This window comes from Amblyomma americanum, chromosome 1 (genome assembly GCF_052857255.1).
Source record: "Amblyomma americanum isolate KBUSLIRL-KWMA chromosome 1, ASM5285725v1, whole genome shotgun sequence".
NCBI lineage: Eukaryota > Metazoa > Arthropoda > Arachnida > Ixodida > Ixodidae > Amblyomma > Amblyomma americanum.
Genome location: NC_135497.1, coordinates 362721701 through 363010058, shown reverse-complemented (window position 1 = coordinate 363010058; position 288358 = coordinate 362721701). Strand labels below are relative to the sequence as shown.

General features: G+C 48.0%; 3 protein-coding genes, 1 long non-coding RNA gene and 2 pseudogenes across 6 annotated transcripts; 2 read left to right on the top strand and 4 right to left on the bottom strand.

The window, feature by feature from the left end:
• Positions 1-86932: 86932 nt before the first annotated feature.
• Positions 86933-87056, bottom strand: LOC144116687 (U2 spliceosomal RNA; annotated as a pseudogene).
• A 1943-nt stretch (positions 87057-88999) lies between these two features.
• LOC144115618 (sarcosine dehydrogenase, mitochondrial-like) lies at positions 89000-193607 on the bottom strand. 2 transcript variants are annotated; one of them, XM_077650038.1, is made up of 19 exons: positions 193070-193607; positions 192441-192634; positions 191367-191480; positions 189442-189620; positions 183810-183989; positions 183615-183738; positions 180386-180591; positions 177004-177133; positions 166853-167030; positions 161774-161915; positions 161612-161695; positions 155278-155391; positions 155006-155144; positions 149286-149396; positions 145529-145676; positions 140098-140191; positions 135038-135200; positions 96114-96282; positions 89000-89544 (listed from the first exon to the last, which is right to left on the bottom strand). In XM_077650038.1, the coding sequence occupies exons 2-19, from the start codon at positions 192610-192612 to the stop codon at positions 89259-89261; spliced, it is 2733 nt and encodes a 910-aa protein (XP_077506164.1). In that variant the 5' UTR covers positions 192613-192634; positions 193070-193607; the 3' UTR covers positions 89000-89258. The 2 variants fall into 2 exon arrangements, with proteins under 2 accessions (XP_077506164.1, XP_077506165.1); XM_077650039.1 differs by lacking the exon at positions 193070-193607 and adding an exon at positions 192728-192857.
• LOC144115621 (uncharacterized) lies at positions 192806-194336 on the top strand. The gene is made up of 2 exons (XR_013311475.1): positions 192806-192945; positions 194109-194336. It is a non-coding gene; the product is annotated as an uncharacterized LOC144115621 (long non-coding RNA).
• Positions 194337-194382: 46 nt separating this feature from the next.
• On the bottom strand, positions 194383-215531 carry Hel25E (ATP-dependent RNA helicase 25E). Of its 2 annotated transcripts, none has more exons than XM_077650041.1 (9): positions 215472-215531; positions 214949-215168; positions 214707-214834; positions 213022-213298; positions 203850-203968; positions 202271-202512; positions 194874-195018; positions 194656-194803; positions 194383-194574 (listed from the first exon to the last, which is right to left on the bottom strand). In XM_077650041.1, exons 2-9 carry the CDS (start codon positions 215139-215141, stop codon positions 194561-194563), a joined length of 1266 nt encoding a protein of 421 aa, XP_077506167.1. In that variant the 5' UTR covers positions 215142-215168; positions 215472-215531; the 3' UTR covers positions 194383-194560. The 2 variants fall into 2 exon arrangements, with proteins under 2 accessions (XP_077506167.1, XP_077506166.1); XM_077650040.1 differs by having other exon boundaries at positions 215355-215527.
• Positions 215532-215675: 144 nt separating this feature from the next.
• On the top strand, positions 215676-216245 carry LOC144115617 (uncharacterized). Its single transcript, XM_077650037.1, has 2 exons — positions 215676-215794; positions 215918-216245. The coding sequence occupies exons 1-2, from the start codon at positions 215698-215700 to the stop codon at positions 216088-216090; spliced, it is 270 nt and encodes an 89-aa protein (XP_077506163.1). The 5' UTR covers positions 215676-215697; the 3' UTR covers positions 216091-216245.
• A 30603-nt stretch (positions 216246-246848) lies between these two features.
• On the bottom strand, positions 246849-252179 carry LOC144100930 (uncharacterized; annotated as a pseudogene).
• Between the last annotated feature and the right edge of the window lie 36179 nt (positions 252180-288358).

The window sequence follows — 288358 nt, the reverse complement described above, 5'->3', positions numbered from 1 at the left end:
CATCATCATCATCCTGACCACCTAAGAAGTAATGTAGTATGTTTCATTATTAATGCGAAAGCATTAGATGGCAATGTTGACGCCGGAAATGTGTCGCCGGAAGTTGGTGCCCTATGACGTCACTGGGGTCCTCGTCCACCAACTCTGATCGCGATAGATGGCGACAGCAATGATGATGATAATGATGTTATAGTCAGCGATAGTGATAGTTGGTGATAGCCGTGGTGATGATAGTGATAGCCGGACATGCCGATAATGGTGATGGTAGTAATTTACGGTTTCATTAGGGTTTAACGTCCCAAAGCGGCTGAGGCTATGAGGGACGCCGTAGTGAAGGGCTCAGGAAATTTCGACCACCTGAGGGTTCTTTAACGTGCACTGACACCGCACAGTACACGGGCCTCTAGAATTTCGCCTGCATCGAAATTCGACCGCCGCGACCGGGATCGAACCCGCGTCTTTGGGGTCAGCAGCCGGGTGCCATAACCACTCAGCCACCGAGGACACTAGTAATGATATCGATAGCAAAAAGGTCGTATGTTCGAGTCCCGCAAAGGTTGTGGGAAATGAAAAAGGAAGGGAGAAAGAGAAGAAGGGGAAAGGCTTTCGCATTTCCCCTCATAAGCATGATTAGGTGCAATTCCCTAATTTTCAATTGCGCAGCCGTGAGAGCGCGACGCGGACAGGACCACAGAACAGCCTGTTCGTGCGAGGCCGTCGCCGACAGGCAGCGTTCGGTGTTTCCACTCTTGGAGGATTCGCCTTGTTTTTATTCACTTGCGAACAACAGTTGATTACAACAGAGAGAGCCTCTCACTACGGTGTCCCTCATACCCACATGCAATTTCGGGGCTTTGAACACCATTCCATACCATGTTTATCTACCAAAGAACATAAAATAATTATTCGACTTTGAAACCGCTGGAGATCGCGACACGTTGCACTTGTGAATTTCTAGACTGCCGTTCGGAAATGACGTAATTTTTGTAGCAGCAATTTTGGCGCGAAAGCATTTACCGTGCTCTGAACAAATAAAAATAATTCGTTTTGGGGGAAAAGAAATGGCGCAGTATCTGTCTCATATATCGTTGGACACGTGAACCGCGCCTTAAGAGAAGGAAGAAATGACGGAGTGAAAGAACAAAGGAAGAGAGAGATGCCGCAGTGGAGGGCTCCGGAATAATTTCGACCACCTGGGGATCTTTAACGTGCACTGACATCGCACAGCACACGGGCGCCTTAGCGTTTTGCCTCCATAAAAACGCAGCCGCCGCGGTCGGGTTCGAACCCGGGAACTCCAGATCAGCAGCCGAGCGCCCTATCCACTGAGCCACCGCGGCGGGTTACACAGAGCGCAAATTCGGACATGTTCGCGACAAAAGAGCGGCGTGGCGCTCTAACGGTTCTAGTGGCGCTCGCAGCATTCGCTGGGCGCTTCCTTCAAAAGCGTAAAAGACAGGCGTTCAGGTACAACGCTACCTTTTCAGAAATCATGCCATCTCTGTTCCTTCTTGACGTCCTCTGAACCTTTCTGATCGAAATCTTTTTTTTTTTTTCATATACCGAGCGCTTTATACTACAAGTAACAAATCTCACCTATTAATTCCTGTATGTAAAAACGCAGCCGGGGGCCATAAGTGGCGCCGTCATTGATACTGTTTAGTTTCCTGTGCCGTTTTTGTTATTTATTTTACCCTTAGCTCACGCTAGCAGGGTCGCCTTGTGCGTGTGTTCCGTCTCAATAAGTGCCTCCTGCATTATTCGGTCCATTACCATTTGGCGAAGCAATTTTCATGCGCAAGCATCTGCGCTTTTCTAAGCCGCCCAAACGTATTAGACCTTTTATTTGTGGTTAGAGACATTTTATTTTGGTGTGCGCGTGGCTTCGCCCTACAGCTTCTCATATAGTGACATCTTGAAAGCGTTCGCGTGGCGAACTGGCCGATGTCGTTGCCATTCTATCACAACCTGTCAGCGTTTACCAATGCAACAATGATTTACTTTCTGCTTTTTATTGCGTGGTCTCAACAAGGTCTTTTACCTCATGACAGATGCATCAGTCCAAAGCTGTCACTGCCTGCCACTTTCCTTTTGGTGTTTGTCATTTTTCTTCTGGGTTGCCCATCGCATTTGCTCGAGCTCTCAAGGTTGTCGGGAGCCGCCACGTACAAATAATCAATAATGGCTGCATTTGGGCGAGTTGGTTTTCCATTCTGAACGTAAAAGCGCAAAAACACAAGGACACAGACTACTGTTGTCTGCCTTAGTCTGTGTCCTTGTGTTTTGCGCTTTTACGTTTAGAACACAAATAATCAATGCTCCGGCATTTATATTGCAGTAAGCGGCCCTTCACCGCGCTGCATTTGAATGAACTGAGCGGAAACGCTTCAAAAGACGTACTTTATTTTTTGAGCCTGATGCAAACTGATTGTGCGCAACACGCGGTAGTGACGATGCATCACTGCGAAACTATACCTTCCTCTCTATTCTCAGGTGTTTATCCATTTCTCATGCGTCAGTTGTCATGCCTTACACGCGAGAAATTCGCATTGCCCATCGTTCAATCAGCGTTAACGAATCCCACTTCCTTGTTGTTATTTACTGATGATGCCCCGTGACCTTCCGCACTTCAAGAACCTAAGTCACCTGCAACGTCTCCGCAGGTGAACGCTCTCCGGGCGCGCGTTTGCGGAGGCATGCCGCTTTTAGATCCCCTTCTGACACGGCATCAACGGTGAAGCCATATATATATATATATATATATATATATATATATATATATATATATATATATATATATATATATATATATATATATATATGTTGAGGAAGCCAACAGTCACCGAAACCAAGGTGCACAGGGGAATGTTTATATTTTTTTTTTAATTTCTAGTGGCAATCAATTAGTTTTTAAAGAAAATTACTTATCAAGCAGCAGATAAAACAACCATGCCGCCGGTGGGATCCGAACCCACCCACACACACACACACACACACACACACACACACACACACACACACACACACACACACACACACACACACACACACACACACACACACACACACACATACACACACACACACACATATATATATATATATATATATATATATATATATATATATATATATATATATATATATATATATATATATATATATACAAAATCACCTGTACTTTCACTTTCTCTCTTCCGTTCCCTCACCGAGCCATTCCGCGCTCTCGCCCTCATGCAACCACCGCCGCGGCAGTTTTAGCATATCATTACCGCTGCGGGAACTGCGCACCTCCTCGCTCGAACGCGCGGCTGCAGCGTCCGGCGGAGGCCGTAACGGTAGCGGCACCACTCTACAGCGGCGTACGGAAAGAACGCTCCGCCGGCGTGTGCACGACGAGCTGCCGAGGCTGCTCCATCGGGGAGGGCTGCTCGGCGAGCGAGAAGAGCGGCCGTGCGAAAGGGGTCAGCGCCGCCGCCTGGCTGACCTCCGCCGCTGCCGGCCAGGGTCAGAGGTCCGTCACGATGGCGTCTTTTTTTCCCGGGCGACCCTCCTTCGGCGGCCGCCCACACGACACGGTCTGAAGCTCCGCCGACGATGGAGATGGCAACCTGACCAGAGTGTCGCGACCCTTTCCCCGCCGATTTCTCTCTTTTATTCCTACTCTTGGTCAGTGCCCCCTCCTCCTCGTCCAACACACACGCACTCTTCCAATCACTAGTCCCAAGTACACTTTCCTAAATTACATTTTGCCCATTTTGCCATGTAGGAAGGAAAAATTAGCTTTTCCTTCCTCCATGCATTTTGCTCACTGATGCCCCTTGGAGACAAGCGCTGCGCACTGAACATCTAGTGTTATTCTTTCAGATAATTATTCAATCGTTTTTGGGCCACAGGTTGTGGGGATACACGCTGTTGGGGACGAGGGGTCCTTCAGTGAGCTGACTCTTTCAGCGCCGCAGGTCCCTTCTCCGAATGACGTTGTCGGACTTGGTTATGAAGGAAACTGTACAGGGGGTTTATTTTACATATTTTACAAGATTTTGGAACCCATTGGAGGGTGATGGGGGAAGGTCGGAGGATCTGAGGATGATCGAGGATTCCTTGGTCACGGCACTCGTCGTCCGGTTTAAAAAGGGTCCGGTCCCTAGGATTCCCCAGGTTCGAGGAGGTCTTCGCCAGGTTGGGCGTGACCTAACTTGCATTGTCGTACACACACACACACACACACACACACACACACACACACACACACACACACACACACACACACACACACACACACACACACACACACACACACACACACACACACACACACACACACACACACACACCACTTCACATAGGGACACGCCCCCGTCACATGCCTCGCCGGAGAGAGAGGGTGCCGCTGGACAATCGCCCCCACCAGAGAGAGCGTTGCCTTCGCGTCCGAACGACAGTTCTCACGCTGTCAAGTCGGACACGTCTTCCGGGAAGTCCGAATGGGCGAGGCGCCGGCGAGCAGGCACAGTTGAAATGCTGAGTCACCCCTGCTCGGTTCTGGCGGTCGCTAACTGCCTCCTTGCCGCACGGTCGATCTTCCGGGAACAAGGTTTACAAACGGCAGTGGAATCCTCCGTCTCGAATCCAATAAACCACGCGAGGACCAGCCGTGGGAACCAAGATGCCTATTGCCGTGCAGTGACCCCGGTTGCAGGTGTCCGGGCCGAATACGCAGCTGAATCAGACCACCGGCTGTCGCCAGAAACCTTACAACGCGAATCTCCTGTCCCATGGTAACGGCCGCGCGTAATTATCACGCGATGTTATGCGCGCCCCACCCTTTTTGTGCCTTTCACCCCCGTACGCGAGCGGAACACTCCCTCGTTGCGGCGGTTGCTTTGGTGCTTGCTGCTAATTGTATTGCTCGGGAGCATACTCGTGTTTGTCCCCTCTGGCCCGAACCCGCCGTGGTTGCGATTTACCGCACCGCGGGTTGGGGGTCACAGCTCTGACTGCTTGGGCTTGCACGCTGGTGCTAGAGAGCGACTACTGCTTCTAGCCCTTTGAGCGTTATTACAAGAATAACCCCATAATCTTGTCGCCCAACGTGAGGCCAGAGGTGTGACAAACCGAGTGTCTGTGTGACCGACTGCCGACACACAGGCCAGCCATGGCGTCCAGCGGGATTGACTTCCAGTCCCTGCTGTGGTTGTCCGATATGGCATCTCAGCAGCAACAGGTTGACGCGGCAGTAACAACTACTGCTGGCGTATTCGCAGTGGCTGACGCTACCCCCTGCGATCTAATGTCGTTTGAGCCGAGCGGTGATTCACGCGACACACTGGCTCAGACGAGCGGCGACGCTAGGCGCTTCTCGCCAAGCGCTATGCCGCCAGTTACGGAGAGCACGGCGCAACCTGCGCAGCCTTGCTCATCCCACGCGGCCCCTCAGCCAGAACTTCCTGGCCAGGCCAACCCCCAAGAGGCTGTGTTGCGCAACGCCTTGCGCCTCATACAGAGCCTCACGGGTATCGTGCAGAACAACCTGCAAACGCCCGCTCCAGTGGCGAGACCTACGGGTGGACCTTCCCAGCTACGGTGGCTATCATGATCTTGTCAGCGCCAATCAGTACCTGGATCGCATGCTGAACTACCAGCAGGCGACGGGGCTTACCGATGGCGAGGTTCTGGCGCGCGTCGTGCCAGTCTCACTGACAGATCAGGCTGCCCGCTGGTTCCGCCTTACTGGCCACCGGTCACGCACAATGAAGGAGTTCCGAGCGAGGTTTCGCGAGGAGTTCTTGCCCGCAGATTACGACCGTCGTCTGCGGTGCGAGTTGGAGCTGCGTACTCAGCATCCGGACGAATCCTTGCTTGAGTACGTGAGGGCGATGGACGAACTTTATCGTATCGCAGACCCCTCAGCTCCGAACGGCGAGAAGGTAGAGCGCGTCACGCGACACGCTCACCCTACCTTCGCAGCCTACCTACGAGGCGTGCAGTTCAGGGACTTGGACGAACTCGCCTCGGCAGCCAAGCGCATACAGGCCGACATACTCGCCTGCCGCGCGTATCGGCCACCACCGCCAGCGTCGCAGGCACTTGAGCCGCGATGCGCCTGGAACGGAGACACTGTTCGCATTCGTTCCCGGGGTGCCGAAACGGTTGCATTCAGTGACGGGCAACTGAGAAACGGTTGGGAATTGTCTGACCGAGCTCTCGACCCGTACACGTATGCTATGCGGGCAGCACACGCTGCACCTGGCGAAGGTACGCAGAATCGGCACCGACATGCCGACCCGAGGACGCTAGAGCAAAGGGCAACTGCGACGGTACGCCCGGCAGGGAGGAACGGTCAACCGGCGCGAGTCGACAACTGCCCCGCCCGGCAACGGCCGAACACCCTCTGCTATCGGTGCAACCAACGAGGGCACTACGCCCGGGAATGCAGACGCCCCGTGAACCGAGAGCACGCGCTTTCGGGAAACGAACGGAGCCGCCGGTGAGCAACGCTACACAGCCGGCGGCGTTAACAACGGTGCTCAGTGAGCCACACGAACTCCTAGCCCCGCTGGCTTGTCGTTTGGAACCACCCAGCGACACGCCAGTCCCGCTTATTGAGCTTACGGTTGCTCGACGTAAGTTCATGGCTTTGCTAGACACAGGAGCGAGCGCATCCCTGTTTGGCGACGAGGTATGCGAGCATCTCCGTCGGAACGGACTCTGACTGCGAGCGAGCAACCTCACGTTCTGATTAGCCAGCGGCACAGCGCACGCGAGCGGTGCCGCGCGGCTTGTGGTGCGGTGGGAGAAACAAGTGAGGCGCCAGCGCTTCGCTCACCTCCCCGGCCTATCGGTTCCCATTATTCTTAGTAGAGACTTCGTCGCCAAGACGGGCATTGTTATTGACGTCTGCGACGGAGGATATAGGGAGCGAGCATGTGGCACCCTGAAACCTTTCGTTAAACCCCCAAAAGCGTCAGAAGCACATTCGCTTTCCGATGCTACGCGCGCAGACGTACGCAACGATCGCCCGAAAAAGCCCGTCGAAACGCCTTCGGCCGAGCTGCCATACCATCCGGTCGACTGCGCCGAGAGGAAAAGCGCGGAAGGGAACCCCTCCCTTCCCGTGCGACCCCCTGTCCCCCCTGCAGTGGCACTCTGCGCCGCGGCGGCATGCAGGCCTTCCCACCCGCTCCTGAACAACTCAGGCTGTTTGTCGGGGAAGGAAAAAGCGCGCTTGTCTCTGCTCCTCAACGAATACGACGCTGTATTCACGGAGCGGCCTGGCTGCACTACGCTGGTTAGGCACAAAATTGAGACAGGCGACGCCGTTCCGTGGAAGTGCAATCCTCGGCCAGTCCGCTTGGCTAAGAGGAAAGCGCTCGATGACGCTCTGGACGAACTTCTCGACACAGGCGTTGTGGAACGTTCCAACAGCCCCTGGGGGTTTCCAGTGGTGCTGGTGCCCAAAAAGGATGGAACTACCCGCCTTTGTGTGGACTATCGACGCCTGAAGGAGGTGACGCGGAAGGACGCATACCCACTTCCGAGCATTCCCTCGATCGTTTCTAATGTTGGTGGAGCGAAGTACTTCACTACGCTCGATGCCAGCAGAGGATACTTTCAGGTGGAGATGACTCCCAGTGACCGAGGGAAAACAGCTTTCACTTGTCACAGGGGACTTTTCCAGTTTACCCGAATACCTTTCGGCCTGATCGGAGCGCCCGCGACGTACCAGCGTCTGATGGACCGTGTCCTAGGCGATGCAAGGTGGCACCACGCTCTTGCTTACCTGGATGACATTGTCGTGTATTCGGCAACCTTTGATGAGCACTTACGCCATCTCAGGGATGTACTGGAAAGGCTGAGGTCAGCGGGAATCACTCTGAACCCGAACAAGACTCAGATAACGGCGACCCGAATAACACTGTTGGGGTTCACGCTAGACAAAGGACGCCTTTTGCCGTGCGAGGACAAGCTGCGGGCTATATTGCAGTTCCCGTCGCCGGCAGACATAGGCGGTCTGGGGCTGGTCAGCTTTATCGCCAGTTTATCCCAGATTGCGCAGCTCTGCAAGCCCCCTTAACGGCTTTGTTGAGGAAAGGTTTGAAGTGGCATTGGGGACCCGAGCAAGAGGCGGCACTGCGCCATCTCACTTGTGCGCTCGCGGAAACCACAGAGCTGAGGCTGCCTGACCTGAACAGGAAATTTGTGATCCACACGGACGCTTGTGACCTGGGCTTAGGAGCAGTCCTGCTTCAAGAGCACGAAGGTAGCCTGAGACCGGGGGCGTTCGCTAGCCGATCATTAACTCCCGCAGAGAGAAACTATTCCGTCACAGAAAAGGAATGTCTCGCGATGATCTTCACTCTGCGGAAGTTCGACTATTACGTCGACGGAGTCGCCTTCGTGATTGAGACTGATCACATGGCACTCACGTGGCTGAGGCGCCTAGGTGAGCCGAGCGGACGCCTAGCGCGATGGGCGCTACTCCTCCAGAGTTACGACTTTACCGTGCGCTACAGGAGGGGTAAAAACAACGTGGTGGCGGACGCACTTTCGCGCGCGCCCGTTGATGGCGTGGGAAGTAACAACACTGCCCACTCCGCCGCGCCCGACAGCCGGAGCAGCGCGACTGCCGCGAAGCTCACCCAACGCCCCGAGGGAAGGGACTACCCACCTTCCCAGGGCGAAAGCGCGAACCACTTGGACTATGTCAGTTCAGTGGTGAGCGTTTTCAGGAGAAAAGCTATTGGAGGCACAGCGGGAGGATCCATTTTGTAGAAAAGTGTTCGACGGGCTCAGGGAGCCAGGCGGCGCGGCCGCGGCGCACATGGAGGCAACTAGTATGTTGTCCGTGCGGGGCGCTCGAACACAGCTGGGTAATGCTGTGAGCGCGATGGATTCCTATCTGCTCGACTCGATGGCATCCTGCTGAGATATATCCCCTCCGAGAAGGATACACACGAGTCCTTCAAGGTGGTGATACCACGCACGATGAGAGGAGCACTTTTACGCTACTTTCATGACACGTGCATCGCTGGGCATGCGAGTGGCCCTAAGACTTACCTCAAGTTGTGCCGCCTCGCTACCTGGCCTGGCATGAAGCGGGGATGCGATACGCTACGCCCCGCTCGTGCGACGTGTGCCAAAGGGTCAAGCCGCGTGGTGGACGCACATCCGGGCTTATGCAGCCGATCAATAGCCAGGGTCCTTGGCAAATTGCGGCTTGTGACGTCATGGGACCTTACCCCAGGACTCCGAGTGGAAACCACTTCCTGCTCGTTGTCACAGACCATTTCAGCAAATGGGTGGAACTTTTCCCACTTCGAAAGCTGACGGCACGCGTAATCATGGGGAAGCTGATCGAGGTGTTCACATGATTCGGCTACCCCGGGCAGCTGCTAACGGACAATGCATCGTACTTCACTGCCAAACTCTTCGTGGACTCCCTGTGCGGCCCTTGGCATTAAGCACAGGAGAACAACCACCTACCATGCCCAGGCAAATCCCACGGAACGCGTGAACCGCAACATCAAGCACATGCTCGTTGCATTTGCGGAGACGCACAGCGACTGGGACACCTGTCTCCCCCGAGATTGGGTGTGCTCTCAGGTCGACCGTGAACCTCTCGACTGGGTACACACCTGCCGCTCTCAACCTTGGCAGGGAGCTGACGAACCCGGTAGAACTTACTCTCCAGGTTCGCAGCAACACCCCGACTGCTTCGTCGGCACGCGCCGACTACACGACCGGGCTGCGCGCGAGGATGACGGAGGCTTTACACAAAGCCCGCCGGAATCTGAGCACTGCTCGGGCCCAGCAGAAGGCGCAGTATGATCGCTCTCAGCGGGCATGGAGACTCGCGACAATAGCGTACAGCGGCAGGAGAGTCAGCTAGAGCGATCGGAGGCGAACAGATGGAGTTAGGAAGCGAACGGTTAGGGCGCAGGAGGGTTCTGGTGGTCGGGGACTCGAACGTAGCGAGGATTGAGGGAGGCGTTTGACGACAGTGAAGGCGACAGGCGGGTGCAGGTGGAGGCCCCAGTCAGGGAAGTGCATGGTAGATGCAATGGCCAAAGCCCAGGAGGTGGTGGGGGAGGCAGCATGGATAACGAACATCTGGTCGTTATCCATGCTGGTCTCAACGATGTGCTGAAGGGGAGGAGCCAGAATCTTGAGACGCAGTTGGAGGTGGGGGATGCATAGGCTTAGAGAGGCCTCTGAGAGTGTGCATGTGACCATAGGCACAATCCCAGAGGTCCAGAGGCAGGCTCTGCGAAACGGAAAGGAGGGGTCGTTGAGGGTTAACCGTGGTAATTAGGCTATTGAGTCGACAACTAAGATACGGGGTGATGGAAGTCATCAGGGAAGTGTACGAGGTTAGGCCCCCACCCTTTTGCACAGGATGGCATCCACTACGGTGGTGGCCACTGGCAAGAGGGTGAGGGTAGTAGGATAGGTCGCCAGGCAACAGCTTTTTTTGGGGGACCCAGAGCTCTGAAGGAACCAGTGTAGAGAAGGAAGAATTAAGATCAAAGGGACAATGGAACCAATAGGGGAAGAAAGAGACGCAAGCGCCAGGGCCAAGTTAATTCAGATATAGGTTTAATTAACATGCAAGGTGGCAGGAATAGAGTGAAATGGGAGTAACTAGAAGAACAGTTAAGGCAGGAGGAATTAATGGTATATGGTTTAGTGGAAACACATCTTAGAGACATGGAGCAACGACCCTGCAACCCAGACTACGCATGGGAATATTGCAATAGAACAGAGGGCAGCAGAAAGAGAGGTGGAATTGGGGCATTCATTCATAAAAGTATGAATTTTCAAAGGGTTAGACTGGGATGCAGGGAACATTTATGGCTAAAAGGAACAGTGGCAGGCAAGCAAACACTCCTTGGCTTTGTATACCTGTGGACAGGGGCTAATGCCAAAGAGGAAAACAGAAAAATGTTAGAATGTATTGCAAGTGACATTGATGAGCTAGGAGGACAGGGCGAGATAATTATATTAGGCGACATGAATGCACACATGACCTGGATGGGTACACGGATTCGACGGGAAGCATGCTGCAGGACATGTGTGACAGGCATGATTTAGTTGTATGCAACAGCACCGAGAAGTGTGAAGGGCTCATAACATGGGAGGCGGGGAGTCTGCACTCAACGATAGATTATGCACTAATGTCACAGAGAATGTATAATAGATTAGGGGTAATGAACATAGATGAAGATGGTTCCAGAAGTCTAGGTAGTGACCACAAGCATATCAAGTTGAGCTTCAGAAGAAAAAGCAATGTAGGACTGAAGCGAGATGAACAATCAGGGGGGAATTTTTACTCAGAAAAGCAATTGGAAGCAGCAGCTAAACAAATCGAGAAAGTAATTTTTGAGGATAGTGAAACAGAATGGACTTATACCAAATTAACTCGATTACTGGAGCTAGAGCTAGCTAAGATGCGAGTAAAGCTAAAAGGGAAAAGATGCAAACCCAAGAGTTGGTGGGATGAGGAGGTCAAGAGGGCAGTAGAGAAGTGCCAGGAAGCGTCCAGGGAACACAGATATTCCAAGAAGAGGGGGGAACCAAAACCCGAAGTAGACAGAAAATGGGATACCTTCATAAAGTGTAGAAGGAACGCATCCTATTTGATTAATGAGAAAATTGGAAGAAAGGGTGCCCAATGGATGTCAAAAGTAAATAAAAAGGATAGAAAAGCAGCCCAAAAATTCTGGAAACATCTAAATGCAATGAGTAATAAGACTAGGCTAGAACAAAGGTTTATTGTTACAGATGAGGGTATTCGACTAGAAGGGGATGAAGCAATAAAACACATAGGAACAAGGATGACAGAAAAATTTAAAGAAAGAAATGTTGCACATAATTTATCGAAGGAGGATAGACCGGTTACAGCAATAGCTTCACTTGAGCAAGGAGAGTGGGAAAGGGCAGAGAAGAAGGTTCCTGGTGGCACATAAACAGGGCCAGATGGTATCCCTATTATGTTCATAAAGAAGTTAAGACCAAAATCCAAGCAAACATTAATACAGGTAGTGAACAAAATGATAGTGGATGAGAAAGTCCCCGATGAATGGAAGTTAAGTAGAATGAACATGATATATAAGGGAAATGGGAACAAAGCAGACGTAAGTAACTATCGTCCCATAACAGTGACATCTGTGGTTTACAGGGTGGTGATGCAGATTATAAAGGATAGACTGCAGGCTTGGGTGGAGAACGAGGGGGTGTTAAGGGAACTACAGAATGGGTTCTGGAAACAAAGGAGGTTGGAGGACAATCTATTTTCATTGACACAGTGCATAGAAATTGCGGAAAAAGAACACAGGCCCTTATGGCTAGCATTTCTGGATATTAGGGGAGCCTATGACAACGTTACTCAGGAACATTTGTGGGACATACTGGGCACATTGGATGTGGAAAATGGAGTAATTAATCTTTTAATATATATATATATATATATATATATATATATATATATATATATATATATATATATATATATATATAAATATATAATATATATATATATATATATATATATATATATATATATATATATATATATATATATATATATATATATATATATATATATATATATATATATATATATATAGAGAGAGAGAGAGAGAGAGAGAGAGAGAGGTAACAGAGTGCTCGTAAAATGGGAAAGAAATGTATCAGGGCCTGTAGAGATACAGCGGGGGCTTAGGCAAGGATGTCCTCTGTCCCCTTTGTTGTTCATGTTGTACCTGCAAGGGTTGGAGACCAAGCTAGAGGGGAGCGGACTAGGCTTCAACCTATCTTTTCTCAAGCAAGGGGAATGGATTAAATAGACATTACCGGGACTAATATACGCGGACGATATAGTGATAATGGCTGACAACAAGGAAGACCTGCAGAAGTTGTTAGACATATGCAGTACAGAGGGAGATAGATTAGGCTTCAAGTATAGTAAGGAAAAATCTGCAGTCATGATATTTAATGAAGAGGGCGGCGAGCATAGAATAGAGGAGTTCGTGCTAAAAGTAGTGAATGAGTACAAGTATCTTGGTGTGTGGATAAATAACAGTGCTGAGTATCTGACAGAGCATGAAAAATATGTAATGAATAAAGCTAGTAGGAATGCAGCTGTCATGAAAAATAGGGTACTGTGGAATTACAATAGGTATGAGGTGGTAAGAGGGATCTGGAAAGGGGTGATGGTCCCTAGCCTGACCTTCGGTAATGCGGTCCTGTGTATGAGGCCAGATGTTCAAGCAAGACTAGAAATTAAACAACGGGGAGTAGGGAGGTTAGCTTTGGGAGCACATGGCCATACACCAAATCAGGGGGTACAGGGTGATATGGGATGGGCGTCTTTCGAGAGCAGAGAGGCTAGCAGTAAGATAGCATTTGAGGAACGATTGAGAAAGATGGAGGAAAAGCAGTGGGCTAGGAAAGTTTTCAGACACCTGTATATAAAGAATGTTGACACGAAATGGAGAAAGCGAACTAGAAAATTGACAAGCAGATATCTGGACAGCAGTAAGGGGGCAAATCAGCAATTATCGGTTAAGAAAAAGGTTAAAGAAACAGAGAGAGCTCTGTGGAAAACAGGGATGCTGACAAAATCGGCACTGGGGACATACCGGACCTTTAAACAGGAAATTGTCAAAGAAAATATCTATGATAATTGTAGGGGAAGCTCTTTGTTGTTTGAGACCAGGACTGGAGTTTTGCGGACTAAGACGTAGAGTCAGGTACCATGAGATAGACACTTTGTGCTTTGCGTGAGGAGAGGAGGAGGAAACGGCTGAACACTTGATACTTTTCTGTAAATGGCTTCACCCTACAGTGGAAAGCAGCGGGGCTGACTTACCCAAGGCATTGGGGTTTAGGGATAGTTAAGGGAAAGTGGATTTTAAGAGGTAAGAAGTAACCAAGCGAAGGTTATCTGATTGGTGGCTAAAAGCAAGACAGGAGTAAAATTTCACAAGCCATGGCTAGGTGGCTTGAGCCACCGCCCGATTTAAAGTGTTCAGCCGTATCCATCCATCCATCCATCCATCCATCCATCCATCCATCCATCCATCCATCCATCCATCCATCCATCCATCCATCCATCCATCCATCCATCCATCCATCCATCCATCCATCCATCCATCCATCCATCCATCCATCCATCCATCCATCCATCCATCCATCCATCCATCCATCCATCCATCCATCCATCCATCCATCCATCCATCCATCCATCCATCCATCCATCCATCCATCCATCCATCCATCCATCCATCCATCCATCCATCCATCCATCCATCCATCCATCCATCCATCCATCCATCCATCCATCCATCCATCCATCCATCCATCCATCCATCCATCCATCCATCCATCCATCCATCCATCCATCCATCCATCCATCCATCCATCCATCCATCCATCCATCCATCCATCCATCCATCCATCCATCCATCCATCCATCCATCCATCCATCCATCCATCCATCCATCCATCCATCCATCCATCCATCCACCGGGAAATTCACTACAAACCGGGTGACCTGGTGTTGAGGCGCAATCACGTCCTGAGCGACGCCAGTGAGAAATTCTCTGCTTCCCTGGCGCCGAAATGGACGGGCCCGTATGTAGTTCGGGAGAAACTTTCCTCTCTCGTCTACAGGCTGGCGGACTTGACGCTAAGACCGACCGCCGGACCGGTGCATGTCTGTGATCTCAAACCCTACTTTGACAGAGGGAACGAGTGGCCGGTGGAGAACACCCTCCTCCGCCAGCACACGCTTTCTCTTCGGAAAAGACCGAGCGGGGTTAGATTAACTGAAAAAAAAAGTTAAATGTAAAAATAACTGGAAAGAAAAGACAGCCTTGCAGCCGCAGGCCAGCCTTCGCAGCGAGCCCGGAGGAGAGCTGACGGATGCTGAGACGACCGTTGCTGCTTCGAACATCCAAAGCCAGGCCGTTCGGAGAACGGCCGCATTCCAGAGCCGAGAGCCCGCTGTCACCGCCAGGCAACCAGGACGAAAACAAACAGCTTCCGATCGGCCACGGGACGAGCGAGCGAAAATTCGGGGAAGCCGGCGCCTCTGTCTTCCACAGCGGAGGCTGCAGCAAAGAAGCCGCCTTGGAGTCCCCCGTTCCCCGCGGCAGAGGCTTCGCCCACGAAAGCAGCTTGTTGCCCCGCTGGGCCCGCCTCGCAAGCCCACGGCGGCCGCGGGAAAATGGGTCGACGCGCCTTTGCCGGCCCCGCCGAGAGGAAAAGAAGGCGAGCCAAGAGCGAACGGTGCAACCAGCTGAAGGGAGGCCTGCTGCACGCTGTGCAGCGGGACTGTGCAACTCTGCCTGCCGCCCGCGCGTCCCGGGAAGGCTGCCCTGGCCGAATGACCCTCTGAAGCGCGACCAGCGGTCATCAACCCCCTTCAGTGCTTGGCTCCACGGGCGTCCATGGCGGTCGTCTGCACTACCTTCCTGTCCTGGCGTCCACGGCCTTCGACGACGGCACCTGTGGCTGTGAGCTGAAACTTTTCTCAATTGGTTTTAAAGTTAAACGGCGTTTCGCCGGCCCCACTCGGTACACCCCTCGGTGAACGCGGTCCTTCTTGGCCGTAGGGCAGTTTTAAGGAGGGGGGATGTGAGGATACACGCGAATCCCCTGTCCCATGGTAACGGCCGCGCGTAATTATCACGCGATGTTATGCGCGCGCTGTTCGGGAGGTTTGTGAGGGAGGGCACTTACGCCGCCCCCGCTTCCTTTCGCGACCCCGCAGCGACGCCGCCGCGGAGACTTTCCCTCTTTCCCCTCTTTCACGGAGAGACCTCCTCTCCGCATCCCTGGAGAAAGCGCGGTCGCGCGGTTCGCCCGGGGGTCTTCTGGCGGGAGCCGCGCACACGCGCGGACGCAGATCTGCTGACACGGACACCGCTGCCGTTATCGCCCGGCCACCGCGTGTGAACTGACCGCCGCGAGCCGTGAGCGAGGAGCCACGCGAGGCGAGCGGAACCTTCCTCCCCCACCATTTTGTGTGCGCTCCACCCTTTCTTGTGCCTTTCACCCCCGTACGCGAGCGGAACACTCCCTCGTAGCGGCGGTTGCTTTGGTGCTTGCTGCTAATTGTATTTCTCGGGAGCAATAAACGCTCATCCGAGTAGCATACTCGTGTTTGTCCCCTCTGGCCCGAACCCGCCGTGGTTGCGACTTACCGCACCGCGGGTTGGGGGTCACAGCTCTGACTGCTAGGGCTGGCACGCTGGTGCTAGAGAGCGACTACTGCTTCTAGCCCTTTGAGCGTTATTACAAGAATAACCCCCATAAGGTTTAAATTGTTTCGGCAGAGAACTGTGTTGTTTTCCGACTCGGAGGAATTTTGTTTACAATGACAGCCTTTTAAAAACTTCATATACATAGACTGTCACTTTTCGCTCTCAAAGAAAGAAATAAATAAATAAATAAATAAATAAATAAATAAATAAATAAATAAATAAATAAAGGAAAATAGAGAAAAGTGAGTGTGGCCAGAGGAATACTTTTCCACCGCAATGGGCACAACCCAAATCAGGCCAGCCGCGTCGCACAGAGTTGTCAACCTGGTACAATGTCGCTGGCCCTTTGAAAGCCAAAATTGAAAGTGGCTCAGCCTCAGCGCCACAGGCAGTTGGCGAATCTTAGACGAGAACGTGGGGGGGGGGGGGGGGGGGGGGCGGCAAAGGGCAGAAAACAGTTCAGTGTGGAGAATGGCCCAGCGAGTGAGGAAAAAGGCATGTGCCTAGCGCACTGCTAAAAAATGCTTGGAGCGCAAGGGAGCACCTCTGGCGGCTGTAAATGGGCGCGTTCTAACGGCTGTGTCGCCAGCCCGAAACATGAGCTGCACGCGTGCTTAAAAGCGAATTATAGGCAAGCGGAGCTAAATATGTCGCTTTCTGAGCTCGCCGAGGCTATCTTAACCTCTTTTTCTTCGTTTGTTTTATTTTTGAATGTCAGATAATGGTAACGGCAAGGGCGTAACGTAGTGTTTGAGGGGAGGGGGGGGGGGTGCTCTCGAATTGTAGCACTGCTCTAAATTTCAGTTCTCCACCCTCAACTGCGGCCTTGGCTCTAACCAAATGTTCGCTATTTCTGCCAGTCATCGTAGGATCGGTGGGTATCGTGAAAGCAAACAGGTCGCCGGCACTTCTCTGTATAGCCGACGCGGTGGCTCAGTGGTTATGGCGCTCGGCTGCTGTCCGGAAAGACGCGGGTTCGATCCCGGCCGCGGCGGTCGAATTTTGATGGAGGCGAAATTCTAGAGGCCCGTGTACTGCGTGATGTCAGTGCACGTTAAATAACCCCAGGCGGTCGAAAATTTCTGGAGCCCTCCACTACGGCGCCCTTCATAGCCTGAGTCGCCTTGAGACGTAAAACCCCCATAAACCAAACCAAACTTCTCTGTACGTACTACACAATGTACAGGGAAGTAAATTGCACTCATTACAACGCATTACAATGCGTTTCGTCACGTGTGACTTCATTTACGACGCCGTGTCCGAGACTTTTATTGTTATTCCGATGCAGGAACAAATGGCCTCGAGGTGGCGCCATCTGAAGGGAAGCCTGCGCGAATTTGCTCCTTAATTTGACCGACAACACCACCGTGAAGCCTGTCTGCATAGGCTTCGTCACAATGCGCATCGGCAACGGGAACGCAGGCGCGCCAGCCGGAGCATTTCACTTGTATTTGATTGAGGCCTCAGAATCCCTCAGGAAGGGATAAAGTATTTGCCACGACACAATTTCGTGACATCCCCTGTGGGCTTCTACTGGCATGAGCACAAGACTCCTTCCGATGTCACTTTTGCACTTTTCAGGAAAGACGGTGACAAGAAAAGGATATACTTGTGGGCCGCCTCCGAAGGACTGCTTTTTCTATGCATGTAAAACACTGTCACAAGGAATCGCGGGCACATGGCACCTTTGCCCTTGTAATAAATGTTATATAAGCCCTGAACAGGCCTTGCGTCAGTATTAACGACTGGCCTCGTGCATATCCGTTAGCTAAAGCCTCAAAACGTAGACACGTGACGAGGTATGAAGTGCATCTTTTCGTTTCGTATGGGCAGCTAGTGCTCATTTGTGCGGGCACACTATAGCTGCCAACGCATGGATGACACCGCGACTGCGGCTCACCGCGCTGGGAGTTCACGGTCGTTCAAATTACGCACTTGAGTGACTGACCGGTTAAGCATCGAGCACTCACAACTGCCTGGTCAATCGTAAAGGGAAGAGAATAATACCCCTGTCACACGGGCACTTGTAAGGCCTTAGAAATTAAGGTCCTTTGCCCCAAAGGCGCGTGACGCGCATCTACACGGCAAAGCGTCGAGACCTTTGCGATAAAGGTCCGTAGCAATAAAGGCGGCCGTCAGTGGCCTTAAAGTTGCTTGAAGGAGCAACCCAGACGGCAGCGCCAGCTAGCGAGCTCAAAGAATAAAAAATTGACGCAATTTTTAGTTTTGAAACCGTAAAAAATTATGTAATTTATCTTATGTAATGGTTAATTTTGCGTTACAGTGCACTTAACCGTAGAGGAGGCTATGACTAAAGACATCCACACTGCTAAGAAAGGACTTGAACGCTTTTCAGCAGCCGCATCGACACACACGTGCTTGCGCTTTGCTGTTTTTTCTTCGTTTGCTCTTTGTTGTGTGCGTGTTTTGAGTTTGCTTGTGTGCACAAAGACACAAGCAACAAAGCACGCTTCTCGAACACGACGAGGAGCCGAACGGAAAAGTGCGCCTACCATGGTCGGACCGAGAACGATGAAAAAAAAAAAAAGAAACTTTGTTTCAAAATATTTGTTTCTCACCGTCAGAACCCTCGTTTATTATCGTGATAGCTACTTTTTCCAACATAAACGAATGCACTCTTAGCTGAAGTGCTACCGTCTGCTTTAATTTCATAATGCTACTAGCGCCGCTTCACACACAGCGGTGACTTTTGGCATTCACGGAGGCCGCGTTCTAGCTCCTTTGGATTTGCCGTGTAGCAGCGTCGCTGCTCCTTTTCGGTTTTCCTCCTTTAGTGCAATAAGACAGCTTTACTGCAAAGGCCGAGAAGAAGTCCCGTGTGACAGGGGTATTACTCAAGTGAACCAAAAACCGTTTCAGATAACTACGAGGGCTCGAAGGAAGGTCGCTAATACGCTTCGCATGTGAAGGCCTGGGAAGGTGGTATATTTACATTGCTCGGCGTGTCACTTTAGCGCAGGTGCGTTCGACGTGGCACGTGCCAGAGCTTATATGGTGGCTTCGCATGGTGATTCTCAGCGGGTGTTCGCCGGTGTCAGGCTCTCCTCTGCGCTCAGCCCCGCGGCCACCCTCTTCTTGGGGCCGCCAACCGCGATGCCGGCCGGCTCACGATGTGCACCGAAAAGGCCGGCTAGGCGGCGCAGTCATTGTGCCGGGGGGAAGAGCGGCGCGCTTCCTCCGGCCGAGAACCAGGAAGCGCGCGGCGCGGAATCGGTGTCGATCCGTCACAGCGGCGTCGTTCCCACAGCCTCGCCTTCGGAAGCCGCCTTTCTCCTCCAGGGCCACGCTGGCGGCGGCCGAGCGCTCCCACAAACTTGGCCGCCATCCACAGCGACGCCCATGCCATGCGGCAGTGGGGCTCGACGGGGTCCTCGCGACGCCAAGAAAGCTAGCTGCCTGCGGGAGGAAGCGCCTGAGGGTACGGATCGTTGCGGTGATCGGTGCGACTGCAGAGCGCGCCCAACTGACGTGATGAGCGATGAGCCGTGGGAGGGCACCGAGGCGGGCGTAATAACAGTACCTGCAAATGACGTGGGCTCGGCCTTCCGCGACCCTGAAACGACGACGCTCGTTCGCTGCACTTGTGCACGTCCACGTGGATACAAACGTTCACTCAAGAAGGAGCGGTCAGAGACGGCTCTGGCCACACACGCACAAAGAAAAGACAGCGCACGATAACTTCCCACGCTCCAGGTTCGGTCACCAGTTGTTTGCTTATACTATGTCATAAGGACGAAAACCAAGGAAGCCATACTTACCGGTTTAGTTTTTGAGCCATAAAAGCTCGAGAACCTAGAGGACCATAGTAGTAAGGAATTGTGACCTTACGGAACGCTTCAGGCTGTTTCCATGTGTTGCGCAAAAGGAATCGATTTGTTTAGCCAGTTTCTGGGATGATGCATTCCGCGAACCACAGCCGGCCTCTCTCAGGATCAGCTGCATCTTCGGGCACTCTCTGGTCACAGCCTCAGGGCCGAGTGCAGCGGCCAAAAACTCTTGCGCCCCGCTTTTCTCCGCTCGTCTGCTCAGACGCGCGCAAGGACGGCGCGAGCTCTGTCCGACAAGGCCAAGAGAGCAACGTGATCCGAGACTCACGCTGTCGTCACGCTTCGCCCGTAAGGCACTGACAAGGTACTGCGCTGTATGTAGACGGAGCGCGTTTGTCGATGCTTCCCGCAATCTGATCCATAAATAATTAAAATGCAACTGCAGTCGTTGCGAAGAACGGTCAGTCCATGGGGAGGTTATTTAACTGTGGCACTTTGGCGGATGGTCACAATATATGACGGGGCAACACACACACACACACACAGACACACACACACACACACACACACACACACACACACACACACACACACACACACACACACACACACACACACACACACACATATATATATATATATATATATATATATATATATATATATATATATATATATATATATATATATATATATATATATATATATATATATATATATTCATGCTAACAAAAACAATCTGTTACACAGCCGGAGCAAGATCTGCGCCTCCTCCCGACATCAAACATTTTTATGGGCATCGCGCTGACAATCCTAGCTGCATCTGTGCCCGAATTCGACAGTACACGTCCCTTCGATCGGTTAAGCCAGAGTCCCTCAGAGCTCACGGTCCGCTGGTGGCTCAGAGCCGCGGAAGGGATTCCGAGACAAGGCAAACGCAGCATGAGGCGGCAGAGAGTCAGGCGGGCAGGTGATATAAGGAAGTTTGTGGGGGTAAGGTGGACGCAGCTGGCGCAGGACGGGGTTAACTCAAGGCCAACGGGAGATGCCTCCCTTTCTCTTGCAGTGGATGTAGTGTCAGGCTGATGATGACGATGGTCCATCCCTTGGCGGCACCCCTTCTTGCATTCCACGCGTGCCTTTCAGGAACGTTCCTTGCACATTTCCGTTCACGCTCTGGGCGCATTCGCCCGCTATAAAGCGCACGCGTCTTTCCCACTGCGCCCTTCCGCGGCGACGCACAAAAGAGCGAAGCGGCCGGGAGAGGAGCGCGCATGGCGGCACGCACGAGCCGCATCAGGCTCGGCACCAGCGCGATGCAATCGGCTGTTCCACCTTGGCAAGGCCGAACCGGCCGACCGTTCCAAGGAAGCGATCCGTTTTCGCGACACCATTCTCACCCGCACTTCGCGTGCGCCTTGGCGCCGGCCGCCGGCTCGTCCGAGTGTGCGGCGATCGCGTGATGCCCAGCCGAGGTGATACAATGAAGACGAAACCCCGCACGGCTTGGCGCGCTTCGAGCCAAAGGGAGCGAGCGCCCCTTCTTAGCCGAGTGTGTGCAGGATTGCTGCAGGTCAGAGACAAATGTGGATGAGGGCGATGTGGGGAGGAGGGGATCTAATTTTCTCACCACGGCAGACCCGGACATAAAGCTGCGCAGCCGCGCTAGCGTAAGACGGCGGGTGTTACTGCACCTCTTTTTAATGAGTACATGAGACGGTCTCCGCTCTTCTGGTCAGAACTTCTCGTTTAACTCCGGAGTAGTTGAGGGATGTTCCTCCCATGCAGGTTCCTGGTGTCGTGCGGGTGCCTTCACTGGACGGCAAAGTCGAGCAGTGTGAACTGCAGGGACCAAGTTCCCGATCCTGAGCGAACATGCCCCTGGTCTCTCGATTTCTGCCCATCAGGGGAAGGCGGGAATGTCATTATCGTTATTTCATTTATTTACCTCCAGCGCCCAGGGAGCATCATTGCTGAGTGTAAATGAAACATCGACGTAGCAAAGAGGACAATAGGAAGCCATTTAGCAGGAACGAACGAAATGCCAATTGATCGCGTTTACGACATACTACGACGCGTCCACACAGCTATACACAACTTCTGCTCTAAAACTAATGCAAATTTAACGCCTGCTGCGGTTAATTCCACTGGCAGCCTTTGTGCGATGCTCAGCTTTAATATGTCCTACAGGCTACATGTGTCTGTTTTGTCAGTAATGCGTAAAAACACTCCTCAGTGCGGCCGACGTGATCATCCGGTTCCACATACGCATTGAACACGACAAGCCGCCGCCGTGGCTGAGCGGTTATGGCTGCTGGCCCGAAAGACGCGGGTTCGATCCCGCGGCCGCGGCAGTCGAATTTCGATGGAGGCGAAATTCCAGAGGCCCGTGTACTGTGCGATGTCAGTGCACGGTAAAGAACCCCAGGTGGTCGAAATTATCCGGAGCCCTTCACTACGGCGTCCCTCATAGCCTGAGCCGCTTTGGGACGTCAAACCCCCATAAACCATAAACCGCATTCAACTCGATAAGCATGTGCAGGGCACTTCATGCAAAACCATGGTTGTAGTTGAAAACATACACACCAGCCTAAGCTGACTCAGAATTTTCTATTTGCCACCCTGTGCATGCTGATGATGTGGCGCAGCTATCAGTGTTTGGATGTAGTCATAATTCATAGCGGCTGATTAGCCCATGACTGCAACTTTTCTGAATTACCTGAATTTGGCGTGCCTGGATTTCTTTACCATTAATGCTCCAAAACGGCCGAGGGAGAAGCTCATACTCTGGCTTCTAAAAAGCCGCACCCCGATGTCCTCTTTCTTTGTAGTGTCTCTCAAGGAATCTCTTCCTTGGAGACAATGACGGTGTGATGACGATGATGATGTCGACAAGACGCGTATGACACATGTCATTACTCCCTTATAGACACTGAACCGATATTCGGTACAATCGTGGCAAGCGTCACAGAATTGTGCGTTAAAGTTGAGCGAGCAACCGGGACATGAGTTCTCAATTGTGCGAGAAGCCGTGCAATTAACATCACCAGCAGTACAAAAGTGCCCTTGCCAGGCCAAAATATCTTCTCAGAATTCGGACATCTATTAGGCTTACGCCCGTGACCGTTATACTAGGGAAGAAGGGGCTCCCGTGGGATACACCTAAGCGCGAGGTTCCGTCAGATCGTAGTTCCCCGCTTCTCCGATTAAATTCGAATCGTGTACATTTTGGGAGGACGGAGATCGCATTAATTGCGGATTAATGCTTGAAGATTTTCGGTAGGCGCCGACAGCAAAGGTCACACTTAGGTCTGACCCAATTGACATCAGTTAGCATTTTATTCCCCGTAATATTATGAGTTATTAAGTTAAGCTTGTGATTAGTCACACATTTGAAAACACATCTTAATAAGCTACACGTAGGGTTGGAAAGCGTGAGGAGGAAAAAAAACACCTGATCTATTATTTTTCGCAACAAATTAATGTACAGTCCGCGTCATCCTTGTGTAGAGTGCTCGACCAGTGCGTACCTGACAACAAAAACTCAAATTAAAGATCAGCCCCTGATTTCTGCACAAAGTGTTCTTGTCTGATTTGTTTGTGGGTCTATCTGACACTACCTACGTGCAAGTGTTGCCGTTGGGCCCTAGAGCCTGCGACGAGATGTGGATTTGTTTGCAGCGAAGTGCACCGGCCGAGCGCGCTCTACACAAGGGTGACGCTGACTGTGCACCAACGAGTCCTCGCCATAACACTGCCACCAAATTGTGCGATGAAGAGCGCGGGGAACTTCTGCAAAAAAGAAAATTGCGGATGATGAGCTGGAATAGATTGGCTCAGTCCCGGCAGCTCTGCCGATACAACTGAAACAAACAAATTACAAGAAAGCCCGTATTGTTGAAATCAGCCACCCACCAGGGCCAACACAAGGACGCCCCTCGCAATGGCCACTGGCACTTAAAGGGGCTCGATCTGAAACGGCTTCCGAGGAGAGCACATTAACTCACTTAATCACTTGCACTGTGTTGCCATGAAGACCAGAGCAAAATAATACTCTCTACATGCAGCCAGAGGACCCACAATCACGCGACCTTTTTCATGCTCGCATCCTCCTCCGTCCCTCGCATCTACGTATACATGTTGAGCGATGGCCATTGGTTAGATTCTTGCAGACGTCAGGCAGCTACCGTGGCCGCGGCCAGTAACCCGCGTAGCACCGGAGGGTCAGGAAGCTCCGCTCGCAAGGGGGGGGGGGGGGGGGGGGGGGGGGGGGCAGAGGAGCGCTTGCCTTCCAGCGTGCAAAAAGTGACGAGAGGAGAGGGAAATGCGCGAAGACGCTGAAATTCAAATTTAATTACAGATAACTCAGCTTCTACAAAGCGCATTTGAAAATTTCTTGCTGGACATTAATCGTGAAACGGCGTGCTTCAATATCTCAGGCATGCTGCAACTTTATTAGAGCCCCTTTAAAGCCTCAATGATTTGAAATCATGTCCCAGAATTAGATTACGTGTACATGAAACAAAAAGAAAGAATGCTAGTGTGGGATGTGGGGCAAATGTTGGCGAGGGGGAGCGGACATTTCTTTCTGGCTGAAGAGAGAATCAATGCAGCTGGTGCCGGACTGCGCCCAGTAGCCTGCAGGCAATATATTCTGGGACGTCCGGGTTATTCCCCCCCAATTTTTAAGCAGTCGCTATATTGGTCCACCTTCCTTGTTTTCTCAGCCGATACAAAACGGCATCTCGTAACAGCGAATGCAAGCCCGCCTCACCCCAGGGCAGCCAGCGTCGTGCTCTGCCAAGTCGTGCACATTGACGTCAGCGGCAAGTTTCCCGCGCTTTGCGCTGACGTTGCCGTGCGCCATAAAGTGTGGGGGAAAATGAGCTTTCAATCGCGAGATAAGCATCTCGCTGACGCTTGCACGGGCCTGCTTTCAATCGTTCCTCTTTTTTGTTTTCCTATGGAGGGTCCGCGATGAAAGGCACACGTTCCCAGCTCCTAAATATATACACACTCTTTTTTCTTTCTTTCTTTTCATTTCTGTTTCCTTCGGAGACACCTATACACGTGAGAAGCGTACGAGTGAGCGAAAGGAAATCATGGGCGTCGTACAGTCGGGCCGGGAATGTGGAACATGAAAGCGCCACTCTAGCGGGCGGCTCCTGAGAAACGCCCCGTCGGTGGGAGACCAATCAACAGGAAAGCGCACTCGCCTACGCGTGGCCGCCAGAATGGGTCACCCCGCTTTGACGTGGGCCGCGTGCACGCGCTATCCGGACACAGGACCGAGTGCATACACGACGATCGGCTACCCCGACGCGCGTTTTTCGCCAGTAGAAGGATAGGAATTAAGAAGGGTGAGGAGATGCAGGGTGGCAGATTCTGGTGTTGGGCTGTGCCCGACGAGCACGGAGGTCGAAGCGCTTGCCTACAGAACGAGCCAGCCTGAGTGCCCCGGGCTGTACGTGCAGCATCTAGCGAAGGCGTATTTCCCCGGCCTGGCTGCAGGGTGGCAGCGCGTGCTGACATGCAGCCTGTCCCGAACCAGGCGTCTATCGCTAGACGTTTCGCCTACAGTCCGGAGCACTCATCTGGGAGCCAACTCCAGGGTTTTGGCGTTGTATCTAACTGAGAAAAAACAATCCAACTCATTCGCAAGCTTAAGTGTTTGCTCACGTATATACCGGCAAGCGCAGATTTTGGGAACTTACCGCCAAGGTTTATCGTCATAACGGGTCGATAAGTGGGAGAAACGGCCAGGCAGTTATCGAGACAAGAGGAGGAGCAAAATTACAGGCCTGGCCCTTTTCCTAAGCGTTGATCTCAGAACCGCTGGGGCTGAACGCTGCCGGCTGTTATTACCCTCCACCCGGCATAGCTGTTTCCACACATCCGGAGTGTTTTTGCGGGTTTATTTTTTATGAAGGAACTGTTCCTGCGCTTTGATGCTAAACACAAGGCCGTGGGATCGGTACTCGCCCAGTGAGGAAAGGCCAGTCGGAGATTCCAAAAACACAGCTAGCGCCATTCGGAGTCCGTTCAGTACTAGTCAACGTACAGTTGGTTCAAATCCGGTTTTTCGGCATTCCGTTTGGCTCTCTCCTACACGGCTGCTACGACAGTCACATGTGGGGGGGGTGGGGGGGGGGGGGCTGGGATATGCGTCTCGTCCTTGTGGTAGGAAGCTTGGAGGTGATGACGATGGGCAAACCGTACCGTTTTGGCCTCCAGATCCAGGATGAAGGTCGAAGCCCCCCATCCCTTTGGGGCATGCGGCGACTGTATACATCGCGCCACTGAAAAAAGGCGTCAGCGAGCTGCGAGTACGGCACTTTTCTTGCCGACACGCTGTGACAGACTTGCATGAGACAAAATACAGTGACGCCTGCCCGAAGAGCTAAACCTGGCGTTTTAATAAGCAGTTAAACTCTAGGTTGTAATGAAGACTGCGAAAAACGATTCATGCATTGTCTCGCAAACGCAGGACATGGCTGATGAGCATCCAGTTCACACAGCGATGCGAGCTGAGAAGAAACGGACGATACGGTGTTCCTGACTAAACGGGTACAGATACAAAATTTCCAACACAAACAAACAATATGATTTGTTTCATGGCCGCCGCGGTGGCTGAGTGGTTATGGCGCTCGACTGCTGACCCGAAAGACGCGGGTTCGATCCCGGCTGCGGCGGTTGAATTTCGATGGAGCTGAAATGCTAGAGGCCCGTGTACTGTGCGATGTGAGTGCACGTTAAAGAACCCCACGTGGTCGAAATTTCCGGAGCCCTTCACTGCGGCGTCTCGCATAGCCTGAGTCGCTTTGGGACGTTAAACCCCCATAAAGTAAAGTAAAGTGATTTGTTTCATGGGCGTTAGGATACGCCTTGTAGGAAGTTTCGGTCGCAGGCATTGAGTGGAACACAATTTAATATGGTTTTCAATGTTGTCCGAGCAGCCACACGGGAATTTCCACCCGAATCGAGTGGCGTCAAGGTGCACTTGCCTCGATTATTGTGGCGTCACCGAACCCAGTGGTTGTTTACAGGAACAACCAGTGCTTGCCGGCGTCACCATAACGAGGTAGCACAGGTTGGCAGGTGCATCGTGACGTGAAGGTGCAATTCAGCGCTGGCGCCGACAGAGACCGAAACTGCCAAAATCATTAGTAATTGATTATTAACGCTGCGCACTGATGTTTGAGCTCATTTTCATGGTTACTAGGCCCGTACGCATCTTTCGAGGCAAAAAAAATAAAAAAACGGGCATACATGAACTTTGTGTCTGTACCCCTTTAATGTGGCTTACGCAACTGCATGCCAGCATAGCAAATGCCGGTTGTAACGTACGCAGCAACTTCGGACATCCAAATGGGACATGTCACTCAACCAAAGCTACCAATGTGGAGAGGGAAAACATTTCAAGTAGGCAGAAGCAAGGGCGACAAAAGCAGTCTGTTTCGACCAGAGATACGTATAGTGTCCTTTTTTGGGGAACCTCCAGTCCTCGCTTCTGCTTAACGCCAGTGACATGTCCGCAGTCTCCATCGTGGCTCGGTCATAAAAGAGCCCGGTTATCTCTGCCTTCTGCTGCGCCCTGATTACCAGTCGGTCGAAATTAAACCCGCATTCCGTTAGGGCATCCGCAACAGCCAAAAAGCTATCTCTGAAACTCTAATATGGTATGTGGTGTAGGGGTTTTAAACAGACGCCGACGACAACTCCACCCAGTTGTCCTTTCTGAGTAAAAATTGCTTCTCTGGCTCTTTCTGACTAAGCTGACATTTGACTGGCAGCGATACGCATTTATTGCGGAAAAATTTGAATTAAAAATAAATGTTCGCCACTAGATTCGAACTCGCGAGGTAAAGGCGGCAGAAGATTGGCTGCCGCCGCTTTGAAGCGATTGGCGGTGTTGCGTAGCCTCTGGGACCCCTTTTATGGGATCCCTTTTAGCGCACTCCCCGCTGAGAGTAGTAGTAGTAAGTGTTCAACCAAAAATATAATAAAAAGGAAGTTAAAAGATTTTTGCTCACCCCGGCATCTGTCATCACTGTATCGGCGGCAGCTGAGCTGGGGCAGCAGAAATAAAGGATAGAAGGCAGTATGAAGAAGAGAAATGAAAGAGGTGAGGGGATAGCGAAGTTCTCTTTTTAAACCTGTACGTTTAGAGTGCAGTATATCGCTGCAGGCACACCTCTCTGTCTTTTTAACGCCCCGAAGCCACTCAGGCTATGAGGGACGCCGTACAGCGGAGGGCTCCGGATTAGTTTCGGCCGCCTGGGATTCCTTAACATGCGCTGACATGGCGCAGCACGCGGTGGTTTTTGCATTTCGCCTCCACCGAGATGCGGACGCCGCGACCGGGAATCGACCCGCGTCCTTGTAGCCAGCAGCCGAAAGACAAAGCCACTAAGCCATCCGATAAATCCCTTTCTTCTTTTCAGTTGCAATGCTACGGAAGGGCGTAAATGAGAAGCATCGAACGATGGTTATCGCGATTTCGGTATAGGTGGCTAGGCAAGAATTTTTCCAAAAGTTGCCATCTAGTCTGTGAATTCGAGCTTGTCGTTTCTGAAAGCTGGAAATTTTGAAGGAAAATTTGGGTCTGTCATGGAGAAGTTTTTTTTTTTTTTGCGACTGAATGTGCACTGTTTGCCATGCGGGATCACGATAACTCGAGACTGATTGCCACGACGAGAGGCACTTGTTCAAAAACCTGTCACACCACTCTGTCGAGACAGAATATAAAAATAAAAAGGATATCACGATGTTACGTATGCAACATTGCACTTCAGAATACCACATGCCTCATTACAGCTACTATAACTATCGGCTACAAGTATATATACTCAGTACGTGACAAGGATGGTGAATTATCGGCAGGGTGGAGAGCGGCACGCTCTTCTGGAGACGTATCGATTGGTAATGAACGTGAGCCAGTCACCTCCCCCACCGCGAAACAATGTAATCGGCGTAGAGGACTTCGACTGAGCAAATATTGAGAGCTCACAAGCATTGAGTGGAAAAGGGGTGGTACCAATATAGAAAGCAAACTGGTTGCTACATGCGTCAAGGAAGCGCACGCTTGTATTTAGACTTCTTTAGCACCTCCAATTTAAACTCCTACGTTTCATGGAGAATTCCTGCAAGCGTCGTTCCTTGACGTAGCCGCGCGGGGCTATACTTGGGGAACCATTAGAACGAGATGAGCGGCGGCGGGGACAAAGAAAGGCACCGTGTGCCTCGTCTCTCCTTCCGACGCGGGCTGCGCGCTGTTCTCGTCTCGCTCTGGGGCCCCGTGGCAGAGCGAGCCCATGCAGCCGACGTCCGAAGAGTGGCAGCAGCTATGGACCCTCCTTCACCCCGCGACGTCACGAAGATGCGGTGGCGCTGATGTTAGCAGCGACTTTCGCATGGTAGGCAAAACAGGTTCCGCTTGCCCGTGCCTACCGCAGCTGCCGCAGCTACCGGCGGCTGCTTCAAGCCTGTGCACTGCAGAAGCAGCATGTATTGACCAGCTGCGTCACTGCTGGATCCGCGTAGTAGCATAAAAAAAATTAAATTAGCCTCGATAGGTTTCTCGCGCATAAATGCCGCGTTCGGAAACTGGCTAACAGGCATTGGGCCACGGTAGTAAAGCGCGAAGTCTGGGAGTCGATAGGCAATGCCTCTCAATGCACTTAATAGCATGCAAGTTACTGCGTTAATTCACCTGAACTTCAGGATAGTAGGCTGATAATTGCTCAAGGAAAAAGAAGACATATGCAGCTGCACACGTACTTATCACCTTGAGCCGGAGTACACGGGGCGCCGACAGGTTAACTCGCCCCCAAGGAATGCGTTTTTTTCTTAATAGCACACCATGTTTTAATGGCGCGTTTTATGACATTTAATATTTACTTGAAACTGTTTCTTGATATGACGACGTAATTATTTCATTCGAGTAGAAAGAAGTCTGGTAAGTTGTGTCAATCTTGCGCGGTCGCGTTGGTGTGCTTAGAATAGCGTACCTTAAGTGTGCTAAACGCCATATGCTTTTTCATTGCATCATGCATGTGTCATGTTTCATGAGATCCCGGGTTCGAACCCGACCGAGACGGCTGCGTTTTTATGGAGGAAAAACGCTAAGGCGCCCGTGTGCTGTGCGATATCAGTGCACGTTAAAGATCCCCAGGTGGTCGAAATTATTCCGGAGCCCTCCACTACGGGCTCCTCTCTCTTCCTTTCTTCTTTCACTCCCTCGTTTATCCCTTTTCTTACGGTGCGGTTCAGGTGTCCGCCGATATACGAGACAGATACTGCGCCATTTCCTCCCCCCCCCCCCCCCCCCCAAAAAAAAAAACGAATTATGTTTCATGAGGTAGCTTGTTTGGAAAGAAGCAGAAGCAGCCATGCTACTAACAGACACGTGGCAAGATTTAGAGGGGACGCGGCAATGAAAAGTGTTTTCGTTATTCATGCATGCGATATGTAACTAAACTTGGTGCAAATATGAAATTCCTACGCTAGTTTCAGTAATTCCTTTTATTTATAGCTATACCTGGTGCAGTTCTGGGTAATTATAATTAACACCGTCGTCAAGTCCCCCCAAGGTCTCAAATAATTGAATAGATAGTGCGCAGTTTTTTTATGCCAGCATGTACATAAAGCCCTGTTCTGTACGATGACGCGATTAGTTCTTTTTCTATATGATCAGTACTCATGCATGCATAGTTACATGAAAACGTTTCTTACAAGAAATAACTAACACAGTACTGCACGTGTAGGGAAAAAATCGAGAGATTTATTACGCTCCTCAACGTCTCAGGAATAGTTTGCGACAAATGGAATCATTTGATTTTCATGCGAATTACGAAGGTGAGTGATCCAGTCGCAGAAAATGTGAGAGGTCACAAAACGAACCTTAAAGTTTATTCCCTCGTTTATGGCATCTTCGCTTTCGCTTTGGTCAAAGAAATGCGGCACTGTAATCAAAGAAGTTACCTCACAATTTTTGATGACCACACTTCTAAAAAGCGTAATTTATAAATTTGTACTCAATATTTTGCTATAATTTTTCGTCACGAAACCAGACTTCAGGGCTAGGAAAGAAAATAATTCTAGAAATCAAAAATTTTCGCCAAATCGACCAGCTTAACAAGAGGACAAGTCGGCCTGGCTGGTGCGTAGTAATGCGGCTAAAAACAGCGCTAAGCGAGACAGGAGACCAGGGACACGACGCTGTCCCCACTTTTCGCACAGCGCGACACGTACGTATGTCAGCAGACGATGAGCGCATGTCTGCTCCGACGAAACGACGCCAGCACTTCCCCTCACTATTGTCCAGAAGTAAAATCATTCCGGCTAGTGCAGAGTGTCAAAACTTGTTTTATTCAATGCCTAGCGCATAAATAAACGGCAGGAACGCTTTCTACATGTGTACTACTAACCATATATTCAATACAGTGAAAAACTATTCCTCTTTATAGGCCGCACGTGGCCAACGCGAGCTCGTGTACTTCAACAAATTACTAAGTTGGAAGCATCGACCATTGCTATGATTCGCAGAAACTGGAAACGCGCCTACAAGCCTTGAAAACCCGCGCTCAACACCTATCCGCGACGCCACTCCCCGACCTTTTGCCTACCACGAGCTCGGGGAGTCGCGTCGCGGGGAGTGAGCGCCGGTTTTCAAGGCTTGTAGGCGCGTTTCCAGTTTCTGCGAATCATAGCAATGGTCGATGCTTCCAACTTAGTAATTTGTTGAAGTACACGAGCTCGCGTTGGCCACGTGCGGCCTATAAAGAGAAATAGTTTGCCACTGTATTGTATATATGGTTAGTAGTAAACATGTAGAAAGCGTTCCTGCCGTTTATTTATGCGCTATGCATTGAATAAAACAAGTTTTGACACTCTGCACTAGCCGGAATGATTTTACTTCGGGACAATAGTGAGGGGAAGTGCTGGCCTTGTTTCGTCGGAGCAGACATGCGCTGATCGTCTGCTGACATACGTACGTGTCGCGCTGTGCGAAAAGTGGGGACAGCGTCGTGTCCGTGATCTCCTGTCTCGCTTAGCGCTGTTTTTAGCCGCATGACCACGCACCAGCCAGGCCGACTTGTCCTCTTGTTAAGCTGGTCGATTTGGTGAAAATTTGATTTCTAGAATTATTTTCTTTCCTAGCCCTGAAGTCTACTTTCGTGAAGAAAAATTATAGCAAAATATTGAGTACAAATTTATAAATTACGCTTTTTAGAAGTGTGGTCGTCAAAAATTGTGAGGTAATTTCTTTGATTTCAGTGCCGCATTTCTTTGACCAAAGCGAAAGCGAAGATGCCATAAACGAGGGAATAAACTTTAAGGTTCGTTTTGTGGCCTCTCACATTTTCTGCGACTGGATCACTCACCTTCGTAATTCGCATGCAAATCAAATGATTCCATTTATCGCAAACTATTCCTGAGACGTTGAGGAGCGTAATAAATCTCTCGATTTTTTTCCCTACACGTGCAGTAAGTACTGTGTTAGTTATTTCTTGTAAGAAACGTTTTCATGTAACTATGCATGCATAAGTACTGATCATATAGAAAAAGAGCTAGTCGCGTCATCGTACAGAACAGGGCTTTATGTACATGCTGGCATAAAAAAACTGCGCACTATCTACTCAATTATTTGAGACCTTGGGGGGACTTGACGATGGTGTTAATTATAATTACCCAGAACTGCACCAGGTATAGATATAAATAAAAGGAATTACTGAAACTAGCGTAGGAATTTCATATTTGCACCAAGTTTAGTTACATATCGCATGCATGAATAACGAAAACACTTTTCATTGCCGTGTCCCCTCTCAATCTCGCCACGTGTCTGTTAGTAGCACGCCTGCGGCTGCTTCTTTCCAAACAAGATTCGCGATCATGTACTACCTCATGAAACATGACACATGCATGATGCAATGAAAAAGCATATGGCGTTTAGAACACTTAAGGTACGCTAATCTAAGCACACCAACGCGACCACGCAAGATTGACACAACTTACCAGACTTCTTTCTACTCGAATGAAATAATTACGTCGTCATATCAAGAAACAGTTTCAAGTAAATATTAAATGTCATAAAAACGCGCCATTAAAACATGGTGTGCTATTAACAAAAAAAAACGCATTCCTTGGGGACGAGTGAACCTGTCGGCGCCCCGTGCACTCCGGCTCAAGGTTATAAGTACGTGTGCAGCTGCATATGTCTTCTTTTTCCTTGAGCAATTATCAGCCTACTATCCTGAAGTTCATGTGAATGAACGCAGTAACTTGCATGCTATTAAGTGCATTGAGTGGCAGTGCCTATCGACTCCCAGACTTCGCGCTTTACTACCGTGGCCCAAAGCCTGTTAGCCAGTTTCCGAATGCGGCATTTATGCGCGAGAAACCTATCGAGGCTAATTTAATATTTTTTATGCTACTACGCGGATCCAGCAGTGACGCAGCTGGTCAATACATGCTGCTTCTGCAGTGCACAGGCTTGAAGCAGCCGCCGGTAGCTGCGGCAGCTGCGGTAGGCACGGGCAAGCGGAACCTGTTTTGCCTACCATGCGAAAGTCGTTGCTAACATCAGCGCCACCGCATCTTCGTGACGTCGCGGGGTGAAGGAGGTCCATAAGAATGGCGAGGGGCTGTCCAAGCATGCAGCCAACTTAACGAGATTGGATAAGGCGCCCTGGGGCGGCCCTTATGCCGTCGGTCGAGCGGCGGTGGAACCGCAGACAAGACGCAGGACCCCAACTCGTGCCCGAAATGTTCAGCCCCGGTCAATGCTGTGGGCGTCCGCCCCCTGCTGTGAACCTGCGCAAGGACAAGACCTCTTCAGGTGAATGATGCCGGGGCCTGCAAGTTCCAGCACATACAGTAGATATACCCCACGATTGCTTAAGGTACATATCAATAGTATATACGGCAGTATATGCAACCAGGGGTTGGAGTTTTAAGTTCTTATTTTTTGACCATTCGGTGGACTCTTTTCGGTGTTTATTTCAGAACGGAGTTTTCCGTTGTTTTCGACGAACAATATTTTCTACCTGTCAATTACTGTCTTGTTTTCGGGGATACACGTGGTATTCCTTTGCGGTCAAAAAGTCACTGCGAGTTTATCTTCGCCTTTTTGTCAGCAGGAGCCATCGAATTACCAGCAATTAACGCACAAATGGTCGTACTTAAAGTTGCGCTTGCAGACGGAAGTTTAATTGCATAAAAAAGTAACTAATGTTAAACAATGCAACCGTCCGAGGAAACCGCAAGTAAAGTTTATATCTAAAAGCTGGGTTGTCTTGTTATCGTTGAGATGTACAGCAGAAGCCTACTTAACTAAGTAACTGCCGTAAGCGGGTGATGAAGGTGAACAAGCCAGACGGCGAAGGGGTGGAGCCTGCCGTTCGGCAGGGGCGTGTGACGTAGCGGAGCAATGCCTCAAAACAGACAGCTGCGCTAATCCAACGGTTCCACCGAACGGTACCACCATCTGACCACGCCCCCTGGCTTCCGTACTTCGTTAATTTTCTCCTTTGACTGCAGCGCAACTCCCACTCAATAGCCAGCTGGCTGTGGCGTGCATGCCGTGGATACTGACATTTGTCGCTTAAAACCGCATTTCTGAAGTTGAACTCTTCGTACTTTTACGTCGCTTTTTTTTTTCGTTTTAAACCGAAGAGACCAATCCATATATGTAACACATGCTGCTGACTATATACTGTAGGTGGTATAAGTAGCCGCACTCTATAGCTAGTCACAACACAAGTAAAGACTTGGAATAAAAGAAAGTTGTTCAGCGCCGATCTGAGCTCCCTGGAAGCAGCACGTGCGATAACAAGTTCTTTTCTGATGGGCGCGCACCGCACGCAGACCACGCAAAAGCGGCGCCTGGCGGGTATAGACGCGGAATTGCCGATTGCAGACCGGACTGCAGCGCGCCTGCTGCCCAAGAGCGCGCAGAGTCCGGTGTCCGCCGCCTTCAAGAAGCCACCTCCGGAGGCGGCTGCCGTGGGAACGACCGAGTCGGCCGCAGCCGCCGCGGCGCCTTCCACGCAGTGGGCGGTGTTTATTGAGAAGCGGGCCGATCGGCCGCGCGGCTCGGCCGGGATTGCCCGCGCCGCCTGTCGCTCGCGTTCGATCGCCGAGCGATAAAGCAGCCGCCTCTTCGGCCCGAGACTTTTCTCCGGCAGCCTTTTTCGTGTGGAGCGCAACAGGTGCTGCGCTTTGTTACGCACTACTCCTACGGGACAATCGTGGGACGAGGAATTGACGAGAAAACTTTTTGGCCACTTCGCTCCTCGACTGAACTGCGGACGCAAAAAAAAAGAAAACGTGGTATCGCCAGCGCAAGAGCAGAAAGAAGCAGTGTTTTGGATGGAAGGGAAAAGATAACTGGTAGCCTCTGCATCCAGCCGAGCATATGCCCGCTCCAAAAACTGAAGCAACGCGCCGTTGCTCTAATGCGATTCGCATTTTTTTCCAGCCGGTACGCCGCTCGCGGAAAGTTTTATTGCTGATCGCCGCAGCGTTACTAACCCCCGTAAATGAACGGTATGCTGAGATGGGGAAGCTGTGCTGCGCAGGCGGCATTGTGATTGTTTCACTGCGCTGCCAAAACTACCGACGACAGCCACTCAGCTCGGGACAAAAGCGATGGCACATTATCAAGTACGACAGACTAGCGTCCGACTAGCGTACCACGTTCAGGTATATCAGGTATATATATATGCACTATCTCAAAAGTCCCTGCAGCCGAGTGAGAAGCTGCGAGCGTGAGGACACGGCTTCCGCAAGTGTGCTGTTCACACGAGCCCTCAAGCCAGCAACACAGTTCCTGGAAGTAGGCGCCATGTGCTCGTGTACCGTCCACTACGCGGCAAGGACTTCGCGGACGCTCGCGCAAGCGGCGTCATGTAGGCGCTGCGCTGTGACGCCGGAAAGCTGTGATCCCGCAGCAGAATCAATGTTTTCGGCCCGGCAGGAGCCACGCCAAATTCGAAGCGTCCCACGGTGGATGAAACACTCTGAAAGAAACTCGCATATACGGTAGCGTCTCTTTTCCTTCAATGTAACTCCGAGAAACTCCTGTAGGCCCTGGAATTGACGCTCTCAAAGTGCTGCTATGCCCTCATTCAAAAGAGAGCGCCAAGTCCTGGATCTTTTCGTGAAGCACGCTTTCGTGGGAACATCAAAAAGCAAATGAATTAATTCGCCGCATTTTAAAACTCTGGAGCTACGCGAAGAGTTTCCGTTGGCAAGTTGTAGAGCGTCGAAATAAAACACTAAACGGGGCAGTTTGTCAAAAAACAGCTTTGTTCTGAATGTGTATTTTTTCATCATTTTTTCCTTCCAAGTAAGCACGCGAGAACTCAGAGGAGGTCGACACTCCGGCCGCTTTCGCGCGGTGATAGCATACGCGACTCCGCTAATTTCGCAGCGCCGTGTCGACGGCGTCATATACATATTCAAGGCGCGTGCTCTTGCCGCGATCATTTCGGATTGAGCGCCCTTTTTTCAAAGTACAAGCACTTTCGCAATAAATCTACTGCGGCGAAAATCACTCAGTTGTGGTTTATCTTAATGCGTGATCTATCTCTTTCTAGCTGATATTTTGCGCCTCGTTGAAGGAGCTTAAATGTTGATTGATTCATTCGTCGAGGGGATTAATCAATTACCGTAAGCTTAAAGAAGGTCCTGATTGTTCTAGGCGACCGCTAAAAATGCTTTTTTAGCTTCATTCCCGCGAACGACGCTACCAGTCTATCTTGGTAAGGGTGAGTTGACGTCAGCTTGGATGCGCTATGCCACGTGGTATGCTGTCGCTGAGCCGAGGCACTAGCTGTCTTGTTATGCCTTCTGAGGCATGTTGCTTTGCTTTGCTTTATGGGGGCTTAACGTCCCAAAGCGATTCAGGCTATGAGGGACGCCGTAGTGGTGGGCTCCTGACAATTTCTACCACCTGGGGTTCTTTAACGTGCGCTGATATCGCACAGCACACGGGCCTCTAGAATTTCGCCTCAATGGAAATTCGACCGCCGCGGCCGGGATCGAATCCGCGTCTTTCGGGCCGGCAGCCGACCCCCACAACTACTGAGCCACCGCGGCGGCGCCTGAGGCATGTTGCAAGGAAGAAAATAGTGTCAACTCTTGTTGTGAATGGGGAAGGGCTCTTCTAGCCCGCCCATCCGCTTAGCGAGATTGAAACAGAGAAATAAATAGGCGAAATAAATGTAATCGGTGAAAGAAATTGTAATGAATTTCAATAATTAGCCATATGTTACTGCGCACTTTCTATAGCGACTGGAAGTATGGAGTCTATTGGGCACAACTGTGTGTGGGACTCACGGCCGAGAGAAAAGCTGCGTCTGTGTTCTGATGAGAATACAGCTAGATAAGTAAAGCTATGACTATAAATTGCATCCACCTTCTTTCTCTGCATTAAAGTAGTTGCTGGGCCAGTTCGTGACTTGACATTGTGAAAGAACGCAGCGCCAATAAACGGGACAGAAGGTAAGTCTGTTCTTCTTTTGCCTCGTTTACTTGCGCTATGTTCTTTCACAGTCTTATCTATTTTGTTCATGTTGTCCGACGTAAAACTGCGTCTACATCAGTGGCAGATGCAGCTGCTCAAAAAGTGCATCTTCTTCGCCACACGTAATGAAGTCTACGGCGCAATATTAGGACAGAAAGCAACCTTTAACTCGTTCTATCGTTATTTCTGCAAAGCGGTAGTTATATCGTACTGTGTACATCGGAGTCACCTGAGAGAATGAGTGCACTTGGGACGGGATCATTCGAGTATTGTTAATACAATAAAATGTCGCCTTTCTTTCAAATTACAGGAATAAGAAGCTAATCTTTTGTGAACTGGATATTAGCGGCGTTCTCAGCTTGCTGTTGATGGCTATTCGCTTCGCAGGTTCGCTAATGCTTGCTTTGATGCGTGCTTCACGCCACCAGCTCCGTAACTTCGCTCAGCAAGCAAGGCCTGTTCGGTGTTGCGGTCCTTGTGTCATACTATGGAACCTTCTGTATTTTTCTTTCTAAACATACGCTCGCTCCAACTCACCCGACTTACAACTGTCGTCAAGCTACTCTTCCAAAGTGCAATTGTTGCAAGCGCTAATGCTTAGTAGCCTAATGACAATGCATTACTTTTTTTTACCTTCCTATCCGCAACTCCAATACATGTCTGTGAGTGGTTGTACCTGAAATATAACGATCGGGAAAGCCGCAAAACGAACATAGTCACGGTCGACAAGCATTAGAACCCGTTGAAGCGAATGCATATTTCCGAAGTTGTTATAATATCGGCATAACACTTCGCAGTACGCGCTGATGGTAGGGTAAAGAGTTGAATCTGTCTGACTAAAACAAAAAAGTGACGGGGCTGAAATGAGATCCGTGTCTGATTATATTTTTTCGAGTGCATACCGTACGCGCAATAAAAACATATACATACACACAGCATACCTTATTGTTTCACCGAGCACGCAAAATAAGGCCCACGGAAAGCAGACAATCCGACCTTCGCAGCTGTGTTTCATGGGTACCCGAAAACAACTCGCATCAGTAATGACAGCAATCATTTGGTCGAGTAACAAGTTTTTATTAATCACCCTGTAATTACTGACCTAACAGCCTACATTCAAACCGCTAACCTTAACAGACAGTCGTTTGTCATGGGTAATTGCCCTTGTGGCAGTCTTGCCGCGAACACATTTTGCGATATTTGTGGTCGTGTTGATGTTAAACGCCCTTGTATTTACTTATGGATTGAAAATTATGAAACCCTCGGCAACTACTCCCCCCCCCCCCTCTCTCTTTCCCTCTTTTTTTTTTTTTTACTGACTCCGAGGGGCATGTCGCATAAATTCCTCTCCCTTTCTTCTAGCCGGCTACTTAATAAGCCGCTATCAGCTCCGGCGCATCAGGATATGACATGGAACGTGCGCGTTAATTGCCTTGCCAATTAATTACTGGCGCAACGTTGCGTTTCCACCGGGGCACGTGGTGCCACTGTTTGCAATGCAAAAGAAGTGATACGGAAATAAGTCCTTTAACCTGTTCCTCGGGTTGGCGGGGTCGAAGGGGGGGGGGGGGGGTCCCTAGTTGGATGTTGCATTCCCAAGAGACGAGGCTAACATGAACCAACGTGAACGTGTGCCCGAAACTGGGTCATCCAATTTTTATTTTTAGAAAAACTACTTTGCATTTTTTATGGCTCTGTAGAGACGCGTTCGGCCACAAAAGACGTACTCATTGCTGAGAAATTTGTAGTTGAAAATGGAATGTTTTTTATAGCCATTCAATTAAAACTTGAGACGTTGCTGATGACGCTGAGAGAATTATGGACATGGTGATCGCTGGTTCGAAGTGGATGGGAATGTGGTCCAGGCCCAGAGATCCGCACAAGGAAAGCACCTGACGACATCGCATTTTGCTTGTAAAAACGGCCTGCGATGGCAATGCCCGTATATCATTTATTGGCTTTTTCTGGTTTATAAAAGCTCCGTTTTCAGTGAGGTAGCCTATTAGTAATAAGAATGCGCTAATCAATCGGTACAGGCCAACTTCGATTAGTTCTCAGTGTCCGTTTAAATGTTAACCGTAAAGAGCATGGTAAACAGCGAAGTGTTCGTTAGAAAAATTCTGGCGACTTGTGTACCCGGCCATGAAAAAAAGCTTGGAAGGAGGAATATGGTGGCGCATATAAGCATGCTTTTATTTATTTGTTCTTTTATTTTCCAAGAAGCTTCTTTCTTTTTTTAGATGAATGCGTAATCATCTATTGTTTTTCTGCATCCCATGTGGTTGTACATCGGTTAAGGAAAGTGAAGGCCTGGGAACCTCTAGGGGTGCGCGAAAATTGGAAATTTTCTAATAGCGAATCGAATATGGTTATGTATACGACTCACTGAACGAACCAAATAGTGTATGCTCAGAATTACTCGAAACGAATCGAATCCGTTCTCAAGTTTTCGAACAATCGGCACGAAGTTCGAACAGAGCACTCCGTAGTTATGTTTCTCACGACTGTTTCAAAAAGAGGCTTCACTCCGACGCCGCACAGTGTGCTGCCGGGATCTGCGCAGGAAGGAGGGTTGAGCGCCGCGACGCGCTCCATTCGTGAACCATTGTTCATAATGCTCATACATATCGCTTTCAAGATTAGTTGCCGCGACAGGGCACAACCGAGTTTAGCAAACCCGGCCATGCTTCAAACCATCGTCCCTAGCTGAGGTTTGGCACTAGTTTGTTCGCTGTCGTCATCAGTAGCAAAAGTTCATTTTCCAGTGCACAGAGCCCACATACTGAGCCTCTTATTGTATGTTCCCTAGTGGATATCAGTGTTGCGTCCTTCGACAGCCACAGCTTCAACTCCACGACTTACAGCGTCGCCGCTACTGCTTCAATGTTTCACATGAATATTCGTTTGGCACGAACATTCGCGGATGTAGCGAATAATCACGCAAATATTCGATTCGTATTCGGTTCGGTTCTTTCACTGTTTGATTAGTATTCCATTCGGTAGCAAAGCTAGCCTTTTTGCACTCGATTCGTTTTCGAAAAATGCTATTCGCACACTCCTATAGGAACCTCTGTTAAGTCGCTTTCTGCCGCAACCCGGCGCGCAAACTGGAGCTGAACCGACGTTTGTCGAATAATAGGCAAACGATGAAAGTAGGAACGTTGGAAGCGGAGGGCGTTCACGCACGGCATAGGCCATCCCATCTGCTCGACTGGCACGCAGGTTTCGCGGTCGAAACCCTCGGGGGTGAGGGCATGTTTACATAAGGGCCTCGTGGGTTGGCGCAGTGGCAGCCGGTGTTCCGCATTCCTCGCTTAAATACGAACCTCTTCGCCTGCGGGGCCACGGAGAGTCTCCTTGAGGGGTGGGTTGCCACGCCCCTCGCGTACAGGCCCGAATATTCAGAGCAGTCCGGCAAACGGCAGCAAAACGCAACAAGTGTTCGTGCGCTTCGAAACCGTACACTACCAAACCGACTCACGTGCATTGTTTGGAAAGACAAAACGACGCACAAGTGTGAAGCCGGCGGCCAACTGGCGCGTGACCAAAGTTGCGTCCACATATGTTACCGAGTCTCTATGGCCACCGTGACAACGATCAATACTGCGTTGCAAGAAAAATTCCCTAACCCCCGAGCCAGGCACCTGGCAAGCGGTCCCAAAAGAGGCGCTGGCCATCTCGGCACCCGCCGCGGTGGCTCAGTGGTTAGGGCGCTCGACTACTGATCCGGAGTTCCCGGGTTCGAACCCGACCGCGGCGGCTGCGTTTTTATGGAGGAAAAACGCTAAGGCGCCCGTGTGCTGTGCGATGTCAGTGCACGTTAAAGATCCCCAGGTGGTCGAAATTATTCCGGAGCCCTCCACTACGGCACCTCTTTCTTCCTTTCTTCTTTCACTCCCTCCCTTATCCCTTCCCTTACGGCGCGGTTCAGGTGTCCAACGATATATGAGACAGATACTGCGCCATTTCCTTTCCCCAAAAAACCAACCAATCTCGGCAGATCCCAAACAAGCCGAGGGTGGCGTCCACTGCTCTCCGCCGGGCCAGGGAAGAAACGGCCCCAAAGAAAGCGCGCGGCAGCCCGCACCGCATACATGCTTGGAGGACGCCACTAAAACGGTCGGGGCAGGGCCGGTATGCACGCCGTTCCCTCGGGGGCAGAAGGGGGAGGGGGCGGTGGCACATACACGGGGCACAAATTTCCTGGGGGCCCGCGGTGTCACCATGGTGGGGCCACTCCCACGTATACGAGGCGCTTCCAAAGGCCGCTGCGCTGCACTGCGCCGGCCAACAGCGGCAGTAAACATCGGACACCCAGATACGCCCGGGGTATACAATGCGGAGCTGCTTTCCATTTTCCGGAGGAATCTCGCAGGCCGGGAAGACTCGGGCCTGTGGGGAGAGGCGCATTCCTACCGGGGCCGCCTCTTTTCTTCGGCCGGCGCGTTTCTTCCTCCGGGTCGGCTCCCCCCGGGGCTTTTTCAAACTCAAAGGGGAGAAAACGCCCGTGCATCCCGGCCGATATCGAGGAGCGACCAGAGCCGTATATGCGCGCCGCCTCCGTGTCGGGCGCATTCCCCCGGGCCACTGCATGGCGGCCATCGGGGGCGCCCGTGGGAAAAGCGCCGCGCAGCACTGCACGCCGCCGGGAGAGGGGCCGATTGAGATCACGCCGTGAGCGGCTGACGCGTTCGCTCGGCCGCCGCCAGATCACGCAGGAAAGTTGAAGAAAGCCGCCCGGAGCCACAGCGCGAGGACATTCCGCGGCCAGCTCGTTTCTTTCTCCGCGACCCACCTCTTCCGGATGGCCGCGGCTCACGGCTGCGCGGGGAGAAACGCTTGTCGCGCGCGGCGCAAACGCATCCCGAGTCGTGCCCGCGGACGCGCGAGCGCCCAGCAGAGCGCCAAAGCGAGAGATCGTGTGCAGGAAGTCGTACGGCTGCTGCTGGCGGCCGCGTGTGTAGTACGGCTCCGTTACGAAAGAGCGCGCAGCCCCGCAACAAGCATCGCCAGGAAGAGCGACGATGTGGAGCAGCGGTGGGGGGAGGCATTGGCGGCGCCCTTTACGACGCCCAGCAGGCGGCCATTGTCTCCCATAGCTGGCGAAAGAACAAAGTCCGCGCATACCACCGCGGGCGTATCTTTCATGGGCGAAGCTGGCGCAACGAGAACGGGCCGACGGCAGCGTGTGGTACGCAGCATCGCGAAACTATAATGGGCCTTTTGCCGCGACGCGGTGCGCTGCTGTGCAGGGCGGCAAACGGGGAGCCGTCTCGCTGCAGCGGCTGAAGCCGCTTGCTTCGGAAGGAAGGGGTGTTCAATGAAGCATTAGCCCCCACGATCGCGAAAAAAAAAAGGGCGAGCTTGAGCTGCGAGCAATTTTTCACCAGCAAACGAAAAACTGCAAAGACAGAAACGAGTTGGGATTCAATATACAAAAAATGCCAACAGTCTCCTAATCAGCCCTTCATCTGGCCTGCTCTTTGGACGCCTATCACTTGTACGGCGTTCACGTCGCAACACTGTGCAGCCACAACGTTTCCTCCTTCTCGCAGGCGACACGTGTGGTCCAAGGGCAGGCTGGTGTTTCTGCGGCCGCCCTAGCTCAATTAGAAAGTTTATTATCGACGGCGCAAGTGGCCCGCTCTCCGTGCAGGCCGCCTTTCCACGACATTACCTCTCGCTAATTGTGGCTTTCGCCCTTTTACATCCCTAGTAGAGTGCCAGGGCCTGTCGCCTAGGGATCATTCCAAGCATATTTACGGCGCCCTCGAGTTTCCCATTGGAGACACTACTTTGTGTAGTATGTTTGGTGTTTAAGAAAGCTTGGTCCACACATGTACCATGTAGAGATACCAACTGGCCCGTGTGAACAAAGAACAAGAGGTGATCAGGATGTTGGTGGCGTTGCCAAGTTGTCGAGTGCTTTTGATACGGACCCCTGCCATCATCATGTACTTACTGCATGCGCAGTTGTCAACAAATATTATTAGCTCCAACTTTTGCTCCGACGCATGCTTGCGCTGAAGTGGAGGAGGGTAGGCGACTTGTACGCGCTAGAATTAGACGGCCGGCTCTTTGGGCCCTCTGTTCTTCCGCCCACCAAGCGCTCCGGGCTGCGAACGAGAGCGCGCCGGTGCCAGACCGCGATGCGACACAAGCGGACGGATGGGCCGCCACTGACGAGTGCAGGGGGCGGCTCGTCACCCACCGCCCTCGGAGAGAGTGTGAGGCATCAAAAAGAGTGCCGGCAGAAACGCAGCAGAGCTGGCCACCGGCGATGCTATCGATGGCGACCTCGATTCGCGGGGACAGCCCGAGGCGAGTATACTGGACGCTGCGGGATTTACGATCTCTCCGAGGGAGCGAGACAGCTCCCGTGTCCCGCGCTGCCTGTTGCGGAGCGTCGGCTGACCAGTGCTTTCGGAGGCGCGCATTCCATTTGTTTCTACTGCGCTGTACCCCTCTGCCTGCCCCTCCATCCCGCAGCCGCCACCCTCCGCGCTGTTTGTATGTGGCTACTGCTCGAGCAGTCGCGTAGAGCCTCTGTGAATCGCGCCGAAGTGGAGCGTTAAACGAGTCGTGTCCGAGACGGCGCAGGATTGCCGCGAAAGGTCGATTTTTTCTTTCTTTGTACGTGCGAGGGTACCTGTGGGTGAGTCAGCCCATTTGTAAGCGTTTTATTTTTTATTCAGTAAAGTGGAATGTTTGGCCGCTTTGTGCATGGCAAACAAGTAAGCACCGAAACGCCCAGGAACAGGGGGGGGGGGGGGGTGAAGGACGAAGTACACAACAAACAAAACGCTTCGTTTGCATCTTTCTCCCTTCGTATCGGCCCTTCGCTGCTTGGTAGTCACTCGCTGGCTTTGTCATGGCCTCTTCTTTGTCCTCCCTGAGAAAGCAAAAGGGGCGTTAACGCTAATTGTGATGAAATACGTATTCAACGCAGGAGCCATCCTAATGTGCCACAATACTCGAGCGTTTCGCTTGCCAGCGTGTGAAGCATCTTGCACCCACCGGCCGCGAAAATAGTGCATTTGCCTCCTGGAATCTGTAAGCGTTGAAACGACCGACGTGAGGGCGCTGTCCGCAGTACTCCTCCAGGGTTAGAGAATTTGGTCTGGTGACCACTGCGCCACTAGGCTCAAGATTCGAGCAAAGACCGCCATAGTCAATGGCTTTTGAACGACATATGCGTCCCGGTGATGCGGCTTGAGTAAGAACACCCGAGTCGTCATGTCCTCTTACCTCGCGAAATTGCAGCCTCCTAAGGGCCGAAGCAGGATCAACGAAACCTAATGCATGTGCAGCAGTTTTAGTCAAGCCGGTAGTTAGTAATATTTCGCAGCACACCTCGTATGACCTCGAAAAGTCAGTTTTTTCCAAGAGGTGTCAGCTGCAAAGGCAGCGTCCTTCCTTTACACGAAGCTGATTGTATACGATTGAGCAAAGAAGTGAAACCACGGGGAAAATGCACTGTGGTTCACCGGAGCGCATGCAGTTTCACAAAAGCGCCTATCAGTTCTATACACACGAACCAAGCGAACATACTTTCTACATATTCACTGGTTGCATACAAAGAAAGTTCTCACCATCATGATAAATCGCGGATTTCTAAACGGAAATAAACCAGGTGCTTTCGAGCAAACGGTCTTCAGCGACGGGCTTCCTTGAGTCATACAACGGTAGCCATTAAGCGGCAGGCACCGGCGGATGGTCATAGCGGTTACTCCCTCATCACACTTGTGCGTTTTCATTCCGTTCAAATGCCGCCGTTGCCAGCGCAAAAGAACGAGCAAACACGTGTTGCCTGCCTTCGAATGCCAGCATCTCGCAGCGCAATTCAGGAGAGCAAGCTGCCGGGCTAGTTGGTGATGCATGTTGTAAACTAGGAAGCGCAAAATAAGTTTCAGCATGGATCACTCATGATATGCCTTATTTAAAAATGTTTACAAATAACATGCTCTCTTTCTTTTCCTCAGCTGAAGAGAACGAGAGTTATTTTTATCCTTTTCTTTTTTAGTGCAGACATATGCACTGCGGGGCTTCGTTCGTCAGACTTTTCTCGCAGCCAGTTTTGCGTTTATACATTTCAGGTGCGAGCTCACCAGGAGACCACCCATGTCTTTAAAAAGCGCACGTTGCATACCTGGCCGCGTAGGCAGCGGAATACGTTATTCACGTTGTCGAAATGAGCTGGGAGGAATAGGAAGTAGTAAGACAGCCTCGATTACATACAGGCTTTTACATGGCAGTGCGCGTAAGAAGGAGGGCGGAGGAAATACGCGGTAATCCGTCGCGTCTGCGGTCATATATCCGATCGCAATTAACGCGTCGGCTATAGGCGCGGGTATACACTATGACCGTGTCGACGTCACTGCACTTTAGTTTAAAGCGAGTAATCTGCAATTGGCGAGCGCAGTTGGCAGGAATGCATTTCTTCAGCTGTTGCACCAAGCGTTTCGAGAATGCGTCTGCAAATTTTTCTATTTCGTTTGCCTCTCATCGAAAACAGCACATTCGCTCTACTTGTCTGCGCATTTCGAGCACAATTTAAAAACTAGACCAGCTGCTGGACAAAAATGGTTTTGTAGGTGAGTTAATGAGATATTTACCTTTTGTTCCAAATGTGTGCCTACTCCCTGCGTATGTACTATAGTTGCTATTGCGCTATAGAGGCCTGCGAGACGATCTGGATATCTCGCCGGAGATGTTCGGCCTGCTCCATGGGAGCTTTCATTTTAGACTGAGAGTGACGTCGGTCATTAATTAATCGATGCAACATGCCCCACGCTATCATTCGTTTGTTTATTGTTCAAACTTCTTGAAGCATTTCTTTCGCGCTGACGTCGTGAGGAATTGACCTCTGAAACGCCTTCCATAACGGCTACTCCATCTACCAACAGGCGTTGGTCTACCGTTCCTCATCGAACACACCTTCCACTTCGTAAATTAGAGCAGTTTTCTGTAGTAGGCTCTGTAGAGCAAGCCAGCCCCCAGATATCCTTCGCACATTGTCGCCACCTTCCACTGCACGATAAGGGCGTCGTAGGTCACAAGATCTCCCCACATAGCGGCCGGTGGAATTCCCCGTCACCGACGGCGTCTCTGCGTTCAGCAAGCCACAAACGAAAACGTGAAAGAAATTTGAGAACGAGCGTGGTGCGAATCACGAAAGGCGAGAAGAAACGGTTTGAACTTGAACAGAAGTGTACCGACCCTGTACCGTTTTATTTCGTCTTTTCCCGAAATACTGTTCAGCATTTCCAACAAAGGTAAGCTCTCAAAACCGAGAGCAAAGGAAGCCACGTTTGATGCGGCGGCACCTGCCAACTTTGAAAAGAAAGGTTGAGCGTGGTGGCCAAAAACTGCGGAGAAAGGAGACAAGATGTTCGACGCCACTTGAATGTGCCAGCTGCGGCTCAGGCTCTATGGCGTTGGTAAGATCGAGCGCGAGCAATTCCTCTCAGGACTACACTCGTTGGATTGTGGCACTACAATGGCCCATGTTCTACTGTGACTGAATATGTGCATAGATGGTGACTTCTGGAGTGGACTGTGATGTGAAATCTGTGGATTGATTGTGTGCATAGATGGTGACTGCGGGAGAGAATGTGTTCTATTATAAGAGACTGTGCGATTAGCCGGGTAGATGCGGCATTGTTAATATCGAAGTGACGCTGCGGTGGAGCAATTGCCGGCAGATAAAGCAAGGCTAACTCCACCTGTAGCATTCAACACCTTAACTCAACTCAACTGTACACTCGTTGGGTTTTGTTTCTCACGAAATATATTACAGTAGCGGTGCGAAAGTTGGGTCATGCGCACAAATTTAACGGCGTCGGTACTTTTAACAGCAAGTTCAAAGGCATGTTGGTACATCTGGAACATGAAAAACGTAGAATATGAGAAAGGGCCCGTTGTTATAGGAATAGAGCAGTGCGTAATTGATGGTTACCGGCTGCTCCACTCCTTAAATGCAAGTGGAAAAAATCAGTATTCAGTACAGTGAGTATGACATGAAAATTCCTTTAAAGTCAAAGAGTGTTTATGGCGTGTGGTTCTTGTATCTGGTATGGCGATATACTTGGATATATCTATACTAAAATGGTGATGCATGGGTTGATGCAACTATTTCGGGCGTGCTGGTCCGGCTCCGTTTCCAGGCTCAGCATTCCTGTTATTTAATGTAGTTGGCGGATCAGTCACCCTGTATTTGTTAAAAATATATCTGATTGTCTTTCTTTGTATTCCTTCTAGGTTGATTATGTTTTGTTTTGTAGCCGGGGACGATACGACGTTTTCATATTCTATTGTTGATCTCGTAAAGGTATTGTACGCTAACATTGTGGTTGCAGGTGAAGCTACTCAAAGGCGCCTTCTAAGGAAAAGTAACATTCGTGAGCGGCTGCTGTGATTTGATTTATGTACGAGTACCATCTGAAGTCATATGTGAGTGTCAATGCAAAATATTTATGTCCGCTAAATGGGGTTAGTGAAGTGTTCTTAATGCTGCATGAAAAATTGGGAACAGAGCGGATTTGTTAACATTTAACACCATTTACCAATTCATAAACCAACTTGATATAGTTTCCAGTGTGCTGTTTAAGGCTGCATGATCTTCAGGAGAATTAATTTCACGATAAACTATGCAGTAGTTTGCGAAATAGCCCATGTTAACATCGATATCCGTCAGAAGGTCATTAACGGCGATCAAAAATAAAATTGGAGCCAAAACGCAACCTTGGGGTGCTCCCCGAGCGAACTGGTACTGTTGATGAGATCTGTTTGTTAACTCGCACTATCTGATAGCAGTTAGACAAGTAGTCATGAACCGAGTTTACAATGGGGCCATCGCCTATAGTGGATTCTAATTTATTGAGTAGCTTTATATGAGAAACGCGATTGAAGGATTTAGAAAAGTCTAAACAGATGAGGTTGCAAAGAAAACGGCGCGAAATACGAACTCATTACTAGTTGGCGAATTATGAACTAATTAGTCCAACTATAGAGTTCTTCTTGACATATTTCTTCTACAATGGGCTCTTTACTTTTTCGAGGCTCTCGCATCGAACCCCCGTATTTCGCGCCGTTTTCTTTGTGAATCATGAACCAACTAGCCCAGGCTAGAGTTCTTCTTGAAGATGGGGTCGATTTGCTTCTAATTGTCAGCGCTATAGGGAAACGTTTATTACCTCAAGTAGTAGTGTGGAAGCTTTTTCGGAAGGCATTCTGAAATGCGGATAAGAAATGTTCGTGGTCATGAAACATGATATGTATTTATATCGTTGAGTACGATGTGTTCCAGAACTTCGCATACTGTACAGGTTAGTGATAAAAGCCTAAAACTTTTAACTTGATCATTTCTCCCTGATTTGTATCTGGGGATGATTTTTACTGTTTTCCACTCTTGGCAGTTTACGAGTGTTGAACAATATGCAAAAGTCTTCTCGGCCCAATGGGAGTAGGTTTTCGCTGCGTTGTCTTTTGTAAGTTCACTACAGTATGCCCAAGAGCCGGAACGGCAGCGAATGAACGAGCAGCTGTAAAACTGCTTCTATTTTATGCTCACCTAATGTGAAGTCAACTTTGACGTCATAGCCACTGTTCGGGTGTTGAAACCGAAACAACGTGAGGGAAGAAATTAAATTAAAATTATTAACGTGGCGATTTAACGCCGTGCGGATCGTTACAAAGAAAGAACATACAACCAAACTGTGATGACTGCACTCCTTCAGCGCGCACTGCAGAACTTCTCGGCCACCACGCTACCGAGGCGGGTGAAGTCGCGCATCTGGACGGCAATCAATGAAGCCCTTGAAGTGGTTCTGGGGTGCTTCGCTGCTGTTGGCATTATTGAATCCGCAGTGCGGGACTGTACGCTTACTCGTGAACGTTTATTCAGCGTCCGTGCCGCCTCCTTCGTCCTTCCTTTTCCAATGCTTTAGAAACGGAAACCTGGAAACAGACTCGCCCAGTTTTGCACCTATACTTCATTATGCATAACACTCCTCTTGATCCGCTGGTGCCGACGCGTTATGCGTGGGCAGTCCACGCTACTCGCGCCGTCATCAAGATGGGTCCGCGCGCCTCTCTGCGTCAACCAGTACCGGCGCACCAGTCGGTATACGCGCGTCCGATACTCGGTGCCGCAGTTAACTGTCTTGTAGTAAACGTCCTTAGTATGCTTATCAGGAATAGGCCGCTAAAGATAGGTATGTTTTTCGAATGCAGTATACATTGGGCCATTTGAGAAAAAAATCGATATTATACTTTGCTGAAATGAAAAAAAAAAACTGGCACGGTTTAAGTCCTATAAACGCGAAGTAACAGTCGTAATTATGCACCACTCCCTGTCCCATTGGCGGAGCCACGCCAGTGCGCAAGCGGCCCCAGCCAATGTCTAGACCACGTGACCACACCGGTCCGATTTTCCACAGCTCCCAGGTCCAACGGGGCAGAAATTTATTTGAAGCAGCAGGCGAACACGGCAGTCTTCGGTTTCAGCGCAGCACTGAGCCGGTGCCACTTGCAAAGAAGAAAGCTATCGCTGTAAAGACGAAGGATGAAAGTGAAAAGCCCCGTTCGAGAACAGCGCCCTTCCTCGGTGCCAGATGCTTGCATCTTCGCCCGCCCGGGGCCGCCTCATCTGCCAAGGAGCGATGTGCCAGTGTGCGAGCAGAATGTCTTCCGCATGTGCCGCTGTGTAACACCCGCGTTAGCTGACGAAACACTGGTTCCCGTTTGTGCCGTCTTGGCCAGCTGCACGCGCTGTTTCTCGAAAGACTGCCTCATGTCTGTGGCGAGGGACTGCCACCTAGGCTGCTGCTGTTTGCTGAGGGACGCTGCAATCTATGCGCTTTATGGTCCACACTTCAACAAGCAGTAATGAAGGCGAGATGTCAGTAATTGCAACAAAACATTTCACTGTCCCGCATACAGGGCGTTTCTCGTAACCTGAGCCGTTGTTCAGAAAGAAAAAAAAGGAACGATACGTTTTACTGACATTGCAATGAAACAGTACTGTTTGTGGTCAGTTAGCACTATTACGGTAATTAGTTGTATTCCTGACTGTATTTATCATGTAGGATTAATGCAATTTTAAGAGCGGAAGTTCGTGAAAAGTTTCGATCATGAAATTTTAGACAAGTCGACGATTCCTGGACATGATTTTTAATTGTCTGGCAACTGTGGAATAATATAAGGTACTGTTATGGAAATATTGAAGGTAATGGTCCATTCTTCCGAAGCTCAGCAAAATCTTTCTTTTTAAGTTTGGCCATCGCTCGCATCAAGTAAATAAGACTGCCATAGGAAACCAATGAAGAACGTTTCGGACGATAGCAAAAATGTCAATAGCAAAAAAAAAAAATGCAAGGCTGCCGAAAGGAGATCTGCGTATATATTTGTTATTATAGTGAAATCTTACGGTATATGAAAAAAATGCGTTTATTAACAACTTCCTGATGAAAATATGCTTGTCCAGAATTTCTAGGTATGGGGTCCCCAAAAGGGCACTAATTTTTGTAACGATAGATTTACTTCGCGCGCATTTTTTCTGCGCTCTAAAAAAAAGCGCGCGAAAATTAAAACGTCCATAGCATGAGCGCCTGCTTTGACACTACACGCACGCCTGGGGGCATTCACTCTTTGTCCCCGCACGCGAAAGCAGCGCGGCCACAGGTGCGTGAGCGGCCGCACACCGGGTTGCCTCCGGGGCTTTGAGCGCTTGGTGCAGAGCGTGGAATGAAGAAAGTGCAGGATGGAGCCACTGCGGCTGAGGAAACCGCGTCCTATTGGTGCGAAAGCACTACTTAACGCGGTACGTCTCAACCAATAATCTTGCGTGAAGCCTCGGGAGAAACTCGGGTAAGCTCGGGTTAGTTCGGCGGAGCGCCGCGCAAGCTGTAGCCAATGGGAGAGTGACCTTGGCCGAACCTAGCACAGCAACAGCCCACGCAGAAATAAAATATTGCCGCGACTGGGTTTCGAACCCGCGGCGGCGCGAACAGATCAGACCTGCTGGCCACTGCACGAGAGCCGCCGCGGCGTACATACATTGGGTGAATTGGCATTGACGATAAAAATTAATACGCGCATAACTGGCTCCCTGGGTCAGTGCGCGTTCAGGTACGTGGCGATGGTTCCCACCTGCAAAAGAACTAGGCTTTCGCGCAATATTTTGTTCTTAGCAATGCTAAACCACCAGCATTTTTCCCCCTCCACCAGCTTCAGGTGAAAGCAGGTCATTCGGTCCGTCACACTAGACGATATCGACGACGGCAGACCTTCACGGTGCAGCTGTCTACATTGCGCTCACTGCAGCCATGGATGCTCCTTTGGGTGGGCAGCGATGCTGATTTACGCTTATTCCATTGGTTAGCTTCCACCTTCGATTTCGCTGCCAACCACTTGTACCCCTGGCTGGCTATCAACGTGTCGCAGACAGCAGCGACCGGTGCTGGAGGGCTAGAAGAACGAGTCGGTTTGGTTTATGGGGCTCAACGTCCAAAAGCGGCTCAGGCTACAAGGGGCGCCGCTGTGGAGGGCTCCGGATAATTTAGGCCACCTGGAATTCTTTACGGTGCAAAGACATCGCACACACGAGCCTCTAGCATTTCTCCGCCATTAAAATGCGACCGCCGCGGCCGGGATCGAACTCACGTATTTCGGGTTAGCAGCCGAGCATGTGTAACTACTGAGACACCTTGGCGGCTAAAAAACTGAATCGAGAAATGTAAACTATACTGAACCCAGGTTTTCTTTCGTACGGCAACTCAGTCCCACTTTTATCGTTCTTCGATTACACCGAAAAAAAAAAAAAATCAGGACCCGCCCCGTGCGCGCAACAGCACCGGCCACGCGAACCCGCACAGACGCGCAGGTACAATGCATTCCTGGGTGCAAATATGGCGCGCCAGGCGGAACAAGAGGACGGTGTTCGGTCATCCATCCTGCCGGCACGCGGTAGCAACGGTGCCCCACCCGGCCGGCCTCCCTCCCGCAGCCAAATTTATTGGGCCCGAGGAATGCGGGGGACAGCTGGCTTCGCGCTCCGCCGCCATGTGACCCCTGCTGCCGGTCGGCGGCGGGCCTTTCAGCGAACCGCCGCCCGTGCTCTCGCGACTCCGAGGCATCGGCAGACGAGGCGTCGCCGCACACCCGTCGAGTACCCAACCGGCAGCGCTGTGCTTCGACACCGGCGAAGCGGCGTCCGGAAACCGGTTTCCACGGCCATAGTTGTGCGAGGGACTTTGTCAGAGGCATGCGGCGTAGTATGTCGAAAGTGGAAACTCCTGGTCACCAACCAGAACGTTATCCAGGCGTGGTTGACCCACGAGGGATCTGAGAGACAGATGAGACAGCGCTTTCGTTAAAGTCTGGTCACATGTTCCGGCCGAAACTGAAAGTGGGTGCGCTTTCTTTTAGTGCTAAGCCACTATTGGCCCACTAACCTGGGAAATGTCGGTTTGAGGTGAAGCCTCTGAAGTTAGTCACGTGACGCGGGAAACGGCGGGAAATAAACGAGACTTTGAATTAGGGTGACCTTGGCCAACCTGAAGAAACAAACGAGATATTGCCACGACTGGGTTTCGAACCCGCGGCCGAGCGAAGAGGTGAGCTTCAATGGCCACTATGCCGTCACCTCAGCCGATTACGCGGCCTCGTGTTAAAATGCAACTTACACTCGCGCTGGGCATTGCACGTCGTCGCCTTCATCAACTTCCATCTGTGCGCAAGTCACGGAAGGAAAGGAAACGCGCTTTCTATCGCGCTTTCAGGTACGTGGCGTTGGTGTCCACCTGCAAAAAACCTTCTTTTCGCACAATATTTGGTGGTTAGCAATGCTAAACTACCAGCACTTTTTTCCCTTGATGGGCCCAAATTCTGGTGCTTTTCGTAGTCAAATGCCCCAATTCCGCATGCGTATAAGTACACGTCCATTTGTGAAAGCAGTTTGCAGCTGAAAAAATTCCTGGGAGCCTCGACGCTGCGTTGACAGAGCCGTAATGTAGCGAACCGAATTCGCGTGCTTGCTGCAGGCTGGCCCCCATGTATGCGCACAGGAGACCAGTGGCGCATCGGTGAGAGGAAATGCGAAATGCCGGAGGCAGAGTCGAAAACTGTCGAAAATTGCGCGACCACACTAATCCATTCGCCACATCTGTGGGGAGCCTCTTCAAGTGTGGCGGGTATTCTGTGATTCGAAATCAGCGCTGCAAATACTCGAATGCATTGTGCGGAAAAGCTCCTACCAGTGCTTGGCTCCGTATGGCGCTGAGCTGCACTGATTAGCACAAGAGAGAGGCTGCCCTATCCTCTACCAGTGGACCCGCCACCTGCACTGCCCGACACTACAGCTGCACTGGAACGAACGTGCTGAAGAAGCAAGGCTTGCCGTTAGGATGGTGCACGAACACTCCTGTGTTCCAGGCCGTATGCCACCCCCCGCGTATACCTTCAGCTATATATGTTCAGTGCGGCAGCGAAGCACAGGGATCCAGCTTGCGTCTGACAAAGCCGCGTTCAAGAGCGGAATCCCAGCACGAGTTTCTAGCCACCAAACAAGCCTTCTACACAGACCTAGATTGCGCGTGGCTTTCACCCTGCGGTACCTCCACGTCAACGTATATACGCGCAGACTCTGGAAGATATGCATCATGTCACATGCTTCATGCAGCTCTGCTTCGTGAGCCATTGGCCCCTTGTGGTTTGCCCCTTGTACACGGGCGCGAAAGGCAGTATCTTCCTTAGCGCGTCCTGACTGCAAGTCATTGTTGGACGACCTTATACTGCATGGGCACTTGGCTACCCGCCACGGCGGCTCAATGGCTACAGCGTTCGGCTGCTGTACTCAAGGCCATGGGATTGAATGCCGGCCGCGACGCGGTCGGATTACGATGGACGCGAAATGCAAAAACGCCCGCGTGCTATGCGGCGTTAGTGCACGCTAAAGAACCCCAGGTGGCATAAATCAGTCCGAGCCCTCCGCAAAGCCGTCTCTCATAGCCCCTTGGAAGGCTTTCAATATGTTCATAAGACCTCTTTTTTATTCTTTACCTGCCTCAGAAACCGCCGTAACTATAGTTGCAGCCATAATTCGTAGTCCGAACATTGGGCATGCGGGCTATCGAGGTCCGCGGCCCCCAAGGCCTCCTCCCCAGACGATGCAGTGTGGGAGGGAATGCACTTTAGAAAGGTTAACTGTTGGGCTAGTTTGTAATGTTGATATCAGGTCGTCTTTTTAATATAGCGGCGCAATGGCACATGGCCAAGGAAGAGAGGCAGAAGGAAGAGCAGAATGGGGAAGAAACACAACGCTACGTATGGGGAGGAGGACTGCCCTGGGTACCGGGAACGCCCATCTGCTTCGAGATCTCCTTCCAGATGGCTGCATTGGCTACATTCAGCTGGGGATGTGGGATGAAAAGCGGGGACGAGAAATGCTGCGTTCACTGCACAAGTGAAGGCGGAGACATCAACGTCACCATCGATCCTCTGCCGACCAGTTTCGGTTCACAGACCGGTGCGGAGGTGGAATAATTTCGCCTGCAGGGCCCATAACGATTTGTGCGGCTTAGCGCATTGATGATCGAAAGCTGACTGGCATTAGCGGCCGAGATGTCTTGAGTGACAGGCCCATTTTGACGTTTCACAGGCGCCTGCCATGTTGCGCGTCTCACAGGCCGGTTTTATAGTCTACGTACTCACGTGCACACTCGGCCTTCTTCCGCTTGCGGTCTTCGGTTCGATCGCGTTCCTGTGCACACTTCACAGACTCCAGGGCCCGCTTGCACGAAGCAAGTGTTCTAGTTCCCACAGTTGCCTTATTCGCAGTACAAACCCTCCGTTGGTTTTGAGGAAATCAAAGGCGCATAACCGGGTCAGTGGACACCTCAATCGCGCTGTGAGCAGGCGGTGCTGTCCACCTACAAACTGAGGAATCTATGCGCCTCTTCGCAAAACTAACGGAGAGTTTATACTGCATTGGTTTTGAGGAAAGGATAGGCGCATAACTGGTTGCCTGGGTCAGTAGACACCTCGACAAGGCTTTGAGGTAAGTGGCGGATGTGTCCACCTAACGCGTTGCACGGATGCCGTTGTACTCCTTAAATTTCTTCTACTAAATTGTTTGTACACATTTATTACAGTTTTCTGCATAAAAATTAGAGGTGACCCTGAAAGCTCCGCCTTAAGGATATGGCGCGGTAGCTTTAATGGGTTAATGTCCAAATATGCAGAATTGGTCACTCTATACATTGGTAAATCCCTGGTAGTCCTCACACCACTCCTGATGCAGCGGTTAAGCGATGCGCCACTGCCCTGCGATGGCAGGTGCTGCCACCGGTGGGGACTGTGCGACCCATGGGTTGCTCTTCGGAGCAACTACTTGCGACTAGTCCTTAATTTAACTGCCACCTGCAACGGTGCGCAGTTTGCTCACTCTCCGGTGGGCAGGTTGGGACGACGCTACAAGGTCACGTGACCTATAGGGGGCCCACCTAGGTTGCTTCTCTGGGGATTTTTCGCTCACAGTCAACGACGACGACGACGACGTCGGATTTTGTGCGACACGAGCTCCTTAACGTTGCCACGTTAAAAACCTTACAGTAAATGGTACGCCTGCAGAGCGGTACAGCAGAAATACAGCGATCTGTGTTGTACAGGCGCGCACGTAAGTGGAATAAACGGAGAAAGCGACGCTGTCTCAATTGCGTCGATACTTCCTCTAGCAGATATTACTGGAGTAGCGCGTGCGTTAATGCACACATCGGGTTTTCACTGGACAATTACTCATGAGAGAGTTCAGAAAGCCGCAACAAGTTCCGTTCACCACTACATTCACAGCTTCCTGCGCTTGTCTATACAAACCGAACCGTCTTTACTGCAGCCGGCGACAAATGACTAATCACCAGCGCGCATGCAACGCTGCTACCAATGCGCGTTTCTCCTCACCACTCTTCGCGGAGCAGTCGCGGACAAGCTCACGCAATGTGCGCCGCTTTCCCTGAGCGCATGCATCCCCTGCAGTCACGGCGCGCGCAACTTGTTTTGTCTCAGCTTCGGTTACTGCTGGGATGTTATGTGCCGCGAAAGGCTGGAGCTTATCCTTCGAACCCTTTGAGATGCGCCACGTAGAACCATTATAAGCCGGGCATGAAAATTGAACGCAGAAAATCGTGTTTTAGATGGACGCCTACGCGCTTCCCCACAAGCACCAGTGTGGCTCCGGGACGTTTGTGTACCCGTTTGCATGTCTTGCGCGTATCAGCGTGTTGAAAAGCCGTAAAATAAGCTGAATTGTGTACATAACGACTTATTACAGAGATGGGTCGAAAGAAATACAATGTACGTCTTGGGAACACTGTAGAGTCATGATGTGGAGATATCAAGAGCCGAAGAACCGAGAGAGACTACGTAATTAATCATTAGGGAGGGCTCATTTTTTTGTGTTCAATCTAGCCGCATTCCTTACAAAAATTGGAAAATTTCACGCGTTTCCAAAGGAAGGACCATAATTCGTGACTGAAGGAAATATAGCACCTTTTATACTTGTACACGCTACATAGAAGGAACTGCGAATCGCGTCGCTATTATCCAGCGGTACGCGGGAGCGAACGTTGGCAAGTAAAATAAATGCAAATGCTAAAGCATCCGCACAAGGATAGCCTGGCGCCTCCCAAGCCGCTGACAGGCTCTCTTCGTGTCTTACATATCCATTCTTTTGTGTGGCCGCACACTGCACGGGCCGTTAAAGTATTCGCGACGCTGCTGGTTTCTGTGCTTGCTCGAGTTGCTCTTGCCTCTGTGGTATCGCGCTTTCCCTGCGGGAAGAGCGCTGGCAGCCGCGGTATTCGGAGTTCGCGGTCGCTAATAGAGAGAGCCGCTGGAAGTACGTGCACATTCAGGGAGCAGGCCCCCTACTCGGGCGAACGCGTTAACTTTTCGCGAGCACTCGCTGGTGGCTACGCAGTCGATCCCCTCGGGAGAAAAGAAGGACACGCGGGGAGCCCCGAAACGCGCGGTGCGTCGGCCCGCCGGTTCCCAAGTCGGCGGCGCCTTCATTCAAGGCGCAGCCATTACAGCCTCGCGGCGCTGCTGACCAAGAGGCGACCCCCGCCGCCGCGGCGCGCGCAAGTGCGAATTCCCACGGTGCGCGGGCCCGCATGCGGCTGACCGGAGGACCGCTTCCAAGCCGACGCCGCTCGGGGCTGTGCGCCGCCCAGGAGTCGGCCCCGCAGCACCGGGCGTCGTTTCCGTGTCGGGGTGGCATGCGAGAGAGCCGGCGGTGCTTGACACGCGCTTGTAATATTTCGCACCCTTATATTGCCTGTCGTTTTTCTACGCCGCCAATTTAGCAGCTGTTGTAACCCCTCCCCACTGCAATGCCTCGGGGACTGTGTGCATGCGGGATGACACAAAGAAAAAACAAACAAAGAACTGAAACAAATGCTCTTCTGAGTTCTTAGTTTCGAGCAACTCAAAGGAGGCTGTGAAGTCGAGCATGTTATTCTTCATCCTTCGTCGGTGCGCTGAACGGGCCAGGCGTAACTTGTTTCTTTTTTTTTTTGCTGTAGATGTTGATATATACTTGGCATTTGATGCTCAGCCTCCATTTTTTATTTTATTGTTGTTTCTGGGATTGTTCCCACTTTCATAGATGTGTTCGATTGTTTCTTGATGATCGATAACAAATTTCAGGAAGATCGCAACGTTCACTCTTTCCATCTCCTTTATGGTTTGTAGGCTTTAACGTCGCCAAGCGACAAGGCTATGAGGGACGCCGTAGTGGAGGGCTCCGGAATAATTTCGACTACCTGTGGTTCTTTAACGTGCACCGACATCGCACAGCAAACGGGCCTCTGGCATTTCGCCTCCATCGAAATACGACCGCCGCGGCCGGGATGAACCCGCGTCTTTCGGGTCAGCAGCCGAGCACCGTAACCACAGAGGCAACGCGACGGCCCCCTAGGTAAATTATAGCTCGCTCGTTCGCTCCGTCACTCTCAAGCACGCACATGCAGACACGCGCGCACACGCACGCGCACACACACACACACACACACACACACACACACACACACACACACACACACACACACACACACACACACACACACACACACACACACACACACACACACACACACACACACACACACACACACACACACACACACACACACACACACACACACACACACACACACACACATGCACGCACGCGCACACACACGCACGCACACACATGCACGCTTAATGGCGCGGACCGATAAACCTAACAATTCACTAAATATTTTGACACGGCGGCTTTGCGGCACAGGCTACATGCTTCGCTGGTGATTTCCGCAGCTCCTCGTATCAACCAATGAGGCATGATGATCGCAGAACGACCTATCACCAATCGATAGCGCTTGCTGCCATTCTCTGGGGACGGTCTGGCAGCTCAAGTCGCAGGCCGCATGCGACTCCGAGTTTCATCACGGGCCTCGAGGAGCGTGCAAGATGGGACAGATGGGATCATCATCACCAGCAGCAGCAGCAGCAGCAGCGGCGGCGGCGGCGGCGGCGGCGGCGGCAGCGGCAGCAGCGGCGGCAGAGGCAGCAGCGGCGGCGGCGGCAGCAGCAGCAGCAGCAGCAGCATCCTGAACACTACCACTGACGTACAAGAGACTGCCATATCTCTCCAATTAACCCTGTCCTTTGCCAGCTGCGCCTACCCTATGGCTGCAAACTTCCTAATCTCATCCGCCTCCCTGACTTTCTGCCGCCCCCTGCTATGCTTCCCTCCCCTTGGAATGCACTCCGTTACCCTTAAGGACCAAACGCAGCGATGGCGTAGAGGTAGAACATCCGCCTCGCGTGCATGAGGACCGGGGTTCAAATCCTGGTGCCGCGCAATTCTCAACCGTTTTTAAAATAAAAAAAAATCCGCGTGTCGATGGAATTGCATAACCAGGCCTGGAGTGCGGCCTGATCTCGGTAACCAGAACCGACAACGCACTCTCTCACCAGAGCAGGATTTGGCCACCCTGGTGTAGTACTTGGCCACAACCTTCTATGATCAAACCAATTAACCCTCGGCCCTCAGTCCCCAGCGTCTGCAGAGCAACTGACCACGGCGGCGGTCAGACCTGTGACGCAGCGGAGGGTGCTAAGAATCTCTGGCTCCGGACAGGCCGCCATTGGAATCTGAACCTGGCAACGTTTAACGCTAGAACTTTAGCTAGGGAGGCTAGCCTAGCAGTGCTGTTTGAGGAACTCGCGGGAATTAAATGGGGTGTGATAGGGCTTAGCGACGTTAGGAAGACAGGTGAGGCGTATGCAGTACTAAAGGACGGACACATACTGTGCTATCGCGGGTTAGAGGATAGACGAGAACTAGGTGTGGGATTCCTCATTAATAAGGATATAGCTGGCAACGTAGAGGAGTTCTACAGTATTAACGAGAGGGTAGCAGCTATAGTAATTAGGCTGAATAGGAGGTACAAGCTGAAAGTGGTGCAGGTCTACGCACCGACATCCAGCCATGATGACCAGACCGTTGAAAGTTTCTATGAGGACGTAGAATCGGCAATGAATAAAGTAAAATCGCAGTACACTGTACTGATGGGCGACTTCAATGCGAAGGTGGGCAAGAAGCAGGCTGACGACCACGCGGTAGGTGACTATGGGATAGGCTCTAGAAATAGCAGGGGAGAGATATTAGTTGAATTCGCGGATAGAAATAATTTACGGATCATGAATACCTTCTTCCGCAAACGAGAAAACAGGAAGTGGACCTGGAAGAGCCCCAATGGTGAGATTAAAAATGAAATCGACTTCATACTATGCGCTAAACCTGGCATCATTCAGGATGTGGCCGTCCTCGGAAAGGTGCGTTGTAGCGACCACAGAATGGTAAGGTCTAGAATTAGCTTAGACTTGAAGAGGGAACGGAAGAAGCTAGTGAAGAAGAGACCATTAACGAGTTAGCCGTAAGAGGGAAAGCACAGGAGTTTAGGATAGCGCTGCAAAACAGATATTCGGCTTTAACTGAGGAAGATGATCTTGATGTTCATTCAATGCACGATAATCTGACATCAATAATTACGGAGTGCGCAGTAGAAGTAGGCGGTAGGACAGTTCGAAAGGATACCGGGAAGCTATCTCAGGTAACGAAAGATCTGATTAAGAAGCGCCAAAACATGAGGGCATCTAACCCTACCGATAGATTAGAACTAACGGAGCTATCAAAGTTAATAAATAAGCGCAAGGTAGCCGACATAAGAAAGTTTAATATGGAGAGAATCGAGCATGCTATAAAGAATGGTGGTAGCCTAAAAACAGTGAAGAGGAAACTAAGCATAGGTAAAAACCAGATGTATGCATTAAGAGACAAGCAGGGCAATGTCATTAGCAATATGGATAAGATAGTTAACGTAGCCGAAGAGTTCTACACAGACCTGTACAGTAGCCAATGTAATCAGAGCCTTAATGAGAAAGACAGCAGTGCACAGCAATGCATCATCCCGCCAGTAACGAAAGATGAAGTAAAGAAAGCCTTAGGAGCAATGAAAAGGGGAAAAGCAGCTGGGGAGGATCAGGTAACAGCAGATCTGTTGAAGGATGGAGGGGACATCGTGCTAGAAAAACTAGCCACCCTGTATACGCAATGCCTTATGACCTCGACTGTACCAGAAGCTTGGAAGAATGCAAACATTATCTTAATTCATAAGAAGGGAGACGCCAAGGACTTGAAAAATTACAGGCCGATCAGCTTACTATCCGTTGCCTACAAAGTATTTACTAAGGTAATCGCTAATAGAGTCAGGGCAACGTTAGACTTTAATCAACCAAATGATCAGGCAGGCTTTCGTAAAGGATATTCCACAATAGATCATATTCACACTATCAATCAGGTGATAGAGAAATGCGCAGAATATAACCAACCTCTATATATAGCTTTCATTGATTACGAGAAAGCATTCGACTCAGTGGAAACCTCAGCAGTCATACAGGCATTGCGTAATCAGGGGGTAGAAGAGCCTTATGTCAAAATACTGGAAGATATATATAGCAACTGCACAGCTGCTATAGTCCTCCATAAAGTCAGCAATAAAATTCCAATAAGGAAGGGCGTCAGGCAAGGAGACATGATCTCGCCAATGCTGTTCACCGCATGTTTACAGGAGGTATTTCGAGGCCTGAATTGGGAACAGTTGGGAATAAGAATAAATGTAGAATACCTAAATAATCTGCGATTTGCTGATGACATTGCCTTGCTGAGTCACTCAGGAGGTGAACTGCAAATCATGATCAATGAGTTAGACAGGCAGAGCAGGTCGATGGGTCTAAAAATTAACATTCAGAAAACCAAGGTAATGTTCAACAGCCTAGCAAGGGAACAACAGTTCACAATTGGCAGCGAGAGCCTAGAAATTGTGACGGAATACGTCTACTTAGGGCAGGTAGTGACAGCTGATCCGGATCATGAGAGGGAGATAACTAGAAGGATAAGAATGGGGTGGAGCGCATACGGCAAACTCTCACAGATCATGAGTGGCAGTTTACCAATTTTCCTCATGAGGAAAGTGTACAACAGCATAATCTTACCGGTACTCACCTACGGGGCAGAAACGTGGAGGCTAACGAAAAGAGTTCAGCTTAAGTTAAGGACAACGCAGCGAGCCATGGAAAGAAAAATGATAGGTGTAACGTTAAGAGATCGGAAGCGGGCAGAGTGGGTGAGGGAACAAACACGGGTTAATGACATCCTAGTAGAAATCAAGAGAAAGAAATGGGCTTGGGCAGGGCATGTAATGCGAAGGCAAGATAACCGCTGGTCCGTAAGGGTAACGGAGTGGATTCCAAGAGAAAGTAAGCGGAGCGGGGGGCGGCAGAAGGTTAGGTGGGCGGATGAGATTAAGAAGTTTGCAGGCAAAGGGTGGATGCAGCTGGCAAAGGACAGGGTTAATTGGAGAGACATGGGAGAGGCCTTTGCCCTGCAGTGGGTGTAGTAAGGCTGATGATGATGACCCTTAATGACCAGCGGTTATCTTGCCTTCGCATTACGTGCCCTGCCCACGCCCATTTCTTCCAGCTATTTCGACGAGGATGTCATTAACATGTGTGTGTTCCCTCACCCATTCTGCCCTCTTCCTGTCTCTTAAGGTTGCACTTATCATTTTTTCATTCGATAGCTGGCTGCGATGTCCTCAAGTTGAACCCTTTTCGTTAGCCTCCACGTTTTCGCCGACTGCGACGCAAGCTACATCGGCGAAACCAAAAATCTCAAAGAAAGAATTCGGCGACGTAAAAACGACGTCCGATACTTCGCAATAGAGCGCAATCCTGTGGCCGAGCATTCCGAGGACTCAGACCGTAGGATTAACTTCGAAGAAAGCGGCATCCTCGGAACCGAAACAAATTACCACAAGAGACTCCTTCTCGAATCCTGGCACATCCAAACCACCCCGAACAACAACAACCGCACAAAAGGAAACCTGCCCCCAGCATAAGCCCAGGGACTTCGCTCTTCAACTCAACGAAAAAAAGTCGCCATTGACCGCCTCCCCACAGTGCGACAACGTGACTCACAGCCTTAACTCCCCCCCCCCATTCCTCCCCCTCCCCCACGCCTTTCGCATCACAGCTTTCGTTCTTTTCACCCCATCCGCCCCTCCCAGTCACCCCTGATGAAGGAGCCGAGCCGGCTTCGAAACGTTGGGTGGAAAATAGTTGGTTGGAGATGCGCAGTTTACTATAAGTCTTCAAACCCAACCAAATTTGTCGAAATGTTTAGTTTTAAAAAGTGAATAACGTAATGGCCGCAAACGTAGGTAGGAAATACCTGCTTCAGCATTTGCTCTGTATCGCGAGGGCGCCAGGACTTTCCCTTCGTCCGAGGCTTGCACAAAGCGAGCCTAAAAAGTCCATGGCTGCGCGCAGGAAACATATGCGCGCACTCGAATGGGTCGTGATTGCCATCTACGCGTGGAGGACTGCAGAATGGCCAGTGCACTGTTGTACATGCATACTCCATCCAGTCGCTCGTCATCTTTCGTGTGATGTCTCCTGCAAGCGTGTACAGTCGGAGTGGAGACACTACAGCAGAGAACCATGCTGTTCAATGTGAGTTTCGAATGGTTTATTCTTACTGAGACAGTGCTGAAAACACACACAGCGTACTTGTGTTCCTTCTGTCCGCGTACGCCTTGTGTTGTCTTGAGGTCCCTGGGCAAGAATATTCTAGTGCTGTATTCCAAAGTTAGACTAGATGCGATGCCGGCTAAAGGCTTTATTTGTAAAAGTCAACACGGAAGCAGGCGTTTCTCCGTCAGTTTTTATTTATTTGCATGGACATGAAAGGAGAGGTTGGTGCCTGACAGCGGCGCCGGCTACATCGTTTCACATGAGAATAAATCACTAGAACTGACGGCATAGTGCTCAACGAAAAACGACTGCAACACACGATGTACATCATAAAGAGCGCAATGTGCACGCTAGAAATGCTCACATTAATAAAAATGGCAAACACACACTAAGCAACGAGCAAGCACAACTACGGAGTAACCAATAAAACGAAACAAATGGGCAGGGACATAATAACGTTTACGATAAGCAAGAACGTACTGCTGGGGACAAAAGTTTCCGGGACGCGAGTTCTAGGAAAAACGTTTATTTTAGCTCCACCTCGACACCCAGTCGTCTGGTATTGTGAAGAGAGGAAGGAGCATTTAGGCCTCTAATGCCTTCATACAATATCAGGCGACTGGGTAGCGATGTGGAGCTACAATAAACGTTTTTCTTAGAACTCGCGTCCCGGAAACTTTTGTCCCCAGTAGTGCATGGTGATGTAAGAGCGCAAAAGCTTTGAATTAAGCAAACGGCACAAGAGCATAACAATAAGCAATGATATATTGACGAAAGAATAAGGCCATAATCACAGGCACGTGAAGGTGAAATTCAAAATTCATTGTCAGTAAACCATCGCACTCATGAAATGGTAATGTCAGCACAGGAAAGCGAACACTGTAGACGATGAAAAGAGGTAACATATCCAGCAACTCGAGTAACACCTACTAATTCCCGAGGGTACTCCTGTCCTGGAGGAATGATTTCAGAGCCTTGACTGGTCGCTTTTGCAGTGCAGGCGTCGACCATGGGCATAATAGCTTTTGAAGGTTGAAAGGCCTATTGGTCAAAGGCTGTCAGCTCATCTTCAGTCGTGTTGTGTAATTGTCATGTCCTCGGCACTCCAACAAAATGCGAGATACATCCTCATTGTCATGACCACACAGACTTTGTGGGCTCTCCGCGAGGCCAATTTTATGCGTGGAAAGAGGTTCGTGTTAAACTGCTTCGTGTATAAGAGTTTCATGCGTACGCATCAAGGCAGGGTTGGCTAAACCTGCCTCAGCACTGCTGCACCAACCAATCTTGGAGACTTCAGTGGGCCCTGTTTTTGAAGAAAGGTTGTTGGAGAAAACGTGCCTTATTCGACCTTCGTGAAAATTATTCGAAAACTATTCAAAAACTTGACAACGTTTTCGATTCGTCTCGAATAATTTTAAACATGCACTAATTGATTTGTTGAGCAAATCGAATACGAGGATATTCAATTCGCTTTCGAAAATTTCGAGTACTATTCGCACACCCCTACTGACTACAGCAATGCGTATTTTTGGCAGCCTTGGAAAATTCTTTATGTGCTTGGTATACCAGCACAGCGTCTGGCCAGCCCATCCTCCGTCGTAATTTCAAAATCCTGGTAAATTTCCTGGTTGGAAAATTTCATTCGCATCGCGTACGAAATTCCACCACGGAAATGAGGTGTAAGGTCCACTTACAGTTTGTGTCCCAAGTAACCTTCGGTTAATTAAATTAGTAATTATCTAGGTGGTCTTTCTTTGTCTCTGCCACGATGGCATCCAGACATGTGCTTGAAAACTTTCAACAAGGGCGCTTTTTAGCTAATCCATTTTTTTTTATTCAGGAGGGCAAGACAAGCGCAGAAAACTAAATCCGCAAGCCTTCATGAAAGATGGCAGGCGTTTTTTTTTTTTCATTGCATTTTACAAGCTCTTTAGTCATATGAGGCTTGCTTCACAGCGGCGTTTAGAGATGGGTGAACAATGGGCTTTGGCGTAACTCTCTCACCAATGTCGTAGTATCGAAAAAACGCGATGAACTCGATCTTTTAGCACATCGCCGCAAGCTCTGACAGCTAGCACTTTTCTGTAAACTTTATCACCACTTCTCGCTTCGCGGTGACATCTTTCGACCACCCACAATAGCATCCCCATGCTGCGAATACTCCTTTAAAGTAAAACGCACCACATGGTGCGCATTTCATTCCGCGCACAATAACCGAAGGAAATAACCTATCATACTGAGTCTTAATTGGATTTGGTATCTAAATTAAAGGAACTCACTCGCTCTGATACTGATGTCTCCGTTTGTATTATTTACTCTTGTACTTTGCTTGTACTGCTATCATTGTTGTTCTTTGATATGTTTTTGTTTTTACTGATTGCAATCACGTTACTATCACGTTGTAATCTCGTTTTGGCTGTAGTTCTCACTAGTCGCTTTTTTATCAATTTTGTTTTATGTTTTATTTTTATTTTCATTTCCTTTTGTTTTTGTCGTTGTTTGGCGTACATTGCGTCTTTAATTGCTATTTCCACTATAGGGAGCTTACGCGAACACTGGCGACGCTATGCATTCTGGGTAGTCCGCCATCTTGTCGTCCTAGACAGCAGTAGACGCAGCCACCGCACGTGCAACACAGCCAAGTTCACACGGTCGCGTAGCGCTTGGAAACAGTGCTGGCGTAATGGTATACTGTTGTATCGTGGGCTGTGACTGCCGAACCCAAAGCGAAGCGCAGCAACTAGAGAGAGGACAGACCGACCGCGGGTTCTTCAGGAGTCAGGACACCGAAGATACACTTGCACGAGGGCGAGGAGGCAGATGAGCTCTCAGGGCGACGCCTACGCGAATGGCTGGTTCGAATGAGAGATGGAAGCCAATCTGGACAATTGCAAAGTCTGTTCACGTCACTTCGTGTCAGGTGCGTAAACGATCTGCGAAGTACGGCAAGTTTTATAGCCGATTTATTTACTGCAGCCCCTGCATTCTGCGCTTCGCAATGTAGGTACCTGGCGACGCGTGTATGTAGTTTTTTCGCCACCTGCACCTCGAATGTACAAAAGTTGAGAACTGCAGCCGACACTGGCAATCCTTGGTTACGCCCCGACTGGGCCCCATCGCTGCACCTGTGTTATGCCTTGAAATTCCCAAATCAGTGGCGCAATCATCGTTGCAAAGCACGATTGCATCGGGGGCCGGCAGCCAGATGTTAGGGCTGTCAATGAAAGACTATTTTTGACGTGAGCGAATATCATGCTCTACATAAAACAGCAGGGCAGCAAAATGCGAGCAGGCTTCGCCGTTGACGGCCTTGCGAATGCAGTGTGCTGAGGGAATGTCGACGCTTCTTTCGCGAGGACCCACACGTGCACGGGTTGCCTGTTCAGTCTTTGCAAGTGGGTCACCAGGGCATAAATCACAACGGCAAAAAAAGAAAAGAAATAATGTCTCGGTATTACTATCCTTGCCTGTGTTTTGATGATCACGGTGTCGGATGTGACCGTTTTCACGCATGGCTTGCGTGCGCATCCACTCGTGAGAATACTATGCACTTCCAAAGCTTCTCTGCCCTTGATTTGCTGCCGAGTGAGAAAACTAGTTCTCCCAGCTAGAAATTAATGAATGCCGACGGCCGGCCACATGTCCAAAGCAGTCGTCCGCGCGTAGCGTCAATGGGTACACCCTGCACTACTTTGCCTTTTCCTCACAGCGCGCCCAATCTTTCGGGCAGAGCGTCGACGCATACGTTCCTGAAGGAGCTGCTGACATCTTCCACACACGTAGGGGTGGCGCACGAGCAACTCCATGTTTGCTTGTTTGGCTGTCGAAGACGATGCGGCACTCGGTCAGTTCACTGAAGCCTGGCTGCTACCTAGGACGGCAAGATGGCGGACTACCCAGAATGCATAGCATTGTCGGCCTTCGTGGGAGCTCCGTATACCTGTATCGCTTTCTTTGCCTTTGCTTGTTTTGGTACTCTTTTTGTTGATGCCACTTTACTATCTCAGAAATTTGTGATTTACCTCTTTAGAATAACTTTTCTTTCCTTATTTTGATTTATTTTTTGCAGTATATCTGTATACTTCACATGTTGACCCAGACCCCTAACCCCCCAATTAATATACTCCCAGGGGGGCTGCTTGGGGTATTAAAAAATAAGATATTGATATAAGGTGAGTTACTAAGGCCAACATCTTCTTGCGGCAATAACTTTACTTTGAGACAGTCACTCTAAGCGTTAAACCGAACAAAAGCCTAAACGTCAGTCTGGGCGTTAAGGGGCGAGCGTCAGGTAAACTTTCACTTCGGCTCCAAGTCAGGTGCATCGCTCGGCAGGAGAGGAGGACGGGCAAACTCAGACGGGCACGTGGTCGGAGGTAATGTGGCCGGAGGTCGGAGGAGAGATGTTTGCTTCGACTTTAGCCGAAAGCCCCGAAACTCGAGCCACTATAGGGTCCGATGCTACCATTGGCCGTCTCGACCGTTGACCATCTCCCTGTTCGTCTCGACCCAAGTCTCAGCTGCTCACCGCGCCTTGCCAATTGCAGTCGCTAAGCTAGAAGCCGCTGCATGCTATACCGTGGCTGGTAAATAAATATAGCGCCGAGCAGAGCTCGCGCACAGCCGGTTTCGCTGGCTGACGAATGGACGCGTCCACACTCGGCTTTTTTCGGCCTGCCTCCGTTGGCTGCGCCGTGTTCGCAGTGGCACGGACGGCACGCGCAAACGGCGCGCATCGGTGGTTCACTAGGAAGAGAGAAAAAGGAGAAAAAGAAGGCGAAGAAACTGCGCTCGGCCACCTGTTGCCCGAAGGCCGGCGGTAATCGAAGCCCTCGCTTCTTTTGCACTCGGTTTCGCCCGCTAGGAGCGCCCGCTTGACTTCCTGGCAGCGTTCACAGCGCGGGCTTTGCGCGCAGAGGGAGAGCGCCTCGGTCGCAGGGTCCAACGTGCGTGAGAAATCCGTGCGCCCTCTTGTTTTCGCAGACCGCTTCGAGCTTTCGCGGGCTCTATGGCTGAGCCCAGCATGCCGGAAGCGCACAGTTTTCGTCCCTTCCTGTCCGCTGCTGCGCGCGCAACTTGACGATCGCGCATATATTGAATGCAGCGGCTGCTGCGGCACGGCCTGATGGGCAAGAAACGTGCCTCGCGCTGTCGTCACTGTCGCCTCGTGGTTGATGGCGCGCCGCTTATTCGGGGTGTATTTTCAGTACCTGAGCTGAGCAGCAGGCGGTGCGCACATGGGGGAAGGGGGGGGGGGGGGCTCTAAGGATTGCCCAGTGCCGGGCTGTCGAGTGCATTCCCAAGTGGTATATCTCGTCGTCAGACGAAAATTCCCACCCACCCCGCGCCGTACGCTCCAAATTAGGCCAGCAGCGACAACTCGCCTGTCCTGATAAGGGCCAGCTGCATACGTTTTCAAGAAAGGTTAAGCGAAGCACATTTGAAGTCCTTACTAGACAAGTTATTAGCTCAGGAATGCAAGTCACCGGGTGTTTGCAGTGAAGACGTCTGAAAAAGCAAACAAAAGCGAGAAACGATAGGGGAAGAGCGATATCGCGGTGCACTTGTGCGCGCGAGAGCTGAGCAATTCGCCGCGAGCGAAACTCCCACAAAACGGGCGTTAGGAATGGAAAGGGCGTACGCTCGGCGAAACCATGTCGCGGAAATTGAATGGGGCGGTGCCACTGCATATGACGATGACAGCATAGCAAAGGCTTTTTTCATCACTATCAAGCGCTTTTCGCTCCGAGGCATGTTGACATGGGAAGATTTAAGGAGATCTTTTTAGGGACCATGCCACGTATTGATGACGCAGACAGAATAAGATTAGAGCTGCCAATTAGTGAACAAGAAGTGGAACAGGCTATTGGTAAATTAAACTCTGGAAAGTCGCCGGGGCCTGATGGCCTGAGCGCAGCTTTTTATAAAGCTTTCGAGAAGGAAGTAGCACCACTCCTCTCAGTGGTCTTTAATGAAGCGTATGAGTTGCATGCTCTGCCTGCATCATATTCATCGTCCCATACGGTGCTCATACCAAAAACCGACCAAACAGAAAAATTCAGACAGGTAACATCTTACAGGCTCATAGCCCTCACAAATGTAGACTACAAAATTTATATGAAGGTTCTTGCAGGCAGGCTACAGACCGTAATGCATATAATATTCGGGCCTCACCAAACATGTGCGATCGAAGGGCGTTCCATTTTTGAAAATATTCACAAGCTAGCTGCATGCTTCAGTGCTGTGATGCAACATACGCTCGGGTCGCAGTTCTTCAGATTGACCTTGAGAAGACGTTTTACTGTGTGGCATATGAATTACTGCTTTGCATTCTAGAATACATTAACGTCGGTTCTGTTATCAGAGAGGGTGTGGCTTTGGCTTGCCGTAACGGCACTACGAGGCTAATAGTAAACAAGACCTTGGGGGCCCCCATTAGCGTGCAGCGATCGGTACGCCAGGGCTGTCCCCTCAGCCCCCTGCTGTTTTGTATTTATATAGAAACCCTCTGCCTAAACATTATAGGAAATGAGGCTATTCATGGTTTTCGGGTACAGGCATCGGAAGTGAAGCTCTTAGCATACGCAGATGACGTTGCTGTTAATCAAGATATCATAAGCAGGACAATCGAAGCAGTAAAGGGTTTCAGCGAGGTCACCGGAAGTTTTGTGAACTGGAGCAAGTGCCTGGGATTCTGGCACGGAGAATGGCCGTCAACTACAGCTCTTTTCGCCAGCGTTTCTTGGGTGACAAAACCCGTGAAATACCTAGGTGTTCCACTCGGATTTTAAAGGTACACTGAGCCCTTTTGGCAAACACAGGTTGAAGAAACACGTGAGAAAGCTGACTAATGGAGAAGCGCTCATTTGTCTGTATTTGCAAGAGCAACTGTGTGCAATTTGTTTTTGATAAGCAAGCTCTGGTACGTCATGCAAGTACACCACTGCTCACGGGTAAAGGTGCAGAAGTTGCACCACATTTTCGCCGTCTTTATATGGGCCTTTTTACGCACCGTATGCCAAGTCAGGCTCGGGCGTGCTGTACCAGATTTCATTTTTGTAACGGAGCTTACGACTGGAGGTATTTTCGGTTTTTTAAAGAGGTTGTGTTTAGCGTAAGGTTTTTGACGGCGAGATTTTCAAAAATTATTTAAGTGGTGTTCAGCAGAAAACACTGTACAAAGATGTATGTGACGTTTTATTTCCGGAACCCATGTACAGGGCAATATGCTCCGGAGGCCCAGGCAGAGATGTCCTGAAAGGGGTTAAAAAAATGCAGATGCCACCGGGAACAAAAAATTTCTTCTTTCAAAGAAAAAAATGGGTTTTACCTACCTTGGGGATCCCACTGTCTTATCTGTAAACAACCAGAAACAATTGATCACGTTTTCTTGCATTGTAGGGGTATATTTTTGGGACGTCCTTCAAAGGACTATCAAAAAACAATTACCATTGCCTCTGTATGGAATCCGATTCCTGCATATGAAAGAGGTGAGGGGACAAGAAGAGAGGATAGGGGGGGAAGTAATATGTACAAATAGTTTGTACATATTACTTCTCCCCCTATCCTCTCTTCCAGTACCCTCACCTCTTTCAATTCATTTCTCCATTCTGCCTGCTATCCTTTATTTCCGCTGCCCCAGCTCAGGTGCTTCCGTATCGATGGCAGATGCCGGGGCTAGCAAAAATCTTTTCCTTCCTTTTTACTATTATTTTTAATAAAACCACTACCACCACCACCATATAACAAAAGAAGATGGCATACCGTTTGATTTAGTAATGCTCGCGGGCCTCCATAGCACATGGCGCTCCCGAATGGCAGGCTTTCATTGTGACCCGGATGCGCGGCCTGCGCGATTGTATTTTCGTGAGACCATGCACAAGTTCATCGAGGTGCTGAAAACGCAAGCTTCTCCCCTAAGCGGCTGGCAAAGCTCGAACCTTTGACGGAACTCAGGGAATTTTAAATTGACAAGGACTGCCCTGAGGGGGTCCTAGGCTGCTTTTTTGTAGTTTGTGCTTCTACCCTTGTATGCTTTTGTTGTACTCAGTCAAAGCCTGGCAATACAAAAAAAGTGTATTATGGCGTACTACAATCAGCGATTCCAAGCTGCTCTCCGCCGCTGCGGTGGCTCAGTGGTTATGGCGCTCGGCTGCTGTCCCGAAAGACGCGGGTTCGATTCCGGCCGCGGCGGTCGAATTTCGATGGAGGCGAAATTCTAGAGGCCCGTGTACTGTGCGATGTCAGTGCACGTTAAAGAGCCCCAGGTGGTCGAAATTTCCGGAGCCCGTCACTACGGCGTCTCTCATAACCTTAGTCGCTTTGGGACGTCAAACCACCATAGAATTATAGTTATTATTATTACAGTCTAGACCAGCATTTCGATAGGGATGAAATGCAAAAGGCGGCCGTGTGCTGTGCGATGCGAGTGCTCGTTAAAGAACCCCAGGTGGTCGAAATTTTACTGTAACTCATTCTTTCTTTTGCTGCGAAAAGCTTCACTACTCCAGCTTTTCGAGCCGTCAGCGGGACCGCAAGTTCTACCTTGAATGTAGCTATAGTGGTCAGCGGGGCCGCAAGTTTGGCCTTGAATGTAGCTAGAGGTAAACCATGAGGGAAAACTGGTGGTAGTCTGGTTCGACACATTACGTCAGCTACAGCAGCGACACCAGCGGCTGTTATACCAATTATTTACACTTTGACCTTCAACTTTGACCTTTCGGTCAAGCGGGAAAGCGTATGCCGGCATCGCATGCGCAGTCATGAAAGTGGGTTCCGCATAAAACAACCGTGCACTCTGATTCGTTCAGCCGAACGCTAGGTGTGATGGATGCGACGGCAGCCGTGGACAGCGGTAGATGTGCGCTCAGTAGTAGTAATAGTAGTAGAAAACATTTATTCCAAAAAGGCAGGACAGAGAGGCGAAAATACAGATTTTGGGTGGAGTCCTTATTTCAGGACCCCAATGTCTACCGCAGTTGCTCTTGCTTGGGATATCAGCTTTCGCTGCGTCGCCAAGTCAGCTCAATCAAGTCAGCAAGTCGTCGCCAAGTGCGCTCAATCAGCGCGTTGCGGAGAGGAGGAAAGAATGCCTACTGCCTCCGTGACGTCACGCACCTTGACCGAGCGGAGCGGGAAAGCGTCTGCTGGAATCGCATGCGCAGGGCATCAAAGTGGGTCCTGCATAAAACGGCAGTGAACTTTGAAGCGTTCAGCCTAAAGCTAGGTGTGTTCGATGCGAGGCCTGCCGTGGAGACCGCCAGTCGCTCGACCACAAATGTAGCCAGGGAGATGCAGCTTTTTACTTTCGAGCAGGGTTAACGAGAGCTAAACCACCAGCAATTTTAAAGCGAAAGCCTTACTAGCCACGAACTTGCGATTTCGCCGCGGCCGCACTCCGAGGAGGCACATGACGTCACAACGCGCGCCTCGCCGCGGAGCCGAGCCGGTCTGGAAGGTCCCGCAGCGGCTGGCGCACTCGGCGCGAAATAGACATGCTCCAAGTCTCCGCCAGTGCGGTCAGAGTGCGCCGAAGCCGCCGAACGCGTCGGCGGTCAAGGGCAGTTGAAGTATAGAGGGTCTCGCTTTGCCTGATGTGACGTCGCCGTGCAGCACGCGCGTTACGCTGGAGTATAAACGCGCCTTAACAGTCTGCTCATTGGAATAGCAAAAGCAACAATGAGAGCCGCATTGACAAGGTCCTGCAATCATGAAGTTCAAGGCAGTTTTGACGCCTAGGACCGTGGGCTGAAAGCAGCAGTTAACCCGACGAGACTGCTATCCAGTGTCGCAGAAGGGATTCTGCAAGCACTTAGAGGCAAAAAATACATCACAACCACATCAGAAGAAAGGGAGCCGTACGCGGCCATTCCTTACATTCATGGCATTTCCCACAACCTCAAAAAGGTAGGCGCAAGAGCTGCAGCTGCAGAGCTGCAGCTGCCATGGCCATGGCATTAAAGTGCTCTTGTCAGCACCCAACAAGTTAAGAAGCCTGCGCGCCAAAGTCAACAGTGAGCAAAGAAAAAATCAAAGCAAGAAAAAGCACCGGACAAAACATGTGATTGGTGTGAAAAGCGTTCCTTATGAAATACCTCTGTCATGCGGACGCACCTACATTGGTCAAACTGGGCGCTGTTTAAATGAACGGCTTCAAGAGCAGAAAAGATCTCTAAAGGGCGCCATCAGCAGCGAACTAGCAAAGCACTGCAGAGAGCATGGATGTGCTCCGCATCTTAACAACGCAATGGTCATCGCGTCATATTTTGATCAACGGGAAACGGAGATTGAAGAAACCTTCAACATCAGAAAAAAGAGCGACGTATGCGTCAGCATACCTTCGGTAGCGCTTCGTGACAGCGAAATTGATTACATGAGCACGACGTCTCAGCCTTAAAGTATTTTCCTCTGTCCTTCTTGCACGAGCGAGATGTATATATATATTCGACGAACGTGCATTAAAAATCTGGTTATTAGTCAGCGTCGTGTCCCGCCTGTCCCTCATTTGTCTCCTGCTGCGCTGTTCCTGCCACAAGGCACTATCACTCCGCCACCACGACTGAAGCTTTAACCGTGAATAAAGGCACACCTAGTGAATGCAGTGTTCCGATGCAGAAGTCGCCGCGCTTTCGACATCCTGGACTAACAGAGCTAGGCCATCAGCAAATTTATTTCTCTCTCTCTCTCGCTCCCTAGTCACAACTGCGCATGCGCCGCTTGTAGCACCGAGCCGCAGGTGCTCCACCGCTGCGCAGCGCCACGCCTTTTCTCAAGATGCAAAGTTTTCAGTTTTCTCTTCTTTCCCTCCCTCCTTTATCCCTTCTTTTACGGCGCTGTTCGGGTGTCCACCGAGATATGTGACACGGTTACTGAGCTTTGCGCGCTCGCCGCGCCATCTGGCATGAAGTCACACCGCGCGGCTCACCGCCGCAGCCGTTGGCTATGACGTCACATCGCGTTCCTCGTCGTTGCGCTCGCCTCCGCTCGCTTCGCGAGCTGCGTCGCATGCCTGATAACATGTCGGAGGATTGAAAAGGAGAGCTGGCGTGCGCCGCAACCACAGTTGTGTCGTCTTTAATGCGACAACATAGCTAGACAACCAGACTAACCTGGCCTCGCAATCAAGATTAACCAAGGCTAACCATGCTCTGCCTTAGCTTTCGCTACGTGTATCCTGGCATAGCCGAGCTAAGCAACAGCCATTTTTTTTCTCTCCCTCATTTATCTCTTCCCTTTGGGCCTGTTCGGGTGCCCACCGAGATGTGAGACAGTTGCTGCGTTTCCTTTCCTCAAAAATCAATTTTGAAAATTTTATTGCAATGCTCGCCGTGGCTTATGACGTACAAGAGGCGATTCCAAGCAGCTCTCCACCGCCGTGGTGGCTCAGTGGTTATGCCGCTCGCCTGCTGACACGAAAGACGCGGGTTCGATCTCGGCCGCTGCGGCCGCATTTTGATGGAGGCCAAACGCAAAAGACGCCCGTGTGCTGTTCGATGTCAGTGCACGTTAAAGAACCCCAGGTGGTCCAAATCATTCCGGAGCCCTCCACTGCGGCATCTCTTATTTTTTCTCTGCCTCATTTATAGGTTCCGTTAGGCCGCGGTTCGGGTGCCCACCGAGATGCAAGACAGTTGCTGCGTTACCTTTGCTCAAAAACCAATTTTGAAATTTTGATTCCCCTCGCCGCGGTGGCTCAGTGGCTAGGGCGCTCGGCTACCGATCCGGAGTTCCCGGGTTCGAACCCGACCGCGGCGGCTGCGTTTCGATGGAGGCAAAACTCTAAGGCGCCCGTTTGCTGTGCGATGTCAGTGCACGTTAAAGATCCCCGGGTGGTCGAAATTATTCTGGAGCCCTCCACTACGGCATTTCTTCCTTTCTTCTTTCACTCCCTCCTTTATCCCATCCCTTACGGCGCGGTTGAGGTGTCCAACGATATTTGAGACAGATACTGCGCCATTTCCGTTCCCCAAAAACCAATTATTATTATTAGCGGGGAGAGAGGCAAATATTCTTTGTTTTCGCCTTTTGCGCAGTTTCCTGCGCTGGACTACATTCAGGGTGCGAAACGCAACATATTCGCAAGTTTCACTCGCGGACAATTCTTTCAAATCACAATCAGGAAGTGTACCTTCAAGAAAATGTAAGGATCTCACGACATATATATATATATATATATATATATATATATATATATATATATATATATATATATATATATATATATATATATATATATATATATATATATATATATATAGAAAGCGGGCGAATTTCCAGCCGCATTTGATCAAAGAAGCGACGCGATGTTCCATCAAATATGCGGTGAGTGCTCTACTTCGGTATGCTGCGTATGTGTACTATTGCAGCACGCTTTAGAGGCAGTGCAAAGCATTTTTGATTAACAGGTAAGAAGCTCGACACCTTGTTGGGTCCATAATTCTCGTCTTTTTTATAAGCCAACTGAGGTGCACTGGATACTATGGCGGTACTTGCGATTTTTATTCGCAAATTGTATGGGGAGTCGTTCCATCATAGCACCTGTGTCGTATTAGTAAGTTTGGATAAATATTTCAAATCAGCTAACTGTAATGCCTTTCCTTAAAACCAATTTTCATTTAAATTTCCTTCCCTCACGGCCCTGTTCGGGTGTCCACCGAGATATGTGATACAGGCGTCCTTTCCTTAAATTGCCCAAAGGGCCTCGCGTCGCGCCGAACGGGCGTTGGGGTTCCTTGGACTCCTTTGCAGCGCTGCAACACGCTGTCGCGTCTCACTCTTAAAGACGAAACTTATAGCGTCCTCCAATTTTTTTTCCGATTTTGGAAGGAAGGAAAACGTTTATTGAGCCACATCGTTGACGTAACCTGCCGCCACCCATGACGCAAAAAAGCAATATGGCCGCCGGCCACGACCGACCAATAGGAGCGAGGCTAATTGACCCGTTATTGACACGTTTTTGACAACTTTGCTATTTGACAGCTCCGTAGTACGACCCCTGGTTTATCAACAAAACTTGGAAGCCTAGGAATTAGTAAACCTTTCGCGCAGCAATTAGAGGGTTAAATGAACAAAAAACATCGCATATGATCAGACATCTGCTGCGATAAAATCACGGAAGAAGTTGGATTCAACCTCGATGATTACTTTGATGATTTTACTCTAGCGAATGCTTTTACTCAAGCCAAGGCTCAAACCTGGTAAACTACGTTTGACGCGGCAAAATTTTTCTTGAAAGTGAAGGTGAGCGTAAGGGGGGGGGGGGGGGGGGTGAGTGTGCTGGTGAGTGGCGGTTCTGTAGGACAGCTGGCTTTCCCACTGCGTCTTTTTCGCACTGCTAGTTAGGGGGCCGCCAGTGGATGGAGGTCTTTAGAGGGCAGAGGTAGGTGGTGGATGGCAGGTGAACGTTGGCAGGGGGGGAGGATGGCAGGGGGGGAGGATGGCGTGGTGGATAGTGGGTAGTGCTTCTGGAGGGTGTGAGCTCCTCGCATGGGCTCAAGTCTTCACGTCAACGGAGGTCAGATTTCCGGGCTGGAGGGTTACAAGCCGCGTTTACATGAATGCTACAGAAGTCGACTACAGTCCACTTTTTGAGGGAAAGTGCAAAAACGTCGAGGTTTTTTTTTTATCGATACAACAACTTTCAATTCCACCAGAAAAGACGTTTCTCACCGCCCCCGGCAGGCACGCAGGCCTGGGCGACGGGGAGTTGCGCGTCCGCGGTTAGAGGCTGGCTGGCAGTCCTTGACTGGTAGCGGCCTCCTCCGCAAGATGGATGGGTTGCGCTGAAGCTCAGGGTCCGGGTTTCTTAGCAGGGTCTCCTAGGCATCTCTACTATCAATATTTTTGCCTGCCCCCGGACAATTTGTGCACTGCCAAAATATGTGGTCGAGGGTCCCTCTCGCCCTACAATGTGTGCATCGATCTTGCGACCTCAGCTCTGGGTACATCTGGCAAGCCGTATTTCGAATCATATTCGAGATATGATTTGCGCGCCGGGTTTCTAGGCGTTATGGGGCCCCTTTCGTTAGCATAGTTTTTCCAGAGGAAAGATATATGAATTTACTTACCGTTACAGTACCACCTGACTTAATTTTACAACCTGACTTAATCTCGGTTTCTGGATTTGGTCATTTCGAGAGAAAAAAAAAAACTCCTCATATATTAAACCCAACGGCATGCAGTCGTAAAATAATAAATTATGCCTAAAATCAGGAAACTAGAAATCGAATTTTGATTACACTGACTTAAAAAAAACCTAATTCGCGTGGATTCACATTTTGCGACGGAGAATGCGATATCATGACTGAAATAATGAATATACGCTCGCCAACATTTCAGAAAAGAATTGGCAGTGGCTTAGCTCTGCTATGCGAGGATATACCGGGTGTCCCAGCTAACTAGAGCCAAGGGTTAAAAAATCAATCATTAGAGGCAGGCGAGTGAAACCAGTTGCATATTGGTGACAGCCATCTTGCGCACCACAGACGTTTTTTTGTTTCGCAAATAATTAATAATTTATTTAACTTTAATTATCTAAATTAATAAATATTGACTTTAGACAGCAAATTGCATTTGAAGAGTTGTCGAGCACATTCAGCAACCCCGATTCTACCATTTACGATAAGGAAATCCTCACGTGCGTCTTTTTTTTCCGGCTCCAAAGAAAGCCCGCGAAATACAAAATAAACCACGTGACTAACGCACTTGCGCGCCACGATCGTGCTTCTCTCAAGCGTGGTTTGAGCGAATTGAATCGCTGCATCCCTGGCTCGACGGCCCCGCAGCAGCGGCAGGCCGATAAGTTGGCGGCGGCAATTCGCACCGTCATGTGTGTCACTGGCTGACGCAGAAAAACCACCGCCAACATATCGGCCTGCCGCTGGTGCGAGGCCGTCGAGTCAAGGCTGCAGGTGATTTCATTTGCTCAAACCACGCTTGAGAGCAGAACGATCTTGGCGCGCAAGTGCGCTGGTCACGTGGTTTATTTTGTATTTCGCGGGCTTTCTTTGCAGCCGGGAAAAAAGACGTGAGTGTAGCGTTATCGTAAATGATGGAATGGGGGTTTCTGAAGGTGCTCTACAACTTTGCAAATACAATTTGTTGCCTAAAGTCAATAGTTATTACTTTTGATAATTAAACTTAATTAAACAATTAATTGCGATACAAAAAATTGCCTGTGGTGCGCAAGATGGCTGTCACTAATATGCAACTGGTTTCACTCGGCTGTCTATAATAATTAATTTTTTAACCCTTGGTTCTAGTTAGCTGGGACACCCGGCATATGTAGCGAAGCTGGTTTGGTTTATGGTGTTTAATGTCCCAAAGCGACTCACGCTATGAGGGACGCCGTAGTGGAGGGCTCCGGAAATTTCGACCACCTCTAGTTCTTTAACGTGCACTCAAATCGCACAGCACGCGGGCCTCTAGAATTTCGCCTCCATCGAAATTCAACCGCCGCGGCCGGGATTGAATCCGCGTCATTCGGGTCAGCAGTAGGGTGCCATAACCACTGAGCCACCGCGGCGGCCCCGTAGCGAAAGCTAAGACACAGCATGGTTAGCCTTGGTTAATCTTGATTGCAAGGCCAGGTTAGTCTGGTTGTCTAGCTATGTTGTTGCCGCATTAAAGACGACACAACTGTGGTTGTGGCGCACACGAGCTCTCCTTTTCAATCCTGTGACATCTTATCACGCATGCAACGCATGCAGCTGGCGAAGCGAGCGGAGGCGAGCGAAACAACGAGGAACTGTATGACGACATACCAAACGGCGGCGGCGAGCCGCGCGTTGTGACGTCATGCCAGATGGCGCGGCGAGCGCACGAAGCACAGTAACCATGTCACATATCTCGGTGGACACCCGAACAGCGCCGTAAAAGAAGGGATAAAGGAGGGAGGGAAAGAAGAGAAAACTGAAAATTGCATTTTGAGGAAAGGCGTGGCGCTGCGCAGCGGTGGAACACCTGCGGCTCGGTGCTACAAGCGGCGCATGCGCAGTTGTGACTAGGGAGCGAGAGAGAAATATATGCGGCGAGGCGCGCGTTGTGACCTCATGTGCTTCCTCGGAGTACCGTCACGGCGAAATCGCAAGTTCGCGGCCAGTAAAGCTTACGCTTTTAAAGCTATAATGCCAAAGTATAAATGATAAACAGCTGTAGGCAGACATGTTGCCTACCCGGGTTTGCAAGGTATGCGCGATTTCCGCTCTGAACTCTGGCAGCAGTAACAACTTATGGCTGGACATACATAGCTAAAAATACGACCAGGTAATCATAACGTCTTCGATACCGGATTAGCCCCATCAAGTAGTGATTCAGGGTCATTAAAGTAATAGAAAATAAACTTCCATCTTTGAACCGCTAATGCATCGTAGGTGTACTGATTATAAGATGACTAAGCGGGTCCTGACACACCCGAATGCGGAAAATAAATTAGAACAAAGTGCTATCAGCGATCACACATCCGGGAGAGCAGGTCTGGGGAGACTGCCCTGATATGCCCGGGTAAAAGATGGATGGGGAGGTTGTAGGGAAAAAGGTCGCGGACAGAACGCAGATGTAGACGAATAGAACTGTCCACCGGTCAAACGGGCCCCGTTTCCGTTCTTCCCTTTCATTTGAAGCTGGCTGATACAGTTATTAATTTATTTAAACCAGAATTCCTGTAGCCGCCGCGGTCCGCCGCAGCTCTCACGTCACTTCGTCGGTCAATTTTTTGCTTTTAGGCTGAAACCTAAAATAAATTCGGCGCACAAGTTTTGAGCCAGTATCAGAGTAGCGCCACTGGCGGAGCTGTCCACGCTTAGAAAAAAAGGGATAAAAGGGGCGAGCGGTTAGTCCCTTTAGGGACTAATTGATTTAACACAACCATTAGTCCTTTTCGGGACTAACTGCAAAGGGTCTAACTAACTGTTGGTCCGCAAGAAAAAGAGCGCAACAGTTCCCTGGGAGCAGTCGTGTAAAGAAAAAATGCAAAGAAGCGTAATTTCCGGGGGAATTTAGAGCGGAATAGTTTCCGACAACACTGGTCATATATAGCACAATAAAGAAACGAAGAAAAAAAAACAAATTATACAAGGATTCGAAACCACGACCTTCCGATTGCGAATCGCGAGCCCGGATATTACCAGGCCACCACTGCACACGGCCCGGAACAGGAAATAAAACCCGAAGCACGCGATTGCCGCTCGCAGTTTTCTCAACCGTATCGCTGTTCAGAGCAAAGCATGGTGATTTTGCTGTCGTATGCTTTTGCAGAAAGGTGCAGTACGCCAAAAAGCGTATGCACAGCGGTATAAATCGCGTTTTTTGGCGAAAAAGAAGCCCCGCCGCGGTGGCTCAGTGGTTAGGGCGCTCGACTACTGATCCGGAGCTCCCAGGTTCGAACCCGACCGCGGCGGCTGCGTTTTTATGGAGGAAAAACGCTAAGGCGCCCGTGTGCTGTGCGATGTCAGTGCACGTTAAAGATCCCCAGGTGGTCGAAATTATTCCGGAGCCCTCCACTACGGCACCTCTCTTCCTTTATTCTTTCACTCTCTCCTTTACCCTTCCCTTAAGGCGCGGTTCAGGTGTCCAATGATATATGAGGCAGATACTGCGCCATTTCCTTTCCCTCCAAAACCAATTATTATGGTTTTTGAGGAAAGGAAATTACGCAGTAACTGTCTCGCGTATCACGAAGAACGCCCGAACCGCGCCGTAAGGGAAGGGATAGAGATGGGAGGGGTTGTATCACCTGCACCAAGATATCTGATTTAATATCTGCTGCGGGTCCTTGGACCTATGATATTAAGTGAGTGAGTGAAAACATTTATTGATTTCCAAAGGGATTCGCGGATCGAAGGATCGGCCCGGGGCATAATAACGGGGCACGTCTGTTCTTTCACTCTTTCCCCTCCTATCCTTACCTCTCTATACTTTGAGCACGCGACAACGAGCGTGGCTCGGCTTGAGCCAGTAGGCAGGCCCGTGCACTTTCCTTTTCCTATCAGCAGCAACAGCAGCAGCAGCAGCAGAGAAGGGATAAGCAGGAAGTGAAAGAAGAAATCGTTTTTTTTAGCATAAAATAGTCTTATCTGTAGCAACTGGCAGCTGCACATAACGGCCTGTCCAATATACAGGTTGTCCCACATAACTTGAGCCAAGGTTTTAAAAATGAAAAGTACATCTGATGCGAATTGAACCGAATGCATAATGTTGGAACTAGCCTATAGAGTTACTCATGCTATTTTGAATTTTCCCCTTAACTAACTGATTAGTTATGTTTAATTCATCAACTTTTTAAGCATGGCTGCAGGCCCCAAGTGTGATTGGCAGAGTTGTAGAGCCCCTTTAGAAACTTCTAAAAAAATTCTTTTCTCAACGATATTTCTCACGCGTTCCTTTTTTTCTGCGGTCCAAAGAAAGCCCACGAAATATAAAAAAAAATACCGCGTGACAGGGCGCTTGCGCTCAGTTATTGTGCTGCTCTCAAGCGTGCGATGGATGAACAAGGTCGGCTGCAGCGAGACTGTGGCCCGCGACAGGGCGTTATGCCTTATGTAGGTATCTGGGTGTGCGGCTCTTATCGCATGACGCCGCAAATGCATGCTGCTGGCCGAGCGTTGCCAAAGCGCTAAAGCGTCAAACTCTACGAAAGAGAACAAAAATAGCTTTACTTTTTAGGAGCTTCCAATGGAATAGAGCTATAGAAGCCTCTGGACGGAGTGTAATGGGCTTAGGTAGGGGGGGGGGGGGTGGCGGCGATAGGCCTGGGATGATTTTTCAGCGACCATCAAAAAAGCATCCCTTCATTATAATGTGTGTTCGATCAGGTCACCGTCTACAGCAATGCAGATTTGGCATTTCATTGGCGCAGTTCCGTGGCGTTCTTGATCATGGTGTCAGGGGCGGAGTTGCAGCCCTGTCTTATTTTTTTTCTCGGGCTCTTTAGTGTTGCGGTTGGTGTCCGATATACTTGATCGTTGACGTAGCCCCCGAGGAAGAGATCGAGCGAAGTTAAATCTGCCAATCATGCCGGCCAAGCAATGAACCTTTGCCATCCAATCCAGTGTGGCGGGAAGACTTCATCCAGCCATTTGCAAGCTTTGCTGCTGTGGTGCGCAGGAGCACCATCATGCTAATATTTACAAATATTCTTGATCCTAGCCAGTGGAAGTTCGCAAAGGAAATCCTCGCCTGCCCGGCTGTCCGCGTGTTATTATATATATATATATATATATATATATATATATATATATATATATATATATATATATATATATATATACATCACGAGGTCAATGATAGTGGCACCGTAAATTCCACACCACACATTCACCGAGCACTGACTGATATTGATGATGTCTCTCCAAAACCCAGTCAGTGTTTCCGTCACTCCAATAATGAGCGCTGTGCATGGATGGTCACGTGGGCATTACGTGAGACGGTAGCTTCATCGGTCCGCAGTATTTTGTCGACAATGCCTGGGTCCTCTTCCGTCTTGATTAGAATCCAGTTTGCAAAGTCCTTTCAATTTTGTAAATCGCGGGCCTCCAACATCTGGTGCAGCTGCACGTGGTACGGATGAAGTTTTCTCTTCAGTATTCTCCTCACTCAAGACTTTCACATTCCAGGGTCAATACCCACACTTCGAGCACTTGCATGGGGATCTGAAGAAAATTTTCACGCAATAAGTCTCTACGTCCTCGCCCAGGTTTCAAGATTTATGTCGTTCCTTCGTAAAAGTTCCCGTCTCTCTCAGTTCCCCGTATGCTCCCACGATCGTCGTCGAGCTCTGACGCGTGCCTGGATGCCGGCGTTCAGAGAGCTCAACTTCCCACCTTCCACGCCTGCTTGACGCACCTTGAACAGCTCATTGCGTGCAACTCTGGTCGCACGGCACGCAAGTGTGGAGCGAGGTGCGGCCACGAAGCGAAATTACAGTGAACTAGAAGCGGTATGCACGTGTGGGGCGTGAGATCAAAAAAGAACGTGTGGCGGACAGTAAGTGTCAGGAGAGCGGGCGGGGCCAGTGCGAAAAGAGTCATCGTCTGAAGAAGACATGCGCAAACTTCACCGAATAAAGCCAAGGTTTTTATTTCTTATTACCATTACTAGATCGGTTTTATCCCCGTGTGATTTATCCGCTGTTGCTCGAACACTAAAGTTTAAAGCTGTAGCATCATCGTTCAATTTGAGAACTACAAAAACGTCATTTGCATACAAAGGCAGCAAAATAGCTAGTAGCAGCCGACATCGCCTTCCATCGTTCCTACCCGCTTCGCCCTCTCCTTCTTTAAAGCATAAAATAATAATAATAATAATAATAATTGGTTTTGGGGGAAAGGAAATGGCGCAGTATCTGTCTCATATATCGTCGGACACCTGAACCGCGCCGTAAGGGATGGGATAAAGGAGGGAATGAAAGAAGAAAGAGGTGGCGTAGTGGAGGGCTCCGGAATAATTTCGACCACCTGGGGATCTTTAACGTGCACTGACATCGCACAGCACACGAACGCTTTAGCGTTTTTCCTCCATAAAAACGCAGCCGCCGCGGTCGGGTTCGAACGCGGGAACTCCGGATCAGTAGTCGAGCGCCCTAACCACTGAGCCACCGCGGCGGGGGAAAGCATAAAACCAAAATGCTGTTTTGTTTTCTTTTTCGTAGCCTTGGACGCTTTACCGCTTTGGCAACCCTCGGCCAGCAGCATGCATTTGCGGCGTCATGCTATAAGAGCCGCATGCCCAGATACCTATACATCAGGCATTATCCGGGCCACAGCCTCTCTGCAGCCGAGCTTGCTCATCCACCGAACAATAACTGAGCGCAAGCGCCCTCTCACGTGGTTTTTTTTTTTTTCGTATTTCGCGGGCTTTCTTTGGAACGCGGAGAAATGACCACGTGAGATATAACGGTTGGTTTTTTTTGGGGGGGAAAGCAAATGGCGCAGTATCTGTCTCATATATCGTTAGACACGTGCACGGCGCCATAAGGGAAAGGGATAAAGAAGGGAGTGAAAGAAGAAAGGAAGAGAGAGGTGCCGTAGTGGAGGGCTCCAGGATAATTTCGACCACCTGGGGATCTTTAACGTGCACTGACATCGCACAGCACACGAGCGCCTTACCTCCACAAAAACGCAGCCGCCGCGGTCGGGTTCGAACCGGAAAACTCCGGATCAGTGGCCGAGCGCCCTAAACACTGAGCCACCGCGGCGGGTCTAAGATATGTTTGTGTCCTGAGATATAATGTAGGAAACGATTTTTGAGGGGTTTCTGAAGGTGCTTGCCAATCACACTTGGGGTCTCTGCAGCCAATGCTTAAAAAGTTGATGAATTAAACATAACTAATCAGTGAAGGGGAAAATTAAAAACAGCCTGAGTAACTATAGGCTAGTGCCAACATTATGCATTCGGTTCAATTCCCGTCCGAAGTTCCTTTCATTTTTAAAACCATGGCTCGAGTTATGTGGGACAACGTGTATGCATATATATATATATATATAACTATAGAGAGAGAGAGAGAGAGAGAGAGAGAGAGAGAGGGGGGGGGAGGGAGAGAGAGAGAATGCCGTGGTTCACTTCGCACTCAGTGCGAAAGCACTACTTCACGCGAATGCAACCAGAACGAATTGTGCGAAGCCTCGGCGTAACTCGGGGTAGTTCGGAGGTGTGCCGTGCAAGCTGAAGACAATGGGAGGGTGACCGTGGTAAAGATGGAGAAATAAATATTACAGCGACTGGGTTTCCAACAGTGGCGCGGCGCGAACAAATCAGCTTCGCTGGCCACTGCACGAAAGCATCTGCAACGGGAACAGATCAGATCAGCTTAACCTCGATCAGGGCTTAACCTGAGTCTAATGTGGTCGCCAGGCGTGCCGACGACCCAGCAAAGCAAAACCAGGAGCCGACCAGTCTAAACACGTGCTTTCGCACGTCTACTCGGCTTAACTGCACTTTAAAACCCTGCCATTTTTTTTTTTTGTTACTGGCGGGGAGCGGCTACGGGAAATCGACTGCTTGCCAATCACCGTTGAGCTCAGTGTCGCTAATGCTTACACGACATCACATAAGCTCTTGAAGAAACGGCAACGAAATTAAATTATGTATACTTGCTTAACGCTAACTCTTACAATTCATATTCGACACGTATTGAAGCGTGTATGGAATATTTATGAACTTGACCAGCTGCCGGTCGCTTCGGTCCCACAGGCCTTTCTCTCGTGAAGAGCCTATCCTGTTCGCCACGGACAGCGGTGCTCTCACTGGCCTTAGACGACATCCTGCGCTTCGAACAATCGAGCACTATTGCAGACGAGGTCTTCTCGCCCGATTTTCGAGTGCGGCTATGCTGCGGTTCGTCCCCTCGTTAGTGTCTTCCTCAGCAGTTAGTCCCCTGAATTTAATAATAATAATAATAATTGGTTTTTGGGGAAAGGAAATGGCGCACTATCTGTCTCATATATCTTTGGACACCTGAACCGCGCCGTAACGGCACGCATTTGTGGTAAGAGCCATGCCTTGTGCAAACTTAGGGACTAACGGCGGGTTTTGAAGACTAAAATTGTCTTCGTTCCCCCAATAGGCCGCGGATTTTTTCTTGGAGTGCTGAAGCTAAAACGAGATATGCGCGCTCTCCGCATACGCTGCCATCACTCGTGTACTGGACGCACTACGGCGATTACGTGGCACTGGCGTTGGACTGCCGATCCCAAAGCGCCTGGATCGAATACCGACCGCAGAGGCCGCATTTCGATAGAGACGAGCGATAAAAGACTCTGCGATGTCACTGCACGCTTAAATAACCCTAGGTGGTCGAAATTAATCCGGATCCCATCATTACGGCATTCCTCATAGCGCCCCCCCCCCCCCTCCACCGTTAAATCCCCACACACCAACCGACATAATGGACGACCGCGCCAATCATTCTTGCAAACTTTGCCAAACTTTTTTTTCTTCCCTTGCGAGCACAGTGAGCCCAGTAAATACATATGCATAGGGGCCTTTGTTTTTCCCCTCCTTCTTACCTGCCGTTAACCGCACGTGACAAGGGCTAAACTGTAAGTACGAGACTGACCGACTGATTGACTCATGTTGCTGATAGGAAGAAAGAAAAGGAAAGTGCACGGGCCTGCCTACTGGCTCAAGCCGAGCCACGCTGTCTGCCGCGTGCTGAAAGTAGGAGAAGTAAAGGACAGGAGAGCAACGATAGAAAGAAAAGTCGCGCTAATATGCAACGGGTCGATCCCGGAGGCAGTGCAATACCGGGCCGACCCGTGTCAGAGTGCGTCTAGCACTCCGCCATATTGCAAAAATAAGTTTAATATCTTGGGTCCAAGGAACCCTAGAAGGTATCAGTATTACTATACAGTACGAGTTTGTGCCGACCCTTGCTCCCTTGTTCCGGCGCGCCTAGGCGAGCTAGTTCTCGGGCGAACGTTATCGACGGCGTACCGTATACTATTAAAATTCTCGGCGCATCATTAATGACGTCCGAGTGCAAACAAACCCGCGCTGCCGCCAGCGAAGCGTTGAACGGGAAGGCGAAGCCCCCTCATTAGAGTCGGCCGAGAAGCGCAGACAGCCCACGACCAACGTGAGCGGCGTGCAAATGCGCCGCCAGGACAGGCACGCATGCCGAGCTTCTTTCTCCCTTTAGCCCTCTGATGCCCGGCGCATCACGTGCACAGTCTGGAGCAAAAGTTTACGGGACATGTGCGCTCGGGAACAAGTTCATCGCAGCGTTGCCTCGCAACCCAGTCGCCTCGAAACGATACCAGCGGACGAAGCATCCATTTCGGGAAACTGGCTTCGTGAGGGCGCCGAAATAAATCTATGTCCGCGTACCTGCATCCCGCGAACTTTTGCTGCCGGATGCACGAAACAGAATAACAATGCTCGCGTTTAGGCCCCACAAAAGAAGAGCAAAGACCCTCAGCCTTGCACGAAGTGCACATTCCAGCATATTTATCGAAGGGAAGTCAGTGTAAGAAGCGATATTCAGGAGGCCTGGGGTAAGATCACTGAGTGCAAGAGCTAACCGTATGCGGTCAAAAAATACAATTTCAACGGGAGACACCGCTTCGACAGGCTGCAGAATGATTGTTAATGTTAGCATTTATTGGACGCAGCTGAGTACGTCTGCGCAGTTTCATTGCTTTCAGGCGTTCAGACATCGTCCTAATATGACAACCTGAATTCTGCAATAACCCCATTTTCCTCACTAAATCTACCAGATTCTTTAGTTTCTCCAACGCAGGGGATCAGTAACAACGAAACACTGAACGTTTCCCCGAAATTTTAATGGCTTGTCATCACAAGGCCAAAGTCCCGATGCGGTCAGGTGGATTTTTGTTAATTCGCAAACATGTTCCCTCACCCTAAACATTTTCGTTTCTTTTTATTTCCCGCTGGAGAGTGTTGACTCTGTTGATTTGCCGTGCGCAGTTGCTGTGGGCCGCAACGCAGGGGGCCCAACACCACACGGTAAGTGCCGGTGGCAATTACATACCGCCGTGCCGGTGAACGGGACTCGCATGCTCGGGGCGCGCAGTGCTGCCAAGGGTACAGCCGCACATGTTTACGCGTTCGGGACCGTGCGTAGCTGCAGGTTGCGAGGTTCTCATCGTACGCAGCGCGTTTGCCCTCGGATCTCGCGACACGGCCAAGGCAACATATCGGCGGACGATCTATCTTCTCGTGAGCACGCCGACAGGATTCCGAGGCTTTGCGGGAGACAAAAAAAAAGAAAGGCTGCCCAGAAGCCAGACAGACCCGCCTTTCCATTGATGATACCCTCGTCGCGCACTCGGCCGTGGCCTCCGCTGCAGTGCCCTTTTTTTGTGTGTGCAATTCTGCGCCAATCTTTTTCTCCCAGTGCAGCAGCGGCGCGCCCGTGATCGGAGGCAGAAACCGCTCGGTTGGCGGGGCTGCCGGCGAGGCGACGTCCCGAAAAGTCGGCGGCGGCTCTTTTTTCAACAGGTATCTATCGATTCCTGGAAGCCGACGACGCGTGTCGACGACTCCGCCCGACCGACTCGCCGATCGGCAGAAGACAACGCGAAAACCGGTTGGCGGGGCAGACGACGACCGCAGCGGCTCGGGTGACGCAACGACGCCCCGGTGCATGCATACGGTCGGACATTCCACGCCGCCGCGGCACCCGGGGCGCATGAATGAGGCGCCAGAGACGCGCCGCCGGCGAGGAGCGGGCCCGCACTAACGGGCGGGCAGCCGCCTCCCTTAGTATGCCGCTCCCTGCCCCGGCAACGTGCAGGAACCAGTCGCACGATTCAAGGTTCAACAAAGAGAGCATTTATTGGAACATGCTCCAGGAAGCGCTGCAGCTAGCTTTGAAATCGCAGGCGCGACCTGCAAATGCCGACTATTCTAGCACGTTCACCTAAAGCGAAAAATGGGCTTCACTGACTGCGATGTCAGAGCAGCGCGACAAAGCAAAGCCGACTACCCTTTCGGCCGACACATATATAGTAAGCCCTGCACCGCGGCGCAGAACCCATTCCGACCGAAGATGCAAATCCGGAGGCCACGGCGCGTTCAGCTGTCGCAGGGCAGGGGCTCATCGTAGATGCCCCGGACCCTCTTGTTGGCCGGGTCGAATGGCGCCTTCGAATGGAAGGTGGCCTTGTGCTTGCGGCCCAGGGACTCCAGCCAGTAGCTGCCCGAGGCCAGGTATTCGGGCGAGACAGGGCCTCCGTCGGGTCGTCTCACGTAGCCGTAGGCCAGGCTCTTTCCCAGGGCAAACCCGTACTCGCCGCGCCGAGTGAAGCCAACCACCTCGTCGTCGCGCCAGATCGCCTCCAGACCGTGCAGCGGAACGTGCCTGCGTCGCAAAAAAAAGACATCATGTTCAAGGTCTGCTCATTCTTCGCGGACAACGACGGTATACAGCGCTGCATGCCACTTAGGAGCTCCACCGCGTTCGAAGGACCCCCAGCTGCGCCCTAGCAACGTGAGGGATACCTTGACGCAGGAGTTCGGCAAGCCGGCCACCCCAGATCCGCCAAATGGCATCGAAGCCTGGAGGCCTACGGAAACAAGGACTCTACTTTCACACCGAAAGCTGTAATAACTTAGTCAAAGGGGGGCGGGGGCACAACGGCGCAGTCAACGCCGCACCACGCAGCATCACGCGCTAACCGGTGGAAAGGAGGAAAGCCTCGCGCGGCCACAGCGGAGAGTTATAGGAGAGCGTGCGTCTCTCGTCGTGTACAGCGCTTTCCAGCCGCGTCGTGCACTCTACCCGCACGCAGCGCTAGTTTCATACCTCAACCTTCCAGTCTTTTTCTTTAATAAACCACTACTACAGTCCCCTTGTAGCTTCGCCGAGATAATGAACGGATCGGTGGGGTCGGCTTGAGTGTCAAGATGGAATGCAAGCAAAACGTTCATGTCAATCAGTCCAAGGAAAATACCGACTGTTGCAACGCTACACGCGCACTATGCGAAATGTCGCCAATGCCGCACATGAAAATTAAAATTGGTTTTTGGGGAAAGGAACTGGCGCAGTACCTGCCTCATATGTCGGCCGACACCTGAACCATGCAGTAAGGGAAGGGATAAAGGAGGGAGTGAAAGAAGAAAGCGAGAGAGAGGTGCCGTAGTGGAGGGCTCCGGAATAACTTCGACCACCTGCGATTACCCGCCGCGGTGGCTCAGTGGTTAGGGCGCTCGGCTACTGATCCGGAGCTCCCGGGTTCGAACCTGACCGCGGCGGCTGCGTTTTTATGGAGGCGAAACGCTCAGGCGCCCGCGTGCTGTGCGATGTTCGTGCACGTTAAAGATCCCCGGGTGGTCGAAATTATGCCGCAGGTGATTATAATTAATTCTGATCAAATCAGAAAAGTACATCATCCAAACTTGGTACTGAAAAAGCAAGGGTGTCGTATGCCATCTCTGCGTCCAATTTAAGCGCGAATAAGCAAGGGGTTTAACTAAGAGAAGCACTTTAGGGTGCGCATTTAGCGTTGCAACAGTCTATATTCAAAGAAGGAGGTAGATACATGAATATCTTGCCTGCATTCCCCATTAAAGGATTCAATGCCTTTTCTCCCACACCATGCACGAAAAAGCATACAGGTATACGCACATTTATTACAGGCGGGAAAGGAGCAGCTCACCGTCGCCCTCGACTTTCGAGACGTGCAAAAGGAAGTCGCAGGCGAATTTCTGTGCGCTTCTATACTTCGCATTTAGATTCCCAAAGAGATTATATGTCATGTTGCGAGAGGTAGGCTCATAAATGGCAGGCGAGTCGGCGCGAGATTGCACTTATACGTAATCCGACTCGGGTCCGCACACAGACCACCTCGGGGCTCACGAGATGACTGCTGCTCGTTATTCGCCCGAGTGCCCGCGGTATCCGCTAATCGGCACAGCAGGACAAACACAACGTAATTAGTGGCAGGAAGCCGGCCTGCTGCGAAAAAAATTGCTGATGGCCTTGCTCTGTTAGGCCAGGATATACGTAGCGAAAGCGCGGAGACTTCTGCATCGGAAGAATGCATTCTCTAGACGCGCCTTTATTCACGGTTAGTGGCTTCCATAGATGCCGACACCGAATACGTTGGCTAGCGGTTAAGCGCATGTAGGCTCTGTTAAAGCGCGTTTATACTCCGGCGTAACGCGCGCGCTGCTAGGCGACGCCACGTCGGCCAAAGCGAGACCCTGTATCGCGGCGAGTAAATCGTTCGCTTTAAAATCGTTCTTCGCGGTGGCTCAGTGGTTAAGGCGCTCGGCTACTGATCCGGAGTACCCGGGTTCGAACCCGACAGCGGCGGCCGCGTTTCGATGGGGGCGAAACGCCCAAGGCGCCCGTGTGCTGTGTTGTGTCAGTGCACGTTAGGGATCCCCAGGCGGTTGAAATTATTCCGGACACCTCCACAACCTGATACTTGATTTAATATCTGCTGCTGGTCCTTGGACCTAAGATAAACTTATTTTTTGGAATATGGCGGAGTGCTAGACGCACTCTGGCACTGGTGGGCTCGGTATGGCACTGCCTCCGGGATCGGCCCATTAGCCCACGGCGCCTTTTCTTCCTATCTTTGCTCTCCTATCCATTACCTCTCCTACTTTCAGCACGTGGCAGCGAGCGTGGCTCGGCTTGAGCCAGTAGGCAGGTTCGTGCTCTTTCCTTTTCCTACTTCCTCGCAGCAACGCCAATCAGTCACCTCCACTACGGCACCTCTTCCTCTTTTGACGCCCTCCTTTATCCCTTCCCTCACGGCGCGTTCGGGTGTCCACCGAGATTTGCGAGACAGTTACTGCGGCATTTCCTTTCCTCAAAAACCACTCGCTCTTGCAAATCCACATGTTCTCCTTCTGCGAGAGAGCGACGAAAGACGTGCAGCGACAAAAAGAATAATAATAATAATAATAATTGGTTTTTGAGGGGAAAGGAAATGGCGCAGTATCTGTCTCATATATCGTTGGACACCTGAACCGCGCCGTAAGGCAAGGGTAAAGGAGGGAGTGAAAGAAGAAAGGAAGAGAGAGGTGCCGTAGTGGAGGGCTCCGGAATAATTTCGACCACCTGGGGATCTTTAACGTGCACTGACATCGCACAGCACACGGGCGCCTTAGCGTTTTTCCTCCATAAAAACGCAGCCGCCGCGGTCGGGTTCGAACCCGGGAACTCCGGATCAGTAGTCGAGCGCCCTAACCACTGAGCAACCGCGGCGGGGCACAAAAAGAAAGGCAAAAATTTTGTTTGACAAAAAGAAAGGCAAACAAAATTTTCGAAACAGCGAGGTCTCACTAGCTAGAAAAGCGAAACTCCAGCTACAGGGTTGGTGCAAACGCCCGCCGGTGACCAATCAAACGTCGAATTTTAATCTTGTTTCACCGTCACTACGCTTGTTCGTCATTGTCCTTGCCGCTACGAATGCGTATCTCCTCATTCTGAAAATTCTACCAACAACAAAGAAGGCTCTCGAAGCATCCGGCAAAGGGAAACCGGCACCGCTTTCTAAGCCGAGATGCCAGATTGGGCAAGTGCTGTCACCGTGTTCGCCTGATTTTGGCCAGAAATAGCGAGATGCCAGAGCCTTGCCGGCGTGCGGAGCCGCCCCAATGTCAGAGCACTTCCCACGGTGGCTGTCGACCAGACTCCTTCCGAACGAAAGAAAGCCCTTATGAACTAAAGTGAGCCACGCGCAAGTAATACGCCGCATGGTGACGGCGCCGAAGAATAAATTTCTAGCGGATGCCGTTTCATGAAGCTGACAGCCTCACAAACAGCGATGGCTCCTTTTCTGGGCCCCACACGGAAGCATGAAAAGCACAATTTGCTTGCGCTCCGAGGAACCGCGGCGCCGACGGCAACCTTTGTTCCATTAAGTGCGGTATCGTGCAGTACGGGCAGAGTTGAAACAGCGATATCTCTTGCTTATCTGGAAGTGACCTTGAATCAAAGAGCACAAATGAGGTGCCCGAAAAGTTGGATATTCTTTGCAGCTTGCATGCAAACACAAGCATGGGGAAAACCAGGAAGGCATACTTGTCCCTAGCATGAGCACAGGCACCTACGTTGTAAAAAGCAGGTGAGAAGAGGAAGCGTAACATTTACGAAAGGGGGGGGGGGGGGGGGCACCTCCTCCGAGTGGATTTCTGGCGATGAACGAGACGCTAAATATCCGACGCGTGGACGACACCGAATACTTAGCGCCCTCTCCAGCTCACCCTCCCCGTCCACGCAGGGGCAACGCCGCATTTAACGCAATACCTGGTCAATCCAAACGCGCAAAACCGGGACTCCGTGGGTCGCATGTACGCCACATCGACCACGCTCATCTGCCCGGCATGGCATCGTATAGTAAAGGAAAGATTGAGAGGTAGGGTGCCATTGAAGCGACCATAGCGCGGAACCGATCAAAGACAGATCGAAACAGTGCCAATGGACATCAAAGAAAAGCTAGCACCAGCCGTCGACCACCCGGGGATCTTTAGTCTGCTGTGCGATGTCAGTGCACGTTAAAGATCCCCAGGTGGTCAAATTACTCCTGAGCCCTCCACTACGACACCTCTTTCACTACCTCCTTTATCCCATCCCTTACGGCGCGGTTCGGGTGTCCTCCGATATGTGAGACAGATACTGCGCCATTTCCTTTCCCCAAAAACCAATTATTATTATCAGTTTAAGCTCGTCAAATTAGAAAGCCTCTTCAGTTCCCCTTTAAACAGCGTTCTTGCCGTCCCATGGGGCGGTATTCTAGGCATTACAGTTAGCTGATTTAAAATATTTATCTAAACTTACTCATACGACACAGGCGATCTATGACGGAACGAATCCCCATATAAGTTGCGATTAAAAATCTCAAGTACCGCCAAAGTAACCAGTGCACCTCCGCTGGCTTGTAAAAAAGTCAAGAATTATGGACCCAACAAGGTGTCGACTTTCTTACCTGTTAATAGTGCTTTTCACTGTCTCTAAAGCGTGCTGAAATAGCAGCAGCAGCAGTAGTAGTAGTGGTTCATTAAAAAAACAACAATAACAACAACAATAATAATAATAATAATAAAAGGAAGAATAAGATTTTTCCTAACCCCGGCATCTGCCATCGATTCCGGAGCACCTGAGCTGGGACAGCGGACATAAAGGATAGCAGGCAGAATGGAGAAATGAAATCAAAGTGGTGAGGGGACAGGAAGAGAGGATGGGGGAGAAGTAATGCACACAAACTATTTACACAATAAGAAATGTGTAGAGGTTGCGCATGCGATTAGCTGCTGCAATGATTAAAATTTCGTTTTGGGGACAGGAAAGGTACCCGCCGCGGTGGCTCACTGGTTAGCGCGCCCGGCCACTGATCCGGAGTTAATAATAATAATTGGTTTTTGGGGAAAGGAAACGGCGCAGTATCTGTCTCATATCGTTGGACACCTGAACCGCGCCGTAAGGGAAGAGATAAAGGAGGGAGTGAAAGAAGAAAGGAAGAAAGAGGTGCCGTAGTGGAGGGCTCCGGAATAATTTCGACCACCTGGGGATCTTTAACGTGCACTGACATCGTACAGCACACGGGCGCCTTAGCGTTTTGCCTCCATAAAAACGCAGCCGCCGCGGTCGGGTTCGAACCTGGGAACTCCGGATCAGTAGCCGAGCGCCCTAACCACTGAGCCACCGCGGCGGGTGATCCGGAGTTCCCGGGTTCGAAACCGACCGCGGCGGCTGCGTTTTTATGGAGGAAAAAACGCCAAGGCGCCCGTGTGCTGTGCGATGTTAGTGCACGTTAAAGATCCCCAGGTGGTCGAAATTATTCCGGAGCCCTCCACTACGGCACCTCTTCCTTTCTTCTTTCACTCCCTCCTTTATCCCTTCCCTTACGGCGCGGTTCAGGCGTCTGCTGATATATGAGATAGATACTGCGCCATTTCCTTTCCCCAAAAACCAATTATTATTATTTTTGAAGAAAGAAAATGCCGCAGTAACTGTCTCGCATATCTCGGTGGACACATGAACGCGCCGTAAGGGAAGGGATAACGGAGGGAGTGAAATAAGAGGTGCCGTATTGGAGGGCTCCGGAATATTTTCGACCACCTGGGGATCTTTAACGTGCACTGACATCGCACAGCACACGGGAGGCTTGGCGTTTTTTCCTCCATCGAAACGCGGCCCCCGCGGTAGGGTTCGATTTCGGGTACTCCGGCTGAGCAGACTAGCGCCTTAACCACTGAGTCACCGCGGCGTATATTGGCTCGTTGGCGTCGAACTACTCGCAGCCTATTCTAACTTTTCCGTGGAATATAGGACCCCTCCATGCCAAATGTACCACACTTTGCGCTAGACCGTCGACGATTTCTTTTTAAAGAATCGAGCTCAACTGTATGGTGAAAGGCTTTCCTAAGGTAATTTCCAGAAATACGTGTATTCAGCTGTCATTTAAAATTAGGTAAGGCGGCAGAAATGTGCGCTTCGCAGACATCATTACTCTTGGCGAAACAGCGCAACGGCACGAGGCCAAATGAGAGGACGTCTTCTACTTTTAGCCTCGTGCTGCTGCGCTGTTTCCCTAAGAGTATATTGTACGACCAGCTCCCCATCAGTCGCTGTAGGTGCCCTTGGATTAAAAAAAAAGCACACAAACCTTTTTGTGCACATGCATGTTGCCTAAAACTGTTTCGAATGCTTAGAAGCCATGAACGTTTGATGCTTCTGACGTTCAGATAATTTAAAAGAGCTATTCATGTTTTTTTTTTCCGCGCGCTTAAAATGTGTAAGTTATATCGATCGTGAGATTTCTTTTTATCGCGAACATTTCTGTGCCAACAAGCCTCACAAAGGGGCCACGAGGTGCGCGCTGCTCGTACTCGGAAAAGTACGATGGCAGCGCAGAGGGCAACCCACCCCTCCCCCGTGGTGGGAAAAAGGGGGCGGAGGATAAGAGTGCTCACTCGTCCAGCGTGAAGCAGGCGATGCGCTTGTGGAGGCCGGCAGCCTTCTGGCGCTCCAGCGCCTTGCGGCCCAGAAAGTCCGTGTCCGACTTGAGCTTGCAGGTGAAGGCCAGGCCAGCCTCCAGCGGCGTGTCTTCCATGCGCAGGTCAGCGTGCCAGTGCTTGTAGCCTGCGCACGAAGACCGGCAACGGCACCGCGGGTTAGGCGGCGGAAACTCGTGCGCCAACCGGACCACAACGAGCTTGGGCCACCACGCAATTACATTCCAGGCCCCGGAAGAGCGTAGACTTTTCGCGCAGTGACTGGGAAAGAAAGCGGCACGAGTCAGGCTACGCAGGCGGCAAAGCATTCGTCTCATAGACGCGGAGACGGTTAGCCAATGAACAACCTGTACCATGAAATAAACCAGTAGAATTTCGACAATGCTTTTCATAGGCGAAATTATTCAATTTTGAAGCTGCATATACACCCCCCGTCTCTGTCTCCCCCTAAAAGTACAAGCCAACGTTCACGTTCACATCGCACGCAGAACTGGAGCGTGGAGAAATTCTCTTCACAAAGGCGCACGACTATCATTAAGCAAACCACAAATAAAAACAGGTCAGACAGAAAAGACGCGCGAGTTTTTCGCAAGTGTTGTGCTGCGCGAGTGCAAGGTTGCGGTGCAAAAATATGTCTATTGACAATGTCGGTGACTACACAGAGGTAGCTTTCTTTGCGGCTCCTACCCGCAAACGCCTCCTGTGTAAGTAGGATCGCAGGTCGGACTACTCGGTCAACGATCCCCTTTCCATAACAGGATATGCAACGAAGCGGTACGCTGTTCCCATGAACCCAGGATGAACTGCGTGACACCCCGACGCACAGTTCGTGAACCATTCCACAGCTATTCACAGCAGTCATGCATCCAAGAGGGTGGCATTCAGCTTTTCTATCGCTTCCATCCTTCGAGCACACACTAAGCGCAGCTTACATGCTTTCCCGGACATATGGGCTCTAGTCTGGTGGATAAACCGCACTAGAAAGGGCACAAAACCGCGTTTGTTCGCGAGAGGGTCGACCGAGCTATAAAACGGACTTATGTTGACCAGGCGGTTTCACAAAGCCCGAGTGGGATGCTGGCAGCATGTAGAAGCTCAATGAGATTACTAGCGAGACCTCTAGCATATGCAGGCGTCGCCAAGGGTGAGGCTAAGCATCGCACCGTACAAGGCCATATTGTAAGATCCTGCCGGCTCTTTTAATACAACCACCATGTCACTTGTTGGCTCAGAAACCGCCGGGCTTCAAAAGTAACAGCGTCGCAAAAAAAGTCACTCTCTTATGATTGACCCGGGTTTTGTACTTTTAGGGCCACTGCTTCTGCAAAGGCGCACTATTCCCGGATGTGCCAACTACTCGCATTTTGCGTGAGCAGGCCGGGCAGCTGCATTTCGATTATCCGTGGTAATCGAGAATATATGCCAGGCGGTGAAATGTGCCCTTTCAATGGCAGCGACACGCATAACAATCAGCAACTTTATAGTACTCATTCTTTCTTCTGCCCAGTATTCCTAGGCCAAGAATTAGACGACTCGGTCTGCACACTGAGAAAGCTACGCATTCATCTCGCTCCTCTCCATGACTTCAGGAAGCAAGAAGAATGCGCGCACGCTGCTAACAAGCGAGAGACGCGCTTGTACCGCCGTCCGATCTCCCGCAGTATCCTATTCCTGGCGTTTCTCACCGCCAGGTGGCGCTACGGTTTGTGGAAGAAAGCACCTCTGTAAAGGCTACCAAACAGCGACTGAGGCCCGTTTCACATGCATGCGATTTTCGCCTGCGACACTGCGAATTCTGACCGTCTGCGACTGGGGAGGGCCGTCGGTCTAGTCGCAGACGGCTTGCGATCGAGTTCCGTCCGGTTGGAATTTAGTCGCAGCGGCGGTGTGTTCGCTCTGCGACTGACCATTGGGGATCACCGAGACAGCGTGCGACGTGGGGTCACGTGGGAGCTGTTGCCGCGGTGGAAGCAAAACTGCTTATTCTAATCAAAGCATTAGAAATATTGCCTTGCATCTAAAAATAAGCTGGCCATAAAATCAACACGTTCCGTGTGGCATTTCTGTCGCGTTTAATAATGGGTTGCCTATGCAAACATCAAGAAACCTTGCCTGTCCCTCCGACCGAATTCGTTGTCAGTGTCGCATGTAAAAGCACTGACCGAAAATCGCACTGCGGCCTCACCGACTACACCAGATATTTTGGGTCCAGTCGCAGCATGTGAAACGAGCCTGACTCAGCGGTGGACCACTGTGCGCACGGCCCGACTTTCAGACGTTATAGTGCGCGTGTGTGTGTGTGCGTGCGTACACGGGTGGATAGCCTTTTTCGATCACTTTATTTTATTTCTACGCCCCGACCTTTCTTTTATCTTTTAATTTCCTCTCTCTTACCGGCTGGGATACCTCCCTTGCGTCCACCCGCTACAACGGAACTAGCCATCATCATCATCACTGCGATAGTCGGCATTCTCGCTCAAGTTGGCCGTTTCCAATTGCGGCTGTTACATCTAACCAGATTGCACACGTGGGCTGAACAGCGTGCGACGAAGCGATCAAAGCCAATTGAGGACGCCAAGAGGGGTCGCCACTGTGGCCGAGCGTTCCCGGAGAAGCAGAGCCCTACGGTGGCATCCCCAAGCTCGCACCGACGTACCGGCGGCGACACGGCCGCGGATGCGGGAACTCGGCCAGCGAGAAGCTCCGTCGCACATATTTCACTCGCCCCCGGGGAGCATGTTTGTTCCCAGGGCTCGATAGGAAACGCCACCATCTCCTCCGGGCGGAGCAGTGCCGCGTGCACTACGCAACGCTCGGGGAGGGAAGCATCCCGCGGGGCCCCCTCTGCGCTCCCCCTTTCCCGCTCCTCCCATCGCGCCACTGGGTCACACACCGGAGCGCTCTCCTGCGCATAGACCAAAATGCGTTTGGGGGCCAGACGATGGCGGTTTCCCCACCAGCGACAAGTGTCGGCCGTGGAATGCTGGCCACTCCTCCGGCCAGAGGGACGAGCGTGCAAGTTGGCCACTAGCGGCTACTTTTCCAGCGCGTAAAAAAAACCACACTCGCTGCTGGGAAGGTGCATTGGTCGTCGGAGCAGAGCCGAATTCCCCACACAGCAGCAAGCATCGGCCACCAGGCACTTGTCAGGATTGTAGAGTGCTCCGCTCTCTGAATTGCTCCGTTGGAGTCGGCCAACACCGTTCAGACTTTTACACCGGCGTTCGAGTGCAACTAAACTACGGGAAAAATAATGTTCCCAGCCCATCTCCGCAGACAACCCAGCCAATCCTCACAACTCCAGTACACGGCTTTAAATAATCTTGGGACCGATAAAAATCGTGCATGTCGCAAAGGCTCGAATACTGCGAAACCATGCTACGCCGGGTGTGCCGCTGACTGCGCTCCTTTTAGCATGCCGTTAACGACTGCCCCCCAGCCATGGTCACGTGAGAAGCATACCGTCGCCCGCGAACTAATGAAAGCTTTTGCCATGAAGAAACATGGCCTGAACGCAGCCAGCCAGACGTCAAAAACATTGTAATCGAGTAAAATTAAAAAGAAAAAGCAATTTTCTGTGCTGCTTTTCCTTTTTTTGCGCGCCTTCGGTCCATGTCCCACGCTCCTATCCATAATTTGGTAGTGAGCGCTCATTAGCTGTGACTTGCGCTCATCCCGTGTTTATGCGGTGCTGTTCACCTCGAGCGAATGTTCTCTTTTACTATGGAAAGAATGTTTTGTCTTTAAATGCAGAAATGCACTCTAGGGCTTGCATGAGGGACTTTCACCCGCTTGTACGTCCGCACTGCACTCACCACAAGGACAACGATCCAGGCCCGAGATCACCAGGATAACAGGGAGCACCGACCCTGTCTTTAAAAGCGTACACTATGCATGAAGATAGGTTACCTACGTTATCCAAGAGAGTTGCAAGAAGGGGAAGAAGTGGTGGGCGAATGAAGATAGGGGTTGAGGCGAACAGTGGGAATGCATTTCTTGCAGCAGTTGCACCTACCACTACGTGCGGGTATGTATTTTTTCCCCCTCAGCTTTGCTCGGATGCACATAACTTCGAAGCCTTATCAAGTTCGATGCACTGGTTAAAATAAACAAGTGCCGGCCCGGGGTTCTCTTCCACACTGCTTTTATATGCAGTTCCCGCGCGAACCTCTCAACGCGAGAAGTTGTGAATGAGAGACGCCCTGTGGAACAAGCCATCAGCTCGTTCGCATCGAGTACGGCACATCTACCGCAGGGTCGTGACTGCACACGCGGCAGACAAGACGCGGGCGTTCCCAGGACCTTGACTGCCGAGCTTCCGCCGGCGGCGCCAAACACGCCGCCGAGGCGCTCCTAGACGAACTGGCGCCAAGGAGAGGCGGCGGGGAACACAGGAACGACCCTCTCCCCCTCCGCGGCGACTCCACTTTTCTCCGATGCAAGCTCGCCCCCATAAATCAGCGCGGCGCTGCGGTGGCGCGGCCGGCGTGTTTTACCATGGCGCTCCCCAGTGTTGCAACGTGTTCCGAAGACATCCCGGCCAGCGCGGCTGGGCCGAAAACAAGGCCAGGAGTTGCAGGCGCCGCGATCTTTGCGCCTTTGTTTCTCCAGCCAGCGCCAGCGCGCCCGTGAGTAAACTGCCCAGAAACGTGCAGCGCAGCTAGGGTTTCGACCTGCCCAGTAGTAGACGACAACGTTCACACGTACGCAAGGGCCACGTTTCCGGTACAAACTCGCGGACAAGTCGGATGCCTGACACACTTCTTTTCCTGTAGCCATGGACACAAGCCGTGTTTACTTCATAAAGTTAGCCCCCTCGGTCACTCGAGTTGCGCGTTCATCTTTCGACCACTTGAGCGAACCTCCAGCGACCTCTCCTCGCTCGCAGCCTTTCGCACGCCGTCGTTGAGTCACGTGGGTTGGGTCCATATAAGAATACGTGTGCGCGCAGAAACGCCAAGCAGTAATTATTGCAGGATTGCAATGATTCCGGAATCTGTCGTGTCGCAAGGGCGCGCTATTTGAAGAACGAAAATGAAAGCGCTTCCCTGCTATAGCGGCGAAAAATACCGCAATCTGCACAACAACCACATAGCTGAGTACGTTTCACAGGCAAGCAAGGAGTTTACAGCCGCTTTCTCTATCCCCCCCCCCCCCCCCCCGAAAAAAAAGGGAGGGGGGGGGGGCGACAAGAAACCATCACGGCAGCAAAATTTCTGCTGCTGCGAAGAAAACTCTTACCAAGATCTTTTTTTTCCCAGTTCACTAAGTATATTGCTACTGAAATCAAGGATGGCGATACAGTCAGCTGTAGAAAATTAATGCGGGGCGCACTTTCGACCCCAACAGTGAGCACTCTTCGCTTCCCAGCAGCACGAAAGAAGCCACCAGAAAGCGGAGACAAACACATGTCACCCGTGCCGACGGCTGGTTCACATGCAAGCGACTGGGCGGAGCGTCGCGGCAAACGTTTCCAATTTGACGGAATCTCGCTCGAGCCGCCGCGACGGCTCGAAATGGGCGTCTGCGCCGCGGCGGCAGGAATCGCGAGCGTTTTCGCTTGCATGCGAAACAGGATTCAGAAATGAACACGAATTCGATCGCTCCTTGCAGGGAGTAAAAAGTCAGCAAGCTGTCCTCTAGCCAACTCCTCTTAAGCGCCAGTGTATGCTGCCCAAGCTCTGGGGTAGATTTCCATCACTAAAAATGCGAAATACTTACGGTTGGCAACGGAGATTCCCTCTGAAAAACACGCGAAGCTGTAGCAGTCACGAAGATTTTAACCCAGGTTCCAACCTCCTTTATTTCCTAACCAAGACCTCTGCCGCCGCGTTTAGAAGTCTCCTCCCATGCTGACAGCATCAGACTACTGTGCTTTGAAGCGGGAATATGCCTCCATTCCGCATATTTAGTGATCGAAATCTACTCTGGTGCTTGGAGATCGAGCACACGCTGCCCCAAAAGGGAGGGCGCTGGAGGACAGCTTACTCAGTTTTGTAGCGACAGCTACATTACGGTAGCATTTCGAGCATTCAGCGTGGTTGGTCACGTGGTGCGGAGCAGCTGCCGGTGGCGCGGCCGGGATCGAGCCCGAGTCTTTGGGGTGAGCAACCGAGCGCCGTAACCACCGGGGCGGATACTTTACACATTTACGGCTTAGTGTGTACAGTTGCAGCGCACTATGTATGGGGCGCGCAATGCGTTAGCGTGCCCGCAGTGCGAAGCTGAAGAGCACCCTGGCGATAGAGGAATGCGTACCCTAGCGAGACGAAAAATGAATGCTTAGCGACGCCCGAGTTGACTCCCAAGTTGCAGCAGAGACAGTGACGAAGACGAAAATTCGCAGCGCCACCCGAGCGAGCGTCAGCAATCCCCTAGGGTCCCTCCCCGTAATGGAAGCGCACAGTTCCAACGGGTGGTTCCCACCAGAAATGCGTCATGTGGGCCCTCACCACTGCCGCCTGCGTCTCGTCGTCACAGTGCGCGCTGCGGGGGCGGGCGCCCCGTCGTCGAAACGCGACACCGCTTTTGAGCCCAAGGTCGCGCATTCCGAAGTCCAGACACGGCGGGAATGGGGGGGGGGGGGGGGGGGAAGCACTCACCCGCCCCACCGCCCTTGGAAGAGGCGTCGCACCCACCTCGGCTCTGTCGGGACAAAGGAGGGCACTCACATGCTCGCCGGTGGTCGAGTGACACCCGCAGAAATCCTGCGCACCACCACCAGGCCGCTGTCGACGAGCCGTGTCGGCGATGGGCGCCGCCCACAACGCGGGGCGGCGGTCACGAAGATGAATGACCAGACTAGCAAACAATTTTGCATAGGAAAACCACGCTGATGCCCATTTTTCTGACGGAAAAGGTCGACGAAATACATCGTTCAAATCAGGCTGCCCCCCCCCCCCCCCCCTTTCACTGCCCCATCCAAGAGTGACCCATTAAACCGCCCGTGCGGTGGCGGCGCATGCTACGCTGAAACCCCCATATTGGGAAGGAAAAAAAAAAACCAGCTTTTCCCCGTCAAAGGAGCCACCCCTCCTCCCCTCCAGCCAATGGCGTCGGCCGATTCTCATGAACCTGCTAGCGTCACAATGCAGGGAAGCGGCGTGACAATGCACGGAGGGGACTATCCCCTTTCATCTGCCACTCCCTGCATTGCCACGATTTCAGGCTCATGGGAATAGGCCGACGCCATTGGCTGGTGGGGGGTTCCTTTCACGGGGAAAAGCCGCTTCGTTCTGGAGTTGTATCCGACCAGAGTTTCCATTCCACGTGCCAACAGCCCGTTTTAAAAAGGACACTGCGCGCGAACCCACCCTTCAGCTTCCCAACCCTCTGCAGACAAGCGCCGAAACACCAGAGAAGGACGTAGGCAAACTTCGCAAAGAATGCAGCGGGAAACCGTCAGCTGGGGCGCGGAGCGGACGAACGCAGTCGGGGCTCCCAGCGGGACGGAATACCGGACGAACGGGAGGCAACGCTCCGGCGGTGAGGGGGGACAAGCCCTCGGAAGCGACAGGTGGCGCCGCCATCACGCGGGGAGGCTCTCTCTGCAGCCGGCAGAAGGACGGGTTTTGGGGCAGCCCTGCAATGCCCGTGGCTTGGCGGCCCGCGATCACGGGGGACAACCAACCCATACAGCCCACGTGCGCTTGGACCTCAGGTGGCCACTGCAAACAATATCTTCGAGCATTTAAGTGGAATAAAGACAACTTTGCGATCTTTCCATCTCGAAAGCCTTGGTAAGATAAGTCTGCCGTCCCTAACTGCTGCTCGTGGGCTACAGTAGTAATCGTGTTTTTCAGTTATTTATTTACTTCTTTGATTCGGCGGACTTTTTCCAGTGTTCCTTTCAGAATGGGGTCTCGTTTTTTTTTTTGCGAATATTATTTGTTGCACATTAACGACCGCTTTTTTTTTTCATGTGTTATAATGTGGCACTCGTGTGCGGTGAAAATTCTTTTCTTTGGTTTAAGTTTGTCAGTGCACGCTAAAGATCCCCAGGTGGTCGAAATTATTCCAGAGCCCTCCACTACGGCACCTCTTTCTTCTTTCACTCCCTCCGTTATCCCTTCCCTCACGGTGCGGTTCAGGTGTCCGCCGATAAGTGAGACAATTACTGCGCCATTTCCTTTCTTCAAAAACCAATTTTCATTTTTTGTCATGCTGAGCATTCGTTTTACCCGTATGAACCCACAAATGGTGGCTAATTACTGGCAAAAGCTCTTACAGCTGTGCTTGCAGAAGGAAATGCTAACGCCAATAAACAAGTCATGGAAGGCAAATGAGCTGAACCGTTGAAGAAACGCTAGCTTGAGCGAAAAGGTGGGACATCACGTGGTCTGCGTGTTGACGACGGAGACAGAACTGCCGCTTTGCAGTCGGCAGCCAGAACATGACACTTTTTCCCGAGACGTAAGCATGCTTTCGAGTGTCCTCGCACGCAACGGGCACGCCTGGTTAAGCAAGTAACTTCCCTAAGCCGACGATTGCAGTGCAGAGCGCTGCAACACACTACGTGTGGCGACAAGGCAGAGCGTCCCAGCATGGAGAGACATGTAGGGTAACGCAGCGATAAATCAAAATACGCATCTGCGCTACGTCATCCAACGGCACACCACCTCGCCAAGTACCTGGCACCCGCACTGCGTCATTTTTCTCCTCTGAATGCAAACGTCTGCTGGACAACCTGAGGCCACACGTCAAGAATACCCACCATTTACGGTTCAAACCGAATTTAGAACATGAAATTCGGCGTACTTTTATCGTCTTTTTTTTTCGGTTTAAAAGCGAAAAATCGAATCCCCAGCTGTGACGGACGCCGTGGAAGGCTCCGGCTTAGTTTGCACCATCCGGTACTCTTTAAACCTGCACTGAAGTCGCAGTGTTTTCAATACCGCCCCAGTCGTGATTCCGGCCGGGACTAAACCCCAGCGACCCTGGAAATCAGCAGTCGAACGCCAAAACGACACAGCCACCGTGGCGAGTCTCGAAAGACGACGAAACGAGCGGCATATACGGGGCGTGACGTCCCGAGGCGACGCATGAGGGACGCCGTAGTGAAGGGCTTCGGATTACTTCAGGCCACCTGCGGCTCTTTAGCGTGCGCTGGACATCGTGCAGTACGCGGGTGCCTCGCGCTTCCCCGCCACCGAAACGCGGCCGCCGCGATCCGGATCGATTAACCCGCGACCTCGGGCTTAGCAGCCGAGGGCCCTAAGCAGTGAGCCATCGCGGCGGGGAGAAAGCCGACGAAAAGGTTAGCACCAGCAACGAGCGTGAACCTCCCAACAGCCACGCGTCGAGCTTAAAGGGAACTGAGGTCCAGCCCATCAAAGTTTTGTCCTCGATAAAAATCGTTTGGCTCCGTGCAGGTACTACGTTGACGTTTGTTGGACAGCAAGAGAGTCCGTGATCACTAGCTGAACTGCAGTACAGCCTAGCCTCAGAGATCCACGCGGAAAAAATGTTTTCCCGTCAGCGCAGTTTGCTCGTGGAAACGGCCGATGGCGGCGACATCTGAAGTTGTTTTTTGACCTTTTCTTGCTTATAAAAACTTCGCTTTCAGTGAAAGTACGCAGTAAAAAAATCTGCACCCCTAAAGATGTAACACTAATGACGGCACCCTTTCCGCACCCTTATTTTTCCTTGTTTATTTTAAAGGTGCGCTGAGCACGTTAGCACCTTTAATGCACCCTTCAAAGGTGCACAGGTATAAGGGTGCAAGGGTGTACGGGTGTTCCTTGCCTTTTTGAACAACTTTGCAGTAGTCAAATGAAGCGTGCTTTTAAAACGAGAGCTATTCGAGCTTTCCATCAAATGACAGCTGCAGCTTCGATGCGAGCAGCTATGACTGCGATCTGTGCCCCCATATTGTGATAACTGAATCATTTTAGCTGAAGTGCTAAGCACCACTGACTCCAAATAGGGGCTCGCAGAAATGGCATATATAAACTTAGAGAAAGTATGCGCGTCATGACAAGTATTGCGCGCAGCAACGGTGACTTCTGTGCTGAACTCTGTCACCTCAGTAACTTTGTATGACTGATTCCAGTTACGCTTACATCTGTTTATATTCCTTTGGCAAAAATACCTGGTACAATATAGCATCGTGTTACTGTGCAAGCAGGTTTGCTGAAGGTTGACAAGCTTTGAATGTATGCAGAAAAATCACGCCGTGAACATCATGCAGACAGCAAAATGTGACTCCACAGCAAACAGGTTCAGAAACACCGTGAAAAACACATCTGGGTTTTATATTTAGTTATGGATGCCGTAAATCCAGTGCAGCATTAGAGAGGTCGTCGGCAGGTTTTCCTAGGGAATGCTTAGCTTGCCTCCAAGAGTGCGCACTAAAAAAGAAATCAATCGGCGTCTGTTAAAGCGACCAAAACTTACGCAACTATAAAATAGTCGGAAAAAGCGCGTAACTGTAACGATCCTATCTATGCTTACTGTGGGTGTGAGAAGCATACTTTGCACCCTTTCGGGAGGGTGCAATTAAGGGTGCGACTTATATACATGGAAATGCACCCTTAAGGGTGCAATATTTTTTTTTACAGTGATAGCGTGTCTTTCATTAAAGGAGGGTAATCTACCTATAGAGACCAACTTGAATTTTTTCTCAGTCAGCTCGACGTCCGTTCAAACAGCAAGCTAACGACCTGCTGGAACGTACAGATACGCCAGGCAACAAGCGACTCTACACGACGACAAGCAAAACCTTTTTCGAAGCAGGGGCGAAGCGGCACCAAGGAAATACGCTATCAGCGCGGCGGCACTAATATGGAGAACAGAAGCAGATTTGAGCAGAAATGCACAGAGCTGGGGACAGATAGATGAGAAGAGTGTCCTAAAATCTCTAGTGATTAAACCAGTTCGCTCGCGGAGCTCCTTGAACTAAGCCCCCGTTGAAAGGCTCAGAGACCAGCGTGCGAGGCCACAGCTGAAATCTTGAAGAAGAAGCTGTGCTTGTTGCACTTTTAGCGACCGTTATTAGTGCGATGTCGTGGCCGGAGGAGTCCATATTTTCACACAGCACGTTTCTATCGCGCGAAGGCACGTACGAAACAGGCCGGCATCGTCATGTCTACATGCCTTCGTTAACCACAGGCGCGTTCAAGTCTCCTATAGTGCCACACAGCGGTGCGCAAGGCCTCACCAGCCAGCCTCGCTGTCGGAACAGTTCCCACGCTTTCTCAAGAGGATGCCGCCGAGTGCAGCCCTCCCCCACCGTTACAACATTCGCCCGAGAACGCAGGACGACTGGGCGAGCAGTGCGCGAACGTGATCGAAGAAGCTGACGGCAGAAACGACCGCCTCGGCCTATTAATCGCCGCAGCCAGGAGGAGCCGACAGCCAACAAAATGCCGCGACACCCCGAGCAAGGCATCAGGGGCCGCGAAGATGGGCGCGTCGTGTGGCTTCCGGGCTCTGGTGCAGAGAGAGAGAGAGCAGCGCGTCAGTCGTCGACTTGCGAGGAGGATGCCTCCTCGGCCGGCTATCGTTCATTTTCCGCGTTCCACCGGCGCAAGGCAGAGAGCAAGGGCAGCGACCACATGTCAGCACGAGAACAACCGCCTCCCCCGAACGGAGGCATGTGCGGGGGAGGAGGCCAGGGACGGTATCGGATTCTACGGCCGCCCCAAGCAGTGATAAACAATCCGACGCGACAGTGGGTCCTTGATCCCTCCCCCGCAGAGCGAGCCGGGAAACCCTCATCCACTGATCAAGAAAGGCGTCCCTTTCACCGGCGGTGCAGTGGTTGCGCTCTCGCGTCGGAGCTCCGGCACGCACGGGAGAAGGATGCACCACCGAGGGACGCCCCGCGTGGATCGGGCTCGAGGGGAAGAAGCGCCCTCGGCTACGGGCTGCACCCATTACTCTCCTCATTTTCTCACCACACGTTTTTTACCACCACCCGAGGGGCAGCGTTTGCCCTGTGCCATAATCACCGCGTACCAAAAGCCCTGCAGCCCGTCTAGTGCCACAATCTCTGTTCCAAAAGCATCACGTTGTGCCTTTGACCCATAGTCCTACTACCTCGGAAAGCTGTGCGTATAAAAAAAAAATAGTACTTTTTTTTACACACACACTTACCACCATAGGCGTGCACAAAACGGGGAGGGGGAATCAGGGGCCGAGGAGCAAATTCTGTCCCCTATTGTTCCCTGCTACGACTTGAAAAAGCAAACCATGTTCTATCTATCACGAGAGGCTGTAGTCATGAGCCGGTCGCGGACTGTATTACCCACTGCGATGTTCTGCGAGCAGTGCATCAATGGTGCGCGCTTCCAATCGCTCTTACATTAGACACTTTTAGAATAGGGGGACCCTATCGATTACGGGCATAGCGGAGCGCCAGTGCGCATGGGCAGAACAATAACGCCCCTCCTGCGCATGCGCACTGGCGCCCAGCTATGACCCTAATCGATACGGTCCCCCTATCCTCTATTGATAACCAAGCGACATGCATCTTGCTTGCGTGTTTTTTTTTTACGATAAAAGGCGTAATTTCACGGTTCAACTTCACTCCCTTTCACTCCCTCCTTTATCCCTTCCCTTACGGCGCGGTTCAGGTGTCCAACGATATATGAGACAGATACTGCGCCATTTCCTTTCCCCCAAAACCAATTATTATTATGGCGAAAAAAGAAATCCAGAACCATGTATACTTTACGCCGGGTACTTCGGAACCACAAATCGGTTGGTTTTTGAGGCCCGACCGCGGCTGCTGCGTTTTTATGGAGGAAAAACGCTAAGGCGCCCGTGTGCTGTGCGATGTCAGTGCACGTTAAAGATCCCCAGGTGGTCGAAATTATTCCGGAGTCCTCCACTACAGCACCCCTCTCTTACTTTCTTTTTTCACTCCTTCCTTTACCTTTCCCTTACGGCGCGGTTCAGGTGTCCAACGATATATGAGACAGATACTGCGCCATTTCCTTTCCCCCAAAACCAATTATTATTATTATGGCGAAAAAAGAAATCCAGAACCATGTATACTTTACGCCGGGTACTTCGGAACCACAAATCGGTTGGTTTTTGAGGCCCGACCGCGGCTGCTGCGTTTTTATGGAGGAAAAACGCTAAGGCGCCCGTGTGCTGTGCGATGTCAGTGCACGTTAAAGATCCCCAGGTGGTCGAAATTATTCCGGAGTCCTCCACTACAGCACCCCTCTCTTACTTTCTTTTTTCACTCCTTCCTTTACCTTTCCCTTACGGCGCGGTTCAGGTGTCCAACGATATATGAGACAGATACTGCGCCATTTCCTTTCCCCCAAAACCAATTATTATTATTATGGCGAAAAAAGAAATCCAGAACCATGTATACTTTACGCCGGGTACTTCGGAACCACAAATCGGTTGGTTTTCGAGGCCCGACCGCGGCTGCTGCGTTTTTATGGAGGAAAAACGCTAAGGCGCCCGTGTGCTGTGCGATGTCAGTGCACGTTAAAGATCCCCAGGTGGTCGAAATTATTCCGGAGTCCTCCACTACAGCACCCCTCTCTTACTTTCTTTTTTCACTCCTTCCTTTACCTTTCCCTTACGGCGCGGTTCAGGTGTCCAACGATATATGAGACAGATACTGCGCCATTTCCTTTCCCCCAAAACCAAGTATTATTATTATGGCGAAAAAAGAAATCCAGAACCATGTATACTTTACGCCGGGTACTTCGGAACCACAAATCGTTTGGTTTTTGAGGCCCGACCGCGGCTGCTGCGTTTTTATGGAGGAAAAACGCTAAGGCGCCCGTGTGCTGTGCGATGTCAGTGCACGTTAAAGATCCCCAGGTGGTCGAAATTATTCCGGAGTCCTCCACTACAGCACCCCTCTCTTACTTTCTTTTTTCACTCCTTCCTTTACCTTTCCCTTACGGCGCGGTTCAGGTGTCCAACGATATATGAGACATACTGCGCCATTTCCTTTCCCCCAAAACCAATTATTATTATTATGGCGAAAAAAGAAATCCAGAACCATGTATACTTTACGCCGGGTACTTCGGAACCACAAATCGGTTGGTTTTTGAGGCCCGACCGCGGCTGCTGCGTTTTTATGGAGGAAAAACGCTAAGGCGCCCGTGTGCTGTGCGATGTCAGTGCACGTTAAAGATCCCCAGGTGGTCGAAATTATTCCGGAGTCCTCCACTACAGCACCCCTCTCTTACTTTCTTTTTTCACTCCTTCCTTTACCTTTCCCTTACGGCGCGGTTCAGGTGTCCAACGATATATGAGACAGATACTGCGCCATTTCCTTTCCCCCAAAACCAATTATTATTATTATGGCGAAAAAAGAAATCCAGAACCATGTATACTTTACGCCGGGTACTTCGGAACCACAAATCGGTTGGTTTTTGAGGCCCGACCGCGGCTGCTGCGTTTTTATGGAGGAAAAACGCTAAGGCGCCCGTGTGCTGTGCGATGTCAGTGCACGTTAAAGATCCCCAGGTGGTCGAAATTATTCCGGAGTCCTCCACTACAGCACCCCTCTCTTACTTTCTTTTTTCACTCCTTCCTTTACCTTTCCCTTACGGCGCGGTTCAGGTGTCCAACGATATATGAGACAGATACTGCGCCATTTCCTTTCCCCCAAAACCAATTATTATTATTATGGCGAAAAAAGAAATCCAGAACCATGTATACTTTACGCCGGGTACTTCGGAACCACAAATCGGTTGGTTTTTGAGGCCCGACCGCGGCTGCTGCGTTTTTATGGAGGAAAAACGCTAAGGCGCCCGTGTGCTGTGCGATGTCAGTGCACGTTAAAGATCCCCAGGTGGTCGAAATTATTCCGGAGTCCTCCACTACAGCACCCCTCTCTTACTTTCTTTTTTCACTCCTTCCTTTACCTTTCCCTTACGGCGCGGTTCAGGTGTCCAACGATATATGAGACAGATACTGCGCCATTTCCTTTCCCCCAAAACCAAGTATTATTATTATGGCGAAAAAAGAAATCCAGAACCATGTATACTTTACGCCGGGTACTTCGGAACCACAAATCGTTTGGTTTTTGAGGCCCGACCGCGGCTGCTGCGTTTTTATGGAGGAAAAACGCTAAGGCGCCCGTGTGCTGTGCGATGTCAGTGCACGTTAAAGATCCCCAGGTGGTCGAAATTATTCCGGAGTCCTTCACTACAGCACCCCTCTCTTACTTTCTTTTTTCACTCCTTCCTTTACCTTTCCCTTACGGCGCGGTTCAGGTGTCCAACGATATATGAGACAGATACTGCGCCATTTCCTTTCCCCCAAAACCAAGTATTATTATTATGGCGAAAAAAGAAATCCAGAACCATGTATACTTTACGCCGGGTACTTCGGAACCACAAATCGTTTGGTTTTTGAGGCCCGACCGCGGCTGCTGCGTTTTTATGGAGGAAAAACGCTAAGGCGCCCGTGTGCTGTGCGATGTCAGTGCACGTTAAAGATCCCCAGGTGGTCGAAATTATTCCGGAGTCCTCCACTACAGCACCCCTCTCTTACTTTCTTTTTTCACTCCTTCCTTTACCTTTCCCTTACGGCGCGGTTCAGGTGTCCAACGATATATGAGACATACTGCGCCATTTCCTTTCCCCCAAAACCAATTATTATTATTATGGCGAAAAAAGAAATCCAGAACCATGTATACTTTACGCCGGGTACTTCGGAACCACAAATCGGTTGGTTTTTGAGGCCCGACCGCGGCTGCTGCGTTTTTATGGAGGAAAAACGCTAAGGCGCCCGTGTGCTGTGCGATGTCAGTGCACGTTAAAGATCCCCAGGTGGTCGAAATTATTCCGGAGTCCTCCACTACAGCACCCCTCTCTTACTTTCTTTTTTCACTCCTTCCTTTACCTTTCCCTTACGGCGCGGTTCAGGTGTCCAACGATATATGAGACAGATACTGCGCCATTTCCTTTCCTCCAAAACCAATTATTATTATGGCGAAAAAAGAAATCCAGAACCATGTATACTTTACGCCGGGTACTTCGGAACCACAAATCGGTTGGTTTTTGAGGCCCGACCGCGGCTGCTGCGTTTTTATGGAGGAAAAACGCTAAGGCGCCCGTGTGCTGTGCGATGTCAGTGCACGTTAAAGATCCCCAGGTGGTCGAAATTATTCCGGAGTCCTCCACTACAGCACCCCTCTCTTACTTTCTTTTTTCACTCCTTCCTTTACCTTTCCCTTACGGCGCGGTTCAGGTGTCCAACGATATATGAGACAGATACTGCGCCATTTCCTTTCCCCCAAAACCAAGTATTATTATTATGGCGAAAAAAGAAATCCAGAACCATGTATACTTTACGCCGGGTACTTCGGAACCACAAATCGGTTGGTTTTTGAGGCCCGACCGCGGCTGCTGCGTTTTTATGGAGGAAAAACGCTAAGGCGCCCGTGTGCTGTGCGATGTCAGTGCACGTTAAAGATCCCCAGGTGGTCGAAATTATTCCGGAGTCCTCCACTACAGCACCCCTCTCTTACTTTCTTTTTTCACTCCTTCCTTTACCTTTCCCTTACGGCGCGGTTCAGGTGTCCAACGATATATGAGACAGATACTGCGCCATTTCCTTTCCCCCAAAACCAATTATTATTATTATGGCGAAAAAAGAAATCCAGAACCATGTATACTTTACGCCGGGTACTTCGGAACCACAAATCGGTTGGTTTTTGAGGCCCGACCGCGGCTGCTGCGTTTTTATGGAGGAAAAACGCTAAGGCGCCCGTGTGCTGTGCGATGTCAGTGCACGTTAAAGATCCCCAGGTGGTCGAAATTATTCCGGAGTCCTCCACTACAGCACCCCTCTCTTACTTTCTTTTTTCACTCCTTCCTTTACCTTTCCCTTACGGCGCGGTTCAGGTGTCCAACGATATATGAGACAGATACTGCGCCATTTCCTTTCCCCCAAAACCAATTATTATTATTATGGCGAAAAAAGAAATCCAGAACCATGTATACTTTACGCCGGGTACTTCGGAACCACAAATCGGTTGGTTTTTGAGGCCCGACCGCGGCTGCTGCGTTTTTATGGAGGAAAAACGCTAAGGCGCCCGTGTGCTGTGCGATGTCAGTGCACGGTAAAGATCCCCAGGTGGTCGAAATTATTCCGGAGCCCTCGACCAGCGCACCTAATTCTTCCTTTCTTCTTTCACTCCCTCTTTTATCCCTTCCCTTACACCGCGGTTAAGGTGTCCGCCGATATGCGAGACAGATACTGCGCCATTTCCTTTCCCCCAAAACCAATTTTCATTTTCAGACGGAATACCTTCCATGGTCGCAGCAAAACACCAATAGCAACGCATTGCTATGTTAATACTGCAAACAGCATATGTGGTGTGTTTAAAAATTACGCATCGTGCTTTACCACTTTCTTAACTTAGCTTCAGAAGGCGAATTTGTGCACTACGTTCGATGGGTGAAATCAGCGTAACGGTTTCGAAATCAGCGTCCATTTTCGCTGGTCTTTCCCGCCTGGTATGGCTTTACTTTACGCGCCTCGTTGCAACAGGTATGCGATATTTTACTTGTTCTTTTACGAGAATTAAAACATGCCGATTTCCTCGACCGGAGTCATAGTGCCTGGTACGCTGACAGGCGTTTAGTTACCGCCATCGCACAACTTGCTGTAGACTCAGTTTTATGTGCCGAAGCTGTGCCTTGGATATGAGGACATGAACAGTACCAACTTTTACCAACAGCGATTCTTTAGCGTGCATCGACATCACACAGCACGCACAGCGTGCCTGCACTGCCCGCTTGTATATGCAGTCGGCGCGGCCGATCCCAGCACCACCATGCATGCAGTTGGCGCCGCAGGTAACTACAACCACGGCCGGTCTCGAGGGGAGCGCGCTTCTCTTACGGCCTTCGCAATGGGGTCTGTTTCCGCCTCCCGCCGCACCTCGGCGGGGTCGCCACTGCCCCACCGCTGCGACCGCCGTTCACGCGGCAAGAGAATAACGCGCGCTCGCTCCCAGTTCGGCCTGGGTCAGTGGTAACCGTCAAGCCTTTATATTTTACCTCTTTACGCAAGGGCTGCGTAGTCAGCCCCTTTGCCACGGGAGAAATTTGAAACAACGGATCAACGATTGCGCGCTCTCTCCTTTAGCCCGACTGTGTATGGTCGAACGTATTGCTTCGAGCACGGACGTCAACACGTTCTACCTTTATATTTGGCTAAAAAGCAAGGCTATCCAATTCGTCTTCCTGCAGGTTCTTTATGAGCGTGTAGAATGATATGCGGCATGTAATACTTGGATGGCAAGTTTCAAAGAGTAAAAGATTCTGCAGCGTACATATAGCTCCTGAAATTTCAAGCGCAGCTGCTTTAATTTTGCACAACAGCGGCGTTAGCAAGAATTCATGGTGCTCCCCAGGAAAACGCATCATGCCATTCGCGAAAGGAACGGGTATAGACGGAACCCAACCCTGCAGCCGCAGGAGCAGAGCACGTTGCACGCACGCGACGTCCAAGATCTCCTCTTGGAACAGCATTTTGAAGTTTGGCGCAAAAATTAAGTCCGTAGTTGACAGTAACTGCAAGCATTAACTAACTGCCAGCAAAGCAAAATTAGTTCGGAACTGCGTTCTGTCAATAAAATCGGCATTTACGAGCGAACAGGCTTATCTGAGAGGCGATGACTATAAAAGCTTTGCATATTATCCTGCATTTCTGTAGCCTCGTCATCGCTTTCGATAAAACTCCCGAGGGCACGAACTTTCCTCACGTCATTCAGGAAACAAAGTAGCACCCCCAAAAAAAGTTTTCAGCAACCTAACGGAGCTCCACTAAAACTCACAGCAATGCGCGTTATACCAGCTGGCTTAGCTTACAATATAAGGAAATAAAAATTAACATTTGCGATGCTTACATCTTAATAAAAGTCCCCGAATTTAAGAGAATAAAGCGCACTGGGAATTCAACTGCATAATCTGAGATCTTCCGCAAAGATATTTAAACCAAATTTTTTTAGGCAGCTTCAGGACACGCCGCAGGTTGAATATACGTGGACAACAAAAAAATGGCGCTCTTTATGGTAGCTGAAGTCGATCACTGGACATACATACTCTCTGAAATTGCAATACTCAGTACGCGTCAGTATCTGTGGCAGCATACGCAGCTTGTACTGCTTGGTTCTGTTACGTTCTGGTAGCGTTACTCAGGCCAGAATGACGACAAGGAAGCTTGCGTCCAGGTCGAAAATTGTTTATTGGGCGAACTCGTGTCCTCAAACAGGCGGCGCAGCGATAAAACAAAATTTAAAGGTGACAAGGAACTTGAAACATTAGAGGCCTAATGCGCTTACGACAATTTTGAACATGAAGAGAGACTTGTGCGCGGCTACAGTCATTCCAGAGAAATCTGGTGGCCTCTCGTTTTACAACAAAAGCCGAAAGGCCGCGTGCCATTGGCTTCGAGCACGGAACAATGCATTACAGTTCTTCTTGACACTTGCTCGCACATTAGTAATTAGCATTCTTTTGAGCTATCGATACAGGCCTCTCGTTCAAGGAAGTTGTGATGTATATGAGGATGAAATAAGTACATTCAGGACGTGCGAAAAGCGATATCGGCCAAATCGAGTACTATATACATCTCCCAGCAATCAGTTTATCTGACAGCTCAACGTTGGTGTACATGAGCCTGACTTTCAACTTCACAAGTATCGTCTCAAGCCACCAGCTACGGCGCTCTCGGATTTACGGCTCACGCGTCGTAGAGAATATTTTCCGCGATAAAGAACCTTTTTTTATGGAACGAGTGCGACACTTTCGTTCTCCAAGATTTCATTCTTTTCCCCTTAGCATTAACTTGTCATTTAATCACGGACCATGAGACATACGCGAGGAAGTGATCAGAGTATTTCCTTCTGTATTTAAAACCACAAATGCTCGACATAGTTCTTAGAAATGTGAGAGTGATTCCTTATTTTAAATGTTTTCATGGAGCAAAGTTTATGACGAAGAATCTGCGCACAAGTGGACTGTGTTGAAGATACGCAGCTTAAGCATCTGCATTTTGCTTTCTTTGATTTCGGTGCTGCGCCCACCATGAACCAACGGGCTACAGCGCGAAACCAGGCAAAAACCATTCGCCGCCCCAGATGCAGGCGTGGAGCCAGCGGTAGGGCCGTCGCGCCTCTAGCGGCGGCGGGCGGCGTAACTCTCGGAGATAATAATTGGTTTTTTTGGGGAAAGGAAATGGCGCAGTATCTGTCTCATATATCGTTGGACACCTGAACCGCGCCGTATGGGAAGGGATAAGGGAGGGAGTGAAAGCAGAAAGGAAGAAATAGGTGCCGTAGTGGAGGGCTCCGGATTAATTTCGACCACCTGGGGATCTTTAACGTGCACTGACATCGCACAGCACACGGGCGCCTTAGCGTTTTTCCTCCATAAAAACAGCGCCGCCGCGGTCGGGTTCGAACCCGGGAACTCCGGCTCAGTAGTCGAGCGCCCTAACCACTGAGCCACCGCGGCGGGTCAGAACTCCTGGAGAAAAACTCGCATTGCTTCCGCGGCGAATGCGAAGGCCGTATGAAAAAGCGCCCCCCCCCCCCCCCCCCCCCCTCTCTCGAGAGCGGCCGTGCTACAACCTCCATTAAATACAATATGAAGACGGGAGCGAAGACTTTCATTCGCTCGACCGTAATCTACACTGAATCGGCCAGCCGCATTCTGTGATAGGTGCGGTATCCGGCGCTGATCAGCACCGCACTGACTTTCTTCAGGCACCTGCGCTGTCGTCTAGAAACGCGATACTGAGCTCATCATCAGGGAGTGATGCAGCCAACCCCCCCCCCCCCCCCCCCCCCCCCCCCCACCAAAAAGAAAAAAACGCAAACGCAATTGACGTCGAGTCTGTAAAACCATTTCGAAACGAATGAAATGAAGATTTTGGGCGTCCGCTATCACCCAACTGTCCGCAATTTTGCGTGGCTGTTGGCGTGAAAACCGCGAATGCCATATCTAACGCGTATACCGACCGCGGAGCGCTCCTTTGCCGGGCGCCCGACACACCGCATGTCGCACGCCTCTGAATACTCCAGCCATACATATGCACCTGTCCACCGCTGAAATTAAACCACGCCGTGGTAAACGAAGTTTTCACGCAAACCCCACCAGTCGTTCCGGCCCCATGCGTCTGCGCCTGGTTCTGTGACGTTTCAAACAAGTCCATCGGCAGCCGCTTTATTCTCGGAAACCTGCCACTTCCGCCACAGAATGAGTTCGGTCTCAGGCTGGCGGGCAGTATGTCGCACATGCGACGGCAGGGCGAGGCCAGATAACCCGAGAAAAGCTCACTGCTCGCAGGAAATCACGCGCACGGAAGAAGGGAAAACCTATCGGGAGGGAGCATAACGTCAGCCATCCAGCCTTCGTCAGCCACCCACCGCTGAAGCAGAGTTACCTTCGACTAGCACAAAGATCAAAAATATGCCTACTGGTATACGTTCGCGTTTGGCCGGTCGGCGAAATCCGCCGCTGCCGAAATGCTGCGGCGCTCACACTTGCGCCCTCAGGTGCACCGATTCCTGTGACGCTGACATACAAGATGCTGAACCGCGAAGCGGCGAGCAAAACCTCGCGACAGCAGCGGTGGCCTGGTGGTTTTAGCATCATCCGCCTATGCAGGAGTTGCGGGTTTCGCTCCAGTGCCGCCGAGCAACCCATCGGTGATACGATGGTTACAAGCTTAGGCCTCGACCGGTGGCTAGCCATCCCTAGGGCGAGATGCTTGGAACACCCTGCGACACGCCGCCCTTTAGCCAAGCCACCCTTATGCCATTAAAATTCATCACCACCACCATCAATCGGTTCAGTACATACCAATCGGTGTTTCCGTACGGTCTTCCGCCGGAACGCTGGGCGCAGCGCCAGATTTGGCTTGCATATGACGTCCAACTTCCTAGTGCGAATGTGCCATACGAATATTCATTCATCTGCACACTCATCAACTCAGCTCCGCGCGCGAAGACACCAAGTGACGGCGTGCACGACGGCTTCGCCGAGGCACGGCCATCGCACGGCCAAATGCCACAGAGCAGCCAGTCCTTGGCGTCTTTGTTTCTCACTGACGCTCTGTTAGCTCTGTTCAGGAGCCGCGCAGAACACGAGGGGGGCTATAGCTTCTCACGGCACTCGACGCGACAAAACCAACGACACACAGCGGGCGACACATGACACCGGCCTGTCACAAGGCTCCGAACAGGCACCAGGACACGCCGAACAACGCTCGTAAGTCAGCCGCGGAAACCTTCCCGGAATGCGAGCAAAAAAGACGCGCCTTTCGGGAGGGATTAAAAAAAAGTGCCAAGACACACGAACGCCCCCGCGACCGAGAGACGGACGAAGAGCGGCTTTCCTGCCGCGCGCGAAAGAAGAAGAAAAAAGCGTCTCAAGGCCCGCCGGGTCGTCCCCGCGCGGGAAGGGAAAAGGAGCGGCGAAATGCGCGAGGTCGTGAGAGAGATCGATCCGGATGCCTCGTCGCAGCTCTGCCACCCACGCCGGGCGGCGGCACCCAGCAGACGCAGCGCGTCAAAGATTACCCGCGGCCACTTCCCACCCCGCGGTCCCCCTCCTCCTCCTCCTCTCGCGGCGGCCACTGTGTTTACATTGGCGCGAAACTCGAGTCGTGTGCGAAAGTCATTATCCCACGCCACTTGTGGCGGGGCGGAGCTTGCCAACGCCACTGCTCGAGCTCCGGCCCCGCACACTCCTTGGGTCTATAGCCACCATACCTCGGGTGCACTGCACGACGCAACGCGTTGGGTGGGAACCGAAATAACTGAAAACACGTGCAAAACGGCCCCTTCTTCCCTGCCCCTGGTGATTACACCCAGATTCGTGTATCTGCAGCCACTGCGACTTCTGCACGTCTGGCTTCCCCCATCCTACACGCCTCTAGAGCAACCAGCACCCGGACGACGTTCGGTGCAGGAGCCACAGCAACAGGCGTCGGAAAGTGGCCGATTCGGGCTTGGGCGGCATTTCCCTGAAACCAGCATTTCATGTAACATGAACCAATAGGTTTTATTTGGGTTGATCTCGTAAAGTTGGAAATTGTATTCTTTTTGGTCGCCAAAATCGGGTGCATTTTTTTCCTAGTTAATTCCTAGTTAAGGAGGTCCCAGTACAGTCGCTGACCTTGGGACCTCCTTCTGTGTGCATTTATCCAGGCTGTATTTCCTTCTTGCATAAATAAACATTATTCTGATTCTGAATTAATTACAGTACAGCCCCGTGATAGCGAAACCGTATGCAGTCAACATGCAGATACAGTGATGAAACACCAGGGTCCCGATCAAGTTCTCTCTCTCTCTCTCTCTCACACACACACACACACACACACACACACACACACACACACACACACACACACACACACACACACACACACACACACACACGCACACACACGCGCGCGCGCGATACGATGCATATACAAATATATATATAAACAAATATATGTTATCTTTTTTCTCTGTTAAGAGTGTAGATGGATACAGTGAAAAATGGGGTAAAGCAATGAAAAAATCTCACCAGATAAAAAGGATATGGACTTCTCATGCATCACAACTGTCAACCATTTGAAAGCCATCCATGAACTAGCGGATTTTAGAGCACTTACCATTAATAGCACTAAAGCTAAGGCCACGTTATATCAAGCAAAAAATAAGAACGCCAAAATTAATGGTGACCTCGTCACTGGTACTTCGAAAATCGAACTTGTTCCCTGCACGAAGAGCCTTGGAGTTATATTTCATGAACACTTAACATGGAATAATCATGTCGAATTCATTTCCAAAAAAATTGCGAGTTGTTGCGAGAGAAGCGTAATCTCATTAGATTACACTTTTTTCTGCCACAACCCACTAAAGTGCTAACATACAATTCGCTATTTTTATCTATTAACTATTGCCACCTGATATGGGGCAGTACCACCACAACTAACATCACCAAGCTGTTACTATTGCAAACGAAGGCTGTTCGTGCAACTGTTAACACACCGCACCTAGCTCACACAGAACCACTTTTTAGCAGCGTTCGCATGACCACCATGAGCGCCATTTACAATGATTTACTACTTAAGCGATACCTAGGATGCAAAAATCAGGGCAACAATTTGACTGAAGAGATATCTAACCTCACAAGAAATACTAACGTTTACGACACAAGGAATAATGAAACAATGGTATGCTCCGAAAACCCGAACGAACTACGGGAGCCAGTCACTAAGCTATAGACTACCATCATTACTCAACTAACTTGATGATGTTAATATGATTTGTTAGTTTTCATCACTTGTATCTTTATGTGGAAAAACTTGTATGTTGTTTGCTCTGTACAAGATTATTTTTTATACCATTTTTGATGAACTGTGTTATGTTTCCTATTCCTACTTCATATTACTCGGTTGATTTTAATCATGTCTTATCTTTATAATGTGTGTTAATCGTAAGTGTTACCTTTATAACGTGTGTTAATTGTTGCAATGCCAAATCGTTTTATTGACAGACTTGTACAAATTCAGTAGCCTGTGCTTAGAGGGAACATTGGCCTTGTCAAGCCCCGATTCTTCGACTTTTTGTCCTGACATGGTATGCATGATGTCAAGTAAAATCTCTGTCTGTCGTCAAACAACTCCTTCCTGCATTTTGAAGCCCGGCCTTTTCGCCAGTGGGAATGCCCGTGACACTGAAAATGTCGGCGCGTGAGGTACTGAGACTGGAACTGGCTCCTGAAAGCTTGAAATGCCATGCAGTTTTGAAGAACTCGTGTAATGTGACAGTGAGACTCCGATGGCTGGCCCGCAAACAAGTGGCAAAACATAGTATGACATCTTGGTGCCATAAGGTGCTGCCGCTGAAGTAAGAATCTACAATAATGTGAAAGTAATGGCCCTTAAAACAGGAGAAACTGAAACGCTCGGCTTGCTTGCGCAGGTGGCTTGTTCTTCAAACCAAAAAACACAGGGACACCTAATTCTATTAAGTGTTGGCAATGCAATAGCATATTCGAAGCTGCTGATGCCTTTGCCGGAAGTGACTGGTGGGGGCTTGTGAGACCCCAGTTGCTTTTCCCGCACACCCCTTACCACATGCCACGGTTGACAGGTGGAGGCTTCAAACAGACGAAGCTGGTCTGGTGACATCACATACCTCCAGCCAACAGGATTTCTATGTTCCGGTGACGTCACCGATGACGTAACTGCCCGTCAGCCAATCGGGATTTTTCTGGGCAATGCCTGACGGCCACTGCCCGCTTTTTGCTCCAGTGAGGCTACTATGCTATCGCATAAAATGAAATCTGTGCATCTTGTAATGATCCATGACTCTGAATGCAAAAGGAAGTTCCCTAGTGGTATGAATTTACTGATACAGTGAAGTTCTCTAGCAGTTCGGACGATCTCACCATATCGAGGTTCTGCTTTGTTAAAATTAACTTCCAAGCCACTGAAGATATACGCGAAAAGTTTCAATCAGAACGTCGCAGAACACCAAGAGGAACAGCAAATCGGACATTTTCAGAAAATGAGCTTTTGAGGAAATGAAAGGTGCAGTAACTGTCTCACTTTTCGATGAACACTTCAACCAAGCTGTGAAGGAAGGGAGGAAGGTGGGAATGAAAGAAGAACCAGAGGAACAGGTGCCGTGGTGGACGTACGGCTTACCAGCAGGTGATCTTTAGCATGCAATGACATCACGCAGCACACTGGCGCCTTTTGCGTAAAACAATGCTTAAGGAAACAGGGTTCGCAAAAATATTGAAGAACATCAATTTCTTGTTTTAATGTGTGCGATTAGACACTCCTGCCTCTTTCTAAACAAGAACCAATGACTATTTTGTCCATGGGTGACGTTTTCCTACCCGAAGTTAACCTTTTTCAAAACCAGGTGGTGGCTGCCATGCCCCTTTTTTATCTATTTGTGACATAGCTTTTTGATGGTAACCATGGCAAAACATAATATTTCTATGTTTAGCAGGATGCTCGCTGTCTGGCAAGAAGAGATAGATATTCATTGCAGTGAAAAGCAGCATTGAGCAACACTGGAGTAGGGCATGGGTGCTTAAGTCTCGCTTAAAACAAATTGTTCCGATTAAACTTCCTGAAATAAATGCCACTGAATGTGCAAACTAAAACCTTTTATATTTTTACTAGGACCACCTCACTATGTGATTGATGGCTGAATATGCCGCAGAAAGCAACTTTTCTCAACTTTGGAATTTCTTTTCTGACACTACTTACGCTCATTTCAACCTCATTTCAAGTCTTACGTATGAAAGCATAACGGCTTTTAGTCACATAAAAAAATAACAGCTAATGCTCTAAAATTTTATAGTCATGCATAAAATATTTTGTTAATTTTTTTTGTTCGACTAGGTTTTGCTAGCGTTTGCAAATATAAGATGGCAGCCACGGCAAGAAAAAAAAAGTTTTGCCCCAAAACAAACTGGAATATTGTTTGTTGTAGCATCGCAATAAACGATGATTTTTTTTTTTTAAAGAAATCGAAGATACTCGAGCGCAAAGCCTGGGCCAGTCTGGACCCAGCATTGAGTACGTTCTTACACTGCCAAACGAATGTCAACAAAGCCACAGAAAGCCTAAAAGTGAATTTTACTACAGTCGGCTACAACCCAAGAACGAAGCAGCAAATGCCTCTCCATAGGATGAACTGCGACGTCATGACAATCGGTCAAAGCCGTTCGCTGGTTGGCCTTCTTTTAGGTGCATTTGCCACTTCATTCCTGGAAGTGTACAAAGTTGTCTGCAATGTGCCTTTACACGGCATTCCCACAGGCGATGGCGCAGTGACGTCACTTTCCCCACAAAAGTGTGAAGGTTGTGCTAAGCCAGCACTGCCCCCAATAAGCGCTGGCTGTGGTGCTTATCCAAACACCGAACAGCGTGTTCTCTGGTTCCAGCTAGAACACTTTTTTTTGTCATAGTACAACCTGGACCATGAGCACACGGTGGAGGCCAGCATGTTGTGCTTGCCTGAGATCTGCATATGCCTCCACACAGCCACAGCAAACGCTGGCGTTCTGTTCACTGCAGACGATGTCAAGATGTGAAGCGACACGTCTGAGGCCAACGGAGACGTTACTGTGCTCTACAATAATAACGCAGTAGAATTGAAGCATTTTTCATAAATCTGATCTGAGTGACCGACGAGGAAAACAGCCTGCACATACAACTGCGAGGGATACAACACGAAGTGTGGCGTGTGAATTCCATTCCTCAGCGTAGAGCGAAAAATAAAGGAGCCCCCATTAACAAACTTCCATCAGTTTATAAAAATGATGAAGTATTGATCCAACAGGAAACTTCGCATAGGCGAACAAGAAAGGATATAAATTTCTTGCATGCCCCACTTCAACTGTTGGAACGGCAACGGGCTGACTGCTTAGAGATATTTATACTTTGAGGTAATTTCCCAGTATTTATACAAAGCCATTTAAGGCAATGAAGGCAGGAATAAATCGATGCAGCAGTAATGAAGCAATCTTGAGGCGCTTCTATCAGCCTCCCGACCACCGTACAGACATGTGCGGCACAGGCCGTCCCACACTGCGCCAAAGGGCAACACCGGCATGTTTACAAGGCACTGCTTGCATTCTTACTGGAAACTTGCGTCTTGTAAGCATGTACGAGTGCATTCATGCATAAAGACCATCTGCATGCTTAGCAGACGTTGCAGACGGCGCCATGCGCTTAACATGGCCCTCCACAACCTAGAGGTGATGCGACTAGGTGTCCAAGAGTGCCGTGAAGCACACGGGCACTGAGAGCGAGGTACCCGCTCTTCATTCATTATTTGCTTTATTGCGCAAAATTTTCACCATCGCAAGTGAGCCTCCTTGTAGCCTGTACATAAATAACATATATATGTATAGCACGTTTCCAGGAAGCACCACTTATCTCTCTTAGTGCCTCATCTTTATGGCGAATTTCCGAGCGATTGGACAATGCCACTAAAGCGCTAACCGCATGAGACGATAATTCGTGGCGACACGCCGCGCGATGAGCTGAGGTCCACCGAAGCACTGTCACTCAGTACGTGGCTCACATTCTGGGTTTGCAGCAGGGACTCCGGAACTTTTTTTTGAGCGGGGTGCAAGATTTAGAGTTTGTTTTGTTAATTATTCATGCTTTATTTACATATTAAATCATGTATTTTTGTTTATATTTTTCTTTTTTTGCATCCTTCAAAGGTGTATTTGTTAATCCACATAAAACTTGAAATGAAATGGGAAGCTTTATAAAGATGCACACACAAGGCGTGAAAAACTGCATTAAATAGTTTGCACTAGTCTGTTTCAATTCTGCTAATCATGCTCATGAGCAGGGGTCGGTCAATCAATTTCTTCTGTTTTGACACGATTAGCTTAGGTTACTCGATCAAACGAAATGGTTTATGAATGGCTATGAAGCCAACAAGCTCAGCCCCACTGTGCTTTACAGTAATAACGTAGTAGAATTAAAGCATTTTTCATAAATCTGATCTGAGTGCGAGCGGTTGAGGTATGGTGGAGGGGAGGGTGCTTCCACCTTTGGAGAAATGTTGGGGAGGATTCACCTCCGCCACCCCTGTACTGGGGTCTCTGGATTGCAGAAAATTTCACCCATCGCCAAGAAGTGGCTCACAAAGCTGGCCAATACAGTGAAAGCTCGTTAATTCCAACCTCGATAATTCGAATTTTCGGATAATTCGAACTACACTACTTGGTCCAGCCAAGCTCCATAGATATCTGTGCATAAAAAAGCCCGTTAATTCTAAAGCGAGTCGGTTCCACTACGGATAATTCGAACTACGCGCCGCCGCGTCTGGGCGGCTTGGCACACAGCAGGTGGCCAAAAAAAAAAAAGCACCTCCGCATAGTTGGAGGCTGTGCACGTCCTAAATGGGGACAGAAGATGGAACCAGATAAAACCGTGGAAGAGTGGGTAAAGCCTAAATGGCGCCATCACCGGTGCGGTGGCCGGCAGCGCCGGAGGGTAGGGGTTGGCGGCCACGGTGGTGGCTGCCTACCCTCATTTCCGCGCAGCCTCCGAAACTCGCAACTAGATACTCATTAATTCGAGCCCTGTTAATTCGGAAATATGGATAAACACTGTCGGTGCGGTCCTAGCTAATGCCCGTGAAAGGCTATGCCTTTGGACGGGCGCTACAAATTACGTGCGAAAAACTTTTTTTTTTTTCTGCGAGTGTCGTTCATCCTTCCACCCATCAGTCGCCAACGAAAGCACGCGGTCAGCCGCGATCATGATGCTGGCTTTTAGCATCGCCCGGCGGTCAGCCGCTGGCCAGAAGCGGGCAATGTGGGATGTCAGCGCGGACCAATCAGGGCGCGACCGTGTCTGACTTCTGCCCACTTCTACAACATGGCCGCGCCTGCCGAAGCGGCCTCTCGCTTCACCATGAACTCGCCGTTGCCACTACACTGTGCCTCATATTCACGGCAAACAAAAGTCACACGAAGCTTTTGCTTTGTCTGAAGATGCCCGCAGCACAAAATTTTAGCGATGAAACGTGCCAGATTTTCAGAATGCTTCTGGATTTTCAAGCTTAGCCACTATGCGCCGGTTGAAGTCAGGAAGCGCGGGAGGTTCGAACAGGTTAACTATTTTGGTTCAGAAAGGGGTCACAAAGAATAATTCGACCTCTTTGTCGTCACTGAATAAATAATAGCTTAACTGTAAATGCACAGCTGTTCTTTCCAGCATTTTACTTAGCATATGGAATCATGCCGTTTCTAGATCCTGGCAGCAGCGGTCTGGCAGCAGCTGCCCGTTTTCCGCCGCTTGTGGTTCTGCACGGCGGCGGTGCATCAACGTTCCGGCCGCGCCGCTGAAATTCCGCAGCGCATGTTCGCTCCATGTGGGTCGCCCTTAAGGCGAACGTACTGAAAACGAGGCTTTGCACAACCGGACAAGTGCTGGCACTCTGCAAAGTTCGCTTCTCCCCCTTGCTAGAGCTAACTTCAAAAGGTAAACACACCGTGATGTTATCGCTGCGCAGCATCTTGGTGCACTGCCAAGAAATGCATTGTGGACTATGACGGTGGGAAACAGAGGAAAGCGTTAACGACTGGCACTTTTTTTTTAAATTCTTAGGCAAAAATCGGGGGTGGGTGGGTTCATTATGCGAGTGGGTTCGTTATGCGAGTATATATGGTGCATATGCCATAATACAAATGGTTCTTGTCAGTTTTCTCAAGGCCATTCGATAATTTGAACATCGAATAATTAAAGCTTTTTTCCCGGTCCCGTGAAGTTCGAATTAACGAGCTTTTACTGTAGGAGATTGGTTCATGGTTTATGGGGGTTTAACGTTCCAAAGCGACTCAGGTTATGAGAGACGCCGTAGTGAAGGGCTCCGGAAATTTCGACCACCTGGGGTTCTTTAACGAGCACTGACATCGCAGAGCACACGGGCCTCTAGCCTCCATCGAAATTCCACCGCCGCGGCCGGGATCGAACCCACATCTTTCGGGCCAGCAGCCGAGCGCCATAACCACTCAGCCTTTTACTGTAGAAGAATCTATCCGAACTATTTTGCATGCGAAGTTAGTTTTTCTAGCGTGGTTTCAGTGAAGAAGCTGCTGACGCTTGCTTCGCTATCATTCATCTAAATCAGTTCAGTGAAAACCTGCATGGTAGGAGCTGTGGAACAGAAAAGGGTGTTGTAGGGTACGTCTCTCACTTGTCACAAGATTCAGCACCTCAGAAATGCAGCTAGGCGCCACTGTGCAGTGCAGTAGCGCAGGTCTAATTGTATGATAACGAGAGGTGACTGAACACTGAAGCGGCCGCAATTGAGCCATACGCCGCTCTGGCACCAAGTCTTGCTGTGGGTGTATGAGCAGCAGCGCTAGGCGATGGCCATAGTCATTGAACGACACATTGCGAATCGTCCACACACAGAAAAGATGAGCTGATGGCCACGCAATGATGGATGAATGGACAGATGGATGGATGGAGGTGGATGGATGGACGGAAGGACGTTAGGAGTGTCCCCTTTGAAACGGGTGGTGACAGGTTGCAACACTCACAAAAGAGTACTCTTTCTTTGTAGCATGTCATGTTGTTGACGGAGGTGTTTGCAAAGATCAACACATCTATAGCTGGCTACAGCTCAGGAACGAAGCGCAAATGCCTCGCAAAAGAGCCCCTGCAGCCAATGGCGTCGACCGATTCTCATCTTTGACCGAGCTCCTTGGGCTGACGAGCCTGAAATTGCAGGTGGTGGAATATGAATGGGGAATAACCATGGACAGGTTAGTCGGATTAACCGTGGCATCATGAAAATTGGTCGACGCCATTGGTCAGACGGCTTCCTTTGAGAGGCTTTGCTGCTTCAGTCTTGAGTTGTATCCGACTATAGGGCTGTGCAGTCCACTATGGAAGGGAACCCCAAAGCACGAGGCCACTGTTCCCATAGACCGATCTATGAGCAGCTCTCCAAGGAGACAGTCAAGGTTTCGATGCCAGCAAAATGCAAAAACGACTTTTCGCTGCACGTCACTGGAGACACCAAACTTTTGTTCTGCTTGTGTGCACTGATGTGCCAGACGTTAGTTGACATGAACGCCAACGTGCAATTTCCCTTCAGTGGGTAAATAATTTATTAAAGAATTTCTTATGTCATGTAATTTCAGATTTTGTTCAAGTAGCCAGATAGTGACTATGACATTACAAGTAAAGTTGAGATCATGCAAGGCACGCAAGAACTGTATTATAATCACTGCGTCGTCATTTTATTCCCTCCAACCCACAAGCTAGCCTGCTCCAGGAGCCGGAATGACAGCAAGTAAACGAACAGCTATTATACTGCAGCTTTTGTATGCCTCACGTGACTCAAACCTACTTGTGACATCATTCTGTGACTTGTGGTGATCCCTGTTTACTAATCATACACACCATCGAAAATTCGGTGTGTTAACCCCTTTGAGGAGCCACAGAACTGATCCAGAGTGTGACTCATAGCTAAAAGTGGACCATCAACAATTAAAAAGCTATTGATCACACACACAAGGCACATCACGCACAAAAAAATAAAAGACTGATTTCTTAACAAAAATTCTACGCTACACCAGGTGGGGGGGAAAGGTGCTTTCACCATTTTACACCTTATTAAACCTGCTTCTAGTTGTGAACACCATGACTTCTTTGTTACTCACGAGCAGTCTTGTGTCAGATGCTAAAACACAACACACCCAGATGTCACCTATCGTGCCTTTCTGTGTGGCTGGCATGATGATTCAGTTTTGTCACATTGCTGGCATAGCCCGAAAGAAAACCTTTGAGACGACATACACACCTTTCTTGACTGTGCAGTGCTTAAATATATACACCGATAAAAAAAGTGCTAATCTTCACTGCACCTTTAAAAAAGAGCTTTGAGAGGTGGCAGAGAATATAAGGTAGTGGTTTGATGTGCACAAAAGATGGGATACTACCTAACTTTTGGAGACAAAGCCAGCGGTTAAACCCACTTTGGCCATTTGAGCCTCAACCGTACATTGACCATTCCTTGTGTTGGCATTAAGTGGAGCACTCCTCTGGCAGAAATGTGCTCGTTTGTACGGGAGTATTCTAAAACAGAATACGCTCACCATCTCCAAGTTTTCACCGAAGGTTCTGTGGACAAGGTCAGTGGAGCTAGCGCAGCGGCATTTGATTTGATATTCCATCTTTAAATACTGCTTGCTCTGTCTGCCTCACTCTAGCTGTGTACTCCACAATGGCTAAAAGCACTGCCATTGAAACGGCATTATGGAAGCTGCGATCTTGTTCGGCTCGCTTGTTATCATCCTGACGGATTCACAATCTGCCCTTCAAAGGTTCTAGTGTGGTTTCCTGTCTGTTAGCTCTCTGCGCCTGTTGCAGAACCTGCTCAGCAAAAGTTTCCCCATATGTTTCCAATAGGTACCCTCGCACAAGAGAGTCCTGGCCAACGAGGTGGCAGACAGCCTCACCTATAAAGTTCTGTCTGGGAATCCACCGAGAAAAGTCCTCAAAATGCCAAGAGATTTTTCAAAGAAATGGTGCTCAGCCATTCGAGATCCCCGTGCTGTCCACCCAACCAGCAATTTGTTACCATGGGACTAGAGAGACCTCACGCCACTTTGCTACACTGCATTCACACGGTTTCTGCTCGTTACCCCAGCGTAGATGCATAAGACAGGCGTGGTATCGTCCCCACTGTGTTCTTCGTATGGTGTGTGATTACCTTAGGCGCTGCCCAGATTACAATGTGGAGAGCTGTGTCCTACTCACTTCGCTCAAGAGGGCGGGAGTGCCATATGGTTCCCATTAAGACATTATTTACCTGTGTGGAAACCAGACATTTAGGAAATAGGCTTCCCACTTTCTTCTAAAATTCCTTCACAACTCTGATCTGGATTCTAGATAATAAAAGCAGCAGTTGATTACTATTGTCGGTGACTGTGTGCATGGCAACGTATATCTGCCAAGTCATAGACTGCAGATCTATCCGGGTCACAGAACATATATCGCCTTAAATTCCCGTGCTTGCTTAGCACCTAAACGTTGCTACACTGGAGCAATTGCTGGCAGAATAATCGCAAGGCTAATCTCACCAATTGCTAACCACAACCTCAACTCAACTCGGTGGGATATTTCTGAGCTAACGCTTTTAATCTGTGAACCGTTAGCTATGTCTGAATAATTGCTCTTCAGCATTCCAGGCTTTTCCTTGTACAGAAAAGATAAACGGCTTGATAGAAAAAGACGTACTTCAATTAGAGCTAAATAAAGAAAGATTTTGCTCAATATTCAATGTTTCAAATAAAATACTATATCAATGCACCACCAAAGAGGACTTTTGGAGTGAAGCTATTCGGACTGTGCAACACCTGAAGAGGGAGCAGCAAACAGATGTGGCAGCGCCATGAACAGCTGCATCCATGCTCTCAAGGGTGCTTGCCTACAGACCGCCGCTGGCTGTTAAGTCGTATGTGTCAAAAGGCGCACGATGGCAGCAAGCATTACTGGTGTTCGAAGCGTCAACTGCACTGGCTTTTTTGTGATGTCAGCACATATAAAGGAACAAAGCTATGTGCAAGTAAGCACATTTTCGACGAGTCAAAAGAGAGCCCAAGCTTGCACAGCGCGGTAAAGCGATGGCGCCTGCGGCATATGAGTGTGATTGTGTTAAAGTGCACTCTCTTATACTTCAAATTTTTAAGTATTTTTTTAATGTAGAGCTACTTCAGTCAACATAAGTGCTAGCACTCAATGAATGCTATGTGTATTACAGGGTTCGTATAAAAAGTATCGGGAACAATTTTTTCCTGACGTCATTGTACATCGCAGCACGCTCGCACCGCGCATGTGCAGTGGGGGCGGATGTGATCTGCAAGATGCCCCAAGCGCCAGTCATCTGTGAGCGTTTGTTCAGGCTAGATCATGTTTTTAGTGGACCCCTGTCGAGTGACTGGGTGCAAGCGCAAAATGCAGCGAGCAATTGAACAGCGGTACACCATCAAATTTTGAGTTGGACTTGAGAAATCAGGCACGGAGATGTTGAGCATGATTCGCCAAGTGTTCAAGGATGGAAGCATGTTACAAACTGTAGTTTTTAAGTGGCACAAGCTCTTCAAAGATGGCCAAGAGAGCGTGGAGGACGAGCCCCGCGCTGGACGGCCGTCGACGTCAAGACCGACGACAACATGCAATGTGTGCATGAAGTGCTGAATTCAGACCGTCATTTAAGCGTGCGAATGGTTGCAGATGAAACAGGCGTTGATAAGATGACAGTGCACAGCACTATCACTGAAAATTTGGCAATGCGAAAGATATGCGCTAAACCCATCCCAAAGGTATTGACGGGGGAGTAAAAGCAGAGGCAAGTGTCTGCTTGCGAAGACCTTCTGCAACATGTTGAAGAAGACCCCGGCTTTCTGGAAAACGTAATCATGGGAGACGAAACTTGGATATTTGAATACGACCCAGAAACAAACCGGCAAAGTTCCCAGTGGCACACTCCGGCATCACCTCATCCAAAAAAGGCTCGAATGAACAAATCCAGAGTGAAAGCCTTGCTCATCTTTTTCTTTGACGCAAAGGGGGTGGTCCACTATGAATTCGTACCTGAGGGACAGACAGTGAATGGTGCTTTTTACCTATAAGTGCTAAGAAGACTGAAGAGATGGGTCAACCGGGTGAGGCCAGCCATCGCCGGACATGGAAATTGAAAATTGCATCACGACAATGCAACCCGCCACACCTGCACAAAGGTCAGCGACTACCTGATGAGAAACGGCATTGCAACGATTCCCCAACCCCCTTAAAGTCCCGATTAGGCACCAGCAGGATATTTCCTATTTCCAAAAGTGAAATCCTCCCTCAAAGGACATTACTGTGGGACCTCAAGTGCCGTGAAAGAAGCACGAGTGCCCTTAAGGACCCTCCAGAATCCACCTTCCGGGGAGCCTTCGAGTCATGGAAAAGCCGTTGGCAAAAGTGTGTCGATGCTCAAGGGATGTACTTTGAAGACTTTCTAGGCATTGTACCGATATCTGTAATAATTATGTTTTTCCAAAGCTTTTCCCCATACTTTTTATACAGACCCTGTGTCTTGAAGATTAATCACTTGGGAAGAGTACGATGTGTGCAGACACAAAACAAAAGGCGTCGTACTGCTGAAGCAAGACTAGTAAACAGCTGCCTGAAAATAAGACGCACTGTATCTAACAAGGAGTGACTAAATGGCAGTTTAGCTGCAGCTACTCGCGATGCTTACTCTTTAACTATACTGTCGTGTAGTCTGTGTGATCCTTTGATTAGTGTCCTCAATAGCGTCTAGTTCTCGGGCACCTGACGCGACTGCAGCGATGTACTTAGTTCATCAAAACCTCTCAGAGATTGCACTTGATATAAACAAAGGCTGAAGTGAGTGGCTTCATTTATGTGAGATGTACTGCGCATTTCTTATGGTTGTGTATATCTTGCCCTTGTGTTCTGTACAGCATTTGGCAGCTAAAAAAATATAAAAAAAGAAGGAACTTTTCAAGTTCCTAAAGGACTCAGGACTGAGTTCAAGGTTATAAACTTTCAGCGTGTGCCCTGTGTACCCTGTTAGTAATGGCCTGTGGGTACATGAAAAGTGATATCCCTTTCTATGTCTCCCTCCGTTCCCCTTCCCACATGTACAGCAGCATACTGGGCGTCGACTAGTTAACCTCCCTGCCTTTCCATTCACCTATCTCTCTCTCTTGGTGGCTATGAGTAGCTGAAGGAATTCATATTGCTCCTTCAGGTAGAATATAGAAGACGCTACTACTTGCTTCCCCTCAAGAGCAAGATCTCCTGTTTGCCATGGATGTACTCTCCAAAGGCACCGCTTTGCGGTTCACTGCATCGATGCTTTGTACACTACTTGTTGAAGGTCCTGCTTCTATAAGACCCACTGAAGCACCGCATAGTGCCATTAAACCATCACGGAATGCTCGCGCACAACCACTTCAACAGAAGTGTGGCATTCGGCACACACACACAGATCTGATACCTCTGCTCCTCTTTTCAGCTCCTCCTCATCCTCCACCTTCAACGGTAGCTGCTCCCTCAGTGCGTCAGAACCTCCTCCGTCCACGCTAGCCACCCTCTGGGTTCTTCCCATGGCAGTCACCTTCCAGGCTCTCCCTCCTCTCCCCTACAGGTGGAGAGGAGGATTCATCTCTCTCCACTTCGCCAGTGGAGGCTTCAGAGGACACCGTTGACGGACAGTTTGCTAAGGCTATGCATTAAAAGAGGTCAGCAATTAAAGCCCAAGAACTTTGGAGACTGTGGACATTCACTATGTGCTATGCGCAATGCACACACTACTTTGCTGCTGGATGGGTAGTGCTCAAGGCAACTTTGCTCGGGACCGCACTGCTGCGCCCCAGTCTTTCTGGATGCTCCCAATAGGTTGCAATTATTTGGGGCTGACAGGAGACCCAATTCCCGATTTTCTAAAAGAATCAGTCTATGAATCTCCATTCTGCTTCTTTGAGACTGTTTAGTTATTGCATTCTCAGGCTGCTTGCAGAATCTGTTGTTTTTTTTTACAGCAATGAAAGCAAAGGGGCAGATAGCTGTGTGACATGTCTGTCCTCTGCCCACTAGTCGTAACAGCAGCCTTCACAGTAAAAAGGTCTCAAGTGTAACTTGCCTGAACCTGCTAGTTGTGCATGCATCCAATAAGGCGTGGGCTGACCTTAGCCCCGCCAAAATACATACTGCAGTTCAGATAGGGTGCCAAAGTTGCTAGGGTGCTTCTTTTTCAATGCGTTGGGAAAAAATTTGCCAGTCAGTTCATCTGAAGCCTTCGGTTGGCAGGTGACAAAGTGGAGAGAATTAAATCTCCCTTTCCACTTTCAGGTGAGAGGAAAAGTTGGAGGGAAGAAAATGAGAGGGTGGGAAGCAATGGGTGGCAGGCGGGGGAGAGTGGAGATGGGGGCAATATGTGGCACATGTGATTGCTGGATTGGATCCGAAGAATGGAGGGGGGTACATGGCATGCCACACGGCAAAATTGGTGGACTGGATCACGCCACCCGCTCGCATGGTCTAAACCTGTCAGCGACAGTAGCTGCTCCGTCCAGGACGAACACTAATGCTAACGCATATACTGCCGCATCAATTGCATCGATTGTCTATAATATTTTTCTGAAAGTGCTTGATGGGGCTAGCATGCTTCCACAGGCGAAACACAGCCAAACAACATAATAAACCGAACACAACACAATAGGCAGACATCTACCAGACAGCACATGTATCATTAACATATCGCATTTTAAGAGAAGGTTAAAAGATACTACATATTGGTACAGAAGTAGCGGCGAGAATCTACAATCAAGACAACCATGCAAGAACCTTCAGCACATACAGGATTTTCCAGTGTAGGCAGAAAAACTTGACAATTAAGTAGGACCTACCTTACATTTAGTAAATTTGATGATTATGGATTTTAATGGCGCAAGGGCATTTGTGGCCAAAGAGCGCCACGGCACAAGGTGTTTTCGACTTCTCAGGGTGGGGTCGAAGACCCATTTCCCAAGCATTTCACTCTAAAGAAGCCGAGCACCAGGCTGGGGAAAGCTTGTACCCATTTTATCACCGGTGGGTACCCGGCGGCACTGGGGATCGAACCCCGCAACTCCCGCATGCGAGGCGGATGCTCAAGCACTTGGCCGCCGCTGCAGTATATTTAGTAAATTTACCTACGGGCTAAGACATCCTACGCATCAGCGATGACTTCGAAACCGAAGAGGAGGAACAAGGAGGAAGAAAGAAGAAGAAGAAAAAAAAACTACTGTACGCCCATGTACTGTTTCCCCTTTTCATCCTTATCAAAATATATTTAATTTATTTTGCAACACATTAGCAGTACGGGCGAAGTCTTTTTCTATCGACCTCATCCTACAATATGTACGTAACTGCTTGGTGGACTTGTCAGCCTTTCCTTGTGGGATGCCTACTCGTAACATTCTGTTGTGGGTGCTGCTGCAAGGTAATGTTTGCTTTCAACAGACTCACAGAGTAGACAATTCATAGAACAGATGCTAAATAAATGAAAGGCAATCATACTTCCAAGAATGTCTTTTACCTTAAAGATTGTAGATCATGCAGTGGCAGCAGGCGGCTATTCTCACTGTTTGCCCTCTTAAAACACAAAAATAGATTTCATGTCTTTTCTTCAGCATTATGTGCCACGGTAGCAGCAAAGCAAAATTATGGGCCTTTATGCATTCCCAGCAACTGTCGACACCTGTATAGACTGCAGCTAGAGCCTTTTACATTCTCACATCACCTCTTTCTCCCAACGTCCCTAACAGTGTTAAACCAAACAAAAAGGGAATCATGCAACAGAAAGCCATGCTCATCTCAGCACTTGCCTTTCTCCATGCTCAGTGAGTCTATGGCTCGGTACCCAGCATTGACCAGACCAAAGGCTTTGCCTGCTTGAATGATGGCTGTATACACCGGAACACATGACACCGATGGAATGTGCAGCTCCCATCCCATTTCGCCCACAAATGTCAGACGCAGTGCTCGAACCTGGAAAGAGCAATAGGAAAGGTGATGTAGCAAATGCAACCAGGCCATCTACAAAGCTGTAACAATAATATGCAAAAAAAATGTTTAGCAAAGAACTGCTAACAATCCTGTAAAAGAAAAGAAAACCCTACTTTGAAATCTTTCAGGCTTAATGTTACAAACAGAAGAAACTTGATGCTTCACCGCCTGAACAGGTGAAGTGCTCGGAGGTTTTTGGAGCTTCTTTAAGAAGGACACTACATGCATCTAGTTGAAACAGACTGCTTTTGTCACCCTTGCTTCTGCCTACTTGAAATGTCCTTCCACTTTGCATTGGTAGCCTTGGCTGAGTGACAAGCCCTCGTTGGATGACCGAACTTGCCGCAGACATTAGATACAATTGGCATGCTGACATGCAGTTGCGTAATGAAGCTCTCCACAGCCACATAAAGGGGCACAGACACAAAGTTTTTGGGTATCCCTTTTTTTTGCCTTGAAAAATACATACGTGTCTAGTAACAGTAAAAATGAGCTCAAAATGCCAGAGCGCAGTGTGAATAACTGTTTACAAAAGATTTTGAGCCAGCAGTTTCAGCCTCAGTTGGTGCCAGCATTGAAGTGCACACTGATGTCATGGTCGACTGGCTAACCTGAACTACCATATTTCTGATGACGTCTGCATCGCCAGCAAGGACTGGTTGTCCTATTGAACCGCTGCAGTGATGTGATTGGCTGAGGTCACTTTGGAGCAGCCAAAAACTGCCTTCCTTTTGGCGCACAAAGCTGAGTGTTTGGCACAAATATATACCATATTTTCTTGTGTATCAGTCGCGCTTTTAAAAATTTTTTTCTTATGTACGACTCATATACAATGAAAAATGACGTGCCACCACGCACCACCTTTTGCCATTCCTTGCAAGTATGTTTGAAAAGAAAATCGATGTGTAAAAAAGAGGAATTAAGTTATTACACAGTTTTAGCACAGTGTGATTGGAACCATGATCCGCTTCTGGTGGAGGGGGGTGACCCGACTAAGCCTGTGGAGTGGCCAGTGTACACTGCTTAGGGCCATCTGCGTATGCACCGCTGATGCGGTTAATGGTGGGGAAATGCGCCATGCTAAATCTTTGCAAAATGTTATCCTAGGGCTGACGTAATCTCGCAACAACCGGAGTGAATGCGGTGGTGGCACGAAGTGCGAGCTGCCGCTGCACCCAGTCCAGCCATTCCCTAAAGTTTCGATTTTAGCGTTGCATTCGTATATGACTCCGCACGCTTTGAGCATTGTTTTTGCTCAACATGACACCGCCCGCGAGGCGAAGAAGCTACAATGCAAAACTGAAGTTGCGTACTGTTGAATATGCACTGGAAAACTGGAACCATGCAGCAGGGAGACAGCTCGACGCGAGTGAAAAATATTACTATCCGCCTCTTTCTGATATGGCAATGAAGCGAACCCCAAAACTGACGCCCACTGAGAACTTTGCGGTAGAGTGCCGTTTCCCCACTTCAGCCGAGCAAGGAGATGGAAGTCAAGACTGGCGCTGTTTGTGAATGTTTTTGCCATGTGCACTCCCAGCGTGCGCTCCACACCAAGGGATGACCAGAGTAAATCCCTGCATACTGCAGGCCTAACCCGCTTCTATGTTCTCATTACGCAGGGTGATAACGGGTCCGGCCAGCTTGATATGCAGTATGCGGCCCGAGAATTTTGTTAAGTAAATACGAGCATTGGCGTAGGCTTGGCGCAGATTACGCGTATTTTGTCGTAATGTAGCAACATGTAGCAGGCTTTGCCTTTGGTGCAGTTTAGCGCAATTGGCGTAGCAATCCCATCACTGGAACTGGGTTCAGTGATGTCACAGTAATTGGGGCAAGTGCACCTTGACGTCACTCAATGCGAGTGGAAATGCCGAGTGGCTCCTTGGACAGCGTTCAAAGCCATATTAAATAATACTCCACTTAACGCCTGTGACTGAAACTTGCTAGAAGGCATCTACTTACGCTCACGAAAAAAATCACATAGTTTGTTTGTGTTCGAAATTTTGTCTCTGCGCCCATGTAAAGAGGGCCACGGCAAGTAAAATGGATAATTTGGTAAAAATTTTCGATTTCTCAATTTTTTTCCACAAACCTCTGGTCTTAATCTGTCTTGTGATGAAAAACTAAAGCAAAATATGCAGCATAAATTTAGAAACTGACTTCTTTTTATGTGTGGGCGTCGAAAATTGTGAATGAATAGCACTTCTGATGGTCCCAGCGTACTGCGAATTACCCTGGTTTACGACGACCGAGCACTACCATCTCAGTACCACGATGAAGAGGAGACGTCAGAACATTAGAAATTCTGTTGGTTGCAATGCCACATTTCTCTGACCAAAACGAAACAAATGCGAGGCGACAAATGAGGCAAACGCAGGAATAAATTTTAGGGTGATTTTCTCAGCTTTCACCTTTCGTGCAGCTGCTGTGTCTTACTCTTGCGGCATTTTGCAATCAATGAAAGTAGAATGATTGTATTTGTTGCACATGACACCTAAGACATTTAATAGCTCTGATTTGGTTTATGGGGTTTAATGTCCCAAAGCGACTCAGGCTATGAGGGATGTGTAGTGGAGGGCTCCGGATGATTTCGACCACCCGGGGTTCCTTAAAGTGCACTGACATTGCACAGTACACGGGCCCCTAGCATTACACCTCCATTGAAATGCAATTGCGGCTGGGATTGAACCCGCGTCTGTCTGTCAGGTCAGCATTTGAGCACCATAACCACTGAGCCACCACGGCGGCTTGCAATAAAGCTTTAATTTGTCTGTATATACCACTATTAGTTTTTGAAAATTATTTTTTGTAAAAACAGTCATGTAAATAAACATCGTAAATTTTAAATATAATTTTTAACATTACTAGGTGGTTTCAAAAACAAAACTAATATTTATTGTACCCAGCAGACCTTTGAAAACATGCTGAAATCTAGACTTGCGCACTTTCTCCTTAATTATTTAAAGCGCACAGAATTACTTCACGAGGGTGTTCATTGTAATGATTCGTGACTAATGAGGGTGCTAACTGTCATACCAGCTAGTTTAAAACAAAATGAAGTTATGAAATCAGCATAAACAGTTACATAGCTGTAGCAAATTTGGTGGCATATCATGAATAAATAATGAAAGTAGTTTTAATTGTGGTGTCCCCCCTTAACAAAGTCGTCTGTTGGGCTGGTTGGTATACTGAAGATGACGGTGCATGTACAAAAACATAGAAGCAACAATGCTGCAGCTTCTTACTTTGTGCAAAGCTTCTCTCTGGGTGCGTTTTCTTCTGTGGTAACAAAGCACCACAAAAATGCTTCTTAAGAGCCATGTCCGGCAAAAAAAAGACCTTCCCGCTGTTATTCCCCACATTCTTTACAATGACTACTCGTACTACTTCTACAAACTATGCAACTGACATGTCTAGTTGATTACGTGCAGTGGCATTCACCTTTCTCACTTTCTCTACACTAATTTAAGGTCAAGGACTGCCATTGGCACTGTCATCAGCACCAAACTGCTGAGGGGTGCTCATTACCAGAGCCACACTATCATTCAAGCACTCTCTAAAGCCCGTTTTCTGGTTGTATGCGCTAGTGTTTTTAGGTATGTATAGCTGCCCGTTTCCATTTCACATGCAGTTCCTGCTGTTGCAATTCAACAGTTCATAGATTTTAACAGGAACAATGATGCACAATAGGTGCAAAAAACGGCTTGTGCTCCTTCGATAGTGATTAAGCGATGCCATATCATTTACACCTTTACTTTTTTTGCTGTTTCTCCAGGTAGCTGTCAGTAATAATTTTAGCAATGGGCTGTAGGCTGACGATTCAGTTGGCGGTAATTAAATCAGAGCTGCAGTGACCCAATGAAGATTATTTCAAGTGTTGCTTTCTTGTTTCAAAATAGGACTTGTGATTGCAGAAGAAATATAAACTACAGAAGAAAAACACTTTTCCAAAACACTTTTCCAAAAATGAAGCACTTCTATTGGGACAAATCTCAAGCAAGCTTGAGCATGGTTTTTACAATTATGTACTTCTGTCTGAAATTTTTTTGTAGTCTTACTGCACAACACACACATTTAAATCTCAATTGAGAAGAAATGTTTGTGCAACTTGCTCAATGCAATTTCTTGGCCTTTCATTAAAAAATTGGCATATAATCCATAGTTTTTCTATAAAAATTTCTCACTGGAGAGCACCAATTTAATTCTTTATTCAGCTTACAGTAGTCCTCATAGGGCGAGGCAGTGAGGCTGTACGGTACTCAGCAGGTTGTCTGTTCATCTCAGAATCTTCCCATACATTTGGCATCCATCTCAAGCAATCACAACCCATAAAATGTGGCTCACTTACAAAAAATATAATTAGACATATTTGCACAGAATTTCCCACATACCGTTACACAAAGGTAGCTTGCATTTTTTTCACAACAAAGTATTTCAAAAGGGTACCACATATCATTTCAGAAATGAGGGCCCCCAAACACAACCAGGGAAGATTTTAAGAACAGCAACCAAAGTGCCCGCACCACATTTTTTGCTGCAGGTTCAAGAGGGCATGGCAATCTTATTCCCACTGCTTTCCAGACACACATCATGTGCCAAAAGGCACAACAAAAAAATTCTATGAGACATGCCCTTCACGTCAGACTAGTCCTCAACAGATGGCATTCTCATTAGTTGTTATTGGTGGCTAGAATTGCATTCAGGTGCAACTCTGGCAAAGTTTAATCAAAAGAGCCCCCTTCTTTTTACAACCATTGGCAGACTCAATGCAATGGGACTGCTGGGAACATATGGCATAGCATTCCCACTACTGCATTTAAGTCTGTTGTCATGCACAAAACACAAAAACATCATGCAACACGGGCAGTGCCCTTGCCTTATGTCCAGCAAAAGTGATGACTTTGTTAGTTGAAAAGAGGAATGAAGTGTCCGAAAGGTCTGAATCAGTTAGTGATTGCAAGAGTTCACGGCTGAAAGAGAAAGAAAAAAGATATTCTGTGACATCTTGCACTTTTTGTGGATATCATGTGAAGAACATTGTGGAAAAGTCCCTATAACATAGCAATGAAAAGACAAGCCACAAAGTGCCGAAAAACTACGAACATGCCTTTCTGCCCCAGTAGATGGTTTACAAGCTGCCCACTTAGCACACCTGAAAGGGGCAAGTGAGAATGCAGCCTGACCTGAACCCTGCTGAGAGCAAAGCTGGTGCCCTCGTGCAGACAAAACTTCCTATGCATGATCCAGATTAATTCGGGGCATGTAGAAGTACCTTTTTATATTGGTCAGATTAGCTAATTAGTTGAGAATAAAATTATTAAAAATATTTATTCAAGAACCTCAATTTCAATTACAAAGCAAAAAAAAAATCAACATTTAAAAGCACATTACCCTTTGTGCAGTCACTTTGCTATGCTAAACTGAAAGTAAAAAATAACCCTTGCCAAACCACAGAGATGGCTGTCTATCTAGAGCCCATCAAGCAAGCTTCGCCAAGTGGCGCCAAGCTGCGGTGAACTAGCATTTTTCTGTGTCCCAAGCCTCGAAAGGCTGGTGTACTGAGCTCATGATTGAGACATATTGCTGGCTTAGAAAACCCGGCGTTCTTTAACCAAGCGCGCCATGACCGCACAGATGCATCGCAAACACAATGTCGAAAGAAGCAGGAAGCATGGTGCTCTTTTGGACCCATGGAATCACTGTTATCATGATTGTATCCCCCTGTTTCTGCCTTCCGTTCATGCTGTTTGCCCCCATGCCTCTGCTTCTCGAAATGCACTCTTTTTCTTCATGTGGTGAGTGCACTTTCAGTTTATAGCAAGGAGTAGGGTGAACTCACAGAAAGCCTATGGCAGCTGGTTTTTTTTTCTCTCTTTTTTTCGACCTGCTCTCTGACTGAATGAATGTTACACTAAACGTTTTCCGTGGCATCTACTTGTCTGACATCACATAGCCCTCACTTGACTGGGGGCATCTACATTTGGTCATGTGCACGTAACAAGGTACTGGGTTTTCTGTTGCAAACCACGACGCACCAACATTGGAAACCTTCCATAATGCAGCTGCGTCTGTAAAATTTTTAAATACCAACAAACTGCTCATTTCAATGGTACAATGATACCATTTGAAATGGCCACCAATCGAACCAACTCTGAATCTTTTCTGAACACAGTAGCCCTGCAACAGTGACAGGGCGGTGACCTAGGCAAAGGCTGCAGCTTTTAAACTAGGGCAAGAGAATTAACTCGAAGCAGCAAATTAAAATCAGGGGCGACAGTTTGTGAAAGCTTGGCTTCTCCAGTGATGACTTATTGCTATCACTAAATGTAATGGAATAATTAACTGCAAGTGTAGGGCAAAAGATGGCAATGATTTTATTTTAACGGTGCAAATGCAGCTTGGCTAAGGAATACTATGGCTAACATGCTTTTGATCCGCATCAAGTGGGTGAAAGTCCTATTTCTCCAAGCAATTCACCCCATAGAAGCCAAGCACCAGGCCAGGGGAAGTTGTATGACGAGTCTATATCCCACATTCTTTGTGACTGCCCTGCCTATAGCACCGAAAGGCAGTCTCTCTGCCGTGCATTATAAAGCGTCTAGATCCACACCCACTGACAGAAATGAATATTCTCGGCCACTGGCCGCGGCGATCGTCGGCGGTGAAGGCCTCCAAGGCACTGCTCCGCTTCTTGAGAACTTCTGGCCTGCACGATAGGCTGTGACTTTTACGAACGCTGACTTTTCATAGCGATTCTCCTTTCTCTTTCATTTCTTATCCCCTCACCCCTTTCCCCCCGTGCAGGGTAGCAAACCGATTATTCTTCCGGTTAACCTCCCCGCCTTTCCTCCTCCTCCTCCAGGAGAAGTTCTAACCCATTGGAAAAAAGTGGTCGGTACTCAGCATCGCTGGGGATCAAACCCCACACATCCGCATAAGAGGTGGATACTCAAATCACTAGGCCGCAAAATTGCTGCACCAAAATTGGCCAAATCTCGCTTCTGCCGGGCTGCGGGCAAGACCAGAAGCGGAGCTCGTTTGCAGTGCAATTTATGCAAGCACGTGGTCACATTAGCTTTTTATATTAAATAACACGTTTCCTTCTTGAACACAGAAAAAACTTGAATCAAATTCCATGCAATTAAGACACCTGAACCTGATGGTTTCAAATGCAATCTGCATCTTTTAGCAGGTCTACTCTTCCCATATTTTAGAAGGGAGGTAAACAATTTCAATTTGTTACCTAATCAGACATAGTGACATGTTCATACTCTGGCTGTGAACTCAATTCAGACGGTTTAATTTGTACAGAATACACTTGTTTCTTGTGTTCGTTAAAGGGATGCCCCAAACAAAAATTGTGTTGTCAATACTCTAAGCTCAAGTGAAAGCTGGGGCACTTATCAGTCTCTCTTGGAGGGGGAAGTACTACTTATACCGTGATTTTTTTTTACCTTCATTTAAAAAATGGGGATGAATGAAGTTTTCATATACAAAATATTTTGCTAGAAATTGATAGTGTCTGCATTAACTAGCCCAGCTTTCTATTATTTTTTTTCTGTTTGGCATCAGGAGCCCGTGCATTAAACCAGACTAATATGACTCATCACCCCTGTCTGTTGCTGATAAAGCAAGGACACAAAGCATGTTTTCTTTTTTCTTCTCATAGTACCATACACAAGTACAGTACTTTAAATGTGGCTGAACATCCCAACCATATCCTGCTCTCTGCTCCTGCTGTCAGTTGTACTTTGTATACTCAAGCACCAATAAAACTGAGGGGCAATCAATTGGATTGATGCGTGTGAAATGCAAGAGCATTTTTCTTTCACTTGCCAATCCATTCTAATTGTAATTATATTCCGATTACAATCATATTAAAGTCTTGATTCTATTCTATCTCATTCTATTCTTATTCTATTTGTGTTTATGGCTTCTGTTATTAATTTTTGCTGAGCCATTCTTAGTCCTGCGTCTCCCTCCTCTCCCCTACAAGTAGAGAAGGCAGGGGAGAGTAAGGTGGCAGGTGGCAAGAGCGGCAGGTGTAACGACAACGGCAGTCGCCGAGTTTTCGCTCCAACAGGGCTTCTATGCTCTCGCATAAAACACAGTAAAATACATGTGGCTGTCAGCTGAACACTGCCTGCCAGCTAATCTATGGCACAAGAGAGCAATGTGCCCTGATGTAACCAGATGGCATGCAGGGATGCAGACTGGTATGTGCCAACAAAAGGCCAATAAATACTGTCATGCAAAAACAATGCCTGCACCCTTGGTAGACGCGGGTCTTGAAATGGTAAAAAATGAAAAAATTTAGGTTTTTAAACAATGGCATAATCAGATTCAATATACTTAGAGTACCTAGCTTTGAAGTTTCAAGGTCTCATTCAACCTCTAACTACTAATAATTCAATATATTTGACGCCTCCAAAGCACCGAAATGGAGAGTTTGGCACAAAATGCGGCAGCATTTCGTGCCCTTCACTTCCCACAACAGTGCCCCCGATGGCTACCATCTTAGTCTTATTCAAAACCTGGATCCCTTCCCTACATACTGGCATTAATCACTATTGAGAAATCCTCTTACAGCGTTCGCATTTCGCCATTTTCTGAGGCCTCTAAAACTACCTCAGAATAGCTGGCACATGCATTTCAAATGCCATTTTCTCAGCTTCACGTTTTTTGCCAACATGACTAGCCTTACAGAAGTTTTTGTTGTTTTTATAGTGCAATTTCGATTAATATTATGCAATTGAATTCAGAAAGAATTGAACTATGGAGCTATGTTATTTTTTGATGGCTGAGTTGAATATGTAAAATTTTCTTAAAAATGATGTCATGTAATTATATTTGGTAATTATGGTGCCTCGACATAATTGAAACTGTTACTACGATGATATATCTCCATAAATATATAAATAGAATAGCTCTGCATGGCAGGTCTCCGGCTACAGCTCTATTTCAATTGGAACCAAAAAAGATTGATGGAAAATGTCTCAATCAAAATGTCTTAAATGTCTTATGGACCGATAAAAAATTAGCTAATTAGGTTTCAGTTATTTTACCATAATATGAGAACTAAATGAGATACACTAAAGCTAATTATATTTTTGAAAACAAGAGGAAGAAATACATACAGACACCTAATTTCATTACATCTCTAATAAAAAATTTTTCATTTCAAGACCTGCTGTCTTCCTAACGTTAACAATGTCATGGAAATGTAACTTCATTAAATAATTATCTTCTTTGTTCTTATGGTACCCGTTTAAGTATGGCTTAAATTACATGACACACCTTGCATAATGCATAATAAAGGCAAAAAGCAGCTCAGAGTAAATTGGACGGCTTCTGTAAATGGCACTGAAACAGAGCTCAGGTGATGAAAAAGCTAGTGCATGCTCACTTTCCACTAAGACTTACACAGGCTGTTCTCTGTCTCGCAATTAATTAATTTCAAAATACAGCATCTTAGAAGGGCTGGAAGATGACAAAATTAAGTGCATTATTAAAAGACAGTACAAAAAATGGAAGCAAACAACCAAGGGAACAGTAAGATGCTAACAGAAAACGCTAATTCAAGATATGCAGTAAAAATTAGGCAAGCACCACGAACAGGAACCAACTTGCAAATCACAGCGTGAACAACACAAGAAAATGAAGGAAGAAGGAACACTATCTAGCCCAATCATCCACCTTAGTTGAATTGGAATCACCAAATTAAAGATGGCCTACAATGGCTTAATACAGCTTTGCTGCAGATATGGAAAATGCTAGAATTATTTTAGCTATGTCAAAGCGCATATAAAATTGAGGCCAATGCTAAGCTTTTGGAAAAGTTTCCATTCTGAGCAGTATTATGAAACAGGCTATGATTTTGCAAAGTGCAACAAATAAAATAAGGGAGAACATTAAGTGGAATGTGAATTACGTGTCCCAAGTATGATCACATGCAAGTACAGCTTCTATGGGCACTTTCAGTCCTTCCCGCTAGAGCATAGTCATGGCATTTCTGGCCGCATAAAAATCCCAACCTAGATTGCGTGATGGAAAAAAAAAAAAGTGAAACCCCTCTATGCTTACTAAGACGCACAAACAATATCTGGCAGATGTGCATGAGCATGACACATAAATCCAGAAAACCTTCCATGTCACTCTGGAGGACTTGGGGTGACCTCAACTGTTTGTTTTAATAGACAAGACTGAGAAGACTGCTGACAACGCAACTGCACAGCAACAGGGCATCCACCAGTGAACTGTCAGTCACAAGCACAGAGCGGAAAAACGGGCAAAATCTGCATACCCACCTTTTAGGGCCTTGTATACTGAGCATCCCCATCGTTTCAGACTCATCAGCAATGGAAACTTTAAACTTCTGATCTTGTACAACGGTGCGAATGTGAGCAAGGCAATGGTTAGCACTTGCACCAGCAACTGCTACATAAAAACCATCACCTTAAAATGAAAAAAAAAAAAACTCGTCAGTCCAAAATATTACAATGCATACGCTTTCACGTGTTCATAAACATTTGAGAAACATGGGAGCTATAAGTAGCGAGGAGATAAGATTAAAAGAAAAATATGGTCAGCAAACAAAATATTTAACTGCACAAAGGAAGCATTGCCTCCTTCTCGTTACCTTTGTTTTCATGGGGCTGCTACAATAAAAATGTAGTTTCCTATTTCATGACCAACTATTCAATCAGAAGGCAAACACTGCAAAAATGAAATCTATAAACAAAGCTGATTAGTTTCTTTATGGGGTCTAACATCATAAAGTAATTCAGGCTATGAGGGATGCCGTAGTGGAGGGCTCCGGATAGTTTTGACCACATGGAGTCCTTTAACGCACACCGACATGGCATAGCACACAGGCGTCTAGCATTTCACCTCCATCAAAATGCGATTGCCACAGCCGGGATCAAACTCGTGTCTTTCGTGTCAGCAGCCGAGCATCATAACACTGAGCCACTGCGGCGGTGACCCTATCTACAAACAAAAGTAGTGGAAATTATAAGCTAAAATGCAAAAGTGTCTGAATATTCAAAATTTCAAATACAAATCGATACATATGTTTGTTATGCATTTCATACTCAATTTGAGAAACAGATATTCGGCAGCAATTGAATATCGCCGCCTTTAGCAAATCTGACCGTGGCAAAAGCACAATATGGGCACATGGTCTGAACATCGAGTTTAAAGTGTGAGGAAAACAGTACGAAGGCATCCTCTTCACTTTTTTCTCCGTCCTTTATCAAGCGGACCGGTCACATTTGGACTCTGCTAGGCTTGGACGTTATGCAAAATTCCCAAGCGGGCTTTCCTAAATACCACACCTAATGAAAACAAGATGGACGACCACCCGCTTCAACCAACCACTATGCGAAAGAGCTTTTTTTATCCTTCCTTAATATGATATGTATTAACGCCCACATCTAATGGCACTCCTCTTGTCGCCTTCACAGCTTTTCTAGCACAAAAGATATGTTTGAAATAGTAGCAAATCAACCCTTTGTTTAGTTAAAATATCTTGTAATGATAGCATGCACTCATACTCGGAAGCAGGCACAGTCATCTTGCAAAGGCAACATATGCCCCGGAACCATGGCGGTGATGTCTTCCACAGCTGGGAGCAGTTTTGTGGACACCTATGTCCAGGCATAGACACTTCTGTCAAACTATCCGCAAACACAACAGGCAGTATGCTTGCAGATGCTTAGTTCCAACGGATCATACCCATTGGTGCAAGGTACACAATATGAACAGAACGCGTCAGTACTAGCGCTTTTAGCACAACTGCCAGCAGTTGTGAACTACTCGCCAGCAATACTTTCTAGTCCAAATTGTGTTATGTCTGGCATAGTAGGTTCAAAATAACATGCTTCTTCCGCTGTAGAAAGAGATGAACACATGTTAGGACTCTTCAAGATTGTGAAGCTGTAAGAACGGATACATTAACCAGTCCTGAACTGATGCGCGTCAACCATACTTTTAAAAAAAGCTCCGCTGTTTGCAACAGGCAAGACCCCAGTCTAGCAAACTTTCAGTCATCCTAATAGGTGCAGTCTCCAAGCTGGATAAGCACTAGTGAAAACAAGCAAATTCAAGCCACCACAGTATATATAGACAGGTATTCTAAATCAGGTTGCCGAACCAATGACAGCCAAAATTTTCCCCTTTAATATCAGATATTCTTCTGCAACAATGACCCTGCGTAAATTTATTAGTCGTTCACTGTAGCTGCTCATGCTAAAATCAATTATGTGCTTAAAAAAATGTCAGCGGTGGAGAGATAATTACCCGAGGTAGTGCAGCAATTGCAATGCTACCATATTGAAAGGGAACAACTGTAACCTAGTGGCACTCATAACAAAGGCATCTGGCAGTTTCCTTTACTTTTCTGGAATGCACAATGCTTTTTTTTTTTTACAATTACTTAACATACTTAACAGAGCGTAGTCCGCATGACAATGAGGTGCCCAGCAGCATATTGACCGAACATCTCAAGCCCAGTTCAGTTGACAGCAGCCTACACTTATCAGCGAACACCAGTTTCACTCAAGCTTTGCAAATTTGCATCACCGCTTGACCCAATCATTAATGGCCTTGCTTGACACGGTCCACACTCAATGATCATTGAGTAACTTTGATTTTACCTAACTTTGGCTGTCTATCAAAGCATATGCGTGGTATGGATTGAGGGGTTTATCAACCCAACAATCTGCGAGGGTTCTGGGACACACCATTATGGAGAGCTTCAGATTAATTCCGACCACCTGAGGATGCACTGAAATGCAACCAATGCAACCAGGACTCCATCAAACAACCTCAGGCTCAGAAGATGAATGTCATAGCCATTAACCCACCATGGCACGCTGTTAACATTGTATGACTCTGACATGACTAATGCTTCCTGCAAGCTACCCGGACACAAAAAAATTTCAAGGAGTGGGCAATCACAAGGAGTAGGCAAGGAATAGCATGCCTTTTCTGTGGGTTACACCTTTTACCTGCAATTCGATAAGTGCACCATCCTACATCACCTTCCATTCATAGAGTTCAGAAACTCAGTACTATGACTAGTATATTTCCATTTTAAGACCCCCCCCCACATCATAAATAAAGTGAGTCCAATGAGGAGGACCACCACACGTACAAGAAACAAGGCACTGCTGTCAAAAGGACCAACAGGCATGTTACTGTCAGATTCCTAGTGCCTCACCATAAATCAACTAGCAGGCTAGTAACTAACCAGTAGCTAGAATTATCAGACATCAGATTGTTGGTATTCCACCATAAACCAATCTGGACAGAACTGTGACACCCCTTGAGCTGCAGTTGTCAGGTTCATCAATCAACCTTGTGCCGTAAATGCTTTTATCACCCCTATTAATGAGGTTGAACGTCTGATGGAAACCTACACTAAATGGTGATTGACCAGCCATACTGACCATTCGGAGCTTGAAGAGAGCACACGCACTGACCTTGCCAGCCAGACCAAAACTCATGATGTAGAAGATGACAATGAGAAAGAAACTCCAGGTATCAGGCAATGCTAGACACTGTCAAGCTTACAAACTCCCATGTTGAACATAGCTAACCTGCACATCGTTCAATGACGTCATATATCTTGCATGACACATCTAATATAACTCTACATCAAACTAACCAAGCTTGAAGGGCAGAAGCTTCACTGGGATTTCATTAAACTGATAGAATTTTGAAACCAGCTAGAGTCCAACACATAACAGAACCGGTCACTGGCAGAGGCTTACAAGCTGAAGTACCTTCACAACTGCTGCATCGGTAAAGACAAATCACTCATCAGCAGTTCACCAATGAATAACAACACCTGCCACATGGCAATCAAGCTCCTGAAAGAATACACACAATGCCGTTCAACTTAGAGAATTTAAATGAAATGGCACCATTAAACAACTGCATTCTTTGTGCCACCTTTAGGCAGCCCAAAATTTTATACAGTTTGAGGCGTTTGTGCTCAGCCCATCCTCACTATATATGAGCCTACAGAATGCTCACATTCACAGCGGCCATATCACTTACCATCAAATTTGGGGTCACAAGGGGAGCCTGCTCCAGGGGAAATGACACTCACTGTAAGGTCAGCTTCTACCATGCCTCTGGAATTCAGCATGCAGGTGTATGTGGTGGAATCTGTCAAAGATCGCCCAAATAAACCAACTTAATCTACTGCGTGCCATCACAGTCAATGATCCAATAGTAATGCTAAACAGCTATAGTGAGTGTGCAAAGCAATTTCCGTAATTACAGGCGACATGAGGATAATTTTATGCGCATAAATTTTTCAGTATACAGACCTTAAAGATGTTAGCATCGGTATTCAAGTATGTGGCTAGTGCACAGCTAACACAAGCTACAACAACCTATAAAACAGGCATGCACAGATGGCCAGTCGGGACTAGACCTCAGACCCACCAATAATGCCAGCGTCTTTCACTAGAGTGTGCCACCAACATTAAAGGCCAAGTGCTCGAGCATTTTTGCTAACAACTGCGAGATCCGTACAGTGAAAGGCCATTGAGTGCATGCCCAGCTCATATTATTGCTCAAGTACAATTCACAACATTAGCTGCTTGAAAACTGCTTGACACCATGCATTTCATGCAAAATGTGACATAATCAGAATGCGAACTTTTGAGGTAGCCTACTCACGTGCAACAAGTCTGAAAGAAAGAAAGGTAGAAGAGGAGAGGAGTTAAACATACACTTGCTATTTGAAGTCTAAATCTTTGAACTCCATCAACTCTAGGACATGTATGCACTTTCTTTCAATGAGACCTGATCTGCATACAAGCATACATACATTTGCATAGCATACATTTGCATACAAGCAGCAGCAGCAGTAGCAAAAAAAAAAAAAAAAACAGATAAGCTAACAGGAAGTTTGTCGGCTATTTTTCCCATGAATTTTTTTTTATGTATCTGGCCAAATCAGCCATACATGGTACATATCCTCTAGTGATCCTTATAGCCGTTTAAATCTCAGTGGTGCCACTTCTGACTGTAACATCAAATAAAATGTACCAAGTACAGGCCACTGACCAATTTTACTCATTTTCAGACCACTGTGAAAAATTTTATTGTAATTGGATACAACTCAAGAACGCAGCGGCGAATGCCCCTCAAAGAAGACCCTCCAGGCAATGATGTTGACCGGTTCATATGGCGTCGGGGTCGATCCCCTAGCGTGCAATCACCGGTGAATAGCAGGTGCCTCTGAGAAATAGGATTAACCATGATGTCATGACGATCAACTGATGCTAACGGCTGGAGGGCTTCCTTTGAGGGGTATTTGCCACTTCGTTCTTGACTCGTACCCGACTATAGACCTTTAAATTCCAATCTTCAACACTGCACACTGTTCGTCCTGTCCACTCAAGTGCTACTTCAACAACTAGTTAAAGTCTGTAAAATAATAAGAATGTCACTGCTAAAGGCAGTAAATGACTAAAAGAAACAATCCCTAAATCCATTAAGCAGCAGAGAGATCTGTCAACAAGAGAATTTTTGTGAACTTTTGGGAAATAAAGGCCAGAGGAAGCTTATGCTTTGCTTCAACGCGAAGTGATCTTCCTTTACTTGAAACCAATACTTCACAGATAAGCTTCAACAATAAAAACATCTAGCTAGAAACATTCACTTGAAAAAATTTTTACTCTTATAACAGATAATGCAGTGATGCTAAGAAATAAGGCACACGAGTGAATGTTGCATAACTTTTACAACCAAGAAAAATAAAATATTGAGTATGTCAGAGCGAAAGGCGTACAGAGACCAAACAGGACACTTGTATGGAGTGAAGCAAAGTGCATTCCCTCCCACCTGTTATGCAAGTTTCTCCTCAGCGGCATGCACCAGCACACAAAATACTACACCACCCCTGCACCATTACTCTACACTTTTGGAAAGCTATTCTGCAAACTGTAACCAAAAAATATGATAACGAAAAATTTGTTGACTGTTTTACAGCTGCATTTGTTGCATGGCAATTGCTCCTTAAGACAAATATACTCCTCTTTCTTCACACTGCTTTATGAACTAATTACCACATAGTACGATGCATAGCATAATGTAGGTACACTCGGGGACATTTTTTGGCAATGCAGCAGAGGCGAGGCAGAGAAGGGCAGGAGAGAGGCCTTTGTCACTGCGCCATGGGGATAGGGCTCCTCAGCCCTAGCGGCCCCGCACAGTCTTTCTACCTCTCCCACTTTCACCCCTCCCTGCCCCTAGACCAAACAACGAAATCCCCCGCCACGGCATGGGAAAAAGGCTGGTTTCTCTCCTTTCCTGTCTAGCCTTTACTGCACTGCCATAAAATGTCCCCGAGTATAGTGATGCTTCACAGAACAAAATTCACATGCAACATGTTTCGGAGATAATTGCAGGAAAATGCTATTGACGCGACCAAGTGCCTTTAAAGGACACTGCCCATTTCAGTTATGTCTCAAAATTTCAACTAGATAAGGTGAGTAAGTAGATGAGGTAGTTACGATCATCTCTGAAAAATATTAAAGCCATGTGTCATACAAGTGACCATTCATGCCCCCTTGTAACATAGTCAATCTCCCTGTCTCCATCTTTTTTAAATGGGTGCAGCCGCTATATATAAAGAGACGTAAGCATTTTCATAATCATCCTCAATGATAAACGGCATGCTTCCTCTGGAGTCTGGTTGCCAGTGCACCACACCGCCCCCCCCTCTTCTGCTCAGCATTTGACTCCTTAACTCAAGACAGTGGTGTTTCTGCTTTGCTACCAAGACCATTTGTATTTCTGCGAGGCCTGTGCATGGTGTTCTTCTTCCATGCCTGTTGGTACATTGTCTCTGCACTGAATAGAAATGTGGTGCTGTGCTTTCCGGCTGTACTTAAACCATGTTTTAGCATAGCCCAAAGTAAAATCAACCCACTTTCGCGACCAGCCAACAAGCACAGATGCACACCTAGCACAGCTTATCACATGACAAGACTTCAAGCATAGCTTCATCCCTCCCCTGGACAGGAGGGGACAAAGAATGCTAGCTGCAATGGCTACGTGTGAGAGAACTATCACAGCGATTACAGATGCAAAAAGCATGAAAAAAAAAAGCCTAACTGTGATGACCAAAACTCAGTTATCAGTGAGCCTTTAAAAAAACTTTTACAGTTATGTATTCCTTGGATAACGCCTCAGAACTGCCAAATAGTAATCAAATTTTCATACAGAAAAACCTGACCGACCATTATGGTACTCCCCAATGAGATAGTCAAAACTCGATTTAACGAAACCCGATTTAACGAAAATCTCGATTTAACGAAGGTATCCTAATTCCCCCTCAGACGCCCATAGGGTTCAATGCTTTGACTAACCCGAAATAACGAAACCGATTCCGTGATCTGTCCTGATTTAACGAACCTTTTTTCGAGAAATAAAGGTGAAAAAGTGTTAATTTTTGGTCTATTTTGTAGACAGCACCCCAAAATTTATTGATTGCGAGTCAGCGGTAACAGCGCGGAGCATCTTCATCCCGTCGCTTTTTTCAAACTGCGCGGCGCAAAACGAGTTTTAATTTTGAGTCGAGCTCACGAGATGGCGCCAGCAGTAAAAAAGTTTCGTGCCACATTTCATAGATGGCGCTGTTGCAGTTCGCGTGTTTTTTTTTGTGTGTGTTTGTGTGTTGTGCTCTGTGTTCGCTCTTGTGCGGATTTGCCCGTGCCTCTGAACGCACGTCTTTGTCAAGCTCAGCTTGTTAGGCCTCCATCAGTCTAGCCTTGCTATCGTGAACGCGGACGTGGTGTGTGCCGTTTCGGTACACTAGGCCCTGAAACTGCCGAAGCTGGTCCGGACTGCGCGAGCGCCGTGCACGAGGATGAAGATGCCTGGGAACACCTTCGCTCAGTGGATGAAGTGCCCACAGGCATAAGTTTCTCAGACTACGTGAACGCCGACGCAAACGCAGTCACAACGGAAGTTTTGACTGATGCCGATATGTTGCGGCTTGTAGGAAGCGTGGAGGGAGTGACGGCTGAAGACGCTGCCGACGACCCTGCAGGTGCTGAAGCTCCCGTGCCGACACCAGGTCAGGTGATGGATGCTCTCGATCTGCTGCGACATTTTGCCGGCGCACACGAGGGGACGGAAGACGCGCTGGACGCACTTCAGTCCTACGAGAAATCGGTGCGGCCGTTGCTCACAAAGCGCACGCAGGCAAAGATCACCGACTTCTTTGGCGGAAAATAAATTTGTAGTCCCCTCGGGCCTTTCTTGTCGAGTAAGAATTTTTGTTGTTTCTTTTCATACGCGCTAGCGGCGCCGGTCGTGGTGTTGGCGCTACCCACTCGAAAGTAGCGCGGGGGGTCATGACGATGACCATACGGACCCCCAAAGATTGCGCTAGTTGTATGATTACCAACTTTGGCGCCAATTTGTCACTAGCTGTGTGGCTTGCCGTCCCGTCGGCGGTATTTAGGGAAGATTGTTGCGCCGCTAGCCGAACCGTCCTTTGGGGCGGTGCTACCGGCGTGAATTCGTCACGCGCGAGTGCGACGAAAAGTGAAAATGGTACGTGCTAACCGATACGACCGCGATAAGCTGGTACGGTTTATGCGGATGCAAAATGCATTATGTTCAATGGGTGCTCAGTCGGGGACTTGACTTTACTACTTTTAAAACGAAAGTACTGTTTAAGCGGGTACGTTTTAACGAGGTTTTACTGTAATCGAATGTACTGAATTATGTGCCCAAGAAATGCCTCATTCAATTTAACGAAGTTCTCGATTTAACGAAATAATTCACGGCTCCCCTCAACTTCGTTAAATCGAGTTTTAACTGTATATTCAGGCAGAAAACTTGGACGACGCTCAAGCTACCTTTAAGAGTACAATGCGGAGCACTGACACTTTGTTGCACAAGGCCTCTAAGCTATAGCATTGAATGAACGCTCGTCAGTGGTATTGAGTGGAGCGGTGCGGGTCGCAGCGTCCTCTTCCATGTTTGCGGCTCTCTGTGCTTATCTCATTGCTTCAAGGAGGAACACTGAAGCCACAAGGGATGTGTGGCCCACGAGGTGCATGGCCCACACATTCTGAGTAGCGTGTTCCCGTTACCATGGTAAAGGCATGGATTCCACAACCGGCCCCCATAGACACCCATGTATGTGCTGGTTTGCGTTTCAACTACCGATTCATGGCTGACTAAACTTGCGACTAGCAGTTTTGTGGTAGATTTTACGCTGATTCAAACATAATCAGCCATGCGCCTGTGCAACAATTAAGAGGCCCACAATCTGAGCACAAGGAATTGCCTTACTTGGGCAAGGCAGTGCGTCATTTTTCACAAACCCTCTAATGTGTGTTGACTGAACTGGAGGGGTTGCTGGGCCCTGCTACCACATCCACCACAGTCACTCTTGCCCTGCTTTTTGCGATCACCCTACTTTCATCCTTCACTGTGCCCTTCGCTTTGTCATAGCTCTGCCTGTTATGCCGACGACAACAATGCGCAAGCCAGGAACAGGTGCCTAAGAGCTGTGCTCTAAAAGAAAGGTCAGGGGCCCATTAGGGTATAGCCAATAAAACTGCACCACCTTCAATCCCTTCAGAGGCAGGAAATTTGTAGTACACATACCTGTTAACAGAGACAACCAATAAAGCATTTTACGAACACAATTAGCAGGTTGTGGATTCCTGTAACATATGCACTGCACTAAAAGAGTCATTTTTGCATGCTTCTACACCAGATGAACAAAATGATAATCCAACCTTTTGGCTTTTGCATGTTACTGCTGAAGATGAAGTCCACAGCAGCTTGAGCATCAGGTCCAGTGATGTAAAACTTTCCAAAGTAGGACATGTTGAAAATGGCTGCACTTTTTCGACAGCCCAGGCATTCATCCTTTATCTAGTAACGCAATACGCAAAACAAAGCAAAATTAGCATATGAGTCAAAGTCACGGGTAAAGATATGCAAGAACAGCAACCTTTGACCAGAGAAAGCTCATCAGATCAATTGCTGAAGAAAACCAAACACTTACAATATTGTGGTGGCCTGGAAAGTCAAACGTGTAGTCTAGTTTTAGCTTGTCTGCATAGTTGTAGCTCACGTGCTTCACATTTCCATAGCTCCCATAATAGTCGTAGGCAAGAGCCTGCAGTACAAAGCAATGGCATAAATCTTGTGGTTCCCTCTGTATGCTTCAGAAGCTGCTTACACACACGGAACATTATCCCTTTAGTCGCTGACCTCAAGTCTAGAGCCTCGCTGGTACACTGGTGTCCTACATGTCCTGTGTAACAGCTAATGTAATGCTCCAAATACAAACTTGACCAAACTTAAAAACCTTATAGCAGACAATGCAAAACCAAAAAAATTAAAACAACATGCAAATGACAAAAAAGAGACCTGAAGAGACCTTCTGCTCACCAAAATACGGCACGCTATGCCCCATATTTTTGTGAGCACATTCAAGGCAACAATTACACTGACGGTGCAGTGAAAGCGGCGCATGGCGACACTTCCGTGCTACTTCCCATTACCTTTTCCTCTAGTCATGACACCAGACTTGTGGCTGCTGAATTCTGGCAGACATAACACACTTTGTGGTGCGACCCGCAGAGTCAATACAGAACCCTCCTTCGTATCGACCCGACTTGTGACTTTCGCATGCCACACAATATACATAGGCGTGACCGCAATTGCCTGCAATGAATTTGCTTGGATGCTGCTTTCACTAAATTCTTTCTTCATAAAATTGGTGCCCCAAGCAGCCCCTGTGCCCGACATGTCGCGTGTGCGAAGGTCTTAAATACTTGGTCTGCCGCTGCCAAATTTTCAATAATGATTGCAAGGCATTGTTAAGTGCTTTAGGATTCTGTCAGGACAGCCCCTGTGCCTGAAGCATGTCCTTGGACCCTGGAGTGATGCGGCTTCGGCTGAGCGCGGGACAAAAGCATAACTAGTTTTTCTTAGGGACACGGATTTGATAGACACCCTTTGACGACCTAGTGTGTTTGTGAGTGCGTGAGTGTCGTGTATGTTTAATATTACCTTTCACCTTTTCTTCCTTTTTTTTCACCCCCTTCAGTCACCCTCATCTGGAGTAGCATGCAAGGTTGACAACCAGGCAGACCTCTCCTGTATTCAATAAAATCTGTCTCTCTCTCTCAGGTCAATCTCGAGTCGACTCAACATACTGATAATTTGGGGGCTGAGTGCCCAGCTCTGAAAAGGGTGCATTGAACATACATAATTTCACACGTGTACAGACACAAAAGCCAATTGCCTGAAATGCCGGCAGGTATGAAGGGACGTGGATGCTCCACCTGCTGGTATCAATACCAAGCGACTAGGTAGCGAGGCAGCACAGCATTGAATTTTTTCCCAAGAGCCCACATCCAGTAAACTTTTGGTGGCAACACATGCTCCGCAACAAAAGGTATGGCAAAGGCAAGGATGATGCCTGGTTATAGTCTCAAAGAATAACATTATTCATTCCTTAAAATCTAGAAATATACTATTACCAAGATTTTTTGCTTGTTAACTATTTGTCACTAAAGGGAAAGAACTCATGAAGGCTGTAAGGGCTCTTTAAAGATACACTGAACTCAATTTCAGTTAAGGCTGTACTCTAAAAACACCACTGCACGACAGCACAGAAGACAAGTGCTCATTTGTGCACCTTCTGTGTATCCTGTCCATTTGTGTACTTAATCATGCTAACGTACCAATACAGTACACTAAACTAGCTTGTGTGCTAGAGTGGAAAAAAAAACCTGTCATCGCCATCAGGCCTACAGCTGCACATTGTCTGCTAGGGCCCTCAAGAATGTACTGCAATCAGTCCTCTTCAACATAGTCGTATTTTAATGATTTGGATAAAATATGGTGGATTCCCGCTCCTTTTGGAACCTTGCAGACGCTCTTAAAAGTCCTGGTGGTCCTGCTCTTTAATGAAGCCAGTTACTAGTGCATTAGCACTTTAGTCCACATTCACTGGTTTCGCTGCGTTGTCTGTCTGAGGCCTCTGGCAGGCGGCAATCTGCCTACCTGGTTGTGGGCAATCCTGCCAGCAGGCTGTACGACCAACTATGCAAAATGAATAAGCACTTAAGCCTGCATTCAGCGATTTCGGTGATCTCTCTATGAAGCCCACTTGACCTTGAAGCAACCTAGGTGGGCCACCTAGGTCACATGGCCCTGTGATGCCTTCACGACCTGCCCAATGGATTGTAAGCAAACTGCCCACAGGTGGCCGTTAAATTAATGATTGGTCATGAGAGGTCGCTCGGGAAGAGCAACCTGGATGCCACACTGGTGGCACAGCAGCTGCCATCGCAGGGCAGTGGTGCACCACTGAACCAGGGGTGTTGCGAGGACTCCTGGCGATCTCTGAATGTAAAGAAAACCAAGACCCAGACCAAAACACAAGTGAAAACTGAAGTGGTAGCACACCGGATTCGCATTTGGCCTAACCATTCTAGATCGTGTCAGTTTTTTTTTCTTGGCAGGGAATGACACTTGAAGTCAGGCGTACATAATTGCTGTATAAACGCATGCAAGGGCCGCACTAGTGTATGGACTGCACCCCGTTTCCCCTGAAGGAAACATTAAAAAAAAAAAAAATCTGTGTAAGGGCCACACCCAAACTTTCCACAACCCAAATGGGAATAGCCTTTGAAATGTACACCCCATGGCCTCTGCGATCAGCTCCGGCTGTGAGCGACGGTCCACCCGCATTCTGGCCGTGAGCTCCCGCTATCTATATTGGCATTGATATCACCAGCTCCAGCTTTTCGCGGTTGTCAAAGGCATGGGAGTTAACATAGTTGTGCCTTCACATGCTGCCGCCGAGCGCCACAATTTTAGCATGATAGGCAAGCACCTTAATAGCTACACGGCTGGGAGTTTGCTCTCGAATACGGCAAGCGTGCGGCGGGCAGGAAATTCGACGTGGCCGAGAAGTGCGTCCGACGATGGTGCAATCAAAAGGATGCATTGAGGAACACAAGCTGCAAAAAGCGCACTTTCTGAGGCAAGCCGTGCAAGTTTCTCGAAATGGAAGAAATGGCTACGCATTGACAACGGACATGCTGCGCGACTTCTTGTGGGATGAGCATACACCAGAGCACAGCACCAGCTTAGAGTCTGAAGACTCCGTGAGTGACGATTAAACGTAGAACAAATGCCGCTCATTCCCCAATTGGTGTGTTTTTACATAAAAAAAAAAATTCTGAACATCGCGTGTATGGGCCGCACGTCGAAAATTGGCCCTCAAATCAGGAAAAAAAGTGTGGCCCTTACATGCATTTATACAGTAAGTCAAGTATATGAATTAAATAATGCCTATTTGGAAACTAATACATTTCAAGACGAAGTGTGGTGCAGCACCAGCACGATGCATGGATGGAATAGTGAAATGAACTAATGCAATATTCGCTAAAATCTTGGTCCAATGTTAAGAGGAATTCCCCAGGAGTAAGTTTGTAATAAGGGAGTAATTACTCAATGGCATCCACCTAAGCGCAGCCACACGGCTGCACAGCTTCCACAGAAACTACGCAGTTTTCTTTCGCAGAAGACAGATGAGAGTCTGTAGCAAATCTTGTCATGCTGGCAGCCAAATCCATTGCTGTGTTAAAAGCAGCCAATGCCTGAATGACTTCAGAAGTAAATTCAGAGGCTTGTCAAAAGAAAAAAATTGATGGTAGATTTGCATAGTTAGGCCAAATGCGAATTAGGAGCACTAGCACTTCGGTTTTCACTTCGGTTCCGGTGCTCGGATCCACAGCTCACGGATAGAAGTTGTTTGAATAGCAATAATGGGTAAATGTCCATATATGGGGAATTTGTCATTCTCTACTAATAAAACTTCTGGCCTCTCATGATTAGTCATTAATTGAACTACCACATGCCACGGTGGGTAGTATACATATATATGCACATACATATATACACAAACACATGGCAGGCTGCCCACAACTTGGTGGGCAGGTAGGTAGCCTGCCACAAAGCAGGTTCAGACAGATAGACAAACAAACAGACAAACAAACATGCACACAACGGCTAAATGTGGGGAACGCCTATCACACTAAAAAAAGATATATAATAGAGACCAGCTGCTGCTATCTGCTGACAAAGAAATAACTAGAAGAATAAGAATGGGGTGGAGAGAATTTTGCATGTTCTCTCAGATCATGAATGGCTGTTTACCAATATCGCTCAAGAGAAAAGTACAGTTAAACCTCGATGTAACGAACTTCAATGTAGTGAAACCCTTGATTTAACGAAATCCTCAACGTAACGAAGTATTCCGGTTTTCATAACTTTGCACCCATAGAACACCATGTATTTTTAGCCTCAGCTTAACGAAGTATATTTTGGCATACTTTCACTGCAATGAAACTTCATTGTTGGCTGGAAACGAACCCACAGAAAAATTGTATCGCGGGTGCGCGTGGTTGAGTGGAGCGCATGCCAAAGTGCGTATCGAAGCGCATATATGTAATATGGGCGCTGCACTGCTCTCGCGTACAGAGTGCATGGCAGACGTAAATACGACGACGATCATAGTGGTGAGCGCGCCGCCGACAGCGCCATCTGAGGCAGTACAAGCGAGGCTAGCACGAGCGTCTGCCTAGCCTTGCCTGCCAGGCCAGCGGCAGCTCTCGTTATCTCACCCAAAATCAGCGAATCGGAGCCAAATATGACGAGATGCTTGCGTTCAAAGGCAGCAAGCCGCGTTTATCACATTTACAGATGACCAAAGCTTGACAAAAAGACTTGGAGGTCACTACCGTTGGCACACCCGTCAGCTGTGAAGCCCATCGTGCATTTCACACCTGACAACCTCACTTCTCACTCAGACGATGTGCAAAAAGACACACACTCGCACTTATGGCAGAAAACGAGGAGCAGGGTGTGCCTGATTTCATTTCATTGGTTGGTGACTGGAGGACACTCTCCTCGTTCTCGCCTACATGAAAGAAGAGTAAGGAAAATGGAAGGGCGGCAGGATGCCGATGGCGCGGCCCATTGTGAGGCCGCCGTCGACGGCCACAAGGCCACAGTGGTGACAGCAGCGGAATGCGACATCATATCTGCAGTGTGCTCGGGGCACTTACAAGAGGAGGATGATGACAGCAAAACCAAAATTCAAGGCGAGTGCGTCATTCCCGTCACCCACAGGGTGGTTGGAGCGTAGACGTGCTGGGGCGGCTCGCGAGCTCGCAAAAGATGCGCGTAACATCATTGCTGCTGGCGAAGAAAGGGCAGAAGAAGCACTTTAATCGCAAATAAAAGCTTTTCTTGTCAGTCATCTGCAGCTCATTTTGGGCGGTTTCTGAGCATGCTAGGAGGTGAATTTTGATGTTGCGAAATTTCAATATTACGAAGTAAACTGCTGATTTTACCCACTTCGTTAAATTGAGGTTTAACTGTATATAACAGCTGTATCTTACCGGTACTCACTTATGGGGCAGAAACGTGGAGGCTAACGAAAGGGGTTCAACTTAAATTGAGGAAGCGCAGCGAGCTATGGAAAGGAAAATGATAGGTGTAACTTCGCTACAGCATCGACGACAGTGTGACCAGCTTATCATGTTACACAAAATTGTAGACAACTCCGTTTTTTTAGCTGTCCCCATTTCATTTACCAGTAATTCTGCTCGTGTGACCCACCGGAGCAACCCTATGAACATTACACCATTCAGGCCTTTCCTCGATTGTCATAAATTTTCTTTTTCCCACACACAGCTGAGATGTGGAATAAACTTGATGGCTCATTGTGACGTCTACCAATTGAGCAGTTTGTCAAACAAGTACCCACTCACTTAATGCGATTTTCTTTATTTTTTTCTATGTATCCACTCCTGCAATGTCTCACACTGAGACAGCAGTATTTTTAAATAATAAATAACAATAAGAGACAGGAAGAGGGCAGAGTGGGTCAAGGCACGAACATGGGTTAATGACATCCTAGTGGAAATCAAGAAGAAGAACTGGGCTTGGGCGGGGCGAGTAATGCGAAGGCAAGATAGCCATGGTAGTTAAAGGCAACGGACTGGATACCAAGAGAACGTAAGCGTAGCAGGGGGTGGCAGAAAGTTATGTGGGCGGATCAGATTAAGAAGTTTGTGCAGATAAGGTGGCCACAGCTGGCACAGGACAGGGTTCATTGGAGAGGTATGGGAGAGGCCTTCATCCTGCAGTGGGTGTAGTCAGGCAGCTGATGATGATGTTTAATATATCTACTGGTTCGGCCAATCTGTGTGTTGCTGAGAAATAATCCTTTGAAGGGTTAAAGTCAAATAATGGGCTATAGAATGAGTAATCCAAACGTAAAAAAATAAAAAGAATATAGGTATACTTACAGGAGCAGGACCATCCTTGGCAAACCAGCCAGGCCGTTCCCAACCCAATCGCTCTTGAAAAATGCACCCTGCCTGGGATAGGACCTAGAAGTACAGAAAAGCACACTTGTCAAAAGGGATCACAATCGTGAGAAGGATATCAGAGAGCAAAGCTTATGTCACCTCATGCAAAGGATCTTTGCGCATATTTCTTGAGGCAAGTGGTTCATCATTCGGATATACAATCGAGTAATTCTTCACGTATGACTCATGACTCCGTTCCCGAATCCACTTGGGATCTTTGGTGAGTAGAGGAGAAAAGCGCCTGGGGAAGACGGTAATAAACTTAGTTGATTCTTGAGCAGCTCCCCGACTAATACTTGGAGAAAAATTTTTTAAACCCAGTAATGTAAAACGATGCTTTCTTGCAAAGCACATGACTCTCCTTATAAACCATATTTACTTGCATAATAACCACACTTTTCGCACAAAAAATCTGAAAACTGAAGGGTACATTCATTATGCGGTGTAAAATATTCAGAAAAAGTATGAAGGAGTAAAAATGCAAGCGAAAGCAGGTTGGTGGGATAAATACGTCATCCGGCACAACTCGCCTTCTAAATAAAATGAAAAGCTCCCTTTAGCACGGTTTCTGTGCTCGAGCATAGTGAACAACCTTTATCTTAAACATGACCGCATAACTTGCACAGCGGCCCATAATTCAGTCAAAAGGGAGTTCAACCACAGCTTAGTCTAGCACAACTCGCAACATTCAGCATGAAGTCAAACTGCCAACTAGTTCCTACAATTTAATATGGCAGATCAAACAGAGAGATCCTTTGTGACCAGACGTTGTTTCTGTTGGTTCTCATATCGCTCACGGAGCATTCTTATTGGATATTCGTCCCATAGGGTGACATATAGTAGCCTTGACATTCGACAGATGGGGCTTTATGTTACTGCGTACTAGTTGTTTTGGCATTCAAAAAAGGGCACCTGCTAGCACTGTCGGCAGACTGCACGCAAAAACAAAGGTTTGCATCTACTACGCCAGACAAAAAAAAAATTGTACTTTTGACAGCCCAAGTAGGGGGTGTGTTCATCATGAGAGTAAGTGCGGTATAACTGAGATCTTTGAAGCAATAACGTGTTTTTATTAGGCATGTGCAAATAGTGTTTTTTTTTTTTTGGTTCAAGCTGTGTCGACTTTCCCCAAAAGTGGCCATCGGAAATTGGGGGTAGCCAACCTACAAGTGGCGCCGACGTGAGACCTATATGTGGGGCCTCCAAGACCTGCTCTTAATTCGAAATGACCAGCGCGGAAACAGATGGAGACACGAGAAGAAAAAAACACTGACGACAGGACGGGCTCTGACTAACAACTCTTTATTTTTGAGGAAAACCCAGCACAATATATGCCAAAAAACCAAGTGACAGTCAAGGGGCCAAAGATTGCAACCTAATCCACTGTCATCAAAGGGCAGCCGGCTCATGTATAAACCGGAAGGAAAAAACCCAAATGTGAAAAAGGGGTGGGAAAATTTATGAAATGGAACATATCAAAAAGCACTATAACCAGCACAAACACAAGGAAAACACACATGCCAAACAAAACCGTGGCCAAAGGGCGAGCCTAAAAGGACCCAAGCAGGCGAAGCAAAAGAAGAGTCAGGAATCTAAAATCAGATAAAAAGCCATACAACCCTAGGGATGCCACAAAAAAAGGTAGTGTGTACATAGGCCAGACGGGAAGACGCTTTAATGTCAGGGCCAGGGGGAACTTTCTCAACGTAGATAGAAGGTCTGGAGGTAATCTCGCAGACCACTGCAGCCAGCCTCGCCACAAGTGTAAACCTACTTATTAGAGGATACAAGGCTCCTAGCAACGTCAACAAACAGAACAGAAAGGGAGGTCATTGAGGCCTACTTTATTGCTAAGGCACGGGACAGTGGCGTAAGCATGCCCTCAATATCACAGCACGAGAAAGAAATGCGCTTCCTTGACCATGCCTAAGGATTCCTGATTGTGCATGTTCGCCTGCCACTCCCCGTCTGCTCATGAAGTTTTCTTATGTTAGCCGGTGCGCATTCTTCTCCTCAGGCTTTTGGCACGGCTTACAAGTTGTAATCGTCCAAATTGTGCATTACATGTGGACAGTTTTTTACCTCTTTGCCTTCTTAGCGTTGACAAGTTTTTTTTGCTCCACTTTAGGTTGTGTTCGTTTGTTTTTAGCCTTTTTTTGTGGCATCCATACGGTTGTATGACGTTTTATCTGATTTTAGATTTCTGACTGCTTTTGCCTCGCATGCTTGGGCCCTTTTAGGTTCGCTCGTTGTTGCAGTTAAAGTGTTCTTGACACCGCCCTTCGGCCACGATGTTGTTTGGCACGTGTGCTTCCCTTGGGTATTTGTTGGTTATAGTGCTTTTTGATATGTTCATTTCATAAAGTTTCCCGCCCCTTTTTCACATTTGGGTTTTTTCCTTCCAGTTCATACATAAGCTGGCCGCCCTTTGATGACAGTGGATTAGGTTGTAATCTTTGGCCCCCTGACTGTCATGTGGTTTTTTGGCATATATTGTGCTGGGTTTTCCTCGAAAATAAAGAGTTGTTAGTCAGCACCCGTCCTGTCATCAGTGTTTTTTCTTCTCGTGTCCTCGTCTGTTTCCACGCTGGTTATTTCGAATGATGTCCCACCAACTCGCCCAATCAGCAATTTTGATTGCTGCTCTTAATTGTGATTGCATCGTTGTGCAGCTGCTGCTTTTAAGCCGGGACTCCATGACACCTGCTAGGCGTATGCACTGTGCGACCAGAGCCAGCCTGCGTCGGGTATCAAAAAGGGTCACCCATCTCCATGTGTCATGTGCTCACGCCGTCTCGCTTGTTTAGTGAATTTCACGCGGAGAAGAGCGGCAGCTGCAGTCAGCTCGGACTCACTTTTCGGAACTCAAAGGAGCTGCGTGACCTTAGATTAGAGAGAGTTAGCACAGTGTGATCTGCTTCTGCAGGGAGCAGTTGCACATGCGCTAACTGACCTGTGGACGCCACAAGGCACCAGGCGTTGGCCAGCTGTTTGCACGCCTGCCCCATCCTACCACTCAGTGCATGCACACTGGGGACTTGCAGAAGCAGATTATGCTATGTTAGATCTCTTTATTAATGCATGCTGCCATGGCACTTACGGTGCGTGCGCACCGCGGGTAGCATGGCCGCAGACACCTGGCAGGTATGATCTGGGCGCCGCGCTTCCGCCTGCTCACGTCTCTTGCCGCAAGCATGTGCAGACTGGCTTCGACATACACGCGGGCGAGCAGGCATGTGGCACGGAGTCAGGGCTTTGGTCGCGCGCACGCTGCGTCCCATCCTGGAGGAGCTACGCCACGAACCGAAAGCACACGCAGCACGAGTTCAGAAGCGTTATTCACTCAAGACGAATACTTCGAGATTTTGAATACCAGACATTCAGATCAAATCTAATATCGAATACTTTCCTATTTGACTGAATATTTGCACATGCCTAAATTTTATGCAATCAACAGATGTTGCAGTAGCATGGATCAAAATCAATAATTATAAGATGCTCTTGCACTGCACTGACAAGAGCTACATGCTAACATCGCTGCACTACTGAAATCTCTGCTAAGGGCCAAGGCTTGAGCAAGCACTGGGGCAAAATTACCACTTCACACTGCCTTCAGAGCACAGTGAGCCCCTGAGTTACACAGCAATAACTTTCGTTACTGACTGCCACTAACTTAGCACGACATTCCTAAAATGGCCCCACTTGACTCAAGAAACAAGTGGTTCCAGTAACTGTAGCAAAATGTAGTCTTGGACATATTTTCAGTGTTATTTTGAGCCACACATCATTTTTCCTACAGGGCTACTGTTAGTTTACAGTCTACCACCACCACCATACCCTGAGAGTGCTTGAAGTAATCTTTTTATATCTCACCATCTTTTAATCATAAAACTAAAAGCAGTCGTATTATCCACAAGATCATAAAGCTTTCCTTCCCATTACTATCCAAGAATGAAACAGGTCAAGGAAAGGAGTTCTGTAGGTGCCAATGTTATGTTTTCATTGTATCAAACGAACAGCTTGTGTTATCGCTCGAGAATGTGCATTGGCAGTACTGCCATGATGCAGAAATTTCAGAAGTGCTACTATCTGGCAGTAACAATTGAACACTGCATTGTATGTGTGTAGAAGTCCTCATATAGTACCACTCTTTGACATTTTCACTGTCTAGCAGTGACCTGATACAGCATAGTTTTATAAAGTTACAGGCCCTGCACAGACTGAAGACGAATGCTGCTTTCATTGCAGAAGCTCCAGATCAACGTAACTTGAGAAGTACATGTTTAAAAAAATTGCACTCAGTTTCATCTACGGCTAATTTCTCAGCAAGTAATCAGTGCTATTGTAAGTAGCCCTGTGCAACGTCTCATTTTTTTTCCAATGATATTTTGAGAAATCAAAACTTGAAGCGGGCAAAAAAAGCCCCTAGACTTGCATAGCAGACATTGTAGATGCTTATAAATGGCAAATGAAAGGACTGTATGTTTACTGTAACCAGATGATATTAAGTAAGCTATGCAAATTTTCACAAAAATCAACATAGAAAACATATGTTCTATGTTCGTTCTGCAATGACTTCACTTCAGCTTAGTTTTGCGAACTGCCTCGAAAATTAGGGCTTTCAATTTTAAAAGCCCACATAAACCACAGGCATCACTTTACAAGTGCACTTTAAAGGTGGCAAATTAGTGTAACAGTTTAGCAGCACTCCTTGCTATTGGTACAGACAATGTTTTTTTTTTTCATTTCCCTATTTTTCATTTGCCTAGAAAGAGGCCCACGGGCCTAGCGATTTTGTAGCGGTAGTTTTGGTCTCAGTCGGCGCCACGCTGAAGCGCACCCCAGCCAACTTGGACTACCACATCCCTGATGACACTGGCGCTACTGGCAAGCAGTGGTTATTCTTGTGAACCACCACTGGGTTCAGTGATGCCACCATAACTGGGACAAGTGCACCTTGAGGTCACACGATGCGGGTGGAAATGCTGAGGGGCTCCTCGAACAACATCCAAAGACATATTAAATTATGTTCCACTCAACATTTGCGACGGAAACATGCTAAAGTCATCTCCTTACGCCCGTGAAAAAAATCATATCATTTGTTTGCGTTCAAGATTTTATGTGTGTACCCCTTTAATATTGTTACCGTGCTTATAAAAGGGCTTGAACTTCACATACCGGATGTCATAACCATACATGTCTAAATTGGGCCTCCCCTGTAGCACCCAAGCAGCAAGCTCCCTGCCACATCCTCCTCCACCATTCATGCCTAGACTGTTGAATCCACAGCCATGAAAAAAACCTCGAAGAGATGGTTCTTCACCAATCAGAGGCTTGTGGTCTGCTGTGAAGGACTCTGCAAGGCAAGTAGCAATGCTGTCACCGATGTCACTCATGACTAACATTTATTTATCAATAAAGCAGCACAAACCATTCCACAAAACCTCTGAGTAAAATAATAAGCCTCAAATGCATGTACTCTGCATGAAGAATATGCATTCACACTGGAATGTAGCTGAAAGTGAGGTAAGACTCTCAAGACCTCTACTGAACTCAAATGTAGATTGAAGAAGAAAAAGAACACATTGTTTTGTAATGAAACTAAAAAGCCTAAAAATATCATTTTCATTTTAGAACAAAGTAAATCTGCAAGCCTCTCTGCTCCACCCACAGCAATAGGTACACTCTTGGTCAAAAGTATTCAGGCCAAAGAATTTGTATTTTAATGACATAATGGAGCCATCATGGCACTATTAAATACGAGAGGGCCACGGAATGCTAGGAGGATTCTTTTCATGGTAGAAGAGCTAGCTGCTTGATGTGTGGTTTGAATGCTCTGCTATGCGCAGCATTCAAGGAACATTCAATCCATTACAAGTGAGCACTGTGGCCTGAAGACTTTTGATGGGGGATGCACAGGGTCGTCCACTCTTAGTGCGAACACATGAGCGCATGGCCGTGCTCTTTGGAGGGCAACTGCGACTGATGTTGCCGCACATCGAAGCAAAGTGGCAGATGACATGAACCACGACGTCCAGGTCCATCTTCTCCTCCACCATTTTGCTGTGATGAGCAGCTGTGACGCACGCAGTGAACCTCTAAAGAGTGCAGCCACACGCTTGCGTGTTCGCACTAAGAGTGGACGACCCTGTACAGGCTCTTTCACACCTAAAGGGAAAGCGGGAGTGCGTGGCTGCCCCGCATCGAGTAACGCTGCAGGCGAGAGGCAGCGAGAATTGGTGCCTCAATGCGCATCCGCGGAAAGAGCAGCCGGCCGTGTTTGTTTTGCGCATGCGTCTTTGCAGCCGATTCTAATCGGCTGTCAGCAGCAGCACTTTACGAAGCGTGGTAGCCACGTGCTCCCACTCTCCCTCTAAGTGTGAAACAGCCTGTACATACAACGTGGGCCTCTAAATACTGTACAAGCTCCTAGGCCCCCCATTGCACTCATACTGCAAAAGGTGTCATGCTCATTAAAAGGAGACTCAGTTTTGTGCCATCTCAGGCTATTAGGTAGCTTCCCAAAGGATTAAAGGCGTATCATGAAAATGTGATCTCCATAGCAAAGAACTCATACTCAAGCCCATAGTGATTGTATTAGAAGAAAATGAATACAATATGGCACCAATGTGAATTCTATGACTATCACAGCAACAAAATGCCAACAAAACAGGGAGAAACAGGGTCCTTTGGTAGGTAGCTCCCTATTCTGCCATACCATGCCCAAAACAGCGAATCGAAACTGCATGTGGCACCTGGCTTTGCATTTTGCTCTAGGTCAGAATAACTTCCATGCCAGGACGCACTGCACCAAAATCAACAACCCAGCAGGAGTTTGTTTTTAAGCTCCAAGCAAAATTTAGAAAGAAAAGAACACTACAAACTAAAATAATAAAAACTTTCACAGGAAAAAGGGCCATGTCAACACCTTTCAACTTTTTCATAAACCAGCATGAAAAAAGATACGGAACCCACTCATGTAAACCCATGATGAACGATGTCAAATAATAAAACAACCACCAAGAAGCCATAACTTTTGGCTGGGAAGGACTCCAAACATTAACAGCACTCTTAACATACAAGAACCAGCTCCATGTGAGCACAGGAAATATTTTTAACCTTTACACTTTTTCTCCTGCACACTTATATGTTCCTGTACACTAATGCTGAAATATGAATGCGTTATGTAACTGCTGAAACAGACTTCAGAACTAAACTCCTTTAACGTTTAAACCACTGATCAATGGCTACAATAAGCACCTTTCAGTTTTGCTTAACTGCTGAGCCCTACTCTTTTCCACAAGACAATGGTGGCTCAATGAGTGCAATGTACACTGCTGCAAAAAAAATCCATCAGCAAGCAACTTGCTCAACTTATCAAAACATTTGACAACTACCGATGAGCCAAGGTTCCAAATCATCCTCTTTAAAAGTAGACATAGCTAAAACCGATGCAGTGTATGTGGAAGAAAACGAAAAACAGCCATAAAGTTAAAAATGCTCACATGCGACTACACACGCCTTCGAGTGATGAATGCCCCTTGTCATGTAAACTGCCACACTGCATGTGGCACGTGGCAAGCAGACAGATGCATCTATCCAATTGCCACTTGATTTGTCATTCTATGACCTCTTTTCTCATTCTGAAAAAGCATTTTACACAGGACCCCTGGCCCCACTTCTGGTTAGACAAAATGTCACACCTAATGGTTGCAAAATATTATCCAAGAAATGCATTCCTGCAAAAATTTCCTGCAAGAACCTATTAAGGGTATAGTTACAACCATTGCAATCAAGCAATTTCACCACGCCCCTTTCAGTTACACTTTCTCAAAGATAGTTTTTCCTGTATTCATAGCAAGTAGCCACCACAAACAGGACTTTTTCTCCTCCTCTCTAACAACAGCCAGGCAGTGGTATCAGAAGACTACGTCATGCACTTTGTTTGCACCATGGCTGCTATGTGCCAACACATGCTGCCTTAACATGGTGCATCACAATAATGCACCACACACTGTGCTTTGCCAAAACTCGCAACAGAGCTGTAAAAGTGCAGTAACACAGGAGCAGTAGATCCAGAATGCACCTACACTTGCACTCTCCGCAGAGACCATGATGCATGTGCGAGGGCATGGTAAAGCTGTAGTGCACACTGCATGCATTACAGTTTTATTGCACTCAAAAATGGGCAAAGCAGAGAAACATTCAAGCTAAAGAGTGCAGGCAACAAGATGCCAGGAAAGAATGGCAGCCATCAATCACAATCATTGATCAATAAAATCCTCCATGTGATTTATGTACCGTCTGTTGCAGAAGTTTGCAGCCCACTGCGCCGGGCGGAGGAGCAGTCTCGCTCCCGATAGGCGGCGCTGCCTGGTGACGCAGCTACAGAGAGTGAGGAGGCTTGTTCTCTTCCCCTCATCCCGCAGCTGAGAGCAAGGATGTGCGATATCAAGTCAGACGTTCGTCTCGCTGATGGCTACGGCCGAGCGGCGGCGGTTCGCGCAGATGGCAGCCGCGGCGGCAGCGAAGCTTTGTCGCCACTGTGCATTGGGGGTCGTCAGAGCTGCATCATGCTTAGACTATCAGACTTCCTCTCGCGCGGCATTTGTACGAATAGCCTAAATGAACCGTTCCTAAGAAAAGCCGAGGACGCAACAATGGCTCATCGCGAACAACTCAAAACTGTGCTACTTAATTGACAGCTCTAGATCTAAGCGCGTACGAACCATACGTGCGCATCTCTTTACTCTTTGCAACAACAAGCCACCTTCTTCAATGAAACAATACTAAGGACTCGTTCACAAGAAAAGCCTTCCTGTCATTAGAAATCTCGACTAGTCCAGAGGTTGATGGCATCACAAGGTGCTGACATGGCTGAGCGTTAATTGGTTGGTGGGATGCACGATGTCAAGACAGCACCCAAAGCCCGCAACCTCTCGAACAATAGGAAATTTGGTGGCGAAGTTTAGGGTAAGGTGGTAGGTAGCAATTGACATCACTGAGCGCTGATTGATCAGCAGGGCATGTGACCATAGGAACAGGAGACAAGCCCGAGTTGAAAGCTGCCCTGGCAGGTTGAGGTGATGTCACCGCACAAGTAGTGGCGACATCCAAATAACATTACAAAGCAGTTTTGCTCTCAATAGAAAAGGGTGATAGAGCGGGGTCTCTAAGCGCTGTCCTTGGTGCGCGATCTGACCATTTTACCTTTCGAACACTCAGGAACGTGTGTTCAGTTCGGTTACGAACCACAATTAACAACAACATATTACATTGGAACACTTATATTAGCACTGCTAATTAGCGTCACTCATTAGCTCTCCTAAGCTGCACTACTAATTAGCCCTAATACATATTGCTACTAATTAGCAGTACGGAAGTAAAATACTAACGCTCAAGTAACTAAGATCATTAGAGACATTGCATATGTTCTTGCAGTAGTGCTTTTGCATTAACTGTTAAGGATACTTAAACGTCCCCCAATTGGATCGTTCTCCTCTGCTTATTCCAAGGGCAATTATGTTTATAGTAAAGCGATCATTCATTTCGGTGCTGACAGGAGATCGAATTATATTGCCATTCGGAACTAAATTCCTGCCCCATTCGTTGACAGTGCAAACAGCAGTAAGCAAAATGAAATTGTCAAAACTGTAGAGCGCGCTGGGAAAGAGTCAGGCACCTCGCGGCATGATGTAGTTTAGTGTCATGTGATTGCGCCCTTCAAGTTCACGACATTTCAGGTGCGTCTCATGCACATGGCAAGGATTCAGAGAGATTCTCCACGTTTCGATTCTCCCTTGACTGATCCCGCTCATATTTAATGACCGCCCGGGACTACTCTGGCGTCTGGTCCTCGAATATGCAACCACCGGGGTATGCTGTGCTTCATAAGGCCTCGCATGCACTCGATGATGCTGATGGCATCAACTTCTGGCCGAGCGCCTCGAGCTTTTTTTTCTCGCTGCCTTGTCGACTGGGGTCCGAAGGGGGGAGAGGGGGTATTAAATGACAGCGAGAGGTTGGCCTGCATTCTGAGTTGTGCGGTGATGCCTCCGACTAGGTCTGCTTATTCTCCTTCACCGCGAAAGCGATGCCAATAAAGAATGGTGACTTCACAATGCCGATTTAAAAGCTGATAAACTAGCATGGAAAGAAAGCAAGAAAGCAGATGGCAACATATGTGATGATGTAGCTCAGGACGATGCCTAGTTATTAGTACGAAGGCGCTGGCAGTGCTCAAAAATCCTACTGGTAGTACGTGAAGCAAGGGAAACCACAACAATGACTTGCTGTTAGATCACCAGACGTAACAAAGCTTCATATAGATCAGCATATTTGGAACCGTTGACATCGCTCTTGGGACTTCCATTCGGCCCAGTCATGTGTAAGTGGCAGTGTAAACTTTCCCTGAACAAGGCGCCATGCCCAGGCTGGATGAGGCCACAAGGCAAAGAACTATATATCTTGCTTTCGCTGGGCTAAGCAGACGCGCAATAGCACGAGAAGTGGGATGCTGCAAAGCTGCTGTTGATCGTGCTGTGCGGGCGTACAGAGATGAATGCCGTATCGGCGACGCTCCAAGGTCTGGTAGACCCCCAGCAACCTCCCTTCAAGACGACCTTTTAATAATTGTGGCAGTGAATTGTGTCAGGAACTGGGGCTTCAGGTTTCGAGGCACACCATCCGAAGAAGGCTAAATGCGGCCGACTTAAGAAGCCGAGTCACTTGCCAGAGGCCGCTCCTCAATGAAAGAGAGAAGCGCGCACGTCCGGACTTCGCACGAGAGCACGTGCAATGGGGCAATACAGAGTGGAGCGCCGTCATTTTCAGCGACGAGCCAACCTTTGTGACCCGCTGGGATCAGCGACAGCGCGTGTGGAGGCTCGTTGGCTCAAGGCAAGTGTTAAACTCTGTTCTTATCAATCGATGTTGGAATGAAGCAATAGATTACCGTGAAATGATGAGAAATCGCTGATGCTGGCGTACTCTCATTCGTTTTAGTTTTGGATCAGAAACAGCTACATCTTATGTTATGCAAGCCTGTTTTGATATTAGTACTATTTGTTTTTCAATTTTGTTGCACAAATGAAGTGCATTTTCATGCGTTCCATAAAACAAGACGTAGGGAACGACAAGGGCGTCCTTGTCGTCTCGTCTCCATCACTGCCTTTTTAGCGCTGCGCTCTTTTTGGCGCTGATGTCGCAGCAAATGTTTGTTTTATTTCACAGCTATTGCATATTTAGAGTGTACAAGGTGTGCGAAACAGGCTCATTGACAATATGTTGCAATTTTTTTTAGTAACGTGATTGTGAAAAACGAGGGCATATTTTATGAGTAGTATGATATGTTTTGTCTTGCATTTGTGGCAACGCAACCTCTTCCGTTTCATTTTTTCCCATAATTTTACAAATTACACATACCATCATACCATATATGAAACTTTTAAATGACTGCTACGAAAACATCTTGCTGAGCTTGCAGAGCGAAAGCATCTTTAAGATCTCAGGGTGTGGCTGTCAGCTTGTAATCAAATTTATCTCAAGTTAGAACATCAGAGATAAATTTTAATCTCTAGTTGCAAGAGGTGCAAAATTGTGAAAGTACTCCCATGTAGAACAGCTGAATAATCAGAAAACAGCCATGAACATTGCATTCTTATCCAGTAATGTCACGTCATATAATTTTTTTCATGCAGAAACTGACCATGGCAAATACTTGTCAGGTACGATCCACACTACATCCAGCAGGTTGCTGCGAGCGGTCGCTGTGCCGTCAGTGTTTGGGGCGCATTAAGCCAGCAGGGACTTGGGCCTCTTCATCGAATTGATGGAACGCTCACTGCAGACCAATATCAAGACATAATTGAGCAAGTGCTCATACCCTACGCTTTGGATGGCCCCTTCCCCGATGGCTGCTTCCTGTTTCAGCACGACAGAAGCCCTATTCACACTGCCAGGTATGTAAACAGCTGTTTCAGGTCAGCATTAATTTTGTAGAAATGACCACCACCATCCTTCATAAAACCCGAAAGCACTGACACGTATATTAGAGAAAAGTAATTAAAAACTTAAGAAAGCAATGTGATCACTACAGATCGGATTTCAAGCAAATGCTTGTTTTTTCTCCTTGTCGCAGCCACACCACCTGTAAGTAAGTACGGATTAGGTGCTGACAACAGGCTTAATGCTGCTTTTATAGTGCCTATAAATGCCTTTTTTGGGGGGTTTGGGGCTGAAGTATGCCTATTTCCGACATTGGCGCCTAACAATGTCCTATTTTGAATAAAGGAGTCGTGAATCCAGTGCGGTTTCGCTTTCGGATACATTTCAGTTTCCAACAGCCATGCGCGGCAACGTTTATAGATGACCTCGTCCACTGGACGCGGCGAATACAGCACCACCTACAGCTGTGCTAACAGTGCCAACCATGTGATCCGAAAATACCACAACAACCATTTTCCTGTTTTGTGCTATTTCATTGTGAAAGCTTATGAACAGGGCTGGTAAAGTGGCATTGAGAAGCAAAAATTAGAGGACAGGTCCTGACATCGCATTTTGTGAAGAGCCTCATATCATCTTCTCCGGGCCGCCTCCACACACTTCCTTTACTTTTCTCCTCTTAGGTTGATAGCGTTGGTGGTGGTCCGTCAGCAGTCTGACGCACGCCCGTGCAGACCTACCTTAGTTCTGACCGGCATATTCAGGGTCAAGCAGCACTGCACACCTGCATTCTCTGGCATTTGTGGTGCCCGCACACTTTTAACGGCAAGCACCATAACAAAGTGGTGTGGCTTCAGACAATAGCTACAAAACACTATTTACATAAGTGGCAACGTATTTACCATGTTCATGCATCGTGTATGTCGACAAAAGACAAGTTTGATTTCTATATAAGTGACGATTTTGAGTTCATATGTCAGATATGCTACATTAACCATAATTGCAGTGATTTCTAAATGCATTCCTGTTAAGGCGGTCACCATTTGTTAGTAGTTTTGGAGCATGAAAGGCTATTTCTGGCGCTAAACATAGAATGTGTCTTTTATAAAGCAGCTCAAAACTTTTTATCAGTTCTCCTTGCATTTTATTGTTGTTTCCGAGCTCATTGAAAGTCTAATAGAAACGTTGATAACACCATTTGCATAGCTTTCTCACAAAAGAAAGTGACCGGCTCCTTTGCTCTGCTAGAGCATGCGAGTTGTATGATATGTTGCAATATATAAATAATCTGTTTCTAAGGTTAGCGCCTTTGTTATGATCCCAAAGTATCCTTGATTTTGTTTATTTTGCAGCAGATACTGCGGATACGTTCAGATCTGATATCATTGGCATTTGATATCTACTCAAATTTATAGAGGCTATTTTTCTCGTTCGGTGCCTAAAATGTGCTTTTATGTGTCTGCTTTCTGGTGCCTAAAACGTGCGTTTTTGGTGCCTAAAGTGATCACTCCTTAATCATGGCGCTTTCGCTACCAAGCTGAAGGAGCAGACGTAAGGAGGTATCTTTCATCAACTCAGAGGGTGCGTGACAATCTTTTGATTGTCATCTAAACTACTCTAACGACTCCACCCTACATTACCGGTCTACAGGGCGGTGAGAAAAAAGCTCGAGGAGGTGGGCCTGCAAGTGATGGCCTGGCCGCCCAAGGGGTCAGATCTCAACATTTTATCGAGTGCGTGTGGGGCTTCATGAAGCGAAACCTCTCCCAACACGCTTTTGAGGTGCAGACACAACAGGACCTCTGGGCGGCTATCGAAGAGGAGTGGAATCGCTTCAGGGAGGATTCAAACCTCATGGCGAATCTTTATGCATCCTTGCCACGATGTGTTCAAGATGTAGTTGATGTAAACGGAGCCTTTGATCACGCGGCACTAAACCTCACCACACAGCAAAGCGCCTCACTATTTTCAGGCTGTTCGTAATAAAATGCTCCAAGAATGAAACTGTTTTGTGTTGTTGTCACTGCCAGCACTAGGGGCAGAGATTTAGTACCACATGGCAAAATGATGGTATTTCCTGCCAACACCAGATTGAATGACCGCATAGTATGGGTGAAAAAAAGAGGACCGTCAGCAAAACGGACGAACAGAACAGCGTGGCCGGTAGTTGCAACAAGTAAAGAGATGCGCACGTATGGTTCGCAAGCGCTTAGATCTAGAGCTGTCAGTTAAGTAGCACAGTTTTGAGTTGTTCGCGATGAGCCATCTTTGAGTCTTCGGCTTTTTCTTAGGAACGGTTCATTTAGGCTATTCCTACAAATGCCGCGCGAGAGGAAGTCTGATAGTCTAAGCATGATGCAGCTCTGACGACCCCCAATGCACAGCGGCGACAAAGCTTCGCTGCCGCCGCGGCTGCCATCTGTGCGAACCACCGCCGCTCGGCCGCAGCCATCAGCGAGACGAACGTCTGACTTGATATCGCATATCTTTGCTCTCAGCCACGGGATGAGGGGAAGAGAACAAGCCTCCTCACTCTCTGTAGCTGCGTCACCAGGCAGCGCCGCCTATCGGGAGCGAGACTGCTCCTCCGGCCGGCGCAGTGGGCTGCGAACTTCTGCAACAGATGGTACTGTAGATGCATCCATTCCACCCCCACTGAAAGAGAGGAGGTGTGTTGAGAAAATGTGCGGATGGACTTTCTTTTTCCTTAATATCTTGGTGCGGGCTAGTTGGTGAATCATCATGGAAAGTGGCAGCGCGAAGCAGAAAGGACGAAAGAGAGACACGAGAACACACAGGACAAGCGCTGATTCAGTGCTTCAGCGGTTGTCCTGTGTATTTTTGTGTCTCTTTTTCGTCCTTGCTGCTTCACGATGCCGCTTTCCATGATGCTTCTTTTCCCTTGCCAACATCATTGACAATGCACATAGCTGTAATATTTTGCAGACACTCATAGCCAACCCATTCACATGCTGCACTTGTTTGTTTACAATGCCTAAACCTGCACCTTCATGTCACAAGCTTATATTTTGTTATTCTTTATTTTCTCATAGCATAGTTACACAACCGTAAGCCTTCGCGCTAACCTGGCAGATAACCTAGACATTGAAAGCCTCAATGCACTCAGAAAAATTGCGGGACGGATCTTGTTGAATAACATGTTACTGCAGTATTAAGCTTAAACTAAGCATGAAAAACAACCTAACATCATGAAAAAGCACAAAGGGCACACAATACAAGAAAGAAGGCCATTTCTTGCATTTCTGGTCCGTTTTTTTTTTCTAGCTTCAGTTTGAATGCATTTTACCCCCAATATTTGGCTCGACTGTATGCATACTGGATCTGTAACATGTTCCCAATTATACCCATTACATAGATTCACTTACCGGGTCCACAAACTGTTGATTTGATGCCAGTCTGTTCAAGTACTGGCACTCTATGTATTCCACTCTCAATGTGTGTCCCAAATACATCCCAGTCAAGGTCAAAGAGCCCGAAGGCAAAATCTTCAGGCAACTGCCGAGAAAAGCGAGAAAATAGAATTACACAAACAAAAAGGCACTACAGAACACAAGCAAAGCCAAAAAAAACATTTTCTTTCTAAAATTCATTTAAGAAAGTTGAACTCTCGTGCCAAGCTGTATGGAACCATTTCTCCTTTACTGAACAAATGTATTGGGCCGTTCTAACAGTGCTGACTATTTTTATAATGTAAACCTCCAGCCTAGGCAGTCTGGGACCATTAAGCTACACTATCATGCAACGAGCAATAAAACATTTGCTTACACACATACACAATGGTGAACTCAAACAGAGCACACAACAGCAAAAACATGTTGTGATTACATGCATCATAATGCAGATGATGAGCGCCAGCTATGGAGACACAGTCACGTTTCAATCTCATTTATTCATCATCGATACCACTCACGAAGGCTGCTCCGGCTTTGCTCTGTTTCTTATCCTTGGCACATTTGCACTCCGCAAAAGCCAGCACGTGGGGACTGATGATAATAAAGCAAAAGCTATGTTCTAGAGGATTGCCAACATATTCTTTCAACGCTCCCATAACCAAGATGAAATCCCGCCGATGCCCATGAGTAAACGGCAACAGAATGCAAAGGGTTTCTGTCCCCTCCTGCATCAACATTTACAGCGGCATGGTAATGTAGTGAAAGGCAAAGATGCTGGCACAACACAGACCAGAACCTTCACAGCACTGCTTGCCTCGTTTGAGCAGAACAAGAGAAGGCAAAAGATCATCGCCTGTGTAGGCCCATAGTGATCTGCCAGTTTGTCCTGTGTACCAAGTGAACTACACTGCTACTTAACTTTTATTGTTCCACTAAACGGCATGCTTTCAATTCTCACTATGACAAAATTTTGATTAAAAATTATTCAACTAAAGTGGTTTTCCTGCAATAGTGATTTATTGTATGTTAACATGATTATAATACATTTGAACGGCCTTTTATGTTCATTTTAACTGTTCTCTCTGCTGCTAACAGGTAAGAGTTCAAAACTATATGAACTTGCAGACAAACAAAACAATAAACCTCTAATAAGCTTTCAGTGGTAGCAATACATCCACAAGTACAGATTTTTTTCAAGCCATCTTCCATTTTCTTCCCATCTCCAAACTGCAGCATTATTTTTGTACACAGTTCAACCACTACAGAAGCTCTTAATGATTTTACAGATGAAGACTGCATGTGTCCACTGATCTTACCTGCATCATCTGCTTTTTGTGTGCATAGTAGAACATATCAATAAATTCAACACTGTCTTCCATAGACAATGGAGTAAAATAAATCCGTTCCTTTATTTTGCCACTGACTGTGGATTTAAAGGATAAAATGCTTTTGCACTATGACATGCAAAAAAGCAACCACTGATACCCAAAGCACTCATAAAGAACTTTTCACTGCAACCACAAATGGCACTGCATGCTGCCCAGTGGGCTGCAAAAGCTATACACAAAGTATTTTTTCAGTTGTCCATACTGCGCTAGCACACAAATGGTGCAAGCATAAGTGCTGTTAAATTATGCTTCACATGCTTGCTATCCCTGCTTCTTGATGGTGTAAGTGTGGGCACTAACCACACATGACAGGCCACCTCTTTCTATTCAAGGATCCATGACCTGGCAAAATCTGTCATAAATAATCTCTTGCCTGCGCCCTTTGTTCATACATTTTTATCAAAATTTAATTTGTTAAGGGGAGACACAGACCAAAAGTGTAATATGTTTTCTTGTTTAGAATACTGTTTATGCAATCACTCATCATAAACCTCAATTTATCAGTTTTTTTTTTAAGTAAGGTTTTCATTTCTGAAACTCTCGATGACAGTGCAATGGACAGTGATGCGACATTAAAAGACAGGTACAGAAGTCCCATGAGGCACATGACAGGAAGTACATTACTGCGCTATAAAACAAAGGTACTCAACTTATGTGAGGCTGTAAGGCACCTCAAATGAGTTGCTGCAACAAGCATGAGGTTAAAAATTGACGCATTATGGGTTATAGAACAGCAGAAAACCCAAAAGCATGTGCCCCCTCCCCCTTGAAATACAGCTGGCGCCCGTATGAGAAAACAGGAACCAGAGCCACTAATAAAAACACACACAAAAAAAGGCTACAGTGTGCTCATGAATTCAACACCATGCTATTAGCCATGACATTTCCATCATTCTAAGCAGAAAAGAACAAAATGTGAAATTTAGATCAAGGTACTTTTCATCAACACCAATGTGCACTTGCTTTACATGTGTTTGTATAGGCTTGCATGCTCTCAGTGTGTACAAGACAAGGCATGGGTATTAAAGGGTCTGACAACTGAATTTTAAGCACTCAGTTTTTTTCCAGCACAAAGGCAAACTTCTAAGGTGCCAAATTTTGCACTGGTTTGATATAAATGCTGCAAATTTTTAGCGAGAATTTTCTATCAGTAGATGCACCTATTTTTATGTATCCTGATGCTAGAAACTATGATCAGCGAGCATGATGACGATTGCATGCCGGCAAAGGTGATGGAATAAAACTAATATGGCCCCTGCTACCAGAAATTAGTTATAGGCAGTTTTAGCATAGAATAGCATCCATTTGAGTTTCCACGCACAAAGCTGTTACGTTGTAGTGATGTATGCGTGGTTGACAGAAGTTTTAGTGACTATGGTTACCACTTCAAAATTGAAATGCGAAACGCTGTAGCACCATCTTGTGATAAAAGCTGAAGGCACTTCATTGGCGATGTGAAGAGAACATTGTTTTTCATCATCGAAGGCACACTGAAGAGAATGTAAAGTGTAATAAAATATGAAAGACACTCCTGAAAGGAGAAAACATTATGCACTTAACAAATAATAATATTCTATGTGGCCACAAGGTGAGATATACTGATAATGGCAACATTTCTCTGAAAGATGGCATTAGAGTTTGTTTCATGCGATTTTCAATGCCTAATTAAAATTATAAATCTTCGTTTCCATAATGCAGTGTTCGATTCCTTCAATGTGTGGCAAGATCTCTTCATTTCTACCATAATCTCATGACAAGTTCTGGCCAGTTGTTGGTCCCTTTAAAACAGTCCATTCCGTTAGCTTCAAGTTAAAAAAAATTCTGTTTCTTTCAGTGCTACTAGCTTCATATGGTGTCAACTGGATGCTTTGCAGTTAGCCAGAGGATAGCCACTAGAAGGTCACATTCAAGTAAATGTGATGCAGTTTCAACAGGATTCGCACCACTGGCAGGAAAGAGCAGCACACCTGATCTATGAAGATAGGGTTTGGCTCATAGCCTCCGACTGAGAGGGCATCCCCCTGCAGCCGCAGGTAGAGGGAGAGGTCGTGGTCCCGCACATTGGGCATGTTCTGGATGCCCTCTATGCGATTAGTGACCACGTAAGCATGCTTCATGGCCACCAAGGGTACAGGTACGCCCACCATGGCCCCAACAGCTGGTGCCCAGGCCCCTGCATGATGTAGCACTGGACATGGACACGGCGTAGAACTGGACGTGGCACAGGGCACGCAACATGGATATTATGCTAAAGCTACCCTGCTAACTGATTGCCTGAGTAAATGGGTAACCTGAGTAGGTAGCTTGTTACCCAAGTTTTCAAGAAAGTTGACGCACTGACTAACAATCACAGTGGAACACTTTACAATGTCATAGCTTACGTACTGAATGCTACAATAGTTACTTTGTCAATAAAAACATGGAAAACAAATTCACAGAAGTCTGAAAGGACCCTTCTGTACTGCTGTCACATCTATGCATGCTCATATAAAAGCTGCGCATTACATTCCACGAGAGAAACAGAAAGTTTGAATCGACTTGGCAGTTACAAAAACCACAATATGGAGCGCACATCTAAAAGTGAGCTCAAAATTTTAAGATAATAAACTGAAAACTTTAATCAGAATGGACAAAACCAGAAATAAGAGTTCAATTACACATATACACCTCCTCAACAGCACCAAAATTTTTCACCATGAAACTTTACTGAAGCCATACCTTTAATACTTTTTCTCCGTAGAACAGATTACATGGATAAAGTTTGAACTGATATGTTTTACTCTGAAAAGCCTGCTAAAAGCAAGATGTGCACAGAAAATAAAACTTCGTGACTTATTTTCAAAGTAAGTCAGAGATGGCACATAACAAACAGAACAGAAGTGCAATTTGCATTAGAGCACTGCGTGGGCTTAGGCCAGCCTAAAAGCCCAGGCCGGGCTGGAAATTGTGCTGTTTCGCCAAGCCTGGGCCGCGATTGAAGTTGGGGGTCTGGACCAGGCCTAGGTTTGAATTTGAGAGCCCGGGCCCATTCATGGAGGGGCTGTGTGTGGCTTTTGATTCATTACTGCAGAGTGAAGTACACTTGGGGGCGTTCTAGTAGCAACACGGATGAAACGACCATGGTGTTGGCTGAGCAAAAAATTGCTCAATGCTTATTTACTTATTTTTGACGTCTGCAATAAGAGTAATTTCATTTTCCTTATACGAAATAAATGACAAACAATAGTGATTTTTTTCGGCTGTTGCCCAGAACATCTCAGAAATGAAGGAGTCCCGGTACAAATCTTTCAGTGGTTTATTAATAAACCACCCCTACTACTTTTTTGTTGATGCCGAATGAGAGAGAGCTCATTTGTAGACCAAGTTTAATCGGCGTCGCCCACAATGCTGTGCCCAAGTAACTTCGGACGTACACGCCTGGTCGTGTTGAATGATAGAAGAGGTTAAAAAGAAAGAGTGAAATATAGCAGTGGGCAGCACTAAAGTGGCAATCTTAGTGGACAGTTGTAACGCTTGATACATTGCTCATGTACACTAGTGTGTTCGCCTACAAAAGTACACAGCACCTCTGGCATTCCAACTATCAGCGAGCCCATGCTGTTGGATCTACCAGAAGGCGATCCGCCTCTGCTCGGTTTTGTGCTACCACTCACATTTGAAGTCTCATAAGAGCAGCTCGACAAGGACCTTCATATGACTGCTCGATGGGCAGCAGTCAGTTCTAAGGTTGTCTTTGCCTGTCTGCATTTGCCTCCCAAAATCACATCTCTACACTACAAGAAACGCCATTAGAGAAGAGCATATTGGTTTAGGGTATGTAGGGTCTTCAAACACATGCTATGCAATAAATAGGCGCTTCTGCTTTTCGTCTTAATAGAAACGCAGCCAGTCCGGCAATGAATTCAACCCAAAAAATCATTCATTAAAAAAAAATGTCATTGCTATTGCTTTGAGGACGTTTTAATATTAAGATATCAGGGGCTGTAAAAAATGAGCGATTAGAGATCTAGCGGTAACGCAAGGCTTACTGTGCGCATATGCAACCCTTTTCATTTGTCTCTCGAAACTTTGGGGCTATTCATAGACAAGACCACTGTTAAAATCTTTTCTTTTTGTATTTACCAAACAATTTTTTTTAAAGTTTTACTGTGATTTAAGCACCTTTGCTGGCCACTTTTTTACTTGTGTAGCTCGAGACTACTTGCAATCAGTGAGCAATTGACCTCTTCAGGTGCTGCGGGAACGGACCCGGGCCAAGCCATGGCTGGGCCTCACGATGAGTAGGGCGGGCCGGGCCGGGCTCATTCGAGTGATAAAATAGTAGGCCTGAGCTGGGCTCGGGCTGAGTCCAAGGCTTGGGTTTCAGAATGTGGCCTGTGCAGCGCTCTAATCTGCATATATAATGTCTTTTGCAGCACTATAAAAACTTTTTAACACTAAGAATACAATAGTCAGAAAAAGAAAAACTGTAACAAGTCTGTAACAGTGCAGGCAGCATAACCCTTACTTCTTACTAAACCCACTGAGGGCCAGAAATGCATGAATGCATCTAAAGTAATGAAAAAAATTGATTTTTTTTTTACACAGCTGCAGAAAGCAATCAAGAAAAACCACCGTTATATCATGCCTTACAGTTCGGCGAATACATTCGCATTCCATAACTGCCCAACACAACAGCCAGTATCGTTGCAGTGTGCCCATGAGCTATGATCGATTCAGATCTCATCCCCATCCAAGTAAAATGCCCAAGAGAAATGCAAGTAAGAGCAAGTGTAGTAGCATATGCACATTCCATACAGGTATTTTCTGCTAATGAAATGTTTTTGTCTTTTCATGTGCCTTCAACCAGCAGTAAGTGCAGTTCAGTATCCCATCCCATAACTCTCTTTTATTGGTGCCATCATCAGCTGATGTCTCTTTGCTCACAGCACTTTGAGCTTCACTAGTATGTTCATTAATTAAAACATAGTACTGTATACATATTCTGCCCATGTGGTTAGAGAGTGGCTACGTAAAAATGATAACCTCTTCAGCAGCAGCATAAAATAACACAAGTCACAAATCAGCCCTGACCATCAAGCAGCTTAGCAAAAAAAAAAAGGCACAGAATGCAGTCCAGGCGAACATATATAAGGGGAAAAAAAAAATGATACCAACTTTAATACTTCTAAAAGGACAACTCCCAGTGATTCGCACCTGTGCAGTTGACCAGGGCTTTTGTGCTGATCATTCCGGCTGCTGTCTGAACTCCAGACACACGCCTTGTGCCAAAGTCATCAACATGCGTCTCTATTCCCACCACAGGGCACTTCTCGATCACCTGCCAGGAGCAAAGCATCAAGACATTGGAACCTTGTACACATCGCTGCCAAGTAAGGTGAAAGCACTGACCTTTGCTCCTTTGGCAGTAGCTGCCCTTGTGAGGGCTGTGCAGAAACCAGCGGGGTCCACAGTACCATCACCAGGGCTATACAACGTTCCGTACAGATCATTGACGTTCATCAGTGGGTACAGTTTCTTGGTTTCTTCAGGGCTCAGGACATAAGACTCTATGCCAAATGCCTTGCCGATCTGTTAAAAAGGGGCAAAGAAGTTAAAAATGAGCTGGTAGATAAAAACTAAAAGAAGATAGAAAATAAGTGCAGTGCAACAATGCCATACCTGCCTCCCTACTAGGTTGATTCTAGAGCAACTCCACTGCTGTCACCTTCCCCGTTCATCAAAATTCACAGAAAAAATGACAAACAGTATGTGGCGCCATACCATCACAACATCACATACCATCACAACAGTCACCCTAGACTGTCTAAAGAAGCTAACAAGCAAGTTTTAAAGCATTTTTGTAGCCACAGCTACAGTGAGCGGCGGAGTGGCTATGATGGGCCTTCACTTGTAGCTTTATGCACTGAAGTATGATAGAGTGGCAAGCAAACCAGCAGAAAATGCTACTTAAAATGCAGCAATTAAAACACTTCATCGCAGCTATCATCAGCAGTGTTCAGATTGATAACTGCAGGACAAAGGCCTCCTTCAGGATGTCTCCATTACCTCTGTCTTGTCTTAGCCACACCTATCCAGTGTATATTAATTTAGTCACCTCATTGATACACAACTGCCACCTCTGATATCCCTGTTATTTTAAAGGACTCGCCTCTGCCTCTTAATTTCAGCTAGACATCAACTTGTTTTTTTTTAAAGATGAAATGAACGGCGGCACAACAAGGACACTAACAAGAAAGGGACATCACATTGTGTTAGCGACTCTTCGGTATCCCTCCGTAGAAATGAAGTTTCCTTTCTTGATAGTTTTTTGTGACGTCATATACTGCGAGACTTTTCAGCCCTGCATTTTTAGCGGCCGTCTGTTGTTTGTTTAAGTGGGTTGTTAATTTTTTGTTATTGGTTTTATCTCTTTTTTGTTGTTTTTTGGTTTCTGACTGCTTTTGCTTCATATCTTTGACTCTGCTTTTGTTACGATCGTTTAACACTGCTTTTGCTAAGAGATGGCCCCCTCCTTTTCGTTTCCAATTCCTTTTATCAGAATTCCTGTTATCCTGACGTTGCTGCTTTTTATTCCACGTGCTGGGTTCGGAGCGATAATACGATGAGTCTCATGCTTGAGCTGAATGTTTAAATATGCCACTTTTCCGTATAATAAACAGTTGGTAGTGTGCGCATGTGGTGTACCTTTCTTGTTGGTGTCCTTGTTGCGCCGCCGTTCATTTCATCATGCAGCAACTCGCCCCTCAGGCCGTTATTCTGTTTTTTTTTTTTTAAATCAATGCTGCTCTCTATTTCTCAGCATTACTCATAGAATTTTACGCTCCATCATTTTTTGCACTCTCTTCATGGCCCATCACTTGTTTCCGTACTTCAGCCCCACAGGCATGTGCTAGGAGGACAATACATTTATTGCACTCACCTTATATTCAAAGATAAAAGTAAGCTTATTTTGATAACGTGATTACCTCGTATAAACACTGAAAACTAATTTGTGTTTTGGTTTCAGAACACAACCCCATTTAAATGACATAAGACAACTGCAACATTCATGCACTGCTAGCATGTGCCATGGCCAATACGGCACAGTACACACCGATGTTCCATTATTTATGCCACTGGTTTTGGTATCTATAACATGGACAAATAATTTTGCTGTAATATGTCACACTTCTGCAGAATTCATATGCTACACACGAAGAGTACTACAGTATTAATGAAAACCATACAGTCCTAATCAAAACTGTAGCGCCAAGACAAAATGCTGAATAGCAGCAAAAGCACCTTCTGTAAGGTGTATTCAGTGAAAGAGACACCGAAAATACGTTATAGCCATTGCCAAAAGTACAGAGGCCAAGGAATTTTGCTTGCAAGCCATATAGTGGAGCGCTTGTACCATCAGTGGAAGTCCTAAGTTTCGGAACAAGAGTTCCTCTTGCCTTAGAGAGCTCTAGAATGCTGGTGATGCATAATGAGCTACAGCATGACCTAGAACCAAATCCCTTGGGCTTTGGTTCTGCCATGTAAATTTGTCACATAAATTTCTGGCATGAAGCAATCAGCAATAACGCAAGCTTTCAAGAAATACATGTGTGCCAATATGCAAAACTTTGTCATGTTTTTTTTTCCTGTCCCCCTGATAATTTAAGATTCAGTCAATTTGAACACTTTCCTCAGACCCAAGAAATCTGAACTATTGGGGTGCTACAGGCAAGACTGATATATCAAGCCCAATCCCGCCACATGACACGTGCAAGGTGGGATTGCTTGAAATCTATGAAATGATGAGCAGCATTGCGTTTTATTATGGGCTTCCCACAACTTACCCCAATTCACTCCATCCAGGCTGAGGCACAAATAAATACGCTTGATGAACTGATTCACCAGTGTCGCCAAGCAAGGTGCATAAAATGCCACACTATCCCTGAAGCTGCAGCTCTCACAAAGTATAGGGAAAAGAGCTCTGTGTTGCCTATTGTTTCCTACCAGTCACAACCATCATGGTTTTAACAGCAAGTTAATGCTATCATGGCTTTAACAATCAGCCTATTACTCGCATAAACACACACGATCCATTGGCCACCTGAGTGAGTCTAGTGTGTGGGCAGATGGCGTCTCATCTGCGATTTAAAACTCTCTCTGGCGACACGTGGCATGTGTTGACGCTAGTGTGGGCAAAGATCACATGACCACAGCTATCGCTTCTCCGGAAATATTAACATAAATAGCAACATGTTCATACACTTGCTCCCCTGCCTGGCCGTCAACACAGGCGGAGCTGTTGGCCATTGGAGACACCTTAAGCATCCTCTGCCCACTCTTGTTCTCTAGAAGCCACTATGACATCCTCACAGACTCCTCAGGTGCCATCAATAGCCTGCGGCGTGTACTAAACTGACTGACTGGCACAGGAAATTCTGGACACACTTGAAAAATTCTTCCTCAGTACATGCACTATGAATCTATCGAAATGCACACCCCACACAAGCCTTGGTGGATGCAGCAAGTCAGAACTCAACACCTCCTAATCCCCTTCAATTGACCCCAACCTCTCTGGAGACAATAATCTTCCTAGAAAAAATTTGATGATGTTTAACTCTTCTATAGAGAGCGAAAGCTCTGTTTGGCTGCTTTGCAAGTCTAGCTTCTCATTGCTCCTCAGTTTCAGCAGCTCGTTTAGCTTGAGTCCTCTGCAGTACACCTTCTCGGTAAGCTATATTGACTGGATGATCCGACGCAGATTGATGGCGAAACTAAGGAGAAACCACCAACACAGCCACTGTTACACCCTCTCCTAGTCATGTGGTATCACAACGGCGAAGCCGGCAAGCGTGCGCAGGTGCACTTCTGCTTGGCGAATCATGTGGTTTGCCTGCACTCTGGGGCCTCAAGGTCAAACACACATCAAGATTGACCTCAGGAGACATGTAGTAATAGAGCTTTTGCTCTGAAAGAAAACCTGCAGCGTGCCACGCGAGCACTTCTCCCACCATATGGTACAGACCTCCCTGGCAGCCTTGCACGCTGGAAAGAGGTCTTGCTTCAAAGGTTACGCCTCTCTGTCACCCTCACCCCAGCGGTAACCTGGTTGTGGCTGGCAAAGTACCATGCCCTTTTCAGTGACTCCTACCCCTTCTGTCGCACTCCTGTCTGCAAGGCGGACACTAGACACTCGCTCTGGACCTGCCCCTCTGTACTGTCCCCTCCCTTACTGGCCACTCCATTACTGCAGACAGTGACAGATGAGAAAGAGCAGATAAGAAATGAAGAAATGAGAGAAGTATGTGCGGGAAGACCAGGAAGGCAGAGACCCATGCAGGGATAAACTGGTGCGATAACCGGAAGTCAGTAAACCAAGCATAAACTGATGACGTTTTCATGGGCAGGGCTAGCGGGGTGCAGCCCCCAAGCTGTTTTGTTTATTTTTCTCCAGTGCCTAGGCGTGCATGAGTTGAGGGGGGGAGAGGAGGAGCATCAGTTTTATTCGTCGATACCTTTGGTTTTAATGAAACTAGCTCAAAAATTCTTGCAGTGGGGGTGACGTCTGATCGAATACCTATCACTCACTTGGTTCACTTAACCTTGGAAAATATAATTTCCTAGTCCCTTAAAAGTTTTTTTCTTGCTTATGCAAGGCATATCATGATCTTTCAGGATTTTCACTGCATTCTCGTTTGCTAGGATCAAAAGCAGACTGAAAGTTCACTTCTCGGACTATATAACTGGTATCAGAAGTCATAAAGTGCACTGGTAGCTTTGAAAGAGCACGCAATATCTGTAGGGGACAAGAGACTAACGCTAAATGGGCATAGTAAGGAAAGAGTTTAAGACCTTCTGCACCAAGATCAACACCCCTTGAGGAAGAGAAATCCCTCTTGCCGTTGCACCTCCTACCCGTATCCTCCCATGAACATCACTGATATAGACATTTTTCGGTTTTGGACTTCAAATACACAAACATTGATTCATTACAACAGAAACACCTTCATATGTTGAAATTTTACACATGGCTCACACTTCAAAAGCGCATCTGATCTTCATGCTGTATGCAGAGCCTCACAGCTGGATGAAACTTGAGTGAGAAACAGCTGCCCTCACAGAAAAACAAAAAAGGTTCACTATCATCATATCTTCCAACGTGAGCTGAAAACTACTGATGAAGCCCTCATATGTGCATTCCACAATAGTGTAGACACATACTTTTGGCCAGATTCTTGACACGCTTTTTCCAGTGACATAAATATACGTACTATCATTACAACAACAAACACAAGATTCTCATGCTCATTCTTTAGTAAGAAAAAATTATCTAAGTCAAAAGTTCACCTTTCAATATTCCTTTTCAGGATTAAATAGCCCACCACAGAAGCTATTACATCACACTACCTGCAGTAGCATACCCCTCAGCTTTTTACAAGAAAAACGTCAGTTTACTCTAGAAAGAAAAATATTTGTCATTTGCAATTACATGTTACCTCATCTTGCTATGAAGTGCGAGTATACTTACACCTATCTTTCTTGTTTTGCTGTGAGAAAAGCAATCAATGCAATTCCTTTCAATTGACACCAATAAATAGCAATAATAATATTAAGAAGTTGATAAGAAAGGGAATCCAGTATACTCCCTTTCCACCAATATTAATAAGCTTGCTTTCTAATTTAAACAAATATCTGCCTTGGCTACTTAAGAACAGCAGAACCTATTATTTTCAGCTAGAAATATGTTACACTCCAATCAGATGGCATGAATACATCCTTTGAAATTTCACACACAATGGTGGCATTTGCTGGTGAGTCATGCCCACCGCAATATATTAAAAAAAAGGGTCACCACCTGAAGCAGGGCCACTTCAGATTGAAATCTTTATGCAATTTTAAGCCTGTTGTACCATAGGTGGTGTGGAAAGGGCAACATTATTTTTATCTTTTTAAACAGCCAAACTAACAAATGCCGATGACTTTACAATTAGAGGAGCAACAAATTACCACAAAGTACAGAACAAAGTTAACAGCAGTAACCCACCGTCATGAGCCTTTTGTACTCATCAAGGCGCTCTTTTGAATTGGCAATGAAAAGACCACCATTGTTGATGAACCCAGGATGGACACCTGTCTCCTCTTCCAGAACATTCATCAGCAAGTGCCGAGTATGATTTAAGATCTGGATATCAGTGTCATTTGGTCGCAGCCTCCATATGAGCCCTACACAAGTAAAGGGCACTTGAATTACAAGTTTTTATATGCACCAGATGATAAAGTTTTCGCAGTCAACTACTTTAGGCAAAGCAATACAGCACTTTCCTTAAGTTAATAAGACCAACAAACTAATTAAATAATTAGAGCTAATAAGCTCTACGCACCTCATTCCCATTCTGGTCATGCACAATCCATATAAGAACTGTTTGCCTTTATTTTGAATGGCTACATGTGATATGCATTCAACAATAGCATCCAAAGCAAATGGAGAGCCCACAGATCTAAAAATGCCTGTGACAACAGGCAACAGATACTGATAATGCATGTGCGTACACTATAATGAATATGTTGTGCAGGGTATTATAACACACAAGGGGCCAAGGCTATCATGCACCAAACGCAAGTTTAAATATCTTTTTTTGTGTTATAGAATGTTTTAAAATCTCATAGTTTAAAAGCTTTTGCTTCTTTAAGGATATAAAACCACAAGAATCAAAAAGTGTATTTTCTCCTAGGAAAAACCTATGGTAGAAAGGCACGTGTTCATTATAAAATTGTGCAAAGTGCTTTTTTCTTAAATTTCTCATCCGAGTTTTGTGCCCGACCATAACATGTAGTTTACTGTGACCATTTTTACGCACGGTTTGCACGTAGGCTTCTCTAGTTTCATTACAGCTTTCAGATGGGCTTCACCCAAAGCAGTTTATTATTTACTGCATGTAAAATACCATTTACCTCTCAGTGAACACTGGACTAACTTCATGCAATTTTTATAGGGCACATTTACTTTCTTGATATTCTGCTTTCAAGTTCGTGCAGCATAGGTGTCCCCTTTCTCATTGACGCCAAATCTGACATGACTCAGGAGCCGCAGAACTTTGTCTTCACATTATGGCTATTATTTTTTTCTATGGCAGCACACACAGCATAACACTCATCAGTAAAACTGATGCGTGCTGTTTTTTTTTCCCGAGCCCTCTTGTACTACTGTGCTTCCAACATAAAATTCCATTTTGGTTTAAACCATCTACATCAGACTACTGTCATGTCTTTCTTTTTGCCAGGCGTTCTTGGGAAAACTACACAGAGGCAGTGGGTCGTGGCTTTGGGCAATACCAGGTAGTGTGCCAAAACTGTAACAACCACAAAAATAGTGACCCTGATGCTTGAGATGCATGGTAGAACACTAGTCTAGAGGAACACTTGGTGACAGCTGTGTAGCAGTGGTATTTTGGTACTGGTTTGGTTTGGTTGATGGGTGTTTAACGTCCCAAAGTGACTCAGGCTATAAGGGACGCCGTAGTGAAGGGCTCCGGAAATTTCAATCGCCCGGGGTTCTTTAACGTGCACCAACATCACACAGTACACGGGCCGCTAGAATTTCACCTTGATCAAAATTCAACTGCCGCGGGGTATTTTGGTACTGATATTACTAAGAATATATGCACACATGAAAGCAGCTCTAATTAGCAGTGGAGGCTTATTTGCTCCCACATGAAACCTTGAAACCTGACTGCAGGGGATTTTGTACGAGCGCCAGATGGAAGGCACAGACCTAAGCTACGTACGGGGCCTATTCATTTCAAGTATGACAGTCTCACTGAACACGCAACCTAAACAGCATGCCAGAAAGCAATAAATATGTTAAGGCATGTCGGACCCCACCCCACTTTGCATGACAGCAATTTGAGGACACACAATAATGAATGTGGTAAATTATTAAACAAAATGCAACTTAAGCAATATACACACCTGCTGTGTGCCATGTTGTGCCTGCAGTTAAGCGGTCCCTCTCAAGCAGCACAGCACTGCTGCAGCCCAGTTTGGTGAGGTGGTAAAGTGTGCTACATCCAATGATACCACCACCTAATGCAAAAAACAGTGTTATAATGGACATTAAGTACCAGACAAACATTATACATGGCTCTGTAATGCTGTATGCAAGGTGTTCCAACTCTGACCACGATTCTCCAAACATTAACTCAACACATAATTTGAAATACACATCTGCATGGCAATGCAGTACATGCACCACACTCATTTCTGGCACACAAATTCCTTGTAAGGAAGGAAATAATAAGCCAAGTTACGCAACAGACCAAAAAATATTGCACAGGTATGAGACTCGCATCAACAGAACTGAATGAAATCCCAGCCTTGTGATCAACACTGTGTGCTACTCACTGTTTAAAACGTAATGCATCTGGGAAACAATACCCAACATTTGCTGCAATGGAAAAAGCAGCACAGTAGACGAGGATGACGAAATGCACGACCACAGAAGCGTCAGCTGTCAACGCTTCAATTGTTCTTGTCCTCGTCTGTTGCGCTGCTTTTTCCATAGCTGCAAATGAACAGACTAGCTCAAGTTGCTACCCTCAATCAATAACCAACATCACTGCCTCTGAAAGCATGCCGGGCGCTGCATATTATGACAATTTAATGTCAAAACTAATGGCTGATCTCCAACACCTTAAACTATTGAGCACAATATAACTGAGCGAAATTTTGATGCAACAGTAAGAGGCACAGCCCAGATCACAAGGCATGTGGTACAGTGAAAAACTTGACGAAAGTTGCGACATCACATCAGCGATATTGCAGTTCTACAGAATTACAAACTGAAAGGCATAAGTTCAGTGGCCTTGGATGGACACGGTTACCCGACGCTGCTCAGTGAGCTCCTTATTCCTTTCAGAACAAAAAGCCTATCCAATATATTTTTATTTTAGAAAGTCTAAATGAACATCGATCGCTTTCATTGAATTGTCGCTCTCGGTCAGATTACCGCGGCACTAATTATACAATAATCGCTGTCAGTCTTACCAATAATGACGACATCTGCTGAAGCAGGCACTGTGGCTGGAGTCTCCACTTTTTTTCTCTCAAGGGTTTCATACGGCACGGAACTCGTTATTTTTGATGACTGGTGCCTCACTTGAAGAAGCGGAGGAACGATACGCTTTAACATCACGGGCATTTTTCTTAGGTAGACCATAGCCGCCAGGACAGCGTAGTCACTGCAGTTCAAATGCGAGCGAAAACTGCAACGCACCATTTGTGCAGACAGCAAATCTTCGGGTTCAACGTTTACAGTGAAATCCACTAAATACCTGCAAAGTCAACCGAACTGGCCGCCTCAAAGCAAACTCGGGCAGAGGAGCATGGGAATTAGCCAACCATTGTTGAGAGCTTGCAGAGAGCAAAACTTTGCGTCTAGAGGCATTCTAGCAGTCAAAACGTAACTGCAGTCGGATGCCGAAAAGGCACTGCACTACAGAACATTGAACTGCAATAGGTGCTTCAAAAAGCTTCAGGCTACTCTCATCAGGTCGGTAACCAATATTTACATTACTCCTGCTCCAAGTAACTGAGGGCACCTACAGTGTCCGATTGGTCCCGTTAACTGCTGGCATGTTGTAGCACATTAACCGCACTAGCACGACTGCGCTTACCTTGATACAGGCCGGCGCCGATGTTGCTTGTCGGAGGCGGACTGTCCTTTTTAAGCAGCGGAATCGCTTCGGTGTCGAGACTTCGCCATGTGGCAGATCACATGACGCCAAAACAAACGTATAAAAGAATCCGATGTGACGAACTCCGTACTTACTTCGGACAAGGCAGATAAGAGTTCTTTGATACCGATACGCAGACCTTGCTCGGTTAGTAAGCGCAACGGAGGCCAAAAACTCCCACTACGATAGCAGCTGCGAAATGCTAACGGGCACAGGCAGGAGACAGCCTAGCTTCGTCGCGACTGCACTTCGCGCACGATCAACAGCGAATGAGATTGCCCGTACAGTTAGTAAATCCACTTTTTGCCGTGCGTGTTGCAGCCGCACTACTCTCAACGTACTGTAGCCATCGAGATCCACTCTGGTCGGTTATCTCCCGCAGCCGAGTAATGAACTTAGTGTACTCCATGGTACACTGTTAAAGGGAACATGCGGTCGCGTTAAGTTGACTTTCCGCGAGGCGCTGCTGCGGAAAGCCGGAAAGAATGCCGACCTGATGATAATGGTCCGGAGTTGTTTTCGGCATTCTGTCCCCGTGCATGGATCCCATTTTTCACACCCACAACGCATCGATTACCTCTTCTCGCTGCTGAATTGGCTTTTTTTTCTATCTGTGGTCACGTTTCGTGCGAAATGAGCAACATTTTCCCCGGACTAGATTATCCACGTGCGAGTGACTTGGTTCATATGCCGCTCAACGCGCTGCGGGGAAAATGTTGCTCATTTCGCACGAAACGTGACCACAGATAGAAAAAAAAAACCAATTCAGCAGCGAGAAGAGGTAATCGATGCGTTGTGGGTGTGAAAAATGGGATCCATGCACGGGGACAGAATGCCGAAAACTCGGGACCATAATCAGCTCTGCATTCTTTCCGGCTTTCCGCAGCAGCGCCTCGCGGAAAGTCTACACGCGACGGCGTTCCCTTTAACAGCGCACCACACTGTAGAAGGCCTTTATCGCTCAATTCCCTCTGCGCAGTGAGCGGCATGGACAAGCAAGACGTGGAAGAACCAGTCCTTCGGGAAGATGCGAAGAGTGCAGTCACCGCGTGCCCTACACGGAAGTTCAAGGACAAGAGCAAGCCTGAATCGGCACCAGTTGGAGAGCAAGACCCCAAGGGAATGTGCAATGAAACTAGGACTCCTAAATGAGTCTGAATGTCATGTATAACTTGTGATAATGCATGCATTAAATAACTGTTATCCACATTGGCCTCATTTCACACAAAAAGCAACTCACACCACACTAGTACTTTGATTCACAAATTGTATTGTCAGTGTGATGAATTACTCAGAAAAGAAAAAAAAATGACAATGATTGGACAGCACAAGTACACCTTGAACAATTCATTTTTGAGTCAACATGACTGAACTTGTAAAATATCGGAGTGAGGTGACTTCGCCAGCATGCCCAGTGTTTTGCCAAACAGTTCAGCGGCCTTCAACTGAAACAGAAAAACAAAACAGGACTTGAGTGCCAGTTCACTGTAGCACTCCAGATGTGCACAAGCACTGAACAAACGTACTGTATGAAGAGATGTCAATTTCATCAGGCAGCTCCGAGATGTTGACATCAAATCTGTCCTGCACTTCATTCAGGGTTTTAGCGTCAGTCTCGTCAGACACAAAGGTCACCGCCAGTCCTTTTGTGCCAAAACGGCCAGCTCGAGCAACCTGAAACACAAAATAACCACCAAATTATGTCTAACAAGACTGTCCCATAGGCCCCCTACAAAATACCAACCCGGTGGAGGTAGGTGTCAGAGTCCTCAGGCATGTCATAGTTGAACACAATGTTCACTCGTTCAATGTCCATCCCACGCCCAAACAAGTTGGTGGCTACAAGGATCCTCTTCTGAAAGTCCTTGAACTGCTGATAACGTGACAACCTGCACAAACAAGTATTATTTAGAAAGCGGTAACAAAATCCACCTTGATGATTGACTAGTGCCACAGTCACACGGGCAGTTTCAACTGAGAACCAAACAGAGGGCCTTCGAAGATTCCTTAAGGGGGGAGACTGCTCTTAAAGAAAAAAATTCGTTTCTGCACTAAATTTAATGAAATTAAACACCCTTGACTAGTTTTTCGTGGATTCCAAAAATGTTATTGGTTTCATGATAGGCAGATAACTTCCTGAGATACACTTAATCAACACCCTCTCATTAATAATAATAATTAGGAGAAAAAGCACACTATAAAAGTTCATAAATTGCACTCCGTTAGGTTCTAAAACAGAAAGGGATGAAATATTGGAAACAGTTTTTTAATTTTACCATCATAAGTAGTTTTTAAAGACATTGAAACTCAAGGTACAAATAGTGCCTAACTTGCAGTCAAAAAATAGAGCAAATTAGAAAATTTATGAACAATAATTACAAATTCTGCTCCCAACATTGCCTAGTCTATGCATATGGCTATGTGCTAAAAAAGAATTGTGGTTCTATCTGCTATAGACGCCGAGATATGCTAGTTTAGGATTTGCTATGAGTCCAAAATTTCCATTTTGAGAAAAACAGCAAAAACAAACAAAGTGTTGTTTATGGCAAAGTACTTCAAATTTATTCACAAACTGGCAGTAGCACACACCTAATAGCCTCCTGGGACGTAGTCTGTCTGACCAGAGTGATTAAAATGGCGCTTTTTCAGTGGGCGCTGCAGATTTTCTGCAGATTCAACTCCGTGTGAACTTCTCGAACTGATCGCGCACATTCGGAAGTCAATTTGAGCCGCACGGTCCATCGCGGGCGTCAACCTTTTCTCGACGTATTTCTGCCAAGTTTCTGGATGCAGACCGCGGTGGGATATATTCATCAGCGAAAATATGTCATTCAACGCGGCAGGCTGGTTCCCCGTTGACTGCATTGCGCGCGCGGCGAGGATGTTCACCACAAACGGGCTTCACTGTCCGGTCGGTCTCCACACGCGGCGAACACCATCGCGATGAAAGGTCGCCACAGTTCGCACATGTCAGGGTCAGTTTGGCGGCGAGGCCGTACTCGCCTCAGTCGTCACGTCGCCATTGCATACTTTGCACTTCACTGACGCCAGCATCTTGTTCACCAAACGCAACCCGATGATGGAGAAGTTGTCGCCGAGTGGGGCAGTTGTGGAGTCTACCATTCCACTGAAGAACGCTGCCTTGCTCTGTTTCTGCCGCCGATGCTGTCTGCTGAAGTTTCCTCTGAGCTTTCTTGCCCTTTTCTTCAATCTCACAAGGTTGCAGCAATGGGGTATCATGACGAACACGACCGCTGCCCGATGAGGCTTCCGTGACCGGCACCACAGTTAGGCCTAGCTTGGTCGGCACCTCCAGATCTGCTGGCGGAGGCGTATCCACGGCGCTTGCAGTAACTGTGGTGCTCGAGGTGACCATGGCGCTCTTCTTCAGGTTGCTAGCGAGCGATCTTTTCCTCTTTTTCCCGTATCTGTGAGTTGTGCCGAACTTCGACTAACTGTTATAGCAACCGCTTTCAAAATCAATGCCACGGTTCTGGAAAGCCACAGCAGCATTCACGCACCTATAGGCAAGCGGTTGTTACTTCTCCAAAATGTTTATTTTGCAGTGAATAAAGTCGGACCTGGATATAACGAAATTGAAAAAAGTTCGCAATTTTTCGTTATATCCAGGTTTTCGTTGCATGCAGTTTTGGGTTAAGACTGGTAAAGATCATGCCAAAACGAAATAAAAATGCGACATATCAATTCAAGTGAACCCGCCATTCAAAGAATTTATTTAATAGAGAAAAACAGCGTAATTTTCGCTTGCTGTTTTTGCCCGATCGAAGCCACTACTCGGCGCTCCAAGGAAACTAAGCCATCCAGGGCTGTTTCATCGTCCTGCGAGCCGGCGAAACGGCGCAGAACGTCCACCGCGGCCATCAGTTCCCTCACGGTGGGCACTGCACAAAACGTATCAGGCTCTGATGAACCGTCACCTTCTAGGCTATCTTTAACGGCTTCCGCAAGTGCCGCATCAGTCATCTCTTCCGTAGCCACGGCGCCGTTGTCCACGAACAAGAAGTCGCACAGCTCGACACCGTCGGGCACCCCACTGTTCATGCGTAGTTCATCCCACGCTTCAGCGACCTCGAGTGGGCTTGAAGGTTCGGCTTCAGTGACTGTAGCTTGAATGGCCTTATTTACCTGAGCCTTGGCGAAGCAATTGGCGATCACTTGAGATCCGACCTCTTGCCACGATATCTTGCTTGGTAGATATCGACTTTCGTCGGCCGTTCAAGGCAGATGTCCAGGAGCATCTTTTGTATCAATCGACGGCGGTAAAAGCATTTAAAGCTGTTAATAACCCCTTTGTCTAATCTAAGGGTTGTACCAGAGAAGTGCAGTTGGGTGGCAAATACTGCAGCTCGACGTTCGAAAGCTGTAGGCCTTCCACATGATGCGCGGAGCAGTTGTCAAGCAGCAAACAAATGCTGCGACCTTGTCGCTTGACATCTTGGTCGAGCTCCTTCAGCCGGTCGGAAAAAATTGCCTGCATATTTTACTGGCATCCGCCTTGTTCCTTTAAGGGGGGACACGGCTCTTTGGCACCGAAAATCGGCCCAAAAATCAGATTTTCAATCTTTTAATTTTCACGTTCCTCGCACCATTCTGCATCTGTATGAAAATTTTCATCATTATACCCCACATAATTAAGAAGTTCTAGCGATTTAAAAATGCAGTATCACACCCACTGCCCTTTAAATTGTGAACAGACGACACCGAATTTCGATTGCCCAGCACATCGAAACTACGCGCCCTACCGCGGCCATTTTGGTCTCGTTCGAAAGCACGGGCTTTTGGCTTATTTTCCTTTCGAGCAGCAACCCTGTACATGCCACCTTCGCCAAAAAAACGAAGGAAAAAATAAATAGCGGCGCGCGCTACTATTGGCCGGTTTAGGCACGTGATCAAAATGGCGTCATCTGGTTGGTTCAGGCAAGCTAGCCACGAAAAGCGGACGCCCGGCGATGCCATTTTGTCTTTCTGCCGACCACGCTAGTTGCAACGCGAGAACCATGCCAGGAGGCGCGAAGATGTACCGCTCTGTGCACAAGTTCGGGCGAAAGCGTGCAAAAGGAAAAAAACAACCTGTTAATGACGTGACATTGTTGCATACTGTGCAACAAGCAAGCGCCAGTGGTACGGGATTGCGTGACGGTCACGTTGCGGGCGGCAACGCTTCTCTGTCTCCGCTGGATAACGGCGGTGTTCTTCGTGCTGATTGTAGTCGCGTACGAATTGACACCGCACCTGTCACTAACAGTGACATAACTCAAGCGAGTGCCCATAAGCAGTCTACGCCGGCGTCCGCAGGATCAGACGCAGACGGAACAGCCTCCTATGCAATAATTGACCTCAGTGTTGCGCACGTCCTCTTGGATGCCGTGCGGTGCAAAACGTGTCGCGGATGCGTGAGGTTGATTACCAGCGACCAGAGCTATGGCCTCGCCGTGAAACTGAACGTGATATGTGACAACTGTGGCGAGATTGGGGCCAAGTGGAACTCGCGGAGGGTTGACGGTGAGAAAAAGTGCAATCCTTTCGAGCTCAATATTCTTGCTAGTCGAGCAATGCTGTTGACCGGTAACGCCCAGACAGCAATGAACGATATCTTTTCGGCCATGGGATTGTCGCAGCGTGGCATGCACAACAAGACGTTTCAACGGCACTTGAAAAACACACTGCAACCTGCTGCTACTCGAGCAGTCACGGCAGCTATGGCACAGGCAGTGGCGAAGGTATACGACGACTTGTGTTTTGGGCACAGGGGGAACATTGCCGTGTGTTAAGACGGCACATGGATGACGCGCGGGCACTCGTCCCATATAGGCGTCGGTGCCGTAGTGGAACTCTTCACTGGTTATGTGCTCGATTATGTGGTGCCGTCAAACTTTTGTCTGGGCTGCGAAACTGGCCCAAAGCCGAACATTGACGGCTATGAACTCTGGAAATCGCGCCACCAGTGCCAAAAGAACACCAACTGCAAGGCTGGCCAAATGGAGGTAGAGGCAGGCAAAACTCTATTTGAGAGGTCGCTACAGCGCCACAACATGCGCTACACAACGATGTTATGCGATGGGGACAGTCGCACGTTTAATGCCCTTCAAGATGCTAAAATCTATGGCTACATTGAAGTAGTCGAGGAGGATTGCATAAATCATGTGCACAAGCGTATGGGAGCAGCTTTGCGCAACCTCTTGCAGAGGCACAAGGGTGCAGGAAAACAAAGTCTCTGTGGCAGAGGAAGGCTCACAGCTGATCTAGTTGACAAGCTGGCTATATATTATGGCCGAGTGCTAAGGTAAAATGTAGGTAATGTGGATGCCATGCAGCGAGCTGTGATGGCAACATATTACCACATTATGTCTACCGCTGGTGAGCAGTCTTGGTGCCGCCACAACGCTGCAAAAGCAAAAGAGGAGCCCGAACCGAAGCGTAAGTACAGCCTGCCAAACGATGTGGCTGAAGCTCTTTTGCCCGTGTGCAGTCAGTCGCTTATCAGAGAAGAGCCTGCTGCAGAGATGCATTCAGGGGAAGACCCAGAATTCAAATGAGAGCTTCCACTCGATCATCTGGACCTTGATCCACAAAGAGCGGCATTCGTCACTGTTTGCTGTGGAAGCAGCCACAGCAGAAGCTGTGCTGCGCTTCAATGCGGCTGCAAGCATACAGCAACAGCAATTCTGCAAGAATGCAACGCGAACGTGCCAGCAACTGTCTCCAGGAGAGCTGAAGAAAAGGACTTGGGCCGTAACACGCGTTCTGCGAAGCGGGCGGCTTCGCTTGGCTTTGCTAAAGCGGAAAAAAAAGAAGCACCGTGACAGCATGCACCCTGACTATGCTCCTGGTGCATTTTGAAAGCATGCGAAGGTCTTTGGGGTTTTCTTTCCTGATTAATGTGAGGCTTGAGTGCTTCTCACAATCCCCCAATTTTCGTGGTGTTGCATTTTTGAAAGATTAATATCTCCGGTCCTGTTCTTGCTATAATTTTTTTTTTTGCTAGAAAGGGAACCTTGTGAGTCACATAACACCAAGGTAAATGCAATGACCACAAGAAAAAATTTACTGAGAAGGTTATCTGTCTTGGGTACCCAAATGGACCTTTCCTTTCAAAAGTTTCCTATTGCATAACTTAGGCTGAAATTGGCATAAGCCATTAATTTTTGCTTTAGTTCACTTTCCACTAGTTTCTGATCATGTTGACATAATTTACATGTACATACTGTGAGATGCTTTTTCTCGTTTTCTCAAAACTGCAATTTTGGAGGAGCGATATCTCTTAAACTATTCGTGCTATAGCTCTCATTCTTGTTCTGTTAGGAAAAAAAAAAAAACACTTGGACAGTGCATTAATACTAAAATATGTTCAGTTATTACACGGCAACATTTGCAAAATTAATTATCAATCTTGGGTGCCAACTTGGGATTTTTGTCACAAAAGCTTGACTAGGTGTAACTTTAGTTGAAATTCTTCTAGCACTGCAATTCTTGTCTTGTTGCACTCTATGATCCTTATAGATCACTCTGGCAGGTCTATTATCATGCCATAGTGTTTAGTAATTAGCTCACCTCCAAACGAACAACATGAATTAGGTGAAATTTTTAAAACTATTTCATGTATAAGAAAACTAATCAGATATTTGAAATCAGCATGCAAAAATATACATATGGTGCAAGTTTCAACCAGATCCACCCATAAATAAGGAAAAAAGTTCTAAGAAGGGTGCCCTCCCTTAAAACATCTGGGCCGGGCATTGCGGCCAATAACCAATGGGATTCGCTTGTCGTTGCCATCAGTGTTGGCGCAAAGCAAAACCGTCACGCGGAATTTACTTTGCTTTCCACCGCGGCAGTCTTCTCCTTTTAGTGACAATGTGCAGCTCGGTAACATTTGATAAAACAGGGCCGTCTCATCAGCATTATAAATGTCGGCAGCTTCATAGCGGCTGAAAATGCCGGGAAGCTTCTCGGCCACCCACGAGGCAGCAACATCGCTGTCTGCGGAAGCAGACTCGCCAGGCACCACTTTTCCGACACCGTGCTGGCTTTTAAATCCTTGTAGCCAGCCGTTACTCGCTTTGATGTTGTCGTGGCCCAGGATGCAAGCAAAATCTATGGCTTTCTGCTGTAAAACCGCGCCACTTATGGGCACGTTTTGTGCTCGTCTGTCCAAAAACCATGCAAACATGGCATTGTCCACATCAGCATACGTCGACGTCTTCAGTCTTTTCTTCTGGGCACTTGTGCCCGACTCCATCGCACTGCGGATGCTTTGTTCTGCAGCAAGAATGGTTGACAGGGAGCTGGCTGGTATATTGAAACGGGCAGCGACATCCTTCTTTTTTTCGCCGGCGGTAACCGCATTCAAAATAGAGAGCTTATCTTCAAGCAACAAAACTTTGCGTTTCCTCACAGCGGAACTCATCGCAACGAACCAACACCGTAAACACACACCAGCACACACACGTCAACACGCTGATGAAGGCGGCTTACCGTAAATGCGCCGCAACACCATGAAGGATTTGTCATAGTAGTGCCACCTAGTGTCAAGCTACAAAATGAAAGCTTACAAGTTGCTACGCTTGCCACGGAGCGGCGCTCAACATCATCACCAAGGTCTGCTTGTTTGCTGCGACTGCAAGTGTTCTGCTCGCGGTCTACTTTACCTTTTAATATAAAAACTTAAGCAATATTCATTAAAGTTGCGCACTGCTCAATCAAATTTCGGGCAAAACATTACAAGATACAGCTCGATGATCAGAGCCGCGAATTTGTTAGATCAAGGTCAACTGCCGCAATGACTTCGTTACATGAAGGACGCCTACACATGGGCTTCAATGGGGGATGTGTTGGGGAATTGAAAAATTTCGTAAAATCCAGGAATTCGTTACATAGAGGTTCAACTGTACACTGCTCTAATTTTATCCTCAGTATCATAGCTGCAAGTTCCCCATGTTCATAAGCACATGCAGCCAAAATTCTAAATTCTGTACTAGTTGAACTGATTTACTATTGACTTAGAAATAGCAGCTGCCCAAAAGAAGCTCTATAATGGACAGAGTTGCTCAGTTCACCTGCCATCAAAGTGCTCGTGCAACTTTGGTGCAAGGCAGCAAACATCTAATGTGCCACACCAACCTCTCTTCCTGAGTCATGGCTCGGTGAATGGCAATGGCAGGGAAGTTTTGCTCTACCAAGAGTTGGGCAAGGGCCATGCAGCGCTGCACTGTCTTGACAAAGATGACCACTTGGTTGAACTCAAGAAGGTCAAGCAGTTCGAACAGCTTGCGGTTCTTTTCATTGTCCTTTAGCTTCACGTAGTACTGCTGCAGGCCATGCAGGGTCAGCTTGGCTTCATCGTCCACATACACCTCCATGGGCTGCACAGGAAACAAAATATAAAGAAAAAAAATCCAGAAGTTCTTGCGGAAGCTGCTTCTCATGCACCACTGGAACCCAGGAGGCAAAATGCACGTGGGAAACAAGCTTCAGCAATAACTTACGATTAATAACCCCACTTTGAAGGTTGCACCCATGGAGTGAAAAGTACCATTATTAACACTGGTGAATGAGATGCTCGCTCCTGCATTTTGAAAATGAATGTTAATGATCACCTGAGCTGTAAATTTTAAACTAGCATGCACTTCTCTGCACCGAACAAAAGCTACAATTACTGAGACTTTTAGGCTTTTCAAGGAGATGCTAAAGCAAGCCTAGAAGCTGTGCTATGCAATGCTAGCTAAGCCTTTGCAAAGCTCAATGCTGTCAACAGTAACTAAAAATGTGATGCGTGCAATAGTTTACGCAAACTCTTAAAATGAACCAACACCAAAAAAAAAAGCACAAAATCAAAGCTGCCCATTCCCAACTGCTTAATGCCCTCCTGGGGTACCATCCACCCAGAACACGAGTCCTCCAGTGCAGTCCGGGAGGGTGCAGCCACGCCACAGCCAGCCACCAGCGCAGCTCCAGAGCACGGAGATGGCAGCACAGCCAGGAGGCCTCAGACACGCAAGCTTTCCGCCGTTGAGATGCCACGATGTCTTCATGATCAAAATGTCCCGACGCACGGCACTTGGGGACACATGCGCAGCGGTTGACAGTCCACATGTGCACAACGATGCCATGCCTAGCGAAGGCCTTGCACTATCCTAGCACTTCCCGGACACATTTGCGACAAGCGGAGATTTCGTGATGGCGGCGAGGAAGGGGATGGAGGGACCTACCCTGTGACGACGCTCCAAGGACGGACATGCTAGCTATCCTGAGTGGCGACACCCGTGGAAGACAGGCAGCGCTTGCAGGGTTGAGCGGCAACAGGGACACATGGGGACACGATGGCTCCAAGCTGATGACACGGCCAAGTGACGAACGCAATGCTTGCACCTCTTTCGCTTTCCCAATCACGACCGTAACAAATGTTTAGCCTGGCCCTCCGGCAAGTTGCCCTCGTATAGGTACTGGTTTCTAGCTTGACGGTTCACAAGACTTGAGCATTTCCTCAGCAATAGCAAAAATCTGACTAAACCCGATCACGCCTGGCTCTTTTCGCGCAACCTTGCTAACCACGGCAACCTCGGACGTGCTCTGCCTCACAAGCTAACGAATGTGCAAGACGACGCTGGCCCACTTTGCAGGAGGACCGCCTTGCAGCAGAAGACCCCGCAGTGTGTTTGTAGAAGGATGGGGAGGAATGGTGTGTGGAGGGGGTAATTACGTCTTGCATAAACTTGAGGCAAACAGGTCTGATATCCTTGCTCAGCGTCGCGCTGAACATCATGACCTGCTTTTCATGAGGGGTGCTGCGAAAGATTTCCTGGACATCTCGACGCATGTCTGGAAATGAAAGAGCAGGCTGTTAGCAACTCGACACAAACTTTCAGAAAACCGCAGATAATGCACTATCCAAAAGCACGTGTTTAGTTCCACACTGGGATGAAAACCAGTTTGCCCCCTGACCTCTTTCAGGCCTCAAATAGCCCGCGTAACCAACACACAAATGTAGCCTCCACGGCACACACATATCCAGTGTACAGCACAAGCACTCGGGCACTGCCAGATGCAAGACACCTGGGTCTAAAACTTGGACACAAACACGTTTTCACCTAGTTGTGGCCGCATTACAGCACAGTGCTGGCAACCGTGTGCCTTGCTAGTTTGAAAGCACTGGCTGCGTTCCAATACTCCCAAGTAGACGGCTACTTAGACGTCTAGCCGGACAGCCGCCATCTTGGGACGCGTTTCATTTCTCGGCGAAGCAGTCTTATTAGACTGCTTCGCCGAAGTTCACATCGATGCAGGCTAACTTGCTGTCTAAAGATGGCGGGGCTGATGTACGCGGATGAGCGAGTCGTGCTCTTGCGGGCGTCGGACTGCACACAAAGTATAGGAAAGGAAAAATGTGAGTCATTCCATTATGTTATTTGGTACGCCATAATCTTCGTGGACGTGCGATTCCTAGCAGTGAATCACGCAGGAGAAAATCGTGCAGTTGAGAGCTTTGCTACAGCAGCGGACGCTGTAGGTCTGTTTACGTGATCCGGCATCGTCAGATGCCGGATCTTAATTAGCACCTTTATTTTAGAGATTAATACTCGTCGCTGGGTTCCTCGACGGGCGTTAAGATAGCTGGCGTGACGGTTAACAAATGTGTTCTTCTGTTGCTGTATTAGTTGCATCAACTCTTTCACGTACATTCTTTTTTATCTCTACTCTCCCAGAACAAACACACCGGCATGTTGCGAATTGATTTTTGTCTTTGCAGGATTAAAGCTCGCTGCTGTCTTTAGGTTTCTCGCCGTCTCAGAGTACCACGTACGGCAGACAGGTTTAATGGCACGCATGTGTTTTCCTGTTGCAGTGTATATTAGCCGTATCGCATTTCGCGCATACTGATTACAGTCTTTCGTATTCTTTCTTATGCTTACAGGACCGTCTGGACGAGCACGTTCGAGGAGGATGTACAGTTTAGCATCAATAATAAAAGAATAATCGCATATCTAGCCTCGTCTTCGGAGAGCGGCCCCGTCTGTTACAAGTAGACTGACCGATAGGCACATCCATCGGTTCGGTTTACGCGCAGTCATTGCAGAAAAATGCGAAAACTTGCTGAAAACCGTTATTAATGATCGTTATTGCTCAGTTTGAGAAAAATTGTAGTACAACTGTTCATAAGATTTAGTTACATTGTTACGCCGCGAGGCGGCGTGAGCAGTAGACAAGTTCCAATACATGGACATGTAGGCAGCGTACTAGACGTCTAGAGTATTGGAACGCAGCCACTGTTGCAGGAGGTTATTTTAAATGAAAAAAAAAAAAACAAACAAAAAACTGCATGCATGCATCAAGCTTTTTGGCTACACCTTGACAAGTGCCAGCTTGAAATGTGAATAATTTTCCTTCCATCACACAAAATGCCAACAGTTTCAACTAAGAGAATGCAGTGTCAAAATTTGTCAACCACAGACACCCTGCAACAAATACTGTATTTACTCGCATAATGCTCGCACTCGCGTAATGCCCGCACCCCCCACATTGGCTATCAAAAATTGGGAAAATTTTTTTCCCCCGCATAATCATCGCACCCCCAAAATTACTGCCGCGAGCCGTCTGCTTGTCGTAGCGATCGCCATCTATTGACCGCGGCCACAACTAACTGCCATGGTTGGGCGCGCGTGCTACTAGGCGGCGGTACTGTGCTATCATCCGCTGCCACTGCCGCTACCGCTCATCCACTCACCACCACTACGCCATTTCGCGAAGGTGTCTCCAGGTCTCTGGTGCCTCGTAGGCATCGTTTGCGTGTTGCACCATGCTCTTTGTGCCGCTTCGCCATGGGACGCTACGCAAGCTACACAGCTGCTTTTAAGCTAAAAGCTATTGAGTATGCGTTGGTACATGGCAACCGCGCCGCCAGCAGACACTTCGGTGTCAACGAGTTTTGCGTCCGGTATTGGAGACGGCAGCACGACGAATTCAAGACGACTGGTAAGACGCGCCGGGCCTTCCGTGGACCGAAGACTGGGAAATTTCCTGCCGTCGAATCCTCTTTACTGGAATATATCAAAACTCGACGAGCGGATGGGTGTGCTGTGTCGATTGATTTGATACGGAACCAGGCGCTCGTAATCGCAAGAAAGGAGGGCATCCCTGTGCAAGACTTCTGCGCTAGTAACGGGTGGGCCACACGATGCAATGGACTCTCGCTCAGGAGGCGTACGACGCTTTGCCAGTGCCTGCCTGCAGCCTATGAAGAGAAAATAGTGGACTTCCATCGATTCGTTATCAGGATCCGGCAGGAGAAAAACTTCTTGCTCTTCCAGACAGGGAACGCGGACCAAACTCCGCTGAATTTCGATATGCCCAGCAGCAGGACAGTCGAACAGACAGGCGCTCGGACTGTGCACGTCAGGACTACAGGTGCCGAAAAACAGAGGTGCACTGCCATGCTACGCGTGACGGCGGAAGCTACCACCGTACGTCATTTTCAAGCAGAAGACCCTCCCGAAAGGAAAGCTCCCTCCTGGTATACACGTGCGCGTCCAAGAAAAGGGGTGGATGACCGCGGACCTTATGGTGGACTGGGTGAAGACTGTGTGGGGGCGGCGACCAGGAGTGCTTCTTTTTCCGTCGCTCCTCGTGCTTGATAGCTTTCGGGGCCATCTTCAAGAGTCGGTTCGGGCGAAGTTCAAGGAACTGCGCACGGACCTGGCTGTTATACCCAGCGGCCTCACATCAATGCTAGAGCCTCTTGACGTATCTTTGAACAAGCCATTTAAAGATAACGTCCGGAGGCTGTACGCAGAATGGATGGCCGAAGGTGAACATGCTCTTACGCCGGGCGGCAAGATCAAAAGACCGTCCATGGAGCTGCTGTGCAGCTGGGTATCAGAGGCATGGGGGATGATTGATGTAAACATGGTGGCCAGAAGCTTCAAGAAAACAGGAATTTCGACCGCCCTGGATGCAACCGAGGACCACCTGGTGTGGGACGACGAAGAAGCATCGGAAGATGAAGAAACCATCGACTCCAGTGTCGACACGGACTCTGATGAAGAGTAGAATTGCCTGCAGGACGTACGCAACGCGAGTAGTGACGGAGAGGTTGCACGCGGCAAATAAAGCGCTTTAGCAGCTTGAGCTTACGTTCACCCTGTACTTTCATAATGAAGGTAAGTTACGCTTGAAAGTAATGTTTTCGTTATATTTACAATTGCAGACCTGACAATCCTGATCTTGCACCCATTCATCTTTGCATTTAACACTCCGAAACATTTGCTTGAAAATTTTCCCCGCATAATTATCGCACCCCCAAACTTCGCGTTGATTTTCAGGGAAAAAAAGTGCGAGGATTACGCGAGTAAATACGGTAGCTAACACAATGCCTGCAATGTACCAATACCAAATCCAGGTGCAAGTGGCCCGTGGAGAAAGAGCTACAGGAGGTCGCTACCAAGAAAAAAGTGCCGTAAGAAACTTGAAAAGCAAGGGCAGCATGCAGTGGAGCTGAATAGCAAGGTGTCAAATTTGGGAAAAAGCACAAGGTCCGCAGCAAGATTTCACAGAAAAAAAAACAAGCAAGCCACAGCAATAACGACAAGAGGAAGGAGTAAAAAGCCAAAGTGCTCTGAAGGCTAACCAAGAGTGCTACGCAGCAGCAAGAACAGATACGATGCATCCATTACATCTAGTCTTTGCCTATGCATCCCTTTTGGATACAGTAAAAGCTCGTTAATTCGAACTCGAAGGGGACTGGAAAATAGTTTGAATTAAGCGAAGTTCAGATTATCGAATGGGTGCTGGTATGAGCGATCATTGCGCCCCACAGCGCGGCAGAATCCGAAGCAGTCACATCTAGACTAGTTACCGCGACCTAGGCGCTACTACATGTTTGTGGCAGACGATTGAGAATGTTGTCCTAATGGTAAATTGGTATAAATTGATCGGCCAGTTAAGTGCCAGAAACAAGTACTGCAATGCATTCGCGTGAGCAGCAAGCTTTAGTGCTGGAACATAGGATGCTATTTATGCTCCAAAACATGTTTATTTACGGGGAAGGGTGGTAAAAATTAGAGGTAATCAGTGATGTCCATGTGCTTGCGCTTCTTCTGCCGAGACTCCTTCAGCATCATTTGCAGCTTGCTCAAGAGCTCCGGCGCAACATCGAGCGGCTGACTCTACTTCACATGCACTACACGTACTTGGCGGTGGCACAGGCTCGTCGCAGCAGTCTGACTCATCACTCTCGGCCGGTGAGCCCTGTGGAGTCTGCTGACAGCATGCTGACTCAATTATATTGAAGTCACATGTTTTCCTAAACTGAAATACACAGGGCTAAGCCAGGACCCGAGCATCAGTTCAAATTAGCGAGCTTTTACTGCGCTGAGTAGTTACGACAGTCACACTGGGTAAACAAATATGCACTGCCGTGTCACTGCAGTAACATCGAGTGAAATGGAAATGGGAGTCCCCCCTCGTCAACTTTTTCATTATATACGGATTGAATAAGTGCCTAGCCATGCCCTTGTCAGCTGCATCTCCTGGCACCTGGCATTGGAAGCTGCTGTTGCTTGTTTTATTTTGATCAGGCACAGCCTTGAGCAATTTCATAAAAAAAAAAAGGTAGCTACACATGGCAGATGTAATGGAATGGGACACACTTGAATGCTGAAAATGGAGAGCCCAGTAAGAAAGATTGAAAAAAAAAAAAAGCCAACCTCGAGGATGTTGACTTGTCAACATGAAAATTAATCCAAGATTGCACTATTCAGCTAGGTGACCCATGTTTGTCACAAAACAACAGGAAGTGGCTATCAAACCAGTGATAAATGGTTGACTGAAATGAACAGATAGGGGCAAACATGCTCAGGCCACCTCAAGGAAGCTCAAGTGCCATGACAGGATACGCTCAAAAAAAAAATATTGCTGCACAGCTGCTCATCACAATTGTTTGCGATTGCATTCACACTGCAGGCTGCCTACAAGGAATACGCAGGGCAGCACTTAGCAGTTACCTCCTCATGCATGCACACAGGTCTGAACAACAAGTAGTCATGCAGCTACCAGAGCAAGGGAACTCCATACAAATGAAACATGCTGACAAAAGAAGGAAACGTGTCGGAAAAGTCTCACTAGCCACATGCCATTCTAACCACACTGGAGTGCAATGAATCAATGTCAAGACGTGAACATGCCCAACTAAGCATCATCATCACAGGCAAAGCAATTTGGAATATGAATGACATCAGATTATGGTGATAATAGGAAAGAATAACTACAGAAAACAGTGAACATAAAGTGGTACTAGCAACTGAACATTTACAGAAACAAAACAAAGGTTGAAAACAAGATGAAATACCAAGCAAAAAAAAAAAAACCACAGCAACCTGCACATAGAAGGGATGAAAAAACAAAACAAAACTGTCACATCGAAATTCACCCAGCTGCAAGCACAGGATGCAAACTGCCTTAATTTTTTTTTTTCAAATCTCCCCTTTCTTTGATAATCTTGGTGTCGCTGAACTTCACGTAGCATCCCTTGCAACTATGACAGTGGGCTGGCGGATGCACCCCTCCAGCTGCATCCAAGGAATGCGCATACTCTAAGACTCATTTATGCGCCTACTAGGTTTGTCCAAAACAAAACAGACCACAAGTGGAGTCTATTTATCAATAAAAGCGACAACACAAGAAACGTGAGTTTTAGAGCCTTTCCGCAAGTGGCAGTTTTTAGAAGTTTACGAGGTGCTGAAAAGATGTCTCAGTCTGCTCATTGGTTCCAGAAAAAAAAAAAGCGCCAAAACGAAGATCCGATGCGCAACCTCATTCATTACTCAGGGCACATGACGTGTGGATTGGCTGAATTTGTCTCCATCGTCTAAAAGATGCGCACCACCGCGGCAGACCAAGTGCTATTTTGTTTTCTGTTGACACCGGCGCAGTATGTGATGAATCGCTGGTCGGTATGCCTGACATCAGTTCGGGAAGGTGAAGCGTTCGTTGAGCAAAAACTTCAAACCGCCTCACCGCAGGACGCCCAAGAAGATGAGCTTCACGTGCCCAGTGACGGGGCCGCCGGTACTGCCATGCTAGGCCTAATGGACCAGACACCCGAAGCGGCTGCATACTCCAGGACACATTTTTACAGCCTTCTGAAGCAGAACGCAAAAAAAAAAAGAGCAGCAGACTTGGTAGAGAAGCTTTCAGCAACAGCAGCAACAGATCGGAAGTGACGCCACCGTGGTTCCACTGAATGACGGGCCTTCTTTCACGACTGTGTTTGAATTCAGTGAACGCTCTGCTCGAGTTCGCGAAGTACAGAACCTACTCTGGAGCTGTGAAAATAAGATGAATGTGAATATGGCCTTGCGGTCAAGCTGCACATTGTGTGTGAAGATTGCGACGACACGTCGTCGACATGGAGTTCGCTGCGCGTCGAAGGTATGCAAAAAGTGAATCCCTTCACCCTGAACGCCCTCGTCACGCATGCGATGGTGGCCACTGGCAACCACCAAACGGCATATGGCATTAAATGACATTTTTTCGGCAATGAATATCAGCCGTTGGGGTCTGCACACAAAATCGTGGCAGTTCCAACTGAAAAGCAAGCTGATGGCTGCTGCTAGTCGCACAGCACAAAAACTAACCAGTAAGTGAGCGCAGTCCATTCGCAAATTTTACTTTGAACTAAATGTGAGTAATCCCGACAACATTGCCGTTTCTTAAGACTGGTCGTGGATGACTCGTGGACACACTTCCCACATAGGCTTCGGGGTAGTAATTGAACTGTTCAGTAGCTTGGTTCTTGACTGTCGCGCTGAGCAGTTTCTGCGCCGGATGCAAGTCAGGCCCAAATGAGGATGGCCCTTCATATGAATCATGGACAGCCAGCCTGTGTGCCAAAAAAAAAAAAAACAGACATGGGGAAAAACACAGGAGATGGAAGTGGAGGCCGCCCTGATCCTGTTCAAGAGATCCCTCGAGCACCATAACCTGTGTTACACTACCGTACTTTGAGACTGTGACAGCAGGAGCTACCCTGAGTTGGAAGAAGAGAAGGTATATACCCATAAACAAAAAGGACTGCGTCAACCATGTGGAGAAATGCATGGGTGCTGCTTTTGCGGAATGCAGTAGCCAAGAACAAAGGCCATGGCTCCAAAAGCCTCAGTGGAAGGGACAAGCTAACTGGGATCTCAAACAAAATGAGCTCCTATTATGGGTGGGCAATAAAGATCCACAAAGATGTAGATTCTATGCAGAGGGCAGTGATGGCCACATTTCATCACATCACGTCCAATGAATCAGAGTAACCTCACTTTTTGCCCAACGGGGCCAAGCTCCTGGTGCAAGCAAAATGCGGCAAAGGCCAAGGACTAGCCAGCACCAAGGCATCCCTGGAACCAGCCCCCCATGTTTGTGAGGCCCTGATTCCCATAATCAGCGCCTCTCAAACAAGAAGCTGCTGGAGCAATGTCTGCGTGGCAAAATGCAGAATAATAATGAAAGCCTGCATTCCATGACATAGGCATTTGCTCCTAAGAACTCTTATGCCTCACTGTTTGCGGTGGAGGCTGCTGTAGCCGAAGCCATTATGAAAATCAATGCTGGAAATGTGACAGCATTGAAAACGATCCTTAGCGAGCTGGGCTTGAATCCAAGCAACAAGAGTGAAAAGTGCATGCTGGAGAAGGACCTGTGCAGGAGGAAGGCATCGGCACACACGCATGCAGAGAACGAGAACATGCAACGGGGCCTGAGAAAGCGCCATGATGGTGGCAAAAGCCATTCAGATTATATGCCTGGTGCTTATCAGCCCTTTCCGAATGTAAATATTTTTAGTTTTTCTTCATTAATAATTGTTCCCATTGTTTTTTGCCATTTTCTCAAAACTGTCTTGTGTCAAGTTGGAAGTTTGCCCAAGGCATATCTCGGCAGCTAGAGTTACAATTCTTTTTTGCACTGTGCAGCTGGAAGCATAAGATATGCAACGCTGGGAGCAGATTTTCAATTTTCACCTTCAGATTTTTATTTCCTTGTTTTTGTTTTCACTCCAATGACCATGTTGTGAGCACCAAGTTCATTAGGCTGCTAAATCTATATTATTAAGTTAAACTGAAAACTGCTTCCAGCGTTACATTCCTCACACATTGCAATATCAACCCACATATTACTGCCACAGCACTGCTTTGCATATAAAGTCGATGGACCAGAACAATGTTCCGGGGACATTCCTAGACGCCCATCCCTTCTAGCAGGAATACGGACACAGTGATATGAAAATATAGTGCCACCAGCGATTTTTTTGTAGGTGCTTGCATGTACTGGCCACTTCTGTCCCCAACTGCTTGTGTCAAGTGTGATAGGCATGTTTGGAACACCCGAAATTTAGCACGTAGTTCGCAATGCAATTGAGCCAGGGATTTTAATGAATTCAAATCTTAGTATCAACTATGATGGTACGAAGCTACTGTATTTAGTACGAACATTTATAGCTGTACAATTCCATGTCTTAGAATGAAATTAACAATTATTGGTCACTATCAAAATAGACTGTTCTAAGTGAATCAGTTCCTCCGGACAACAGTGCCAAATGGTCGAGCAACAATGCAGAGGTCATACAATGCCGGTCGTTCATTTAGCAGTTTGTCACACTCACCGTACAATCAGTAAAGGACTATAAAGAGGCACAAGAGACAGCCTAGCAAGCATGTAACGGCGTAAAATAAGGAACGCTCTTTACTAACCCCCAAAGGTGCATCTACTTTTGCATTAAACATGTGGCTCTACGAAGAGCTACCCATACTAACCTGCAACAAATTCCTTACAACCTAATCCAAATCAGCAATGCCAACGAGGCCACTGTTTCAGCGAAGGTAGGAAGTACACACCGAGTTGCTCGAGCATCTTGTCACACTCGTCCAGAACGAAGTGCTTGATGTGCTTCAGCTGCAGCTTGCGCGAACGAACGAGGGCCAGGACTCTGCCAGGTGTGCCCACTACCACGTGCGGACAACTGCTCTTCAGCACCTTCTCGTCATTGGTAATGTTCATGCCGCCAAAGAACACCCCTACACGCACAGACGGCAGGTACTTGGAGAACCGCTCGTACTCCTTGGAGATCTGGAAGGCCAGCTCTCGAGTGTGGCACATCACCAACACCGACACCTGCACAGGCAAAACCAACATCAACAAAGGCTGCCACTTTCCCCTAAAGTCTGGAGGCCATTTTACATAGTGACAGCCCAGCCTGCATTCAATTGTTAAAAAAAAAAAGCATGTGGGTATGCAAGATTCATTAAAAAAGAACGAGCATCACACTAACTGCACCATTCCTGAAGGCTTTTAAGCTTACTTATTTTTGCATACAGCTAGCCCACGCCCGGTCTGCTGTTTCTGCCTCAAATGATAACATGCAGCAACCAGACCAATCATGCAATGTAACACCTGATGCCGCGATTTTTAACATTAAGGAGAACCACTGGAACATTTTTCAAATTTCTAAACAGCAAAAATATTACTGCTCCAGTGGTTTCTTTCAATGCAATCATCTAAACTGACCAATATCGTATTCTCAAAGTAACTGCGACTTCAGTAAGAACAGGCCTCCAGTTAAGCAATGCCAGCCAACTCGCACTCTGAAAGCAGTGCAGACTATGAACGTCACCTGCGCAACAGACAAGCTCACTGAAGGCAATAGGTACCAAACAGATGCACTATGCACTGGAATAAGCACTACTAGGACACTAAGAATAGTCCAGGTTGTGCAAGGCTGAACAGACCTATGTTTAACATTGTGTGCAGACAGGTGTCATGTCCTTGCTGCAAAGTTCCAGGTGCCATGCCACTCTTGCTAAATGGACAAGTAGAATTTGACAGTCGAGTCTTCTTGATTCATTCGGCAGCACTACCGACTAAAGGCATTCAAAATGACCTTATCTAGGAACAGGTAAAAGCATGCCACAACCACTAGCAGTACCCAAGTGTGCACACAACACAATAAACACATTTGCATTATCACATTTAAGAGCCCCGGCAACGAAAACGGGCACAAAGCAAGTTAACAGCAACTCATGTGAAATACACTGTAGCGTTAAGCGGCACACAACACAGAACATGGCGTGCTTCCGTAATGGTCTACACCTAACCCCGGCGTCAATGAGTACACAAGAAATTAACACCGCACACAACCGCGATCGTTACACTGAGAGGCCGGCTGTATGTCGGGTGTTGCTGCCGAATGGCTGAACTTCGTCGTCTTGTTTACAGTGGAAAGCGCGATCGCCACAGCGCGCGATCGCGTTCACACGATCGCACAACCGCGATCGTTACACTGAGAGGCCGGCTGTATGTCGGGTGTTGCTGCCGAATGGCTGAACTTCGTCGTCTTGTTTACAGTGGAAAGCGCGATCGCCACAGCGCGCGATCGCGTTCACACGATCGCACAACCGCGATCGTTACACTGAGAGGCCGGCTGTATGTCGGGTGTTGCTGCCGAATGGCTGAACTTCGTCTTGTTTATAGTGGAAAGCGCGATCGCCACAGCGCGCGATCGCGTTCACACGATCGTTCTTACCTGGCCTTCAATCGGGTCGAGTTGTTGCAAAGTAGCCAAGACGAACACTGCAGTTTTTCCCATGCCAGACTTTGCCTGACAAAGGATGTCCATGCCAAGGATTGCCTGAGGTATGCATTCGTGTTGCACTGCGAGAATATGAACGGGAACAATGTCATCGAGTGCCCTCATCGCATCGGAAAAAGACCGTTCTACAGCGTTTTGAAGGTTTAAGCAGACCACTTAAAGCAGAAGAAAGTTACCTTCGGAAGGGTGTTCGAATCCACAGTCCACAATGGCGCGAAGCAGTTCGGGCTTGAGAAGAAAATCTCGAAATCCTGAACTGTGAATTGACACATAGCCTCCAGTAGGCTTCTTTACTTCGGGGATGACATCCCCCGCAGTCTGGTCCTGATCGTCCTCGTCCTCGTAGTCCAGTAAGTCGTTGTCAGCCATTGCACTTCTTTGTGCGACTGGTTCTATCTGCGCGAAGAACGCAAGTCAACGTTGAGAACACAAATATTCTATTTTACAACGAGCAAGCCTAACACGATACGTTAAAAGAAAAAAAAAAGAAGCCAGAGACAGCCCAGTCTCAAACAATCACCTCCGGTATCGGCATTTTTTTTTTTTTTCGTTGTAATAAGCCGATATCGACACATTGCTTACCACGTATACTTCCTGATAATACATGTGGAAAGGAGTCCACGAGACTTGTACGGAGGGATCGCAAATAGCTTAAATGAGGGCTAACATCAAGTTCGAGAGGATTCTTGCGATACTCACAACAGGCGTACAGCGCGAATCAACGACTGCAATATGGCCGCAAAGAACCGCCACTTGGCTGATGGGATTGCAAAAACGCACACAATAACAAAAACTTAAATTTAAAAAATGTACTCTACGAAACATAAAAAAATATTTAAAAATTATTTGACAGCTTTAATTTAAAGTAAATTGACAATGTTTTTCTTTTTTTGCATTATGCGGCTCTGTTACTTAAAACGCCAATATGGCGCGGGAGGACGATGGTCCGCAGGGAGATCCAGAAAGTAACAATGCTGAGGAAGAACAGGATCTGGACAACGTCGATCCAGCTTTCGCTCAAGGTTCGTTAGCAGGTTGAAATCTTAAAATCTCTGTTGGCATGGCAGATAATATGCATGGTGTTCAGGACATGGCGTCCGCGGAGCGGTCGCTGAAAGCTCCTATTTTTCTTTTCTCTTTCCCAGAGTACGAAGCTCTGAGCTCAACGATGGATGAAATCAACGAATGGATGGATGTGCTGGAGAGAAAGAGCAATGATCTAGTCAATCAAATGCGCCAACTGATTGAGGAATCGAAGCAAGGTGATGATCTGGTACTAGACAGCGATATGTCAGCTGGTGATAGTGCAGCGAATTGAGCAGTCATCGCACAGAGAGGGCTGCAATGTCTACGAAGTCACCTGCATTCCATTTTGTTCCTCTGGGAACACCCGGAGTGTTCTTCTGTCTGGTCACGTAATTACATGCCATGTTCAGGAACGTCTACGCCAAATAAAGTTTTTTTTTCTTGCTATGGCAGCAGCCTTGTCACTGTGCAGACTAGTGCTCTTCGCAGTACGCGTTGCTGGGTTTGATTCAGCGAAAATCGAAAACAAGGATGTAGAGAAGACGATGTCAGCTTCTCTGCGGTCTCGTCTTCGATTTGCGTTGCCGATTTTGATTCTAGATCGTTGCGAGGTTAAACGCTGTCGCTACCTGACAGAGGATCAGGAACTGCGACTAGTGTGGATTGCTCCTCGCGTCGTCTGTTAGAATGTGTGCATTCTTGAGCGCAACAGCCATCCCTAGTAGTGTTTTTAGTACACTCTGCTTCTTAGTGATGGCAGCTTATTCTGTGGTTGCCCTGTGAATTATATGAATTGTGCCTTGTGCTGTCATCGCATGCTGTAATTAGCCGGTTATTCAAGTCGAGTACGCCATTCAGTGGCATAATTGCATCCTTCGTCAGTATTCCTAATTTCAGCTTCTTTGTCGCCCGGCGTTTTAAGTACATTAGCGAATGCATTAGGTGCTGTGTTAACGCAAAGGCGGCCTGGTCATTGACACTAACGGATGCAGTCATCCAGGAATTGTATGTTTCTATCAGTTAATTGTTCATCGGTCCTTGCGAGTCAACACTCACTGTCGGGAACTTGAAGACTGCTCACAGGTGGAATGTAGTTGAATTGCCCACATCCTGTCCTGTGATACATGTAGGATAATTGTGTTGCTGTTGGACCTGCTCATGTGGAGGTGCTTCTAGGGCACTTTTCTTTTTGCTGAACGGGAAGACTACAGCTCTGATGCCAGTGCAGTCAGCGGATTTCATCTGAGTGAATTACAATGGTGTCTAAGCATTCATTGTGTGCCCTTAAGCTACCAAGTGGTCGTACAGGGTAAAAACAGATATATGCCTTCGTCAGTCTGGCAAATTTACTGTGGGCTAAGTTACCTTCCCTACAAGGCCATTGTTTCACCTATAAAGAGTGGGAGGAAAATGTGAGTGACGTCTATAAACATGGGCTGTCATATCGCTGAATGCTCACGCACCTAGCCCTCTCCCACTGCTCCTTGCATGGCGGCATCAACTTGAGAAAGTGGAGCTGTTTAGATCAATTACCTTTTCTACCAATGTCATCTAAAACAGTTTGGCAGAAGGTTTCATTTATGTTTTTTTTTCCTCATAACTTCATGAATATGGTTAGCCACGTTCAGGCACTGTTTATTCACAGTGGCATGCGTAGCCCGTGATTAAATGCAATGAATTGATTGATCGATAAAACATTTTATTTGGCGTGGCTCTATCACCTGTTAATATGATGGGATGTGGGCTTGGATGGCAATGTCACTGCTATATTAAATTTTGTTTATAATTGGTGCCTCTTTTGCGTAGCCTTTCTCTTGTGTATCATTAAGGGTTGATCCTGTCCTTGAGACATTGTTTGTCTGTGTTAAAAGCACACGTTACTTGTGGCAGAGTAGCACCATAAGAGGCGCATGATAGTGGGTTTGTTTTGCAAGCATTGCAAAGCAGCTGTTTCGCTGGTTGTTGGTTGGGTTTGTGTTCTTAATGTTAACTTTACCTCATCAATAGGGGCTTTAGGAGTGTAAACACTGACCACACCTTGGTGAGAAGCTCTTGGGCTACTCAGTGGTGAGGTTGTAGGATCTGTGAGTGCAGGTAGTGTAGAATGGAGCACCCTTCTGTAATGTGCGTCAAGGGAAATGCAGGGGTCTTTGAGGCAAGGCCTGTAAATGGGTAAAAAGGCTCGGGCTCTAAGGAGTGAGAGAAAGAGAGAAGACGGCCTCTCTCGCGAATTCGTGGGCTTCCTCATTCCCAGGGGGGCTGCATTGGCCCCGGTATTCTTGTGATTGTGATTTTAATGTTTTGTCTGTAGTACTGCTTTGTAAAGTTGCTTTATGTCTTGCATGGTGGTTTTGCATACCTTGGCACCATGAGAGGTGGCTCAATCACGCTCATGATCACTCGAGCTCACATCCACTCACACTAACACTCAAACTCTTATGACTTCGTGGAAGCAACTGTGTGTGCCTACTTGCTCTTGTCCTGCGTCCGTTTCGCTGGTTCCACCATTGCGCAACTGAATCTTTTGTAAAAAGAATGAATAAGCTTATCAGGATAATGACTGCGCGTGTGCGAAAAGCAGCGTTATACCCGAAGTCACCAAACTCTGCATTTTTAAAGGAGTTCCTTGAACACCTCACAAAGTGGGAAAATCATGCAAAGGCCACAATCGGTGGGTTTCTGAGCAACAGCACAGCAGAGGGACTCTGTGTTTCAATTCAGAGCACACTTGGTTTTAAGTATCCGATGACTGCAAACTTGAGCCAAGACAGGCTTGAAAGCGCATTTAGCATTGTTCGGCAATCATCAGGACCTATGACCATCCGAATGCCGCTCAGTTTTTGATTACTGTTTATGTGCTGACATTCTACAATCTTGCAAAACTACCTCCATCGGGAAACTGTGCACCAGAAATGGTCACTTCCTTAGTTTCTGTGCGTAAGAAACAGCCGTGCAGCGAGAATATGCTGGCTATTCTCGACAGCCTTATTGAAAAGGAACGCTCAATGATGCAGAAACTGCACTGGCCTCCTGTGTGACAGGAAGAAGCCACGAGGTGTTAATTTATTATATCTCGGGCTACATAGCTAGAAAAGCACTAAAAAAAGCCCAGTGCATAGACTGTGCGTCAGCATTGACGACTGAAAAAGCAGTGCCTACAGAAAATGATCAGGCTGCAGCTTTCACTGCAAAATTTGATAATGGTGGCTTACTGTATTTGTCTGGCCCCTTGAAGAACATGATTATCACCGTCCTTGAAGACAGCTTCACCACTTATTTTAGTCTGAATAAGTTGCACGAAAGGAGCATTGTTGACGTCGCTGATTTTTTAACACGGGCATTTTTCGTCTCTGGCCTGTGTGAAACATGGACGTGAAATTGTTAATGCCATAATCAAATTCTATTTTCTGCTTCGCCTGCACTTCTACACGAAGTCAATCAATGTTGAGAGGGCTGCCAAGAAAGAGCAGCGGAAGCTGTTAAAGATGAGAAGATGCCAGTAGGTGGTGCAAACAAAAATGTGGGCAACCTGAGTGCTAAGTGATGGAAATAAATGTGTTTAACAACGATTTTTATTTTGTGCTATACATTACTGACCCTTGCGTATCATTTCCCTGACAGTACGTGTGACCTACCTAGCATGGGCTAATAATGCTATTTTACCAAGCACAGGATTCGAAGGAACTACCTAGAATGCATGCTTGTGTTCATTACTTCTGTAACTCGGTTGCCTAAGCACTAAGGAATGTGTTCCTGCAGTTTGCCTGAAGCGCGTGATTTACAGGGCTCAGGTTCTCATCTTACATGTTTTAATTGTGCGTGCATCTAGAAGTTTCCAGTGTTCAGTCTCTCTTCTAACTTCAGAGTACGTAGAAGTTGAGATCAGATCAACAGTGTGAACGAAAACGCCGCTGTCAATAGCGCTCTGTTGCGTGCACGCACGGTCATGGGGTTTAGAATCATGGGTAATTCTCGATGCAAGGATATTTTTATTTAAATTCCTCAGAAGACGATATTATAATGCCGCACGGCCGCAGTATTCAGAAAGGACAATAGGGTGTAAAAATAAGCGGGTTCGTTCAACACCTTCTAAAGAACTTAAGGCCTGCTGGCTCTTCCTCCCCCCCCCCCCTCGACCTACGTCACGCAAAAGAGGCCTGCATAGAAATTCCGTGCAGCACGTTTCAAAGCTTCGAGCGATGTAGGGGTTTAGGCCAGGAAAGTATACAACGGTTAACCCCACCTATTCGGAGAAGTCGGGAGTGGGGGACGAGAGCGATGACAATGCGATCGGTTCCGCAAACACTTGACACTCCTTTGATTGCCTCGGGGCAAGCAAAGTCGTGGCACGTTGTGACATGCTTCCAAATGCACTTTTTTTTCTGTACGCTGACTGTGCATGCAGAGTCTACGCCTTGTGCTGTGTTCGCGGTTGTGTGTCCGTTGAGGTGATATGCTGGTGCCTTCATTGGAGCAGAATGTGGATTACCCTCCTGCCAGGATATGCCTAACAAGTGCTGCGTGCCCAATTGCGGGATTAATTGCAAACTGGGGCCCAAAAACCACGTTACATTTTGAAGTTTCCCAGGGGTGAAGAACAGAATGCCTGGATTAGGGCTATACCATGAGCAAATTTCGTTGTCCCCGCACTCCAAGTTAAGATGTTTGGAACGTCTTCAAATAGTAGTCACTTCTGAAAAATAGGATAGACTTAGAGATCGTTATAGAAAAGCGTTTGTAAACCAGGAAGATTATTAGAGTTGTAAGCAGCGAATTCAGCACTTCAAGAGATAGCTCTCTTGCCAAGTTACAGTTGCTATTGAAACAAAATTGAACTTCACTTTGTTGAGGCTGACATCGCGCGAGAGGCCTCCCTTGTCGACGCGCTTAAAAGGAGCACCACAACTGCGCCGCTTTCGCACAGCCACAATCCCAACAGTTTCCACAATGCCCGTCTCATCTTTCTAAGCCATGCACCTCAAGGGATGTCCTCGACTCGAAGCGAATGCGTCTTGAGTCTGCTGCTTTGAAAAAAGCGCTTGAAGAGTCTGCCGAAGTATTCCGCAAAGAGCAGGAAGCGGATAAGATTCTAACCTTCACAGAATATCTAACCAGCAAGATACATTCTGGCATATTATCTAAGGAAATGAACTCCTTATTTAGTGCACATATTGAAGACTAAGCTCCAGTCATAAAATATCCAGTTGCAGTAAAACCTGACTTTATCATGACAGTTTACTTTGTAAAGACGCCGATAATGAAAATGGGCACCAATTTCCACATTCCATCTCTAGCAAAAGAGCAAGAATTCAGCAGTGGAGCTACTTGTGAGCATGGAGAATAGCTGCGTCGACCTCAGTCGAAGTCCCAGATCCGCAAACGAAGACATTTGCTTGCTATCTTGTAGTTAAGTGGACGGCGGAAGTGTATATATTTGTCTTGAGAGCAAAATTATAATAAATACATGTGCCTCCAATAGAACTACATACACAGCTGTGAAGCTAATCGAGTGTGTTTCATTTCTCATTATAACTGCGCTTCATAAAATGCTAGGTACAGAAATAAAGAAGGTAAATGCTTTAAAACAGGTAAATGTATTTATTGCAATGCCCAAAGATAGCGTTTACTGAGGAACACGAGAACGCGACACAGTTGCTGATATTAGTACCTATAAACAACCTTTACAAAGCTGGTTAATGGCTATTGCCTCTAAATAAATGCCCCGTAAAGTGCCTGCTCCTTATTCTAGCGTTTAGCAGAAGAAAAAGCGTGGATTGATTGATGGAAGCAAATTGCTGCTAGGCGATCCCAGCCGCGATTCCACCAACTCCACCGTAAGTGGCGGCGACTGCGGGCCTCTTTTCGTGACGTCACGGGAGGAGTACTTAGGCCTTCTCAAATTCTCTAGAGGGTGCTGGTTCGTTTCGCCTTCGACTCTGGCCTACGCGCGCAAAATTTGTTCGCAAAAAAAAAAAATCGTTAGCTTCGCTGCGCTGATGACTGAAGTGCACATTGAAAAACCACGGCTAAGCTAAAATCAAAGAAAAAATTCAGTGCAATCTCATGCGCAAGGCATCAGAAAACGCGCAGGGAATTAGTTTCGCGGGGGGAAACGCGCGCGTCTAGCGCAGACGACGCGTGGCAGGCAGGAATTTTTCCTTCCTCCATGCTGGCAAGGCACACGGGTAGTGTTCCTGTATATGCTAAGGGATAAAGGAGGGAGTCACAGAAGAAATAAAGGAAGAGGTGCCGTAGTGGAGGGCTCCGGAATAATTTCGACCACCTGGGGATCTTTAACGTGCACTGACATCGCACAGCACGCCGATATGAGAGACAGATATATACTGCGCCATTTCCTTTCCCCCAAACCAATTTTTACGGTCGTGGTCCGCGGTGTCGGTCTCCACGGCAGGCGTCGCATATATGGATCACACCTACCGTTCCGCTGAACGCATCAAAGTGCACCGGCGTGTTTAAGGAGGGGCTGAGAGAAGAAAGAGGTGCCGTAGTGGAGGGCTCCGGAATAATTTCGACCACCTGGGGATCTTTAACGTGCACTGACATCGCACAGCACGCCGATATGAGAGACAGATATATACTGCGCCATTTCCTTTCCCCCAAACCAATTTTTACGGTCGTGGTCCGCGGTGTCGGTCTCCACGGCAGGCGTCGCATATATGGATCACACCTACCGTTCCGCTGAACGCATCAAAGTGCACCGGCGTGTTTAAGGAGGGGCTGAGAGAAGAAAGAGGTGCCGTAGTGGAGGGCTCCGGAATAATTTCGACCACCTGGGGATCTTTAACGTGCACTGACATCGCACAGCACGCCGATATGAGAGACAGATATATACTGCGCCATTTCCTTTCCCCCAAACCAATTTTTACGGTCGTGGTCCGCGGTGTCGGTCTCCACGGCAGGCGTCGCATATATGGATCACACCTACCGTTCCGCTGAACGCATCAAAGTGCACCGGCGTGTTTAAGGAGGGGCTGAGAGAAGAAAGAGGTGCCGTAGTGGAGGGCTCCGGAATAATTTCGACCACCTGGGGATCTTTAACGTGCACTGACATCGCACAGCACGCCGATATGAGAGACAGATATATACTGCGCCATTTCCTTTCCCCCAAACCAATTTTTACGGTCGTGGTCCGCGGTGTCGGTCTCCACGGCAGGCGTCGCATATATGGATCACACCTACCGTTCCGCTGAACGCATCAAAGTGCACCGGCGTGTTTAAGGAGGGGCTGAGAGAAGAAAGAGGTGCCGTAGTGGAGGGCTCCGGAATAATTTCGACCACCTGGGGATCTTTAACGTGCACTGACATCGCACAGCACGCCGATATGAGAGACAGATATATACTGCGCCATTTCCTTTCCCCCAAACCAATTTTTACGGTCGTGGTCCGCGGTGTCGGTCTCCACGGCAGGCGTCGCATATATGGATCACACCTACCGTTCCGCTGAACGCATCAAAGTGCACCGGCGTGTTTAAGGAGGGGCTGAGAGAAGAAAGAGGTGCCGTAGTGGAGGGCTCCGGAATAATTTCGACCACCTGGGGATCTCTAACGTGCACTGACATCGCACAGCGCACGGGCGCCTTAGCGTTTCGCCTCCATCGAAACGCAGCCGCCGCGGTCAGGTTCGAACCTGGGCACTGCGGATCCTGGACCGCAAGGATTGACCTTGTGTATCTGAGAGAAAGCAACTAGTCTAAATACTGTGTAGGCAGCATTGAGGCAACTGCGTGTTACTTCACCGATCATCTGGCAGTGTTTATATCTGTCAAAACAATTGAATAAATAAACTGTGTCTCACTGAATACTTCTTCAATGCTTAACATTTTAGTCACAACAACAAACTCGACAACATGCGGAACCAGCGAGGAACTACAGCTCTCGCTACGTATATCCTGGCATAGCTGAGCTAAGCCACTGCCAGTTTTTAAAGCGAAAGCTTTACTGGCCGCGAACTTGCCACTTCGCCGTGGCGGTGCTCCTAGGAGGCACATCACATCACAACGCGCGGCTCGCCGCGGATATTTCTCTCTCTCGCTCGCTCCCTAGTCACTACTGCGCATGCGCCACTAGTAGCACCGCGCGACAGGTGTTCTGCCGCTGCGCAGCGCCGTGCCTTTCCTCAAAATCCAACTCAATTTTCAGTTTTCTCTTTCTTCTTTCCCTCCCTCCTTTATCCCTTCTTTTACGGCGTGGTTCGGGTGTCCACCGAGATATGCGAGACAGTTACTGTGCCATGTCCTTTCCTCAAAAACCAAACAAAACAAGCGAGTCGACGGCGTTCATAGAGTTCATTGGCGTTGACAACGTTGAAAAGGCCGTTCATTTTCACGAAAGGAAAGGCGCACAACTGGCTCCGTGGGTCAGGGGAGACCTCAATCTCGCTTTCATGTATGTGGCATTGGTGTCCAACTGCAAAAGCCTGCTTTGATTGCGTTCCGCACACTGGATAGGCAGCGCGCCCTCTCTTCCACCCTGGGAGGTAGCATGCAGTTAATGGTTGATCGCGAGAGATTGATCACCAAATGAACGCTGCGGCCTAGCTATTGCTGCAGTGCCGCATGTCAGCCACAGCGCTGTCAGCGCTAGTGCATTCAGGCCACATCTCTCTCTCTCTCACCACCGCCACATGTATCAAAGCACGAATGAGGCGTCCGCATATCCAGAGAGCCAGTTATGCGCCCCTCCTTTCCTCAAAGCCGTTGCCGTCTAGAGCATTATCAACGCCAATGAACACCGACATCTTTCGCTTTGTATATTCTGGATTAGCTGAGCTAATCCACATTATTTTTTTTGGTCTGTTCCCCCTCTGGGTTTCTTTTCTCTCTTATCTCCCTTCCTTTCGCGCTTCTCTTTTTTTTTTTCACCTGCAGTGTTGCCGCACCAAAACAAACCCGCAAGGGAGTACTGTTATTTGCCTCTGTGCATTCCTCGAACAGACGGGCTTGACGTCCCGTCTGTTCTCCGCCAAGTAGTTATGCGCAGTGACCGAACGCTCCGCGAGTGCTACCTTAGATTAACAGCTGGACGCCCCACTCCAATTGTAGTGAACATAGTGTTGTGCGCGTGTATTTCTATTGCTCAATCATAAACTAATCGCGTGCAACCTGTACATATTTATTATTGTGTGTAAATAGTTTTTGTGTATATTACCTCTCTTCCTGTCCCCTCACCTCTTTCATTTCATTTCTACATTCTGCCTGCTATCCTTCATTTCCGCTGCCCCAGCTCTGGTGCTTCACTATCGATGGTAGATGCCGGGGCTAGCAAAAATCTTTTCCTTCCTTTTTGTTATTATTTTAATAAGCTACTAACTACTTTTTTTTGCCCCTTCTTTTCTTTTGTACCCTTCACCCTCTGCCTCCTCAGCCCGACCGCTTCGCTCGTCCCTCTCGTCGCCTCCCTGCTGCCCCTCCCTGCGAATCGTGAGTCCAAGAGCAGCAGGGGCGGACTTCGGCGGGTCGGTGACGTCGCGCACCTCCTCTCCACGTCCATCCGCGCCAATGTCCCCCTTGTGAATACCGCATAAAGGGGCTCTGAAAAGGGCTGTAAATATTGCTTCAGTATGCCTGTTAAAGGACGCCGCTTCACAAATATCCTCCAGCAAGAACTTTTTTAATGCGTTTTGTGGAAGCTGAGTTATCGGTAGTTACAATTTTAATTTCGGCGTTTTCGCGCCGTTCTCTCTGTCGTCGTTTTTGCACACTGCGTGAAGTCAGAAAGAGTTGGAACGGCGAACCAATGATAGCCCTCTGCTCTCTACCAACAGGTGTTGGCATGACGCGTCGCGCACACGGATTCGGACGAAATCTCGGCACCGCTGGGCGCCCCGAGGCATAGAAGCGCAAATTTAAAAAATAGAGTCAGATCATAGCGCGATCCGCTACCGCGGGGCACCGCTGGCTACACGCTGATTGGTCCCGACGCGGCTGGCGCGCACGCAGCTGACGGGCACGTGGCGCCATCTGGCGTCCCCAGGGTGATCTGCGCATGCGTAGTGGCGCCTCGCGGAAGCGGATATATATAATGTAAATGGTCGGCTCGCTTTTAAGGTCGTGTACGCGGCATGAACGCTCGGTGGCCTATACTCTACGTAATGCAAGCGTATTATAGCCAACCTCAAACACCCTTTTCAGGAACCTTTAATAAATGAATGCCCAAATATGAAAAAATATGAAGTATTGGTCATTCTCTACTTAACATTATAGATCTCCTCCTACTAATCCTGGTGCAGCGATGCGCTGGCTGGTGCTGCCACCGATAGGGCTTAATTGTGCGACATATGGGTGGCTCCTCCCGAGCAACCTGCCATGGTGCGCAGTTTGCTCACAATCCGGTGGGCACGTTGTGATGACGCCACAGGGTTATATGACCTAGGTAGGCCACCTTCCTCCTAGGTTGCTTATATGGGGATTTTTCGTGAAGTTTTCACTCACGGTCCACGACGCCGCCGCCAGATTTTCTGCACAAAACAAGTTGTGAGCATGGTTGCGTGTCAGACTCCTGTTTTCCACCGGTTTGCAGTTCTGTTACGCATCGCGACGTTTTAGAGCGAAACGCCATCTGCCACGGTGAGAGCGTATACGAATGGACAGCCGGAAGGTGGCTGCTACGGGAAGATTCCGGAGGGTGGCCAGCAGCGTAACGCGCCACCTGCCAACCGTGCTACGGGTTCCGGAAAAAACGTACCCATTTTCGTAGGAAAAAATGTTCCCCTACTGATCCGGAGTTCCTGGGTTCGAACCCGACCGCGGCGGCTGCGTTTTTATGGAGGAAAAACGCTAAGGCGCCCGTGTGCTGTGCGATGTCAGTGCACGTTAAAGATCCCCAGGTGGTCGAAATTATTCCGGAGCCCTCCACTACGCCACCTCCTTCTTCCTTTCTTCTTTCACTCCCTCATCCCTTCCCTTACGGCGCGGTTCAGGTGTACAACGATATATGAGACAGATACTGCGCCATTTCCTTTCCCCCAAAACCAATTATTATTATTATTATTATTATTATGTTCCCAGGCGGGTGCCACCAAACGTCCCGTAACCCCCAGTGATTTCAGCATCCGAGACCATCAAGTTGAACAAAGGAGGCATAAAACTGCCTGGCGGTTATATGTGCACAAGACAGAAAAGGTACTGGCTCTGGCACTCGCTGGTGCTTTGCTAAACGTAATGGCTACAGAGGTGCTTTAATTGCTGACAGTTCCTCAAAAGACCAATGCCAGAAGCAGCCCGGGTAATAGTAGACTGTTCTGATACGTGATATGTTTCCGGCACCTACTGGCGGGTAAAAGAGCTAAAAGCTAGGTAACTTTCCTGTGAACGCCGCCCACTTATCCTTCTGCTGTGTGGAGTGTCCGCTCGGACAATCTTTTCATCGACGGAGGACACAAGACCAACAGTCATGCAGCATTGTAAGCAGCAATCCCACCCATCGGCATATGGAAGCGAATAAACAATGGAGAGAGAAAAACATTTATTGAAATCTCAATGAGATTAGCGGTGGGCCGTCGTCAAGAGATGCAGGGCGTGCATTGAAAAACAAAAGAATGATGGCAGCGGAAGGGGAATGGCCGAGGGCAAGTGCTTAATTCTCTGGATCGTTCGGCCAGTTCGAGGCTTCAACGAAGTCAACGGCGGAAAATCCTTGGGGTGTCGGTTTTTTTGGCATGACCTGCACTGCATTACCTGGTACTGCAGCGTACTTCCATGCTCAGATCTATTCTCATAGTCAAGAAAGAGTCCAATAAAGAGAATTTTTTGTCAAGTGGGCTCCCGAAGAATTCATTCTTTGAGTAATTTTTCACTCGGGGACTTTTTTTCGGGGGACGTGTTTTCCAGCGACGTATCTTCCGGCAACATTTTTCCCTACAACAGCTGCCGCGGCTGAAAAGCTGCGCTGAAATTTTCCATTATCGACTATGGTAATCGTCTGTGAGTTTTTAACGCAACAGCATAAGGAGCTCGTGTCGCAGAAAAGCCGGTGTTGTCGGCGTCTTTGGCCGTGAGCGAAAAATGGCGCATCTCGGTGGGCACCTGAACCGCGCCCTAAGGGAAGGAATTTTCCTTCCCTTACGGCGCGGCACGGGTGTCCAGCGACAATTGTGAGACAGGCGTCACTTCCTTTCCTTAAAACCAATCTTCATTTTCCTTCCCTTAGGGCCCGGTTCGGGTGTCCACCGAGATATGTGAGACAGGCGTGCTTTCCTTAAATTGTCCAGCGGGGCACGCGTCGCGCCGAACGGGCGATGGCGTTCCGTGGACTCCTTTGCAGCGCTGCAACACGCTGTCGCGTATCACTCATAAGGACGAAGCTTAAGCGTCCTCCAAATTTTTTGTAGCATACCCATGTTTTACCAGACGCGGGCTGTGCACCAGCAGTGGCTACGCCTAGTTCCACCCACGTCAGTGCGCGGGCGCAAGTGGCAAGGGTGCAGCCAGGTGGCGCCACTGCGCGTGTGCAGCCGGCGTCCTGTAAACCAGTATACGCAGGGACCCCGGAACGGGGGGGGGGGGGGGCAAGAGGGGCGCCTCCCTCACCTAGTCTCCAATTTCTGACAATTGAAACCACTTCAGTACTAGGACTCTCTTAATGCAAAGCACAGCGGAGCTGAGCTACTTGGCATGGTAGCCAGATCTAAAGCATTTCGAATATGAGTAACCTAAACCAGTCATGTGCCAACAGAAGTCGACTGTCTTACCCGTGTACATGATCATGGCTACCAGTATTTAAACAAACTATGCACAAAGATTGTAACCAATTGATCACTCCTCGTGCTGCCCATTTCAGTTCGTTTTGTATTGCCGTGAACCTTTGCATCGTTTGATCGTTCGCATTCAAAACCGCCGGCACACGGCTTTATAATTTACTTTTCTAATGCTAGATGCAACCAGACTTATCTCCATGGATTGTCGCCACGTGCAAATGCGTCCACATTTTTCCAGATTTTCGCAGTTGCTGTTGGTTCTTAATCTCGAAGGTTCCTTGCTAGCTTTAAATTGAGCGCGGCCAAGAACTACATGCATTCAGTTCGATGACCGCCCAGCGCGCTTGTGACTATTGCCGCCGCCGAGTCATTCAGTTCTTAGTGCCATGGGCTGGAGTAAGCCCTTTAAGCTGTTTCTTTTGGAAGGCTTTTCGTTCTCTTCTTGACTGCTGGAGTGTCGTCACCAAATCGTGACAGTTTGCATCAACCTTTGAATATTGGAAAATGAAATAATAATAATAATAATAATAATAATAATAATAATAATAATAATAATAATAATAATAATAATAATAATAATAATAATAATAATAATAATAATAATAATAATAATAATAATAATTTAAAATATATTATATAAATGAGCATGAAATAAATAAATAACAAATAAAAAACAAGGTCCTGCCCCCACCCCCCTTCAAAAAAAAAGTTTCGGAGTCCCTGAGTATACGTTTACGCTGGTACCTCTCCGCTAAGCTAAATATCTCTAACTCTGGTATGCTAAAAACATCCATTATCACACGCTACGTAACAGGACTGAAACAAATTTAGTGTTACTTTTCTGGCATGGTGTTACATGGGAAAGAAAAGTGTCATTCGGAATGGACCTTTCTTCAGCAACCTACTGCTAACATCGCCCCCTCATCCGCCATAGCTGTACCGGTTATCCCACGACAGTCATAGTCATTTGCTCGAGCGATAACACGACGGAATGCGACGATATATATATATATATATATATATATATATATATATATATATATATATATAGTATTTATAATTTTCTTTAGGCGACAGATTAATCGAGTTATTATGCTCTCATAGATTGGCACTACAAGTAAAAAAAAATAGAAACATTCCCCTATGCACCTTGGTTTCGGTGACAGTTGGCTTCCTTCATATACGTTTGTCAAACGAGCCAATCATTTCATTTGTCTTGTCTGCTATATTCGGGTCCCACCGGCGGCATGGTTGCTTTTTCTGCTGCTTTATAAAAATTTTCATTAAGCGAGAGATGAATTGAAGTATTATTCTCCCACTGATCAGCACTACGTATAAAAAAATATGAAACATTCCCCTGGGCACCTTGGTTTCGGTGACTGCTGGCTTCACACACACACACACACACACACACACACACACACACACACACACACACACACACACACACACACACACACACACACACACACACACACACACACACACACACACACACACACACACACACACACACACACACACACACACACACACACACACACACACACACACACACACACACACACACACACACACACACACACACACACACACACACACACACACACACACACACACACACACACACACACACACACACACACACACACACACACACACACACACACACACACACACACACACACACACACACACACACACACACACACACACACACACACACACACACACACACACACACACACACACACACACACACACACACACACACACACACACACACACACACACACACACACACACACACACACACACACACACACACACACACACACACACACACACACACACACACACACACACACACACACACACACACACACACACACACACACACACACACACACACACACACACACACACACACACACACACACACACACACACACACACACACACACACACACACACACACACACACACACACACACACACACACACACACACACACACACACACACACACACACACACACACACACACACACACACACACACACACACACACACACACACACACACACACACACACACACACACACACACACACACACACACACACACACACACACACACACACACACACACACACACACACACACACACACACACACACACACACACACACACACACACACACACACACACACACACACACACACACACACACACATATATATATATATATATACATATAAAGTTGAAAACGCTTCATTTAACCATAGACTTATTTTGAGACGACGTTTCGGACAGAGCCTGTCCTTTCCCAAGACTGCGGTTACAGGGGTCTTCCTCCTCTTCTTAAGGAGTTGGCACTGGCCACTGGCCGCTATGGTCGAGGGTGGCGCTGGTGAACACTCTCAAGGTTCGCTTACACCCAATGAACATAAATTCCCACGAGAGCAGCAGATTGGACAGCCGTCGCCGTAGCTCAGTTGGTAAGAGCACCGGACGCGATATTCGGAGGTCGTGGGTTCGGATCCCACCGGCGGTATGGTTGTTTTTTCTGCTGCTTTATAAGTAATTTTCTTTAAGCGATTTATTAATCTAAGTACTATAATATCCCACTGATAAGCACAACACATAAAAAAAACATTCCCCTATGCACCTTGGTTTCGGTGACTGTTGGCTCCCTTCGTAAGTTTGCCAAACGGGCCCCTCATTTCCTTTAACTTACCTGCTAATAGCTTAAGGAGGGTTTCGGTTCTGGCGGTCTTGATGCCATAGGTAGCTTAAGAGGGCTCTCGTAGAGTTTACGCCCTCGAAGTTAGATGATGTTCCACGTCACGCTCGCGGTATTACAGGACGTGCTACGTCCGCCGCTATGGTCGAGGGTGGCGCTGGTGAATACTCTCAAGGTTCGCTTACACCCAATGAACATAAACACCCACGAGAGCAGCAGATTGGCCAGCCGTCGCCGTAGCTCAGTTGGTAAGAGCACCGGACGCTGTATTCGGAGGTCGTGGGTTCGGATCCCACAGGCGGTATGGTTGTTTTTTCTGATGCTTTATAAGTAATTTTCTTTAAGCGATTTATTAATCTAAGTACTATAATATCCCACTGATAAGCACAACACATAAAAAACATTCCCCTATGCACCTTGTTTTCGGTGACTGTTGGCTCCCTTCGTAAGTTTGTCAAACGGGCCCCTCATTTCCTTTAACTTATCTGCTAATAGCTTAACGAGGGTCTCGGTTCTGGCAGTCTTGATGCCATAGGTAGCTTAAGAGGGCTCTCGCACAGTTTCCGCCCTCGCCGTTAGATGACGTTCCACGTCACGCTCGCGGTATTACAGGACGTGCTACGTGCGCCGCTATGGTCGAGGGTGGCGCTGGTGAACACTCTCAAGGTTCGCTTACACCCAATGAACATAAATACCCACGAGAGCAGCAGATTCGACAGCCGTCACCGTAGCTCAGTTGGTAAGAGCACCGGACGCGATATTCGGAGGTCGTGGGTTCGGATCCCACCGACGGTATGGTTGTTTTTTCTGCTGCTTTATAAGTAATTTTCTTTAGGCGATTTATTAATTTAAGTACTATAATATCCCACTGACAAGCACAACACATAAAAAAACATTCCCCTATGCACCTTGGTTTCGGTGACTGTTGGCTCCCTTCGTAAGTTTGTCAAACGGGCCCCTCATTTCCTTTAACTTATCTGCTAATAGCTTAACGAGGGTCTCGGTTCTGGCAGTCTTGATGCCCCAAGGTTACTCACAGTGGCACAATTTACCAGAAGACAAGCAGGCAGCCAGGAACCGGATGCCGCAACGTGATTCACGGTGGAACGAATTATCAGAAGCAAAGTAGTCAGCCACGGACCTAGTGTCCCAAGGTTATGCACGTTGGCACGAGTTACCAGAAGCGAAGTAGTCAGCCACGGGCTGGATCCTCGAAGGGGATTCACGGTGGCACGAGTTACCAGAAGACAAGCAGGCAGCCACGAACCGCGTGCCCCAAGGTGATTCGCGGTGGCACGATCGAGTTACCAGAAGATAACCTCCACCAGATGTCACGTAGTGGTGACGGCAGTCGAAGGAGCGATGAAGACGGACAAAAGGTCTCCCAAAAGAAAACTGTTTATTGGGCTGACTTGCCACTACAATGGACTGAATCACTCGGCGGCAGCAAAGCGACAAGCGTGCTCGGCGGTCGTCGAACAGAATGCCCGCCGCTGTCGCCTGTGCTCAGTTTAAAGCTGATAGCGAACCTTCGAGGTAAAGCGTGCAAAGTTACTAGAACATTCCGGAACAACCTAGAATCAGCTCTGCGTGGCTGCGATCAATCGAGATATATCTAGTCGCGTCTTCCGTCGCAAACAAAGCGATAAAGTGGTGTGGCGGCAGATTTGAAGAACGAACAAACACTGCAAATATTCGCGGCAATACGATGCACATCCTCAATCTAATCAAAAAGGTAACAAGTAAGAGAGGGGCCTAAAAGAGGAAAACATACTCATGCTATTACAGTTTGCGCATCTTCAGAGAAACTCCTAGCCCTCCGGATGCACGATACTTTGGCAGGACTAGTTGAGGGAGTAGAGATAACACAACTAGAGAGGCTAAGCATAGCACATGCGGGCAGAGCCCCTCTAGCCAAAATCGGACTTGGAGGAGACAGGGACATAGAAGGAAGGGAGTAAATTAACAAGGAGGCCGCATTAGGATCCCTCCTCTCCCAAAAAACATGAACCCAGAACTAGGCAAAGAAAAGAGATAAAAGAGAGCCGAAGCCTTGGAACGCATATACGGCGAAAAACAAATGAAAAGGTCGCCTACGTAGGCCCGGCAGGAGGCAGGATTAAAAAATACACGACAGCCGTGGTTATGGACGGTCGGGGCAACCCATTCACAGCCGACACCATAAAGGGGACCAATATAGAAACAGCAGAGAAATTAGTTGCGATCGCGTTGGCTAGCGTCGTATCAAATGCCGAATATATTATAAGCGACAGTAAAACTGCAATTCAGGGCCCTCCTCTCACAGGCAAAATTTTAAAACAAACGAAATTGTACATGCCAATTAACATAATCTACCCCTGCGCACGAATCTGCGCGTGGCAACGAGGCTGCCTATGAGCTGGCTCTAGGTCTCTACCACCGAGCAGCCCAAGAAGGGCCCCACCTTGAGAACCACGGAAGAGAAGGGCGACTAATATCATATCAAGAAGTAACTCGGCACTACAGACAACACAGCAGGCAACTTCCCCCGCCCAGTGTGAAGCTTAATAATTAGCAAGCGGTGGCATGGAGACGTCTTCAAACAGGCGGACCCTCTATCGACCATATTATTTGGAAATGCTCACAATCCCCAGGCAGGGCGAATAAAATAGATAGTTGAGACACCTGGGAGACCTTGCTGCATAGCCCGTAGCCTGAGCATCAGCTCCTCGCCGTCCGACTGGCTTAAGAGACCGCCGGGATTAAAGAAATCCAGGCAAACATCTGACGGGGCGACCCTATGCACCCAAATCCCTCCTGGCCCTAATCTCTCAACCCGCTATCGACGCAATAAATGTTTTAAAATCAATCAATAGACAGTGGGAGAGCCAGACGCCTGAGAGACCTTGCTGCGTAGCCTGACGACACTGTCCAACCACAGGATCCTCCGTGTGTCCTTAGGCGTCCTCGTCGCCATATTCATCCCGTGCGATGGGCCGATGATCGCACACTATCTGCCATACCCCGCCCTCCTTTTTCCACCACTCTTAACAGTATTATCTATCTGAACAATGCAAAATGCAATTGCCCCATTTTTGCTGTGGAACGCCTTGTGCGCGACTGTCCGTAGGAAGAAATGACTAAAGCAGAGAGAAAGGGAGAGGAGAAATACAAATTCATGCGGCATATGGCGAAAATAATCTGAATTAAATGACCGTGCCGCAGTCCAGGCCGTTTGTACAGGGACTTACGTTTTTGTATGCCGGGTTTTAAAAAATTGCTGTGCGCAAAATACAGACCTAATCGAGAGCAAACACCGCTCACAAGATGGAATCACTGCTTCTACTACTAAACACTGCAGTGAAAATGTGACACCAACAGCACTGCACACACTAATAACTGATAAGTGATTGCTTGTGAGTTTCATGTTCATTTGGGTGTCGTCTGTGTGATACCATGTTTTTAGTGGTTCAACGTCCGCAAGCTGCTCACGGGCTACGAAGGACACCATAGTGCAAGGCTCCGGAATAGTTTCCAGCGCTGTAACGTGCATTTCACCTCAATTCACACGGGCGCTCCTGCATTTCGCTTCGGTCAAAGTGCTCTGATGCTGCGTGGATGACACTCCACAGTCGAAAAAAAAAACATACCTTAAGGCGCAGCTTCCTGCCACCTAATTAGGTCGCAGGAAGCTGCGCCTACACTTCCAAGTGCACTCCTGCGGCATCAATACATCTTTGTACCATTTCTTCAAATGGTCTGAACACCGATGCCCTTATGCGGTCCGTGACTTCTGAGCACGCGTCTTCAATGCGCTCCTAACTGAGTTCGGTACAGTTTGGTACTCGACCACGGCTGTACACAGGGCCTCTCAAATGCCCGCATAGAAAAAAATCGCACGCAGTTAAATCAGGCGAACGGGGAGGCCATGGCATATTGGACAAGCGTCGTCCCATCCACATGTTCGGGAAAGTTTCGTCAAGCCAGTTCCGGACAAGTGTAGAGTAGTGCGCGGTAGCCCCGTTCTGCTGAAATAAGGAGACGTCTCTTTGTATACGTCTCTCCTCAAATTCCAGAAGGATTTTATTCTTGAGCATAACCAGATACGGCTTTGCAGTCACTGTATCTTCGAAAAAAAAGGACCCACAATTCCTTCTCTCCGCAGTACACATCTAACCAAGGTGCGTGGATACTGAGCTTTCCTTGTGGAAAAAATCTTCGGTTGCTCTGCGCCCAAAACCGTGCATTCTGTTTGTTTACTCAGCCGTCGAGATGAAAAACGGCTTCATCTGAAAATAACAAAAACTGTGGTGTCCACCGGTGGCTGTACTTTGTTGCCCCGCGTGACAGAAGGCAAGGCGACGGTCCTTGTCACCTTCTGAGAGACCTTGCACGGTTCGCATTCTGTGCGGATAGTAGCACCTCCTTTCCAATGCACGACTAACAGTTTGCGGCGATACTCCAAACAACAGAGGAGCGTGCTTATTGCAGGACAACTGCGGATCGGAAGAAAATGCCCCTTCAAGGGCATCAGCAACGCTGCGATGCGTTTGGCCTTTCTCTGATCTTTTGTTTCTCTCAACACTGCCGCTTTCTTCGAAGGTTTTTTTGTCTCAGTATGACTATTTTAGAAGGACGATGACGCCGGTGGAATTTTGCTTTTTAGTGTGCACGCAGTGAATTGAGTCGCATTCGAGGAGCCACGACACAGCTGATGCCTTCTCATTCGACGAGTACGACGGCATATCACCACACTCGTCAGAAAATGATACGTAACAAAAAGATTACAAAATAGTTAGTCTTTCCCAAGGGGTTGCAACAGAAGAAGTCGTCGGAACAGACCGACCGTCGAAAGCAGTCGGCGCCCAAATGAACATGAAGGTCACAGGAGACTACTTACCAGATATTAGTGTGTGCAGTGGTGTTGGTGTCACATCTGCACTGCGGTATTTAGTAGCAGAAGCAGTGATGTTCCTTGTGACATTCTTTCCGGCAGGCAGACGAACCCAACAGTCGAAGAGAACGCGCTTCTGGCATCCACTGAGCCGAGACGCCGTTTGCCTCGCCGTCCGGCAGATGGCTCAGCCTGTGAGACCGGCTGCTCGGCTCGCGTCTGCAAAAACTGTTCTTGTATCCAAAAACGGTTTCTCGTTAGTTCCACCAAATATAGAAAAATACCGATGTTTATTTAGATTTCAAACAACTTAGGCAATGACATTCTACCTTGTGAACGGTGCTTGCTCTCGATTAGGCCAATAGTTTGCGCACAGGAATTTTTTAAACCCCGGCATACAAAAACGTGAGTCCCTGTATATGGTTCCCATCTGGCGAGGCTACTAAATCGTATAAGCGGTATAAGAGCAAGGGATGCTTATAAATATAAGTGAAGACGATGAAAGCGCCGCAATTATCGTTTCAAATTATAGCGGCGCTAAGCTCTCGTCATCGTCTTGGCTTCGTCTTTGACGCGCTTGTGCGCCTTCTCCACGAGACAGGCGCCCTCGTGAAGAAAGAGTTCGAACACAGCTGTGGACGTGTTTAGACGCGTCCATTCTACCTCCATCCCGAGATACACGGACTGCTCTCTGTAGAACCAGAGTCTCGATCCTAGCAGCGTACGTGGCACCCGTCGTGATCTCTCTCGGTCACCGCCACAACGATCATGGATACCCAAGGCGTCCAGACGGCGGGCAGATCAGTCTTCTTGGACAACGACCCCGTCTTGCGGGTGCCGCGTCAAAACGTTCCCGATGACACATCACCGAGCGTCGGCGCTGTCCACCGCGTCGAGCTTCCGCACTTCTGGCCCTGGAGCTGCGCCGTGCGGTGTGCAGCTCACACGCAGGCCGTTTCCACCCTCCGGCGTATCACATCGCGAAGAGTGATGTACCTCTCGACGCTGCCTTCCGAAGTGACCGGGGAATCTGACCTCCTTGTACTTCGCCCGCTGTACGCTGACTTAACGGAGAAAGGCAGCCACGATGCGACGCAGCGGTCGGACCCCGCGGTCGGGGTGTTGTTCGTGACCTGCCGCAGCTCGCAAGATCAAGTGCGGAGGCTCTGCCACCACCACGTTGACCGCCTCCGGTGAGCCGCCTTCGCCATGTCCTGTAGCTGGGGTGAGCACCCAGAGTCGGTGTAGTGGGCCCTCACCGAGTACACCAACAGCCTGAACCAGTCCGCGGGATCGAGTTGGGGGGAAAGGGGATGGCGTGCATGGTGTACGTTTGACGTCTACCACCATAACGTGTCCGACGAACTAAATGTTTTCCGATCCATGTCCGCCGCTGATAATGTTGCATATTTAAAAATGTTTTTAATAAAAAACTTTGGTAATTGCTAAAGCCTGTGTTATCTTCTTCCTCTTCCACCGCGTTATCTTCATAGTAGATTGGCTAGTCACCCAATTAATATTTCATCCTCACAGCGGCAGCGATCGATGCTATCAAATTTGTGTTCTGTGCATCTTTGCGAGATATTTCGCATCAATCACGATCGCATATAAGGGGCAAGAGATTATATAAAATTTATAGACTCAGGCGCATCACAGCGATAAAGCATCCACATGAATAGGCTGATGGTCTTGCGTCAATGAATGCTGTAATTTTGGGCCCATTTTTTGACCTGGAGCAAATCATTCTATGGGAGCAATCTTTGCAGTCTTTCGCCTTTCCCAAAACGATGCCCAGAAGAATGTTATCCGTTTCGGCCCTGGTGGTGCCAATTACACCACAACATAAATTTTACGCCAGCGTCTCAGTAAGCAAAATTTCGCTGGAATAGTACCTGCGGGATCCCTGTTGCTATCGACATCATTGTCCTCGCGGGCCGTTTGCACCCTCTGCCGTATCAGTTCACAAAGATTAACGCAGCTTTCCGTCACTTTGGCCCTCCTTTATGTCATGACCGAGAATCTGAACCCCTTGAAGGGAAAGCATTGGTGAAAAAGCCGAGGTATAGCAAATTACTCACTAGCCATTATTCGTCCTTGCTGAGATTTTTAAATGTTTTGTGAAATGCCTCCTTAAGCTCGCAGCTACCTCACAAATGCGATTTAAGACGTAGAGGCTTCGTTGTGCAGCGTGCGTTCAGACAAGTGAGATTTTGACGCTTTTGATATTGATTTTCATTTTGAGAATTTTTGCCAGTGTTGGCTATTCAGTGATGATGATTTTTTGTAGAGAAACAGCTGCTTATTTTTTTGCAGATGAACCTATAGTGATTCGTCTGGTAGGACTGCTGACATTGACATTCCTGGTGATTATTAGTTAAAAACATAAATTAGGTCTTTGATGAACTGGGAAGTGGGATTTTTGCTACCAGAGATGGGCAATGTTGGCATGGAACCACGAAATTACACTGGAAATGTTGGCAAACTGCAACCAGTGAAAATGAGCAGTGAAAATAAAAGAGCCCCTGACTAAGTGGTTCGATCTTTTTTTTTTGCAGTTCTCTTCGCACTGCGAACACATGATGTAATTGGGCAGCCCTGCGTGTGTGTGTTTAGGTGTGATTTCTAAATTATGAAGGCCATGCAAACAACTGGTTATTACCTGGACATTTCCTGGTAGCCTGATTAATTGTATGAATATGGTCTACTGCTGAGTACGCTTTCCTAAAACTGGCCTGTTGTTTTGATTGATTGCAGACCACGGTTTATATATTATATTACCACCATCTTGTAAGCAAGAGGTGCTAACCTGATCGCTCAATAAGTTTCAAGTCTCTAACATCCCCCTCTGTCTAAAAGGATATTATGTTTTTATAACGCTTCTAGCTATATGTCTGTGTGCTTGAGGTCGCGAGGCATGGCACACAGAGGGTGGTGGAAAGTTTGCTTAGCACTATATTTCCACCATGTGTCTCCTCTTGAAATCTTCGCGTATATCAGTGGTGCCGTGGCTGCGTTATGTTAGACCACAAGGAGAGAATTTTCAGCTTCTTAGAAATTGCCGAATTCCCCGAGTTATTTTACACTGCGTCGCCTTACAGGTGAATATGATTTCAAGCAGTTTTTCTTGCGCTTTACTGAGATATGTCAAGAGCTAGGTAGACTCCTGTATTCTAAAAGGCTGTTGCCGTAATCTTTCAGCTGAAATTTGCACAACACATTTCATTAGATAGAGTTGGGAACCCAATGGTTCCATGGTTCCATTGCACGAAGCTTTTGCAGCCCAGACTGCTACACTTGCCATCCCGTCATTTCCAGTGTTTTAATCGGACTGAAGTTCTAGTGTGTGCATGTACAGAAGTGTTTCACAGACTAGAGTAAACGACTTACTAGACACTCTGAAGTGTTTGTTTTGCAGTAATAAATAACGTTGCCCTGTCATTCTTGTAATTTAATTTAGCTTTCAAGCTGTCGAACCTCTCTTGAGCGGTTGCATTTTTGCTCTTGCTTAATGCAGTGGCAATAAAATTCAGTTATTTTCAATATGCTCGTCAGGGCCTCGTGCAATTTGAAACGTCAGCTGTCCTTCATTATGCTTGCATAATGAGTACACGAGCTTTCACATGCTGGGAAGGAGTTTGCAAAAGTTTATTGGTTTCTTTTTAATCATCCCTGCAGATATCAATTCAAGTCCTTGGATGGTTTCCGTTTTTACTCTTGGTACCTTTTTCTACTCTATCTTTGTAAACTTTTAAATGCTCACACAGTTTTTGCAATTCTTTTTGCACTCTCAATCGCGGCACTTATTCATATCTTCAAAACACTGCTGTGCAATTATCTCTTATTAGTGCGCCTTCGTTTAAAAAGAAAATTTCAGAGGTTGGGTTTTTCTGGGTCTGCTAATATCGACATGCAAGTTCACGAAGTGCATTTTTCATGCAACTGTTTACTGCATTCTCTGTCTTACGGTATGAGGTGAGCCAAACACTGAAGGGGAGAACGGCTATCGCCCCATGCACTGGAAGAAAAGGCGGGGGGGGGGGGGGGGCGTGACACATTTGCCACCACACCGGTGGAGCTGGCCCTAGCGACGCTACTAAAGGGGACCATTAAAAATTCTGTAATCTCCTCGCATTCACCAAGCGTACTCAAGGAACTGCACTCCAGAAATGCTCCCAAACCCTAAATAGGAAACATCACACTTTTCATCATTGCGTTACGAGTGCAACATTTATTGTCATGAACAACAAGGCCGCCCAAACAGCTATCCTTATATACAGGGAGATTTATTTCAACCTTTACAGATTTTTATTTTAAAATCTACGAGAGGTACGTCGGCGTGGTCTGTTGAGCTGGATTGTACTGCAAGCAGATACTATGTGCCTCACATGGATCAATAATTGAACGATTATGTATCTTACATTACTGAATAAACGTTTTTAATTTTGATTCTAGGGGCCAGTCAAAACACACTATAGGATTCTAAGACAGAAAACGTCTGTAGCCTTGTATTTTGGGCATGTCTTGTATAGTGCCTCGTACACTGTGTCGGAGACGTTACTGTGGATTTCTTGTGAAGGTAACGGTCACTTTTATTTTATTATTCACATACTCTAAAGGATCTTTTCAGGCATTACATAGGGGGGGGGGGGGGGTTGGTTAAAAATAATCAATACTCCACACATAGTTCTACAAGCAACACGAATCCAAAACAACAGGCAAAATCGAAAAAAAAGAACAGAAAATTCGAAGTTGAGCATATGCAGGAATCGAGCCTTCCTAATCAGAATTTATTTGTAAAAAGCACTTGAGTTCTTGCACAAAAGCGTCATGATTTAAGGTGACGACAATATCACCCGGTAACTTGTTCCAATGATGAACGGCAAGAAACAATGGTGAATGACTAAAGAGGTGGGTACGTGCAAACATGGGTTCGATTTTGAGAGCACGATCTAAGCGCGGAAAGATACGGTGGGCGGGTCTAATATAGTATGAAGCGGATGAAGAGTGACTGTGATACAATGTGTGAAAGTGCGATAATAGTGCTAGTATTCTGCTCTTTGCGGGTGATGGTAGCTTTAGCGACGCTTTGATTGCCGTTATGCTGGAATGAGTAAATAATTTTTAGTTATAAATATCGCTGCTTTATTTTGTATTGACTCCAGTTTGTGAATTAAGTACAAATGATGCGGGTTCCAAATTAAGGATGCGTATTCTATTTTTGAGCGGAAGAGGGTAGTGTAAGCTAAACGTTTGGTGTCAGGATCAGCTTGGTGCAAGCGACGTCTGATGAAACCAAGTGCTTTAGATGATTTACTGACATTTGCATTGATATGGTTATTCCGTGTTAGATCAGACGAAAAATGAAGACCTAGGTATTTGACTGCGGAGAAATTCTCAATGGGAATACTATTTATGGAATAAGAGTGATTTTGAAGCTGATTATTGGTGGTGAATGTTATAGTCTTTGTTTTAGAGATGCTAATTTGCATTTACCACTCTTGACACCAAGTGGTGATTCTGTCCAGGTCTGTCTCCAAAGAGTTGGTGTCGTCAGGGTTGGTAATTTGTCTATATATAACACAGTCATCAGCAAATAATCGAGTAGTCGAGGTAATAAATTCGCTTATATCATTAATGTAGATCAGGAATAAAATTCGTCCAAGCACCGAGCTTTGCGGCCGGCCAGATTTTACCACGGTTGGAGAGAAACAACACCCATTTACACAGACATATTGGTAACGATTGGTAAGAAAGTTAGTAATCCAGGCAATAATATGCTTGTTATTATTGAGAGAATTTAGCTTGAGTAATAAACGATAATGGGGTATCTTATCAAATAGTCCTTGACACCGCACCCCTTAATTATTCCTAAAAAATTTGTTCCAACTTGTCTGAGCCCTCCTTGTCTAAGAAATTAAGTAGTGGCCAACATAACGGAATGCTACTATGCAGAGGTCTTCCAAACAGGGCTCTAATGCCTTATTGGCTTTACATAAAAAAATGTTGATGAGCAAAAGTGCAACCTGGGCCTGATCTTTGGACATAAACACCGCCCTGCCAACTGAAAAAAGTCGATTTGAGGCAAAAGGCCAACCGCTCCATGAAACTAAGAACCGAAATCACGCATTCGTCTGTAAAAGCCCGTTCATCACTGTCCACTGTGATGCAGTGTTGCACAAATCTCAGAACTCTATCCTGTGACAATTATTAGTACATGTCCTCCACATAGATGCTCATTGGAGAGCACCTGCTTGGGTTGCTGTCCGTAAAAAACTAGATTATTGTAGAACTTGGTATCAAAGACATGTCCTGAACTTTCTGCATCTTGAGGTGTTTCTGCAGAAATCCGGAAATCTCATGCCGCCAAGTGCACCAGGCGAACACGAACAAAGCGGGCATTCCGTTCAGGACCACTGTTTCAAAGTGTCGCACTGGGCAGCGCGATATTTCCGGGTTTCTGCAAAAACACCTCGAGACGCAGGAAGTTCAGGCCCCGTTTTTGATACCAAGTGCTACGGTAATCCAGTTTCGTATGCACAGCAACCCGGGCAAGTGCTCTGCAATGAGCATCGACGTGGATGACCTGTACTATTCATTGCCACATGATCGACTTCTGAGGTGTGTGCATTACGGCTGACAACGTTAAACAGGGTTTTACAGATGTGTGCGGGATTTCGGCTGCTAGCTTCATCGGGCTGTTGTCTTTTTACCTCAGCTTCACTTTTTTTCAGTTGACAGCGCGGTATTTACATCCAGAAACCAGGCGTACCCTTAGGGTCCCAGATGGCACCTTTGCTCAGCGAAATTTTTCTGTATAAAGTCGATATGGCATTACTACCTCGTTTAGGACACCTCGGCATAGAAGCATTTCGTTATGTTTATGAATTAATTTCTTTAACAAGGAGGGTCAGATCACAAGATTTTCTAGGAATATTTAAGGCATGTGGTCAAGGACTATCTTTTTCGGCTGAATTTTCTAACCAGAACCGTCTGCAGTTTTTTTATTTAGACCTGTGCTACTCGGACGACCACGTGTGTTGGGGCCACAGCCCAAGATCGGGGAAGCCTCTTAGCTACGAGTCGGACTACTCGAAGCTGGTGAAGAACGGGTTGGCAATAATGCGCATCACGTCCGCTTTACATAAGTCATGCCATCATTGCGTTGAGGACGAATTCTCAGAGCAGGTTTCCAAGCTAAAGGAAGCTGGGTTCCCACATGCCCAGCCCGCGCGTCTGTCAGAGCAAGTTTTCACTTGCTACAGGGCAAGGAACATTCACTCGGATGATGCTGATGCGGTGGAGCGGCGCAAAAATTCGGCCTCTATATCTTACCTCCACGGTATTTCACACGGTCTCAAGAAAGTCGCTGCCAAGTATAATGTTTCTGTTGCCTTAACAGCTAAGAGCAAGGTAGGAGACTTTTTCGCCGCCGTTAAAATGAGGCTTGATAAAACTACGGGTAATCGTAAACAACGCACAGTGTCACACAAAAAAAGGTTCACCACTTGCAAAAGTAATGAGGTTTATTGTGTCCCACGGCCTTGTGGCCGAAACTACTACGGGCAGATAGGGAGATGTCTTAATGCGCACCTGATTGAGCACTTTATAGGGGAGAAGGCGAATTCTAATCTGGCACTGCACGTTCAATCTCATGAGTGCAAATCGAAGGACGACCTGTCTCTTTGCATGCCTGATTTCCGCGGCACATAAGTCGCTTATGGAAGTGATAAATAAATTTCTTGGGAGATAGTTGAGGTTTACTACATTGGTAAGGCTCAGGACACGTGTAGCCAAGCCATCGATGAACCTTCACCGCAAGGAATTTGCTTTTTTAGATGATTCACTAGTGCGCCATTGACTCGATTGCTTTTCACCCTTTCACTGCTTTGGGGTTTTGTGCGCTGCATTTCTTTGCGGGTCTTCTTTTGCCGCTTTCCTTCAATGAAATTTCAGTTGCTAGACCAGCCTCGTCTTGTGCACATCTCTTCTCTTGTGTTGTGTCTTCCGGCTGCTTTTAAGATGAATCAGTGTTGTTTCTTCCGGCTGGTTTTAAGATGTAATACTGAATGCCGGTAGATACCCATTTTAGACAGTCAAGCCCGCTTATAATGGTCATAGCTAAAAGCAATGTTCATTTATTACAAACACTAGCGCTTGCTTCATTAAGTTATGCATTAGGTAAATGACACTGCGTCAAAATAAAGAAAAGGAATAACCCTCACGACCGAACCGCACAGTTACAGCGAACAAGGGGTCGCTGTAAAGCTGCCCCCACATAAAAAATCTGGCGCTTCAGGCCAATGCAGAAATAACATTGTCTCCCAAACCTCGCAAAGAATGTGGCAACCAATAAACAAGCGACAAAAAAGCGAAGTGCAGATAACAGCTCGACAATCGCATGCAAACAAGCTACAAGGTGAGGTCAAAATGATGTGGAAGGAGAAATTTTACAAAAGGCCACAAGAAGCACATAATTATTTTCAAGGTTTTCAGAGCACACTCTTAGCCCTGTAAATAAAAAATACCTTACTGAAAAGCATACCAGAAGTGAAAAATTTTTTAATCAATAAAATTTTTCATGTCCTCCATTGCTGTTTAAGCCTGGGTAGCTACAGAGCAGTCAGCTTGCACGCATCCCAAAGCAATGCCATGCCAAAAACTGTACTTAGCAGTAAACGCTTACTTTATTGAGTGAATACCACTGGCCATTCGCAAAATTCTCAGCCTGCTCCTGGTCGCTGGCACAAATCGCACGCAACTTGGTGGCTTGCACGACTTACACACAACTCTTGGTCAGTTGCAGCTGAAAAAAAATTAAGGGATCAGCGACAGAGGTCAGATTTGATATGCAATGCATTGCCTCTATGAACGGCTAAGAAAAAAAACAGATTTTCACTAAGCAGAATTAATATTTCACACTACGGTTCTACAATAAACCTCGTTTATCACGACCTGACATTTAACACTGACTTGCTGCACAGTCCCAGTTCGACTGCGTGTAGTTCTATGATGTCAAGTGCTTGTTAGCTCTGAGCCCTTGGCCTTGCACTGGTTAAAGCAGACAACCTTGGAAAGGGCAATCTCAGCTTCGAGCTTTGAGCCATAGATTCTGAGAAGCTCGGTGGTTCTGTGGGAGAACTACTGGCTGGGTGACACAGTAAAAACACTCTGCTCTAGTTGCTTTCGCTCCATAGCAAAAAATCGCACAGCAGAGACCTGTCCTCTATTTTGCAGCGCGAAAACAATAACTAAAATACAAAGCATGCATACTAAATGCACACCTTCCTCCGAACAGAGCTTCATAAATATGGGTATAATTATTGCAATGAAATACCAGTCAGTGCATGTAGTTTTCAATTTATCCCATATTTGCAATAAAAGGGAAATAAAATAACCAGAACAGTTTAAAAAATATACCTCAGAAGACATACATGAGATCCAATACTTTGCAGCGGGTTTTCAGCTATGTGCACCAGCAAACTACACTTTCTGACTGTCACATTTGCATGCAGAAATTGGTTTTAACCTGATCTTTAAAGATCTTTTTGGGGTGAAACAATCTGGAGAAACCAGGTTTTACCGCCAAAAAAGAGCCCTATACATTGCATCACAAGCCCAGATAAGCGCACTCAAGACTACTGCCTCTTCCATAAGTCTCCAATTTTCCTGTCCTCCACAAGCTCCAGGATCCCTGTCGGCTACTATTAAAATTTCACTATTCCATCTGTCTTGGCCTCCCATTCTCCCTCCTCAAACTCTTGGAATCCGGCTGCCCTAGCAGATCATCAGCTGTTGTGTGTACTATTTTTCTTTTAGCACTGCACTCTCCGCAGCAGCAATTCTTGATACTGCACTTTCCACAGGTCTGTTCGGCGTGCAAGTGGCTCGTAGCATCACGAATAGGTGTAAATATAGCTTAGTGAATTTGCCATGCCACAACTACAGCTGCAGCTTTTTTAAAGTAGTGAAGTGTTCACCATTTTGTTTCGAACATGAGTGCGAAGGGAAGATGTTTTATGTTGCACGAAATGAAAGAAATTACGTGCATACTAGAGTTTGCTAAGATGTCCAGTGGACATTAAAAAACATCGCTGTCCTTGCTATATTCTTCCCAGCTAACAAAATCTATAAATCACCTGCAAATACTTTGGTTCATAACCACAAGCTGCCGTTCGCTCATTTGAGCACAGTGGACTTTCCCTCAAGCCAAACTTGAATAAATCAGTGTCTCACAATATTAGGGAAATGCAACTGCAGTGACAATTTTCAGTGTATTCCAGTGAGTTCTTCCGCATCACTTTCCTCATTGGGAAGGCTATGAAAACAAATGCAAGTTTACTATTTTTGCACGTAAGTGAGAAATTCGCCTTGAAAAGAAATTTTCCCCTGCAGGTCACAGCAGTTCTGTGCAAGGGAGCACATTACAAAATGAGTTTGCATATTTAGCGTAATAAGTAATGAGTGTGGTTGAATATAAAAGTGACTGTCTGTTACATCGTTACGACACACGTGGCGTGTCTTACTGTATACGACAGTACGCCGTTCGAAGGTTGCAACATGAATCTTTATTGCTTCCGGCTCGGAGCGTATATATACGAAACAGAGAGGGGGAAAAGGGAAAGGGAGAACAAGGGAAGGATATCAAACGATAAACGCACGTGCCGTCAGCGCTTGCAATGCAGTCTGATTGCGGCTGACATCACTTTACAACATCTCTTCTTCCTTAATAGTGAAGTCGCTGTACTGGTTTTCTTTGACGTGTAGAGCGCCGCAAGGCTTGGGGTGATCTGACGGGTTCAGCGTTGCTCCCTGCGAGTTCCGGCTGAAGTTCATGCTCAGGTTCTGTTATGCCCCCTTGTTCGGCTGGCGTTCTCGGCAACAGTGGGTAGTCGCTAGGAGTACCTGTTCTCGAGTCTCGTTTTGCCGCTTCTTGGTCTTTACCAAACGGTTGCGTCGCATCTTCCCGGTCCCGCACCTGGTCAACATGTCGTCTTACTGATCCGGCTGGTGTTCGAATGCTCACCATCCGAGAGCCTGTTGTAGACTCTACAATTCCTGGAGTCCATTTCTCACCCCTTCCGAAGTTGCGGGCGTACACGGTAGCTTCAGGCAATGGCAGTGACCACTCGTCTGCTTCGTTCGCTGGCCCTGCGTGTACAGGAGGGAAACATGTATCTAAACGGGATCGAATTTTATATCCGAAGAGCAGCTCTGACGGCGATTTTCTAGAGCGGTTAGGTGTCCTTCTGTAATTGAAAAGGAGCTTGTTTATATTATCTTCCAGCCGCCCCTCACAAATCTTCTTGAGGCCGTCCTTAATTGTCCTGACAGCCCTTTCTGCTAGGCCGTTCGATTGAGGGTGATATTCAGCTGTGCGCAGATGTGTTATGTTGTTCCTCTTGACAAAAGTAGCGAACTCGTCAGCGGTAAACTGCGTTCCATTATCGGATACGATGGTTCGTGGCACGCCAAATCTGCAGAAGATACCGCGCAGGCAGTTGATTGTGCATGAAGCGTTTGCTTGTCGGAGTGGCACAGCTTCAATCCACTTACTGTATGCGTCCACGACCACGAGTATCATGTTCCCTGCAATAGGTCCCGCAAAATCGATATGTACCCTTGCCAATTTTTCAACAGTAGCGGGCCAGCCTTTTGGCGTTGCTGTAGCTGGCATGGGCAGGTTTTGGACACAACTCTGACATGACGCTGTCACTGCCTCTATTTCGCGATCTAACCCTGGTCACCAGAATGACGATCTAGCAACCGCCTTCATAGCGGACGATCCCTGGTGCGTCTCATGCAAAAGGTATAAGATGCGACGTCGCGCCTCCATCGGAACGACTACTCGCCGACCCCAGTATAACAACCCGTGGGCCAAAGAAAGCTCCAATTTCTTGTCAAAAAAAGGTGCGACACTCGTGTTCAAGCCTTTCGCGCAGGGCGGCCAACCGTTCTTGGTGAATCGCATAACTTGACTCAGAGCAGGGTCGCCCGCAGTCAACTGCCTTAGCTCCTCAACTGACACAGTTCCCTCATCGAACACACTCAAGGCCAGCAGATAGTCTGGTGGGTCCGCTTCTGGTGGCTTCGGCTCAGACGTCCGTTGTGGCAGTCTACTAAGGGCGTCAGCGTTGAGGCGTTGTTTACCAGGAGAGTATTGAAGCTGATAGCGGAATCCGCCTAAGTACAGCACCCAGCGCTGTATTCTGGCGGCTGCCAATGCTGGAGTTGGTCAATCCGCTTTCAGCAGGCCCACGAGCGGCTGGTGGTCGGTGACCAATACAAATTCTCGGCCTACGAGATAATCACGGAATTTGGACACTCCAAACAAAAGAGCAAGGGCTTCCCTCTCAAGCTGGGAATAATTTTTCTCAGCCCTTGTTAGCGTCCTAGAACGGAACCCGACAGGTTTGTTTACCTTTCCGAATGTATGGAAAAGCACGGCACCTATTCCGTCCTGTGAAGCGTCACACTCTAGCTTGAGGGGTCTCTCAGGATCATAGTGAGCCAGCACAGCCGCTTCCCGAAGGCATTTTTTTGCTGCACGAAAAGCTGCTTCTTGCGCATGTCCCCAGAACCAACGTGTGCTGTTCTCCAATAACTTGTACAGCGGTGCAAGTACGGAAGACATGTTGGGCACGAACTTAGAATAAAATGTAATCATGCCCAGAAACGACCTCAACTGCTGAACATTTTGTGGGTTGGGGGCTTGCGCGATTGCTTCAACATGCTTCTCTATCGGATGCAGACCTTCACGATCAATTTTATGACCCAGATACGTCACTGCCTCTTGGCGAAAGCTGCATTTCTCAAGTCTGAGCTTCACTCCATGCTCACGAAAACGCTGCAGTACTTGTCGTAATCTGTCGGTGCTACCAAGTTTTTCTGGTGGATGGATGGATACGGCTGAACCCTTTACATCGGGCGGTGGCTCAAGCCACCTAGCCATGTCTTGTGAAATTTTACTCCTGTCTTGCTTTTAGCCACCAATCAGATAACCTTCGCTTGGTTACTTCTAACCTCTTAAAATCCACTTTCCCTTCACTATCCCTAAACCCCAATGCCTTGGGTAAGTCAGCCCCGCTGCCTTCCACTGTAGGGTGAAGCCCTTTACAGAAAAGTATAAAGTGTTGAGCTGTTTCCTCCTCCTCTCCGCACTCAATGCACAAAGTGTCTATCTCCTGGTACCTGACTCTATACGTCTTAGTCCGCAAAACTCCAGTCCTGGCCTGGAACAACAAAGAACTTCCCCTACAATTATCATAGATATTTTCTTTGACAATTTCCTGTTTAAAGGTCCGGTATGTTTCCAGTGCCGATTTCGTCAGCATCCCTGTTTTCCACAAAGCTCTCTCTGTTCCTTTAACCTTTTTCTTAACCGATAATTGCTGATTTGCCCCCTTACTGCTGTCCAGATATTTACTTGTCAATTTTCTAGTTCGCTTTCTCCATTTCGTGTCAACATTCTTTATATACAGGTATCTGAAAACTTTCCTAGCCCACCGCTTTTCCTCCAACCTTCTCAATCGTTCCTCAAATGCTATCTTACTGCTAGCCTCTCTGCTTTCGAAAGACGCCCATCCCATATCACCCTGTACCCCCTGATTTGGTGTATTGCCATGTGCTCCCAAAGCTAACCTCCCTACTCCCCGTTGCCTAATTTCCAGCCTTGCTTGAACATCTGGCCTCATGCACAGGACCGCATTCCCGAAGGTCAGGCTAGGGACCATCACCCCTTTCCAGATCCCTCTTACCACCTCCTACCTATTGTAATTCCACAGTGCCCTATTTTTCATGACAGCTGTATTCCTACTAGCTTTATTCATTACATATTTTTCATGCTCTGTCAGATACTCAACACTGTTATTTATCCACACCCCAAGATACTTGTACTCATTCACTACTTTTAGCACGAACTCCTGTATTCTATGCTCGCCGCCCTCTTCATTAAATATCATGACTGCAGATTTTTTTCCTATACTTGAAGCCTAATCTATCTCGCTCTGTACTGCATATGTCTAACAACTTCTGCAGGTCTTCCTTGTTGTCAGCCATTATCACTATATCGTCCGCATATATTAGTCCCGGTAATGTCTGTTTAATCAATTCCCCTTGCTTGAAAAAAGATAGGTTGAAGCCTAGTCCGCTCCCCTCTAGCTTGGCCTCCAAACCTTGCAGGTACAACATGAACAACAAAGGGGACAGAGGACATCCTTGTCTAAGCCCCCGCTGTATCTCTACAGGCCCTGATACCAAAACGTAGTCAAGGTAATCCTGAACACCTGTCAGGCCCTGCAGAGAACTGTTTCTATTTTCCGCTGGAAGATGGCAGGCGCGGAAGCTATGCCGAACGGCAGTCGGTTGTAGCAAAACAACCCACGGTGTGTATTGATTACGCACATCTTCCTTGAGTCCTCATTGAGGGGGACTTGGTTATACGCGTCTCTTAAATCCAGCGTGCTGAAGCAGTCCCAACCGTTCAGGCATGCGAAGATGTCATCAATAGCTGGCAACGGGTACTGCTCCAGTTCACAGGCGGGATTCAAGGTCACCTTAAAATCAACGCAGATTCTAACCTCGCCGTTCTTCTTCATTACAGACACAATGGGAGTAGCCCATTCGGCGTGAGTTACAGGTGACAGTACTCCAAGCGTTACGAGCCTATCAATCTCTTTCGAAACTTTGTCGCGTAAAGCAAATGGAAGGGAACGGGCCTTACAAAATTTCGGCATGGCGCCTTCCTTGAGCTTCAGATGAACAGGGTGTCCGTCAGTTAGGCCCAGCTCGGGGCTGAAGACGTCTTTGAACTCTGACAGGACGGTATGCATGGCGGGGGTATGGCTGCTTCCTGGACCAGAGTTTTCTTGCACTGATACATTCAACACCTGCGTCACTGAACTTGGAAATCAACTCCCATCCACAAAGGCTCGGACCTGAACAGTTCAGGACCATCAAGGAACTCTTGACCTCCTTGTCGTTGTAGGACACTGACATACTCAGTTTCCCTAATACTGGAAGTTGTCCAAGATAACAGGACAGTTTAATGAATGCGGGTTCTAATTGCGGCCAATGTTCACGGTTTTTCTAAAAAATCTCTTTGGACACAACACAGACGGGTGAGCCGGTGTCCACAATCATAGGTACGTCAATGCCACACCATGTGAGAGTACGAAGAATAGGTGGTGGTAGCCGACCATTGAAGGGTGCGGTTAGTGTCCAAATGTGCGCATCGTCTCCATTTTCCTCAGCAACATCCGCTGTTACTGCAAACGCTTCTCCTTACCTGCATTGTGAACGTGCCTTTGGGCGTCCTTTCCGCACGTCGCTTTGGCACATCTTCGCCAGATGGCCGTATACACCACAGCGGTAACACCTCGCTTTCGCCCAGCCGCAGGCGTTTCTGTTGTGTTTCTTACTTCCGCAACGCCCACATACTGACACCAGTTCATCAGATTGTCGTGCATTGACCTTGAGTACGGGTTCAATGTCAGAAGACATCTTTGTATCGTTTTCCGCTGCTTCTGCTGATATGGCAATTGTTTCAGCCTCCTTCAACGTCAAATCTGTTTTCGCTAATAGCTGCTTCTGAATAGCGCTTGACCTCACGCCACAGGCGATTCTGTCGCGAAGCATCCGGTCTAGCATGTCACCGAAATTACAGCCATGCGCAATCCGGCCAACTTCAACGATGAACTGTTGAATGGGCTCACCTTCCAACTGGCAGCGATTGAAGAACCGATAGCTCTCCGTTATTTCATGACGCTTGGGGTCGAAGTAGGCATCCAAAACTTTGACTGCTTCCTCGTACGTCAGCGAGTTTGGCTTTTTCGGTGCAACCTGTCCTGAGAGCACTTGCACGGTGCGCGTACTCAATGCTGCTACCAGCAACGCCCTCTTCTTTCCCGAGTCGCTGACGCTAGTTGCCTCAAAATAAGCTTCTACCTTCGTGATGTAGGCCTTCCAGTTGTCGGACTGGTCATCGTATTCCGGTAGTTGATGATGAGCCATGGTCGGTATTTCCGCGGCCGCTGTTTCCTGCTTAACTGCCTGGCTTACATCATTTTTCACCTCAAGGGTTCTGTCTGGCCTCGTCGCCACTGTTACATCGTTACGACACACGTGGCGTGTCTTACTGTATACGACAGTACGCCGTTCGAAGGTTGCAACATGAATCTATTGCTTCCGGCTCGGAGCGTATATATACGAAACAGAGAGGGGGAAAGGGGAAAGGGAGAACAAGGGAAGGATATCAAACGATAAACGCACGTGCCGTCAGCGCTTGCAAGGCAGTCTGAATGCGGCTGACGTCACTTTACAACACTGTCCTTGAAAATAGAACTTACTATCCAGGCTAAAGCTCTTAATTGGATCTAACTTTCACGTATTTCTTCATACTGCAGATGCAACTAGCAAAGCAACAGAGAGAGACAATGTTTTCTAATGAAATGAAAAACAGAATATTTAGGTGCCATTTAAAATCACTGACCTGCTACTCAGCATGAGAAAGAGAATAAGAGAAGGAAGGACGAAGGGAAAGAGGTGATAAAGTTGTTAGAGTGTAGAAAATTAAAAATATAAACAAATTTTCAGAAATGATGTAGCCATTAATTTTGCTTTGTCTTATGGGGTTTAATGTCACAAAGCGGCGCAGGTTGTGCAGGACGCCACAGTAGAGGAAAGAAAAATTCTTTAGGGGGGCTGGCACCGCAGAGTACCTGGGCCTCTAGCATTTTGTCTTCATCAAAATGCAACCACTGTGGCTAGAATCGAACCTGCGTCTTTCGAGTCAGCAGCCGAGCACCATAACCGCTCAGCCACAGCGACGACTCCCATTTGGGGTGGCATGCATCAAAGTGGTGACTAATGGGGTTGACGAAGTTCGCTACAGAGAGTGAGAGTGCATTGATGAGGTTTTAGAGTTTGTCTTGTCTACGAATGCCACATTATTAGACAGCAAATATTCATGACAAGTAAATGATGCCTATGGCAGGCTAAGGACCTAAAATACAAAGCAATATGTCCATGAAATGAAGACAAGAGCAGCTACCTGCTGCTAGAAGCCCCTCTACTATCCAAAATGTTGGAGAGACAGTTTTTAAAATGCCTGTTCTGCCTATGTTCATTCATAATTTTAGCTCAGATTTTAACTCGAATTGATTTCGAGTGCATCTTGAAACCACGCAAAGAAACACAAGGGACGAGGAAGAAACCAGCAGGATAGAGCGCGTCCTCGTCCCTTGTCTTTCTTTGCGCCGTTTCAAGATGCACTCTACTAATAGTCACCAACTAGCCCGCCTCGCTCTATTATATTTATTTCCAACCCATGTATCTCTGGCCCTGTTGCTTGGCATGAACCCTATCATTTTTCTTTCAGTGGTTCACTGCACTGTACTCAATTTTAAGCCTTTTATAGCGAACCACACTTTGCCCAACAGCGTTGTAGGGGCAAGGCAGTTTAAAATTTTTCTTTTTGAGCATACTGCAAAGCGCTGCTCATAACTTCTGCGTGCATGCCTAAGGCATTAAACCCCATTCTTCTCCCAACCATTTCTCTCGGATGCTCTGCACTGTGCACCACCTGGCGTAGATGTGTGCATGGCCTGGACTAGATGTATGCATGACTCGGCCTAGATTTATTCCGTTACCACTTCCAGTACCTCACTGCCTATCGTAAAATGTTCTTCTCTTTCCAGATTGCTGAATATTCCTATAGCTCTCTTCATTTCCGCAATGAGTATTTATTCCCTCAATCATGAACTACAATCCCTCACCACTGATACTGCGGCAATAACGTCACGAACTCAAATGTAACTAAACTGTTCTCCACAAATCATCGAGTTTCCCAAACCGATCCATTGCTAGACAGAGAGGCTCACCTCATCTAGCATCGTCACATCTCGTTCACTGTATGTGCAATCTGCAAGTAAGCAACCATTGCTTTCAGGTTACTGCTGCCAAAACTACACTTATGACTAGTTTCATACGCTAGGACTTACGAATTTGCTTTCTGAAACGCCGACATCATACGGATGTACTCAGTAGGCCTTCTCGTCGCTGAAGGAGGCTGGCATCGACTACACCTGAAGGATGTGGTGTTCTATGGTCTATGAGCTACGGGGGTTTAATGTCCCAAAGTGACTCAGGCTATGAGGGACGCCATAGTGAAGGGGTCTCCAGAAATTTCGACCACCTAAGGTTCTTTAACGTGCACGGACATCGCACACTACACAGGCCTCTAGAAGTTTGCCTCCATCGAAATTTGACCCCCTCGTAAGTGTTAACACGTGAACACATGCAGTGCAGTACGTTACTCATTCTGCTTGACATACTGATAAAGCCGAAAGAAGCTACTCAGTTTGTTGTCTCATCGGTGACAAGTTTTGCTTCCCAGCTGATCTGCCAAGGTTTGGCTGGGTAACTGTCCAAGTCTAATCAGCGTGTCTCCTTAGAAAGATTTTCATACCACTGAATACCTGGCCATCGTTAGTGCTGCTGTAGTCAGTCTAAAGTGACCGCAGAGGTTTTCTGAGTGTGACCGACCGGCGCAATGCCAACAGGTTCTGCCAACTAGCTCACAGGTTCCCATCGGCATCACCAGCAAGTGACTGTTGAGAGGAGATTTCGATGACATTCCAATATTTGGGGCAGTGCCTCTTGTTTCCACTTACTCAGGTGAACAGCTGAAGGGGCTCCTGGGCCAATATTTAAAATAATATTATGTTCCAGTCATTACCCGTGATTGAAACTTGCTAGGATGTAACTGCTTATGTCCAGTAAAATAAAATTGTTAGATTTAAATATTCTGTGCCTCTGCCCTCTAAACAGCAACGGCTCAGCAAGGGCTCAAGGGCAAGAAACAGGAATAGAGATAACCTAAGTAAATAAAAATGAGAAAATAAATGCAATGCATGTGTAATCCACAGAAGAGATAAGCAATACCACACTAAAACATTGGGTGCATTCCAAGAGTAGATGAATGAATGAATGGGTGGCAGTCTGGTGGCCAAGTGAGATGAGGAATTTTGCGCAGAAAGGGTGGTAGTAGCTGGCATAGGACAGCTGAAGAAGCATTTTCCTGCACTGATTTTAATTTCAGATTCACAGAAGAAGACAAAATCACCAACTGCAGGAACGGGCTGCGCGTCATGCAACTCAATGTCAGTCACCAGTGCAAATGGCAGCAGCACCACAGACTGTGCATGAGGAAACGAATACATATTTTCGCTCTCAACTTTGAGCAGCAGAATGCTGCGCTTTTAAAGTGCAAAGCTCTGAAGTATCGCAACAATGGCACTTTTTGTTTTACTGTCATGAGGGTCCTCGTGAGGGTGCAAGTGCCATGTTTGTTTTGGACCAAATGTGTTAATCGCGAGGTATCTTTAACTAAAGAGGGGGCATCTAACATCGCCGCAATTTTCTTGGAGCCGTAAAAGCAGTACAGCATACTTTTATCCCACCACTATCTGTTGCTACTGAATCAGTTTGAAGTTCACAAAAGATTGTGGCTCTAGGACGTGGTTTTGATGCTGGGCACAGCGGCTGGGTTTCGTCGGAGGAAAAATGCGAGGCGTGCATATACTGTACAATGTCAGTGCATGTTAAAGAGCCCGAGTGGTTGAAATTATTCTCCAGCGTTCCACAAAGGAAAAAAGTTCTCAGGGACCACAATCTGCTCATTGAAACTACTTCTGTCAGCTTGTTTGATATCCGAAGTTTTCAGTAATGGCAAGGCTTCATGAATATTTTTATATGGCTTAACGTTCCAAAGTGGCTCAGGCTATGAGGGACGATGAAGTGTAAGGCTCTGGAGAATTTCGTCCACCTGAGGTTCTTTAACATGCACTGACATTGCACACACAGGCCTCTAACATTCCGGCTCCATCGAAATGCGACTGCCGCGGCCAGGATTGAACCCAGATCTTTCGACAATAACCATTTAGCCAGCACAGCAGCGGCATGGGTTAATGGCCGGTTCTGTAAAGGCTAAATACACTGCTTGCGACGCAGTCATTTTTGGATTTACCGTATATACTTGTGTATGAAACCCACTTTTTTCCAGAGAGTTGAAATCAATTTCTGGGGAGGGTTCATTATGAGGGAAAAAAAATTCTGCAGAATTTTTTTAAAGGGTTGATATTTCTTATCATACCTGCATTCGTCCTTCCGTCATTAACAAACGCACGTGTTCAGACGCACGCGGTCACACGTACGCGTTCGTGCCACTGGTGTTGAGCGTCGTTCACTTGACGCGATCCGGCAACTTTGTGGTAGCGGGCGATGCCGGCCATTCGTGTCGAGATAACGCGAACATGCTGAACACCGGTCCCGAATGTCAGGCGCGCATTTTTTACGCAAGGTTAAAGAACCACACAGGACGGTGACAAGTGTGTAATGCGAATGACTATGCCTTAGCTTATAGCACACAACGTCTTGGCGCTGTGCCTAGTTTGCCGAGTGCGCCGCGTTCCCCCCCCCCCCCCCTCCCCCCCCCCCCCCCCCCTTATGGCAAGAGCTCTTCTCGAAATTTAAACAAGTGGTGACGTTATCGGAAGCGGGCAGCATTTTGGCGCCCTCACAAGTTCTTCATAAAACCAGGAATTATTATAAGAAATAAAAAGTTTGGTTTGGTTTATGCGGGTCTAATGTCCCAAAGCGACTAAGGCTAAGAAATAAAAAGTGATGAGCTAGCCAATGAGAAAAGAAATGAAGAGATTGTATGTATAATGCATCCATACACATTCCTTGAGGAAGCCGCCGCGGTGGCTGAGTGGATATGTTGCTCGGCTGCCGGCCCGAAAGACGCGGGTTCGATCCCGGCCGCGGCGGCCGAAATTCGATGGAGGCGAAATTCTAGAGGCTCGTGTACTGTGCATGTCAGTGCACGTTAAAGTAATCCAGGTTGTCGAAATTTCCGGAGCCCTTCACTACGGCGTCTCTCATAGCCTGAGTTGCTTTGGGACGTTAAACCCCTATAAACTAAACCAAACCATTCTTTGAGGAGAGCCAGGGTGACTGCCATATCCACTTTTAAATATGAGTTAGCTGGAATACCGTATCATCATTCGAATATAGGGTGCGCAGGTTTTCATTAATTCCCATCATGGTGCCTTGCAACAGCGTCTAAGGTATTCTTAAATTGAAAGTTGCGACCAGTCTGCCTTGCATAAATGAGAAGAGAAAATGGAGAAAGGCATGCCTTCACTGGCAAGAAGAAAGAAGCCCGATATCTCACGTCACAGCTTAGCATCATAAAAAAATTGGTAGCGCATTTAACAAATCTGGATACAATTAAAAACTACAAAAATTTTCCAGTGACAATGCAACTAAGGGCAAGCGAAACTAAAAAAATTGCGAAAGAACACTGGTGAGTATGGTGCAGGGAGGTTTATGGAAAAGGTTCTGTGCCTGGGAAGAGCTCTACGCTCGGAGAATCACCGGAAGCACAGCTGGTGACAGGCAACTAAGAATAAATAACAAAGTAGAATAAATAACAAACAAACAATCGCCACTGGTGAACGACCTGAAAGCGGGCCGCATAAGCGAGGCATATAGCAAAAAGTTAGAGATCCTAAATAAGTGCGCAGTTGCATCGCCGACAGTTTGCAGTGCTCAGAAGGAGAGGAAGCATTGACGCCTACAGATCAGGAGAAACGAAAAGTTTGATCCAACTGGCATAATACTGTCTCAAATCCTGTTCCAATGGGGGAGCACAGATAAGAAGTTTACAAATGACAAGGCAAAGAATATGCACCAGCCTTTAAGATGTGATCATTGCCTCCGAAAAATTTAGTATGACGAATATTAAGGGATAAGCACTAATCCGATAAGTACTCACCCTGAGCAAAATAGTACGCTGTTCTCAGCTGGCCTAGCGCGAGCTCTCCATCGCAGTACACAGTACAAATCAATGCTCTCGCATTGATTTTAAAACCGCTTGCAAGCGACAGCGTAACTCTTTTGTGATATCTGGTGGCATCTTTTTTGCCACGGCACATGAGTACTAAATGCACATGGTGACTATGAGAACAACACTTGTCAAGCAGGATATGTGCCCCCTTTTTTTTCACTGCATTATAGCTGAGGCAACCGCATGCAGACTGCCTCCAATCACATCTCTATATAGCCCCAAACTAATAGTGCGTGTGAATTTAAGGGCAGAATTATGGATTGCTCTCAATCGAAAACAGTCTCAATAATCCTCTCAATGCGCCGTCCCTATTGGTCGGCTGTGACCGGCGGCCATATTGATTTTTTGTGTCACTGGCGGACGTCGTAAATGTGCCAGAAGTGTTAAAGTTGCTCACCAAATTATGCGAGCTGATTAAGACAATTTTTTGAGAGCGAAAAAGAAAATGGCGGCTTTATGCTTCGCCATAAGAGGGTGGCCGCGCGAGCAACGGCGGAGGTGGGTGCACAACGACGGTTTTCACTTGCTGGACGAGTTGTTTCGACGCCAGGTTCGATTGAGGAAGCAGACACACAGTGGCTGTACGACCAAATTGCCAATGAACTAGGAGGTGCGCTGTCAGTGCACCGACAGATGTGCGCGCTGCGCTTCTTCGCTACCTGTGGGTTACAAGGCACCGTGGACAATGACGCTAACGTTGGTATAGCCCAGCCCACAATCAGCAAGTGTGTATGGCGGGTGTTAGCAGCAATAGTCAAAGTGGGGTCGCAGGACGGTTGTGTTTGTTTCCCAGCGAGCCTGTAAGAGAAAGCAGTGGTGAAGGAGGGCTTCCTTTGTCACAGCAGCATCCGCGGCGTCGTTGGGTGTGTCGATGGCACGCTCATCGTTATCAAGGTGCCATGGGGCAATGTTGCACACAAGACCGCCTTCTGCAGTCGCGAGGGCTACTACGTCCTTAACACTATGATAGTGAGTACGCTTCGCTCTTCGTTTTTGACTGCATGTCCTGCTGCAACATCGGGCCTCGACAATGGAAGTTCACAACTAAGTTTGTGGTGTGCCTGTATTCTCTCAGGTCTGCGACTTCAACATGAGGGTTATTGCCGTCGACCCCTGCTGCCGGGGATCAGACCACGCTGCATTTTCGTAGAAGTAATCATGGCTGCGCCAGGAGGTGGAGCAAGGCCTGCTGGAAGCAGGGGAGTTTCTTCTGGGTACGCAGTAAGAAAGCCCCCACATCAGTTACATATATCGAGCTATTGCACATGTGCAGAGGCTGCAAAAATGAGCTTACGGAAGCACGTTACAGTACGCTACACACGCCTCGCATGTATTGTCGTCACGGCGTTCATTGTTGCAGCCGAAACACAACACAGATAGGTTTTGTTGATATGCATATTTCCTGCCGAAGAAACCAAGACAGCAGGCAGGAGTCTGCATGACACTTCTGTCTTATACGAAATAGCGCGTCGTTTATATCAATATTAAGTTACAAGTCTGTTCTTACAATGGTGCTCCCTTTAAACATCTATATCATATATTGTCAGCACTCCTATGAATTTCGCATTCAGCAAAGCTTTACTATGGGGTTGTTTGATATGAATTAAGACCTGATGTTGGGCTAGTCGGTTCATAGTGAATGCAAAAAAATAAACTGCGCGAAGACGACGGGACAAGAAAAGGCGCAAAGATGCATGCACAAAGCACAGAACTTCCAAATGACTTTATTTTGTGAAAACAGGGTGCTTATAAACGCTATCAACGTGACAAACAAGGTACACAGGCAAAAAAAGTGTGTGCAGTGCGAAGACAGTATCAACAGGGACGCGTGCGATTATGACTGACGGAAAGCCTGAATGTGCCCATCAGAGAATTTTGTCTTTCCCTGCTAGGCATAATCAACGCGAGCTGACAAAGTTGTCACCGCTTCTGGAGGTGAAGTAAGCCTCTAAAACCTCTCTTTTGGTTTTTGTTTTTGCTTCAGCAGCTTCAGTAGACTCGTTTTCTCCAGAAAAGGACAACATTTTGTGCTTTCGCAGCTCTTACAGTGCAGGTGTAGATTACTGCCCGTGCCGAGGGATCGATTGCTTTCCAGAGCACGCTCACTAAAGGAATGTCCAGTTTGTCCTAGTGTGTGTGTGTGTGTGTGTGTGTTTGTGTGTGCGTGTGTGTGCGTGTGTGTACATCTGCACTTAAGTGGGTTAATAAAAAGGTGGGTTAATAAAAAGTGTAGCATTAAAACGTGCCACCTAATTTTTCCGATGCTTGTTGAAATGAGAAAGTCCCACCGAAGCTATTTTTTGATTGACATGTATTCAAGGGACCCTGATATGATTTCGGTGTGCGTATTCAAGTGCAGCAGATCTGTAGAGGTGGTCTAGTTGTTATTAAATTTTAAAGCTGTGCGTGCACCCTGTACTTCAAAAATAATTTCACCAAATCGCTGCACGCAGTACTTTGTAACCGATTAGGCGACACACCTCCTCACGTGTCCCCTATGTCGATGCATCAATGGGCAAGAGGGCCATCCTTCAAACTCCCACAGTCTGTCCACTGACGTCATTGGGATAGGGTACGCGCGGTGAGGTGTGTAGCCCTATTTGGCTGTGAGGTACTGCGAGGAGTAAATTTAAAAAAATTATTTATGAATTATAGGGTTCGCGCCGACCTTTCAAATTGATTCAGTACCCACAAAGACCACTTATACATATCTGTTGCACTAAAATATGCCCATACAACTCATTTCAGAGCTCATTTCAGCATGCCCCTTTATTTTTTTCGTGAAACGTTTAAGACTAGTGTCCCTATTCGAACGGTCAGCAGCAAAACGCACTGCTTGCAATACCAGTAAATAACAACTTGACAAGTGCTGCAGAAACTGGGGTGCGCAATTATGATAAACAACCGTTACAAGACTAGGAGTCAACGTGCTATCACACCTTCTGCGTGAGTTGTGCAATTATAAAACCCACTTTAGCACATGTCTTAAACCATGGCACACATCTAGTGCAATGCTCAATAAGTGTGTAGCAGATTTCACATGACTAGAAAATGTTTGGCAGCCGCAAAATGCATGAACATCAATATGACGACATGTGATGAAGTTCCTCTCAATCGTAAACTCTAGCAGTTCCGACAAGAATGACGCACAACTGAATGCATCATGAATATAGCACCAAGCTGCAGTGCTCACAATGATTATAACGTGGCATAATTCTCATATAAATGCATCATCATCAGCCTCACGACACCCACTACAGGGCAAAGGCCTCTCCCATGCCTTTCCAAATAACATTGTCCTTTGCCAACTGCGCCAACTCTTTCGCTGCAAACTTAATCTCATTCGCCTACCTAACTTTCCGTTGCCCGCTGCTATGCTTGCCTTCTCTTGGAATCCTTTCCGTTACCCTTGAAGACCAGCGGTTATCTTGCCTTCGAATTACATGTCCTCCCCAAGCCCAGTTCTTTCTCTTGATTTCAACAAGGATGTCATTAACCGGCATTTGTTACCTCACCAACTTTGCCCGCTTCTGGTCTCTTAACATTACACCTATCATCTTTTTTTCCACAGATCGCTGCGTTGTTGTTGACTCGGGTTGAACCCTTTTCGTTATCCTCCACGATTCTGCCCCATTGGTGAGCTAATCATCAAAATCAACACATATTAAATCGTCCCCAGGGACGAACTGTTGACATAGCCTGGATGGATCCATGGATAGAAGGTAAGTTCGGGCAGTTGCAAGTCAGCTGGTGGTCGGAGTAAGTAGAATGAATAACTTTTTTCTCACGAGCACTACCAAGACACAGCTGTTGTATACTTTTCTCTTGAGAGATATTGGTAAACTGCCATTCATGATCTGAGAGAGTCTGCAATAAGTGCTCCACCTCATTCTTATTCTTCTAGTTATTTCCCTGTCACGATCCAGATCAGCGCTCACTACCTGCACTAAGTGGTCCTTTACCACTTCTAGCATCACGCTACCAACTGTGAACTGTTGCTCTCTTCCGCGCCGGTTGAACATTATATTGGCTTTCTGCATATCCATTTTCACATCCACCATTCTGCTCTGCCTGTATAACTCACTGATCATGCTTTCCAGTTCATCTCCTCAGTGATGCAGCAAGGCATAAGCCAATTGAAAATTATTTGGGTATTCTGCATTAACTCTTATACCCAACTGTTCCCAATCCAGGCCTCAGAACACCTCCTGCAAACAGCTGGTGAATAGCATTCTCAAGATCGTGTCTCCCTACCTGACGCCCTTCTTTATTAGAATTTTATTGCTCACTTTATTGAGAACTATGGCAGCTGTGCAGCTGCTATAGATATCTTCCAGTATTTTCACATAGGGCTCTTCTACACGCGATTCTACAATGCCTGCATGACTGCTGAGGTTTCCACTGAGTCAAATGCTTACTCGTAATCAATGAAGGCTATCTACAGGGGCTGGTTATATTCTGCACATTTCTCTATCACCTGACTGAAAATGTGAATATGGTCTATTGCTGAGTATTCTTTAGGAAAGCCTGCCCTATTAATGGGTTGATTGAAATATAAGGTTGCCCTGATTCTCTTTGCGATAACCTTAGAATATACCTTGTAGGCAACGGACAGTAAGTTGATCGGTCTGTAATTTTTCTAGCCCTTGGAGTCTCCTTTCTTATGAATTAAGATAATATTAGCATTCTTTCTTGGAGTCTCCTTTTTATGAATTAAGATAATATTAGCGTTCTTCCAAGCTTCTGGTTTGGTCGAGGTCCTAAGGCATTGCATATACATAGTGGATAGTTTTTCTAGCACACTCTGCCCTCCGTTGTTCAAAAGGTCTGTTGTTACCTGATCCTCACCAACTGCTTTTCCCGTTTGCATTGCTCCTAAAGCTTTCTTTACTCCCTCTTTCGCTACTGACAGGATGACGCATTGATGTGCGCTACTGTGTCTCTAATTAATGTTCGGTTTACTGTAATTTTATCCACACTGCTAATGGCATTGCCCTCCTTGTCTCTTAATGCATACATCTGGTTTTTAGCCATGTCTAGTTTCCTTTTCACCGCTTTCATGCTACCTGCATTCTTTAGAGCATGCTAGACTATATCCATATTAAACTTCCTTATGGTGACTGCTTTGCGTTTATTTATTAACTTTGATAGCTCTGCCAGTTCCATTCCGTCCATACAGTTCGACGCTGTTATGCTTTTCCGTTTCTTAATCAGATTTTTGTATCCTGAGAAAGCTTGCCGGTTTCCTGTCGAACCATCCTGCCACCTATTTCTACTGCGCACTCCACTATGATAGCTGTGAGACTGCCTTTCATTGTTTGAATAGTGATGTCTTCTTTGTACTTGCACTGAGAAGTGTAAATATCACAGATACACCAAAGAGACAGGATGTGAGTAGAAGTTATTACTAATGATCAAAATGGGCCACCAGTTTTGACAACACTGTCATATGTATACCACGTCACATTGCACGCAAAGGACACTACATGGTAAGCCCCGTCGTGGCACCTCAGTGGTTGGAGTGCTCTGGTACTGATCTGGAGCAGGCTAACTGCCAGCCATGGTGGTCGCACTGTGATGGACAAACGGTGTCCGCGTGCTGTGCAATATCTACATACGTTAAAGAACTCTGTGGTGTTAATTATCCCGCAGCGGTCTACTACAGTGCCCCTCCAAGCACATGTGTCACTTCGGGTCGCTAAAGCACATAATTAACAGTGTCACATGCGAAGGAAGGAAAATTATTGAACATATGAATAAATCAAGCACTGACTAGCTATTGCATACCTTCTGTGTCTTGCAGAAGGTAAAGTGGTAACGTCAGAAAAACGAAAACAATGTAAATAGCACATATCACACACCTTGTGCGTTTTGCTGAAGGTAGAAAGGTAACATTTGAAAAACGGAGACAAAGTCAATAGTACATATATCACGCACCATGCGCGTCTTGTAGAAGGTGACAAGTTTACATCAGAAAAAAATGGCAGAGACACTTCAGGCTGCTTATGTGTAAGAATGCGAAAGCACGTGCGAACGACACCACCTGGGATGTTGTACGACAAAAGCGGTTGTTCACAATTTTAGCAATTTTAGGGAAAACTGGCGCCACGTTGAGCTCAGCCAGTGGGGGTATATAAGACGAATGTCATGTATACGACTGTCTGGAAAGGCTGTGCTCAGTTTACAGTGTGCGCCATACGACCGCTTGATGACGTTGGTGTATTTATCACTGGGATTTTATGTACCATTTGCGAGTACACACGCCTGTCATGAATGGGACTAGTGTAATGCTTTCATATTAAAATACAAAAACAAACTGATTAATGAACATTTCACAATTTCTGCACCTTACAGAATTTAAAGTACGTAAAAAGAAAAAGTAATACATATTCATTGTCCACCTCGCAGAAGAAACACACACACACACACACACACACACACACACACACACACACACACACACACACACACACACACACACACACACACACACACACACACACACACACACACACACACACACACACACACACACACACACACACACACACACACACACACACACACACACACACACACACACACACACACACACACACACACACACACACACACACACACACACACACACACACACACACACACACACACACACACACACACACACACACACACACACACACACACACACACACACACACACACACACACACACACACACACACACACACACACACACACACACACACACACACACACACACACACACACACACACACACACACACACACACACACACACACACACACACACACACACACACACACACACACACACACACACACACACACACACTTTCTGCATCTTGCAGAAGACAAAAAATGCAGACTAATACATAAGCCTTCTGCATCTTGCACAAGGGAAAAAAAAACTAGAAAAAGAAAATTGATTGTGTGTAAAGGAAATGGCGCAGTATATTCTCACATCTCCGCCCACACCTGAAGGAAAGAGGTAAAAGAGGGACCGAGAGAAGAAAGGGAGAAAAAGGTGTGTTCCGGAATAATTTCGACCACCTGCGGATTTGACGTGCACTAGCATGGCACAGCACACAGGCGCCTTTGCGTTTCCCCTCCATCGAAAAACGGCCGCCGCTGTTGGGTTCGAACCTGGGTACTAGGGAGAGCCCTAACCCTAACCACTGAGCCACCGCGGCAGGTAAAAAAACTAACATATACGCTTTCTGCACCTTGCAGAAAAAAATAAACAGATTAATGCATATGCCTTCTGCATCTTGCAGAAGGCAAATAGAAAAACACGTCACGAATGTTACAGGAAAGAAAAGGAACACTAAAGGGGCCCCGAGACACATTATCAGTGCATTGTTTTGCCTGTTGGTTGATAAAATGAGTTATAGTGATGCTATTGGCATCGGTCGTACCCCGTATACTCCGGGTTGTAATATTTTATTGCCTCGTAAACACAAATTCTTGGCGCTTACGGTGTCATCATACAGAGGCGATCATTAGCAGTCGATATGACATCACTGGGCGAGAGCTTGATGATTGGACAAACAGTAATATACTGCAGATTGTGTTAATAAAGAAACGTTTTGTCAAGTTTATGCATTTTATAATACATCAACAAAACCAACTTGTTTGCCTTAGATAAAGCGCTTAAAGCAAGCAAAACAAAAATACGCTACCAAAGGCTCTGGCTACTTTTTTGCATCGAAGGACTTTGCGCCTCTCTGTACACATCCTACGACAGAGCACACATCACTTATGGCTACTTTCTATGTATCTGAGAACGGCTTTGCAGAATGGATCCGACCAAGCCATTGCACTGTACTATAGCGTTTGTTTCGGTCCCAATGAAGGATGCAAAGAAAACAGCCATTCGTTTCACATTTAGCAGTGGACATCGTGAGCACCACATTCCCGTCAACAGGGCGCGCGCCTTGCTCGCCGTGACCAATCAGCGCAATCCTAGTGGCAGGACATTGTGCTCGGTAAGCAGAAGTACACGCTATGCAAAAACATCTAGCATCTTGCGCAGGCCTTCACTCTGTCGCAGTATCTCGCGCTCAAGTTTGGGTACATAAGTCAGGGAACGTTACTGATCAGTGTTCCTTTCTGCACTGCCAACGTGACAGCGACGTATCGCTCGGTCAGCTGGGCGTTCACATAGTTGTAATCATGAAAACGACGCTATCAGACTTGGCATGCTCAGACAGCTGTTTTGATTGGTCCCACCCAGTGTTATCATTGGGGGAGTGAAATGGGAATGGTAAGCCTCACGGAAATCGAGATGAGGGCAGCATTTTGTTCCCTTGTATTTTGAAATTTCTCCTTTGAATAACTCCCGATCCTGGGCATCGATTCCTGTAATTCTTTTTTTTAGCTATGTCGCCGCAGTGGCTCAGTGGATATGGCGCTCGGCTGCTGACCCAAAAGATGCTGTTTTTTCTTGGCCGCGGCAGTCGAATTTTGATGGAGGCGAAAGTCTGGAAGCCTGTGTACAGTGCGATGTCAGCGCACGTTAAAGAACCCCAAGTGGTAGAAATTTCCGGACCTTTTCACTACGGCGTCCGTCATTGCCTGGGTTGCTTAGGCATTTCTGAGAGAGAGAGAGAAAAAAAACCTATATTTCCACCTCAAATGGTGCAGGTTCACACCTCGCGGAACGCATTCAGGCGACCGGAGGGTGTCCCAGACCACAGACTAAGGATTAGTGGACGAACTTTGCCACAGCCTCAGTCACTAGATGGATTATGGAGTGTTGTAGCTTTAGATCGAGGCATCGCAGTGTGGTTTCCCAATCCATTTTATTTCTGAAGTTGCCGTACCCTGGGAAGTGCATGCACCCCCATATTATATGGTGTAACGTGCCTATGGCACCGCAGAATTTGCATTTAGCGTCTCGCTCGTCTCTCATCTGAGCCGCGCTTCTCCATAAGGGAGACATGCCGTTCTCTGCCTGCAGGCGCGGGCAAGTGCGGGCCTCCGAAGGGCCGAGCGCTCTGTCAGGCGGAGTATAGACCCTCGTCCCTAGCTTGAAATGTTGAGTTATTTTGCGGAATGATTGCAGGGTGTCTTTTGAATCGCTAACGTCTGGCGGCGACGCGGCTTCCCGAAAGAGAGATGCTCGGGCGAGCCTGTGCGCTGCCTCGTTGCCGGCCAATTATGCGTGAGCTGGTGCCCAGATCAGGGAGATCCCCCTGTCGAGCGTTCCTTCCTGTAAGATCTCTCTCGCTTCTAGCGATATTCTTCCTCTACTGTAGTTCCTGATGGCTGCCCTACTATCGCTAACCACGTATCTAACCTTGGCACTGGTGAAAGCGAGCGCTATCCCTACTGCTTTCGCGGATGCGGCGCAGGTGCCCGTTTTGACGACCGCGGCTTCGCCGAATTCGTCAACGACAGCGGATGAGGAGTTACCGAGTCTTTCTAGCACAGCGTCTGTGTACGCTACTATTTCAGGGGGTAGCCTACCCAATTTTATCGCCAAGAACTTAGCTCTGTGCTTTCGCCTCGCCTCGTCGTGCTGAGGGTGCATGATCCTCGGGAGGGGGTAACAGTGATGAGCTTTCTAAGTTCCGCCCGGATGTTCACTTTATATTTTTTTCGCACCTCTATCGCTCTCCAGACCCACCCATTCGAGAATCTGCCTTCGTGCCTTGGTTTGGTTGAGTCTTTCTACGTGGGCAGTTCGCGTCACCTCAGCAAGTTCCACCCAAGTGTTGCTTACCTCCATTTTGCTGAGTAGCTCCGTGGAGATGGAGATTGAGAACCCGAGGGCTCTCTTTATGCATTTTCTTATGAGGGTGTCTAGTTTGTTCCTCTCCGCCTTTTTATGTCCAAGAATGGGGTGGCGTAGCAGATTCCGCTCAGAATAAAGGCATTGACTAGCCTTAGCAGGCTGCCCTCTTTGAGTCCTTTCCCTCTGGAAAACATTCCTCTATATATTCCCACCACCTGGTCGGTGTGCGATGCTAGTTTCGCGATTGTGATGTGGTTGCTGCTAGTTCTTTCAGTTATCTTGCCCAAGATTCTAATCTCTATAACCTGTGGAACCTCCGCGCCACAACCACTTTTTGTACCCCCGGGGCTGGGGGTACTCTTCCTAGCGCGCGGTGTGACCTCCAGCATTTCTGATTTCCGTAGCGAGCAGCTCAGTCTCCTGCTCGTAGAGCGGCAATGATGTCGGCTACGGCCTGCAGGTTGCTCTCTATTTAGGCATCGCTGCCTTCCTTGGTCCAGACATTTACGTCGTCGGCATATATGCTGACTTTCATTCCTTTTATCAGACATAGCTTGCGCGGCAAGTCCCTGATTACTAAGTTGAGAAGAAACGGGGACAACACGGCTCCCTGTGGGGTTCCTTTGTTGCCCAGCCTGATTCTGTCAGACTCTAAGCACTGGAATTTTATGGTTGCCGTCCTGTTGGATACGAACGCCTTGATGTAGTCGATTGTTTTTTGACCTACGTTGATGTCCGAGAGGCCATCGAGGACGGCCGCGTGACTCACGTTGTCAAAACCTTGGTAAGATTTATGCCGAGGATGGCTTTGGTGCCTCCGGCATTCCTCTAATCAACATTGCCGTGTTTTAGCCTCAAGACTGTATCTTGGGTGCTTAGCCCGGGTCTGAATCTGAGCATCGCGTGAGGCGAGATACTGTTGTCTTCCGCGTATTTAGTGAGGAGTGTCTGAATCAGTTTTTCCATTAGTTTTCCTACGCATGACGTAAGCGAGATCGGTCTAAGATGCTCTATACTCGGCGGTTTGCACGGCTTGGAGATCTGGATGATGTCGGCGTGTTTCCACTCGTTTGGTATCTCACCCTTCTCCCATGCCTGATTCAGGTACGCGGTAAGTTCACTTATGGACTTGTCCAAGTTTCTTAGCATACCATTAGTCACCCCGTCTGGGCCCGGGGCCGATTTTCTCTTTAGGTTGGACAGCTCTGCCCTCAACTCTGCCTCGAGGATGGGCGCATCCAGATCCAGGTTTTCCTTTCCTTTGTACTCTCGGTTGGTGCTACTTCCGGGCGATCTGATGTATATATTCCTTATTTTGCCAATCTGTTGGTCGTTGGTGCCTTGGAATTTGTATCGGGCCTTGGTCTGTTCTATGTTAGACCACGTTTTCGTCCTTGCCGGATCTGTCAGGTGCATAAGAATGTTCTAGGTTTGGCACATCCCCATTTCCTTCTCCCTCTCCTCACACTTTAGGTCCCGTCTTTGCTCCTCGAGTTTGAACGCGTAAGACTCGATTTCCTTATTGTGTCTGGCGATCGTCCTCCCTTGAGTCACGCCTCTAGTTTAACTTTGGTTTTCCACATGTTGCTGAGTTTGTTATCTATCTAAGGCGGGATGCCCGGACCTGTCACCTCCTCCGAAGCTTCCTTCACGTAACCCACCAACGACGCGGCCCAAGCCGAGGTGTCACTGATGCCTGTTGATTCGCCGTCCGCACTGATCGCCCGAAGTTTGCCCCAGTCCGTGGTCTTTTCCGAGTGCATGGGCTTTTCTACGATTCCCATCCTCCTATCTAGTCTGATCTCGATGATGAAGTGGTCGCTACCCAGGACATCACCCGTGTGATGCCAGGTGATTCGGCTCACTCTGTGGCATAGGGTGAGGTCCGGGGAGGTGTCCAGGCTCATGCTATTACCCAGACGCGTTGGTAGAGCGGGGTCGTTTAGTAGGGACAAGCCGAGGTGTTGAATGCCTGACCATAAGGAATCTGTCCTTCCTGTCTTGATATTTATAGCCCCATTCCTGGTGCGCGGCGTTAGAATCTCCTACTATAACAAGGGGGTTGGCCCTCGCTATCTTGAGCACGCTCCTGAAAGTGGAGAGGAACCTGGCTTTTCTCTGCCGCGGCGTACTGTATACGTAAAAGAGAAAAATGCTATATCTGTTTCGTCTACCCGCGAGAACCTCGATCATTTTGGCTTCGATTTCGCCAAAATTCACCTTGTGCTTGACGGCCGCCACGTTACTTTTGATTAGGGTGGCAATGCGTGCCATTTCGTTGTTAAAGTTCTGGTATCTCGATAGTTTAACGAGTTATTGGCCCGTTTCTTGCAGCGCGATGGCTACCGGGGGAACCTCTTGGTGCCGTATGTAGTTCTGTAGCAGCACTCGCTTGCTCTTGAACGTATGTAGTGCTGTAGCAGCCCTCGCTTGCTCTTGAACCCTCTACAGTTCCACGCCATGGTTACAGACCATTTTGTGGTGAAGTTACCATGCAGCTGATCTGACTGCTAATCTTCTTTACCTGTAGACACATGCTTTCTATGGCGGTTCATGTTCTCTTCATCTCCTCCTTGTTTTGCCTTTTCTCTTCCTTTTCTTCTTCTCACCACTTTTCGAGGATTTAACTGCATTATTTCATCGTTACCTGCTCGTGTGAGAAATTCTCTTCTGACGATTCTGCGCTCATCTCCACATCTTCGTTACCCTCCCCTATACTCGCTTTGTATTTGCTGTGTCCGGGTTCCGATCGTTGCCTGCCGGGGGCCGGTGTTATCATGCTAGCCATCATGCTTTTGATTTCATGGTCTTCTTTCTACACTTTCTCACACTTTTGCGTGAGTACCTTGTTGCTTTCGACTAAGTAGTTGTTGCTTTCGACTAGACCCTTGACAATAACAGTTAGTTTGTCTATGTCCTCTCTTTCCTTACTGGTTCTCTTGGAGACCACGCTCGTGAAGCTCACCGACCTACCATTGGCGTTTCCCTGTTGATTGGAGGCGCCTCTTTGCACCCCAGGCCAGTGGTTGCGGTCGTCCCCGGGGGGTGGTCTCGAACTGCTCCTTCTCGACTTTGACCTCGACGCGGGTGGGCTCTCTCACGGTCCTCAAGACCTCGCTCTTTTTGAGTCAGCATCTGTGTGACATAAAGAATCCATCTGAAGTAGAGCCGGCATCCATTCAAGCAGTGTTTCGCAGCCCATTTAAAAAAACTCCCCGCCGAACAAGTTACTCTGGCGGCTGCACCTGATTTCGCAGCAAAAAGATAAAAAATTCCACAGCCAGAACAACTAATTGGGCCGTGCTGACGTGAGGCTGCGGACTTCAGCGGCAGTCTCGCAGTGGTGATGCACACAAAAGGAGCTTCAGTTTCACACTTAACGGGCACGGTGGGCTTATTTCACATTAAAGATGACCTACTGAAATATGGACTATGTCTCGCAACACGCGGTCATATAGAGGTCAAGCAGAGGTTTGGAGCTGTGAATGTAGATATACCATGCTGCATGCAGCTGCTTCTTCTTTATGAAATGTGGTATGTTCTCTATGCACATATCTCCAGGAGGCATGCATGAAACGCTGCATCCTGTGCATTGCGGGCTTCCAGGAGGTCACCGGTGCGCCGGGTCTACAGCAGCAGCTGGCGCGCCTCCTCCGCTTACATGCTGCTCTGCTGTTGGGATGGTCGTCCCAGCACTGCCACTGGCGGCTGCTGTGTAGCTGTCAGAGGGAAAAGTGACTGAATGCACACTTGTCATCTAATACAGCACAATGTGCAATAAGTTGATTGTTTGGTGCAATATCGGAGAGGACTACTGACATGCATACTGGGGAGCAGTATTACATAAAAGCAGTCATAATCTGCGGTTGACAAAAGCAGGATTGTTTCAATGCATTCAAAGTTCACATTCGCTTAACCTTCAGACACACCACAGTTCCCGCTGTAAGAAAAAAAAGCTTGCACAAGGTACCAATGGCGGATATGAAGGAGCCTTTTGTGGCTATTGTAAAACGATACTGATAGTCCGCTCGTGCAGATGGTATGAATTTCAAGCAGCTTGTAAAATGGGTAATGTGGAACCTCATATTGTCATACCAACTTACAGGCTGTGTCACACAACTACTCCTCTTTCCCCATCCTCCTCCTCCGTCATCTCCTTCCTGTCTGCGGGATGCCGTCTATGTGAAGTCATTCCACAAGACACCACTGCTTAGTGGTCAGTTTCAGCAGACCATGTTTTGTACTGGCACGAAATGCACGGTTAATCTGTACTGAGACAGAAGATGAAAAACAGCAATAGCAAGAGGGCAAGAAAATACAAGGTACATAACTTGAGGTTGCATTTGCTACCTCCTGTTTACACAGTCGCATCCCTTCCAAACTAAACAAAACCACAGTGAGGCCATCAATGTACACAAGTTGTAAGCTGTACATATCAAATGTTTAAAAATTCACCTACCAGCTGGCGTGTGCGCCTTTGGCTGCTGCAGGACTTTCGTTCCAGGTACGCCCTCGACAGACACGCGGGGCTGGTTCTGCAAGAGGCACAGCGGCGCACGTTCATGCACGATCGAGTGTCTCGAAGTTCATTCTGTGTGTGTACTGCTCACAGTACATGGCCCTGAGGTTCACACTCTTCATTGCCCTCCACTATCATTCACCTTTCATTAGCTACCGGTAACGTCACCACGGCTTATCACACACCTGGCTGGAGGTGGCGAAAATTGGGGCCGCGACGCCTTTTACACTAGCTGGCGACCTGGGGTTCACAACGCGGCCTGGAAGCCCCGGCAGCGTGCCTCCCCAGTGCCCCTGCGACAGGATGCGGAGAGACATGTTCAAGGGCCATTCTAAAGACCGGTGTTGACATGCTCACGTTCCCGCTGCCAAAAACTGCGCCTCCACCCTCTTGCAGCGGCTAGACCACACGTGCCACCTGTGGCGCCAGAGGGGCACAGTCTTGACAGCCGGGCCCGCGGCGTTCAGCAAGTCGGCTCTTGCCATAGCTCGCGCTTGCGAGCCGCCGTGCAGCTCCCGGAAAGGGGCGAAGCAGCGTGAGCCAGCGAAAGGTCCTGCTCCATATAAGTGGATATTACGCCCGCTACGCACGCATGGATGCCTTCGCAGACGCCATTTCGAATGATAACGGTACATCATGCCAATTCCCTGAGCGATTTGTTTGGTATCGGTCAGGGAATTAAAGGGGAATCCACAACTTGGCTTCACACGGATGTGCGCTATCTATAACTTGGGTTCACACAGCAGAGCATAGACGTGCGCCGTATTACAACAACTTACAGCAAGGTTACGAAGCAGCAAGGAAGGACGAGCAAGACGGTTTGCAGTGTGTGCCTAATCGTTTTTCTCGCCCTTGTTTGGTCCTAACCTACGCACCTACATGCAATGAACAGACGATCATGCGGCCATACAGCTTTAGTTTGCCCCAAAATTTCACGCTTCACGGTTGTCTTTTATTTCTTTAAAAAAAAAACATATCCACACATCCCACACGTCAACTTAAGAGCATCTTTGGGCCATTTTTGTCATCGATAGCAAGCACCAACCAAGAACACACTCACCATAATAACTTGTCTTCGTCGATTTTCGTTCACAGCACTCGTTGTTAGTTTATCTCTGGGTACTCATAACCTTCACTGGCTTCAATCAGATTTTTCTGCGCACTTAACACATCTGCAAAGTACTGTACGTTGATTTTATACGACACGCAAAAAACAGGAACTAGCCATGGAATCAGCTGTTTCCTTGCATGCCGCCATGCTGCTATGCATAACCACTGCCAGCGTGTCCTCATGGCAAGAGAAGTCACCTACAGCAAATTTAATTGCAAAACTGAGAACGCTTCTAATTTTTTTATGTTGTTGAGTTTTCAACACATTTTGTTAGCCAAATAAAACATTATTTTTTCATTCACTGCGTTTCTGTTTTTTTGGCTGACTTGTTCACAGATGGATGGATGGATACGGCTGAATCCTTTAAATCAGGCGGTGGCTCAAGCCACCCAGCCATGACTTATGAAATTTTACTCTTGTCTTTTTTATTTTAGCCATTATTCAGATAACCTTCGCTTGGTTACTTCTACCATCTTAAAATCTACATTCCCTTCCCTGTCCTCAAACCCCAACGCCTTGGATAAATCAGCCTCGCTGCTTTCCACAGTAGGGTGAAGCCCTTTGCAGAAAAGTATCCGGCGCCGCACACGTGCTCTCATCCCTCCGTGTGTGGTAGCCCTCCCCCGCGGTCTTACCCGTGCAGAGGAGGTTGCGCTTAGGAGGATCCGCGTCGCGGTTGCCCTCACACAAGCCGTCACTCGGAAGTGGCCTCAGTACCGAGATTTGTTTCCTCGGCCAGGGTGTCTGATACGTAAACACGAGGACACTGAAGCCGACATTCATCACTTACTCTGGGACTGCCCAGTCTCAAGCCTACAAGGATCCGGCACTTGATGGTAGCAGGTCTTTCAGCAAGCAACCCTACTTCATACATTGCCTGGACGCAGGGATGGTACCATCGTTCTCTACTGGACTTCATCAAATCTTGAAACCTTTTTCCATTCATTAAAGCTCTACTACATAATTCATCACACCTTAACCCATTATGGATGCCCTGGGACAATAAATTTTGCCTTTAAAAACTATCAAGTGTTCAGCCGTTTCCTCCTCCTCTCCGCACGCAACACACAACGTGTATATGTCATGGTACCTGAATCTATATGTCTTATTCCGCAAAACTCTGTACCACATATGTCTATCAACTTCTGTAAATCTTCCTTGTTGTCAGCCATTAGCACTATATCATCGGCGGATATTTGTGCCGGTAATGACTGTTTTATTCAATTTCCTTGCTTGAAAAAATATCGGTTAAAGCCCAGTCCGCTCCCCTCTAGCTTGGTCTCCATCCCTTGCAGGTACAACATGAACAACATAGGAGACAGAGGACATCGTTGCATAAACCCCCACTGTATCTCTACAGGCTCTGATACAGTTTTTCCCATTTTATAAGCAATCTGCTACCTTTATATATATCTCTTAGATATACATAAAAAGAAAGATTATATATATATATATATATATATATATATATATATATATATATATATATATATATATATATATATATATATATATATATATATATATATATATATATATTGTCACCGGCGAAAATACAGAGAACAAAGCTGTTCACTCGGGCGAGGTTTGCCAACACCGCCGCGCTCGTTCTGGACAAAGAAGACGTTCGGCCACGCGCTCGGGAACACAGTTCGACCTCCAGGTGGCGCCGGCAGAAAGTCAGCAGCGTGGCATTGCCCCTCCCATCTAAGAGGCATCGACTCGATGCCGCACGGATGCCGGGGCTAACGGGAATAAAACGGCTTCATTCGCGCCACGTGGATGACCTCGGACGTCGGGTGTCGAGAGGACCGGGCAGTTCCTTGAGGGAGCACCTCGTAGGTCACCGCGCTGAGGCGGCGTAACACCTGGTACGGACCAAAGTAACGGCGAAGAAGCTTCTCGGAGCGCCCTCGCAAACGGATTGGGCTCCACACCCAGACTTGGTCACCGGGTGTGTAAATCACCTCCCTGCGGCGGAGGTTGTAACGCTCGGCGTCGCGTTGTTGTTGGCACCGGATTCGCTGTCGAGCAACTTGGCGAGCAACTTCGGCGTCACGGACAAATTGGTCGGCATCCACGACAGAAGAGGGAGTAGGATCCGGAAGAAGCATGGCGTCCAGCATGGTCAAGGCTTCGCGACCGTGCACCAAATGGAAAGGAGTGAAGCGCGTCGTTTCGTGAAGCGCAGTGTTGTACGCGAACGTTATGTAAGGAAGTATCCGGTCCCAGTTCGCGTGGTCATCGTCGACATACATAGAAAGCATATCGGCAATTGTCTTGTTAAGCCGCTCAGTCAGTCCGTTGGTTTGCGGATGGTAAGCTGTTGTCTTTCGATGACTGGTGCCACTGAGTCGAAGTACCTCGTTCGTAAGTGCCGACGTAAACGGGGTTCCCCTGTCAGTTAATACGACCGTTGGAGCTCCGTGACGAAGCACAATGTTATGAATGAAAAAACTTGCGACTTCGGCGGCGGTACCACGGGGAAGAGCCTTGGTCTCACAGTAGCGGCTGAGATAGTCAGTGGCAACAGCAATGTACCGGTTACCCATGGAAGACGCCGGAAACGGACCGAGTAAGTCCATGCCGACCTGTTGAAATGGGAGGCGCGGGGGATCGATAGGCTGCAGGAGCCCGGCTGGTTTAGTCGGTGGCGTCTTCCGGCGCTGACATTCTCGGCAGGTTCGGACGTAACGGCGGACAACCGCAGCAAGCTTGGGCCAGTAGTACTTGGTGCGTATGCGCGCCAACGTGCGGGAAAACCCGAGATGGCCCGAAGAAAGGTCGTCGTGGCACGCGCGCAGAACTTCGTCACGAAGCGCAGCTGGCACTGCAAGCAGATAGACAGTGTCCGTTGGGCCGTAGTTCTTTTTGTAGAGTACCCCATCGCGCAAGCAAAACGATGACAGTCCGCGCTTGAAGAGCCGAGGTGGAGATGGGGCGATTCCTTCAAGGTATTCTATGAGGGGCAGCAGGTCAGAATCGGCCCTTTGTTGTTGGGCAAGGGTGGACGTGGTGAGAGCACCAAGAAAAGCGGAATCGTCGTCGGACTCGTCAGTGGGGCACAGGATTGGGGCGCGGGATAGACAGTCAGCATCGCTGTGTTTCTGGCCAGACTTGTGCACGATGGTGACATCAAATTCTTGTAACCGAAGACTCCATCGAGCAAGCCGCCCCGAGGGATCCTTCAGGTTCGCCAACCAACAGAGTGAATGGTGGTCGCTCACGACCCGAAACGGGCGGCCATACAAGTACGGACGAAATTTCGTAACGGCCCACAGCACAGCTAGACATTCCTTTTCCGTTGTGGAATAATAGACTTCTGAACGGGACAAAGTGCGACTGGCGTAAGCAATCACGCGTTCTAGACCATCCTGCCGCTGAACAAGGACCGCGCCGAGGCCAACGTTACTAGCATCAGTGTGCAGTTCAGTGTCGGCCTCTTCGTCGAAGTGGCCAAGCACAGGCGTACACTGCAGACGGGACTTGAGTTCTGTGAAGGCGCTGTCCTGGTCATGGCCCCAGATGAAGGGTTCAGAATCCTTCGTCAGGCGGGTCAAAAGCTCTGCTAGCCGGGAGAAATTGGGAACAAACCGGCGATAGTACGCGCAGAGGCCCAAGAAACGACGCAGGCTCCGTTTGTCTGTTGGCTTAGGGAAGGCAGCTACGGCGGCCGTCTTTTCGGGATCTGGACTAACACCTCGTGCGCTGACAATGTGACCAAGAAACTTCAGCTCTTGAAATGTAAAGTGACATTTCTCTGGCTTGAGAGAGAGACCAGCGGAACGTATGGCCTCGAAAACAGCACGCAAGCGTTTCAGGTGCTCATCAAACGTGTCAGAGAAGATCACGACATCGTCAAGATATACGAGGCATGTCTGCCACTTCAGACCGGACAGCACGGTGTCCATCATTCGTTGGAACGTGGCAGGGGCCGAGCACAAGCCAAAAGGGAGTACCTTAAACCCGTATAAGCCGTCTGGCGTAATAAAGGCGGTTTTCCCTCGGTCGCGTTCGTCGACCTCTATTTGCCAATACCCACTGCGGAGGTCAAGGGATGAAAAGAAGGTGGCATGGCGCAGGCGGTCTAGGGAATCATCAATGCGGGGCAGAGGGTACACATCTTTTTTCGTGACGGTATTCAGGCGCCTGTAATCGACGCAGAACCTGAGGGTGCCATCTTCGTGACGAGAACAACAGGCGATGCCCAGGGGCTCGTGGAAGGTTGGATGACGTCGTCCTGGAGCATCTGTGTAACTTGGCGACGGATGGCATCGCGTTCTTTGGAAGACACGCGATAAGGGCGCTGGCAAATTGGTCTTTGGTCGTCAGCAACGACAATTCGATGCTTGGTAAGCGGCGTCTGTCGGACCTTGGAAGTTTCCGCAAAACAGTCGCGGAAGGAATAGATTAGGCTTTGCACGCAGTTTTTCTGACTGGCCGAGAGGTGCGGGTTCACGTCAGTCGGAATGGCTGTAGCCGTCGCGTCGGCGAGGTCTGACGTGGTGGATAAAGAGCACTGCCTCGTACACTCTCCAAGCTCGTCAAAATAAGCGACGACTTCTGACTTCGTCAAATGTTGCGGTTCACGAGTAAAGTTCGTGACTAAGATTTCGGTACGACCATTGGCAAGGTCTACTAGGCCTCGGGCGACACAAACTTGCCGAGCGAGTAGCAGGGACATGTTCGCTTCAGCAATGCCAAGAGCGCCGGTGCTGTCAGTACACTCGACTGTGACGAACTTGCTGGCTCGCGGAGGGATTGTTATGTGGTCGTCACATATGCGCAACATCACTTTACAGGGCTCGGTGGTTGCGTTAACGGCTCGCTGGGCGGAAAAAGATACCATGAGTTCCTGAAGGTTTATGATCGCACCATACTCGTGAAGGAAATCCATGCCCAGTATGAGGTCCTTTGAACAGTCAGCTAACACGGCAAAGGAGCCGGTGAAAGTAAGACCACGGATTTGGATGCGGCAAGTGCAGACGCCGATTGGTGTCACGACATGGCCACCGGCAGTGCGGATCACGGGTCCACACCAAGGCGTCAGAACCTTACGGAGTGTCATGGCTAGCTCCCTGCTCATCACAGAAAAATCAGCGCCGGTATCGACGAGTGCGGTCAGTTCATAACTGTCGACGGTTACTAAAGTTTCAGCGGAAACTAATCGTTCGCAGCACGTCGGTGAGGTCGTCGGATCGGGTCGTTGACGCTCGGGCCGTCGCGTCCAATCGTCGGGTGGAGGCTGTTGACTTCGTGCAGCGGCGGCGGCCCTACCCCCGGAGGACGCCGTCTTCAGTTTTCCCGCCGAGGGGACGTGTCTCCGAACTGACCGGAGGTTGAGGGCCGACTGGGCGTAGCAAAGCGCCTCGGGGATGGCGATCGCGACTGTCGCCGCTGTGAGGTCGGGGGCGGCACTTGAGAGTTCAGGTACTCCTCTATGTCCCGCGGTCTTTCACCATAGCGCGGTCGAGGCGCGTCCGCTGGGAATCCTCTCAGACCCATCCGCCGGTACGGGCAATTCCGCAGAACATGGCCGGGCTCCCCGCAGTGGTAGCAGAGCGGACGATCGTTGGACGTTCGCCACACGTACGCTTTGCGGAATGGAGGGCACGGGTCCTGCTGCTGCTCGATGGGACGCACGTAACGATGGGGTGGTGGTTGTTCGGCAACGGGGCGAAACGCTTGCGGCGCCGAGGCAGGTCGGCGCAGGGCATCGCTGTAGGACATTACGTGCGGCTCCGAAAGGGGTGCTGGGGGTGGCTGCACCGCTCGCCGGATTTCGTCACGGAGAACATCGCCTGTCGAAGGTACGCTTTCTGACGGAGCACTCAAGTGGAGGTGTCGCAGTTCTTCGCGGACAATGCTCCGCACAAGCGCTCGCAGCGCCTCATCCCCGGGGCCTGGCAAGGACTGCAGTACTGAGCGGCCGCTACATTTGCCTGACGGCCGTATTGGTAACTCCGTTCCTGCAAGGAACGTTCTATGGTCGTCGCTTCCTTGGCAAAGGCGGCGACAGTTCTCGGAGGGTCGCGCATGAGGCCAGCGAACAGCTGCTCCTTTACCCCACGCATAAGGTGCCTCACCTTTGTAGCTTCGGGCATGGCTGGGTCGGCCCGATTGAAGAGGCGGGTCATGTCCTCAATAAACATGGCCACGCTCTCGTTGGACTGCTGTGACCTGGAGCGAAGGGCAAGTTCGGCATTCTCCTTTCGCTCGCTCGAACTGAACGTGGCGAGCACCTCGCGGCGAAAAGCTGCCCAGTTAGAGAAGGACGCCTCGTGGTTCTCGAACCACGTTTTCGCCGAGTCTTGCAGTGCGAAGTACACGTTCAGCAGCTTTCGCTCGTCGTCCCATTGGTTGAACGCGGCCACACGATCAAAACCGGCCAACCAATCTTCTACATCCTCGAACCGGTCGCCGTGGAAGGATGGTGGTGACCGAGGTGCAAGAAAGACGAACGGCGGGGCACTGCCGAAGGACTGACCTGTCTGGCTGCCAGTGGCGGAAGTCATGGCCCGAGCAGGAATCGTGAGTGGCTCAAATTCGGGTTGCAGGCCTCGCAGGCGACGGCTCGCTTTGTGGACAGGTGTGGCGTCTGCTCGTCGGGGAGAAGCGTCAGGGCTATCGTCCCGGTCAGCGTACATGGGATGATACCCAGCACGGCTCCACCAAAAATGTCACCGGCGAAAATACAGAGAACAAAGCTGTTCACTCGGGCGAGGTTTGCCAACACCGCCGCGCTCGTTCTGGACAAAGAAGACGTTCGGCCACGCGCTCGGGAACACAGTTCGACCTCCAGGTGGCACCGGCAGAAAGTCAGCAGCGTGGCAGTATATATATATATATATATATATATATATATATATATATATATATATATATATATATATATATATATATATATATATATATATATAAAGATTATATATATCACTTAAAAGATGTTTTGTTTGTGATTGTTCTTCCTTTTGTGTGTTTCTCGAATAAACGCGCAGTTGCGAGCTAGCGCTTGTGTTGTTTGGTCTCCCTTGTCAGTTGTCCTAAGTGCGCTTTATATAATTTTTGAAAATGAATTACTCCATCTTCCACATCCAATGTGCCCAGTATGTCCCACAGATACTCTTGAATAACGTTGTCGTAGGCTCCCTTAATATCCCGAAATGCTAGCCATAGGGGCCTGTGTTCCTTTTCAGATATCTCTATACATGCTTTAGCGCTGTCAGCGCACCTACGCGGAAAAAAAAATCCTTTTGGATTTGCTCTTGTTGTCGCATCTTTTACCCGTGTTCCATGTGAGTTTTGTGATGGCGCCACTCCCTGTCCCCTGTCCCCCTGTACCCCGTGCAAAGGGCATAGGGAGGCCGACGGGCGGGTACTCCTGCGCCTGCATGCTCACTGACACGATGCTGTGCCCGGCAACTCTAAAGCATTTCGATCCTCAATTCGACGAGCAGTGCTCCCACTGTGGGGAGGTGTCTGACACCTACAACATGATGTGGGCCTGCTAGCAGAACCCATCCCTGCCCGCTATCCCAGACCCCACCCGAGAGGACGGGGAGGCGACCCTGTCCAGCTGCTGCACCCTCGAGGACCAAAGGGCCTTAACGCCGCGCGCCCGGGCTGCGGCAACCGCCAATTCGGTGCCGCACTAGGCATCCCACCAAGTGGTTGTAAGGGCGTGACCCTTCAGGTCACGACCACCAACACCTCTCTCTATGAATATTAAATGTTTCACCGCCACTACCCCCGTTTGTAAATACACCGCAAGCTCGCCTACTGATTCGGAGTTCCCGGTTTCGAACCCGATCGCGGCTGCTGCGTTTCGATGGAGGCGAAACGCTAAGGCTTCCGTGTGCTTTGCGATGTCAGCATGTTAGTGCACGTTAGAGATTTCCAGGTGGTCGAAATTATAACGGAGCTCTCCACTACGGCACCTCTTTCTTCTTTCACTACCCCTTTATCCCTTCCCTTACTACTACTACTACTACTAATAATAATAATAATTGGTTTTTGGGGAATGAAAACGGCGCAGTATCTGTCTCATATATCGTTGGACACCTGAGCCGCGCCGTAAGGGAAGAGATAAAGGAGGGAGTGAAAGAAGAAAGGAAGAATTGGAGGTGCCGTAGTGGAGGACTCCGGAATAATTTCGACCACCTGGGGATCTTTAACGTTCACTGGCATCGCACAGCACACGGGCGTGCGGTTCAGGTTCAGGTGTCCGCCGATATGCGAGAGAGATACTTCGCCATTTCCTTTAATAATGATAATTGGTTTTTGGGGAACGGAAATGGCGCAGTACCTGTCTCATATATCGTTGGACACATGAACCGCGCTGTAAGGGAAGGGATAAAGGAGGGAGTGAAAGAAGAAAGGAAGAAAGAGGTGCTCTAGTGGAGGGCTCGGGAATTCGACCATCTGGGGATCATTAACGTGCGCTGACATCGGACAGCACATGGGCGCCTTAGGGTTTTGCCTCCATAAAAACGCAAGAGCCGCGGTCGGGTTCAAACCCTGGAACTCCGGATCAGTACCCGAGCGCCTAACCACTGAGCCACCGCGGCGAGTCCATTTCCTTTCCCGAAAACCAATCTTAAATGCGGTGGCTGCGTTTTTATGGAGGCAAAACGCTAAGGCGCCCATGTGCTTAAAGATCCCCAGGTGGTCGAAATTATTCCGGAGCCTCCAGTGCGGCACCTATCTCTTCCTTTGTTCCTGATTGCCCGCTAGGGGGCCAATGGCGGCGCATGTGCTTCGTTTGGGCTCCGTGTTCGAGCACCTGCTGCAAAGGAAAACACCAGTATAAGCCGACGCCGACACTCGGACAAGAAGCGTGAGTGTATAAGGCACCTTTCAAGACCTCTTTTAAGCAAATCGGAGCTCGGGCGACCGAGCTTCGACGGTCTCAAGCCAGCGTCGCCCCGGAGCCCTAACTTACCTGAACGCCAGGCCTAGCGCGGCGCGAACGCTTCGGCGGCAGTCATGGAGTACGCCGTAGTTCGGACTAACGCCTCCCCAGTCGAATTCAATACGACCGATTGGAAAACGATTGTTTCCTACCGCAATAAGAACCCCAAAGCTGAGTCATCAACAGCTCAGAAGCCAAATAAGCAGACCGAGAAGCCGCAGGCGCAACCTCTTCCTCCCCTGCATCCTAAGAAACCGCTTCCCCGACTCCCGGAGGAGGACTATAATATCATCTACAGACCAACGGGTGGCGTCGACTTCACGGGCTACACCGAGAAGTCTATCAGGCACGCGATCGCGACAGCGAGCGGCATCACCGTGACCGAGGCTGATAAAGACCAATCTCGAACAAATTCTGCAAAAAATGTTTTCACCATATCGACACCGGTGCAGGCAAACGCTATACGCTACGTCGCAGTCAAGCAAATCAAGTTAGAAGGCAAAGACGTCGTCATGACGTCGTACATCGCCCCTCCGGACAGTGCCCTGCAAGGCATCATCTATAGGGCTTACAATGGCGAAACTCCCCAAGAAATGGTGACAGAATTCCGCAAAAGAAACCCTGACATCGTACAAGCCCGAACCATGGCAAGAACATCGAAGTCCCTTCTGCTCCACTTCGACGCGGACGAACTACCAGATAGCATCGTCTACTTCGGAGTCCTGTAAACCGAAAGTAGAGGCGTGCACGAACTGCTGAAGAGTCGGATACAGAAGAGACGTATGTCCGGAGCCACCGCAACAACGGTGCCCGTACCGCGGCAACCAGCACCTAAAGGAAGAAATCTGCGACCCAGTTTGCATTGTCTGCGGAGGAGGGCACCGCACAGGCGATAAGAGTTGCAAGAAACAATTTCAGCGACCCCAAACGAAAACATCGGAGCACCAGTCAAGATCCAAATCCCGGACCTGCGACGACCCACCATCCACCCGAAGGAACGACCGCTCAAGCTCCTTTCTGTCCTTGGACAGCGGACGCAGCAGCAGCCGCAGCGGACGCAGCAGCAGTCGCAGCGGAGGTGGCAACGGCACCAGCAGCCGGACTCAGAGTCCCGGACCGAAACAGGTGAGCTGGGCGGGAGTGGCCTCTCACGGAAAGGGGACGGAGCTGCAGTCATTACAGTCTAAACTCGATCAGGCACTCCACCACATTCAAATGCTCACGGACCGCATTAATCACTTGGAACAGGAAAATAGTAAACTAAAAGCCCCTGCAAAATCTAAGGACGCTCTTCCAGAACCAGTCCCAATGCCGGAGGTCATAGAAATGGAAACTACTGTGGCCGCATCAGTCGAAACACCAGTAAGCGTAGTAAGCAAGGAAGAAACACCTCGCAAAAAACGAGCAGTAGCTGACGTAAGAAATACCTCACTGGAAGATAGAGTCATAAAACTCGAACAAAAAGTGGAAGAGCACAGCCAGAAACTCGATAATCTAACCCAAAGAGTTGACAATTTAACACAAAGTCTCGAACAACACATACAGGATGTAAACCACAAGTTTGGAGTACTCGACATCGTTTTACAGGAAATTTTACGTCGCCTTCTCCCGTCAGCTCAAGGGGCGCCAATCGATCAATCCCAGCAAAATGGCCAATCCTAAAACCATAACAATTTGGCAGTAGAACTGCAGGTCTATGCGCAACAAAAAAGCACATCTGCAGTTACACATTCAATCGCAATCCGAAAAACCTGACGTAGTTGCGATCCAAAAACCCAGAATGTCTCGACTAAAACTGCCAGGGTATCGGGCAGTTCTGCCATGTCACATCGCAGAACAGCCATTAACCACTACAATGGTACATAGAAACCTTACCGTGGTTAACCACGAGATTGAAGATGTAGAGCTCGATTGTATATTAATCGAAATTTCACCTAGCAAAAGAAACTCCTCTTCTCTGTTCATACTTAACGCATACAGCCACCCCAGGGCACAGGCTGGACCAGCGAAAGCCGCTATACTCAAAGCCCCTACAAATTGCAGACCAAAACCCAATCCTAATTGTGGGCGACCTCAACGCTCAACACGTGCAATGGGGATGCGCAACAATATCCAGGAAAGGCACGGCCCTAATGAATTTTATACAGCAAAGAGGGCTAACCCAATATACGGACCCCATGCAGCATACCAGGATAGGCAACAGCGTGAACAGGGACACGTGCCCGGACCTCACGATGGGCAAAAATCTCCCAGACTTAAGCTGTAGCAACACCAGACAAAATCTGGGAAGTGACCATTATATCATAATGTCAAAAATCGTCATTGGCAACCTCAAACCCCAACCCAGAAAAAACAGAATCACTGACTGGGACAAATTTAGGACGATGCGTGACCAAAATTAGGAACCGATCGCAGACCTAGCACAGCGGACACAAACCCTCCTATCAGACGTGGGAAAGGCCACTAAAGACGTAGTGCATGACCTAGGCGTAAGTATGATTGACAACCGCCTCACACACATGTGGGAGGCAAGGCAAAGCCTAGAAAAAAGGTGGCTTAAGCAAAAATACAACAAAAAGCTTAGAAATAGGATAGTCACACTCACGGAAGAAATTCTACACCACTCCTCAGAACTCGCGAGACAGCAGTGGAACAATATCTGCGAAAATATAAATGGCAATCTAGGCACGATAGAGACGTGGAATCTTCTGCGGCATCTCCTTGATCCGAAATCGAACAAAGCTACGACTCAAAATGAAATCACCAAAATTCTAAATACAGACCCAGGCACGGATTAAGATATTATAAACACGCTCCAGCAGAAATACCTCTGCACAACCCGAGAGACGCAGTCCTTACCCGATTATAAAGGACAACCTAACCCCATCCTGGACGCTGAGATAACGATGGCGGAAATAAGAGCAGCCCTCCTTAAGATACGCACGACATCCGCTCCGGGAGAGGACTGCATTAATAATAAGACACTCAAAAACCTAGACGACGCTTCCATCACAGCCCCCACAGACTTTGCGAACGGATGTTGGAGGGAAGGAAAACTCCCAGCGTCTTGGAAACACGCCATCGTTAAATTCATTCCAAAACCGGGCAAAAAGCTCGCGCTCGAAAATCTCAGACCTATTTCGCTTACTTCTTGCTTAGGAAAAATGATTGAGCACGTCATACTCGACAGACAGCAGCCCCACATGCACAAAGAGAATTTACATCCAAACTCTATGGTCGGCTTTAGACCATATTTATGAACACAGGATACAATGCTCAGACTAGCAAACGAGGTCCTATCTCAGGAGCAAGAAAGGAGCACAAGGGCAATCCTAGCTCTAGATTTAACCAAAGCATTTGATAACGTCAAACACAAAGCAATCCTATATTCTCTATCACCGTTGAATGTAGGCGAAAGAACGTTTAACTACATCAAGAACTTTCTCTCCGATAGAACGGCTAAAATTCAGATTGGCACAATCAAATCCGACACCTTCACTTTAGGAGACAGAGGAACGCCGCTAGAATCGGTCCTCTCCCCCTTCTTATTCAATATAACCCTCATCAAAATGGCACGCGAACTCACCAAAATTCCAGACCTAGAACACTCCTTGTACGCGGACGATATCACCCTTTGGACCACCAAGGGGAGTATCGGCACGATACAAGATACGCTACAACAAGCGGCAGATGTAGTAGTAGAGGAGGCACAAGCCGCGGGACTTGCGTGTTCCCCCCAAAAATCTGAACTCCTCATCCTACACCCAAAGCGTCAAAAAATAAAGCGCCTGAGATCAAAATATATGCGGAAAAGCAAGCCATCCCAGAAGTGGAAACACTAAGAATCTTGGGAATGCTGGTACAGTCAAACCGAAAAAACGACACACTAAGAAGCTGAGAAACACCGTCAACCAAATCTCCTTCCTCATCAGACGCATCGCGAATAGGCGAGGAGGAGTTAAAGAAGCCGAGATCAGGAAACTAATCCAGGCCTTCGTTCTTAGCAGAGTCATCTACTCCACACCATACGTCACCCTCACTGTCAGAGAAATGGACGAAGTGGATTCTCTAATTCGACAATCCTACAAAATTGCGCTGAACCTCCCTCGTCATACCCCAAATGAAAAACTAATACAGTTAGGAATTCAGAACACCTTAGCGGAAATGATGGAAGCACACCTCACCGCACAATACGAAAGACTATCAGGCACTGAAACGGGACGTTTCATCCTAAAGAAGGCAGGAATACAATATGAAGGAATCCATGCACACACCTTGCCAATTCCAAGACTCGGGCACGAACACTTAATAGTCCATCCTCTGCCCACAAACATGCATCCACACTATGATACAGACAGAAGAAAGGCTAGGGCACAAAAACTTCACGAAAGATTTTCAGTTCAGAAAGACACGGCGCATGTGGACGTGGCAGAACATGCGGACAGAGACGCCTTTTCTCTGGCAATTGTCGATCATCGAGGTTCTCCCGTCGTATCGGCGACAATCGATAAAACAAAATTTCCGGAGGAGGCCGAAGAAGCTGCCATAGCTTTAGCAATTACCTCCACCACTGCCAAATACATCAACAGCGACTCTAAAATCGCAATTCGAAATTTTTGCAAAGGGAGGGCCCACTCAGCAGCCATCAATATATTACAAAAAATCTCCAATACCCGCCAGATCACATTGATCTGGGTCCCCGCCCATTCGGGCCATCCTGGAAACAAGGCGGCGCACCAATTTGCCCGAGGATTCGTAGTTAACCGGGAGATGCGTTACCCCGAGCTCAGGTCGGCCAAGGAGCGAATGACGACCTACAAAGAAATTACTACATCCTTAAAGAAAGAAAGACAAATCTTCCCAGACCCAAATAGATCTCTAAGTAAAACACAACAAGTCAGTTGGTGGCAGCTCCAAACAAACACTTTCTTTAATCCGTACATGTACTCCATATGGTTCCCAGAGCAGTTCAGCCCCATCTGTTCTCTCTGTGGGCACCATAAGGCAGACACACCCCACATCCTATACTCATGCTCTCAAGACAAGCCGTCGAACAGTCTGCAGCTCTCTACCCAATCGCAGTGGGAGGCCGCGCTGCTCAGTTCGGACCCGGAGGTTCAACTCCGAGTCACGGAGCGGGCCGAAGAGGTCCCCGAGCGACATCGTCGGTCGGCCACCTGGCGTCCAGCCTAGAAGAGGTGCCCACCGCGGGGAGGGGAACGTCACCCCAACCCACGCTAAAGACCTTTTCTTTAATAAAGTTTACCTCCTCCTCCTCCTCCTCCACTGAGCCACCGCGGCGGGTCCATTTCCTTTCCCGAAAACCAATTTTAAATGCGGTGTCTGCGTTTTTATGGAGGCAAAACGCTAAGGCGCCCGTGTGCTGTGCGATGTCAGTGCACGTTAAAGATCCCCAGGTGGTCGAAATTATTCCAGAGCCTCCACTGCAGCACCTCTCTCTTCCTTTGTTCTTTCACTCTTTCCTTTATCCCTTCCATTACGGCGCGGTTCAGGTGTCGGACGATATGTGTCAGATACTGCGCCATTTCCTTTCCCCCAAAACCACTTGTCTTGCGGAAGATAATAATAATGATAATAACTGATTTTTGGCGAAAGAAAATGGCGCAGTATTTGTCTCATATATCGTTGGACTCCTGAACTGCGCCGTAAGGGAAGGGATAAAGGAGGGAGTGAAGGTAGAAAGGAAAAAAGAGGTGCCGTAGTGGAGGGCTCGGAAATTCGATCATCTTGGGCCGTATTACGCAACCGTCAAAACTTCTGTCAAAAGTTATTGCCAGTGACGTAAAAATGACGAAAAAATGTGACGTCACTGCTTGACGAACCGAGGAATCAGCCAATTACAGCAGGGCGGCGCCCGAGAACATTTATTTGCACGGCGAGGGGCCGTCTGCTAAAATTTTGTAGAAAGGCTTAAGAAATACGCAGCGATCAAATTAACTAATATTTTATTTTGCCAAAACATTGAGTTTAAAGTTAGAAAACATGAAGCGAAGCAAAAA

Excerpts from the sequence above, each read along its gene's own strand:
- Hel25E (XM_077650040.1), bottom strand. The coding sequence starts at position 215,378 with ATGTATTATCAGGAAGTATACGTG. Across the intron at positions 213,299-214,706 it reads TCGACCCGATTGAAGGCCAG|GTGTCGGTGTTGGTGATGTG; the intron begins GTAAGAACGATC and ends TTGCCTGTGCAG. Across the intron at positions 203,969-213,021 it reads CAAGATGCTCGAGCAACTCG|ACATGCGTCGAGATGTCCAG; the intron begins GTGTGTACTTCC and ends TTTCATTTCCAG.
- LOC144115618 (XM_077650038.1), bottom strand. The coding sequence starts at position 192,612 with ATGGTCTACCTAAGAAAAATGCCCGTGATGTTAAAGCGTATCGTTCCT. Across the intron at positions 167,031-177,003 it reads ATCAACAGTTTGTGGACCCG|AGTCCTTCACAGCAGACCAC; the intron begins GTAAGTGAATCT and ends CTTGCCTTGCAG. Across the intron at positions 145,677-149,285 it reads TTGTGACCCCAAATTTGATG|GTGATGGTTTTTATGTAGCA; the intron begins GTAAGTGATATG and ends TTTCATTTTAAG.
- LOC144115617 (XM_077650037.1), top strand. The coding sequence starts at position 215,698 with ATGGCGCGGGAGGACGATGGTCCGCAGGGAGATCCAGAAAGTAACAAT. Across the intron at positions 215,795-215,917 it reads CGATCCAGCTTTCGCTCAAG|AGTACGAAGCTCTGAGCTCA; the intron begins GTTCGTTAGCAG and ends TCTCTTTCCCAG.